General features: G+C 45.7%; 12 protein-coding genes across 20 annotated transcripts in view; 6 read left to right on the top strand and 6 right to left on the bottom strand.

Annotated features, from left to right (window-relative positions):
- Gfod2 (glucose-fructose oxidoreductase domain containing 2) overlaps positions 1–21,297 on the bottom strand; it is a 36,042-nt gene extending 14,745 nt beyond the window's left edge. Inside the window, exon 1 of one of the 2 annotated variants that reach the window (XM_051201420.1) lies at positions 21,110–21,297. The gene's annotated coding sequence lies outside the window, so the exon portion shown is untranslated. The remainder of the gene's footprint in view (positions 1–21,109) is intronic. The other variant, XM_051201421.1, reaches the window with a different exon arrangement.
- Positions 21,298–31,494: 10,197 nt separating this feature from the next.
- Ranbp10 (RAN binding protein 10) lies at positions 31,495–87,176 on the bottom strand. Its single transcript, XM_051201685.1, has 14 exons — positions 86,746–87,176; positions 85,906–86,017; positions 66,281–66,333; positions 49,845–50,012; positions 44,991–45,013; positions 42,891–43,075; positions 39,245–39,357; positions 37,775–37,883; positions 37,527–37,675; positions 37,145–37,349; positions 36,245–36,366; positions 35,697–35,842; positions 35,302–35,413; positions 31,495–34,948 (listed from the first exon to the last, which is right to left on the bottom strand). The coding sequence occupies exons 1-14, from the start codon at positions 86,978–86,980 to the stop codon at positions 34,818–34,820; spliced, it is 1,863 nt and encodes a 620-aa protein (XP_051057642.1). The 5' UTR covers positions 86,981–87,176; the 3' UTR covers positions 31,495–34,817.
- Positions 87,177–91,216: 4,040 nt separating this feature from the next.
- On the top strand, positions 91,217–106,820 carry Tsnaxip1 (translin associated factor X interacting protein 1). The gene is made up of 15 exons (XM_051201480.1): positions 91,217–91,294; positions 100,175–100,287; positions 100,434–100,560; positions 101,305–101,398; positions 102,272–102,468; positions 102,846–102,981; positions 104,055–104,224; positions 104,309–104,468; positions 104,539–104,669; positions 104,788–104,913; positions 105,058–105,210; positions 105,340–105,449; positions 105,975–106,101; positions 106,190–106,296; positions 106,510–106,820. The coding sequence occupies exons 2-15, from the start codon at positions 100,190–100,192 to the stop codon at positions 106,748–106,750; spliced, it is 1,977 nt and encodes a 658-aa protein (XP_051057437.1). The 5' UTR covers positions 91,217–91,294; positions 100,175–100,189; the 3' UTR covers positions 106,751–106,820.
- Positions 106,821–106,944: 124 nt separating this feature from the next.
- Positions 106,945–113,406, bottom strand: Cenpt (centromere protein T). The gene is made up of 13 exons (XM_051201482.1): positions 113,263–113,406; positions 111,880–111,973; positions 111,675–111,762; positions 111,460–111,556; positions 111,222–111,358; positions 111,053–111,089; positions 110,589–110,737; positions 109,060–109,260; positions 108,685–108,858; positions 108,195–108,288; positions 107,400–107,570; positions 107,215–107,319; positions 106,945–107,137 (listed from the first exon to the last, which is right to left on the bottom strand). The coding sequence occupies exons 1-13, from the start codon at positions 113,373–113,375 to the stop codon at positions 107,014–107,016; spliced, it is 1,584 nt and encodes a 527-aa protein (XP_051057439.1). The 5' UTR covers positions 113,376–113,406; the 3' UTR covers positions 106,945–107,013.
- A 7,252-nt stretch (positions 113,407–120,658) lies between these two features.
- Thap11 (THAP domain containing 11) lies at positions 120,659–122,479 on the top strand. Its single transcript, XM_051201391.1, has one exon. It carries the CDS (start codon positions 120,903–120,905, stop codon positions 121,803–121,805), a length of 903 nt encoding a protein of 300 aa, XP_051057348.1. The 5' UTR covers positions 120,659–120,902; the 3' UTR covers positions 121,806–122,479.
- Positions 122,480–125,883: 3,404 nt separating this feature from the next.
- Positions 125,884–145,468, top strand: Nutf2 (nuclear transport factor 2). Of its 3 annotated transcripts, none has more exons than XM_051201352.1 (5): positions 125,884–126,003; positions 139,951–140,077; positions 142,353–142,424; positions 142,510–142,608; positions 144,945–145,468. In XM_051201352.1, the coding sequence occupies exons 2-5, from the start codon at positions 139,979–139,981 to the stop codon at positions 145,056–145,058; spliced, it is 384 nt and encodes a 127-aa protein (XP_051057309.1). In that variant the 5' UTR covers positions 125,884–126,003; positions 139,951–139,978; the 3' UTR covers positions 145,059–145,468. The 3 variants fall into 3 exon arrangements, with proteins under 3 accessions (XP_051057309.1, XP_051057310.1, XP_051057308.1); XM_051201351.1 differs by lacking the exon at positions 125,884–126,003 and adding an exon at positions 126,114–126,470; XM_051201353.1 differs by lacking the exons at positions 125,884–126,003; positions 139,951–140,077 and adding an exon at positions 126,086–126,470.
- Positions 145,469–147,025: 1,557 nt separating this feature from the next.
- On the top strand, positions 147,026–159,941 carry Edc4 (enhancer of mRNA decapping 4). 4 transcript variants are annotated; one of them, XM_051201717.1, is made up of 29 exons: positions 147,026–147,285; positions 150,540–150,696; positions 151,053–151,164; positions 152,024–152,123; positions 152,572–152,761; positions 152,861–153,008; positions 153,089–153,193; positions 153,574–153,683; positions 153,775–153,858; positions 153,944–154,039; positions 154,129–154,231; positions 154,333–154,513; positions 154,606–154,678; positions 154,779–154,870; positions 154,935–155,134; positions 155,209–155,342; positions 155,432–155,588; positions 156,069–156,505; positions 156,585–156,689; positions 156,776–156,928; positions 157,008–157,044; positions 157,178–157,355; positions 157,461–157,616; positions 157,701–157,816; positions 157,902–158,067; positions 158,153–158,339; positions 158,432–158,651; positions 159,006–159,169; positions 159,394–159,941. In XM_051201717.1, exons 1-29 carry the CDS (start codon positions 147,204–147,206, stop codon positions 159,584–159,586), a joined length of 4,236 nt encoding a protein of 1,411 aa, XP_051057674.1. In that variant the 5' UTR covers positions 147,026–147,203; the 3' UTR covers positions 159,587–159,941. The 4 variants fall into 4 exon arrangements, with proteins under 4 accessions (XP_051057674.1, XP_051057672.1, XP_051057676.1 ...); XM_051201715.1 differs by having other exon boundaries at positions 155,429–155,588; XM_051201719.1 differs by having other exon boundaries at positions 147,027–147,285; positions 154,947–155,134.
- Positions 159,942–160,129: 188 nt separating this feature from the next.
- On the top strand, positions 160,130–161,727 carry Nrn1l (neuritin 1 like). Of its 2 annotated transcripts, none has more exons than XM_051201720.1 (3): positions 160,130–160,372; positions 160,793–161,183; positions 161,329–161,727. In XM_051201720.1, exons 2-3 carry the CDS (start codon positions 160,960–160,962, stop codon positions 161,612–161,614), a joined length of 510 nt encoding a protein of 169 aa, XP_051057677.1. In that variant the 5' UTR covers positions 160,130–160,372; positions 160,793–160,959; the 3' UTR covers positions 161,615–161,727. The 2 variants fall into 2 exon arrangements, with proteins under 2 accessions (XP_051057677.1, XP_051057678.1); XM_051201721.1 differs by lacking the exon at positions 160,130–160,372 and having other exon boundaries at positions 160,668–160,980; positions 161,069–161,183.
- Positions 161,728–180,569: 18,842 nt separating this feature from the next.
- Pskh1 (protein serine kinase H1) lies at positions 180,570–199,622 on the top strand. Of its 2 annotated transcripts, XR_007835591.1 has the most exons (3): positions 180,570–181,565; positions 182,812–183,010; positions 198,043–198,192. XR_007835591.1 is itself a non-coding variant. In XM_051201871.1 (2 exons), exons 1-2 carry the CDS (start codon positions 180,609–180,611, stop codon positions 198,358–198,360), a joined length of 1,275 nt encoding a protein of 424 aa, XP_051057828.1. In that variant the 5' UTR covers positions 180,570–180,608; the 3' UTR covers positions 198,361–199,622. The 2 variants fall into 2 exon arrangements, 1 of the variants encoding a protein (XP_051057828.1); XM_051201871.1 differs by lacking the exon at positions 182,812–183,010 and having other exon boundaries at positions 198,043–199,622.
- Positions 199,623–200,411: 789 nt separating this feature from the next.
- Positions 200,412–206,961, bottom strand: LOC127234480 (chymotrypsin-like protease CTRL-1). The gene is made up of 11 exons (XM_051201432.1): positions 206,789–206,961; positions 206,479–206,566; positions 206,293–206,390; positions 206,041–206,181; positions 205,667–205,782; positions 205,498–205,556; positions 201,415–201,494; positions 201,226–201,307; positions 200,915–201,095; positions 200,704–200,837; positions 200,412–200,613 (listed from the first exon to the last, which is right to left on the bottom strand). The coding sequence occupies exons 1-11, from the start codon at positions 206,845–206,847 to the stop codon at positions 200,452–200,454; spliced, it is 1,200 nt and encodes a 399-aa protein (XP_051057389.1). The 5' UTR covers positions 206,848–206,961; the 3' UTR covers positions 200,412–200,451.
- Positions 206,962–207,909: 948 nt separating this feature from the next.
- Positions 207,910–211,391, bottom strand: Lcat (lecithin-cholesterol acyltransferase). The gene is made up of 6 exons (XM_051201656.1): positions 211,088–211,391; positions 210,212–210,368; positions 210,021–210,136; positions 209,828–209,923; positions 209,521–209,745; positions 207,910–208,502 (listed from the first exon to the last, which is right to left on the bottom strand). Exons 1-6 carry the CDS (start codon positions 211,239–211,241, stop codon positions 207,928–207,930), a joined length of 1,323 nt encoding a protein of 440 aa, XP_051057613.1. The 5' UTR covers positions 211,242–211,391; the 3' UTR covers positions 207,910–207,927.
- Positions 211,392–211,453: 62 nt separating this feature from the next.
- On the bottom strand, positions 211,454–233,028 carry Slc12a4 (solute carrier family 12 member 4). The gene is made up of 24 exons (XM_051201655.1): positions 232,836–233,028; positions 227,833–227,927; positions 226,303–226,434; positions 222,246–222,392; positions 222,097–222,151; positions 220,859–220,989; positions 219,481–219,722; positions 219,130–219,344; positions 218,423–218,587; positions 218,243–218,341; positions 217,942–217,999; positions 217,414–217,588; positions 216,945–217,063; positions 215,547–215,645; positions 215,183–215,302; positions 214,760–214,864; positions 214,361–214,529; positions 213,697–213,892; positions 213,413–213,582; positions 213,192–213,323; positions 213,007–213,114; positions 212,406–212,590; positions 212,142–212,275; positions 211,454–212,027 (listed from the first exon to the last, which is right to left on the bottom strand). The coding sequence occupies exons 1-24, from the start codon at positions 232,948–232,950 to the stop codon at positions 211,936–211,938; spliced, it is 3,258 nt and encodes a 1,085-aa protein (XP_051057612.1). The 5' UTR covers positions 232,951–233,028; the 3' UTR covers positions 211,454–211,935.
- Between the last annotated feature and the right edge of the window lie 3,707 nt (positions 233,029–236,735).

The following is a 236,735-nucleotide window of genomic DNA, read 5'->3' as shown; positions in this document are numbered from 1 at the left end:
GTTCCCAAGAGCTTGCAGGCTGACTAGTCTAACCAGACTGGTGAACTTCAGGTTCAGTGAGAGACCCTTCCCAACCCAATAAGGTGCAGAGTAATATAGGAGGTCACCTAGCATCTTTCTCTGACCTCCATAGCCACATGCCAGATTCGGGCACCACATACTTACATGTACTACACCCTCCACACACAATATGAACAAACAGCCAGGTGGTGGTGATGCATGCCTTTTAATCCTAGCACTCAGGAGGCAGAGGCAGGCAGATCTCTGTGAGTTCGAGGCCAGACTGGTCTACAGAGTGAGTTCCAGGACAGCCAGGGCTACACAGAGAACCCCTGTCTTGTAAAACAAACAAACCACAGCTATGCAGGAATATTAAGGTAACCCCTGAGCTAAATGCATGGGTACAGCCAATCAGGCAGCATTAGCCTGGTTAAGTCCATACAGTCTTGTCTTAAAGCTGAGAAAACAGAAGCTCAGAGAGACTCTTCCTACATCCCACCGCTGGCTGTGAGCAGCAGATCTGCCACAAACTGAAAACCTCCACAGTTACTTGGCTCTCCTGAGACTCTGAATATTACTGTGGAGCACATGTACACTTAGAGCAGCTCCATTCTTTTCTTTCCCAAGACAGGCTTTCTCTGTAGCTATGGAGCCTGTCCTGGAACTCGCTCTGTAGATCAGGCTGACCTCAAACTCACAGAGGTCTGCCTGCCTCTGCCTCCCAAGCATCAGGATTAAAGGTGTGTGCCACCACAGCCCAGCATCAGCAGCTTGACTCTTATCCTTAGTGATGAGTATGAACCAGAAAAGGTCATTCCCCATCAAACTTACTATTTGCCTTAGACCTACCTACCACTCAGGCAACACACAATCTGTTTATATATCAAGTCTTTATGAGATGTTTAACAGGGGGCTGTGGGGATTAAAAACATGAAAATCGCAAGTTCAAGGGATGCCGATCAGAAAGGTAGGCAGGAGCCAGGTCTGGTGGCATCAAGTGGTTGTCTAAGGATGGACTCTGGCAGATGGTGCTCAGTCCGCTCTGCTGCCTCAAGATTCAGAAGGCCAATCTCTAAGAAGCAAGACTCCAGGTGTTCTGGCTTCTGTCTGAGTCACTAGAAGAAATCTGAGAGCAGGAAGGTCAAGGCACTTATCCTGTGATCTCTCTCTTTTTAAAGATATGGTTCTAGCAGGATTTATGTTCTTTGACTGAGGTCACAACTCCCGTGGGGGGACTACTGAGGATCCTGTTCCTTGGCCATAGCTTTGGCTGGGTTCCAGTCACACCCACTTTCTCTCCATTGTCTCTGGAATGGGAGTATAACCAGGTACTGTCAGTCTTTGACAGGTTCTTGGTGCTCTACCATCCATTATTGGGCCACTTGGCCATTGCAATTGTAAATAATCCCTTTATTCAAGGGTTCTTATTAACCCTGAGTGTACTGCTTGTTTCCTGTAAGCAGCTAAGAACCACTGATTTCCTTTTTAAAGTTGGCACAAAGATGCAGGTGGAATAGATTTAGGAGACACTTGGTAAAAACAGTTATAATACCAAAAAACAAGGAAAGGCTGGGAAGGTGGCTCAGTAAAGTGCTTGCCACACAAGCATAGGGACCTGTGACTGGATCACTGGATCCCTGGTATTCCACAAAAAGCCAGGGCTTTTTAAAGGTGATGGATGGCACATGCCCATGAATAGATAAAGAAAGATCCTTTGGGCCTTCCTGGTTAGCTAATGGAGCTGAATCAGAAAGCTCTGAGTTCAGTGATATGATCATCTCTCAAAAAATAAGGTAGAAGGGTTGGGTAGATGGCACAGTGGTTAAAGCACTTGTTATTCAAGCAGGAATTAAGATCTACTGAATTGATGTAAATCCCAGATGGGCATTAGCTAGCCACCTGTAATTCTAGGCTTGGAAGATGGAGGCAGGATCTCCAGAGCAAGCTAGAGAGCTAGACTAGACATATCAGTGAGCTCTGCATTTGACTGAGAGACCCTGATTCAAAGCATAAGATGAGCAATGGAGGAAGATCTCCACTATCCACATGCTCATACACCCACACACATACACAGAGAAAAAGAAGAAACAGCAAAAGGTAGAGAGGCTGGCAAGATGGCTTAGTAGGTAAAGGCTCTTACCACTAAGTCTGAAGCCCTGAGTCTGATCTCTGGAACTAACACAGTAGAACACCAATTCTGGCAAGTTGTCCTCAACCTCCACACTTGAGACACAGTATATGCATAGACCTATATATATGTATGTACACATGTGTTATCTTAGTTAAGATTCCTATTGATGTGATGAAACACCATAACTAAAGCAACTTGGAGAGAAAAAGGTATATTTCACTCACCGTTCCATATCATATCATATCATATCACTAACAGTTCATTATCAAAAGCAGTGAGGGCAGGAACTCAAGCAGGACAGGTTATGGAAGAGTGCTGCTTACTGGCTTGCTACTCATGACTTGCGCAGCCTGTTTTCTTATAGAACCCAGGACCACCAAAGGGATGGCCCTACCCATGATGGTCTGGGCTCTTCCCCCATCAATCACTAATTAAGAAATGCCCTACATGCTTTCCTATAGCCCAATATTATGGAGTTATTTTCTCAACTGAGCTTCCCTCCTCTCAGATGACTTTAGCTTGTGTCAAGTTGACATAAAAACTGTCTAGTACATGTGTGCACATACACAACTAAATGTTTTAATTTAGCCAGGCAGTAGTAGCATACACCTTTAATCCCAGCACTCAGGAGGCAGAGGCAAGAGGATCTTTTTGGAGGCAAGTTCAAGGCCAGCCTGGTCTACAGAGAAAGTTCCAGGACAGCCAGGGCTACACAGAAACACCGTTTTCAAAACACAAAACAAAAGAAATTTAAAAGTGTGGGTATGGGGGCCGAAGGGATGGCTCAGTGGTTAAGAGCACTAGCTGCTCTTCCAGAGGATCCAGGTTCAATTCCCAGCACCCACATGGTAGCTCACAACTGTCTGTAACTCCAGTTCAGGGGATGTGACACCTTTATACCAACATACATACAATAAAGTTAATAAAGTTGTTAAAAAAAAAAAAGTGTGGGTGTGGAGATGTTTCAACAGTTAATAACACTGGTTGCTCATCCAGTAAACCCAGGTTCAATTCCCTGCATCTATATGGCAGTTCAAAACTATCTGTGGCATGGCTACAGTCCCAGGGGCACTGCACAGGCATGGTGCACAGGCATACATTCAGGCAAACACCATACATAGAAAATAAAATTTTTGTTTGGTGTTTTTGAGACAGGGTTTCTCTGTGTAGCTTTAGCTATTCTAGAACTCACTCTGTAGACCAAACTGGCCTTGAACTCAGATCCTCCTGCCTCTGCCTCTTGAGTGCTGGGATTAAAGGCATATGCCATCACTACTCAGCTAAATAATTTTTAAATAAAAAAGGTGGAAAACAAGACATTGAACATTGTCCTCTGGCTTCCAAACACATGAATACCAAAACACATGCATACACAGAGAGACAAGGAAGGATGATGGCCAGAGTACAGTGGATGTAACAAACACCAATAGGAGCTAACTAGGGCAGAAGAGGCACCAAAATCAACATGGAGCTGCAGACCAACACTTCTCATAAGCAGGGGAACAAAATCCCTCAAATATTAGGTTAGGAGTGTCAAGGCAAGCTTTTAATTCCAGTACTTGGGAGACAGAGCCAGGCAGATCTCAGAGTTTGAGGCCAGCCTCGTTTACATAGTGAGTTCCAGGACAGCCAGGGCTACACAGTGAGTCTATATCTTAAAAGTGGGGAAGGAGCTGGAGAGATGGCTCAGCAGTTAAGAGCACTGGCTGCTCTTGCAGAAGACCTGGGTTCAATTCCCAGCCCCAAAATGTTGACTCAATCATCTGTAATGCCAGTTCCAGAGGATCTGACACTGTCTTCTGGCCTCTGTGGGTACTATAAACACACACACACATACTCTCTCTCTCAAAAGAGGATTTAAAAAAAAACAAAAACAAAAACAAAAACAAAAAACAAATCTAGTCATGTGTCAAAAGGAAGTACAATATACCATGGCCAAAACAGTTTAATCCAGGAGTACCAGGGTGCTTCAGTTATAACAACTCAAATATCAGTAACTACTGGATAACTAGTTGAGTTGCACTATTGTTGTTTTTAATTTTGTCTTTTCCTTCTTTTTTTTTTTTTTTTTTTTTTAGGCAGGGTCTCTCTGTGTAGCCCTGGCTGTCCTCCTTTAACTCACTCTGCAGACCAGGCTGGCCTTAAACTCAGAGATCTATCTGCCTCTGCCTCCTGAGTGCTGGGATTGAAGGCGAGTGGCACTACCATCTGCATGCGTTAAATCTTACTCAACACAACAACACACATTTGAATGCCTAAAATTCAGAAACTCAGACCTGGTAGGAAGCTAGGTACAGTGGACAAGCTGTGTAGTGTGGGCTACTTAGAAGCCTGGGGTAGAAGAATCACTTCAGCCCAGGATTCATGGTTAGCCCTGACAACACTGTACGGAGCTACTGGGAAGGAAGTTAGGGAGAGAATACTGGAAAAGACAGGAAGCAACTGTTAAGTGGGGGGTGAAATGCAAAATGATATAGCCACTTTGTTTTTGTTGTTGGTCTGTCTGTCTTGGTGCTTTAAGACAATCTCATTCTCTAGCCTAGGCTGGCCTCCCAAGTGCTGGAATTATAGGAATGATCCAAAACACCAGACTGATACAGCCACTTTGGAAAACAGTTTGCCATCTTATAAATTATAAAGTAAAATATATACCTTAATCAAGATAATGGAAAAGGTAACTCTATATGGACAAAAACAGATCAGTGGTTGTTTCAGACTGGATATATGGGTAAGCTATAAAAGGACATAAGGGAGTGTGTGTTATGTTATTCTATAACTTAACTATAGTTATACTTCAAGAACTGAGGGCACAGACCATTTGGTATAGTGTTTGCTTAGCATGCACAAGGACCTGGAACTCCACCTCTGGCACTGCATAACCCAGATATGGTGGACATGCCTGAAATACCAATACTTGGGAAGTAGAGGCAGGAAAATCAGAAGTCCAAAGTCATCACTGGCTACATTGGGTGTTTGAGGTTATCCTCAATAATCAAACTAAAAATAAATTACAATTCAACAAATGGCAATAATGTTCTAAGCCTAAAAAACTTAAGAAACTGTAGAGTCATAAAGAGAAACACGAAACAATTCTAATATGATGCCTGGTTTTATAAATAAAGCTTTATTGGAACATAGTCACATCCACCCATTTACCCATTCTTTTCTTTAAATTATTATTTATTTATTTTATGTATGTGAACATTTTGACTGCATATATGTCTATACACCTTATCCACGCCTATGAAGGCCAGTAAAGAGTGTCAGATCCCCTGGAACTGAGACTATATACAGATGGTTGAACTGAACTTGAGTCCTCTGAAAGAAGAGCCAGTGAGTTCTCTCTGAGCCATCCCTCCAGCTCCCCCATTTACTAATTCTATTAACTGTTGCTCTAAACTACTAAACAATTCAGTAGCAGCCACAGGCCACAAGTGCCCACAAAGCCTAAGATAGTTAAAGCCGGCCCTTTAAACAGAAGATACACTAGCTAACCCATGCCAGGAGATTCTGAGCTGACAAAGTATAGTGACTGGGAAAGAAAACTCTACCTCACTGTGTAGAAGTCACAGATTCTGATTAAGTGGCTGACTTCATTAGGCAGTTCACACAGGAGTGAGACCGTAAGTCAGAAGATGCCTGTCTACTTTTACATTAGGTCCCAACACACCAGGTTAAAAGCCAAAATTGATTCTTGCTAAAGTTATATCATTTTCATTCAGGTTACATGTCACAGAGTTTAAACTAGACTGTTCGTTATCTGACTCTCAGAAATTAGATTAGAGAGGGAGTAGGTAAATCCCCCCCCTTAAAAAAAACCAGTGTCAACTAGCATGATAATAAGGGCTTTTCTGCCTCAGTCCTTATGTAAAAAGGAAACCTGAAGTAATGTGATGGTAGCCAATCAGTGATTACAAACAAAGTAAAGACTTCTTGCTTTTAGTGTGTTTTCTTCAGCCTTTTTCTTTTTAATTAAAAAAAAAAAAAAATGGAAAAAAGTGTATGAGTGTTTTGCTTGAGCGTATGCACATGCAACATTTGCATGCTTGGAACTGAAATAAAGAGACAGCTGTAAACCACTGCTGACAATCAAATCCTGGTCCTCTGCAAGAGCAGCAAGTACTCTTAACCATGCATCTCTCCAGCCTCCTTCAGCATTTTTCAAACTAAAACTAACCTTTTCTTGGCTTCCTGAAACAATTATCCTGTTTTAAGGAATGAAGTGTTACCTGACTCTAAAATTGAAAATAAAGCCAACTGTGAAAGTTAAATTAAATTATTATAATTTTGATCTTTGTAATGTTGGGATTGGAATATGTAAAGCCAAATCCTGTATTTCCCATAATTCCTTGCATAGAGGTTTATCTAATGAAATAAATATAGAAGGTACAGTTTGCTAAAACTTGTGGATTTTTTTTTTTTTTTTTCAAGACAGGATTTCTCTGTGTACTTTGGCTGTCTTCACACTCAGATCCAGCTGCTGCTGCTCCCAAGTGCTGTTACTAAAGAAAGGCGTGTGCCACCACCACCCAGTCAACTTGTGGATTTTCTTTTTTAAAGCAATAGAAATAGGGGGTCTACAGTGAAGGCTCAGCAGTTAAAATCACGTGTTCTTATGGCTGTCTGGTCTGTCCACATGGTTTATCAATATATCAATAACCCAATTAATAGTCCAGGGCTACACAAAACCTCTATTCTGGATGTACATTACACTTTCTATTAAACAGCTTGGATTCCTTCTCTTTGTGTCAGTCTTGGAGACTGAACCCAGGCTTGACTCAGTGTCCTACCAGCCTACATTTATTTTATTTTGTAGTGCTGGGGGATCTAATTCATGGCCTTACACAGGCCAGGCAATAACTGCCCCACTAAATTACATCTGGAGTCTCCCCTGCCCCATTTTATTTTAAATATTTATTTTATGTGTATATGTTTTGCCTGCATGTATATATGTGCATCAGGTACATGCCTAGTGCCCACAGAGGTCAGAAAAGGGGGATTGGATCCCCTGGAACTGGAGTTACAGATAATTGTGAGGCACCATGTGGGTTATCTTAATTAAATTCAGGTTCTCTGGATAACAGCCAAGCTGTCTCTCCAGCCCTAAAGCAGTGAAGCCGTTAAAAAAAAAAAAAAAAAAAAAAAAAAAAGAGGGGTGGTGGCTTAGAACACTTGCTTATCTGCATAAAGCTGGGTTCAATTGTGAACAAAGCAAGAGTAACAAAGTGTGTAGAGGAATGGAATACATGGAAATCTCATATATTTATGATGGAGGTATAAAGTAACACAACTAGCCGGGCAGTGGTCAAACACACCTTTAATCCCAGCACTCAGGAGGCAGAGGCAGGTGGATCTCTGTGAGTTCAAGGCCAGCCTGGTCTACAGAGCAAGTTCCAGGACAGCCAGGACAGGCTCCAAAGCTACACAGAGAAACCCTGTCTCAAAAAAACAAAAAACAAACAAAATTAATAATAATAATAATAATAACCCTAGACTTAACTGAAATTTGTCACATACAATTAAAATATTGCTAACTTCAGAAGCCAATTCCCATGGTCATCCCACTTAGATTTTCTGCTACATCTGTGTCTTTCCCACCCTCCTTGACAGTTTCTTTTCTATTTATATTCCCTTGGTGAGTCTACCAAGTATCATGATTTTAAATACCATCTATTCCTTAGTGACTCCTAAAGTCATCAGCTAGATCCTTTCAATTGAGGTGAGACCAGTATAATCAATTACCTATCTGATATCTCCACTTGGATGCTTAATATGTATCTGATATTTAAAACGTCTAGAACAAAACACTGTTTCTATTCCTACCACGGTGGCTTCATCACTGAAACAGGTAACACAAATCTTCCAAAGGCTCAAGCAAAAACCTTGGAGTTATCTTTGCTTCTTTCTCACACTTGATATCTGACCCATCAACAAATCTTTTGCCAGCTCTCTGCCTTCTGACTTCATCCACCATCTCCTAAGTTCAAGTGACTATTCCTCCTACATTACTTCAACAGTCTTACTGGTTCCCAGCTTCTACTCTGTCTTCCCATATTGTACCCCCAATCTACTCACACAGCACCAAGAGTGACCTGATTAAAGTGTAATTCAGATCAAATTACTTGGCCAAAGGCTTTCTCATGTGGAATAAGAACAAAATCCAACAAAGCCCCTCACCCTTCCTGCTGCCGACTTTACCTTTCTCCAGATACAATGGTTTACTGCTGTATTTATCTCAAACATGCCACATTTGCTCCTGTCTTAGGACCATTACACTTGAGATTTGCTGTGTTCTATAGAAACCCACTTATCTCCCCCTTCCTTTCAGGTCTGTACTCAAATATGGTCTTTTTTTCCTTTCTATTATTTCTTTTTACTTATTCACTTGTTTCTACCTATTATTTCTTTAGTACTGGGGAATTGGCACTAAAGCCTCAGGCATGATAGGCAAGTGTTCTATTAGTGATGTTTCCCAAGATTTTAAACACAGTCCTGTAAGAACAGGTTTATGGTTATATTGTTGTTGCTGTTGTTTTACCAGCCAACCTGCTAGAATTTATGATCCCTGAGAACAAGTAATTTGGTGGGTGGGGGGAGCCTTAGAGGGGTATATTTTTTTCCAATGTTTTATCATCGATACTTAGTATATTTAATAAGTATGCTCTGGAGGGAAAAAAGAAATATTCAGACCTTGTTCCCACATAGTCAAGAAACCAAGACACATTTACTGTGCTAATAAAAATTGTATATAGAGATAGCTGGGCAGTGCACACCTTTACTCCCAGAGACAGAAGGATTTCTGTGAGTTCAAGGCCAGCCTGGTCTACAGAGCAAGTTTCAGGACAGGCTCCAAAACTATAAAGAAACCCAGTCTTTAAAAGAAAAAAAAACAAACAAAAAATTGTATATGGAGGGCTGGAGAAATGGCTCACTGATTAAGAGACTTGCAGAGGGCTTGGGTTCAATTCCCAGCATCAGTATGGTAGCTTACAACTAACTAGCTGTATGTAACTAGCTGGATCCAGTTCCAGGGGATCTGACAATGCTCTCTTTTTGACCTCCTAGGGCACCAGACATGCAACATCATAGACATATATGCATGCATGCAAAATACTTGCACACATAAAATGAATAAATATAGTCAGGTGTGGTGGTGCCCACCTTTAATCCCAGTACTCAAGAGACAGAGGCAAGAGGATCTTTGTAAGTTCCAGGGCCTAGTCTACATAGGAGAGGCTAGCCAGGATTACTTAGTGAGAACCTGTCTCAAAAACAAATAAAACAACAAAAACCCAAGTAAAAATACATAAATCTAAAAACAATGAAAATAGCGATCAATGGGCATAGTGACTCATTCCTGTAAGCATAGCATTTGAGACACTGAGGCAGGAGGATTTTGATTTCTAGGCCAACCTAGGCTACATATTGAGATCTTATCTAAAAACAAAGACAAATGAAGGATATAGTTCAGTGGGGTCTTAGGATATGTATACAAATGATGTAATTAATAGATCTCTAGCTACAAAATCAGATATGGGGCTGCTACTCAGCTGGTAGAGTGCCTGAGCAGCATACATGAAGCAATGGTTCTATTCCTACCCAATACTGCAACCCTGCATAAAAACCAGCTGCGGCGGCTCAATCCCAGAACTTGCCATCTAGGCCAGTTCTAGGCCATGTTGGACCTTGCTCAGGCGGGGGGTGGGGGGGGTGGGGGAGGTGGGGGGTTGAGTAGAGGAGAGGAAAAAAGAGAGAACGACAGATTTTTAAGGCTTATGCCCCTCTGGGAAAGAGAAGGAGAAGATTTCCAGTTAGGCTTGGTAGTTCATTCCTGTAACCCAAATAATCAGTACCACCATAAATCCCTGTTTCAAACAGAACAAGGGGAAACGACAGTAAAGTATTTGCTGTATAACCACTTGGGTCTGTGTTTAGTTCTCCATGTTTATCCATGTAAAAAGCTGGGTGGGGGTGCCATTATGTCCTCGTTAGTCCCAGTGCTGAGAAACCAGAGACAGGTAGGTCTTGGGACTTGCTGGCCAGCTAGTCTAGCCAAATTTGTGAAATCCAGGTTCAGTGAGAGACTCTGTCTCAATAAGGTGGAAAGTAAATGAGCAGCGAGCAGCTATTATTAACCTGAGCTAAGAGAGAGTGTACACACACACACACACACACACACACACACACACACACACACACACACACACACGTCCTTAGCTTGAGTAGTCTGGAACAGAATCTGGTTTAGTGGTTCAGGAAAGAAAACAAGCACTAGATGACAGCAAACTGAGGACTAGGAACAGGAGCTGGCTGCCCTATCTTACGTTGCAACATGAGCTCTCAAAAGGGTGCCCTTCCCTTAAGCCAGAACCACTTGTACAACTTTGACCACACTACCAGTTACCTTAGTTCTGCTTGCAGTCAAGTTTTCCTCTCTTACCAGAAAAGAATACTGTATGTCTGAGTTTGGAGGACCACAGTAGATAGCATGGAGGCTTGTTCAGTCAAATGCCACAGACCAAAAGGACTCAAACAGATGCTAGTGATTCAGACTTACCAGTTTAAAAGAACTTGGCAACAGTGAAGCATCCCTGTCCCCACCTTGCCCCACAGTCTGTCACCATACCCCATCAACTGGACATCCTGATGTCACTTGAATTAACCCACTACTTTGACCTCCAAAGATACCTAGTATTTTCCTAGTTCTGAACATTAACTTCCCCAGCCTAAGGAAGCACCCTTAGGATAAGCTCCAAAAGTCTTGACAATGCTCATAACACAGGCACTCATAGGGGCAGGGCACCTCCCACCTCTCTACCTTCCCCCTTTGCCTTACACATCGTGCCCCAGGCTAGCCACTATCTTCAGTTGTCTCCTTCAGTTCCTCCTGAGACTCTGGTCTCTGCCTGTTAAGCTCTTTTCTAACTCCCTCTAGCGAACTCCTCAGAACTGTCACTTCTTCACTCAAGCCCCACTTCCTGTGTCCTTGGCTGGAGTGAATGGTCCCCACAGCTCCCTGGGCTTTGGCTTTCTCAGGGCTCACATGTCAACTGTCTAGCAGTCAGAGCGACAAGACTCGGCTTCTCTCACACACTGCTGTATCTGCAAAGCACAGCACAGCACAGCTTCTGACAAGAGGGAGCTGCAGAATGACCCAGTCACTGAACCAATGAGGGGATCAAATCAGGCCCAAGCCTGTGAGGATGACACACTGATTGCAAGTTCTGAATCTCTTCTTTGTCTTTCTGATTTTAGACAAATGGTTTAAAAATTATTTCTTTTAAATATTTTTTTTTTCTTTCTGGTTTTTCCAGACAGGGTTTCTCTGTGTAGCCTTGTAAACCAGGCTGTCCTGGAACTCACAGAGATATGCCTGCCTCTACCTCCGGAGGACTAAAGGTGTGTGCCACCACCTCCCAGCAATATTTTTAAATCTTAAGAGTGTAAGTTGGGCTGGTGATATGGTTCAGTAGATAATGGTGCTTGTCACCAAGTCTGAAAACCTGAGTTCAATCCCTAGGGCTCTTATGGCAAAGGAGAGACTCTGACAAGGAAGGAGAGGGAAGTGGAAAAGAACTGAAAAAGGAAGGAAGGGGGACAGAAGAAACGGGTATTGACTCCTACCAATTTGTTTCTATAATATTATTTATCTGAATAGTGCCTACAATGATTCCATGATATGGTCACATATTTCTGCCCTCCCACTGGAAGCAAAACTAAAAGCAGGACAAAGGAAAAAGATGCTATCCCTCAGCTCCACTAGCTGACAGGGAAACCACCACTTCAGGGCACAGCGGCACCAACTCTCCACTCCACTCCTCTGCATACAGGACACCAATGACTAGTCTAATGACCTATTCTGTGAGGCATAGTTACCCTGTACATGAAGGGTCTTCTAACCGGATCATAAAGAAAAAGCAAATGTAACACACACAGATGCATTTAGTTTGCTACTCTGTTACAAAGCTTCAGCTGGTAATAAGAAAAGCATCCCTCTGCAGCCCTAACAGATCTTATTGGTTTCTATTTGTTCTTTCTTTCATTTCTTTCTTTTTTTCAAGACAGGGTTTCTCTGTATTACAGTTCTGGCTATCCTAGAATGCACTCTGTAGACCAGACTGGCCTTGAACTAAGATTCATCTGCCTCTGCCTCCCGAGTGCTGGGATTAAAAGTGTGAGCCACCACTCCTGGCTATTGTTTCTTTTAAGTCACATTCACTTTATTTTATTTGTTTGTTTGTTTATTTATTGTGCATACTTGCAGAGGTAGCCACAACTTGTAGAAGTTGGTTCTCTTCTACTATGTAAGGTACTAGGACTTGGACTCAGGTTGTCAGGCTAGCAACAGTGCCTTTACCCACTGAGCCATCTAACTGGTTCTTTAAAATACATCCATAGTAAACTGGGTATGGTGGCACATGACTATAATCCCAGCATGGAGACAAAGGCAAGAGAACTGCCAGGAGTCTAAGGCCAGGTGGGACTACATACCAACCATCAGGCTAGCCTGGGCAAACGAGTAAGATCCTGTCTTACAGCACGTACACACAGGGATATGAAGACAGACACAGACAGTGAGACACAAACACACACACACACACACACAGACACATATATATACTCACACAAACACACAGTCACAAAGACAAAGAAAGAGACATGAAGACACACAAACACACAGATATGAAGACAGACACAGAGAGACAGGAAGGCAGACATACAGAGAGACACACGAACACACACAAACGGACATGAAGACTCAGATACATGCACAGCAGCAGGAGGGACTGGGGAAGTAGGTCAGTTGGTTCCTTGATTGCCTAACATGTTTGAAACCCTGGGTTAGATCCCCAGCACTCCATAATCCCTATGACATGGTCTACACTTGTAATCTCAACTCTCAGGAGGTGGAGGCAAGTAGAGCAAACATTCATCAAAAGCTAGTTACATAGCAAATATGAGGGCGACTTGGGTAACACCTTCTCCAAAAAAAAAAAAAAAAAAAAAAAAAGTAATTTTTTTTCTGCTATTGGTTCAATAGTGAGTACCAAGCAGACACCAGGCTAAGAACATTGTTCTAGCCCTTTCTCTCCAAGCAATTTAACCTAACCCCTAAAAGTTATCATGACTTCCACAAAAACACTCCAACTTCCAGTCTCCAGCATTGGCAAAGCAGCTGAGGGTCTGCTGGAAATTCCCGCTGGCTGACTACCAGCTTTCTCCACCTGAAATTCCTTTCCCTCAAGCCTAAAGCTCTTCCTATGGTCCCCTTCCTCTGCAACAACGCAGTCACCAGAGTTCTTTCCTCATTCATTCCCTACCTTTTTTGTCTTGTTTTGTTTTTGTTTTTTGAAACAAGGTTTCACTGTTTAGTTCTAGCTGTCCCGGAATTCACTGTGCACAGCAGGCTGGCCTCAAACTCACAGAGATCTGCTTGCCTCTGCCTCCCAAGTGCTTTACCACTGCCCAGTCATTTCCTACCATTTTTAATCACAAAAAGTGAGGCATGTCAGGAGTGGGGCAGGCAAGAGTTAATCAAACAAGCCATGTCCCTGGAGTTCAGTTTCCATTTCTTGCTTGTCTTTGGTTAAACAGAGAGACTGGAGGGATGGCTCAGTGATAAGAGCACTGGCTGTTCTTCCAGAGGTCCTGAGTTCAATTCCCAGCAACCACATGGTGGCTCACAACTATCTATAATGAGATCTGGTGCCCTCTTCTGGCCTGCAGTCATACATGCAGGCAGAACACTATATACATAATAAATAATAAATCTTAAAAAAGAAAAAAAAAAAAAAAAAAAAAAAAAAAAAAAGAAAGAAAAAGAAAATAATAATCTGCTTACCAGGCCAGAAAAGTGGCTCAGTAGGTAAAGGCACTCACCTCACTCTCAGGCTTACATCTCTGAGTTGCATCCCCAGAACCCAGAACCAATATGATAGGAGAGAACTGTCATATCCAAAGGCTGCAACTGTGGTGCCTATTAGCATACCAAAGCACATGCTGGTCTGTGTGTTCTCAGCTCTTCTCACCCCTAAACATCTCCAGCTCATGGGCTTCCCTTCCTCAGATTCTCATTCCCTTATAACCTTATCATGTAGCCATGCTCTTTTGCCTTCCTTTCTTGGCCTCCTCTCTCTTGGTCTCCTTTGCCTGAACTCTTTCTCTACTACCCTCTTCTCTTCTCTCATTGCCAAGTTCAGTCTGCTGTCCATATTTAATCTACTACTTTCTCTCTCTGCTGTAGACTCTTCCAGATGCCTCTGGCTGTACTCTCCCTCTTATCTACAATAAAAACTTTCTCTTCAATCATACCTTGGAGCAATCATATCCTCAGCTTATCCATCTGGTGCCAAAACCCTCAGTTTATAAGAACTAACTCCCACAGTTATCCTCTGACCTCCACACTTGTACTGTGGTAAGGACATGCCCAGAGGCACTCACATGCCCACACAAATGAAGTAAATAAGAAATCTCTGCTTACTAGCTAGGTCATCACTATGCTTAGATCTAGCTTCTAGCTCAAGAGTTAGTTCTCAACCTGTGTGGGTCATGACCCCTTTGGGAAGTCAAACGACCCTTTCATTGGGGTCAAATATCAGATATTCTGCATATCAGATATTTACATGATTCATAACAGTAGCAAAATTAGTTATGAAGTAGCAATGAAGATAATTTTATGGTTGGGGGTCATCACAACATGAAAAACTGTATTAAAGGGTTACAGTATTAGGGTGGTTGAGAACCACTGCTCTAGATGTTAACTATGGGATGTAAACTAACGTCACATTTTTATTTTCTTTTTTTGCCACACCACTCCCTTTTTATTTTGTTACTATGTAATGAAGGGGCCAGCTGTAAAATGAAGATTATATACATGATGTGTCTAACTGAAATTATTATTTTAGAGTTTTCTGTTCCTGTTTAAATGATGTGTTGTCTACTATTGAGGCTCTATATTCTTTCAGAACAAAAACAGTGTTTTCAGTATTAAGCAGATACTAAGTCCCTAAATATTCATAATTACAAGTACAATGCAGATAACATTTCTTTATAATCTGGTAATTATTTAAATGCATTTAAATGTTCTCTGGGTAGCAATCAATATATTAGAAGATATTAGGAATCCTAAGCATTGAAAGAATAAACTCATTTAAAATAAACAGCATGTATACTCACTAGTTTTATGGCAACTTGACAGGTTTGAGAGATGGGAACCTCAATTGGGAAAATGCCTTAATATGACAGGGTTGTAGACAAGACTGTGGGGCATTTTCTTAGTGACTAATCAGTCCATTATGGGTGGGGCCAACCTGAGCTGGTGGGCCTAGGTTCTATAAGAAAGCAGGCTGAGCAAACCAATAAGTAGCACACCTCCATGATCTCTGCATCAGCTCCTGCCTCCAGGTTCTTTCCCTATTCCTGTCCTGACTTCCTTTACTGATGAACAGTGATATGGAAGCATAAGCCAAATAAACCCTTCTTCCCTCAGTTGCTTTGGTCATGGTGTTTCATCAGAGCAATACTAACCCTAGCTAAGCAGCATGATCAAGATCAAGCCCAGCAAGATGGCTCAGGGGGTAAACTAGAGCTATACAAGTGTGATCAATTCTAGAACTCACATAAAAGTAACATCATATGAGGAAATAATATATTAACTACTTACTCCACTGTCCCCAACACAAGCTGGATCTCCAGAACATTCCACACAGTAATATAAATGCAAAAGGCTGGAAAGAAACAGGGAGTACGGTTGACCCCTTCCCTGACAATCCGAGAAGACCTAGCAGGTCAATGTTCCAACTACCAGGTTCCTAGAACTACTCCCAAATGGGATCCCTCAGAAATAATCATTTCTAGCATGTGCCATCGTGGAGCTGCAGAAGCCACTAAGCACAAGGACTGTCCTCTGCTTTGGAATGCTGCCTAACAATGAGAACCAGTGAGGTGCTGGGGCAGTGCGGCTCAGTGGTAAAGCACTTGCCTAGCATGCACAACGTCGATACCCTAAAAACAAAACAAAACAAAACCCAAACATAAGATCTGTGTGGTGGTGTACAGCTTTAATCCCAGCACTGGGGAGGCAGAGGCAGGTGGATCTCTGTGAGTTCTGAGGCCAGCCTGGTCTACAGAGCGAGTTTCATGACAGTCAGGGCTATTAGAAAAACCAAAAGAAAAAAAATTTAATAGAATGGGGAAGTCTTTGATTTTTTTTTTTCTCAATATCTTTTATTTTAATTTTCAAGATGGTACTGGGACTGAACCCAGGATGTGTACTTACTAGGCAAGTGCTCTCTCTGAATGGGAGTCCTTTTTCACTTTTAATCTGATACAGGGTCTTGCCAAAGTCCAGGCTGGTTCTGAACTCACTCTGTAGCCCACAAAGGCCTTGAATTTGCAAGCCTCTTGCCTCAGCCTTCCACATGTACCCTGCTGCTCTTTTATTCACATTTCTTAGAAGTATGTAAGAAATTGAGGGCGTTGGGAATATACCTTAGTGGAAGTACACTTGTCTAGTAGCATGCATGAGTCCTAAGCACAATGCCCAGAACAAGAAAAACAAATGAAATAAAATTAGACATGACATCTAAATTTTTAAGTAATTTGGATTTTTTTCATCTTCAAATATAAACTCTCTTGTTTGCTGTAGTCTTGAGCCCAGAGGTTTATACAGATGCAGAAAAACTCCCTCCCTCCTCCCTTTCCTCTATCCCTTCCTTTATCTGAGACAAGGTCTTACTATATAGCTCTGGCTATCCTGGAACTCACAAAAGACCCACCTGCCTTTGCCTCCCAAGTGCTGATTGGCCTGGCTAATCTGTTTTAACCACTAAACCTCTGTGTCACAGACTCACTTTATAAGAGGGTACTGCATGCCCTCTCTATTTCCCCGATAGGAAAATCAGAAAGTCAGTTCAGTGAAAGTAGATTCTGTTAGCATTACTGGTTTATCTGGTAAGAGTTCCTTGCAGCTGAACTGTCAAACACTAGTGATTACTTTATTGCAGGTCAGAGCTGATAGCTGCCCTCACTTACCCTGAAAATGGAGTGGATGTTAGGCAATTATTTGTCAAAGGTATCATTGCCATAGTAACTTAGAAACACCCGGAGAGTCTCCTATAAGTCCACCTTTCTTTGAAAAAAGTGTCTGAGAGCAAAACTCAAAAAAAAAAAAAAAAAAAAAAAAAAACAAACAAACAAACAAAAAACCCACAACCCATGAAGCACAATGAAGCCATATCTAAGCACAACGAACACATTCCAACATAACAATGCCTTCTAAGAATACTGACTCCCAGCACTTAGGAGGCAGGGACAGGGGATCTCTGTGAGTTCAAGACCAGCCCAGTCTATAGAGTGAGTTTCAGGACAGCCTCCAAAGCTACAGAGAAAGCCTATCTTAAAACAAACAAACAAACAAACAAAAAAAAAAAAAAAGAAAGAAAGAAAGAAAGAAAAAAGAAAGAAAAGAAACCAAAAGAGGCTATGACGGAGGGGCTGGGTTCAGTTCCTAGCACCTACATGGCAATTCATAGCCATTTATAACTCCAGTACCAGGAGATCTGACCTCTTCTGGCCCTCATGGGCACCAGCCACACATATGGTACATATACATACATATAGGAAAACACACACACATACACACACACAATCTCTTTTTTAAATGTTATTTTTCAAGGTTCCTAATGGCTGAGCAATTTCTCCAGCTCCAAAGTTTTAAAATTTTATGTGTATGAGTGTTTTGCCTACTCATACATCTGTGCACTATGTGTGCCTGTTGTTCATGGAGGCCAGAAAAGGGCATTGGATCCCCTAGAACTATAGTTATAGATGGTATAAGCTGCCACGTGGTGGCTGGGAATCAGATCTGGATCCTCTGGAAGAGCAAGCAGCCAGTGCTCTTAACCGCTGAGCCATTTCTTCAGTCACCCAAAATAAATCTTTAAAAAAAACAAAACAGCCTGGTACAAGAGCTAGTTCTAGGACAGCCTCCAAAGCCACAGAGGAACCCTGTCTCAATGAACCAAAAACAAACAAAACCAAACTCCTATGTAGGGCTGAAGCTCAGCAATTAACAGCATTTGTTAGTCCCCAAACCACCCATTAAGGCTAATTCTAGTGGTTCTGACACTTACTTTTTCAATGGCAACAGGCACACACCTGCATGCAAAATTTTTAAAAAAGATTGTTATTTATACCAGGTATGATGGGTCTTGACTTGGGAAACTGAGGCAGGAGGATAGCTAAGAAAGTTTCAGGCTAGGTTGGGCTATAGCATGCAATCCTGGCTCAAAACAGAAGTGTACATTTTTTATTGAGACTCTCAACCATGTATGTAACACTGGCTATCTCAGAACTTTGAACTCATCAAGATCAGTCTGCCCCTTACTCCTGAATACTGTGATTAAAAGTATTTGCTACCAGGCCTGGCTATACATGTTTCTTTGAGACAAGAGCTCACTCTGAAACCTAAATTACTACAGAAATCATATTTCTGAATTTTCTAGGCTTTTGTTGATGTTTGTTTGTTCATATTATGTTAGATTCTAAGATCAGACTGGCATTGAACTTTCAGAAATTTTATTTATTCTAAAACATTTTTTAATTTATTTTATATTGTTGTGTTTTGCCTGTGCATACATGGTGCCCAAGGAGGCAGGAAGAGAATAGCAGACTCCCTGGAATTGGATTTGTGGATGGTTGTGAGCTACCCCGTGAGTGCTGGAAACCTAACCCATCCAGAGCAAGAACATCAAATGTTTTCTGTTTTTCTCCAAGAGAGGATCTCTCTATGTAGTCCTGGCTGTCCTGGAACTCACTCTGTAACCAAGCCGGTCTCAAATTCACAAAGACCCACCCATCTCTGCCTCCTAAGTCCTGGGATTAAAGGCATGTGCCACTTCTGCCCAGCAACATCAAGCGTTCTTAACCGCTGCACCATCTCTCTGACCCTCTTTTTGTGTTTTTGAAACATGATCTTAATATGCAACCCAGACTGGCCCAGGACTTGCTATCTTCCAACCTCCTGGGTGTTAGAATTGCAGACACATACCAACCTTACCCAACTTGAATTTCTATACACACACACACACACACACACACACACACACACACAGGCCAGGAGGTAGCTGATCAGGTAAAACTACCTGCTGCCAAGCCTGACACCCAAGTTCCACCCCCAGGATCCACATAGTAGGACTAGCTGTCCCTGACCTCTAAATTCATGCACACAAAATAAATTAATAAAATGTACAAAAATATTAGTAATGGAAGATTACAGTTGTAGCTCAGTTCCTATAGTGCATGCCTAGCATGTACAAGGCCCTGGGCTCTATTTCTAGTGCCTTATAAAACCAGACATGGTGGTGAAGTCTCAGTACTTGGAAAGTGGAGGCAGGAGGGTTAGAAGTCTAGGGTCATTTTAGCTACACAGTGAGTTTGAGGCCAACCTGGGCTGTATCAAAACCAATCTTAATAAATAGATTGAATAAATACGGGGTTAGATCCAGACCAATAATATCATAGAAAAAATGACAACCATATTGTAAGTGAACATTCTTTATAACAGAATTTTCTATAAAATAGGGATTCTTTAGAACTGTCAATTTAGCTGAATGTGATGTCGAATAATTTTAATCCCAGCACTCGGGAGGCAGAGGCAAGTGAATCTCTGTGAATTTGAAACCAGCCTGATTTACCAAGCAAATTTCAGGGAAGGTCAGCAAGGTCTATACAGAGAAATTTGGGGGGCAGGGGTTCTACCAATAGAGTTGCATACAAAAATCTCCATTCTTGGCCCCAAAACATGTTTTAAACTCATAGCCCTAAAGTATTAATTTTCTGTTTTCTGTAAAATGGGTGTCCTGAAAGGCTTGTAATCTCTGGTATCTGTGTGTTTAAGAAGGAAATGAGTTTCCTTATCACAGATGAATCTCACTTCCCTAACTCAAAGACCATTTTTCTTATCATTCTGTATGATAATCATGTTGTGTCTTCTTTTTCTAGTTTAAGGGCTGTTTTTTTTTTTCCAACCGAATGGTCTTCCATCAAGAAGTCTTTGGGCCTACTGTTCATAAGAATAGTGCCTGAGCTGGGCTTTGATTTCTTCCTCATGTGTTCTGTCCTTAGCATGATACTGGGAACAATGAACACAACCTATGATAACTTCCTTGCTGTATAACCAATGCAGTTTTATACCTTTACATTTCTGTCCTGTTCCTTAGATCCTGCTGCAGTCTGGAAGGCAAACTGTTCACATACCCATTCACAAGTGCTTGTCTCCCAGCCACATCTTTCCTCACATTTAGGTGTAATAAAGCCTTAGCAGGAACACTTCATCTGTCTTTTGTCGTCCTCCCTCCCCCCCCAAATCCAGCAGCTCTTTTTGTTGTGGTTGTTGTCATCGTTTTCCTGAGCTACAAAGGTAGGCCAGGGCTAACCAGGACACAGCACTTGGGGCTGGAAGGGTAAACCAAACATTTCTGGGATGTTCCTTTTTTCAAGCTGTTACCTCAACACCAGTTTCTTATATATATGCTGCCTGAAAATCCCATCTCATTTTGCGAGAAGATGGACCAGCTGGACGACTCCTTTGTCTGAAGTTCCCACATCTCACAAATGGTCATCTACAAAGCGCCCACCCTCACACAGGTAAGGATTGGAGTGGTCTGCTCCGCACCAGGCCAGGCAGCCTAGGGTTTCACATCTGTATAACGATGGGTTAGGTTCAAGATCCTACAGGATCCAAAATTCCGCTTCCAAATGCGCAGGTCCTATCTCTAAGGTGGGGAAAACGAACCCCAGGGCGACCCTCGTACTCAAGTGCAGTGCACATAATGGGATTTAGCACAGGCCTCCTCCAGTTCGGGCCCCGCGTATGCTCGCCTCCAACCTCAGGAGCAGGGCGGCGGCAGAGGCCGGGCCAGCGCCCGCTCCCAGCAGCGCCATGCCCTCCTTCGCCCTCCGCCGGCTGCCTCTCACCTGGCACGCTGGCATCGCCGGTCCAGAGCCGCTCGCGAGACCATAGATCTGGACGGCTTTCGGAGGCCGCCCGTCCGTCTTGAGGGAGGTTAGTGCGGATACGCCGGCACCGGAACCCAGCGGACCGATACCGGGAACACGCCGCCCGGTTTCTAAGGAACAGGGAGCTCTGGTAGGGAGGGGCGGGGCGGCTGGAGCACAGCGCATGCTCTGTGACGGGGGTGGAACCGCGCTGGGAGGGGCCGAGATTGAGAGCTGCGCATGCTCCTGGCTTGGGGCGGTGCTTATGAAACCGGCCGGGAAGCCGTTGGCTCTGTTATTTCTGCTTTAGAGTTGTGGATGCTAGGGAATTCCAGCCTCAGACGCTCCCGTGTTTGCCCACTGGTGTCAAGAATGTAGGTGCTTTCGAGGAACGAAGAAAGGTCTCGTGTTCGACAACGACCTTTGTAGAGACCCAGGTATCTACAGCTGATCGCATTTTTTGACTCGGGATGATTGGCTTTCCTGTTTGCTCAGGTGTCTGGTCTTTCCCTCTGGGTGTTCTTTGGTTGTTCCTTAAATGTCATTTCTCTTTTAGACTGTGACCTCAAGTTCCCTTGAACTCCTTATGGAGCCTGTGTTCTGTCAAGGAAATAGATTTTGTAATGAGACTACCTAGTTTTTCCACACTATTATAGCGTAGCCAGTAGACCTGAGTGTGAAATTGACTCTGCAGAATGTGACTGGGGGAATTATTCTCTTGGCTACATCTCTGCTGCAAAAAGGGAGGAGGCTCCTAGTCCTCATCCCATAGCAGGGAGGGATGAAAAAACACGTCTACTGAAGGTGGTTCTGTGACCCTTTACCAGTTGTAAGACTTGTCACCATTAATTACCACTGTGTCTCTGTACCTGGACAGCTTCCAGAGTGAAAAGAAATCACACCTTCGAATCTTCTTCTTCAAATGTCTGTTATCCCCTGTCCACTAGATAAGGAAAGCATCAGAGTTAAAATGTGGATGCGTTTTCTATTTCTTGAAATTAATTTTGTTTCTTCATTTGTTTTGTTTGTTTTTCTAGATAAGGTTTCTCTATGTAGCTCTGGATGTCCTGGAACTCGCTCTGTAGACCAGACTGGCCTTGAACTCACTGAGATCCACTTGTCTCTGCCTCCCAGGTCCTAGTATAAAAGGCATGCACCACCATTGGCCAGCTTGCATTTTATATTTGTCCTATATCAGGGTTTTTCAGCAGTGATACCACTAACTTTAAAGCCTGGTACTTTTTTGTTAGACAGAAATGGAGAGGATTGTTTGCTATAGTATGATAAGAAGTATCCCTGGCCTCTACACAGTAGATGCCATTCTTACACAACCCCAGTTGTGACTACCAAAAGTTACCTTTGTGCATATCTGATTTCCCGTTTCTTCCTCTACATTAGCTCTTCCCAAAGAATTGTAGGTGCTGGGAGTGTAGCTTAGAAGTACAGCACTTGCCTGGTATATGTGAAAGCCTGGGTTTATACATCACAGCACTGCCAGACAAGATTAAAAACATCTGTAAGATGCTACCGAATGAAACATTCTCTAGCAATGCAGATTTAGGAAAATGCAGTGTTAAGCCGTACACTTTAACTCAGGACTTTTAGAGCTTTTAAACAGCTGGTAATTGCCAGGCTGGTGGCTAATGCCTTTAATACCAACACTCTGGTGGCAGAGGAAGATGGATCTCAAGGCCAGCCAGGACTACAGAGTTCCATCCAGGACAGCCAGGGCTACACAGAGAGACCCTATCTCAGAAAACAAAGACAAACAAATAGCTGATGGTTGATGTTCACTATCAACATCCTAGAGTTTTCCTGATTTATAGACCACCAAAAAACCCTTTTCCAAGAACATGTCTCCTTGAGAAATGAGTCTTATTCCTTTAGCAAACCTCACTCCAGTGACTTAATAACCACCTGCTCCTTTTTGTAGTATCAATAACCATCATAGTCACTCCCTCCAATCAAAGCTTGTTTGCCTTGTTTCTTCAGCAATCATCCATCTTGTGCTAACTTTTATCTCCTAAATATTTCTCAGCCTTGCTGGATTTTATGGCCTCCTTGTAGCATCCTAGTTCAGGCCCTTATCTGTTATCTCTGTATCTTACCTCATGTAGATACCATCATAATTTACTGTATCCCTTTTCTGTACAAACTCCTGGTTTTATGGGATCAGAAGAACCAGTCACACAAGACTCATGGAAGGACTGAACGCTGCTCTGGCATGCTATTGTGTCCTGGTTCCAATGGCTCCACATTAACCTTATCTCTGGGAAGCAAGCCCAGAAAATTAACTTTCTTTGTTGCTAGGGACTGAACCAAGGGAATGTGATGTGCCTTTGTTTCTTTCCCTGTTGTGACAAAATACCCCAACAAAAACAACTTAAGAGGACGTTTATTTGGCTCATAATTCCCAGTTATGGGGAAGTCACATGACACTCAAGAACAGAGCTCAGAGGTTAAGAGCACCCATTTGACAGCTCACAACTGTCCATACCTCTAGTTCCAAGGGATCTGATGACCTTCAAGAGCACCAGGCACACAGGTGGTGCTTGGTCATATATGCAAGCAAAACATACAGATAAGAACAAAAAACAAAACCAAAGATGAATTTATATGTGCCACTGCTCAACTCGTTCACCTAATCCAGGATCCTCTGCTCAAGGAATGTTCCACATATTGTAACAGGCCCTGAGACCTTAGCACAACTGAAGCCATATTAGGGACACCATTTTTTTTAAATTATTTTATATAACAGTCCATTTAAATGAAAACAAACATTTATAGCCAATATTTGGGAATTTGGGCGTTGTTCTTTCCAAACTACTTCCTGCTGGTAAGGGGTGCTGTCATGGGGGATTCGAAGAAGATTCAGAAATCCTGGCTGTAGTCTGTAAGGCTGCTTTGTCCAGCTGTTTTGAATGTAGGATCACCTCGTACTCTTGTTTCAGGCGGTCTGGCTTGATCAAACCACATTAGTCTGGAAGGAATCCACATCTTTTCATTTTCTGTGGAAACAAAAATAGAAATCCTTTTCCCCAGTAACTTGTCCTTCAACTTAAATTTTGGAGTCAAAGCATTTTTTTTTAATTAAATTTATTATTTTACATGTTGATCCCAGTTCCCCCTCCCTCCCTCCCTCGTTCTCTCCCTCCTTCCCTCCCTTTTACCCTCTCTGCCCTCTCACATGCACTCTAACCACCCTCCCCACCCATCCCCCCACCCCAATTCCATATGTAGGGGAATGCCATCCAGTTGGGGTCATGTAGGTCTGACAGGTCATGTGAAGTAGGGACTAGGGCTTCTCTCCTGTCTCTAGATTAAGGCAGTTATCCCTCCATGGGGGATGTGTTTGCAAAGTCCTTTTGTGCACCAGGAATACATCCTGGCTCCACTGTCTGAGGTCCCTTAGACTGCTCAGTCCTTCTGGCTGAGACCAATATTCAGTCCCATGCTGGCTTCCCAGCTATCAGTCTAGTGGCCGTTAGCTCCTCCTTGTTCAGGTAAGCTGTCTGTATGTGTTTCTGCCGCATGGTCTTGTCCTCTCCATCTGCATCTGGGTTCTAGTTTGACTCAGTGTTTATGTATGGGTGTTTGATCCTGTTTCCAACAGGCATTAGTTGAGGGCTCCATGGATAAGTTAGTTGTTGATCTCACTCTCCGGGAAGGGCATTTATGATAGCCTTTCCACGGAAGCTCAAATTGTTAGTTGGGAGCAGTCTTGTAGTTCTCTAGACCTTTCTTTGTGTTCAATTTTATCTTCAAACCAATATTGGCTCCCTCTTTTATGTTCTCTCTGTCTCTCTCTTTCCTGTCTTCTATTCCTAACCAGGCTCAATCTTCCTGGTCGCACATGTTTTCCTTTCCTCCCCCTCGTTTTCTCCTACTTCTCTCTCCATTCGCTGCCCCCCCCACTTCCCCTGAGCTCTGGGGGACTTGTAGGGACACCATTTTAACTTTAGGACCCAGAACATACTCTTCAATACCTGCCAAAATGGAAACAAAGACCTAATCTATCAAAGACCTAATCCACAGTTCCAGGATCTGGGGAAGTCCCTAAATGTACTAACCTTTGTTTTTGACTTCTATAGTTTCACTTCTTGCTAACCAAAGTGTGTCAAACAGGATGTGGTTTTTGTACATAAAAGGCAAAAACATGTTGAATCTTTGAGCCACATGATTTGGGCAAGTTTTCCATGTAGTCACCAGCCAGCAATATGGACTTTGTATTTGGCTCTAAGAGTTTCTGTGTGAGCTAGGCAAATCCCAGCACTTGGGAGGCAGAGGCAGGCAGATCTCTGTGTTCCAGGCTAGCTGGTCTACAGAGTGAGTTCCAGGACAGCCAGGGCTACACGGGGGAAAAAAAAAAGTTTCTGTGTGTTGGGCTGGAGACATGACTTAGTGGTTAAGGCCACTGGCTGCTCTTCCAGAGGACCTGGGTTCTAGTCCCAACATCCACAAGGCAGCTCACAACTACCTTTAATTCCAGTTCCAGGGGATCTGACACTCTTCTGGCCTCAAAGGACACCATGCACACATGGTTCTTAGACATACATGCAGGTAACACACCAATACACATAAAATAAAATTACAAAGAGAAAAGGGTTTCTGTGTGTTCTCTGGTAGAATTACTTCACAACAGTCTAGAGGCCCCAGTGAGATAGATGTCCAACACCTAAATAGCTTGTTATCAAGCACTTCTCTTAGACCAACTCCTTACCCAATTCTGTAAAACTTCAGCCATCAACCCAGCCAGCCTACTGCCACACAGCAACCCAACAGAGCCTCTCCACTATTGCCCAGAACTGACTGATGTGGTTCAATTGGTCAAACCTAACACAAGCAACAGAATTGGAAGAGGTACTATAACATCAATTGGAACAGTTTTGTTCAAAATGGAATCAGGTAATGGGGTTCTGGACAGGACAGTTTGGACCCAGGCTCTCAATTGATTGACTTCAGCATAGAGGGCTGAGCTTTTGACATTAACCCAGGCATTTTGCTAGAGGAAAGAAAAGGCCATCACCGTGTACACAAAAGTCACTATGGGTTTACCATAGCCCATGTCCATGGGGCCCTCTATAAAGGAAGGCAGCTCCTCACATAAACCAGAAAGAAAATAAAAAACAAATAAATCTTGGTCCTATTAGAGGCCATACAGCTGCCATTGTCCACTGCAAAGGGCATCAAAAAGGAGCCCCTGGATGTCCAAGGAAATGGAGCAGCAGACTTAGCCACCCAGAAGGCAACCCTAGAACCAGTGGGCCCACTTCAGATCTTAGTCACACTGCCCAAACCCAAATTTCTCCAACACAAAAACTACACACAGAAAGAAATCAAATGAACAGAAAAGGAATTGATAAATACGTGATTCTTGGCAGACATATTCCTTGCTATTCTCAGAAGACAAACGGTCACCAAATTCCACTAGACCATCCACTTGGGGCATCCAAATCTGCTGAGTTACTCAGGCTCAAATATTACATCCTTAAACTAGACAGTTTTGTCAAAGACATTGTGTCCAGATGTTCAAGTGTACACAAGTGAATCCCAAAGGAAGGAAAAACAAAAGCCTGGGAAGGGACCCCCACCCAAGGAGAGCCCCTAGAGAACATTGAAAAGTCAACTTTGCAGAGATAAAAGCCACAGTTCTTGGGTTTAAATATTTCTTAGTTTTCATAGATACCTTCTCTGGATGGTTGGAACCCTATCCCACCTAAATACAGACAGCCTCAGCTCACCAAAAAAACTCCAAGAGTTAATAATACCTAGATACAGTGGCTCAGTCTTAACAGCCAAAGTTTCCCCAAATCTGACAAAGGTGTTAAATGTTAATTGAAAACTACATTGTGAGCTGGGTGGTAGTGGTACATGCCTTTAATCCCAGCACAAATCCAGTTCCAGGACAGGTTCCAAAGCTACAGAGAAACCCTGTCTCGAAAAATAAGACAACAAACAAACAAACAAACAAAAATCAAGAAAGAAAGGAAGGAAGGAAGGAAGGAAGGAAGGAAGGAAGGAAGAAAAACTACATTGTGCCTCTAGGTTACAGAGCTCAGGACAGGTACCTTAGAAGAAACTTTAAACCTCCCACTGTTTCACACACACACACACACATTTTTGGAGGCGGTTTGTTTTGGTTTTTTGTTCATTTGGTTGTGGGGGGGTTGTTTTTGTTATTTTTTGTTACTGTTTGTTTATTTAGGTTTTGGTTTTGGTTTTTTGAGATAGGGTTTCTCTTTGTAACAGCCCTGGCTGTCTTGGAACTTGTTTAGTAGACCAGACCATCCTCAAACTCACAGAGATAACACCTGCCCCTGCCTCCTGAGTGCTGGGATTAAAGGCATACACCACCACCACCACCTGGCTTACTATTTGTCCCCCAAATCAAGATGGTTTTACCCCATTTAAAATTATAATTTATAGGTTCCCCCTCTCTTTCCTAAGTATGTTCATGAGGCAGAAATTATTAACCATTCCCCCCTCAAGTCCTTACAGGTCCTGCAACAAGCCCAAAGGGATATTCATCGTGTGAGAGGCTGTGCCCTTATCCATGTCTGAGCCTGTGCACAAGTTCCAGCCCAGAGACTTTGAGTAAAGAGGCTCCTGACCCACATCCTGTAGCCAATGTGGAAAGGCCCATATTCTATGTTCTCACCACTCCAAGGCATTGAAGGTTGCTGGTGGACCCACCATACCTAGCTGAAGGAAGTTACCAAGGACAATAAATGGGTTATCACCAGGTCCTCTGACCTCCTAAGGATGAGATAACAGGGCCCTTAGACTGTGGTTGTCCTGTTTTGCCTTGTCTCACTATGGAAAAGGCCTATAACCTTTATAAGCCAAGACCCTGGGGATGACAATTAAGAAAGATGAAACTGGGGGGCTGGAGAGATAGCTCAGCAGTTAAAAGCACTGATTGCTCTTCCAGAGGGCCTGGGTTCAATTCCCAGCACCCACATGGCAGCTCACGACTATAACTCTAGTTCCAGGGGATCCAACGCCCTTACAAAGACATATATATAGGCAAAACACATAAAAAATTATAAAGATGAAACTGTGTACAGCTTAATGTATCTACTGAGACCCAACCTATCTTCTAGGTGAACTTCTATAAAAAAGTTACTTCAGTGGCTACTGGGAAAAGAAGGCTGCAAAGGGGCACACTCTTGGGGTTAAGGTCCACTACTGAAAAAAATGGGCTCTGATTGACCCAAAACTGTATCTGCTATGCTAATGGCCTCCCAAACTGGCAAGAGCTGGACCACAATTGACCCCTTCATAGTCCTAGAGAGAAAAACCATCACAATCTACATGAAACTTCACTACTCTTGGCCAATGCAATCTCATGTCTATAAAGGTTTTGACTTGGCAGGAAACTGAAGGTCATTATTGGAAAACCAAAATCTGGGGAGTCAGGTGGTAGGTATGTGAATGATTGGGACCCAGACAACTTATTTACTAGCCAAGGAAACCTTCACCTAGAGTTATCTGGTCCCTTGGCCCAAACTGGCCCATCTTGGTACCCCTTGAATAGAGCCTCCCAAATCTGCAAGCTCCAAAATTCTAACTTCCCCAGAAATCGCTTTGGTAACTAAGAGGATAGAAGTCAAGGAGAAGAAAAAAAAATCCAACCCCTCATATTTAGTATGCTAAAAGGAGTGTATCAGTTCCTAAACCATTCTCAATTGGACATATGTGTCTTAGTTAATGTTCTATTGCTGTGCAGAGACACCATGACAATGGCAACTCTTAGAAAACATTTAATTGGTGCTTGCTTACATTTTCAGAGGTCTAGTCCATCATTGTCATGATGGAGAACATATAGACACATAGACAGATATGGTGCTGGAGCTGGAGAGTAGCTGAGAATTCTACATCTGGATCTGCAGGCAACAAGTGGAGAGAGATACTGGACCTGGCTTGAGTATTTGAAACCCTAAAGCTCACTCCTACTGACACTTCCTCAAGGCCACATCTACTCCCTGTCAAGAAGCAACACTTTCTAATGACCAAGCATTCACATATATGAACCTAATCTGTGGGGGCCATTCCTGTACAAACCAATGCTGGCTATACCTGGACCGTAAACCCCCATAGTATATTGGTCTTGGAACTAATCCTTTTCTAATCCTGATAACTATAGGTGGAACCAACCTATGCTCACCCTTTGGGACCTCCAAGGGAATGGTGCCTGCTTAATGTTACCAAGATAACCCCTAGATAGTTGTCCTATGCAGATTCCTGCAGCCATGTACAGCAGGTTAACCCCAGGAATGGCAGTTAGGTGTATTTGCAGGCCCCGGGGACTACCTGACTTACTTACACGAACAAGTGTCCATCTAAGTGTTCTCTATAAAATAATAATAATAATAATAATAATAATAAAGGATAGGGCCCACCTAAATCTAGATTCTGGGTTTCCTTTGTGTGACAAGCTGTCCCTGGTGGTGGGGTTAGGTATCTCGGGCTGGGCTCTGCTGCAGTTGGTACTTCAGCCCTAATTGTGGGAGATCAAAATTTGAAGAATCTCAATGCTCAAGTAGACATCGACCTAGGCTATCTGAAAAATCCTATTTACTGTCTGGAAACCCAGCCAGGTAGACTCCCTAGTAGAGTTTTTTCCAGAGGTTTGGATCTCTTCATGATACAAGGAGGTCTCTGTATGACACTGGGAGAAACACTGGTTCTATGCCAACCGTCAGGGATAATTAGAAAGTTTAGCCAAGAATCTGACAACCAGTATCAATGCTTGGTCTCCTCGTCCCCTTGGTTAACTATACTTTTGGCCATTCCTTGAGCCATTCATCTTTTTGCTTCTAGCCCTCAAAAGAAGTACTTTTAACTCTGGTTCCAAAATTTGGGTGAATGCCTTCAAAATATACAGTTGGCTTTTGTGTTCTATATCCATGGAGTCAATCAACCAAGGGCCAGTAAGATCTTTGTGTGCTTTGGTTTTTCAGTAAAGGTTCTCATGTAGCCCAGTCTGGTCCTTAGCTGTGAGATGACTGGCCTTTAAGTACTGATCCTCCTATCCCCATCTCTCAAATTTTTTGGGATTGGTGTGTACCACTACACCCAAAGAAAAAAACAGCTTTTTAGTTGCACATAGAGACTGGGGGATGCTTTAATGGGTAAAGTGCTTGCTGGATTTGGATCCTTAGTACCTATATAGAAAGTCAGTCATGAAAACCACCTTACCAGCACTGAAAGGCAGGAAGGAGATGATTTCAAGGCCTCACTGGCCAGTGAGGCAAGACTGTGAGTTCCAGTTTAGTGAAAGGACCTGCATAATAATAAGGTGAGCCAGGTGGTGTGGTGGTAGCTCATGTCTTTAATCCTAGCACTAAGGAGGCAGAGTCAGGCAGATCCCTTCGTCTCTAAGTTTGAGGCCAGTCTGGTCTACAGAGCTAATTTTAGAACAGCCAGGGTTACATAGAGAAACCCTGGCTTGAAAAACCAGAACGAAAAAAAAAAAATTAAAGGTAGAGTGAATTTGAGGAAGACACCCAATAGCCTCTGGGCTCATACTGCATCCTAGAGGAAGTGCACCTGCACACATACACACTGTACAGTTTTTAAAAGTGCATCCAAACCAGCGCACACCTTTAATCCTGGCGCTCAGGGGGCAGAGACAGGCAGATCTATGAATTCAAGGCCAGCCTTAATGGTGTATGCTATCACACCTGGCTTTAATTAAATATTTAATTACACAACTGTTCCTTTTTTCCCTCCAATTGTTTCTCTGCACCCACCTCTCTATTTTATGGCCTTTATTATTGTTGAGTGTGTGTGTGTGTAAACACAATCTGCTCAATCCATATGCTAATTCTATGTGTATGATTTCAGGGCTGACCACTCAGTACTGGATAACCAATGTGGAGGACTCTTCCCTGAAGACTATTTCTCCTATTCTCAGCATTCCTTAGTTGCCTGTAGTTGTCAAAGGCTGAGGCCCTGTGAGAGTTCTCCTTTCTATTGGTGCTACACTCATTCAGGTCATGTTTAGGCAGCCATGTCAATGAGACTTCACAGGTATAGCTTCTCTGACATTTCTAGATGAAATCTCACAGCAAACCTGTCCCTCTGGCTCTTAAATTCTTTCTGCCCCTCTTTGCTATGATCCTTGAGTCTGAGATGCAGGATTTGTGTTGTAGATGCATACTTTTGTGTAGGAAAAGGGCACTGTAGCCCATCCTTCTCAAGTTAAATTTGTTTTCCTTGTCTAAGCTATTTTAAGAGGGAACTAGCTATACAGTCCCTGTCGTTTTTGGAGTCTTACAAAGATGAAGTTTCAAGTCCTTGAGGAGATACTAAGAGGTAGGGGCTACCAACCCCAATAAGACCAAACAAATGAGACACAATTGCTCATGGATGTGTATTTTAATAAAAATAATTTTGTCAAAATACAACAGGAATTTTTTTTTTCATCTCAAGTACAATTTAATAGGATGTTTGTGTTAGAATTCTGTCAACCCTCTCACACCACAAGTTTCATGCTAATGCTGAGTATCAACTTGCAAGGACAAAGGCAGAACCAGTGTGCACAATGTGGAAGATACCTGTTTCAGCTGTAGTTGATAATGGAAGGAACCTATGCAAAGAGGTGGGCGCTGGGGACAGCCAGAGCCACCATGTGGTCACAGGCCCAACCGCCTGCGACTGGTGATGAAGTAGGGCTCTGCTGTCCAGCTGCCAAATGACATGCATACCTGAGTTGTGAGCAACCAAAGGAACGTTCAGCCCCAATAGTCCTCTGCCTCATCTTTTTTGTGCTTAAGGGCTGGGGAGGTGCTGGGTAGCCAGGCAGTCCTTACTTCCCTAGCTTGTGATATCCTTGTTCTGCCAGCCTACTCCCACCCACAGACACACACAGGAAGGGTGGGGGATATGGGTTTTTGACTGAGTGATCTGCCAACTTGGTCCTTGCTCTGCAAGGAGCTACCATCGGTGCCGCAAGGGGAAAGTGAGTAGGGAATGCTGCTTCCCAAGGGCTGGACAACCCAATACAGCCAGATCCTCCTCCTGTCCAAAAGGGTCAGGTACAGCTCTTTAACAATGCTGCATCCAAGAACCATTCCCCACTCCAGGCTCCTGGAAACAGGCTAATAGGTTTGGGGGTACATACGGGATTCCTCTGGCAGCAGGACTGGACTAACAACTGGCTCCAGCAGCTTGGTTCTGGCCCTCCCCACAGCTTGTGGGGCAAAGGCTTATGTCCCCAAAGTGAGCTGTCCAACTAGGACAGAGAACCCCTCTGGAGAGGGACAGAGTAAACAACTTGGACTCAGCTGAAACAGTGAGATAAGGCACAGAAAATGGGGAGGTGGCCATGGGTACTGAGTGCGAGCCAGGTAGACACACAACCCCACACAGCACACAGCAGTCCAGAGCCCTCCAAGGCCCTCTCAGCCGCTCCACAACCCAAGTCTAAGCACCCATCCCCACCTTTGTCACAATCCTAAAGGTACCTACTGCTCAGGCACTGCTGAAGTCGCCAACCTAACCTCTCACAAAGCTCATTTGCCATTTTGCTTTAAGTCTAGACAGGACTGTCTAACCCACAGGAATAGTTAGCTAGTCCTGGCTCTGCCACTATTTGCTGTGTGGCTTTGGCCAAGTCACTTAATCTTCTGGGCCTGTTTCTTTAACTGGCAAAGGAGAGGGCTGGTGGTGATGTTTTTCTAAATTCCACTGCTCTGCAAATGCCACTGGTTTTCATTTCCAAATGTGAGGCGACCATTGTAACAGCTTGATATTTCCAACCTGAGTTCCGAGCTTGGGTGTTCCAGTCTTGGACATGATGAAATGTCCTTTATGCAGGACAAGACCTTCTGATAAGCTGCTAAGGACCTGTTAGGAACCAAGAAAATGTAGTAGCCTATAGGATTAGCCCCCAAAGCAAAATTTTGGAAGATTTCAAGTCAGGGTCCTGGCCCCTCACTGACAGCTGGTCTGACTCCTTTTTTGTCCAGCTGTGGGCCTGGTGAAGCCTGGTGGGCACAGAACACCTCAAGCTCTGCCTCTGATTTCTATGTCCACTAATGGAACATGAACTCACTCAGGTGGGGCTGGAAGCCCACTTGTGGCTCTGCCACAGTTAGACCTACTCTTTGCTGAGGCTGTCTGGGCTTTTCACTCACCCTGTGAAGCAGGTAAAGAAATCCTGGCCCCTCCAGGTCTCCTTTACATAGACCCTCCTCTTCCTTGGCAGACAGCCCCCTCCAGAGATGGCCCACCCACATCCTGGCAGCGTCTCAGCCCTGTGGTGGTGGGGTTTTTGTTGTTGTCCCACCAGCTGTGAGGATCCATGTGAAACAGCTGGTGGGACATTTGTAAGGCCCATGGAGTCTCCTCTTCCTAAGAGTCACTGGGGCCAAGCTGTAGGGAGCAGTCTCCCGTAGCTGTAGGGAAATCTGCCTACAGAAGGCAGAAGGGTCTCATCCACTCTGGACCAGTGGCCCAAGAATCAGCCTCCATGAGATGCCAACTTCTCCACAGGAAACATCAATCCATCAGAGTTGGGCAGTGATGGTGAAGACCAGGCAAGTAGAAAATGGCCAGCCTGTACTTAAGGGCCTCTGTCCTGGGAATGGAGTCTTCTTCTTGGCAGCCTGGCATACAGCAGCTCTTGGGTTGAAGGCAGGTAGTTTCCAGGCATTCAACTGAGAGTAATGAATTATTTGGCCATCTTAACAACGGAAAGCAGGGCATTGAGATGGGAGAGAGGGGCAAGGCAGGCAGTGAGAGGCAGGGTAGAGTGGTAGCGTGCTGGCTACGGACCCTGTGTTCCCTTGCTTTGCTGTGTGCCCCTGGGCCACCTCACTTCCCTGAATCCCTGAACCTGCGGTTCTGTGTTTTATCTACCTATAAGGGGCCTAGAGACCCACACCTCTTGGGATGCTGCAAAGCATCTTAGCCTGACCTTACCCACCAAGCAGCCTCCCCCAAACCCATTTTGATTTCCTGGGCAGCAGCTGGACCTGTGGCTCAACAAAAGGGGAGCCTAGAATAAACAAATCACTTGATTGAAGTGACAAGAGATGATTCTTTTTTAATGAGTTGGACTCAAATAAAAACACATGGTGTCTGGACAGCCTCACCCAAGAGGTGCTGGACCACTAGCGCTACGATAAATACTGTGTCTTTTTTTAATATATATATATTTATATATATATATATATAATCTCCTTTGTTTGTTTGTTTTACTTATGAAAATAATAAGCTATCATCAACCTGGATAGGCTTCATTACTAAATTAGCAGAAACCAGCTCAGCACAAACTCTCCCGAGATAAACACTGGTGGCTCAGTCAGGAGGGAAAAAAAAAATTAAAAAAAAAAAAAAAAAAAAAAAAAAAAAAAAAACCAAAACCAAAACAAAAAACAACCCCAACCTCTCCTCAAAACAAAATCTCCTTTAAAGGAGAAGCTGCTACGTGAGTAACCAGCCAATACTGTATCACAGGCCGCTGCACGTGGAAGGGAGGAGAAGGAAGAGAGAACAAGAAAAGGAGGGATGGACAGAAGGAGGGAGGGAGGGAGGGAGAGAGGGAGGACCGGCCAGGTAGGAGGAGTGGGTCTTTGCCCATGGCTTCCAGGTCTCTGTACCAGGTGCCTATGGAGGGCAGGGTTGCTCCAGCCCTAGGGCTGAAGGACGGCTAGACAGAGCCAGCCAGGAAGGTCAGCTAGTGCAAGTAGTCATCGACTCTGGCAAAAGAGCAAGATCCCAGGCCTGCTCGGGCCATGAGCCGTAGACATTCAGATGCCTGGCCCAGGGCGAGCATCAGAGGAGGCTGCTTTGGCAGGTTCTGAGACTCTGTGGAGGAGATTACAAGGTATGGTCAATGCCTAGCCAAAGATGTGGGTGCAGGTCAAAGTTCTCTAGAGGTTAGAGGTATGGACAGAACTCTTAGAACAGTGTTGTCTGAGTGTCCTAGCCACCAGGCCATGGCCCTGCATTTATGATAGGAACCTGAGGACCTTGGCCTTCTCTAGAGCAAGCTGGTCTGGCCCATGGCCATGAACTAGCAGCCAACTCAGGTAGGCAGAGGGAGTTAGGGTCAGGTTCCTTGTGAAGGCCTATGCCAACCTTGATGCTCCTTCTAAGAAGAGGGAAGGTGGCCCCCACATACTAATGGGTTAACTTTTGCTTTCATTAGATGCACTCACCTAAAATGGCGCTGTTGAGAGCAGCACATACAGGCTCCCTCTGGATGGGATCAAGCTGATGGCCAACTGGGCAGCTCCAGGGGTCTGAGTATGCTAGTAGGCTAAAGGCATCCTAAGGGACAGAGCGCTTGTGAGAGGAATGTAGCATAATATACATAGCCCCATAGCTCCAGAGAAAGACTACTACTACTACTACTACTGCATGGGGCCCAGTGAGAGCTCAATATACTCAGACTATAGAGTCAGGCAAAGCTATACCCTCTTTAGATCTTAGAATGGATGGAAAATACCCTAAACACCCCATATCCTGGCTGATTATTACAGCCCACAAATGTTCCCAAAGCCCCAGCATCAAATGGGGAACTGCTCTGTATGAGGCCTGGCTTATCCTATACCTGCAGCATCTCCGTGTGGGCCAAATTCTTGCCGTACTCTCGGCCCAGCTGTTCACTCAATGCCTGCAACTCTCGACCAAACAGGATGATCCTTTCTGTGGCAGCCTGGTTGCCCCCGCAGAGCTGCCGCCGTGGATGCCCATCATCTGCACCCAGAGGCCAGCAGAAAACACATTAGGGGGTGAAGAGGGAAGATCAGGAAGGACATGAAGCTACAGCTTCTGCCAAAGGTGGGCAAGGGCTAGGAGACCAAGCAGGTGGAGCAGCTAAGTCCAGCTGGCATACAGATGAGAGGTGAGGCAAGACAGGAAACTTCCCACTTCCCACCCTACACACATGCATGGTGTCCACACTTTTATCAGGCATGGACCTTCTTACACACTGGAAGCCACCTCAAGGATGCATCCAGAAATGACTAAGAGTGGTGGACTCCAGTCCTGCTGCAATTTCTCAAGCTGCCAGAGCCTGCCATCTTAGCCCCTCTTAGGAGTGTATGTTGCCCTCTAAAGGAACACAGGGACCGGGTCATACTAAGGAACAAGGCTTACCCATGCTGGACTCATCTGTCTGCAGGTCTTCATGTTTGTAGGCACCATTGACAATGCGTGTGGATATGCTTTCCAACACACCATTGGGATAATGTTCTGCCTCCATCTCCATTTCACTATCACTGTAGAGAAGACTTGAGATAAGAGTTGGGCCTCTATTCAGGTTTTTGCCATCACTTCATGTAAACTGAAGGAGTTTACCTGAGGGACTATTAGTAATGGGTCCTATAATGGCATCAAACTGAAGGACTGGCAGGAACATGAAAGGATAGCCCATACTTTCTAGGTTCCAAAACTTAGCCTCTACTACAGTTATATCCAGGTGCCTGTTACATGATTCCTATTCTTGCCCCAAAGCTGTCCCTATGACTCTTCTCAGTAGCTCTCTGAGTTGGCACACCACTTTAATATATCCCTCTTGTCCCTACCAACTGAACTGATTGGGTATCTCTGTGGCCTTGGCAGGGACCCAAACCAAGGTCAGCTTGTTGGCATGCCTAGGACCTGCTGAAAGCCATTTGGAACTTCAGCCTACAGCTCAGATCACCTGGCTGCCCATGAGCCTGATTTCATAAAAACTGCTTAACTGTAGACCCTTGAGGTTCTAAGAGGCCCAGCCTCCTTGAAGAAGGAGTCCCTGTGTCCTCAAGTCTGGCAGGGTCAGCATCTCCATCCAGACAAAACCAGAGCCAAGGAAATTGACAGCTATATGTTGAATAGGGACAAAAGCCAGAACCAGTGTTTGGCTTGACCTTTCAATGGGTCGAATTCCAGGCAAGACCTACAACAGAGGTGAGGGTAAAGGGCAGAAGGCAGCATTTAAAAGAAGAAACTACCCAGTGTTGGGTCCAGTGAACAGAGAACAGAAGCAGAATGGAGAGAGAGGAGCAAGACAGGCACCTGGTCTCCTGGTTACTGGTACTGCTGTGGGGCTGGGACTTGGTGGAGTCTGTTGAGTTGGACTCGGAGTAATTGATGGAGGACGGGGAGGAGGAGGATGAGGAGGACGAGGACGAGGAGGAGGAGCTGGGTGCGGGGTATTTACTGTGGTTCTGTTTGTTCTTGGTAGATGCAATGCCATTGCTGCAGCTGGGACTGTCTGCTCCTAGAAGCCAGGTGGGTTAGAGAAGGGAAGTCAGAAGTGGGGCTCAAGGGATTGCCACAGGAGTCCTTTCCCTTCCACCCAATCCAGCAGTCCTAAGCCCACCACAAGGAAAGGTAGGTGGGGCAGCCATTCTTCTCCACACCAGCTCTTCCCAGAGAACTCTGGAGAATGGCTGACCTGTGTTGTGGATGTGGGAACTACTAGGACCATGTCGGGGGCTGAGGCTGGGGGAACCAGGGTAGCTGTCCTGGGACTTGGGGCTTCGGGAGCTCAAGCTGCGGACCTCACTGTCGGTGCCATTCACCATCTCCACAAACTGTCGACACCTGTGAAGGGAGCAGAGCATTGGTGCTCTGAGCTGGTCCAGGCTGTGGGCTCCTGTTGTAAGCTGAGGGACAGGCTCTGGAACCATAAACCTGACTTACTTGAGCATGAAGAGCAGGTTGGGGTTGTGCTCCAGCAGCCCAGGGTAGAAGCGCTGGGTTGTTTCTATGGCTTCACCCACCCGGCCTTCCAGCACCAGCTTCTGGATTTCTGTAGAAAAGAGCATGACTGTGAATAAGGGCTGAGATTCCCCTCCTATATCCCTGGCCAAAAGTTAGGTGGACTGGCACTTAGCATGCTGCTAGGTGGAGAGGTTCACAGAAAAGGCTGAGGGAACCCAGCTGCCCAGGACCACAGCAGAGGCTGATTTTGGTCAGCTGTCATGGAGTCATCAAGAACAGGGGAGAACAAAAGAGCTCACAGCCCAGAGGTAAGAGGTGAGTCTGAAAGTCCACTCCTGCAGGGCACAGGAAGCCAGGGAGCTAGCCAGTGAGGGGAGCCCTGGCTGGGAGACCATAATCTTGGGATGGCCTGAGGATACCTCTTTAGACAGACAGCTCTCTCTTCAGGCTTCACAGAGGTGTGTGTTGAATTATGGTCTACATCTTAACAATCTGCAAATGCTACAGCGTGCTCCATACTGAAAATAGAGGTAGTCTACCTCACACTGGCATTTCTGATGATGTTCCTTCTCTGACCATCAGCATCTTGCCACTCCCTTCTCCCTCTTGCCCTATGCATCAGTTTGATGCACCTTGCTGTGAATGACCTCTGGGTCTGAAGTGCTCTCATTTGTAGACTCCAAGTCTAGGACAGGATACCTTTCCAACTATCTGGTTGAGCACAGCTTCTCTAGGAAGCCCAGACACATACACATACACAGACACAGAGGTGATGGCCTCAGAGAAACAAAGGTGGGCACTCACCGATACATTCATACACATATACACTCCTATCTTATACTGTGTGGGTTCTGTTCTCTATCCCAGCCCTTCTTCCATGAAAGGGTCCCAAACACACAACACCAGGAGAGCTGCCTTTGGCCAAGAAAAAATAGGTTGTCTGCACTAGAGGTAGGGAACAAGGAGATGGCATGACAACAGTCACAGGGTATCAGCTTCACTCTGTCTGAGCATGGAGTCCTCTCTCTAGCTAAGAACAAGCACAACTATTAAACTTAAGTAAGTGACAGGAAAGACAGGGTAGTGGTGTAGTAACATGCAAATATTCCTTTTGGAATAAACAGGCAACCAAGTAGAACCCAGGATTCAGGGGGTAGGGAGAAGAATCAAAATTCGAAGAACAGGGTTCTGCTGTGCCATGAAGAGACCTACACCTGACTGTCAAAGTGTGTTATGTTAGGGAGGCTGCTTTGAGACCTTCTGAGACTGCTGGCTACCCATGTGGCAGGATAATCTTGAATGAAGGACAGAGGCAGGGACAGGAGCCAGCAAGCTGGACTCCAGGATGGTAAAGACAAGGTTAGGCTGGACTCTTGACAGGCTAAGCAGGAATGAGCTACAGATTCAGAGGTAGGTAAGGAGGCATGGGGAGAGGAACATTAACCTTACTTTGTCTGTTCTTTATGGATGCCTGTTCTTCCTGAATCGTGGTTTCAGTCATTCGGGCAAAAGCTGTGGCTGTGGCACAATACCCATGATGCACCAGGTAAGAAGAGACCATGCTAGGGGGAAAAAAAAAAAAAAAAAAAAAAAAAAAGAGCTTAAAGTAACCCTCAAGAAGCCCCTGTCATACAGAGCATGGAAAGGGGATGGACTACCTACATCCCTATGAGGTCTCCCCTAAACTACCTGGGAGGTGTGACCTGGGAGTGGGAGAAGAAAACAAAAACTTCCCTCAGTATGGGAGGGACTAGTCACATCTGTGCTCACAGGTCAGGAGTGGCCACAGTTCTCTGAGATATGTTACCTTCAATCTCATAGAAGTGACTGTCTTCTGGTAGACGGCAGCAAGTCCAGATCTGGTCAATGAGCTTACCCCAGGGCTGCCTAAAACAGCAACTAGCCAGGCAGAGGCAGTCCCCTGGATACAGAGGATGCCTGGCACACCCACACTTGACAGAACCACTAAACTTAAGCAAATGGTGAGGAGGTAGGGTGGAACTCTGGAGCTGCCTGTACTAGACAGAAGTGTCTTTGTCCCCAGTGAGCCTGCCATGCGGTAGCGCTGGCTCTCGAGCAGCACTTCTCAACTTCTGGATCATGACTCCTTTGGGGCTCACATATCAGATATCCTGCATACCAGATATTTATATTACTGTTCATAACAGTAGCAAAAGTACTGTTCTGAAGTAGCAATAAAAATGATTTTATGGTTGGGGGTCACCACAACAAGAGGAATCGTATTTAAGAGTTGCAGTGTTAGGAAGGTTGAGAATCACTGATCTAGAGTAATAGGAGCTTAATCTATGAGCCAAATTAACACCATGATATACCATGTATCAGGAGCCCCAGAATTCAAGATATCCAGGTGATTGTGCTGGGAAGAGACAGGCACTGCACGGTCAATAGGGGCACAATCTTTGTGTAAGGCCATAATGTACAAAAACAATTTAACCCCTTCTAAAGCTGGCTGAGCACTGCCATATGCATGAATATGTGTACCTGTACATGCATGTGTACAAAGATGAACTCTCATGACCTATGTGCATAGGAGATGTATGGGAAATAGTCTAAGGCTGTGCAACTTTTGCTGTTTGTCTTCTTATGTTTTAAAGAGATAATACAAGCAAAATGCTTGGCATTTTCTAAACAGAAGAGCAATGTATTTTGGAAAAAACAAAAACCATGGTTCAGATGAGTCCATATGACCATCAGACATCTCTAAAATGTACTTTCTTGGGGCTGGAGAGATGGCTCAGTGGTTTAAGAGCACCTGCTACTCTTGCAAAGGACCTGGGTTTGGTTCCCAGCACTCATATTGTGGCTTATAACTGTGTGTAACTCCAGTTGTGTAACTCCAGTTCCAGGGGGTCTGATGCCCTCTTCTGGTCTCTGCAAGTACCAGGTACGCACAGTGCACATAATGTATATCTGCAGGCAAAGCACTAATTCATAGAAAATAAATCTCTAAAAAAAAAAAAAAATTAAATATAGTTTCTTTGACTTAAGAATACTGCGTAGGCAGTCAGTGGTGGTACACACTTTAATCCCAGCATTCAGGAGGCAGAGGCAGGTGGATCTCTGAGTTTGAGGCCAGCCTGGTCTACAGAGTTAAGTTCCAGGTCAGCCAGAGCTACATAGAGAAACCCTGTCTTGAAAAACAAAAGAATACCGCTTTAGGGAACACTAAGAACATAATTTTAAGCATTTATTTATTTGTTATCTTATGTGTTTGAGTGTTTGCCTCCATGTATGCATATGTACTTTGTGTATACCTGATGCCTGCAGAACACAGAGGAGCATCAAATCCTGTGGAACTGGAGTTACAAATGGTTGTGAGCTGTCATGTGGATTCTGGGAACCAAACATGGTCCTGTATAAGAGCAGCAAGTGCTCTTAACCTCTGAGCCATACCTCTAGCCCCAGAAAGTAACTTTATATATGTATGTTTCTTTATTATGAAAGGATTACCTATACCAGCAAAAGAAACAGGGTCTGGGGAATCAGGTCAGCAGTGCTGTGGTTACCTAGCATGTAGAGGACCCAGGTTCTACTGCTGTCACAGAGAGAGGAAGGCACAGGAGGGAGGGAGGGAATACTTGAGTCTTATCAGTAGAAGCCAGTCAGATTTGAAGCTTGTGACAAATCTATCTCCAAGATAACCTAGCCATTTCCAATATTTATAAAATAAAGCTATGTGAATAACAGAACATGAATTATATGCAGGTCTTGGCAAATGCTGCATATGATACATACAGGCACCATAGACATATGTGCATAAACAAAAATATCCAGACCCTGAAAGTAACTCCGTCTCTTCTCCTGCTCAACCAACATGTATATAGCAGGGGATGACATTGCTTTGGCCTTCAAGGAAGCACTTCTCACCTGCTGGGCTGGGAACCAGATGTGGTTATGCTGCTCTTCCCAGGTCTGGTGACCTGTACTTGTAGCCCTTCCTTAAAGCTGCCTTAGTATCAATCCCTCAAGAAAAGGTTGAATACTGGGGATGTGGCCCAGTGATAGTGCTTTCCTAGTATACACAAAACTCTGAGTTCAATTCCCAGTACCACAAAGAGAAAGTGAACCAAAGAGAAGGGTGGGGGTGGACATAGACCGTGACTAGATGAGAACCTAATGTATATTGCACTCCTACCCCTGACCCCTGGTGCCTCTGCAGAACAATGATCAGGGTTAGCAGACACCAAGCCCTTCCCCACTCTTGGGAGCCAAGTTCACATACACCTCCTAACAGGTGCATGAGTAATGGTCATTGCTTCACCAGGTATGCAGTTGGCTAGTGAAATGAAGACCCAAACTCGGCCCTGTTGGATCTCAGCAACACTGGCTTCCAAGACAATTTAGACATTAGTCAGCCAAGCTGACTAAGCTGACCCTAAGACAGACTTCTTGATACCACTCTGCCATAGACACAGGGGTCCTTAGTTGGATACTGACCCTGTGAAGTGATCTAGAACTAAAGTATGGCAATATGGATTTTTTTTTTTCTAATGGTTTTTCGAGACAGGGTTTCTTTATGTAATCCTGGCTGTCCTGGAACTTGCTGTGTAGAGGAGGCTGGCCTCAAACTCAGAAATCTGCCTGCCTCTGCCTCCTGAGTGCTGGGACTAAAGGCATTCACTGTCCTGTCCTGAGCTGGTGATCTTACATAAGGAGCCTTGTGAGCTGCCTGAGTGTTTTTTTTTTTTAATTGTTATTATTTTTAATTATATGTATGTATGCAGTTCATATATGGGTATGCGCAACTGGGAGAGGCTGGAGATGTCAGATCACCCTGGAGCTAGAGTTACAAGTGGCTGTGAGCTACCTGATATGGGTGCTGGGAATTGAATTGAGGTCTTCTACAAGAGCACTCTTCACCTCTGAGTCATTTCTCCAGCCCCAGGCAAGGTTTAACTAGGAGCATCTCCAAAGCACAAAGAGGAAGATGTCCACCGATAAGAGAGAAGCAGCGGCAGCTGCATCTTCTGCCACTGTTTCCCACCGCTGGAATTGTTAGTAGTGTTCCAGGTACTGCTTATGTGTACACTACCATGAGACTTTGGGGATAGGGGTGGGGGTGGATAACACTCACTTCTGCAGCACTGCCTGCCATTCGCCAAGCCGGGCACTGATGGGAAAGCCATGGACAGTGCCCTGGACTTTGGCACGCCACTCCCGCATATAGTCCTCGATGTCAAACAGGAAGGGCTGCTGCCCAAAGTTGGCATCCACAATCTCCCCGGGTGTCTGCAGGCCTACTGTGGGGTAGAGGTTGGCCTGAGGAGGAGAATGAATGTCAGTCAGGCCCCTGAGGGCAGCAGGGCTGCAGGGCTTCTCTTCATTTCCATGACTCCTGCCAGCCAATACCAGGTCTGGAAGACAGTTGCATGGCAGGGGCAGCAGGGATCAACCACATTCTATCTACCTCCCTAGGAGAAAAACTATACCCAAAGCTTGAAGGGAGAAGAAAAAGAAAAGCCAGCAAGCCTCAACATGTAAAGTCTCCTGTTCTGCAAAGACCATTGTGTCCCCAAAGCCTCTGGCCAAGGTATACAGTAGCAGACAGGGCTGCACACCACTTCATACATACTAATAAAAATGTGCTACGGGGTGGCTTATGGCTTCCCCTGGAAAGAGAAGCAGGGCCAAGGTTGTCCTTGGCCACAAAAAAGAGGTACATGTGGAGATGGGATGACACAGGAAATGAGGCAAAGGATTTGGTGAATTGCTTCTGGAGCTGATATTGGAGAGGGGCCTGCTCCTCTTCCTGTCAGAGGCTAAATCAGCATAGGCCTTCTGGCCAGTGATGTATGGAGCTCTCTGCTTTGATCACCCAGCTCCCATTATCGGGTCACATTCTCATTCAGTGCCTCCCATGGCTCCTACTGCCAATGCCTAAAGCCTCACCTACCTCCTCCCCATGCCACCAGACACCATTTTCCCAGGAACACCTAGCCACTCTTTTTAAGATTGGGTCTTGTGTAGCCCATTTGGCCTCACACTCACTATGTAGTTGATGATCTTGAACTGGCCCTGCTGCCTTCACCTCCTAAACGCTAGGCTTATAGGTGTGCACCACCACCTCTGACTTCCTTGAGCCCTCTTTATCTTCCACTCTCTGACGATGGGCCATTCACATGTACTTCATATGTTTCTGGGTACATGGGGCTCAGCCCACCATGAGCTCTAAACTGACAGACTCTCTGATTCCTTTCTTTTCCTCCCATCTTGCACACCACAGGCAAAGTGCACAAGGACATTTCCCAGTCTTTCCAGCACGTGACAGCACACTGCCCACACTCACGTCTGTTCATCTCATAAGATGCTTCCCCAGCCAGAGTCAGAATTCTTCTGAGTCTGCTCCCTGTGCCTAGGACAACAGCCCCTTTCTGGGGCCTCCAGGCAGGAAGGAAGGATTCTAATACATAGACAGAAGTTCAAACATGACTGTGGGTACTGTGTTAAGATTCAGAGAACCCTCAGATCACAAACACACTTTCTGGGGCACAGTGGTATACCCAGGATCCTAAAGCAGTCACCAAAGTCAAGAAACTTCTCCTTTTCAGAACCAGCCAGGGACAGACTCACACAGGAGCCCAATATTTTGGGTAAAGGCTCTGCATGGGACAACACCTGTACAACTCAGTAAAGCAATGGGATAGAAGGGTGGGCAAGAGTCCCAAACTAAGCTGACAGGAGACCCCATTCCTTTCTAAGAGAAAAGCCTACACAACTCATCTCCCAGGCTTAGAGGAGCCCTGAATAGTAGCATTCTAGTTTTTCTCAGGGATCTCCGAGGGACCCGGATAAGGATCTGATCCTAGAAGTTCAGGAGCAATCCCAATATGCCACACCCTGGTCCATTGCCTGGAAGGCATCTGATTTAGATCAACTTGTGCCATGGAGTTACCCTCATTCCACCACCATTCCATTACCCCCTCCCACCACAACTGCCTTAGAAAATGCCACAAATTTCTGTCACCTGCTAAGAGACGTGGAGGAGCACCAGGCCTTGCTGAAGAGAGAGGACGGCCAGCAGGTAGCCCCTACTGGCACCCTCAAGCTGGCAGCACACCACACATCCCTGCTTGGGGAAAGGGCCAGACTCCACACCCTGCACTTGCAGGTCCCACCACCCACCCAGGCAGCCCTCAACAGCCCAGGAGGAGGAAAACCCATTAGTAGTACTTACCGGGAGATCTGTGAAGGCTATACCTGTGGGAAGGAAAGGACAGTGATCAGGCCATGAGATAGGGATGGCCCCTTAGTCTCCATGCCTCTGTGAACTCAAGGTGCAAAATGATGGCCAAGCATATACTAGGACCTAGTAATTTTAGGCCTGGGCTTTCCTCTTGCTGGGTAATCTAATCAGAAGGGAAGCCTGAACTTTAGGTGATTAATTACCTGTAGTTTTCGACCTTTGCAAGAACCATTTGTTAGAAAGAACTAAATCCAAGCGAACAATCACCTAAAGCTGTTCAAGCCTCTTGATCTGACATGCCTTTATGGAAACCCGTGTGCTCTCACCCTTTATCTACTACTTGATCCACTCCTCAGGTCAACTCCTTAGAACAGGCATTCTGCTCATTCTCCCACTTATAAACAAGGAACAAAAGCATCAGGGGCTAAAGGCATTGCCTTTGGTCACTGAGATGTTGGTAATGGTGGATCTGCACACATTCCAAGAATCTAACAAACCAAGCTGACAGAGAAGTGCAGGCAGGGAGGGTGGCGGCTCCTCATCTTTACACCGCACTAGTTCCAAGTCCTCAGAAGTTCCTTATTATCCAAGCACTAGCTGAAATTGGCTTGTGCATCTCCAATCCCTCCTGTCAGGACCGGAGAATGTATCTCTAGAGACTTAAGAGTTGAGCTGCAGTAAGGGTGAGGAGACCTATGCAATATCTTAGAGCGGTACATCAGAGTGATAAGAGCCAAGGCAGCCTCTTCCAAGGCCTAACAGACCTCTTTTTTAGATAAAGTCTTGCATCATCAGATTTTGGCATTAGGGGTATTCAAACCACTGACTCCTTGAAGGTCCCAGAGGACTTTCAGAACCCTCATCCAGCAGGAAATAGAAACCCAGCAAACAGCACAGTGAAGTCTGACAACAGCCTTGGGAAGTGTGCAGTATTTCTTACACTAGTTCACAAACTAAAACCCAAAGGTAAAGAGAGAGACACATTCTTTGCACAGCTGTTTTGATCTCCAATGAGTGAAAGTCAAAAACTTTATTATGCCCCATTGGCCTGAGGCCACTTGTGAGCCTCACATATAGGGCCAGAAGACCCTTGTAGATCTTGGAGTATCCAAGATACTATGTACTTCCAGGCTTGGAAAGATGCTCCCAGGGCCTTAAAAGAAGGGAACTCTAACTTCATCAGTTATTGCCATGTGAACTTTGGAAAGTTACTCATAGTGCTATAGCCCAACTGAAGAAGGTAATACTAACCTTTTACCTCGGGGAGGGGTGGGGGGAATGGGACATGAGGACACGGGGACATGGGGATTGGGGGGGGGGAATAGGGGACACACAAACAAACAAAAATGAGCCAGTCTATAAAAGCTGCTTCATACACCATAAGGTCTAGGTACAAGTTGGCTGTAGTTGGGTCACACTCTGGGACAGAGGCTGACCCAATTAGACTTGCCCAACTCTGCCTCACAATGGCTCCAGGAAAGACAAGTCCTTGAAGAGCTCTCAGGACAATGAGGAAAAGAACTACTCTAATCTCTACTGTACTGTGGAAGGCAACATTGGTCCCTGACAAGGCCCTATGAGTCTCACCAAGGCTACTGTGATAGTAAGATTTGTGTACACTTACAGGAAGAAAGGCTAGGCAAACTGATAGCCAGACTTGATAAGAAGAACCCTGGATCAAACAGGGTTTGGGGTCCCTGAAGCTGAGAATGGAAGATTATGTGAGATAGTACAGAACCACATAAAGAAGAATCCAAAAGCACACAGACCACTTGTGGACCAGGTATCAGTCTTCTGTCTCCACTTATAAATGTCTGTTGAGGAGACAGGTCCAGTAAGTAATAGGACCAGGGAAACAGCTACAAGTCAGCTGAACCTCAAAGTGCCCCTGAATTCATCAAGAAACATGGTGCGTGAAGAATAATTAGAGATACTGAATGATGGCACATAAGGTTTGAGTGCGATGACAAAGAAAAGGATCTGGAAGAACAGAGGCAGGGTATGTAATTCTAATTCCCTGAAATGAACGGGATTAGACTCTAAAGCATATCAGTAATAATAATAAGGCATATGACATGGGAAGATTCACCAAACATCTATCACTCAAACTTCATGAAATTTCATGATCCAGAAAATGAAAAAGATAGGACTTACTAATTTTCAGTTAGGTCTCAACTATATACTTGTGGACCACATAGTAAAACATGAGCTTCAAGCTAACTACCTGATTCTCCCTCCCCGCACCCAGTATTTGGGATGGAAGCCAGGGCCTTCACTAGGCCAAGCAATTGTTCTACATTCATTCACCCATAGCTCCAGCTCTCTTTTCAGTTTTTAATTTTGAAACAGATTCTTATTAAGATGCTCTAGCTGGCCCTGAGCTTTCAAAGCCCCTGCTGCAAGAGCTTGGGATTATAGCCTGTGCTATCAGACAGAGCTAAAATGATTCTTTCTTTGGCCTCTTTGTATTTATTTTGAAGGATTAAACTTAGGATCTTGAAGAAGTAAGGCAAGTGCTCTACCACTGGACTATATTTATAGACCACACAACCTGGCAAATTTAACTACATGTGGGTCTCAAATCTTAGCCTTTTTCTCTTCTAATATACTAATGAGTATCTTCATTAAATGATGCTTTTTTATTGTGCTCTGGGTTGACAGAAGTTTGAAATTAACATAAAAATACTAATAAAAAAAATAAAACCATAGAAAACCTTTTTAAAGAATAGAAAAAATAGGCAATGTACCAGCACATCAACTTTAATTAAATATGTGTAATAAGTCTTTGCACAGGATCCATAAAAGCATTCTCTAGGCAGATGAATACCAAATATAGCCTGCAGGGACCTGGCTAGCAAAGAGTTCAAGGCCCTTTAGTGGTCCTAGCACACATCTACAGGACCCAAAGGAGGCATTAAATATACAGGTACTATAGATACAGCACAGTATTCTCCAAGTCTTACATTCCACAACAGACATCACGCTGTAAGCAAGATGTGGACAAGTTGGAGAGATGTGACAGGCAAGTACGTGAAGGGGAAGGACTGAGCCTGGCTGCAGACAGGCAGGTGAAAGGCTATGCAAGGACAGCACACAACAAGAGCCCTTGGGATTCTGGCAGCAGATGAACCCAACGTGGGGAAATAGCCAGAGTCAGAAAGCAGGAGCAAAGAACCTTCCTGAGATCTTGCCAGTGGGACACCAGCAACTACTAGAAGGTGATGATCAGTCTCAGAGTTTCTCCAGATGTGCACTGGAGGAAGCTCTACTGCTGTGACATGTTCTCAGCCACCCATCTTTCCTGCTTCCTCTAGGCTATGGTGTACAAACTGTCCTCCTGAAGAATGCTGGCTCTTAGTTGCTCATTCCCAGTCAGTTGCAACCCTAATTCCCTTAGGGTTCTTGATTCTGGCTGGCTCATCTCCTAGAAAAACCACACATATTGTAGAGAGAGCAGCCAGTTATTTACTGCTCCAAAAGTCACCAGAAGCAGGGCACTCAGATTCCATTCCTGCAAAGCTTGGTGGCCTGGTTAATGAGGTGCTGCTGGTCTTCTTGGGAGAAGCAGGGTATGGCCAGAGCAGAGACCCTTGCAAGGCAGGCAAACCTAGCAGTTAGGGAACACGGTGGGACATTGTGGCCATTTACTAGTCAGTACCTGGTAGAACAAGGCATCAGAATAGTCAAAATCACTTTCTCTGAATTTTTTTTTCATATTTTAAACTTTAATTAATTCATTTTATCTTGTGTATGTATGTATTCATGTGAATAAGAGCACACATAAACCACAACACATGTGTGGAAGTCATAGGACAGCCTTAGGTAGTTACATAACCCAGGCTGGCCTCTAACTCATAGAAACCATCTTGCCTCACTTCCTGAATGCTGGGATTTCAGGCATATGCCATATCTGGCATGTTCTTTCTCTTTCCTCCCCCCAAACCTGTTTTGTGTTTTGTTTTTATAGTTCTCTTATAGTCTAGACTGGCCTCAAATCCTTTATATATCTGAGGATGGCCTTGAACTTCTGTTCTTCCTGGCTCTAGTCCTCTAGTGCTGGAATTATAGGCATTCATTACCATCTCAGCTTAAATTCTGCATAGAACAGCTGCTTTCAAGGAGCCCACCAGACCCCAACTTTCCCACTGCTATATTCTTTCACTCCACTTACTTAACATTCCATCCACTAGTCCAGCTACTTCTCCACCTTTCTCCTCTCAAAAGTGCACCCACCCATCTATCCTACTGAACATTTATCCCATCACTACAGAATTAACCTCCAGATACTTGCCTTTTCTCCTGGCCCTTTCTCCAGCCCATCCTTCCATTTCTCTCTGGATTTTTTTTTTTTTTAAAGCTGTCAATGTTGCTGCATGATAATCATGAACAGGCCAGAGTTCTGTCCCTATATGACTCCTTCCTATCTGTTTACCTTCTGTCTAGAAGCTCTCACTGTTACTTTCAGTACTCTACTGTCAGAAGAACTGGATTAAGTCTGGGCCAGGCTAAAGGTATACAAACCCTAATCTAAACTAATAAGCCCTCAAACTTCTCCATTAAATACAATGGACAAGCCAAGCCAGGATCACGACCAGAATACTGAAGCACTCTCACAACCACCCTGGGCTTATCCAATAAATGCTGCTGAAGGTACAGGTTAACAAAGAGCATGCCCTGTTGCCTTCCATTCACCTGAAAGGGTTCCAATGGCTGGAAATGACTGCAGTTCCCCAGAGCTGTGCAGAGGCTCCATGATACTACTTTGACTTCAAAGCCTGCCTTGAACTTCTGATCAACCAAAGTGGCTCTACAGACCAGACCCTCCAAGGTCTCCTATGCACCTACCAAGGCTGTGGCCATTCTTGGTGTAGAAGCAGGTGCCATTGATGAGGTTGACACAACAGCCAATCACATCCCCTGTGGTGAATGTGGGACCATAGGGCTGGCCGGTCCCCGAGGAGCAGAAGGAATGCCCATCATCGCCATGGTAACCATAGGAATGTTTGTCCCAACCTGTTGAGAAGAGAGCAGCAATAGCTGAGAATATGTACTTGATAGAAAGCTCTGAAGGTCTCAGTTATATGCCCAGGCTTTTTGTCCATCTTAGCCAGCACTCAGGAGTATGGTCTTTCACAGAGCTGCCTATGGACATGGTCTTAATGCATACATATTCTGACAGAGTCCACCAGACCATCACCTCTGAGGAGCTGAGACAGGAACCAAAACCTGGAAGGAACTCACTAGAAGACAAATGCAAAACAGGAAGCCTCATGAAGGAGCAGGTTAGAGCATAATTAAGTCTATACTGATGGGTTGGTTATTAGAGTGTTTTTGTTTTTCAGGCAGGACCTCATGAAGTCCACAATAGCCTCAAACTCACTATGTAGCTGAAGCTAGTCTTGAATTTTTGATCCTCCTGCCTCCATTTCCCAAGTGCTAGGATTCCAGGAGAGTACCAGCATGCCCAGCTGTTAAAAATATGTATATGTGTTCTAACTGGGAAATAATTTAGACTTTACTAATTTCTTTTTTTACATTTTATTTTTATGTATTTATTTACTTAGGTGTTTGTTGTTTGTTTTTGGAGACAAAGTTTCTCTGTCTTAATACTCACTCTGTAGATTTAAGCTGGCCTCCCACTCACAGAGATCCACCTGCCTCTGCTTCCCAAGTGCTGGGACTAACAGCATGCGTCACCACTGCCTGGCTATAAATAAGATATTTTTAAACCCCAGAATGTTATGTATTTCCTCAGGAATAGCAGCTGCAACAGCAGAGTGGTTCGGATAGCATGGGACTTTCCTTTCTGTAAAGGGCAAGGCTTCATCCCCTCTACTGAACAATTAACAAACCCCAACTCCTGGGAGTTTGCAAAGAGGGATGCAGGATGTGGAAGGAGCAGGGAAGACATAACAAGTAAGCAAACAATACCTGGTAGAGAATGGAGAGATAGCTTAGTGATTAAGAGCACTGGCAGTGCCGGGCAGTGGTGGCAAGTACCTTTAATCCCAGCACTTGGGAGACAGAGGCAGGTGGATCTCTGTGACTTCGAGGCCAGCCTGGTCTACCAGAGCTAGTTCCAGGACAACCTCCAAAGCCACAGAGAAACCCTGTCTCGAAAAAACAAACAAACAAAAAAAAGAGAGCACTGGCTGCTCTTTCAGAGGACCTGAGTTCAATTTCCAGCACCCACATGGCAGCTCACAACCATCTGTAACTCCAATTCCAGGAGATCTAATGTCCTTCTTCTGGCACTGCATGCATGTGGTACACAGACACCATATATTCAGGCGAACACATACACACACATACATACATACATACATACATACATACATACATACATACACACACACACACACACACACAGAGAGAGAGAGAGAGAGAGAGAGAGAGAGAGAGAGAGAGAGAGAGAGAGAGAGAGAGAGAGCAGAGTTCTACTTGCCAAGATCAGAGGCAAGAACATTTTGGGTGAAAAGAATACAATCAGCTCATCTGAGCAAAACAAATTTCCACAGGTAGTTAGGACAGCAGCTCTCAAATTCCCTTGCAGCCACGATTCTAATCTCATAGACAAAATCAGTTTAGAAGCCTAAAGCTAATAAGCAGGGAGCAGAGACAAAAGATACAAAGAGTCCTGAGGAACATCTGGATACCTGAGACCTAGCAATTGTTTGTCCTTCCAGAGGTCAATGTGCCAACCTGGTCAGAGATAGGCTCTCTTCCTTAATGCAAAGTTCTTGGACTAAGTAACCCTATTTACCCATCCTTCTGTCCATACTACCTAACATCTGTTCATGTAAGTGTTCAAAGAATATTAGGACTGAAGGTAGAGCTCAGTAGTAGAGTCTGTCTAGCACACATGAGGTCCCACATATATAGAGACCAACAATGAAGTTACTTTTGCACTTGGAAAGAGACCTACAGCCAGGTGGCAGACATGACTCTGCCCCAGTAAACAGCTTCATTTCTCTGGTTCTCTCCATTCCTCATCTGTGAAACAAGGCAGAGGATGCAATATCTCTAGAAGCTTAAGAGTCATCTATGGTACTAAGTCCCCTTCCTATTTAGGGGACTAGCAGTCATGCCTCAGTAAACTCCTTCTACCCGGCCCCTCTCCTTAAGACTAGTACACTCTTCCCCACTTGTGCCCTAAAGCCAACAGCACGCATACTCATCCTTCTGTACGAGCCATGTATAAAGTTGGGTATGTGTCTGGTAATGAGATTTGCCATTCCCACTACAAGACCACAGACATGAAGGTCAATGGTTAATTACTTGCCTAGCATACTTAAAACACTTCTGGCCTAGCACCACAAAACAAAACACAGCTAAACAAAACAAAATAAAGAATAGAGACAATAGCATCAAAGGACAGCAGGACACAAGGTCTTAAGAGGACAGATGGGCACTATTGACTTATTGTATGGGCCAGGATCTGTAGGGAATCACAACCAGTCAGCTCTGAATCAGAAAGATGGGGGCTGTGTAAATGGGGATAACACTAACAGAATGCCACCAAATTAACTAGTCCTCCTTCTCCAAAGACATTAGGTATTGCTACTCTCAAAAGGAACTAATCACACAGGCATCCTGCCACACATCAGGTACTTACCAGATGTCAGTAACACAAAGGGAGGCTCCATGTGTACAGTTTAGGAACCCCCAGTACCACCCACTTCCCTTGACTCATCATCAAAATGGGAAGACCCAAAATGTAAGTACAGGGTGACTGAGGAAATGGTTCATTGTCTTGTCCCCATACATCATGCATGGGATATCCCAGAGGTGAAAGACTCTCTGTAGGAGTGTTGTGACTCTCACATGATTGCTCTGGGAGCCCACCCAAGCCACTGCCACTCACCAAGACACATCAAGGGCTGCAGTCTCAAAATAACAGGGACTGGAAAAGACTACTGCCAAACCGTACCATCAATATATTTGGTCAGAACCCTGGAAGGGGGCCTGGGCTATGGCTGCCCACTAGGTCCCAGCCCAATACTGCCCATACAAAGGGGCCAGCTCATGCCTTACCCACAAAACTAGCCTGGGCCATCAAACCAGTTATTTTTCCACATCCCACTCAATAGTGGACTTTGGGATCAGAGGACTTGATTTTCTTTAGGCTAGGGTCTCACTATGTTGCCCTGGCTGATCTCAAATCACAGGTTCAAATGGCCTTACTGATTTAGCATTTGAGTCTGAATCCCACCTCTTTCACTCAGCTCCTGAGTTCACTGAGCTGAATTTCTTTTAAGAAGAAAGATTCAATGAGAGTGTGACTGAGGTACAAGCCACAAGAAGTATATCTAGTAGGGTTCTTTCCTCTGACCACCAGTAACAGAAGCTTAGTGATCACACCTGGCTGCTCTGGACTTCTAGCTCCCTTTTGCCCTGCAGTGGTGAGTCAGGGTCACCATCTACCTCTCTCAACAAACAGCTTAAAGGATCCATTAGCAGAAGACCCAGGCACATCGTTTATAGAACATACAACATTCAAGGGCCATGCCCAGGGATCTCAAGATTGCATGCCTGTATGGAAAGGAATGTGCTGGACTGGCTGGTCAGGGAGGTTTCCTAAGCCTGAGGCTACTAAGAAGATAGCCAAGCACTATGTGGGACTTCACTAGTGCTGATACATTCCATTCAAAAGTCCAGCAGACATGCATTCTCTAACCCCAATTATCTTCAAAAACCTAATTCCAGCACTTGGGAGGCAGAGGCAGGAGAATCTCTGTGAGTTCGAGGCCAGCCTGGTCTACAAAGCAAGGTCCAGGACAGGCTCCAAAGCTACACAGAGAGACACTGTCTCAGAAAACAAAACCTGACAGAAGCACAGTGTGCAACAGATCAACAATGGCTAATGAGAAAGCAGGAGAGATTGTTTGTTTCCATTCAGTAGATGCTGTGAGGTAACAGAAAATAAGTCTGTCATAGCACTCTGCAATCATACCATTTCATGACCGTTAACCTGAGCTCTGGGAATCTCGGACCATGGCAACCCTAAAACCTCTGGCAGCTGCAGGTAGAAAAGGAAACAATAACCCAGGGGCAGAATCTTCATGGTGGCTCTTCATGGAAACCATATTAAAGAAGGAAAGAAAAAAACCAAAATAAACAAAAATCTCTGTGAGTATGTAATGATACTGGGTAAGGTCCTGAACCCTCCACTGATACAGAGCAAGGGAGTATATAGCTGTGACCTGCATAAAAAGTGGCTTTTTAGGGCTAGAAAGATGGCAGGTAAGAGCACTGGCTGCTCTTCCAGAGGACCCAGTTCAATTCCCAGCACCCACATGGCAGCTCACAACTATCTGTACATTCTGGTCTGATACATTCTCCTGGCCTCCACAGACATTCAAGATGGCAAAACACTTATGCACATATAAATAAATAGCTTAAAAAAAATAGGAAGAGGGGCTGGAGAGATGGCTCAGTGGTTAAGAGCACTGGCTGCTCTTCTAGAGAACTTGGATTCAATTCCCAGCACCCACATAGCAGCTCACAGCTATCTGCAACTCCAGTTCTAGGGATTCTGACAACCTCAGACATACATGTAGGCAGAACACCAATGAACATAAAATAAATTATTTTTTAAACATAAAATAAATTATTTTTTAAAAAATAGGAAGAAAGAAATACATCTGGTTTGTGGCATCATCCCTGGTGTTCAGGAGTCTAGACCTAGGAATGTCCAAGAGGATCTAACTAGGTCTGGCTATATCTAAGCTCAAATGTCATCTGTCTGACCTGAGAGTCTAGGGAAAGCTGGGTTTGTCAGACTGAACCATGTTAAGGAAAAGGGATGGCACTGCTCTGCACAATGTGTGTGTGTGTGTGTGTGTGTGTGTGTGTGTGTGTTTGTGTGTGTGTGTGTGTGTAAGAGAGAGAGGGAGAGGGAGAGAGAAAGAGAGAGACCTCAACTCCCAGGACTATTTATTGTCTCTCTCAGGTTGAGTCTGGCTTCTGCTCATTTCCCAAGAGCTTCTTTCAAGTCTCTGGGGAGGGTTAATGGATGGGTGATATGTAGGTAAAGCAGGAAGAAGCCTGACTTTGCATGCATCCCCAAATCCTGAGAGATGCAGGTAAACAGGAACAAAAGGCTTCCCCAAAGGTGTCCCAGACATTACTGGTTGTGAGAGTTGGAGCGGCAATTGGTCCCCACTCTGCTCTAGTCTGATGTGGCCCCAAACTCCTCAGAGCACACTGGAAAATCTGTTTTCAAAGGCTAAGAAGTTCAAATTTTACAACTGACCCTTTCCCTGTCAGTCAGATCTCTTATTCGCACCAGGTGGTGGTGATGGCAGCAGTGGTGGCACACACCTTTAGTCCCAGCACTTGGGTGGCAGAGGCAGGTGGATCTCTGTGAGTTCGAGGCCAGCCTGGTCTACAGAGTTCCAGGACGGGCTCCAAAGCTGAAAAACCCCTCTTGAAAAACAAAAACAAAACAAAACAAAACAAAACAAAAAAAAAAAAAAAAAAACCCTGCAAAACAAAACAAAATAAAACAAAAAAAAAAAAAAAACTGATAACAAAACAAGCCTTATTCTCTCAAAGTTCTCAACTTGCCCTGAAAAAATACAGTATTTTTTTTTTTTTTCCTTGAGATGGAGTCTTGTTATGTTGCACAGGCTGATCTTGAACTCCTGGCCTGAAGTGATCCTCCTATCTTGGCCTCCTAAGTAGCTGAAACTACAAGTATACCCAGTGCTCGGCTTGAAAATGCACTTATTGTTTAGACAAGTCTAGAACTCTAAGTGATCCTCCTGCTTTAGCTTCTCAAGTACTGGAATTATAGGCATGAACCAAAACACTGAAAAACAGTCTAAGTCCAGTATGTTTAATAGAGAACTAAGAACCGATATATGAAAAAAACAGAAACCAACTCCAATGTCTAGTTAAGACCCACATCTCCTGTGAGTGAGGGCAGTAGCCCTTGGAAAAGGAGTTCTGGATCACTGAGCCAAGGGCACTGTTGGATTTGAGTACAACTACAGGGAAATGAGAGGTGGAGGCTCTCACATGAACCATGCTCCTCCTCCTTTGGGGACCACATACCACCACATGATCCATCAGGATTCCTCACCTCTGGTATCTAACTGCCAAACTACCTTTATTCTCAACTGCCCTGTAGCACCTGTTGCCAGAGCTCCAAGGCTTCTAGGTATCTACATCATTCCCATTCAGGATGCTTTCCAAGGACATCTCAGATAGAGGAGAGAAGGAAAGAAAGGCAACAATGGGTCAGGCAGTACCAGGCTTGCCCCAAACTCTCCTCATTGTCCTAGTCCTGGGCAGCTGCTCAATGCCTTCAGAGAATTTCCTAACTGATCCCTTTTACAGGCAGGGCTGCCTTGAAATACCCTATAGAACTGAACTACTAGGTAACAACTAATTAACTTCTTCTCTCCAGCAGTTTCAGCTAGGCACTGGGTTAGGAGGCATGTTCAGGACTACAACACTAACAGGGGAAGTGTGGCTCCCAGTTCTATGCTCAGGGATTCTGCTGCAGTGAGAAAGAAGGGCACCCAAAATCTTAGTGAGGCCCTAATGCTGGAGATAAGCACAGTATCCCTCACGGAGGCTTAAGTACCACACGTTAAACCCTTATGAAGCACTAGCTCCTGGAAGGAAAGTTGTTCTTGAGAGATGGTGGCTGAAAAGACATGGTGGGTGCTAGTGAGCAACAAGGGTCCCAGCTTACATGAAGAAGAAAAAAAAATTCCTGTTTGGCAGGTACACACAAGCAGCATTTCCACCTACATGCCAGCAGTATCTAAAACATCTGCTATATACCACTACCTGCAACTAATATTTACTTCAGCTACTTTCCACTGCTTGAGCTGTACCCTCAGGAAGGTAGAGGAAGGATATTGAACATCCTGTTATTTATTCACCCTCTCACGTGAACCTGGCACAGACCCCTGAACTCGGCTCTCAGTGGTTCTTCTCCTAAGCCTGTGCAGATGTGACAGATGAAAAATTTGCAGAATGTGGCCCAGCAAGTTCAGGTAGCTTTCCTGCTGGGGATATCCTGCTGACAGCCCACTCACAGCAGGCTTGGTAAGGTGCACTCTAGAAGGAGAAAAGGTTGTCAGTTCCTTTCCACCATCCTGTGTGGACAAACAGCCTATTCCACCCTGTGCATTCCCCCATCTCAGTCCCCAGCCCAGGCCTGTGTAATAGGTGCTCCAGGAGATATACTCCCAATTCCTAACCATGATCCTTATAGATATTCCTTTTCAACAATTAAGGAAAATAGGTCTCAGTGGGTCAGAATTCTCCTCTGAGGGGTTGTAGCAATCAAGGTAATATATGCAACATCACAAGAACAGCCACCTTACTACAAAAAAGGCAAGTAGGACAATGCCAGAAACCCAGCCCACTGCAGATGGGCCTCCTTTCAACACAGCATGAGTTTCCCTGGTTCCATCTGAGGCATGGGGAACAGAAGCAACATCTATCTATCCATCAACTTCTCAAAGCACCCATGCATGGAAGTAGCCCAAACCCCTGGTCTCCATCCACAATGCTGCTTTCTTCATCCAGCTTCCTCAATCTAGGTATCCCTGCCCTTTCCTGCTAGTTCTCCAAGGCAAGGGTGCGGCAGCAGGCAGCTAGACTTACCTGCCAGTAGATCATTCAGCCTTGCCTGAGTCATTTAGCCCAAGGTTCCAACATTCTTATTTTGGAACCATACCTGTTCCCTGGTTTCACACTTAAGGAGACCAAAGAACACCTTGCAAAATATAAACAAAACTTCTACATCTTCTAACAGAAACTTCTGACATTGCAAATTTAGACACTCCCTCATGCCTTCAAGAAGCTGAGCAGCACAGCCTCAATGGGGGAGGGGAGGTTGCTCCTGTTATCATCTGCACCAGTGAGTTCCACAGTGCATCCCTCTGCCCCAACAGCCATGAAGGCAGAGATGCTCCACTGAGCCAGTAACCTACAAAAACACATTAGAAGCATCAGCATTCTAACCATGGACTCAGCCATTTTCCATAATACCCCTCCTCCTAAGACAGTCTACACTCAAATAAGAAAACAAGCACTTGAGGGGAAAGTGCAGTCTCCTTTCGTTGTTCTTGAAACAGGGTCTCTCTATTATGTAGTCCTGGCTGTTCTGGAACCCATTGTGTAGGCCAGGGTGGCTCAAGTTCTCAGAGATTCACCTGCCTCTATCTCTCAAATGCTGGGATTAAATGCATGGGCCACTATGAGCAGCTTCAAAAAGTACAGTTTCAATAAAAGCTAACTCCAATCTATATGTAGACACAGGAGAACTTTAAACACACAGGTGGTCTTTTATTTTTCCAGGCAGAGAAAATTTACCTTTTCCAATAATAGCTATACTTCTGCACCCCTTTTTTGTATCAGGTAGAATTCTTAGTATTTTATAGAAATAAACCCATTTGTCAGTATGTGGTGGTACACACCTGCAATACCAGCATTTGGAATGCTCAGACAGGAACATTCAGTTGGAAGGTACCTTGGGGTGTATTGTGAGATCCTATCTTAGACCCTCCCTGCAAAAGAATTAATCCTTAATACCTATAACCACCACCCTATTTATATGTTAATATATCTCTTTTATTTTACAGATGGAGAAACTAAAGACCCAAGCAATTAAGTAACCATTCTAGGTAACAAAGCTGCAAGAATGCAAATGCAGACAGTGTGGCTTCCCAGCCCCTGACCTTAGCCACTGCTGACAAGATGTCTTAGCAGGTAAAGATGCTTGCTGTCAAATCTGGTAACTTGATTTCAATCCCCAGGATTGACCAGTGCAAGTTGTCCTATGACCTCCATGAAACACACATTTGTACCCATATACATACACAAACCAACACACACAATCAATCAATGTAAGACCTGCTTTCCTACATGAGCAAATATGAGCCAGCCTTCAATTCAATGACTCTGAGCCCTATAAGTACAAGGTGGTAGAGCCTCATCACAATCAGTGCCCTGGTCCTTAAGGCACAGGGGGTAGGCTGAGCTCCAAACCAAGGTTCATCCAAGCTAAAGGCAGGCCCCAGGCCAAGAGGACCTGATGCAAAACTGGTTCCAAAACCATAGGTGACTTACTAAAGTCCATCATGTTGAGGCAAAGCAAAGCACAAGAACAATTTCAACCCAAACCATTATGCAAGGCCCTGTATACACTCTGGATGAGTCATGACTAAAAGATGTATTCCACGGCCAGGCGTGGTGGCAAACACCTTTAATCCCAGCACTCAAGAGGCAGAGGCAGGCAGTTCTCTGTGAACCCAAGGCCAGACTGGTCTACATAGCAAGTTGCAGGGCTATACTGTGAGACTCTGCCCCTCTCCCTCAAAAAGTAGTTCAAGTCCTAAGGAGCCCACAACCCAATTAAGGATATGATAAATGTTGAGTCATACAAGGCATGGTGACAAATATTATCAAGAGATGGTCAGAGATAGTTGTCAGCGGTACACACCTTTAATCCCAGCACTCAGGAGGCAGAGGCAGGAAGATCTCTATAAGCCTGGCCTACAGAGTGATTTCCAGGACAGCCAGAGTTGCTACACAGAGAGACCCTACCTCAAAAAACAAAACAAAACGATGGTCAGAGCTGAAAGGACCAAGCAAGATTGCACTAGGGGTCAAGAGGAAGGGCATTCTCAGGGTAAAATCAATCATGTCTGCCAGTGACAAATGTGGAATGTCAGCGGCATGTCTGAGGTGCCCATAGCCATGAGAGTATACAGTATGCACAGGGCACAAAGGTATTTGAAAAAGAGACAGAGCAAAAAAAAACTGTCCTCTTAACAGAAGAATCAATCAGAGAAACAAAGCTGAAGATACCAGTAAGGCAGCTATGGAAGAAGAAAAGACAGAATAGAGAAAGCAGTAGAAGCATGGGACAAGATGAGCAGAGGACACACTTGAGGGCTAGAAATCAGTAGCTGTCAGAAGAGGCAAGAAGCACATGAGGACCTGGTCCCTGCAAGAAAACTTCCATTTAGCAAAAGCAGGTTCACTTTCTGCCTATCCTTAAGAAAAGAACCAAGGTTTCTAGAGAGATGATTTGCTTAAAAGTGGAGTGGAGTCAGTGCAATACGTTGCACTCTCCTGGCTAGGGGGTCCTCTAGCTGCACTAACACTGCCCTTTCAGGGCCTGGCCAAGCCCAACCAACCACTCACAGGCTACAAAATCCTCTTACAGAAGACCAATACCATCTCTCCAGGCCCTTCACTCAGCTACTGTACATTATAATAAGACCAATCCAAAGGGACCACAGAAACGAGGAGTCAGAGTAGAGAAGGAAAGGATAAAGTGCCTCTGTCAGTCTCATACTGGTTCTGGCTAGTTTCAAACACTCATTGGATCTGACCCTAAGAAAAATGACATCCAGCCAGGCCGTGGTGGCACGTGCCTTTAGCACTCTGGAGGCAGAGGCAGGTGGATCTCTGTGATGTCGTGACCAGCCTAATCTACAGAGCGAGTTCCAGAACAGGCTCCAATGGATAGAGAAACTTGTCTGGAAAAACCACAAGAAAAGAAAGAGAGAGAGAGAGAGAAACAAAAATTACATCCATCCACATGTGCAACACTCCTTCCTCACGAGCATTTTTCACAAGGCTCAGAAGAGGTGACACTAGGAGTCGAAGACAAGTATTTCTCAATAGCAGCATCAGGGCAGTTCAGGTCTGGGCTTCCTAAATTAGCATCTTCTCTCTGACTGATTTTGACAGGAGCCGCTTGACTCAGGCTCCCAGCCTGTTTCTAATGTCACTGAGATTCAGCATCAAAACAGTCATGTTTTTAATTAATAAAAGCATTTTATTTTTTAATCTATCAGATGGTAGTATCACACACCTTTTAATCCCAGCACTGGGGAGAGGCAAGCAGATCTCTGAGTTCGAGGCCAACCTGAACTCATCATCAATTCCAAGACAGTGAGGGAGGGCTACACAGAGGAACCCTGTATTTTAATAACAAAAATCATCAGGGTCTGGAGATATGGCTCTGTGGTTAAGAGCACTGCCTGCTCTTCCAGAGGTCCTGAGTTCAATTCCCAGCAACCACATGGTGGCTCACCACTGTCTATAATGGGATCTGGTGCCCTCTTCTGGCATGCAGGCATACATGCAGACAGAACACTGTATACATAATAAAAATACATCTTTTTTTTTAAAAAAAAATCAATCAATAAAATTTGAGTCAACATCTCACATAACACAGGCTGCCTCAAAACTCACTATATAGCCAAAATAACTTTGAATTTCTGCTTTGCCCAGCCTCTATCTATGCATCCCCATATCCCATGGGTTTCTGCAGTGCTGGCGATCCAACATTTTGCATGCCAGACAAACAAACACTCTAGCAGCTGAGCTACATCCCTAGGGTTAATGAAAGATTTCTGGAAGTGATGGTCAGCAACTCTCTGGAGACATGCTAAAAGCCTGCAGACAGCTGCCCACTACTCTAAAACACTAAGTCTTGCTTAGTCACTTCTCAAAGAGCTAGTCAGTCATCCCATCTTCTCCCAACAGTCTTGTCCAGGTGACTTAATCAAGTTCTGGGCCACTGAGACAGTTCAAATTGGTCTCCTTGTACCTGTCCTTCCAAGCTGTAGTACTGTTTCCTCAAAACACCCAACACAATCCATATTCCTTACTGGACCCTATCAAGCACATAGCTCAGTCCCACTGACCTTACCCAATCCCTTACAACTTGGCTCTTGTACCTCCTGTCAGGATGGTTTTTCTACCTAGAACTTTCTTCCCCTTCTGACCTTCCCTCACCACTTGTCATCACCACTCCTGGCCTGACTCCTCCTTATCCTTTAACTTGCAGCCTGAATGCCACTACCTCAGGAACGCCTGACTCTAATACTCTTTCATCACACTAAGCACTTGCATCAAGGAACCTACCAAATGTCAAGTGTCCAATGCAAGGTTCTCAACTATACATTTTTCTCCTACTAGGCAAGTTTCACAGGGGGAGAGACTGTGTCTATTTACTTCAGGGCTAGATTTAATACCCATCATAAAGCACCTACACAATGCACTATTAGGGCCTCATAGTTACAATGAATGAGATGCTACCTGTAAAGCATCTAGCAGAGACAGAGCCTAAAACACAAAGACACTTGGTTACCCACTGCTCCAAAAGCAAAGTGCCTGGGGCCCAAGAAAGAATCTGTCCACTCTGTGCTGTGATGGGACAAGAGAACAGTTTTCCAAGCTTCCCATGGAAAAAGTGGCCTGTTTGGTGATACTTCCCCAGAAGCTTCACAACATGAGGAGTAAGGGCAGAGCTGCTAATGCTATTGTTCACACCCAAAGCCTGGTCTAGAGTAGACAGACTCCAAAGAGATGAAGGCAGCTGCCCTGGCAAGTTTCCCTGCAACACTGGAAAGGACAGCCCGCAAGGGCTAATGCCAGGGCCTCCTTGGTCCAGGATCAAGGGTGATCCTTTTCATTCCAGTGGCCTCTTTCAGAATGAAAGAGTTATTGCCTGCCACCACTTATAAATGCTGAAGCAGCAGCCTGACACTGGACCCCACCCAGCAATTCCGGGCAAGCTGCCAAGATAGAGAAGGGCAGGCATTTCACTCCCACAACCAGCCAGAGGTCTCACTGCATCCCTCAAATCACAGTTCTTATTCCTCCCTGCTGAAAGTTTTTCTTTTGCCTAAAACAAGGTTTCACTTACATAGCCCAAACTGATGTAGAACAGGCTGGCTTCAAACTCAGATCCACCTACCACTGATGGGATAAACACAAGAGGCATCATGCTTGGCTACTTGTTTTTAATTTGAAGAACATTTTACTATATAGCTGAGAACTCATAAGCCTCCTGCTTCAGGTTCCTGACAGATGTGTGCCATCTGGATGAGTTCTTGTATTTTGCTGTGACTCCCAACTGGTACCTGGATATCCACGGCTCCCCAGAGAGGAGTGACTAAGCCCTATTTCCTAGTCCTCTCTCTGTGTTGAGCATAATCTATACACCCATCTCCAGGTGACCTGCAAACAAAAGCACAAAAGGCCTTTACCACATGCTGGGAACAAACAAACCCCACACTCACAAACCCAACATGCTTTGATTTCTCACCCAAACAGCCCTCAAAACAAAACAAAAACACTTTCTCTAAAACTTACTGAATCATAAGTTGGTTTTTTTTTTTCTATTTTTTTTTTTTCTGTTTTGTTTTATGTGTATAGTGTACTGGAAGAAGAGATGTATGTACTTGTCAATGTGGGTGAACCAGCATGCAGGTGTATATAGGCACACGGGACAGTGAGCAGAGGTCAACACTTAGATGTCTTTCCTCCATCATTTATATTTTGAGACAGGGTCTCTTGCTGAACCTTAATAAGTTCACTGACTCAGCTAGGTTGACACATACAACACAGTCCTGGGGTTACACATGTGTGCTACCACACCCAGCTCTTATGTGGGTTCTGAGGACCTAAACTCAGATCTTCAAGCTTGTCCAGCAGGCACTTTACCAACTGAACCACATTCCTGCCCTCCTAAGTTTTTTCTTTCTCTTTTGGGTTTTTGGTGTTTTGGTTTTTGGTTTTCAAGGCAAGAGTTTCTTTGCATAGTCCTGGCTGTCCTGAAACTCGCTCTGTATACCAGGCTGGCCACAAACTCACAGAGATCCACCTGCTTCTCCCTTTTGAGTGCTAGGATTAAAGGTGTTTACCAACACTGCCCAGCCCACCTAAATTTTTCTAAACTTGCAAATAGAAAATAATATAGGGTAAGTAGTATGGTGAGAAGGTTGGAAGGCCAGCCTAAACTACACAGGAAGCATATGAGTTCAGGGCCAGCTTGAACTGCATAGGAAGACTATGCCTCAAAACAAATAAACTCCTTCACATACACACAGATATCCAATAAGAAGAAAGGTTTGTAGTTGTGGTATATCCAAACAAAATGGCTTCATTGGGTCCACTGATGGTGAACAAACACAGAAAGCAATAATATGTCCATCAACTACATATGTACACACTGATCTCAAAAGGGATATATGAGTGGGGTGTGGTTGCATATGCTTTGAATGCCAGCACTGGGAGACAGAAGCAGGTAGGCCTCTGTGTGCTGGAAGCCAGCTTGGTCTCCACAGTGAGTTCCAAGACAGCCAGAGAAACATAATAGAGGGACCCTGTCTCAAAAAAAAAAAAAAAATAAGCCAAGAAGTGGTGGTACACACCTTTAGTCCCAGCACTTGAGAGACATAGGCAGGTGGATCTCTGTGAGTTTCAGGCCAGACTGGTCTACAGAGAGTGCCAGGAGGGCCAAGGGTACTCAAAGAAACCCTGCTTTGGGGGGGGGGGGAATTAACTAAGTAAGTATTCATAAACCCCCTTTGAGCCTATGTGGGCAAATGAAGCACCTGCCTTACATACAACAGAAGCCCCAACAGGTGGCTAGCAGACCTGAAGATATATTCTCTCTCAAACATCTCATCTAGAAATAATAAAGTCTCCCCCCATCAATTACATATCCAAACAACCCAATTAGTCTTCAAGGGCCTTTTGGAAATGAAAAACAATTGGCAGGAAAGCTTGAGCTGCTACCATACTCATCCTGCCTCCCTACCAAAATACCTGCAAGGAGTTTCAGCTCTGTTAATAAGTGATGATGCTTTCAGTTTAGAGCATACATATTCAAAACACACACACCTAGCAATGATAGATCCACTGTCATTCCTGAGAAGGCACCCTCCACTCTATCTATATACCTGTGTCCTATGCTAGATCTGTCCGACATTTAGCAAATCCTTCATCCTAGGAAAGTCAGGAATGTCCCATCCTTCCCAAAAGGCACTACCTAGATTCAATCTGATTATCTCAACCCATGGAATTATCAGGCAGAGTTTAGACATAGTGGGTAGGCATTCAAGAAGATCTAGCAGTCAGAGTGGAAATGAGGTCAAGGGCAAGCAAGGCATGTTGATGCCCATCTATGATTCCAACACTTGGGAAGCAGAGGTAAGAAAAACCTCAAATTCAAGGCTAGCTTGAGCTGTACAACAAGACTCTGTCTCCAACAATAAAATCTCTTTTCTCTGCTACCAAAACAAAAGTTCAAAGATCACACTGAAAGCAAGAAACAGATCTATATAAGAGAGCTAAAAATAAAAAGAGGCTACACCTAACTTACAGATTCTGATTAATAAAAAAAAAAAAAAAAAAAAAACTTTACTTTCAATCACACAGAAGCAAAAAGCCAAATCCCTGACAATTAGCTGAATTCAGAGCAAGTCTAGATTGCATTTGAAATCAGTTCATTACAGACAAATCTGTGACAAAGATTATAGTAGTTAGGAAAAGGCATTGAAGTGTTATTCCTTCCCTCTTTAGAGAAGCCAGCTGTCTTCTGCGGCACAGGCACAAGGAATCCAAGGCAAAACCACCAAGACACTGCCTGCCTTTGTAAAGGTATCAGGGCAGCTCATGTCATGTCACCTCTGCCACGTAAGACAAACAGACTCAGCACCATCACCTGGAAGCTATCAGATCTTAGGGTCGGCTTGTCTCCTCAGCAGTGCCCAGCCAGAACTGGGAATGCACAGCTGAGCAGAAAACAACTGCAAGTATGTAAGACTGGTAGAGGAAGACCAGATCCGGGATCTAGAATATCTCACTCATCTGAAGGTGCTATGGACCCATAGCTACAAAATCAGATGTGTTCGTCATATCTCTTATTTATTCAGAATTCACCTCAACCAGGTTCCACGTGGGAAACCACTAGAGACTTTGATCTTTAACATGGTGAAGTAACAAGCAACAAAGGAGCCAGGCTTGGCAGTACATACCTCCCCACACATGCCTGAATCCCAGGCTGTCAAGGGCCAATGGGAATGAGGGTTACTGAGGCGTAACCCCAAAGGGAGTAAGGTCAGGTCACTTCATTTAACAGTAAACAGTTCAAATTCCATGAGTGACAATCACTTGTTAAAAGATTTTTATTTTTAATTATGTATAATTGTATATGTCTTGAGTATGGGTTCAGGGATCCAAGGAAGCAGTTGTAAGCAACCTCACATGGGTGCTGGGAACTGAACTCAAGTCCTCTGGGAAAAAAAGGAAGCACTCTTAACTACTACACTGTCTCTGCAGTCTCCATCAATTAATTTTTGAAATGGAAGATGTCCTAATTCAATGACCATCATTTGGAACTACCCACCCAAAGCTGGATATCCTGCAAACAAGACCCTCCCAGTCTTTCAGCTGATCTTGTCAAGACAGATGAGAGCAGAATAATGTTTCCTTAAACAGTGACTCACCTGGTAGTCTGTTCATGTTGACTCCTTGAGCTGAGAGTCCAATTCCCATGTACCTTAAAAAAGCAAATAGGAGAATGAATGAGAGCAAAGTAGAATACATATGTATGAAGAGGCCATGATGAAACTCATTACTTTGTATGTTAGCTAATAATTAATTCTATCTCCCTTCCCAAACAGTTCTTAGTAGTAGACAGAAAAATGAGAAAAGCAATGACTGTTGACTTTTTCAATACACTAATGGCTCTCAAAGAAACTTCATCTTCTGATTTCTCACATCTAAGTATTAACTAGGCCCCATGTTTAGACAACTTTTTGATATCTCTCTCTCTCCTCTTCTCTCTCTCTCTCTTTCTCTCTCTCTCTGGGTCTCTTTGTGTAGCTCTGGCTGTCCTGAACTCTATAGACCAAGCTGGCCTCTAAATCACAGACATCCACCTGCCTCTGCATTCCAGGTGCTGGGATTAAAAGTGTGTGTCCTCATGTCCAGCTAACCTTTTGATTTCTAATGGAAGCATCTTAATATCTCTGCAACTAAAGAAAGAAGAGGGCCCTTAAGATGACTCATCAGGTAAAGGCACTTGTTACCAAGCCTGAAACCCAAATTCCACCTATGGGACCCTCAAAAGTCTTCCTCTGGCTTCCAGACCTGTCTTGTGATATATGTGTGCACACACAAGGACACAAAATAAGCAAATACACACAATTTTAAATTTTTCTTTAAAAGAAAAAGAATTAAGAGAAAGTGTGTGTAACCATGACTAACTGCTAAAGTGTACCAAAATCATGGCTTTCAATCCTCTGGCTTTCTAACAAATAGCAAAAGAATCTATTCCTTAAAAGTACCTATGAACTAGGGAATGAGTGGCAGAGCAAGGAGCAGTACATGGAAAAGTATAGCCAGGCTGCATCTATTCTGTACCAACAAGACCCCTGACACAGCTTCCTCTCAGGATTCTCAACACATACACATTATCCTTCCCTGTACATTGATGGCTAACCTCCTAGATCACACAGAGCAGGGAAGTGGTGAAGTTTAACCTTCCAAAACTATACACACACAGACACACACATCCCTTTCCACCCCAGGTACCTAAGTAAAGTATGCACAGAAAGGTGGGGCCCTTCCTGTGGCAACTCCCAAAAAAGTCTTAGTGGTACTCATGAGAAGAGGTAAGCCAAAAAAGGAAATCTCTTTTTCAGCCTAAGTGTTTGTGGTATATAAGGAAATGGGTAACTCAAGAACTTGAAAATAAAAGAATCAAGCCATCTGGGGCTAGAAAGATGGCTAGGGCTAGAGCAATAACTCAGGGTTTTAAGAACACTGGCTGCTCTTCCAGTATAATTCCCAGCACCCACAATTGTCTGTAACTCCAGTTCCAGGAGATCAACACCCTCATACAGACATACATGCAGGCAAAACACCAATACACATAAAATAAATAAATCTTAAAAAAAAAAAAAATCAGCCATTATCTTTTAACAGTAAAAGACTTGAAGCCAAATATAAAACACCTGATTCTAAGCACATAAAAGTATCAATAAACTGGCAGCTGAGGTGTTTCTAATACTTAAAACATCTAAAACACCATCCAAAGAGGCTGAGGTGTAACTTTATAATTGCCTACCAATGTCAGTGTATTTAATGTCATTGAATTGTATTATTTTAAAAGGTTAAAATGGCAAAAGCTATGTTGTGATTTTTATCATAATGAAAAAAGTCTCTATTGGTGTATGTGTGTGTGTGTGTTCATTATGTGTGTATGTGTGGAAGCCAGAGTTTACCATCAGCTGTCTTCCTTAATCATTCTCCATTTTTTTTTTAAGACAGACATGGCCATATGGTAGTGGCACACTCCTTTATTCCCAACATTCTAGAGACAGAAGCAGGCAGATCTCTGTGAGTTTGAAGCCAGCCTGGTCTGCAGAGTGAGTTCCAGAACAGCTAGAGTTACTCAGAGAAACGCTGTCTTGACAAAACAAATAAACAAACAACAGTCTTTCACTGAACCTGGAGCTCACTATTTCAGCTATGTTGGCTGGTCAATAAGCTACAGGGATCTTCCTGTCTCCAGATTCCCAGTTCTGAGAGTATAGGTGTGCACTACTGTGTCCAGATTTTTATGTGGCTATTAGAGACTCAAATTCAATTCCTCATGCTTGTACAGAAGGCATTTTTACCACTGAGTCATTGTCCCACTCCCCCAAATTGAAGTAGCTGCATAGAGTTGCCATAATTTGTCTATTTCCAAGTGGCTCTATATTCACATTCTGACTGTGTTATGACTTTACAAACACCCTTTCCATGTATATCTCACCTCAGAGTATCCCCCTCTAGTACACTCCACACACTATATGCCTGCTTCCTAATACTCCCAGGGCCAGCCACAGTTTGGCCCTGCCCCTGCCTGGCATTCGTATGAAGTTAATGCCCTCTTTCCTTTCTCTTGTTTTCTGTACCTACCACTCACTGGATTTTGGAGGAGCAATCTCTAATAGGCAAACGATTAGTACAAAGGAATGCAAGGCTCTGATCCACCCATCTCCCTTTGAAACCAGCAACCCCATCATGTTGTACATGTATCAAGAAAAGACACAGACTAGCGCATAGAGCTAATTAGTTTAGTCCACAGTGCTTAAAGGAAGTGGGGGAAGGACCAGAATTTTATAGAGGGGCATCCATAGCACAAAGAAAAACTTGTCTTCCTTATTTTAAAACCTATTTGGAACACAGAGTTAGATCCTTTGAGGTCAAAGACATGGCCCAATACACAGTCCAAGGCTGAACAGAACTGTTCAGCCCTTCCAAGAAACACATACTGACTGCCAGAAAGGGCCAACTTCTAGGACCATCAGGAGCCACTGTGTGAGCTCCTGGCAGGATTCCCATTAGATACAACCTGCACATTTCCCCAGAAAAACAGCAACCTAAATAATCAGCTTCCTGGCTTTATGTGGTAGAGAATGCCAAGAGCTGGTCTCCATTCCCTTGATGTCTTTGCTGACCAAGCAGTAAACAACTAACTAGCCTGTAGTCATCCACCCAAAATGCACAAAAACAACACAGCCAGGAGGTTCCCTAACTTGGAAGGCAGCCATTCATCCTGTCCTACTGCAAGGGGCTTGAGCCTGTATCCCACACCACATGTAGTACCACTCCTGGCATAAGAGTTTCCTGAAACTAAGGTAAGAAAGAGCTTGTGTTTGGAGCATATTTGTTTCCTGAATGACCCTTGACAGCATAAAGCTAGTGCAAACAGGGCAAATCAAGGATACTACAGGAAGAGTTATGTTTGGCCACCAGTCAAAGTTGTGGTTCTAGAGGTTCTAGGGTTCTGGTTCTACAATGTTCCATGAGGATGAAGGACCACTAAGACATCTATGCTCAAAACACAAGTTGCTTTTAGGGGGCCAGTGGTGTAGCTCAGTGGTACAGCACTTGCCTAACGTACAAAGCCTTAGGTTTGATCTCCTGTACTATAAAAAAAAAAAAAAAAAAAAAAAAAATACATACAAGCTATTTTGTTCCTTCCTACAAGAGAGGCCTCTTTTCTCCAGCAGGTAGCCACTGTCACATTCCTATAGGTGCCATGTTCTCTAGGAGGAATGACATTTCCTAGATAACAATCTGAAAGCCTCTGCACAAACTCCTGCTCGACTTCATGATCTGATTGGATGAGTCAAATGTAGAGTAGCCAGGGGAAGCTGACACCCATTCACATTGGGCACTACGCCACCTCTAGGTGTCAATGACATGGGAGCAGCTAGCTCCACAGGAACCCAACTAGCAGACTCAAATGAGGTCAAAGCTGAGTCAGGGTCCAAAGGAAATAGGCCCCAACTCTTCAAACACTAGATAACACTAAGTCTTTTCTAAAACAAGGGTACGCTAAAGCTACAGGAAGACAGAGGTCCCTGAGCTACATGTGGTAGGGCACTTGTCTAACATGTCAAGCCTCAGGCACTTGGGGGGAGGGTGTTGAATAAGTTTCACAGATGGGTGTGATAACACATGACTAATTCTCCAGCAATTGGAAGGAAGAGGGAGGCAGAATGTCAAAAGTGCCAGCCTGGGTGACCCAGCAAGTCACCCAAGGATACATAAAGAGACCTAGTCTAAACTTTTTCTTCAAAATAGATGTAGGCTCCCATCTTCTGGTAAGTTTTCAGGCACCTGAAGACTATCATCCAACCAGTCTGAGATAATCAAGGACATAAAAGCCATAAGGACCCTCCAAATATGCTAAAAAGTGCTGAGTTACACACTTTTTGGTTTTGCGATACTGGGACTCCAGCTGAGGTCCTTTTGAGTATGCTGAAAAGTCCCAAGCAAGGACTACTGTTGAAATAAACCCTAGATCCTCAACAACACACTTTAAAGGGTAAATCATATAAAATAATGAAATTATATATTAGCCAGGTAAGGTGACACACACCTATAATCTAAGAATCAGGAGGCTGAGGCAGGTATATGAGTTCAGCCTGTGCTAGAGCAGGGACCCTGCCTCAAACAAAATAATTCTTGTTGTTTTGGTTGTGGTGTTGTTTTGGTTTTGGTTTTTTGAGACAGGGTTTCTCTGTGGCTTTGGAGCCTGTCCTGGAACTTGCTCTGTAGACCAGGCTGGCCTCAAACTCACAGAGCTCCTCCTGCCTTTGCTTCCCGAGTGCTGGGATTAAAGGCATGCGCCACCAATGCCCAGCTACAAAATAAATTTTTAAATATTTAAAAATTACATCTGGGCCAGATGTGGTGGCAATTGTCTTTAATTCCAGCACTTGGGAAGCAGAGGCAGGAGGAGCTCTGGGAGTTCAAGGTCAGCCTTGTCTACATAGCAAGCTCCACAACTACATAGATACCTTGTCTCAAAACAAATAAAAAATTACATCTCAATTATACTCAATAGAGAACAGAAAAAAATCATAACACAATGAGGACCATTAACATAAAACAGTCATGAATAACAAGACTCAAAGCTTATCCTCCAATATTGGGGACAAAATGCTCTCATTATTACCACCTTCAACAGAACACTGAAAGTTCTAGGCAATGCAGTTAAGACAAAAATTAAATATAGGAGTTTAAGAGTATAGGTCTTTAATCCCAGCACTCTGGAGGCAGAAGCAGGCAATCTCTGTGAGTTCAAAGCCAACATGGTCTAGTCAGGGTTACAAAGTGATAGATACCCTGTCTCAAAAAAATAAAGGCCAGGCATAGTGGTGTATGCCTTTAATCCCAGCACTGAAGAGGCAGAAGTAGGTGGATCTCTCTGAGTTTGAGGCCAGCCTGGTCTACAGAGTGAGTTCCAGGACAGCCAGGGAGACCTTGTTTCAAAACAAACAAACAAACAAACAAACAAAATGCCAGGCACACATCTTTAAACCCAGCTCTCAGGAGGCACAGACAGGCAGATTTCTGTGAGTTCCAGGACAGCCAGGGCTACACAGAGAAGCTCTGTTATGAAAAAACCAAAATAAATAAATAAATTTTAAAATGATTTTTAATAAAAGCAATATAGAACTAGCAAAAGATGGACATGAAGACCAACAAAACAGAATCGAAATAGGGAGCCTAGAAAGAAACCCTCCTACAGTTACTATTATGATTATGATAAGGGTGCCACAACCACTCAATGCAGAAATGAGTTTCTGTTTTTATTTGTGAAGGGATATCTAGATAACCACAATGAAGTAAAAGAATGACGGGTCAGTATCTTCTAGAGAGACTGAGATCTCAATCATGCCTTCCACAAAGATCAGCAGAGTGCTGGGGGAATAGGGCAGGGCCTACACTCAGTCCCACACCATTAGGTCAAGGTTGAACCACAAAGCCAGAGTGTACTGACTTGAAGGGAGGGATTCCCTGAGGAAGTAAAAGCTGAGCGAAGGTCCGGTAAAGGTGGTGAGAGAAGCAAAAGACAGTGTGTGCCATGCAGAAGCAACAGAACATGCAAAGGCATACAAAGGAAAGAAAGCAGACGCAGGGTAGAGGAACTGAAAGAAGTTCAGTGTGGCTGAGTTGTAGGCTGGGCAGACTTAACAAAGAAGCAAAGCGGGACAGGAAACCCACTGTGTACACAGCCTACATGGGAACTCAAGGAGTTTGAACTTCATGGGAGGTCAATGGAAGCCACAGAAGAGATGTAGCAGGGCTACAACAGATCAGATAGCTGACACAGACAGAAGCAAACCCAGACACTACCAATGTCATCCTAGCAGAGCAATAGGAACAAAATGACATGGAAAAAGCCAATCACTCTTTAGAACATAGGATGGGAGGGGCTTGAGAAGCCCAAGACATGGAGCAGAACAACCAGTCACCAAAGCAAGACCAACTGGGACCTACTACCAACATGCTAAGTAGGATGCACAGCCACCCCCCCCCCAACTCTGTTCTAGCACAAGCACCTGAATGAGAAACATACTTGCAAACAACAAATACACTGGATATGCTCAGATTCAAATCTCATCTCCACCCCCAAGGTCACCAAGGCTCCATAGGCATGTCTCTTGGCCTTGCAGAGGCTGCTTTATCAGCTGTTACCATGAATCTGGAAAGGCCTCAGTGGGGCCACTCACCAGAACCAGATGAAGGAAGAAGCACCTGGGCTAGGAGCTCAGGGGAAGCAGATGGATACTGTGTACATGACCCACTCTGTCTAGTAGGTCACTGTACATTTTTCCAGCAGGAGAATCAGATAAATCAGGCCATTCTCAAAGACCTGAACTTCAGACATCTCAAAACAAATGCCAGTTTATTTGGGATTACCAGGGAAAAAGAACATGAACATTTGCTTCCTTGTTGATAATAGGCCAGGCTATGCTAAGAACACTACCAGATACAGGCTGATTTAAAAGAGGCTGGAAGGAAGGGAGACAGCAAAACCTCCAACCCCCTAACAGGTGACAAAACAGATCCAACAGTTTGGCTGTCCAATACCTCACTTGTTTGTTGAGCTCTCTTTAGGAATCAGAAGATATGAGAGAGAATAATTTACCCCACAAGTAACTGCAAGATAAACCTATTTGATTTGTTTGTTTGTTTGTTTTTTCTATATGACAGCAAAACAGAAAGGAAATAACATTTAACAAAGATGTGAGACAGCCAGGAAGTACGGAGGGGCAATAAACAAGTTCCTGACATAGCTGGGTCATGAGCTGGTTTTAACTTCTCAATTTCTGCCACTCACTGCCAAAATCACAATGCAAGGTGAAGCTACAAGAGACATTCTGCCCCCATTGTGGCTTTGCACTGCAGGACCAAGCCAGGTGGACACCAGCCATTGCCTTGGAGAAGGGGCAGCCACAGCTTTGATAGGTGGGCAAGAAAGGCCCTTAGCTAACCACACCCAAATTATATCCACCCAGAAGCTCCCACCCTTGCCCCATAGACAAAGGGGGTCAAACAAGGCTCAGGAAAAGACTACCTTCAGAAAAGAGTGGCAGCTTCTGAGGTCCAGGCTGCCTACACTCATCCATGCCCTCTCTGCCACAGAAGAAACAATGTGCTGAAACTGGTCACATTTGTCAATTTGGACTCTTCCCCTCTGTTTCCATATTAGTTATCCTTCAAACTCATATTCAGTCTGGGTTAGCTGAAAATAAAAGCAAAGTGACTGGAATACTTCTTAGTAGGCCTTTAGACATAATACCCACCCCCACACCCCACTCTGAAAGGCTGGTCTCATATACTTCACCCTAATTCTGGATCACAGATCTTCAGTTTCAACCCACATCTCAGGTTCCCTATCAGAAAAGGAGAAGTTAACTAAAGGGCTTCTCAGCTCCTTCCCAGCTCTGACCTTAGCAAATTTAATTCTTAGCAGAATAATGTCAGCAATGACTGTGTGTGTACTATCACAAATGTTTCACTGGGCAGGGGTGATGCATGCCTTTATTCCCAGCACTTGGGAGGCAGAGGTAGATGGATCTGTGAGTCTGAGGCCAGCCTCAGAGAAAGTTTCAGGATAGCCAGCACTACACTGAGAAACCCTGTCTTGAAAAATATATGTAATCCCTGCAACTCAAACAAAAAAGACAAACCAATTACAAAATAGGTAAAGGGCCATATAGATGTTCCTTTTTGTGTAATTTTATCTTATGTATTATCACTGTATGCATGAATCCAAGTGCATGTGGGCCATGGCACTCATGGCCTTTTGGAGGACAATTCCAAAGCGTTGTTTCTCTCCTTCTACCATGGGTTTTGGGGTCAAACTCAGGTTTTCAGGCTCATACAACAAGTACTTTTACCCACTGAGCCATCTCACCAGTCCTATAGACAATTGGTGAAAGATTTATAAAAAAGCTGGTGCTGAGGATGTAGCTAAGTTGGTAGATTGGCTGCCTAATATACATGAATAATTGGGTTTGGGCTCCAGAATAGCATTAATTGAGCAGGGCAGCACAGCCTAAAATCCCAGCACCCAGAAAGTGGAGGCAAGAACAGAAGTTCAAGATCATCATCCTTGGATACACAGTGAGCCTAGGAGATATATATATATCTGGAGGAGAGTAGGGAAGGAAGGAAGAAAGGAAGTGCATGAAATAAGTGCGTGAAAAAGTGCTCAACATCACTATGTATGAAACCAAACACGTGTGTCCATCAACACATGAACAAGATGTATATTTATGCCTAGCTATCTAACTAGATAACTACACTGTGGGAAATCACTCAATCATAAAAAGGAATGAAACTCAGATACATGCCACAACATACACCTGAAAACCATTTTTACACAAACAGAGGCTGGGAAGAAGAGAGTATTGTTGGGTTTTGTTAGTTTGAGAAAGGGTCTCACTTCGTAGTCCTGGCTGGCCCAGAACTCAAATTTGCTTCTGCCACACTCAGATTGGAAATAATTATTATTTAATGGGATAATAGAAGTCTTAGAAATAGACAGTAGCAATGGCTATCCAACATTGTGACCCTAAGTAATACCACCAAATTACACATTTAAACAAGACAGGCATAGTGGCACACGCCTTTAATTCCAACACTCAGAAGGCAGAGATAGGAGGATCTGTGAGTTCAAGGTCAGCATAGTCTATAGAGCAAGTTCCAGGACAACCAGAGCTACATAGTGAGACTCTGTCTTGAAATAAAGAAAAAAATTAGCCAGGCTTGCTGGTGCGTGCGTTTAGTCCCAGGATTCAGGATGCAGTCAGGGGGGATCTCTGAATTTGAGGCCCTCCTGATCTAGAAAAAGGTCTAAAATAGATAACCAGGGCTACACAGAGAAAACTTGTCAAAGGACAGAGAGAGAAAGATGCTAAAAAATAAAGTGGATAAGCAATAATTTTATGTTGAAGGTCTTTAATGCACAGAGTCACACCCTTATAGTTAAGCCAGACAGCATGAGCTTCAGCTGGCTTTTCCAGATAAGACAAGTAAGGCCCTGGCACAGAGTTCAATAAAAAGCCTCACAGCAGCCTGTACTCTGGCCTGGTGTTGGGGCCAGAAATAAGAAGCCCCTTTCTGCTCACACAGAGCAAATGAGAATAATGAAAAACATAGACCCAGCTCTGTTCACTGTCTCTCAATTTCCTCTTAGAGGGAAGGTGGTGTTGTTGCTGTTGTTTTGGTTTGGTTTTGGTTTTTGGAGACAGGGTTTCTCTATGTGACTCACTCTGTAGACCAGGCTGACCTTGAATTCAGAGATCTGCTTGCCTCTGCCTAGCAAGTACTGGGACTAAAGGCATGAACCACCACTGCCTGGTAGGAAAGTAGATCTTACTGGCACTTTAAATAATGACTGTATAAGGTATAGAAACCAATACATTCAGCTACAGGACTTCAAGACTTCAAACTTTAGAAGTTCTATTAATAGGAAAGCTATGGTAGGAAGTGATATAAAGAAGGAACAAAACACCTGAGCCTCAGTGATGAGATGAATCTGGGCAGCTATGGGAAATGATGAGCCTACCTTCTCTGATTAAAAAAAAAAAAAAGCCAGGCTTCAAGGAGCATGACTTTAATCCCAGTACTAGGGAGGCAGAGGTAGGTGGATCTCTGAATTAAAGGTCAGCCTATTCTACAGAGTGAGTTCTACAGAGTAAATGTCTGGGCTACACAAAACATAGAGAAACCCTGTCTTGAAAAACAAACGAACGAATGAAGTCCAAGCTCTCCAAGGAGCTCCAGGGATTTCACCTATCAGTTTCATCTTAATGTCTAACACTTCAGCCATAGCTCATCAGGCTAGCAATCTTGTTCCTATTAGAACTTGTCCCAAATTAAAAAAAAAAAAAAAAAAAACAACAGCTTCAATAACAGAAAACACTCAGGACAGTGGCTACAAAATGGTCCCTGGAAGACCATTCAGTCAAAACACCAACTGACATTTAGGTTTAAAATGAGAGCTAATAATTGGCACTGAGGATTTTATTTCATAGTACGAAGAGCCCACTTAAAACCACAGGCCATCCATCACAGCACCAACTTCTATGTGCATTTTTTTCCTCCAGCAACCACAGCCCATTGCCAGGAAGCCATGCAACTCACTCAGAGGAGGGGCATGACAGACAGAGAGCTATTCAGGGAAAAAAACAATCCAAAAGGCAAAAAGGCCTCCTCAGTCAAAATGTGCTCCCATAGAGAAAAGGTGTCTCGGAGTACAGATGATCCTAGGTTACTCAGGTATGGGCTCCTTCTCCAAATGACTGACAGTCTTAAAAATAAATCTTGCAGAGAATTTGGGGTGCACACCTTTAATCCCAGTACTCAGGAGGCAGAGGCAGGTGAATCACTAAGTTCAAGGCCAGCCCAGTCTACAAAGTAGGTTCCAGGACAGCCAGGGCTACAGAGAAGCCTTGTCTAAAAAAAAGAGTAAATATAACCACTGATAAGCAGCTAGCACCACAGTCCTAATGACACAGAATAGTGTATAAAAATGGTACATGCCAACTTTAGACTCTCAACTTTCTAAGTGGGATATGACTTTGTTACTGGCATGTAACCAATACTTTTCATCAAGCTGCCCCCTCTGCTTCTTGGCGCAACTCCACCTTGGCCCTGTCCTATAGAAGAGAAAAGCTGAGCCCTCAGACCATCTGGACACAACCACCCTTTTTCTGCCACTTCTCATCTTCCAATCACCTCTCCCCTGAAGCTGATGGATTCATCTCACACTGAAACTGTGGCCAAAAATTTCAACTCCCTGGTATACTGTGAATTGAGAAAAATTCTAGGGCTCTGTCTGCACTAGAATGAATGCTGTTATCAGTGTTTGTCCTGGAAGCTGAGGGTGTAAGGATGTATTTGAGCCCTGACATTTGTCATTTCTGACTGTCCTACTCAGGATTATCATTGCTGTGATGAAACACCATGACCAAAGCAACTTGGGGAGGAAAGTTTTAATTTGGCTTACACTTCCAAATTACTGTTTACCACTGAAGAAAGTCAGGACAGAACTCAAAGGAGAAACCTGGAGACAGGAACTGATGCAGAGGCCATGGAGGAGTGCTGCTTACTGGCTTGCTTCTTCCCATGGCTTACTCTGCCTGCTTTCTTATAGAACCCAGGACCACCTGCCCAGGGATGGCCCCGCCCACAATGGACTGGACTCTGCCCCATCAATTACTATTTAAGAAAATGCCCTACAGATTTGCCTACAGCCTGATCCTATGGAGGTATTTTTCTCAATTGAGGTTCCCTCCTCTCTGATGACTATAACTTGTATCAAGTTGATATAAAACTAGCCAGCACACTGACCCAAACTAAAGTTTCCTGAAATCTCAAGACACATTCTAAGAAGAGAGGCAGGAAAGAACTTTCTTGGCTCCCTCCCAAATTCCTACAGACCAGGGCATCTTGTTTTAACATCTTGGTGATAGAAGGGCTAGACACTGCTTTATCACCAAGCCCTCCAGTCCTTCTTGTAAGTCAGCCATGTCTTCATATTTTGGTCACAACCAAAACACTGGTAATCTTGGTGGTATGAAGACAATTTATATGGATTCTGAGGGGCAGAGAGACATTCTTGTACTGAGAGAATGCTATCTCTTTACTCAGGTTTCCAACTTGATCCCTGATCACACACAGACTTCTCTTCCAGGACTCTACTCTTTTCCAGTGATCTGCTAAATTTATGCCTTTGCTCAGCCTGATGAACCCTGATTTCCCTCTGACTGGGACTCTCCTTTGTACCGACCCATCTACAGAAATAAACAAAGCATTCCAGAGAACTAAGAAGCAATGGGGACACGAGGAGGACAGGCTGGGAATTTCTCCTAGGAATTTCCCTAGAGGTTGACCCTTGACCAAGTAAGCTTTAACTTATAAAGGACCCATGGGACCAAAGCATGGTGCTGTATGCCTTTAACTTCAGCTCTCTAGAGGCAGAAGCAGGTGGATCTCTGAGTTTGAAGTCAGCCTGGTCTACATAGCTCGGTCTAGGCCAGCCAAGGCCATATAGTGAGACCTTGCCTCCAAAATTCCAAAAGAGAAAACAAGCAAAAAAACAAAAAACAAAAAACTGCTACCATCACCACCCAGTGAGAAGGCTCAGTGTGTAAGGGAGCTTGCTGCAAAGCCTGACGACCAACCGGAGTTCCACCCCCAGGACTCACATGATAAAAGAGAACCTATTCTTAAACCAGGTATTGATGGTGCACGACTTTAGTCCCAGCACTCAGGAGGCAGAGGCAGGCAGATCTCTGTGAATTCAAGGCCAGCCTAATCTACAGAGCTAGTTACAGGACAGGCTCCACAGCAATACAGAGGAACCAACCCTGTCTCAAAAAAAAAAGAGAGAGAACCTATTCTTATAAGTTGTCCTCTGACCTACAAACATACACATACAAACAAACATGAAAACAAATTAAACAGTAACTTAAAAAAATTCAAGAGCAGCAAAGTTGCAGTTGGATTTTCTTTCTTAGGGCCATCAGCTCATAGTGACATAATAATAAATAAAGACTTATTAATTATGAAAGCTTGACCTTACCTTAGGCTTGTTTCTAACTAGTTCTTATAACTTAAATTAACCTGCTTATATTAATCTACATTTGACCATGTGGCTTTTTACCTTTCTTTCATTCTGTATGTCTACCTCCCCGAGTCTCCATGGCACCTCCTGCATGCCTCTTCCTCTCTGCCTGGAAGTCCCACCCTTTCCTCCTGCCTAGCTATTTATTACATCAATCACAACAATACACCTTCACACAGTGTACAAATATCCCACAACACATGGTAGTGGTGACACATGCCTTTAATCCCAGCATTTGAGAGACAGAGGCAGGCAGATCTCTGGGTCTGAGTCCAGCCTGGTCTACACAGCAAGTTCCAGGACACAGAGAAATCCTGTCTCTGAAAAACAAAGTGAAAACAAAAAAAAAAAAAAAAAACCACCAGCTCCAGAGTCAGAAAGATATTTTGGGAAAGGAATTTGCTGTCAAAACTAAAGACCTGAATTCAACCCCAAGATCCACTTGGTAGAAGCAAAGAACGGGACCAGCTCCTGTAGACTGTCCTGTGACATGTGCATATGTACCAGGGCACATGGGTACCAACCCCAAGAAAATAACAAAAAAAAAAAAAAAAAAAAAAGGCAGGTGGCCTATGCCTTTAATCACAACACTCGAGAAGCAGAGGCAGACAGATCTCTGTGAGTTCAAAGCCAGCCTGGTCTATGGAGTGAGTTCCAACACAGCCAGGGCTACACAGAGAAACCCTGTCTCAAAAAACAAAAACAAAAAAATGACCACACTCCCCATTCTGAGCTCATAATTGAAGATGAAAACTTGAAATGAGTAAGAAGTCCCTACCAGGACTTTTTAAACCCATGCCAGAACCACACTTCAGGATGCTCAAACTAGTTTTCACCCACAATGCAGGGCTCCACAGCCCAAGTATTCCCTATTTGCAGAAACAGCAGTATTTGGTACTTGAAGAAAGATGCAGCCCAAAGCTCAGCAGTCTACAACCTTGGGGCAGTCATGGAGAACAAGACTCCAATACTGCTGGCGCCTACTGTGAGCAAGGACAGTGTCTACTCCTTGAGGCAGACAGGTGAAGGCATTAGCTGGTCCACAGATAAGCACAGAGCTTCAATGGCACTGAACCATGCACAGAGACCAGAAGAGGGAAGAGTATCCTGAATGAGAGGCCCAGCTGCAGGCCATCTCTAGACTTGGTAGTTTTTGAAACAAAAAGATGACAAGTAAGATCTTTACAACAGGATGACTCTCAGACTCCCTGGAAAATCATTTTGGGTGATTCTAACTCATGAGAGGGAAATGCTGGGGCACAAACACAGGATGTGTGAAAGAGGAGCTGGCAAAACCAAACCATCAGATAAATACAACATCAGCAGAGAGTCACTCTCCCTCTGAAAGGACCATACTATGAGAAAATCATGCTCCAGGTGAGGAACAAGACTCTGAGCAGAGGTCTGGTAGACTAGACCAGCAGTGTGTTCTGCCCTAGCCAGAGTCTGTACACAAGACTGACCTCAAAACAAAGTCCAAAATCTTTGGTCACAATACACAAGGGGTTTTCCATCTGGCCCCCAATTTCTTTTCCTAAACAAACATGATCTCCCTGTGTAGCCCCAGGTTAGGCTTGATGCCAAGCTGGGTTCAAATTTTCAATCTTCCTGCCTCTGTCACGTGAGTGTTAGGATTACGAGCACAAGTCACCATATCCTAGCCAGCCTACACATCTTATGTCTTCTGCTTGGAGCACTGCTTCTCACTTTGTCCATCTCGAGCATTCCAGCAGCCCTTTCCACTTTTCATCACCACCTTTTCTATGAAGAGTCAAGTCCTCTAAATTCAGAAGTGCAGAAGGAAATCTAACTTCTGGGCCAACCCAGACAGAGTACTTATCATAGGCTAACAATTTATCTCTCTAACAATGTATCTCTCTTGTCTCTACATAGGCCTCATGTCTGTGTTCCTGGAGCTCACACCTAGGATAAAACAATCAATGTTCATCCTGGTGTGTGGCATGAATGGATAGGTGTACTACTATTTCACCAAGCAAGTAAGAGTTAGTTGACTATAACCAAAGATCCCTTATTCAGGACCATAGCTGAAAAGAACTCCACCTCTCCCGATACTACCTAGTGCTCTAGCCTAAGTTTGCTGTTCTTGGGTAGAGCCACCCATCACATGTCACGAGGCCTCCACCACTAGGATGATGTTACAGTCTATTTTGAGGGTCACACTGAAGCATCTGTTAACCAGGACAGCCACACCCTCCATGTGTCATCACTAAAAGCTGGGGACACCCACAGGTCCATAAAGTCTGCCTACTTAACTTTCTGGAAAGATCAACCCAGAGGCCCCTTATCTCCTAGGGGCACCCTGACAGGGCTTGAGATATCTCCTCACCCTATCAGACATGCTCCCAAGGTTCACAGCTCTAATGACTTGGCAAAATCCAGCAGAAGCCAATCAGTCTATGCCAAACTCTTAGCTCCTTCTACAGAGTCCTCCCTCCTAACTGGGAAGAATCCAAAAAGCCTCGCACCTTGGCATGGAGCTAATTACCCAAAAGACTTGTAGGTCCATGGGTAGTGCTTCCTGGGAACACCTACTCATTCCTCACTACAGTGCCCATGCTTTGCCCTCCCCGCCCCCCTCTCCAGGGTTTCTCTGTGTAACAGCCCTAGCAGTCCTGGAACTCACTCTGTAGACCAGGCTGGCCTTGAACTCACTGAGATCCTCCTGTCTCTGCCTCCCAAGTGCTGGGATTATGGCCTGGGCCACCACCCACCCGTCAATTTGCCTCCTCTTATGAAGAAGGGCTCTTCTCAGTCCCACTCTACTGAGTAGGCCACAGGCTCCCTGAGGACAAGGCTGATCTACTGCTCTCTTTGCTTCTGCTCTCTTTTATATGGCGCATCAGGATGAAAAGGAAAGGAGAGGACGGGAGGGGAGGGGAGGGGAGGAGAAAAAGAGAGAGAAAGAATGAAAGTATAAATCCTTGAAATAAAAACGTTTCTGTGGTACTTGGGAGTTTTAGGCAGCAAGAGCAAGACAGATACTTGTTTGAGACTGAGGTACAAAGCAAAACTGTCTCAAAAGAGTCGCCATCCAAAGCAAAGAAACAAAACCCTTCTGTGAGGGGCTAGAGAAAGAGCTCAGCCAATAAAAAGCATGGAAGCTCTTCCAGAGGACCACCAGAGTTCAATTCCCAGCATCTATGTCAAGCAGGTTACAGCTACCTGTAATTACAGGTCCAGGGGATCTGTCATATTCTGGCTACCTCAAATACTGTGCTCACATGCACATACTAAAACACACGCACACACATATGCATGTAACTAAAAATCACTTAAAATTTTTTCTATACAACTAAATCAGACTAGCTTAGTGTTTTCTACAAAACATTATGCAAAGGAAGGCACTTCTGATGAACCATGACAACAACAACAACAAATGGATTCATAAATACCTTAGGAACACATAACACTACAGAAAAATGGGATTAGAGTTAATGGAAAAATAAGTCAGTCAAGGCCAGCACACAGCATGCCCTGCTTCTTTAGCTTCAGTTAGCAATGAACTTGTCAGCCCTATCCCTTGACATTGTGATCCTGTAAGGATCCAACAGGATGTTCCTTCACACTAGCCCAGAGAAGGAATGTAATAGCAGTCATAATGGGAAACGTCAGCAGCAGCTCAGACACGTGTCTGGGATCAGGCAAGGACACCTGACAGGTTAGGCTATTCTATTGCACATCTTAAGCCCTGCAGCCAGGGCAAGCCACCAAACATCTCAGGGACTCACCCACAAAACAAGTCTATCATCATTTGCTCCAGTCATTTTCTAGAGATGAGACAACACAGGAAAACTACAAAATCAATAGCTACAGTTAATGCTTGGGCCATCAACAAGACCTGGGTCAGAAATATATCTCCACACTGATGAGGAAGAGTCCTACAACTTCTGTTGGTTCCTCAAAAACCAGCCCTGAACTATACTGTATGGCTCATGCCAATAACTGACTACATCTCAGCCATAAGAAGCCTTTCAGGGGTTCCGGAAAGTGGCTGTGGGGAGCCAGTCATATACTCGCTCACCATCTTACTGCTTTAGCTGTCTGTCAACTGAAGCAAGCCACTACAGACATGCATGATCTTTATAAAATTGAGGCTTTCAGACCAACTCAACAACTGTATTCACCATATGTAAAAACACAGAGAATAGGGCACAGGAACGTGCCTCAGTTGGCAGAGTGCCTCCTAGTGTGAGCCCTGGGCTCAATTCCCAGCACTACAGAAACCAGGTGTGGTGGGTAGGTAGCATGTATCTGTGATACTAGCATTGGGGAGGTAAAGGCTTAAGGATCATGAGTTCAAGATCATCCTGTGGCCACTCAAAGAAGTTATAAGCCAACCTGGGATACATGAAACTTTGTTATTTAAAGAGGGAAAAAAATGCTGGGGAAAGAAGCCAAAGAAAGATACTCTTCATTTTGATGAGACAAGATCTCATTATGTAGCCCTGGTTGGTGTAGGACTTACCATGTAGACCACTCTGGCTTTAAAGTTAGAGAGATCCACCTGCCTCATCCCCCAGAGTCCTATGACTAAAGGCATGCAAACCACACCTGGCTGTAGACGTTTTTTAGACCTGTAGACAACACCACAGTCTTACAGTCTAACACAGAGCTTTCTTCTCAAGCGCCACAGACATCTAAAAAGCCAACTGAAGGAATCCAGATCTCTAAGTTTAAACACACCCCTTCTGAAAAAGTTGTTCTTGTTTTTTACTTGCTTAGCCCTTATCTATGAAAAAGGGCTATAGAGAAGAGATACATTTTCCTCCCTACAAGTTTAAGAAATACCCTCCTTAGTCTCCTTGGCAATATCAGAGACCAACACCCGAATCTTAGTCAACACTGTAACTGTTTTTGAGGTGTTTGTTTTAAGAGGTCATTCTCATTGACACTGGTTTAAACACATTAGATATATTTTAGCAGATGGTGGGAAGAAATATTAAAAAGTTTTAAGTCTTCCAATAAAAGTATGTTTCCTTATCTGCAAATGAAGCAGATGGAAATGGAAGTTAAAGATGTAACAACTTGCTGGATGATGGTGGTGCATGACTTTAATTCCAGCACTTGACAGAGGCAGGTGAATCTCTGTAAGTTTGAGGCCAGCCTGGTCTACAGAGGGGATTCCAAGACAAACTCCAAAGCTACAAAGAAACCCTGTCTTGAAAAACAAACAAACAAAAACAAAAAATGAAAAAAAGAAACAACTTCCCATGAAGACACTGAATTTTAAGGTTAAGTTAAAGACAGTTTAGATGCTGACTAAACTCCCCAGACAGAGGATGAAGAGACAGGCCTCAAAATCTACCCAAGCCCACAGGATCCTCCTTAGCTGGGAAGTCACATAGTTACTAAGAAAGCAAGGAGGTTCTGATTCTAACAGTCCTGCCTAGACTAAACTTCTTTTTTTTTTTTTTTTGTTTTAAGACAGGGTCTGGGGGCTGGAGGGATGCCTCAGAGGTTAAGCGCACTGAATGTTCTTCCAGAGATCCTGAGTTCAATTCCTAGCACTCACATGGTGGCTCACAACCATCAGTAATAAGATCTTTGTGCTCTCTTCTGCTTATACATAATAAATAAATAAATCTTAAAAAAAATAAAAAATAAAGACAGGGTCCACTACATAGTCCTGGCAGGACTGGGACTCACTCTGTAGACCAAGCTGGCCTCAAACTCACAGAGACCTGCCTGCTTCTGCCTCCGAGATTAAAGGTATGGGCCACCACCCCCTGACTAAACCTAGCATTGTGCATACAACACAACTGAAACAGTTAAGAGAGAAAAATTATCCTAAATGCTAAAAAACACATACTCAGATCCACATGAACATCAATGGCAGGATTTGCAAATTTCCAATAACAAACCTACGATCTGATGAAGAAGTTTGTCCCAAGATAGTTATAGTCACATTATCTCATAGCTTGAACACCTGTCTTGTTACAGTTACTGGGGGTTGGGGGGAGGCGGGGATTGGGAGAATAAGGAAGACGACTAGGAAAAATGCCCCCTCTGATGCCTTATGTCTGCTTAAGCCATCCTAAAACAGGGAGTCTCCCTAATGCTGACTTTAATAAGACCTTCCTAAAGCTGGTCCAACTGGTGTTCAAATCTCTGAACTGAAAAACAAGTTTATGAGCATCAAGGTCACCTGACCCTGACCATGTGTACACTGTTTATCCAGATGACAGTGGCCACCCCAGCTTTGATGAATGCTACACAGACTCTACTATCCCTTTGAAGTTTACTGACGCCTCTACATGACTAAATGCCATAAAAAGGAACCTCAACTTCGAAAGGAGGGAAGTCACAAACACCACATGCTAGCAGGGGAAACCCCATTTGGCCTCTGAATTGTTAATGTAAAGTTGTTACTTATATCACTGATCTGTTTACTACCTAATTACAATACTTTTTTTTCATGTCCTCAGCTCTGCTTACAGTGTGTGTACTGCTATCAAGACCCACTGTTTAGACCAACGAGACTATGTTCATAGTCAGGAGAGAGGTAGCACAGATCCAAGTGGATCAGCAAATCACTAATACCAGTCAGGAACTTCAAACACTGACAAGAGGGAACACCAATTCTGTGTTGAGGGGGAAAGGGGGTAGTAAAGGAGGCCTTACCCATCTCTTCCTTTACTGACAATCTTCACTTCAAAATAGTAAATACCACAGGCAGCAGGGATGGGGTGGGTGGCACGCACAGAGGCTGCATCTTTGTGATTTTTGCCATGACCTAATGTAAAAAGGCAAAAAAGTAACATCACAATACCAGAAAACACAAACAGAAGCCTCCTTTTTCTCTATGCCATGATAACTTCAACTCTCCTTTGCCAGAGGAAGTTCTTGTACTGTCCAAGGAATTGATTAACACACAAGCCTCCCAACTTTAGATCCCAGACCAACCAAAAGTCTTGATCAACATACTGTCCTCCATTACAAAACAAGGGTATACATAGGCAATAAAGGTGCATGTGACACACAGAATATTGTTGTTTGGTTTTTTAGAATCCAAAAGGTCCGGCCTGGAGCCCAGAGGAAGGAAGTGGCAGAAATGGAAGCCACCACTACCAACAACTTTAGCACACAACCCCCAGGCCAGTCAGCCCATGCACGGCCTGTGAAAATGTTATCACCTCTTTTTGCAAACATTACTGAAACTAAGCCATAATAAAGGGCCTAGCTGAGGTTGGAGCCAGTTCAGGACAAGAAGGGAGACCCGAAAGTGGAAGAAAATATTGTCCAACACTGGTTTTTGACATTTACTGTAGTTCTCTTAAAGTCGGCTGTTTCAGGACAGAGCAAAGGAAGCAGGTAAAGCCCGGCCTGGCCAACCCCACTACTCTGAACATTCCGCTGGTCTAAGGCCTAACTCAGAGAACCCAGGCAAAGAAAGGGACATGATGGGCACAACCTCCCGCAGGCACTCTAGACCTGTCTCCCAGCGGCCAGATCCGCTGATACCTTTGTAGTGGACACGGAGGTTTCCCTGGGAGAGGCCGATGTAGTTGTACTTGTCCTTGGGGCTCCAAGATCGCGGCAGCGGTGTTTCTTGCTGATTAACTGCAGGGTACAAGCGCTGCAGGCGCTGGCTCAGTTCCTGCTCCCCGGGTGACGGTAGCCCGCCCCCGGCATCCCCACCGGAGGAGTCCCCAGGCTGCGGGTTCCCAGCTCCCGGGTCTGCCGTCGCCGCCGCCATCTTGGAGGGAGCTGCTATTGTGTCACTGGGGGCGGGGAGGAGTGCAACCAGATCTGCCTTGCTCAGCCAATGGCCTGTGAATATCCCGGGGCCGTAGGGAAACTGAGTCCAAGTCCGGGAAGCTTTCTTTGGACACTACTACGCTTCGCCAGCTATTAAACTACATATCCCACAAGACAGAGCGTTCTAGAGGCCGGCCAACGCGGGCTCCTGGAGAACTTCGGGAGGTGTAGTACACACCTGCTTAATCACAAGTCCGTACAACGGAGACTATGAGACAATGGAAACTACTATTCCCAGCCAGCCAAGTGGCCAGGCTCGAAGCTCACCTCCCTTGTCCACAGTCTCAGTTTATTCTCCTGCCTCAGCTCTGTAGCTGATATCAAACTTGGTGCACTGACTGGTTCTCAGAACACCCTGTCCCCGAGTCCAAGCCTTTCCTTTACTACTTGACCTTTCTCCAGAGTGCTCGTGGGCGGGCTGAAGGCGGTTCGCGGTCGTGACCCCGCCCTTACCGCGGAGCCCGCTGGGTGCCTGTCTCCATGGCAACGGACTGTACACTACAGCGACTCCTAAATCATGGCCAACCCCGGGACGCATTGCCAGGAGACGCATTGCCACAGTTTCTCCAAGTCAAGGTAGCACCTGACGGAGCTGAGGGAGGGGAGGACTTGAGAACTTCCACAGTGCGAAATGAGACTGATCCGCACCGCGGCACTATCTGTTAATCTCTGTTCTCTGGGCTAGGGCTCCGGTGCCACAGAATCAGTGATACAGAAACAGTTTAATAAGAGCGTTATGTGCTGCCAAAAGTGCAGGCGTACTTTGTCATTACATAGATGATCTTAGTCAAAGATTGAAAAGCTCCGGGCGGTGGTGGTACAAGCCTTTAATCACAGCACTTGGAAGGTAAAGGCAGGTAGATTTCAGTAAGTTCGAGGTCAGCCTGGTCTACAAGCGAGTTCCAGGACAGCCAGGACTACTACACAGAGAAACTTTGTTTCGAAAAACAAAGAGATTGAAAAGCATAGTGTCTTATCATATGTGAAGCCCTCACCACAGCTCTTGTACATAAGAAGAATTTGGGATCTAATGAATGCTGGAACAGCCTTGTGCTCATTCCCAGTATTGGGGGAAGGGAGAGGGAGGCGACTTCATTTCAACTCTAATCTTTCAGGGTCTGCTGCCTTGATAGAAAAAGGTTACAGGGGCTGGAGAGAGGGCTCAGAGGTTAAGAGCACTAGCTACTCTTCCAGAGCACCGGGGTTCAATTCCCAGCAGCTCACAACTGTCTGTAACTCCAGTTCTAGGGGCTTTAATACACTCACACAGACCTACATGCAGGCAAAACACCAATGTATATAAAATACTATATATATATATATATATGGCTCACCTTAATCCAAGCACTGGTGAGGCAGAAACTAGATGATCGCTGTTAGTTCCAGGACAGCCAGAACTGTATGGAGAGATCTAATAATAATAATAATTTTTGAAAGCCTACAGAAGTTCCCAATCACAGAAAATGCCAATGCTATGATTTGGTCTAGAGCTTTAAAAAAAATTAGTCTACAATAAACAGGGAGCAGGCTGAAAAAAAAACATAATCTAGGAAATTTATTATCTAAGAAAAAATATGTAATAGGGATGGGGCTATAGCCAAAATGTACCAGGTTCTGGATCCCCCAGCAACACAAATAATGTGAAACAGACTCAGAATCTTCATTCCACAGGAAGGGGGGAAGCACAATGTAATTTCTATGAGCTGGTTTGTTGACAATGTGAACTACTCATTCACTTATCTCTTCTTCTGGCTGTAGGAAGTGACACAGTTTCCCTTATAGAGATGCAGTGTGTGTCTTCTCCTCCAGACCTTAGAGAGGGACAACATGATGTACAGACCAGAGGTTAGCACTGTAGAATGTAGGCAGAACCTGATAAAAGAGACCTTTGAGTTTTATATTCCCTCAGGAAATGTGTATTCTTTTATTCGGAGGCAGAGGCAGGTGAATCTCTGTGAGTTCGAGACCAGCCTAGTCTACAAGAGCTAGTTCCAGGACAGCCTCCAAAACCACAGAGAAAACCCGTCTTGGGAAAGAAAGAAAGAAAGAAAGAAAGAAAGAAAGAAAGAAAGAAAGGAAGGAAGGAAGGAAGGAAGGAAGGAAAAGAAAATCAATTGCCTTTAGTCAGTTAAATAAGTTAAATAACTGAGTTTTCAGCCAGGTGGTAGTAGCACACACCTTTAGCCCCAGCACTCGGGAGACAGAGGCAGGAGGATCTCAGTGAGTTCAAGGCCAGCCTAGTCTACAGAGTGAGTTGCAGGACAGCTGGGGCTATTAACTGAGAAACCTTGTCTTAAAAAAAAATACATAACAAATAGATAATAAAATACTAAGGTCTAGAGAAATGACCCAGTAGTTAGGAACACTGACTACAATTTCGTAAGATCTGTGTGAGATTCCCAGCATCCACGTGGTATCCAATGTTGTCTTCTAGCCTCCAGAGGAAACACTCATGCTCATAAAATGATAAAATAAGAAAAGCAGTTAGAAATGTAAAGTAAATAAAGCATCTGTTTTGGTTGCATCTCTCCTGGCTGTGCTTGGTTTTCATTTTGGTTGAAATCTAGTTTTTATGTCCAAAGGTAACAGCTATCACCTAACAACTTTTCTGTTTGGCAGTTTTTCCTGATTTCTAGAGTACTACATGGTGTCCTAATTACTTTTCCCTTTCATGGTAGTTACAGTATAATCAAGAACAGAATTTTATCAGGAAGCAGAGGCAGATGGTTTTCTATCAGTTCAAGGCCAGCCTGATCTACAGAGTGTTCCAGGCCAGCCAGGGCTACACAGAGACTCCATGTTTAAAAAATCAATACAGAATTTTGACCAGGCATTTAGTGAATGGCTATAATTCCATGACTCAGGAAACTTAGGCAGGTTCCCAAGTTTAAGAACATTCTGAATTACATAGTATGACCTTATCTCAAAAATCAAATTTTTAAAAAAGCCAGGCATAATGGTTTATGCTAGTAATCCCAGGGCTCAGGAAACAAAGGGAGGAAGATCACTACCAGACCAGCCTGGTTTCAGGTCAGCCTAGGATACAGAGAACCATCCAAAAAATAAGTAAATAAATGAATACATTCTTTAAGAACAGTATTTGAGATAGTGACTGATCCTGAGAGAAAAGTATTACTTTAACCCAATGAGCAATAAAAGCTGTTACACCATATCTTGTTGCTCTCCAATATGTCTTTTAAAAACAACAAGACAGAAGGTGGTGGTGTTCACCTTTAACCCCAGCAATTCGGAAGACAGAGGCAGTCCAATGTCAGTGAGTTCAAGGCCAGCCTGGTCTACAAAACAAGTTCCAGGGCAGCCAGGGCTACACAGTGAACCCTGTCTCCAACAAAAACAATATTGGAGATTGAACCTGAAACTCACACATACTCTGCCACCCACTGAGGTATATGCTTTAATTTCTTTATTTTGTTTGAAGACTAGGCTGGCCTCGAACTCACATAAATCTGCTGACCTCTGCCTCCTAAGTGCTGGGATTTAAAGTTTGTGCCACCATGCCTGGCTCAGCCCCCTTCTGCATTCAATTTTGAGAGGATTTTGACAAGTTACCCAGGATGGCTTTAAACTTACAATCCTGCCTCAGTCTCCTAACCACCTAGGTTTACAGAACTGTGCTACCAGACCCAGTCCATGATAGTCACAAAGGCACATATACATCAGGTGACACCTGTCCTCCACGATGGTTGCTTGTCCACATGATTGTCCACAGTTGTGCAATTTTAAGTGGTACTAAAGGACTATGGTTTGGGGTCTTGCTGCTCCACTAGGGGAGATCTGAGGGATCCTGCAGAACTGAGTTTCCCAAATAAGTTCAGATGTGTTTGGGTAATACTAATCTCACTTTTTTATGAGCAAAGGAAGTGAGATATAGCAACATACTTAATTAAGGTCACTAGCTAGGACATACAGGCCAAGCAGTGGGAGCACACACCTTTAATCCCAACACTCAGGAGGCAGAGGCAGGTGGATCTCTGTGAGTTCCAAGCCAGCCTGGTCTACACAGTGTTCCAGAACAGCCAGGGCTTCATAGACAGACCCTGTCTTGAAAAAAGAAAAGGGAAGGGGAGCGAGCTATGTCCTTTGGATCTGGGTTGGAGATCTCTCCCCTTTATGGGCTCTGTCACCCATCACAGCTTCTTTTCTACACAGAAGTCCCAAACAATCTTCAGGAGGGACTGCAGAAGCGAAGGCTGTTGAGAAACGCAAGCTTTCTCAGAAACGAAGAACACTGGTCAGTGATTCTCTTCTTTTGGAGCCCCACGTGTCACCCTCTACAACCTGTCCTGTCTTATGCCTACAACCCAAAACATACCCAGGAGACTAGTTTCTTCCCAGTCAGAGGAGTGCAGCTCACAGAAACCAGACACAATGCCAGTGTTAGGTTAACACCAGCTCCTGCCAAGGTCCTTTAGTGCTGTAACTGTACCTTTATGGTATGTCTTTATGGCCCTAGGTCTGATGGAGTACTTGAGTTGCATAAATACTTATGAACAAGCATATGAAGACAGAGTCCTGGGTGTTTTGGTTCTGAATTCCGCCCCAAATAACCCAAAGAGACACTGTATTAACTATGAAACTGTTGGCCAGGTTACAAGAATTTCCTTTTTTAATTATTTTTTTAATGTGCATTGGTGTGTTGCCACGGAATCAGAGTTACAGACAGTTGTGAGCTGCCATGTGGGTATTAACTTTAACATAGTAAAATTACATATAACAAAAACAGTTATTAAGCAAGAACTAGAATTACAATCCATTAGTATTATCAAGAATTAAAGAAAATATTCTATCATCTATCCTATCTTTGTGAGTCTAAAGTCTTATATGTAACTTATATTTAATCCTAACTAAGGAAAACTGTAACCATAGCAATCTGTTTTCAACTCCATCAAAGATCACAGAAGGATAGTATATAAACTCTAGAAATGACAGATATCTCACTACCCAAACAATCATCCAAAGTTCTTCTGTAAATTGGCGCATCCATCTTTGGCCCATAGGCCACAGCATGTCTGGCAGACTCCTCAGCAAAGCAGGAAACTTTAAACTGTCCACCTGTATTAGCAGTTTGTCAGTCACTTTTCTCTGTATCCTTCAGAATATCTGGCAATCTCTTCCATGAAGCATGAACCCTGTAGTACTGTCCATCTTGTTTCAGCAGTCACTTTCCTGTGGGTCCTGCATGTCCAGTTTATACTGCATAAAGTCAAACAGTCCAGACAAGAGCAGTTTCTTACCCAAATAGCTAGTCTTGCCATATTGGAAGCAAACTCCATAACGAGTTTCTTCAATGTCTATCTTCCTTTCTGATGAAGATGGTGTTGCCAGCAGCAGTTATGTCTCACTGTCAAGAAAAACCCTAAACCATTTTAAATGCCATATTCTGTAGGTCTTTGAAAGGTTTGAAGAATGCCTATCAAATTGAAATATCTCTCTATATATCTAGAAAACCTAACCAACCTAACTATAAGCTTTGACTATCATAGGTAACTATCTAGAGTCTGTACTTAGTTATACATTACATTTTAAATGAGCTATGTAAACACAATACCTAAACAAGAGGAGAAATATACATATCACAAAATTGACCTTAAATTTGTATCAATAAATGAAAGTCCATTCTGAAACAAAGTATTTATTCCTATACCATAATCCCCTTTTTACCTTTAAAAAGAGATTGGTTGTGGTCACTAACCATTTATAACCAACCCCATTTAAATGAAAACAAACACTTATACACAATATTTGGGAATTTGCACTTTATTCTTTCCAAACTGCTTCCTGCTGGTTAGGGATGCTGCTGTAATACCGTGGGAATCCTAAGAAGACGCTGAAATCTTGCTGTAGTCTGCAAGGCTGCCTTCTCCCAGCTGTTTTGAATGTTGGATCACCTGGAACACTGTTTCAGGGGGTCTTGCTTGATCAAATCATATTAGTCTGTAAGGAATCCACAGCTTTTTATTTTCTGTGAAAACAAAAATAGAAATTCTTTTCCCCAGTAACCTGTCCTTAGACTTAAAACTTGAAGTCAAAGCATTTTTAAAATATATAAATTGGATTAATTCAGCACCATTGATAATCAAGTGTATTTTATTAGTTGTTGTTTCTTCCTTAGCAACTGAGCAATTCAAAGACAACACAATAGCATATAGTATCCAAACTCTCTGTGTATTTCCCATCTTTGGTGGCTTTTTTATTACTCTTTTTTACTTCTATTTTTTCATTTTTTGAGACAGGGTTTCTCCATGAACCTTTGTCTGCCCTGAAATTCACTCTGTAAACCAAGTTCGATTTGAAATCAGAGATTTTCCTGCCTCTGCCTCCCGAGTGCTGGGACTAAAGGCAGGTGCCACCACTGCCCGGTCACTTTTTTTCTTTTTTAACCAAATAATCCTTTTTATTTTCTCTCCCAAGCTTATGTAAATTTTTAAACACACTGTAAAAACCTTTTAGGTTTTACTTAATCTGAATCTGTCTTTACTTTGGTGTTTTGCCGTTTATGCTGTTAGGAAGACTCCCTTAAAGGAGCCACGCAAGTCTGCTTGTCTCTAGCAAAACAGAGCCTGACCAAGAAAAATGCTGCTACCAAGAAGACTTGCTTGTCTCTGTTCTTTTGGTTTTAAAATATCTTTTTAAGCTTTTGTCAAGTTTTAAGTGGAAGTTCTTAGTACCCATGGTACAGGCGCCATTTTGTTACTAGCACTATCCCGCCAGCCTGGTCCTACAGCCATGTCAGCCCCAAATAACATACAGAGACTCTACTCGTTACAAAGCTGTTGGCCAATGACTAGAGCTTCTTATTTGCAAGCTCTGTCTTAGGTATTAACTCATTTCTATCAATCTAAGTGTTTCCACCTGGTCTTAACGGAGAGAGAGTTCGGATCTCCTACACTTCTCAAGGCCTACATCCTGACTCCTCTCTACCACATTTCCCAGAATCCTCCTTGTCTCCTATGCCCCCATTTCTTGCTTCCCTATAGGACAACAGTGCTATATTCATTAACCAATAAGAGAAACACATTTACAGAATGACATCTCCCATCAGTCCATACACTTTAGCAGGCAGGCCCCCTGTCTAAGGGAGAATAGGGCAATATGAACTCTGAAGAGAACGGGTGCAGCCACAGTAAAGCAGTGGTTCTCAACCTTCCTAATCCAGCGACCCCTTAATACTGCTCCTCATGTTATGGTGATCCCCAACCATAAAATTATTTTCCTCTTTTTTTAAGATTTATTTATTTATTATATATACAGTATTCTGCCCACAAATATACCTGTGCACCAGAAGAGGGCACCAGCTTTCATTATAGATGGTTGTGAGCCACCATGTGGTTGCGGAATTGAACTCAGGAAGAGCAGCAGCTGAGCCATCTCTCCAGACCCATAAGATTATTTTCAATGCTACTTTATTACTGTAAATTTACTACTGTTGTGAATTTCTGTGTTTTCTGGTGGTCTTAGGTGACCACATGTTGAGAATCATTGCATAAGGCGAGTTTCAGTTGATTCCAGCCTCAGCCACTTGCTCGCCAGGTGCCTGACTCAGTTTAGACCTGCAGTCCAGGCACTTTTGCTTTTTTCCTATGGTGTTGTCACCAACCACCAGAGGGGGATGTTTCTCTCCCCATTACCCGGAAGTGAGGCACCTTCCGGTTTTTACCTGCAGGGGGAAGCAGAGAGTTAGGAATGTGGAAGAAAGATGCTTTCTTAGAAACAACCCTTGGGCAGAAGCCCTGAGGAGCTGCTAAAAAGCCTGAAAAGCAGCAGCTACTTGCCCAGTTTATTGAGTTTTCATTCGCCTGCGCAAATCAAAGTAGGTGCCTATGGTTTTGTTTTGTTTTGTTTTTTTTCTTTTCTTTTTCTTTTCTTTTTTTTTTTTTTTTTTTTTTTTTTTTTTTTTTGGTTTTTTGAGACAGGGTTTCTCTGTATTGCTTTGGAGCCTATCCTGGAACTCGATTTGTAGACCAGGCTTGGACTCACAGAGATCGCCACCAATGCCTGGCATTTCCCTTATTTTATAGTTTTTTTGTTGTTGCTGTTGTTGAGATTGTAAGCATTGTGGCTCGGGAAGGGATCCTCGCAGTCAGGATCCAAGGAATACTAAGTGTTATAGCTTGGATGAAAAAGTATTCTGGCAATCAGGAACCAAGGAGTATCACAGGTCACAGTAAGAGTAGCAGTTTACAACCCCAGCATCCACAGAGTGTAACACTTCTTGCTCTACTAGGGGAAGGTTTCCCTAGTGAAAGGCTTACAGCGCCGCTCCACTCCAGGCTCCATCTCTGTCCTTGTCAAAGAGGGGATTCATCATCCAAACTTCATTCAAGAGATTTACTGGGAGGGAAAAATATAGAAGAGTGGCTGCCTTTGCCTGGGTGGGAAAGGCAGCAGCAAACTGAACAAGCACAGGGCTCATATAGGGCTTCTCAGGGGCGGGATTTTCAAGGGAAAAGATTTTCAGGATGGGAATTGGTCAGATTTCAGTCCCTTGAACTCAGATTGTCTAGATCTCATGCTCAGGGATTGGTTTGTTTTTCTACTCAGGGATTGGTTTTCTGCTTAGTTAGTCAGGGGCAGATTTGGCTCTGGTTTCAGGGCCAAAGTGTGTTTATTTATGTATTTCTTTCCCTGGCTCTGATTCTGTGACCAAAGTGTGCTTCTTTGGCCCTGGTAAAAGGTTCAGAGTGTGCTTCTTTGGCTCTGGTCAGGATGTTTATTTGGCTGGTCCTTTTTCCCTACAGAGATATGGTCTCATGTAGCCCAAGCTGGCTTTACATTCTCTGTGTATTTTAGGATTACCTTGAACTCCAATCCCCCTGCCTCCACCCCCACCCCCACCCCAGTGCTAAGATTTCAGGAGTGTGCCAGCCCATATGGTTTACTTATTTTGAGTCAGAGTCTCACTATGTATTGTGGGTTTTTTTTTTTTTTTGTTTTTTTTTTTTTTTTTTTTTTTTTTCACTCTTTCAGTGCTCTCCACCCGGATCCCAAATAAGTACACTGAGAATTATTCTTACTTATGAATGCTGGCCTTAGCTTGTCTTGTTTCTAGTCAGTGTTTCTAACTTAAATTATCCCATTTCCCTTTAACCTGTTTTGCCTTTTTTGCCTTTCTTTGTTCTATATATGTTTCTTTTCTTCATTCTCCTTGGCTGGCTGTATGGCTGTGTGACCAGTCTCTGGCATCCTCCTCTCCTGCCCCTTTTCTTGATCCTTGCTCTTCCCTAGGTTTCTCCTCCTATTTATTCTCTCTGCCCTCCAGCCCCACCTGTTTCTCTCTTCTGCCTGGCTATTGACTGCTCAGCTCTTTATTAGACCAATTAGGTTTTTTAGGCAGGCAAAGTAACACAGCTTTACAGAGTTAAACAAATACAACATAAAAGAATGCAACAGATCATTTGCATCATTAAACAAATGTTCCACAGCATAAATGAATGTAACACATTTTTGAGACAGGGTTCCTCTGTGTAAAAGCCCCAACTGTCCTGGAACTAGCTCTGCCTTCCCAGTGCTGAGATTGAAGGCGTGCAAACCACCACCCAGCACACAACTTAAACTAATATTCTACAATATTTCCCCTTTTTATCTAAATAAAAATGAAAAGTTTTAACTGTAACATAATAAAAATATGTATCAGAAACAGTTATCAAGCTCAGTTATCTCAGTACTCAGGAGGCAGAAGTAGGTGGATCTCTGTGAGTTCAAGGCCAGCCTGATCTATAGAGTGAGTTCCAGGACAGTCTCCCAAGCCACAGAGAAACCCTGCCGCAGGGGGTAAAAAAAAAAGAATTGCACTTACAATATTCAAATCTAACAAATTCAGAGAAAATACTCCATTATCTAACTTATCTTAGCGATAGTTTAATACCTAATTTACTTTCTACCATATCTAAGGGGAAATATACCTTTTTTGTTTGTTTTTGAGACAGGGTTTCTCTGGCATTTTGAATTTTCTGATCTTTTTTTTTTTTTTTTTTTTTTTTTTTTTCCTGAGGCAGGGTTTCTCTGTGTAGCCTAGGCTGTCCTAGAACTTACTCTGTAGACCAGGCTGGCCTCTAACTCGGAGATCTGCCCCCATCAGCCTCCCAAGTGCTTGAATTAAAGGCATGTGCTCACCAATTTCTGTTGGATTTTCTGCTCTCTTATTTAACTTGTCATGCTCATTCTCAATTTATTTATTTATTTATTTTATATAACAAAGTCCATCTAAATGAAAACATTTAAACATTTATAGCCAATATTTGGGAATTTGGGCATTGTTCTTTCCAAACTACTTCCTGCTGGTAAGGGGCGCTGTCATGGGGGATTCGAAGAAGATTCAGAAATCCTGGCTGTAGTCTGTAAGGCTGCTTTGTCCAGCTGTTTTGAATGTAGGATCACCTCCTACTCTGTTTCAGGCGGTTTGGCTTGATCAAACCACATTAGTCTGGAAGGAATCCACAGCTTTTCATTTCCTGTGGAAACAAAAATAGAAATCCTTTTCCCCAGTAACTTGTCCTTCAACTTAAATTTTGGAGTCAAAGCATTTTTTTTAAAATTTATTATTTTACATGTCGATCCCAGTTCCCTCTCCCTCCCTCCTTCTCTCCCTCCCTCCCTCCTTCCCTCCCTTTTACCCTCTCTGCCCTCTCACATGCACTCTAACCACCCTCCCATCCCCCCACCCCAATTCCATATGTAGGGGAATGTCACCCAGTTGGGGTCATGTAGGTCTGACAGGTCATGTGAAGTAGGGACTAGGGCTTCTCTCCTGTCTCTAGATTAAGGCAGTTCTCCCTCCATGGGGGATGTGTTCGCAAAGTCCTTTTGTGCACCAGTGATACATCCTGGCTCCACTGTCTGAGGTCCCTTAGACTGCTCAGTCCTTCTGGCTGAGACCAATATTCAGGGGGGCCTGAGTCAGTCCCATGCTGGCTTCCCAGCTATCAGTCTAGTGGCCGTTAGCTCCTCCTTGTTCAGGTAAGCTGTCTGTATGTGTTTCTGCCGCATGGTCTTGTCCTCTCCATCTGCATCTGGGTTCTAGTTCGACTCAGTGTTTATGTATGGGTGTTTGATCCTGTTTCCAACAGGCATTAGTTGAGGGCTCCATGGAGAAGTTAGTTGTTGATCTCTCCGGGAAGGGAATTTATGATAGCCTTTCCACGGAAGCTCAAATTGTTAGTTGGGAGCAATCTTGTAGTTCTCTAGACCTTTCTTTGTGTTCAATTTTATCTTCAAACCAATATGCTCATTCCCAATTATAACAATTTTCTGTTTCTAGATTTAAAATTTTTCTCACAATTCAAAGTTTACATTTGGCATCACCCTGTGTGTAACCATGTTGTTTCATTTGTCTCCCTCTGCACCAGCTGCCTGGACTTCTTGCCTCCAGCCTCCTTAACTAGAGTTTCAGGTACCCTGCTATCTGTTAGAATCAGCTCCTTATTCATAACTCTTAAAAAGCCGCAACCCTTGAGCTGTTGGTGCTATCCAAACATCTTTGCAGATTCCCACCACATTCTTTCTGCAACTGACTGTAGCTTCTCTCATGTTCTCATTTGAGTCATACTTTGTAGTTGCCTTATTCTGAGCTGACTAGCCTCCCCCAGCACATCCCAGTCAAGGCTTCCTGTGCTTCTGTAACCTTCATTGGTTTCAGTCACTTCATGTTGACTTGTGATTAGCAATTCATTTGTCGCCCTATTCCCATTGTACCCAGCTTTCCTTGTGTCTCTGGAACCCAGCAGTGATTGGCATATACTATGAACTCCAAAATGCCAAAGAATAAATAAAGGACACACATTTATGAAATCCTAAAAATAGGATTGACTGGACATATTTTTCTATGCTGAATTTCATGAAAAACAATTTTAAAAAAATAAACCCATACATACTATTCCCTACCACATGCATCTTCTGATTGTTCAGAATGAGGTCACATTCACTAGGGGACCCTCACCTACTTCCCCCTCCCTCAATGGATGCAACCCAGTCTTTTCCCAGGCTCCGTTTATTGCAGCTCTGTAGACCTGGCTGTCTTGTCCATTTAGGCATTAGCCTGGCCTTACCTTCCTCTCTTGTTTCTTTAGCTATACTATACCAAAATGCAGGGATGGGGCTCTTCAGCATTCACATTTGTCTATCATAGCACAGGCATTCAGTGCTCTCTGACTCACCCACAGAAGAGTATAACTTATACTTCTAGGTTCCTAACAGGCACTACAGTGCATAAATTACACACTATATTTTCTCATGGCATCCTTCCCTCTGTGCATTGAAATGGTGAGTGCTATTAACCCTACTTTGCAAATGAAAGACTGAAGCAGAGACACTTAGGTGGTAATTGCACATGACTTTAATCTCAGCACTCAGGAGGCAGAGGCAGGCAGATCTCTGTGAGTTCAAGGCCAGTCTGGTCTACAGCCGTGGCTACACAGAGAACCGCTGTCTTGAAAAAAGAAAAAGAAAAGACTGAGCCTCTGAGCAGTTAAACCTATGCTCACACTGCTAATAAGAAAAATTTGAGATTTATTCCTGTCTATAACCAAAAGACTACAATCTTAATTATGGATCATATTAAAAATGTTTGTATAAGCCAGGCAGTAGTGGCGCATGCCTTTAATACCAGCACTTGGGAGGCAGAGGCAGGCAGATCTCTGTGAGTTCAAGGCCACCCTGGTCCCTGGTCTAAAGAGCTAGTTCCAGGACAGCTTCCAAAGCCACAAAGAAACCGTGTCTTGAAAAACCAAAAAAAAAAAAAAAAAAAAAAAAAGGTAAAAAAGTTTGTATGCTGCTGACACATAGCTGTGATCTGTGATCCCAGCATACAGGAGTTGGGAGAAAATAGGTCTCAAGTCTAAGGATAGCAAGGTCTGTATAACAAAAGTAAGTGTGTGTGTGTGTGTGTGTGTGTGTGTGTGTGTGTGTTATGTGTGGTATGTGTGTGGAGAGATGCAGAAGATTAGAAAGGGAATAGGCTGTGAATACAGCTCAGTAGTATAGTCCTTACTTAAATGTGTGAGGTAGTTCTGTCTTATCCTCAACAAAATCTCAATATCTCAACCCTCAACAATACCAAAAAAGTGAAAGGGAGTAATGTTGCCATAGTAACAACCTCAGTTGTCCCTTCCTTAAGCCCTTGCAGTTATCCATGGGTGGCCACTTGTCCCCATGGCCAACATACACCAGTGGCCAGATGATTCTACATAAACGAAAGCCCTGTTCGGAGGACTGCCGGAAGCGAACCAAGTAAGCTAAGGCCAGCCTGATGGGGATGGGCTAGTCTAGATTAGGTATTGGTTCAGGACATATAGCTTAGTGGAGTTTGCAACCCCAGACCAAAAGTAGGAGATCCATTGAGTGCTAGTGACATTTCAGCCCACCATCCTCTGCAGTAGCTGGCAGCAGCAGCCCCTGGGCACTTCCAAGCCCAGGTACCTGGAGCAGCTAGAGAACTACCTGCGCAAGGAGCTCCTCCTGCTGGACCTGGGCACAGATTCTGCACAAGAGCTGAGGCTGCAGGTCAGAGCCACAGACCAAACATGTCAAGGGTGGAAAGAAAAGAAACCTCATTCACCAGATCTTCACTGGGGAAGAAGCCCCTCTGTCTTCTAACTACTCCTCTTTGAAAAGAGGAGTACCCTACAACAGAGCCTCTGGCCTGGTGGCAACAACTAGAAGCTTGAGGAACTAGCCCAGAAACAGAGAATGGTCAATCTAGATGCAGTCCACACTATGGTACATATTAGAGAGGGAGGGACTCTGTAATAAAGAAAAGGAATCTCAAACTTCTGACCTAGACATGACTAAAGCATTACTGAGTGCTGACCATGGGCCAGGCTTTGGGCCCACATACACACATATCCCATACATATTCTTTCTGAATGTAACTTAGAAAGGCAAATACTCTCTCTACTTTGAGTTCAGAATATGAAGCTAGACTCTTCAACACCCTGTCCCACAGGTCTCTGATCCATAGAGAGGGCTACAAGTGGAGGCTAATGGACACAGGATTTGGTAGGCAAGAAGATGACTGCCTGGGCAGCCAAAGAGACAGCTTAGGCAGAATGGCATATTTGGCCTACAGTGGTAGGTTGCTAAGCCTCAGAGCTAGCACTGGTCCTTCCTCTCCAGCTCCAAGGTACTGAGACTTGGGTGGTACCTGGCCAGACTACATTATTAGTAGTCTCATATGGAAAGAGTTTTGAGTCCACTGAGGGTGGGGGTTATGGGCCAGGAAATGATAGGTTCTTTTTTTTATGCCAGCCTTACAGAGAGATTTTTGAGTTCTTCATAGAAGATTTCAAGACATACAAGCCATTGTTATCCTCCATCAAGAATGCATATGAGGTGATGCTGGGTAAGACTGCAGCTTCCTTCTGGACCCCAATTAGAATGAATACAGAGTATCCTAGTCTGACTTTTTGATTCTCTACTACTAACTGATCTTTCAAGGCACTTTTTGCATGCCTTAACCCTTTCTACCCTTTAGAAGGATGGTGAAGCAATATGTACTAAATAGAAGGGACCCAGGGGAGTAAGTTCTGGGAAGGTTCCCTCATCTACTCAGAAAGTACCAAGCAGATTACAGCTACAGAGCCCATATTCCTAAGCCTCTCCATGGGAGAAATCCTGACCCTCAACATGACTCAGACACTGCTTTGTTTTTTCTTTTGCATGGTTGGAGATTGAACCTAGTATCTCATACATAATAAGCAAGCATTCTACCATGGAGCTCTATCCCCATCCCCTGCCCTTCTTTAAAAGCAAGTGTGAGAGAGTGTGGGAGGCACTGGAGAGATGGCTGGCTCAGCAGCTAAGAGGCCAGTAGTAGCTGTCCTTCCAGAGGACCTGGATTCAAACTGCAGCATCGACATGTTAGTAAACAATTATCTGTAACTACATTTCCAGGGGATCTGACCTCCTCTTCCCATCTCTGAAGGCACACACAAGTTTCACAGACATATATGCGGGCAAAACACCCACATACATCAATGACCTTAGGCTCTGTGACTCCTGGCTATTTGCTCACTGTGGCTGCCCAAAGGCTTTTCTGCCTGTCTTTATGTCTTTTTTTTCTTTGAGACAGGGTCTCTATGTAGTCCTGGCTGTCCTGGAGCTCAGTTTGTAGACCAGGCTGGTCTAGAACTCAGAGATCCTCCTGGCTTCTGCCTCCTGAGTGTTGGGATTAAAGGTGTGCACCACCACGTCCAGCCCACCTATCTTTGCTTAGCCCACCAAAGGGAGAAAATTCGGGCCCTAGAGCCCCTGAAGGCCAAGATTGTCACTATGAATGAGGACTGTAGTGAGAGGATCCTGGCCATGAGGGCAGAAGAGAGGTACGAAATCTCTGTGCTCAAGAAAGAGAAGATGAATTTGCTAAAGCTCATTGATAAAAAGAATGAAGAGAAGGTCTCATTGCAGAGTGAGGTGAGTGGATATGGTAATGCTAGCAAAGCCCCCAAGCTCCTGCTCTGCCTGTAGCCTGGGTGTTTGAGGCACCCGGGGGGCAACCGGAACCCCACCTACCCTTCTGCCTGGAACGGAGGAGCCATCCCCATCCCCAGGAGCCCCTATTATTTTCGCTGTGCCTGGCTGTAGTGCCCAGCATAGACTCCAGTGTGGCACCAAGTGCCAGCAAGCTCTCATGGGCTGAAGCACTGACATCTTGCTGGGTTCTCAGGCATGGTCACTTTCCTAAGCTCAGGCGACTATCAAGCAATAATCACACCCCTGTGCTGACTAACTGCCAATGCGGACTCCAAGTCACTAAATACTGTCATATACTCCCTGCCCCACCCCTGAAGGTGACTAAACTGAGGAAGAGCTTGGCTGAGGAGTACCTTCGCTACCTTACTGAGCGAGATGCCCGCAAGATTCTTATCGGGGACCTGAATGAGCTGCGATACCAACGAGAAGACATGTCACTAGCCCAGTCTCCAGGTAATCCAAGCCAGGTTTCTTTCCTGAGGTGCTGAAGTCTGTCTGTCACCGTTTACATTCCTAATATTATCTTACTATCCTGTGTCCATATATGGCAGGAGATATGTAGGCCACTAGCTGAAGCTGTGGATTTTTTGGGGGGGGTTCGAGACAAGGTTTCACTGTGGCTTTGGAGGCTGTCCTGGAACTAGCTCTTATAGACCAGGCTGGTCTCAAACTCAGAGATCCACCTGCCTCTGCCTCCCGAGTGGCTGGGATTAAAGGCATGCGCCACCGCTGCCCACTGAGGCTGTGGATTTTTTAAGCTCAACTGAAAATCACCAAATAAAGTAGGGAATTTTAACAGTGCTGGAAGCAGAGACTCTGTGGGCAAGTGAAGCATGGAACCACATGTCTTGGACTTCTGTACTTAAGCCTGAACCCTTAGGGTAGTGATGCTGTAGACCCAAAGAATCCCAAACAGAGAAGGTATATTAGTTATTGCTGTGATAAAACACAGTGACCAAGGCAACTTATAGAAGGATTTCCCTTTCTTTTTTTTTTTTTTTTTTTTTTTTGAGGCAAGGTTTTTCTATGTAGCCCTAGATGGCCATCCTGAACTCCGCGACCAGTATGGCCTCAAAATCAGAGATCTGCCTGCCTCTGCTTCCAAGTGCTGAGATTAAAGGTGTGTGCTACCACTGCTCGGCTAGAAGGAAGGGTTTCTTTGGGAATTAGGGTCCCAAATGGATATTAGTCTATCAAAATCATGGCAGGAAGCACAGGCAGTAGGCAGGCAGGCTCTAGAGCAGCAGTTGAGAGTTCACATACAGTTCCACCGTCAGGAAGCAGAGAACAGTGAGGATGACGCTGAGTCTTTTGAAACATCAAGGCTGCTCTCAGTGACAAAAGTCCCCAACAAGGCCATACCCCTGAATCCTTCTCAAATTGTCCCACCAAGTGGGGACCAAGTGTCCAAACATGTGAGCCTACAGGGGCCATTCTATTCAGACAGTATGCCCCAAGCAATTAACCCAACCCTAGGTATAAGCTCCAGAGCCAGGGTGACAGACAGACTGGTGGGACCCTGGCAGGTGTTTGGGGAGAGGACCCTGTAAAGCTAACACTGGCACTGAAGATGACTCGACAAGACCTGACCCGCACTCAGATGGAACTCAACACCATGAAAGCCAACTTTGGAGACGTCGTACCCAGGAGGGACTTCGAAATGCAGGAGAAGACCAACAAGGATCTTCAAGAGCAGGTGCTGGTGGGCAGGTAGGGTCAGATGTGGAAGGGTACATACGGGCAGGCGATGGATAGCTCGGACCAATTGCCTTGCCTCCAGCTGGAAAGCCTAAGAGCTGACTATGAAGAGGTCCGGAAGGAGCACGAGATGTTGCTGCAGCTGCATATGAGCACTCTGAAGGAGCGGGACCAGTTCTATTCGGAGCTGCAGGAGATTCAGCGCACCTCCACACCTCGACCTGACTGGACCAAATGTGAAGGTAATGGTTACAGGGGCTCCAGAGCCTGCTAGAGGACATGGACTTGGTCCTAGCTTCTCTCCACCCACAGGCATCATAGCAGGGGGCCCGGAACGATGGCTAATGTTGGCTGAAGGAAAGAACAGTGACCAGCTGGTGGATGTGCTGCTGGAGGAGATTGGCAACGGTCTGCTTCGCGAGAAAGACTTCTTCCCAGGGCTGGTAGGGGAGTCCCTGAGCCAGAGGTCACTTATGATTCTGGGGGAACTATCTGGGGCTCTTTCCTGTTTAGACACAGGGCAACAGAGGGGTCCAGTTGTGATCCAACACTTCGTTTCAGGGCTTTGGGCAATCTGTCCCTGCTTTCCTTCGCTTTGATGGCCCTGTGGAGAACAAGAAGCCGAGCAAAAAGGAGGTGGTAAATCTCCTTGAGGATGCCTGGAAGGAACGTCTTGCAGAGGAGCAGGTCAGCTCTCACTGGTTATGATACATTGCCTCTGTGTAGCTTTCAGATTCTGGGTCCTTTAAGGAGTTCCCTCAAGGTGGTAGGGAGCAGGGTTGGGGGCTAAGCAAGCCTGGGACACGCTGACCAAGTATTCTCACCCTACAGAAAGAGTCATTCCCAGATTTCTTCTTCAACTTTCTGGAGCGACGCTTTGGGATCAATGACGCGATAGCCTGGGCTTACACCATTTTTGAAAATATCAAGCTCTTTCGCTCTAGTGAAATAATGAGTCAGTTCTATGCAGTGTTGATGGGGAAGGTGAGCTTTGGCCTAGGCCCCACCTGTTACCCTCAGTCAAATAGAAAGGGCTTTTGTCTCCAGCACAGAATGGCTCTACCCCCACGGCTCTAGTAAGAAGCATATTAGTAACTGCTCCCCTCGTTGTAGAGGATGGAAAGTGTATATATCAACCAAAAGGAGACACTGTCCCATCTGCTGAAGGAGATGACAAATGTTGACACTCAGAACGAGGGGTTAATAGCCATGGATCAATTCAGGTAAGAGGCTAGTGAAGCCACTCCTAGTCCATTATCTTGGCTCGTCAGGTTCTCGGGTATGCAGGAAAAAGGGGCATCTCACAGGAAGGGTCACAGCCTCAAAACCTGCTGTCCTCACCAGGTACAGTGGCACATGTCTGGAATTCTAGGGCTTGAGAGATAAAAGCAGGAGAGTCATTTAATTCTAAGCCAGCTTAGAACAAAACTGTTCCAAAACATGCCAGGCATAGTAGTATATGCCTTTAATTCCAGCACATGGGAGGCAGAGACTGAAGTATCTCTGTGATTTTGAGACCATCTAGGTTTACAGAGTTGTAGGCCAATCTGTGTCAATACAGAAAAAAAAAAAAAAAAAAAAATTCAAACCAAAAAAAGTTTGGGAGGCTAAGGTAGGAGGATCATTATGAGTTCAAAAACTCAAAAACAAGAACCTGTGGAAATACTAGTAAGGATGGCCCAGGGGAATGAGAAGGTGAGTAGATTGCCTCAATCAGTCAGGCCATTGGCATTCTTCCTTTCCTACAGCACCATCCTCAAGAATACCTTTCCTCTCAAGAAGGAAGAGCAAATTCAGGAGCTAATGGAGGCAGCAGGCTGGAGTTCAGACAGCAACAATACAGAAGTGTTCAACTACCGAGTATTGTTTACCGAGGTGGGTGGAGACACATAATTTCCCTAGTCTTATTTAAACTATAGTCAATATGACCTCACCCTGCCTTCTCCCATACCTTGCCCCATAGGATGAGGAGGGCCAGAGTGAGCCATTTGTGCAGAAGATATGGGAACAGTATGACAATGAAAAGGAAGCGTACTTACAGGAGTTGAAGCAGGATCTGGGCCTAGATGTGTGAGTGACCCTGGGCCCCAAAGTCCTACTGAGACACTGGCAAATCCCACAGGTGGGACAGGCCCTATCAGATAGCATCTCAGGTGTCTGAGTCTCCCTGTGCAACAGGAACTATTAACTGCTCAAACCTGACAGAAAAGTGGGCACCTCAAAGTCCAGGTACAGACAGAAGAGCTCAAGCCAGTTAACCTGTCTTTCTCTCCTTGTGGGAAGCCTCGATGAGGTGAGCCTATTGAAGATGCGTGGGGCCCTGATGAACATCGATCCCAGCCTGGACAAACAGACGCTGAATACCTACCTGAGCCAGGCCTTTCAGCTCCCTGTGGCAGAACTACCATTGGAGGATGAAGAGAAGCAGGAGGAAATTGTGGTGAAGCTTGAGACTGCACTTGAACAGCTTCGGATGGCAGACACCAAACGTGTAGGACCTCGAGAGCCAGAACCAGCAAGCTAGAACCTCCATGGACAGCTTAAGTACTCTAACGGTGCTAAACTTCCAGTATAAAATTCTTTATCTAAATTTATATTTTCCAAGCTATGCTGGACAGTCAAGTGTTGGTGTATGGGGGAAGAGGATCTGGGCAGACCCTAAGACATGCACAAAGAGCAGAACCCATTTGTGAGATTTTATTGGTGATCGGAGAGGAGGAGACCCTGATGATCGTGTGGGTCTAAGGTGTCCAAGTTAGGGAGAGGGCAAGGGTTACGACTTGGCCACTACTGGGCAGGGAAGACAGAATTGCCACTGGATGCACAGGGGATGAGTAGCTGCCGGTACTCCAAGGGCAGGTACCGCTCCACAAGCACATGCAGCGAGACTTGATCAGTGACTAGTCGCTGCCTGTATTAGAGGAAAAGAAGGTCAGTCACAATCAGCACTAGCACTCCACGCTCAACCTCCCTTTTATGTCCACTTACCGTCGCAGCAGCAGCTCCAAGTCCTCTAGCTTCACAGTCTTACGGCCAGCATGAGCAGAAAATGCTTCCAGGTCATTGCAAAGGTGCTGGAAATACTTGTCTAAGCTACAAGAAGGTTGGCATAGAGTAGATTGAGCAGTCTGTTTATGAAACAACACCTCTGCCCACTCACATGCTAGACTCACCACTTCTCCACCATCTCAAGAGCCTTCTTCTCCACAGGCATCTTAGTATAGAAGCTGAAGAGCTTCATATAGTGGCCCAGTCCAGCTTTGTAGGGGTCATGGTGGTGCCTAGGACCTACAGTTCGGGTCCTGGCTGGAATCCTAGTAGGCACAGACTCCGGGGGCTCTGAACTTGAGGACAGGAGAAGACAGAGGTGACTGAACTGCTGTTTGGAAAGGCCCTCACTGGAGGACAAGTCCTGCTGGCTCTGCTGAAACTGGGACTGTTGTTCATTAAGTAGATTGAATAAGAAATCTATCAGTCTGGGGTGGGGTGGGGGAGGCAGAGGCAGGCAGAGCTCTGTGAATTCCAGGACAGTCTGGTCTACAGAGCATGTTCCAAGACAGCCAGGGCTACACAGAGAAACCCTGTCTCAAAACAAAGACCTGTTCTCTCCCTGTGATCTTGATCCTCCAGTCTAGACTTAACTTCAACATATATTCAGGTTCCGCCTCAAGCTTGTTGAACCTCAGGTCTCAAACTGGATAGTCTCTCCCCCTCAGGAATCCATGACAACCTCCTGTGCCAAGCCTACTAACGGCCTCCAGGAAGCCTTCTATGATTATATACTGACCTAGGAGTTTCTCCCTTACCTAGGCTTCCTATATTCCTGGAGACAGGTACCAGGATGACAGATAGCCAGGCTATCACTACCAGGCTGGAGATGCTTGGCAATCATTTGCAAATCTAGGAGGACTTAAATATGTACAGTGCCAGCTTCAGGACATCCCCTTCCCAACAACAGGGTTTCTTACACTGCAACTCCCAGTGGTATGGACGGCTGGAGAGACTGATGGGGCTGCTCAGCCTGGAGTAAGTCATAGGTGCCAGAGGCTAACTTTGGACTTGCTGCAAAGAAAGAGTAGTGTCACAAAGGGTTCAGGCTTGACCATCTCACAAAGCTGTACAGGTCTAGTCTCCTTTTTTCCCTTCCTTCCTTCCTTTTGTTTTGTTTTTAGGGTTTCTCTGTGTAGACCTGGTTGTCTTGGAACTCACTCTCACTCTGTACACCCGGCTGGCCTCGAACTCTGAGATCCACCTGCCTCTGCCTCCTGAGTGCTGCTGGGATTAAAGGCCTGCGCCACCATGGCCCAGCCCTTTTCTTAATTCTTAAGGGCCTCACAGAGCTCTAGGCAAGTGATTGTCCCTTATACTCTCCCTGGCCTCTAAAACTACCAGTTCCCAGAAACAGCCCAGGCATGTTTTCTTCTGTATGATAGGACCTAACAAGTTAGTGACACTCACTTGCTGATGCCTGCACTAGGCCTGGTCTGCCAGGAGTATCTTCATGCCCTGAAGAGCCTTCTTGCTCCTTGGCCTCCACAGCCTCCTGGGATCCCACTGCTTCTTTTATTTCTGGAGGCTGAGGCTGTAGCTCTGAGAAGGGTAAAGGAGGAGTACCACAGCTGGTTCTGCTCACTGAGGGGAGAACAAGATGAGGCAGCGTCATTGCACTGATTTGGGATCTCCTGGCCCAACCCTGACTCCGCTCTTGGGTGGAGGAGGAACTCCTAAACAAGGATTCTGGGGCACACATATGAGTTGGAGGAGGGAAATCCACCTATGTTAACTCTCACCCAGGATGAGCTTGGCTCCAGGCCAGCTGCCCCTTATACTCACTGTGCTTCTCCAGCCCAGTCTCAGTGCTTCGTGTCCTTCGGCCTACACCTCTTTCAACACCTTCAACCTCAGAGTGAGAAGGGCTGGGCAGGGAGTGATGTGCTCTAAGGGAGCAGCCAACCGAAGGCTGTGAGAACGGCTGGGTGTCTTCCAACACTGCATCCATTGGCAGAGTAGCAACAGGGGTTCTATAGTTATCACCTAGAGATCAAGAACCAGATAAAATCTGTATTCTAGGCACACCTGCTAATACTGTGAGGGTGCAGGCAGTGAGACATGAGGGTCTTCTCTGCCTATGTGACCTCCAGAATGAGATAACCTACATTCTAAGCCTTTGTCTTCCATTGCCTTCCTTGCCACTCCTCCTGGTCCTTCCTCTGACATTGCCAGGCCTCTTTAACTTGCTTCCACCCCAGAAAACTGCTTACTCATGCCTCAACTGTCTACTTCTTCCTCTACTCAGCACTTTCTGTCAAACATTAGTGAACTTATACCCTGGAATCAGGATCCAAGGTTAGTGCTACGATCATGAAACCTGTTTTTGCAACAAGCTCTGGCCACCATACTGTACCCTTTTCCTTCTACCCTCAGCCCTGTAGTTCAAGAATATAAAGTAATAGAAGACACAGAGATACTAAGGCTAGATTATTATTTTATTTATTTATTTCTCCTAGAGACAGGGTTTCCCTGTGCAGCATTAGCTTGCTCTGTAGACCAGGCTTGCCTCAAACCCACAGAGATCCATCTGTCTCTGTCTCTCAAGTTTGTGGAGGGTTCCCAATCCTGGCTATGATGGCTATGCTTGGTTATCAGCTTAACTTCATCTGGAATCAACTAAAACCCAAATGACTAGGCACACTTGTGATGATTTTTTTTTTCTTAACTAAATCATTTGACATGGGAAGACCCATTTCTAATCCAGAAGTGGGAAGACACATCTTTAATCTGGACCACACCTTGTACTGGCAGCATAAAAGGCAGGGAGAAAGGAAGCTTAGTCTTGTTGCCCATGCCCATTTGTTCTCGTTCTCTCTCTCTCTCTCTCTCTCTCCACACACACAAACACACACACACACACACAAAGTCCATTCCTTCACTGGCAATGAAGCCTACTTCCTTGAGATTCCAACATATACTGAAGGCCAGTTGAGACATCCAGCCTTGTGGACCTAACAAATTACTGGATTTTTGGACCATCCTTTCGTAAGAGCCATGTTGGCTAGCAGCAGCGCAGCCTGTAAGCCATTCTAATAAATCTCATTTTATATATTCATTATAATATATTCTTATGCATATTATAACTCATTAATTTTCTAAGTTCCTCTAAAGAACCCTGACACATACAGGAGCACTTTGTAAAGAAAGCAGAAATGCAGAAATTCTTCATTGATACCTGGCCAGGCTCATACAGTGACAACAGTGTCCTTGACCTTACCAAAAGTGGAACAACCCTGAATTCAGCAAAGCCTCCTGTCCCTCATAGAGTGGTAGCTTCTCTCTAAAGCTGGAAATGGGAATCTCAACCTTACCTGGAAGAGCTGAGGTCAAGGAATTATCTTCTAGATCCTGCAGAAGAACACCTACATCCACAGGCCGGCGTATGGGACGTCTGCGAGCCAAACCAGGTCTCCCCACTGACTGTAACTGACGAGGTGGGACAAAGCTGAGGTTGAAGGAGCTGTTAAGATGGAAACAAAGTCAGGTGGTAGTGCATGCCTTTTAATACCAGCACTCAGAAGGCAGAGGCAGGCAGATCTCAGTGAGTTCAAGGCCAGCCTGATCTACAAATCTACAAAGTGAGTTCCAGGACAGCCAGGAGTAGTACAGAGAAACAAAGAAAGAGTGAAACATCACTTCTCCAAAGGAGCTCATCTCTTACATTATGGTCCCATGATATAAGGCTAAATCTAACAGTAAGCCTATTGCAAGATTCCATCAGTTAACATGCCCCTCAAGCCTCTGCTCCATCAAACCCCAGAACAGGGAAAAATACCTGGCCAAGGATGAAGCATCAGCATTCCCAGGTGGCTCTGTCAGCGCCCATCAAGACAGTGTAAAAAGAACAATCCATAGTGAGTTACTCAGCCCCATGGAAGCACACTCAGGTCTCTTCGACCTCAACAGAGGAGAGAGGAACAGCACAGGTGTGTCCTAGGACTCACCTTGGGAGAGAGGCAGCCCCTGGTTCACTTCCTGCTCGAATACTGACAATCTCAGCCTTTGCTTGCTTCTACCAGTGGCTGGCAGACGTGGAGCTAGGGTTGAGGGGCGTTCCAGATCAGGAAGTTGCAGCTCCAGGCTATAAGGATGGAGTTTATCTCAGACATGTCAGAAAGCCCAATTTTATTTTCTGGGGACCCCAAGAGGTGGCTCAGCCTATGAGGAAATTTCACTGTGTACCTTCCCGGACTGCTTTCCCGTCTGGAAGACTCTACCATCTCTGGTACTTGTACTGGCTTCACCACTGAGACTGGCATCACGATAGAAGATTCTGGGGCTGAAGCAATAACAAGGGAGGGTAGGGCTCTAACAAAGAAGGATAAGAAAGAAGGGTACCATAGGCCTGGCTATTGGACTAGCACTGAATGTTAGCTGGCAGGCTAGCACCCACTTACCAGTTAGTAAGATGTTCTTCAGCAGGGTCCGGGGTGTCTGCTCCTCCAGGTGCCCATGGGCTTGAACACCAGCCAGTCTGACAACTGACTAGAAGGAAAGCACCACGTCTATATTTTTGCCTGGAGAACCCCTCAAGTTATGCTTCAAAACAAAATGGACTTCAGTGCCCCATTAAGCCACTCATGGAGTGTGCAGGACACTTACCCTAGTTACAAGGGAATGCCTCCTGTCAATTGTTTTTGTTTGTCTACCTTGCCTTTTGGAGGAGGAAGGTGTTTGAAGCAGAGTTCTCTGTGCACTGTGTAAAAAACAAAAACAAAACAACAGGCTTTGAGAATTACGTGTGGGAGTGAGAATGCAGATGCTTGCCTTCACATAGTCCCTATTTCCAGCTTTGTCAAGAAGGAAGTAGATGAAGGTTTGCCCTGAGTATGGGCAGACAGGGACTGATCTAGAGTGGGTGGAAATGGGTGGAGTTTGCCAACATGTGCTTGCAGAACAATAAAAGAGGAGTAGGGGTTAGTCACATAAGGAACAAATTGGAAGAGTATCCCACTCCAAGTAGGAATTTTAAGTAGTTTTACCTTTCAAGTTGTTGTCAAGGCACGACAGGTTCGACACAGGTCACCCTAGCCCTATTTCTCCAGTCTCCGAACTCTATCAGTGTGTCCCAGGCACAACTCCCATCTCATACTCTTAGATGTAAAACATATTGGAGGGGCTGGCCAGAATGCTCAGTGTGGTAAATGCATTTGCTTCCAAGCAGGACATCCTGAGTTCACCCACCCAGTGGAAGGTGAGAACTGACTCTGCAGGTTTCTGACCTATACACACACACACACACACACACACACACACAGTAAATAAATACATAATAAACACCACCTCATATTGAATGAGGAAGGATCAGGTGGTACCAAACCTGCAATCCCAGCTACCAGGGGGAACGCAGGCAGGAGAATGGCTAGTTCAAAGCCTGTTTGGGCTACAGTTTCAAGACAAACCAAGGCAACTTTTTGAGACCCTGTCTCAAATACCAAGAGGGCTGGTAGGGTGCCCTGGGATCAATCACTAGTACCATGGGAAAAAAGAAACCTTATCATGAACAACTCTCCTCTGGAAAAGGAGGGCGGCATTCTTTCAGACAGGCAGATGCCAACTTCGGTACTTTCTGCTCACAAGCATCCTCAACACACCCCGAAAAGTCCGGACAAAGTCCTGTTCTCTAGAAAAGCATCCTTCCAGTTCCTGACTCCTGACCTCCCTTGTGCGGCTGAGGGTAGGGCTGTGTGTTGGGAAGTGAAGTCATCTGGAAGTAGGGGTGGATGACAGGACAACCTGGGTCTGGGTTAAGTCAAACAACCTAGAAAACAGAGCCTTATCCTTTGTTTCTAGAGATCCAGCACTGTTGATCTCTGTGGAACTGCACGGGTGAGGGTACAACAGCTTAGCTGAGTCCGATTCAATTAGGGTGTAGTCAGATCTCAGCTCCTCCGACTCTACCGAGACTCGGTTTTCCTTTCCAAACAGGTAGGCACAGCCACCACTCCCCAGTCATTCTAGTTGCTCAGAAACACTCTCACATACTTAGTCTGAACACTCCGTCGTCGCCTTGGGGTACGCGAATCCGCAGTATCCAGCACGCGCCGCAGGAGCGTGCGTGGCGTCTGGTCGGGGTCGGGACTGTAGCGACTCGCCATGCCCAGGATGCACCCTTCCTAACTGTTGTAGCTGCTGCAAGAGACGCGTTCCCGCCACCTCTTTCGAGTCAAGTCTCGCGATGCTGCCACATAGCCCCACGGGAACTGTAGTCCTACAGCTGGGAGTCCTGCCTAAGGCGATTGCAAGTTGGTTTTGGAGGCAAACTCGCGTTAAACCTGAGCAAAAGTATGTAGCCAGTTCTAAGCTCATAGTTTCTTCAAGATAAAAAATTAAGGATTGCTGGCAGTGGTGGCACATTCCTTTAGTCCTAGCACTCGGGAGGCAGAGGCAGGAGATCTTTGTGAGTTCGAGGCCAGCACGGTCTACAGAGCTAGTACCAGGACCAGCTCCAAAGCACTACAAAGAAACCGTGTCTCGAAGGACAAAAAAAAAAAAATAAAATAAAATAAAATAAAATAAAAAAATAAAAAAATCTTAAAAGTAACTAGGGGGCTGGAAAGATGGCTCAGTGGTAGGACTTATTTGCTGCTCCTGCGTGGGTTCTGTTCCCAAGTACTCTTTTGCTCATAACTGCCAGAAACGCCAATGCGGCTCTTCGAACACCAGGCATGCATGTCAAGCTCTACAGACAACCTTCTTGCCTCTACCTCTTGAGCGCTCAGATTGCAGGTGTAAATTTCTATGCCAGACTTTGGTGATTTCACAAAAACATATTTTTTTGTTGTTTTTGATACAGGTTCTAATGTAACCCAAGCTGCTATCAAAAGCCCTTTGTAGGCTAGGATGACTTGAACTTCTGACTCCCGTTTCCACTTATTTGTGCTTGGATTACAGGTGTGTTCCATCACATCCAGTTTAAACCATTTTTTAAAAATGTTGGTTAGGGGTTTTGTTTTTTGTTTTTGTGTTTGTTTTGAGACAGGATTTCATGTAGGCCAGGCTGATCCTGCAGCTAAAGATGATCTTGAATTTCTGATTCTCTGACTTACAACTCCAGTGTGATAACATTACAGTGCTGTAACACCATGTGTAGGGAAAAAAGGTCCAGCTAAACAAAAACACCCTGAGCAGAGACAGAAGAAACACTTTGGCCCTGCAACCAGACCCAAAGAAATGCACCCTGACCCTGAAACCAGTGCCAAAGAAACACACTTTGCTCCTGGAATCAGAGCCAGTGAAAGAAATACACCCTGGCCCTAAAATTAGAGCCAAAACGCTAAGAAGGACCAGTGAAAGAAACACACTTTGGCCCTGAAACCAGAGCCAAATCTGACCCTAAACCTGTGCAGAAAACTAACCAATTCCTGAGCAGGAGATCTGGCCAGTTTGAGCTCAGGGACTGAAATCTGGCCATTCCCCACCCTGGAAATCTTCCCGGACAAACTCTGCCTCCTAAGAAGCCCTGTATAAACCTTGTGTCTGTTTCAGTTTGGGGCTGCCCAGATGCCTGGCTGTCTTCTTCCAACTTTGCAGAGAGCTGCCATTTTCCTGGATTCTTACCTCCCAGTAAATTTCTTGAATGAGGTTTGGGTGAGACATTTTTTAGAGATGACCCTGGGCAGAGTGGGGCCTCGCAGGACTGTAACACTTTTTGCCAGGGAAACCTTTCCCAGGTGAAGTGGAGTTGTTACAATTTGCACTTTGGGGACCAGAGCCAAACTGTCACAACTTTGCTGGGAAACCCTCTCCTGCCACAGCAGAGCTGATACACTGGGGAAGCCTTTCCTTGAAGCAGGGATGTAAGGTGCTATGCTTACTCTGCAACCTGTGGTATTCCTTAGCTTCCGAGTGCCAGAATACCTTTCCATCCCATCCCATCCCATCCCATCCCATCCCAGCTGTTGCAATGCTTGTACCATGCACCATTTATACGGCACTAGCACAATCCTAGCACTTCCTGCATGCTAGGCAAGCAACTGGACTAATTATACATTTAGATCTGATCTCTTATTCACATTTTCTAGGTCTTGTTATGAGAAGCTTTCCTGCCAGCAGGGTCCCACAGCCTTGTCAGCCCCAAATATATCACACACAGATGCTGCATTAGATATAAAGCTGTTGGCCTGTCTCTAGCATTGCTCATTGGCTAGCGCTGTCTTAAATATTAACCCATTTCTATTAACTATCAACTACCTAAACCTAACTCCTAAAGATTTATTTTAACCAGGAAAGGTGGTGCATGCTCTTAACCCTAGAATTCTGGAAGCAGAGGCAGGTGGATCTCTGTAGAGTTTGAATCTAAGCTGGTCCTCACAGTGAATTCCAGACAAGTCTGGGCTACAAAGTCAAGACCCTATCTCAAAACAAATGAACATTTAAACAAATTAACTTTATATTTACTACATCTGTTTTTGGTTTTTAGAAAAGCTACATAGCAATGACAGGAATGGAATTTGCCAAGCTTCAAAATTGTTACTACTGATGCTCCTTCTCAGAGCTGAGATTATAGACATTGGCCACCACTTTGTATTTCTTTCCTTTTGCTTTTTTCAAGACAGGGTTTCTCTCTATGTAGAACTCACTTCTGTAGGCCAGGCTAACCTTGAATTCAGAAATCTGTCTGCCTCTGCCTCCTGAGTGCTGGGATTAAAGGGGTATACTACCACCGCCCAGGCCCAGGTACTTCTGGCTATTTTTAACTTTTCACTTTTATTTGTTTTGTAATTGTGTGGATATGGCCATGCCACAGTGCACAAGTAGAAATCCAAGTATGGGTTGCAGGAATCAGACAGGAGTCAGTTCTCCCTTTCACTGTGTGAGTTCCAGGGATTGAACTCAATTCTTGAGGCTTGGTGGCAAATATTACTTCCTACTGAGCTAGCTTTCCAGTCCAAGGTTATTTTTAATAATAACATTGGGTTGTTATTAAAGTGAGGATGGGAGGGTGGAATGTAAACGGTTGGCAAGGGTCAGGCTATATATGTGGGTTTTTTGGAAGCTTCAGGAAGGAGTTTAGAAAGCATTCTAAATAGAATAGGAAGCCACTGGAGTGACATATCAGATTTTCTTTGGCAGCCAGAAGGCAAGATCAAAATCAGAGATGTGACATGATTCTTGCTTTTCACTAGAGATAACAAGATAAGAAGATGGGCAGGGCAGTGGGAGTGAAGAGAAATTATGAATGTTTTGTGTGTTTGCTTTTAGTACTGAGATCAAACACAGGCCCTTTCTACAAAATAATACTTTCAATTTACTAGTTATTATTTGAATGTATATAAGTATCTATTAAAGGTTATTTTAATACCAAAGGTAGAGTCTAATAAAGCATCTTCCTCAATGATTTGTACATTCGAATCAATGTGATCTTTCTTTACTCAAGTAAGAAGCCAAGCATGAGGAAGCTGGAGAGATGGCTCAATGGTTAAGACACTGACTGTTCTTTCAAAGGAGCTAGGATCAATTCCCAGCACCCAGTTCTAGGGGACCTCCTCATACAGATATTCATTCAGGCAAAACACCAATGCTCATAAAGTAAAAATAAATAAATTATTGGGGAAAGAATGCTAAGCATGGTACCTATAATTCCACTGCTCAGGAAGAATAGAAAGGTGGATACCTGCTGGCAGACCAGCTTTAAAAAGAAAAGGTGAAGGGCTTCTGAGGAATGATATGCAAAATTGATAGCACCAAGCTGTTCCCACGAGTATGATGGGCACCAATGTCACTTCATTTTAAGTTCATTCTCTCCTCAGCAACTGGCCTTTTGGGCATAGAACTGGCCCCGCCTCGACCTTGGGCTTTGGACACGCTGTCCTAACTGGGCTAGCGGGAGATAAAGAGACTGCTGAACCTTGCCGAGTCAGGGAAAGACAGTCTTTCAATTTCCCTGCTTCTGAGATGGTCTGTCTGATACATTAGGCCTTAGCCAAAGCTGGTCACCCTGAATTTGCTGTGAGACTTTAGGTGACTATCCAGGTAGCCTGCTGTTTCTGTTTTTGCTTGCACCTTCAGGAAGTCCCACACTCATACTTCCTGACTACCCTAGTAATGTTATTTTCTTTCTCAAGTCTTTGATGAGGTTGAAGACTAGACAGTCATAGCTATGTCTTCTCTTATATAGAATATACTAGGTACAAGACATAGACTTTCCAGATTAGGGCTGTTATCAGGCTAATGTGTGTCATGCCATTACACTGAAACTGAACATGTAGTATGTTGTCTATTACTCAGTGTTGCTCTTGCTTGTTGTAGGTTTTAATTTGTGAATGTTTTTACCCTTCCTTTTCCCGGAATACATTTGACATTTGTTATCATTGTATATAATTTTTGTATCAGGCTTAAAACTTCTTCTTTAGACTAATAGGGGAATTGTAGGAGCATCTTGCATTGCCAGTGAATTTGTGTTAGTGGCCATGTCAAGGAGTTGTGGTTTCAGGTGCGAATGTGACTGGTAGGTAGGGAAGCACCTGGTAGACTCTCTTTCTTTTGGGAGCTCGAGTTGGAAGGGCAGAGTCTGCATATTCTAGATCAGGAGCACTGCTGTGGTTCTTTGCTATTATCTGTGTAAATTGTCCCCCAATAAAGCATTCATTTTTCATTTATCTTGGGTCTAGTGAACTCATTAATACCCCACCTTCAATCTCTGGCTTCCACACACACACTCACAGGCACTCAAATGAACATGCACAAGCACAAACTGTACCCTCCTACATACCACAGAACATATATATGTGTATATATATGTATATATATGTATATACATGTATGTATACACACATATGTATATATAAACATGTATGTATGTATATATAAAATATCTCCCATTACTTTGAATGCTAACTTAAAAAACTAATAAATGTAAAAAAAAAAAATGTATACCATGGTGCTGGATAGATGTCTCAGTGGTTAAGAGCACCCACTGCTCTTCCAGAGGTCCTGGGTTCAATTCCCAGTACCCACATGGCAGCTCATAACCATCTGTAACTTCAAGATTTGACACCCTCACACAGACATACATACAAGCAGAACACCAATACACATAAAATAAAAATAAATAATTAAAAAAATGTATACCAGCCGAGCGTTGGTGTCACATGCCTTTAATCCCAGCATTTGGGAGACAGAGGCAGGTGGGTCTCTGTGAGTTCAAGACCAGCCTGGTCTACAAGACCAGGACAGGCTCCAAGGCAACACAGAGAAACCCTGTCTCCAAAAACCAAAACAAAAATGTATACCATAATATGCTGGGTGGTGGCTTATTCTTTTATTCTTTTAATCCCAACATTTGGGATTAAAGCAGGCAGATCTCAGTAAATTCAAGGCCAACCTGATCTACAAAGCAAGTTCCTGGACAGCCAGGACTGTTACACAAAGAAACCCTTTCTCAAAAATAAAACAGAAAATATATATAAATAACAATATATAATAAACAATATTTATACCATTTGTTTTATTTTGATACAGGGTCTTTCTATGTAGATCAGGCTGGCCTTGAACCCTCTGACTCCTGAATACTGGGATTAAAACTATGTACCATCAACTGGGGTTGGTGAGGTGTGGAACACCTTCAATCCTAGCCCTTGGGAGGCAAAGCCAAACAGATCTCTGAGTTCAAGGCCAGTCTGGTCTGCAGAGTAAGTTTCAGGACAGTCAGGACTGAATAGACAAACAGTCTCCAGGAAAAAGACAGACAGACGACAGACAGGAAGGAAGGAAGGAAGGAAGGAAGGAAGGAAGGAAGGAAGAAAGGGTGAACCACCATGCCAGGATGTTTATACTTTTGTATAAATGATTCACTGAAATGAATACACAACCTTTCATCCTACTATATACACACACGTAATGGGTAATACATTTTGGATATGAAGAGATTTCATCTGTAGCCCCAGTTGCTTAGCTCAGGAAAATAGGCTTTTCTAACATTTGAAAGAGAGCAAAACACACACAAATAACCAAGGATCTCTAGAATGCAAAGATAATATATGGGCTTTTGACCTGTTTTGTTGTTATTGTTTTTGTTTCTGGGGGCCTCCTTTGTGGCAGGAAAGTGCCTTATTAACTCTCTCAGCTTTATTTCTTTATTTCTTTTCACTAAATTGCCCTTCTTTCCAGAGAGGAACTCACTAAATTCACCTTCTAAACTAACCAGCATTCCAAGTCTGCATCACCAGGCCTGGATGGCTTGCTCCACCCACAAAGACTATTGTTTCTGGGAGAAGACCAACCACTGTCTAGTTTATAATGCAAATTAATGCAAATTGTTTTCATTCAAAACCCTTCAACTTTCTGGTTGCCCGCTGAATAAAATCCCGAATTTTTTGTAATCATTCAGGGGTTCTAACTTCTGTGTATCGCTTTGTAAACCAGTCATTCAGGGGTTCTAACTTCTCTGTATCGCTTTGTAAACCAGGCTGTCCTCCAATTCACAGAAATCAACCTGCCTCGGCCTCCCAAGTGCTGGGATTAAAGGCGTGCACGACCACTGCCCCGCCTGGCTGCCCTTTCTAGGCACTTACATGGAAGGTTTATGTCCTTCTGTCTCAGTTCCCAATAGTTCCCAAGGTAGGGTGGTTGAGAGACCAAGCACTAATACTACTCAGATAATGCTTGGTTTTTATTGTACAGGTTCTGTGGGTGTCCTCTTCTGATTCATCTGTGGCATTTACTCTTGACTAGATATCTGTTAGCACATGTTTATCCATTATCCAAAAGACACTTGAATCAGAATCCAGGAGAGAGAGGGCTAGGTGGATCTGAGTGCTCAAAACTACCTTTACTGTGTTCTCTCTATACTCTGTAACACAGTAGGTAGCTATTAGGGAACTGGTGTAGGGTAGTGAGTCCAAGTAAGAGGTAGCTGAGAGTCGGAAGAGTGCCCCAATATGAGAAAATGACACTAGAGGGCCTTCTGGGCTGACTCGGGTTTCCTCCAGGCTAAGGAGAACCCTCTAGTCCAAGGCACTGGGGTTTCGGAACTTCTAGAGCAGGCTGCAGAACCTCCCTCAAATCCTAGCCTGCAGAAACTCCGCCTCTCCTTTACGCGGCGCTGCAGCCCGAGGCAGCAACCACAACGTTTTCTGAGGCAGCATGGAACTTGTAGTCTTTGGGTGTTTAAACCCAGAGCGCTTGCGCTGACGAGGCACGAGCCCCGTAACATCAGGATTCCGGGTCCTTGTAAGGGGTAGTCCATGCGACAACGTTCCATTCGAATACATTTTTCTCTTTCGCTTAGGATGAGACTCATCTGGAAAATAATCGGATCTGAGCAGGATGTCGAAGTGCCGAGGAAAGCAGCCGGAATAAGCACGCCCCCATCCCGGAAGTGAGCTGCTTTTGGCGCGGTGCATTGTGGGGGGCGTAGTCCCCCTTTCCAGGCGGTCCTTCGCGGCGTCCCCCGGGCCGACTCCGGAGCGCAGGCGGGCGGCCTGGTGGGTAGCGCGGCGCGGGCGGTCAGCAAGCATATTCTAGGCACGGGGCCCCCGCCCGGGACGACTTGCGCCAGGCGGCAATAGTGAGAGGCCTCTAAAGGACTCGCGCGGCGCCTCCCGTCGAGGAGCTGAGGCGGGGGACAGACCCGACCGTCGAAGAGCGCAAGAGGCCGGTGGGCCGGGCCGCGCGTCGCAGCTATGCCTGGCTTTACGTGCTGCGTACCGGGCTGCTACAACAACTCACACCGTGATAAGGCGCTGCACTTCTATACGTTTCCCAAGGACGCTGAGCTGCGGCGCCTCTGGCTCAAGAACGTGTCCCGTGCTGGCGTCAGTGGGTGCTTCTCCACCTTCCAGCCCACCACCGGCCACCGTCTCTGCAGCGTTCACTTCCAGGGCGGTCGCAAGACCTACACGGTGCGTGTTCCCACCATCTTCCCGCTGCGTGGCGTCAATGAGCGCAAAGTAGCGCGGCGATCTGCGGGAGCTGCGGCAGCCCGCCGTAGGCAGCAGCAGCAGCAGCAGCAGCAACAGCAGCTGCAGCAACAGCAGCAGGCATCTCCGTCTTCCTCCACTGCCCAGACCACCCAGTTGCAGCCGAACCTGGTGTCTGCCTCTGCGGCCGTGCTTCTCACCCTTCAGGCCGCTGTAGACAGCAGCCAGGCTTCGGGATCCGTGGCTCCGGCGCCCACCACTCCCTCGGGAGATGATGTGAAGCCCATCGATCTTACGGTGCAAGTAGAGTTTGCAGCTGCTGAAGGCTCAGCCGCTGCCGCCGCATCAGAGCTAGAGGCTGCTACAGCTGGCCTGGAGGCGGCTGAGTGCGCTCTGGGCCCTCAGCTGGTGGTGGTAGGGGAAGAAGGCTTTCCTGATACTGGCTCCGACCACTCGTACTCCTTGTCGTCAGGTACCACGGAGGAGGAGCTCCTGCGCAAGCTGAATGAGCAGCGGGACATCTTGGCCCTGATGGAAGTGAAGATGAAAGAGATGAAGGGTAGCATCCGCCATCTGCGTCTTACCGAAGCTAAGCTCCGTGAAGAACTTCGCGAGAAGGATCGCCTGCTTGCCATGGCTGTCATCCGTAAGAAGCATGGAATGTGAATGGTTCCCCTCAGCAACCTGCAGAATTCGTGACTCCTTCCAGCCCAAGGAATCCTCAGGCGGATGTTGAACTCCCCAATATTCTGGTTGACAGTGCTGAGGTTTAGGACAGCAGGACTCCTGTTGGTCATCTGGCACCCTCATTTGTTTCCTCCTGAAGTAGGAGTTAGGGACTTCAGAATTTGGTGACACCAGCAATTATGACTTTGTCTCTCACTCCCCAGTTTATGTTGCAGATTCTGATTAAGCAAATGTTTCAGAACCATTGAACTTGAAACTTATCCTGGAGGGATGCAGGTGGGACTCTTAGGAACTTTGGGTTTGAGAAAACCATGTCTTAAGGTTGGCCAGCAATTGGAGACAACTTTGCTGTGTGTAGTAAGAGATCTGAGTAACATCATTTCCCCTTTTCATGCTTACCTGTTTCGGGTGCAGTCTGTAATTCTGAAGGGGACTAGTTGGTCTGTGCCTCTGCCTTCTAGGACCTCTCTTCCCAGAAGGTCATTTATGAGAGGGCTCTAGGTGAGTTGCTGATGGAGATCCAGCTTACCAGGGACTTAGGTTTATCTCGTTATGTTTGCTACTGGTTACAAATTCTATTTTCTGTACAATTAGACTAAAGTTTTCACTGTGTTTGTTTGGCAAAACAAATTAAAAAAAAAGTAAGGTTTTTATTTGGGTTTCGACAATTTATTTTTTATTAAAGCTAAGTGTTCTTGAAATATGGGGATATTGGTCTTGACCTATTTGAAAGAACTGGCTAGCCCTGAAAATAGAGATGTTTTAAAGGACTGACTGGATTGAGTTTCTTCAGAAAGCAATGAAAAGCACATAGATCTTCATAAAGTTCCTAGATCAGGTCACTCCCTAGTGTTTGGAAGCTGCATGAAAAGGTCTTGGTTTGCCCATGATTTTTTTCTCCCTGGATCTTTGTGTAAGTGTATGTACATGTGTGTAGTTTTGTGCCTGAGGTTTCTGAGTTGTCTTTCCTCAGGTGCTATCTAGCTTTTTTTTTTTTTAAGACAAGGTCTCCTAGAGGTTGTTGATTTAGCTCAGTGGTAGAACACTTACTTGCCTGTCAGCTGAGGGAGGTGGTGGTAAAGGGGTGCAGTGGGGAAGTGTGTATGTGTGTGTGTGAGAAAGAGAGGGAGGGAGGGAGAGAGAGAGAGAGAGACAGAGAGACGGTCTTCTCATTGGCTTGGAACTCATCAAGTAGTTTAGGCTGGTTGGCCAGCCAGTGAGCCTTAGGGAATCTGCCTGTCTCTGCCTCCCCATTGCTAGGATTACAATTTTACATCACCATGCTTTTTTGTTGTTGTTTGGTTTTTCAAAACAAGGTTTCTCTGTAGCTTTGGAGCCTGTCCTGGAACTTGCTCTGTAGACCTGGCTGGCCTTGAACTCACAGAGATCCACCTGCCTCTGCCTCCCTAATGCTGGGATTGAAGGTGAGGGCCACTATGCCCGGCCATGAATGACTTTTTTTAAAAAATTGCTTTTGTTATTTTCAGTTATATATGTCTGTGATTCCAGCTGCTTGAAATGGCCAGGCTATTAGATCCCTTGGAGCTGGAGTTGTCAGTCATCTGACATGGATACTGGGAACCAAAACTTGTGTCCTCTGGAAGAGCAGTGTATACTTAATTATTGAGCCATCTCTCAAGGTCTGTAAAGCCTTTTAAAATCACCTGTTTCTGTGACTATTGGGGCTCTTAGGCTCGGTTAAATTGGACTCACTTCTGAGTTACTTATGGATCAATCACCTTGCCTGAGGATGTGACCTGTGACTTGCAAGCTGAAGTGTTCCCAAAACTCCAGAGTCTACTTCCATTCTGGTCCTTTGGCTCTGAGTTGGGAAATAAGTCTTGAGGAAGCTGTAGTATAGGTGCCCAGTTTGGGGAGCTGAGTTTGCCTTTGTAAGGTTAGCTTTGGGTTATAATCAAATGGTGAAAACACAGCAGTGCATTTCTAGCTAACTGCCAAACTCTCATGTGTCAATGCTCTTTCCTTGGAGTGGGGGCTTTCCCAGTCTGGGCCATCCTCCAGTCCTTTAAAAGGACAGCTACTACCACCTTGCTTCTCTTGAACCTTTTAGCAATACTCCTTGGATCTTTCCTCCTGTCTCTTGTTTTGTGTTTTGTTTTCTTGGTGGTGATGGTGAGGCTACAGATGTTTCACCAACAGGGTAAAGCAGAGTTCTTATTGACTGGGTCATAAAAGCAGTACCTAGTCAAACTACATGGCCTGGCCAGACAGGACTTAATCAAGAAGCTTAGCCTAGTTTTACCAGTTGTCCCCAAGAGGTGGGGTGCTGCCAAAAGTGCAAATCTCCTTATGGCAAGACAGAAGTACTAAAGATTTTTCTGGTTTGGAGGGAAGAGTTAGGGTGTTTGTAGCCTTTTTCCTTTCCTGTGGTTCTTTGGGTTGGCTGCAGAGCCATTTGCTCAGCACAGACCTGAGTGACAAAGGAACTGAAAAAGGCCTTCAGTGTTTGTGTTACCAAGGAAACTTAAAAGGATGTTGAGAGTTAAGGGGAAGGGTCTGGTCACTTGGGAAAGTTAGGTTGAGCCAGTTATTTTTACAATAAAAATTAAAATTCTGGTTGGGCAGTGTTGGTTCACAATTTTAATCCCGGTGGATCTTTGTGAGTTTGAGGCCAGCCTGGTCTACAGATCGAGTTCCAGGACAGTTTCCAAAGCTACAGAGAAACCCTGTCTTGAAAAACCAAAACCAAACAAAACAAAAAATTTCTGGTTAGGTGGTGGTGTCACACTTTTAATTCCAGCACTGGGGAGGCATATCTCTGAGTTTGAGGCTAGCCTGGTCTACAAAGCTAGTTCCAGAACAGCTAGGGCTGGTACACAGAGAAACCCTGTCTTGAGAAACCAAAAATATAAAATTAAAATTCGGGCTGGGTGGTGGTGGACATGCACATCTTTATTGCTAGCAGTCGGAGTCGGATCTTCGAGTTTAAGGACAGCTTGGTCTACAGAGCAAGTTCCAGGGCAGGGAGGGCTACAAAAACAACCCTGTCTCAAAAAAAAAAAAAAAAAAAAAAAAAAAAGATATCCCAGTGAGTAAAGTAACTTGCCTTTAAGCCTGAGAATCTTATTTCCAAGGCTCCATGGTGGAAGAACTGATTCCTGTAAGCTTTCTCTAGCCTTCACATACAAGCTTTGGCTTGCCCCTCTTCAACGTAAAATGTAAAAAACAAACAAAAAAATTCGTAATTGCTCTGCTGCAACAAAACAGAAAACCTCGGGGTCTGGGGAGATGGCTCCAGTGGTTAGGAGCCCTACTGCTCTTCCAGAGGACTGGGGTTCAATTCCCAGCACTAACATGGCAGCTCACAATTGTCTGTCATTCCAGTTGCAAGGGACCCGACACCCTTGGGAAAACAATGTACACAACGCAAAAATAAATAAATAAATCTAGAAATGTAAAAAAAAAAAAAAAAAAAAAAAAAAAAAAAAAAAAAAAAATCCAAACAAGCAAAACCCCTCATAATTCAAGATTTTGTTTTGAAAATCCTCTGTACAACCTCTCCCAACTACAGGCCATCTAAGGAGCATTTTTTGAGTCTGGGGCCCAAGAAGAGCCTAGTCAGTTTGCAACCAACTTTGGGGGTAGGTAGGTAGCTCCCTCGACATAGCTAATTCAACAAATGTTGGAACAAGAGAAGGGTGGGTTTCGCCACGAGGGTTAAGGCTACACCATGAAAAGAACTAATAGCCAGAGCGCCTAAGGGGAGTCTAATACAGGGGTTGCTGGGAGAAGCCAGGCCAGCTCAAAGCTAGACCAGGCTCCCACGGAGGCGGGGTCAGGCACGATCCGCTGCACAGCCTAGGCGGGGCCAGGACAGTTGGGACCCAGCTACGACTGAGATCCAATCCTTGTCTGGCGCCAACTCCGTGTTCCAGAGGCTTCCGCTAGACCACAATTCTCAGGGGCTCGCTCTGCTCGCCTCCTTCCCTGACTTAGCCTCTCCTCCCGCGCTGCGGGCCGTAGCTGTGCCTCCGCGAATAGCATTCTGGGAATTGTAGTATTCTTCAAGTTCACTGATACCCATAAGGAGCTACATAGGGACTACATTTCCCAGAGTGCAGCGAGTCGGGCGAGGGAAGGCAAGGGGGAAGGGACAGTCGGTCGCAGACCGCGCTGGGTTGCCGCCGCCGCTGCCGCCATCGTGCCAGCCCCACGGGTGAGTGTTGGGGCCAGCGCGCCGGGGCGGGGGCTGGGCCGCAGGAGCCGCGCTCTAGGCCGCCGGGAGCTTCTGCTTCGAGGCCCTGGGAGGCCCCTCCCTCTTCACACCCCTCCGGCGGCCCGAAGAGGCGCGGGGCCCGCACCATGTGTCGCGCGCGGCTCCGCCTCCCGCGGATTCTCTGCGGCCGCGGTCGGGGGAATGCTGAAAGCCCGACGGACGCCTGTCCGTGCTGCCCTGTGTCCTGGCTGTTGCGCCGGAATGAGCTGTGGCCAGATCTTTTTCTCTGGTCCGGACGATCAGGATAGCTCTCAGGGCCCCGCCCCGTGTGGCCTTGCCTGGCTTGCTCGAATCCTACAACCTCTGCAGGCAGGTTGGCGGGCCGACCCCAGACCCACGTCCCACCACCGGCCAGCGAAGATCCGGGGATGGGCAACGCCACCCAGCTCGCTCCAGAGCCAGCATGGGTAAGGGTTGCCCGCCTGCCGCTGCTGGGGCTTGGGACCATTGCCCGGTTCCAAACCATAGCCCGGCTAGGATGTAGGTGAACGCTTCTCTGCCTGATTGCCTGCTGGGAGTGCACGAAACTTAACCTCTGGAGGACAGGGCCAGGGTATCTGGGGCGGGAGGTGATGCTTCGTGGGACTTTATTTCTAGTTAGACTTAGAAAATCTGAACTTAGTGTCTTTGGAGAGGTAGTTCCTGGCTGGTAGGCCCAGCCTCCACCCTTATTTATCCATGACTAGGCTCCAGCTTTAGGGTGGGTTGCCTGACAACTAATGGAGGAAGGATGCCAAAGAAGTGAAATTAGTTGTGTAAGCTACTAAGCTTTTTTCCCCATCAAGCATAGCCCAATTCTGAAATACATCAGAACCTCCTAGAGTCAGCATAGCATAGCTTTAGAGAAAGTTGACTCCTTAAGAATAAAGTGATAAGGTAGGAATTTAATGTGTGAAGAAGTGGACTCTAAGCTTGAGGTCCTTGACACTAATGGTGGACAAGAAAATGTGGAAGGAACCCTGTGACCAGAGCTCAGATTTAGGCTGTATTTGCCTTTTGAAGCTGGTTGCAGAGCTGGAAGTTGAAGAATGTTTGGTTTCTCTTCACTTGTGCTGGAGCTGCCTTTGAACAGTAAGAAGCTGGTTGGGCCTTGAGAAATTACTTTATTAGTGGCACCATAGATCATCACATTGAGTCCCTGGAGAAGGGGTGTATTTAACCAGTTACTATTAGCAGGCTTTGAAAAGGCACTTCTGGCTGGACCATGGTGGCACATGCCTTTAATCCCAGTACTTGGGAGGCAGAGGCAGGGGGATCTCTGAGTTTGAGGCAAGTTCCAGGACAACCAAGGCTACACTTGGAAACCCTGTCTCAGAATACACACACACACACACACAAACACACACACACACCAAAAACACACTTCTGTTTGGTGATTAAGGGATTAGTGTAGAGAAGTTCCTAGGACCCCTGTGGAAAGTGACTCTTGTCAGCTTAAATTCTCTGGCCCATTAATGGCTTCTGTATCACAGGCTTTTTTGTTTGTTTGTTTGTTTGTTTAGACAGGGTTCTTAAAAGGACTAAGAAGCAGTTTGGTCCTGCAAGCAGAGTGCCCAGTCTCTTTGGATGACTGACAGGACCAGGATGCAGAAAGTCACTGTTTTTTATCTACCTGTTCTTTGAATATTTCCTCAGATACTGTTTTTCTGGTTTTCACTTAAGAATTTTTCTCCTGTTAGTTTTAGGAGCTAGGGATGTTACTCTTCATTGGTAGATTTCTTGTTTAATCACTAGCACTGAATACATTGGGTATGGTGGCAAAAGCTTGAAATCTTAGTACTGGGATAAATGAGACCCTGTTTCAAAGAAACAAAACAAACTCTCCAGCTTGTCTAGGTTTCAGATGAGCTAGGTTTGTAACTATAGATCAGTTTGAATATTCTAAGATTCTGGGTGGCTTGTACATTGCATAGGACCTCCTTTTTTCTTTCTTTCTTTCTTTCTTTCTTTCTTTCTTTCTTTCTTTCTTTTTTTAATGCAGTGCTAGGGATAAGACCCAAGACTTTATAAATACTAGGCTACACATACTCCAGCACCTTGAGGATCAAAAAAGATACTTCTTCTCAAAAGCTAGCCAGAACTAGGAGGAATTCAGGTCTCTTATGCTTTAGAAGTTCCCGGAAATTAGCTGGGCAGTGGTGGCTCACATCTTTTAATCCCAACACTTGGTAGGCAGAGGCAGTAGGATCTCTGTGAGTTTCAGGAGAGCCTGTCTCAAAAACAAAACAAAACAAACAAACAAACAAACAAAAAGAGAAATTCCCAGAAGCTACTATCTAGAGTAAACCATTGCCCAGTATCTGCCATGTAGGAAGTCAAAGGACCTGACTTGCTTTTAGCTAAGTGACAAAAACTAGCAAAAATAATAATAATAATAATATTGTTTTGGAGTCTGTCCTGAAACTAGCTCTGTAAAGCAGGCTGGTCTCCAACTCAAAGAGATTCACTTGCCTCTGCCTTCCGAGGGCTGTGATTAAATGCGTGCACTATCAATGCCTGGTTTGTAAAATTATTTTTTAATCTAAAAATGTATTTTGTGTGTGGCTATGCATGTGCTACAGCTGTGGAGGTTAGAGGACAACTTTTAGAAGTCAGTTTTCTATGTCATTAAATCATCAGGCAAGACAACAGATACCTGTTGGGCTATCTCAATAGTCCCAGAATATATTCTGACATAGTATTACTATGTAATTCAGCGTAGTTCTGAACTTGTTATATAGCCTAAGCTGTCCTTGAATTTGCAGTCAACCTCTTGCCTCAGCCTCTCAAACTACTAGGATTATTGATGTATACCACCACAGTTGGCCTTTTAATATAAAATTTGGTCCCTTGTTTCTAGAATCCCACTTCTGTCTGAACCATGTCTTGCTTTATTCTGCTGTCTCTGAGGTTAGTGCATTGAAATGATGAATGATAAAGATGCAGAATTCCAAAATGTTAAAATTAAAAGGCCTCATAGCAAAAAATGGGACAAATGCCTGTAATTCTAGCACCTGTGAGACTGAAGGAGTGATCATGTATTTCTGACTATTCTGGGATTACAAGACCTCAGAAAACATTGAAGCCAACAAAAACCCTTCAGAACATTGGTTCTCAACCTGTGGGTCACAACTCATTGGGGGTTGAATGAACCTTTCACAGGGGTTTCCTAAGACCACTGGAAAACACAGATATTTACATTATGACTCATAACAGTAGCAAAATTACAATTATGAAATAACAAAGAAAATAATTTTATGGTTGGGATCACCACAACCTGAGGAACTGTATTAAAGCATTGAACCATTAGGAAAGTTGAGAAATCAGTGCTTTAGAGTAAGAGATACCTAAGTGGGTAAGAATGCTTGCTGTGCAAGGGTGAGTTTAAATCCTCAGCACCCACATTAAAAGCCAGGCCATACACTCTGTAATCCAAGCATTGTCAGGAGGTTTGCTGAGACTTGCTGACTGTCAGCCTGGCTTCAAATTCCTCTGATGTTGAGTACAAGCAACATGCGGAAGACTTCAATAATCTTAGCACTTTGAAGTTTGGGGCAGGAGGAGAGTATGAGTTCAAGGACAAACCTTGTGGTGCACACCTTTAGACACAGCACTCGGGTGGCAGAGTTCAAGGTCAGCCCGGACTACAGAGCAAGTTCCAGGACACAAAGAAACCCTGTCTTGAAAAAACTGACTGTGTGGACCATATAATGAGACCATATCTCAAAAAAGAAAAAGAAACAAGAAAAGAAAAAAGAAAAATTCAAGATTCCCTTAGTAAGGTATTAGCATTTTGTTTGACATTATCATGCTGGGTTTTTTTTTTTTTTTTCTGAAGACATTCTTTTGTCCTTTCTGTATGTTTGACTTTGGGCTGAGGCTGTGGGCACATATACACATACACATCGAGAGATAGACAAGCCCTGGTGTTGTGCTGTGGAAGGAAGGTGTCTGTGCTGAGGGTGATGGGAGTAATTGGCATTATGTGCTGCAAGCTTAGTTGAAGAGAACTGCAGGGACTCTGATCCTGTGCCGTAGGGGGAGCTTTTAAAGGGTTACAAAGAAGAGCAAACTAGTGGTCCCACCTTCCTCTCCAGTGACTGGCCAAAACCATAGGAATCTGCTCAGTTCCCAGAATGCCTAGGAATATCACCAACGTTGTCTGACCTTCAATTTTCTTGCCTGAAACATGGGTGGTGTGTAACATCTCTCACTTAACTCCCGAGACTCACTCATAGTCAGCTTCATTCAAATGACAAGCAGTTATTCCTTGAATCCTGTCCTGTTCTTCCAGCTTCCACCTCTGGAGTGACTTGGATTGCATTACAGGCCTGTGTGTCTTCACCATCCTGTATGAGTAGTGCTAAGAAATCAAACTCCAGGCTTGTGGTATTTTGTCTCGATGTTTTAAGGGGCAGTATCTAATAGGGATGTCAGAAATGACAAATACTGGGACTTGAGTATAGTTCAGTGGTAGAGCACTTGTGTAGCAGGCATGAGGCTTTAGATTCAGTCTCCAGTTTTTGGTGGGGGGTACAAAGATAAGAAATGAGAAGACTGCTTGTTTTAAACTACATTTCAGCTTATCCTTACTGGGCATTTTCCAAGATGGACGTTGAAAGTTAGGCAGGGGGGTTGGAGAGATTCCTCAGTGCTTAAAGAGTACTGGCTGTTCTTTCTGAGGTCCCGAGTTCAATACTCACCACCCACATAGTGGCTCATAGCCATTTATAATGGGATCTGATGCCTTCTTCTGGAATGCAGGTGTACATGTAGACTGAGCACTCATAGGATACATACATAAGCATACTTTATACATTTTTAAAAGATTTCTTTTTAACAGGCAGGAAGATATTCTGAGTTCAAGGCCAGTCTGGTCTACATAGTGAGTTTTAGGATAGCCAGGGCTACATAGAGGGACACTATCTTAATGAAGAAATTAATAAGTAAAATAATTTTTAAAAGTTATATTTTGTATGTGTGTATATCTGAATATATGTATATGAACCATATGTGCGCAAATGTCTGTGAAGGCAGATGAGAGAGTCAGATCCCTGGAACTGGAGTTACCGATACTTGTGTACAACCATGTAGGTTCTGGAAACTGAACCTGGATCTTCTGCAAGAGTAGTAAGTGCTATTAACCACTGAGCCATCTCTCTAGCTCTTACTATATTATTTATTTTGTACAGATGTCTGCTCAGAAGTGCATGCTCATGTGCTGTAGTTCACAGTGGAAGTCAGAGGAGAACCTGTGGGACTGTTCTCTCCTTCCACAATGTAGATCCTGAAGATTCAGGTTTTTTGGTTTGTCAACAAAATGCCTTTACCTGCCAAGCTAATATCAGAAGGGCAGAAAAGACATGGATTTCTCTTTACTAATAGCTTCTGCTATTCCACTTTGGGTTTTAGCTCCATTCTGGCCATCTTCATGGGTAACAAGTGCTAACTATGCCAGTGGCCTTTTGTGGTTTTGAATTCCATCTTCTCAGTTATACCTTCCTGAAGTGAAAATGACTATAACAGCCTTGTAGGGCCACTTCATTATGAGGCTCAAGTCAGACGGCATGATAGAGAAGGTCTTTATCTTCTGTCCCTTTTATTCTCTGCTCTGCTCAGTCTTGATGTCACGGCAATGCTGTCTGTGGATGGTGGTGGCAGACCATGGGAGCAGTTATTGAGGAGCTTCATGCCCTACCAGGGGCCCTGATGAAAAGTTCAAGGTCTGAAGCTCAGTTGATAAATAAAAACTAAAAAAAGCCAAGGGCTCCAGAGCTCTTGTGAAACCATCTGGGGAAGGGAGGTTACTAGGACAGTTAGTGCAGAGCAGAGTATAGAATACAGATCTCAGGAGTCAGCTCCTGGATCAGTCTAGGCTCTGTAAGTCTCCAGGCATAGGAAAGGGTCCAAATGGTGCTAGGGATGCATAGACTTTAGTCTGTCCATTTTAGGAAAGGACTCTGCATGTCTCTCAACTTGGGCAGTTGCCATTCCTGCATCAAGAATGCCTCTCTGTGTGCAGCCTCTCTGTTGGAGGCTGATGATTACTCCTTATCATTGGGTTTTGCTTTAGTCCCTGGGTTAATTTTTCCCTAATTTGCCCACAGTTACTGATGAAGAGCCAGGACCACCGGTTCATAACACAGGGAGAAGTGAAGCAGGCTAGTGGCCAGATCTTCAAGGATGTGGCTGTCTATCTACCATTTGCCATAGCTGCTTCCCAGGATGACTAGGGCCTTGGGATTGAGAGAGGGTGTTGGGGCCAGTCTCCACTTGTAGCATGTCACTCACCTGAATGGATGAAAGGACCATTTCCTGGCAACTTAAAAGGTGTGGGTGTAGGAGACATGGGTTACTGAGCCACTTATGTTGAACAGGGTTGCCCAAAACTGACAACTCCAGAGAACAGCCAGCTTCAGTTAGGCTCCCACACATTCATTCACTTAGACAGCAAAAAGTTATTGAGTGCTGGACCAGGTACCATGGATACGGGTGATTAAGACTGCCCTGGTCAGGGAGACATACTACATTATAAACATGATCTGACAGGGTGATGAGTGCTAAGAAAAACAATAAAGGAGATAAAATGAGTAACCATATTTCTGGACATGACATGGCTGATGTACCCATCAATTCACAGCAGCAGTGGCTAATGCATAAGACTGAGCCCATTGACATTTTATCAGTGAGGGAAGGGCCTCATAAGACCCCTCCCTGAGGAGCTCCAAGCAGTGAATAGTTAATGGCTGCTGGGAGAGGGGGGTTATTCATTGTACAAGCTATGAACTTTAATTAAATGCAGTGGGCTGAAGGGGAAAAAAAAAGACGAAGGGGGGGATTATTGTTGGGTGAAGAGTTTGGTGGGAGAAAGGATAAGAGAAGATAATGGGGGAAAATATGATCTAAGTGTTTCACATATGTACAAACTCGTGAAAGAATAAAGGAAAATGAGTGACTGGACAGTAATTTTAAACTAGGATAGTCAGGGAAGGTATTAGTGAAGAGGTGACATTTGAATTGATACATGACAAGGAACCAGGTGTCTAGTTGCAAGAGTGGTCCAGGTAGAAGAAGCAGTGACTGGGCTGTGAGTCACTAACTAGTGACTAACTAGTCAAACCTTGCTTAAGCTCCTTGGACCCCTGGGTCAAGTGTAAGAAGTCTCATGGAGGAGGAGTAGCTGCCTAGAAGGTTTACTGCCTAGTGTTTATTGCCAACCGTGACAACCTGCCTTCAATTCCCGGGACTGGAAAGAGAACCAAGTTTCCTCTGACCACCACATGTTTGGACTGAAGAATACACACACACACACACACACACAAAGAACACACACACCCCTAAAGAGAACCGAGTTTCCTCTGACCACCACATGTTTGGACTGAAGAATACACACACACACACCCCACACACACACACCCCCACACACACACCCTAAATCGTTGGAATAAAAGAAGCAGTGACTACAAAGTTCTCAGGTGAGAATGGCCTCTGTTTAGAAAGTAGCAAAATGCGCAGTGTGGTTGCTAAAGAGGGAAAAGAGTAGGTGGCAAGTCAAGGAGGTAATTCAGGGCCTTGAAGATAAAATAGTAGTGAGGCTTTGTTTCCATATAAAAATCATTGGAAGGCCACAGACCATGAATTACATATTGCAGATTCTACAACTTCATGAGACTAGAGAAACAGGATATTTTTTGTTTGTCTTTTGAGACAGGGTTTCTCTGTATTGCTTTGAGCCTGTCCTGGAACTAGCTCTGTAAACCAGGCTGGCCTGGAACTCACAGAGATCCACCTGCCTCTGCTTCCTAAGTGCTGGGATTAAAGGCATGTGCCACCACAGCCTGGCCTGAGTTATTTTTTAATAAACAAATCCTTCCCAGGCTGTGCTTCAAGGTTATATGTTTGGGGCCTGGCAAACAGAAGAATTAGGGGGAAATGGCACTCAATTTCTAAGGCTGTTGCAAGCTCAGCACATTTAGCGATCTCCACTGGACTTAGTGATGGGCCTTCAGATATGAGATCATCTCTGTCTATTGAACTAGTGATTCTTTTTCTTTTAACCTTCTCTAGTATTCTTGTGCCCCATATCAGCCCCAGGTCCAGCTTGGCCAGCATCTATCCAATTCCTTTGTTGAAACAGTAGAAACTGGTTTGTGATTTTGAAGTGTGTGTGCGTGTTTTTTTTTTTTTGTGTGTGTGTGTGTGTAATACTGGGGATCAAATCTTGGGCTTCACACAAAGGAAGTGCTCTACAACTGGACTATATCTCCCCAACCCTTTATTTTTAATTTTATTTAATTTTTTTACATATTTTTTGGAGGGACATGCCATAATATGTGTAGAAGTTAGAGAACAACTTGTAGCTGTTTTGTACTTCTGCCACATGGGTTCCAGGGATTGAAAACAAGTTTGTTAGGAATTGCCTTTACCTACTGAACCTTCTTGTCAGGTCTCTGACCCTTTTTGTATGTATGAATATTTTACTTGGATTTATGTACATACACTGTGTACATGCTTGGTGTCTACAGAGGACAGGAGAGGGTTTTGGATCCTTTGGAACTGACTTTACAGATGCTTGTGAGCCAACATGTACATGCTGGGAACTGAACCTAGCTTTTCTGCTAGGGCAGCAAATACACATACTGTTAAACTATCTTTGCAGTTCTCAGATAACCTTTTCTGTTTTTTACTTAAGGCATCACTTTAGCCTAGACTTGCCTAGAATTCACATAGTCTTCATCTCTAAACCTCCTAAATGCTGAGATTACAGGCATGAACTACTCTATGAGTTGTGCATCTTCAGCCCTTCATATAAAATTTTTTGAGAAGGGCCTGCTTTGCTCCTCTCAGAGAGCTCAGAGGTCTAGGTCTTCATGCTTAGAACCTACTGTTTCACAGATGAGATCTGTTCATTTTTTAGCTCTAAGAGGACTCAGGTTGTCATTAGAAACCTGTGAGCCTGATAAACCTAGGCAGTTGAATTCTACTGTGTAGTAGCTGCTGAGTTGATTACTCACTGAGTCTGATTTGTTCATTTCTGACATGAGTATTGCTGGGGTGGGGCAGTGCATGTAAGGCTTTTTGCACATTTCTCTTTTTGCTTGCTCTGTGTCTTTTCGAGTCAGGAGTCTCCTTGATGTGCTGATCACTGCTTTTGGAGATACTTGACATCTAAAAGTGAAGATACTTTTATTTATTTGTTTGTTTTGCCTAGTGAGACCTTTTAGCCTTTTAGGTCAACTCTTAATCTGGAGTCTATGATTGGATTCTTTTTTTTTTTTTGAGACAGGGTTTCTCTGTGTAGCCCTGGCAGTCCTAGAATTCACTGTGGAACAGGCTGGCCTGGAACTCACAGAGATCCTCCTGCCTCTGCTCCTGAGTGCTGGGATTACAGGTGGGATTACAGGTGTCTTGATGGTTGGGTTCTTAGAGGGTCTGAACACCCTGAAATTATTAACAAGATTTGTATATTTCCTCCCTTGTGAATGCTTGGCAGAGAGTTACATAAAGGTCCAAAGAGGCTGTTCTCAAGGAGCAGCTTCTTGCCACAGCTGATAGTTCTTCATGTCATGTGGGACTGCATTTCTTAATCTGGTTTTCAGGCTTATACTTTCATAATAAATATGTTAAGAACACAATCAGAGCTTTCTGGCTATTCTGAGGAAGCATTTAGCCCTGTCTGGACACCAACCACAGGGGAATCATGTGGAGGGGAGGGGGCCTCTGCATTCTCTTTCTTTTTGGGCATGGGGGTGCTGTTTTTAAAGTATGAGTTGAAAACTATGTACCTGGTTTTGAGTAAACTATTAAACCTATAGTTTGCATTCCTACAACGTTCTGTACTGGGGAGGATGTATGAGTGAGGATTATGTGTGTGAAAATGACACAGTGGCCAGGTGTGGTAGGTACACCTTTAATCCCAGCACTCCCAGGCAGAGGCAGGTGTATTGCCTGAGTTCTAGAACAGCCGGGACTGTTACACAAACAAACCCTGTCTTGAAAAAACAAAACAGGGCAACCCCACGTGGAAGTAATAGTGCCTCAAGGCAGAGGAACAGAGCTGGGGTATATTGATAGTTGATGGGTTTTGCACGTCAAGTGGGTCAACATTGGTGTCTGGTAATGAGTTGACAATTAGGGTCTGACCAATGCCTGGGAAGAAGAAAAAGATTTGACCAAGCCAGTGGTTATATCCTTACCAGGGACTCACCTTTGCAAAAATGCTGGTGAGCAAGCACTGGACTTTGTGTGTCTGTGTGTGTCTGTGTGTGTGTGTGTGTGTCTGTGTGTGTCTGTGTGTGTCTGTCTGTCTGTCTAGATCCAGGTAGAATGAATAGCTGGCAAGATAGGGATGGGTGTAGATGACCTCCAGCAGACCTTACAGTTTGATCTTTTTTGTCTTCCCTTTTTAAATATATTTTAACTTGTGTGGGTGTTTTCTCTCAATGAATGTCTGCACGGAGTTCAAGCCTGCTGCTCTTGGGGGCCAGAAGAGGGCATCAGATTTGCAGAGGTTGTAGGTTCTGGGATTTAAACCCAGGTTCTCTAGGAGACCAGCTAATGCTTGAGCCATTTCTCCAATCCCATCTTGCTGTCGGTTTTTTGTTTTTTCCCCTTTTTAAATTTATTTATTTTGGTTTTCCAAGACTGGGTTTTTCTGTAATTTTAGAGCCTGTCCTGGAACTCACTTTGTTACCAGGCTGGATCTCACAGAGATCTGTCTATCTCTGCCTTCCCAGTGTAAAGGCGTACACTGCTTTGGGGGAGTAGGGGTGCAGGGAGAAGCTCTGGCTCTGTAGCCCAGGCTAGTCTTGAACTCATTGTTTTTCCTGAAGCTGACCTTGGTCTTCTAGCATTCTTTCTACCTCAGCATCCCAAAATCTTGGCTTACAGGTTTATGTCACACCCAGGAGTTTGTGTTGTATGTTTTTGGTTTTTTGTATTTGTATGTCTGTGTGGCCAGAAGAGGGTATCAGATCATTTGGAGCTGAAGTTACAAGCAGTTATGAGCTGCAGACATTGCTGCCATGAGCAGGACTCTGATTCAGCTGAATACTCTTCAGTTCCTTTCTTGTTCTTGTCTTAGTTGGTTTGCTTGATTGGTTGAGTGAGACAGTCTCACTGTGTAGCTCTTGCAGGCCTGTATGTCACTATCATCTAGACCAGGCTGGCTTAAACACAACAAAGATCCTCCTCCCTCTGTCTCTGCCTCCAAGTGCTGGGTTAAAAGACCTGCACCACCATACCTGAATTCTATTATTTTGTGAAACAAGAGTTTTCACTGTGCAGTTTGGTTGCCTGAAATTTACAACTGTCCTAGTGTACAGGAATTGCAGGTATGCCATGTAGCCCTGGACTTACTATAACTCATTATTCTCTCCTTTAACTGCCTGAGTACTGGGACTGGAGAAATGTAATAGCATACCTAGTTTAGGGTTTGGCTTTAACCCAAAGGCAACAGTGTTAAATGAAACATGTGACCAACTTTGTGGTTTAGGGTTCAGTTATACAAGACTGTGTCAGCCTGCTATCTAAATGAGCTTTAGACAAACCCTTCTACATTGTCCAGCCTTATGTAAGTTTACATATCTGTAAAGCAAGATGACAGTGGAACATAATATGTTTGGGTACATGGGAATAAATGCATGAAGATTGAGCAGGCTTGGAGTAAGGTTGGTATTGGCTCCTAGATCTGCTTTTGATCTCCTTAAAGCAAAGGGCTTTATGCAGTCTTTTTTATTGGGTTTTCTTTTTGCTGTTTTGTTTTTGAGACAGGGTCTCTAACCCAGGCTGGCCTCAAACTCCCTTGTAGCCAAGTGACACCTTGAGCTTTTGATCCTCCTGCCTCTACCCTATCTCAAAACAAGCAAAAACAAAACAAAACCCTACTTAACATAGTAGTACATACCTTTAATCTTAGCACTCAGGAGGAATAACAAACAGTTCAGCCTGGTCTGTATAAATAGTAAGTTCTAGACCATTCAGTACAAGTCTCCATAATGAGACTATTCCAGATAGATAGGTTCATAGGATAGATAGAACAGTGCTACTGAAAAAGAAAGAACACCCTTCTACTTCTCATGCCACTCTTGTCTTACCCTGTGGCATCACTGTTCTTGTTTCTGAAATTCCAGCCTTGCTCTCTCTAACTTCCATCTCTGACACCCTAGTTTCCTGCCCTGGTCTGTTTTGGTGGTGTCACACAGTTGGTGGTGCTGTTTCTTCTGCTTGGCATGTTCTTTTCTAGGATCTCCCCTGAGAACTGTCCAACCTTGATGCAGGCTGGGGGCAGAAGGAGGAATGATGATCATTATTTCTTCAGCTTTTCTCAAGAGCTCTTGGGAACTGGGCAAAGTATCTTGGGTTTTTTTGTGGGGTTGGGACATGTTGAGTGAAAACTAAGGTAGAAGGGGCAGAGGTGTGAGGGTAGGGAAATGTGGAAAGTTGGAAATGTGACCAAGATTGCTTGTGAAACTAGTAGTAGGTCCTATGCTTCCATTGATTGGTTTCTTGGCACAAATTAAGTTGGGACACACCTTATGTTCCTGTGTACAGGCGTGGGTGGATCCAAGCTTTCTCTTCTGCTTGTTTTAGACTTTCCTGGACATTTCTTAGTCATCTGAGCGTAGAGTTTCTATTTTTAGTGCAACTACCTCCTAGGGAACTTAAAATAAAACTGGCTTCATTTCCTGGCCCTTCATTGGCTAGAATATCCGTCATAAGCTAGACAATTGGATTTATCTCTATTCCTCTACACTGTCCCTAACTCTGGCTTCTCTGGCCTTGTCCAAGGTCATAGTGACTGTAGTAAGTTAGTACTTACTATGTCAAGCAGTCACTTTACTAAGTTTCATTGTCGAAGACCCTATGTAACCACCAGCAACCTCCATGTTGACATCTTCCGCTTTGCAGAGGAGTTTGTGGAAGCCCTAGAAGCAGTAACTTGTATTAGCTCCTACTGCAGCTGATGGTATTCTGCTGGGGTGAAATTACCTTCTGTTTTGTCTCAGACATATTTTCAGGACAAGGATATGCTCGTCTGCAGATGCACACAGAATAACACATGGGTTTGGAGGGTGGGCGTCAATGTGGCTTTTTATCAGTATCCGTGGGATCGTGGGCTTCTAGCTTGGTAGGGATTCCCCTTCAGGAACAGGGCAGTTGTTAAGACAGGATGATGATGATGTTCAGAGGTGCTGTTTCCCACTCACAGCCTCCATCTATTTCCCATTTGCATCCTTCTGTCACAGCTCTGAAGTGAGTAGAGAATATTATTACCAATGAAGAAATAACAGCAGAAAAGACCAGTTCAAGAGTCACCTGCCCTCAGAATTGTTAGGTGGCTCCTTAGGACTTGCTGTGGTCAGAGTGGAGTCTTTAGAAGTCATGTGTCATAGTCATCGTCGTCATCTCTCCTCCTCTCCCCCATTCCAGCACATCCTTGGGACAGTGTTGGAAGCTTGAAGGCTAAAAGAGAAACGTATTACACAGAAACATCAGTAGTTTCTGGTCTGATTAATGGGTAGAATGGCAGTAACTGGCCTTAGGGGTTATTGAGAAGATTAAAGGAAATTGTGGAGCTAGAGTCGGTGTTTAGTTCCTTCTCCCCTTACTGGACATTATAGGGCTATTCTGATACTCCTTTGTCCCAGTTACAACCTCAGCACCCATCTTGTATAACTGGTCCCCTTCTGTCATCAACTTAAAGCTTGGAAGACTCGCTAAATGTGGTTGGGGTTGGGTGAGGTCTCCTGTGAGATCCCCAGGGCTTTGTCACATTCCCTGAATGAACAGGTATCACCAGAGGATTTACCTGCATGAGAAGGCTAGGAAGACAAAGATCAGTGGCTGGCTTCTTCATGCTTGTGTGGTACTAACTAACACTTGTCTTTGTCTTGCTGGTCTTTGCAGGTCTTGGTGAGGTGGGTGACTCTCCAGGATGGGAGACAAGCCAATTTGGGAGCAGATTGGATCAAGCTTTATTCAGCATTACTACCAGTTATTTGATAATGACAGAACCCAACTAGGCGCAATTTACGTAAGTCTCCAACTTGAGAGCCAGAGTAGGTCCCTAGGAAATTAATTTGGATATCAAGAGTGGGGATTGTGGTATCCTGAACAAGAAGTTTGGGCTTTGCCATTCCATGTGGTTGGCACTTTATCAGGGCACATAGTCCTAGGAGTACCTCTCTTCCACATAAAGTAGCAGCAACCAGAGACTAGGACTCCTCCTCTGGATTCAACAGCCATGAGCATTTTCAACGCAAAGCTAGCTTCTGGTAGTCCCATGTGCAGCTTTATTTGAGCCCAGAGCACCTGAGTGCTGGTGGGGATCAAATAGTTAACAGGTGTAGTCTTCTAGGCAGGCAGGTATTACCTGGTGTGTGTGTTTTGTTTTTTTGTTTGTTTTTTTTTTTTTTTTGAGACAGTGTTTCTCTGTAGTTTTGGAACCTATCCTGGAACTCACTCTGTAAACCAGACTGGCCTCGATCTCACATAGATCCACCTGCCTCTGCCTCCCAAGTGCTGGGATTAAAGACGTACACCACCACTGCCTGTCACTTGGTGTTTTAAGGATACTCATTTACTCATATTCTTGACTCCTGAAATTCACTCACATAAGGGCATTTAGTCAGGCTAACAATGACAGGAGTAGCTTTAGAGCCTGTTTGGGCTGTCAGAAGTTGTCAGTATCTCTTCCAGAATGTCAGGATTCATTCAGATATTTTGGAAAAAAGAAAAGCATCTTCGCAGTGAGAGACTAAATTCATCATAGGTGATGTAAATTGTCATTATGAGTTAGAGGGATTGTACCCACGTGCTCATGCATGGAAGGCAGGTGCTCTACCACTGTTCTGTTCTCCCAGTCAGCCCTTCTCATTGCCTCTTCTTTTGGACACAGGGATTTCACTATTTTGCTCAGACTGGCTTCAGACCCAGATTCTTCTACCTCAGCCTTCTAAAAGGCTGGGAGTCAAGGTTGTTGTAAAATAATTAAAGCAGGTTTGACACCTCTCCTCCTAAAAGACATTTATCTTAGGAAAGTCCTAAAAGAATACTTCATGTATATTATTGCATAATCACTCAAATGTTTCCCCTTTGAAGAATGGGAAAACTAAAACTTAGAAAAATAAACAACTTACAACTTGCCTAATGTCACAGTTGGAAGGAGCAGTAGTTCCCACCTCTCCTGTCGCCCATCCCATCTCCACCCCGCATAAGACCTCACTACGTAGCTTTGGCCTGCTTCAGACACTCCATCACCCTGCCACAATGTCTCAAGCTTTCAGGCTAAAGTTGCCTCTTATTGGCCGACATTGGTAGCACACCCCTTTAATGTTCTTGGGAGGCAGGGGTAGAAGGATCTAGGTCAGCCAGGACTACACAGTGAGACTGTTTCACAGTGCATGAGGTAATAACTACACTGTAATAAACTTTGTATTGTTTTGTTTTTAGATTTTTTGTTTTGTTGGTTTGGTTTTTTTTTTTCCTAGCCAAGGTTTTTCTGTAGCTTTGGAGCCTGTCCTGGAACTAGCTCTGTAAACCAGGCTGGCCTTGAACTCACAGAGATCTGCCTGCTTTTGCCTCCTGAGTGCTGGGACCAAAGGTGTGCACCGCCTACACCTGGTAATTGTTTTGATTTTTAGAGACAAAGTTTTTCTCTGTGTAATCCTGGCTGACCTGAAATTCTGTAGATCAGGATGGCCTGGAACTCAGAGAGCAACCTGCCTCTGCCCCCCAGGTGCTAGGATTAGAGTTGTGAACTCCCACCACCCGGCTGATAATATTTTAGAGTGAAACAATGGGATATAATGTAGAAAGTTTGCTGAGCATTGTGGCATAAGTCTTTAATGGAGGCACTGAAAGGTGAGGCAGGCAAACAGATCCTTTGAGTTTGAGGCCAGCCAGGGCTACAATGTGAATCTTTGTCTCAAAAAATGTTTTTTGTTTTTTGTTTTTTTGTTTTTTTTTTTTTTTTTTTTTTTTTTTTTTTTGAACTTGCTCTGTATAATAGGCTGGCCTTGAACTCAGAGATCCATCTGCCTATGCCTCCTGAGTGCTGGGATTAAAGGCACGAGGCCCCGCAGAAATAAAAAACCTTCCAATTTAGAAATTAATTGCTGGTATAAATTTGGGATTCTTATTTATTTACTTAAATTTGGGGTTTGATTTTAATTTTTCTTTGTTTCTAGACAAGTAAGCATGTATGGGCTTGTTTTCCCAAGACCCTTTTGAAAACTTTGGGGATGGGGGAGGAGGCAGGGCCTTAGAGTGCTGAGGCCTTGACTGTACATTTCCTATGCACTTTACAGATTGATGCATCATGCCTTACGTGGGAAGGACAGCAGTTCCAGGGGAAAGCTGCCATTGTGGAGAAGTTGTCTGTAAGTAAGGTCCAGGACTAGAATACAGGTAGCTTCTGTCGTGCCCCTTCTGACCTCAGCCTACCCTCCATTCTTTCTCTTGCAGAGCCTTCCCTTCCAGAAAATCCAGCATAGTATCACGGCGCAGGACCATCAGCCTACACCAGATAGCTGTATCATCAGCATGGTCGTAGGCCAGCTCAAGGTAGTAGTGCCACTGTGTTGGAGGGCAATAGTGGGTAGGCAGAAGCTCTGTGAATATAAGGATGTGATCTGTTTATTGAGGAACATCTAAAGTGACTTGTCAAAACAAAAGCCATCAAAGTGATTGCCTAGAGCACCTGCTCATCCCCCCCCCTTTTTTTTTTTTTTTTTTTTTTTTTTTTTTCCTTTTTCTAATTTGGTTTTTTTCAAGATAGTTTCTTTGTGTGGCCTTGGCTGTCCTGGAACTCACTCTAGATCAGGCTGCCTCAAACTCAGATATTGCACTAAAGTAGTTGATGTGTGCCACCATCACCTGCACTGCTTAATGTGATGACCATGAGCCATGTGCAGTTGACCTTTCTTGCCTTCTCCTTTTCTTGGTGCTAGGCATTGAGTATATGCTAAGTGGGTACTTTCTCCAACTGAGTACTCTCAATCTCACAACAGTTTCTGTGTGTGTGTGTGCGTGTGTGTGTGTGTGCACACACGCACGCACACGTGCCCGTGCACTCATATATATGTATGATGTATGTATTTTGAGGCTGGATCTCTTAGTTGCGTTAGTCACATTGCTAGTGGCTATGGTTGCAGAATGTTCTAATGAAGAACACTGGTCTAGAGCCTTTATGGAAAAGGAACAAGATTTGTAGGAGCAGGTCAAGCTGTACTGGCAAACTCTTGGGCTCTTATATCACCCTGAGAAATAGGTAGACTTCAAGTTGGATGCTGAAAGACAATATTCTCCTACAGCCCTCAATGGTACTCTGAGTCTTTCTCTGAGACAGGGTCTTGCTATGTAGAACAAACCCTTGAATGCACAGAGATCCTCCTGCCTCTGCTTGCTAAGTACTAAAAGATGAAAGAAGTATATCACCCCTCCTGGCCCAAGCTGGGATTTACAGACCAAGTATCTGGAAGTCCAGCTTTGTTGTATTTTCCTTGTCTCTTAAGAAAAAAAAATGTAGTGAAAAAGCAATATTGTGCATATGTTAGTGTGTTTACATGATGGGTGTATTCTGTGTATGCTACAACACTATGTGGAGGTCAGAGGAAAACTTTCCTTCCAACTCATTATCACAGGGCTTATAGGGCAAGTGCCTTTACCTTTTGAGCACAACCTTGCTCTTTTTAAGGTATGTGTCATTATGCCTGGTTCCTTTACCCCTCTTAAGACCTGTCATCCTTATGGTCAAATAGTGTTTCCAAAGGCCTCTTCCTAAAGCAGGACAAATTGGCTGACCCTGAATCCAATATAGGGGTGGGGGGGGTAGTCGTGTTTGGGTCCAATAGGTATGTGGAAAGAGAGTGTCTGTGCCTCTATATTGGACCTAGAAGGACTGTCTACAAGTCCAGCCTTACTCTTTTAGTTCCTCTTGCCCTTTGTGAATGCTCTGTCCAGAACCTGTAACCCATAAGCCCTTAGGGTTGGGTATTTCCAAGGAGCTGAAGTAATAAACAGTACCTCTTCACACCTAGTTTTGTATTCCTCCTGGGGTTTTTATGCATCCTGGAGCTTCAGATGACCAATATGCCTCCTTGTTGACTGTACTTCTTAGAAAAAGAAGTGATGTTGGAGACTCTTTGTTAACTAGGCCTTATCCTCATTTTCTGAATTCTGTTTAGAGGTTTGGGGTCTTTTTTCTGCTGCGGTGTTAATGCTGGTCATTCCTCCATCCTACTCCACTTATAAAATTGTGATCCTATTGTGAACTTTGTATTTTTGCTTATTTGGGTTTGGGGAGGAGGCATATTTGCTTGTTTTATTCTTATGTTTGTTTTAAATATGGGGAGGGGGCTTATTTGCTTGTTTGATTCTTATATTTGTTTGTTTTAAATAGTTTTGTCATACACACTGGCAGGCATGTCCCACCATGCCCAATGTGAACTCAGTTTTGAGCCTTAAATTATTTACTCAGACCCGGTCTGTTTTAGCAGTAATTTCTCCAGATTGGACTAGTTGGCTTTATTGAACACATACCATTGCTTATGGTTTTTTTGATAGTATAAATTAAATAATAAGTGCTAACAGAGTCTTTACATTCTTTGATCACATCTGCCCAGAGACAGGCAAGTCTTTGGCACTGTTGCTTGGTTATTTGGTAAGATGTGATGCCTTTCTAATGAAACATGGCAATGTAAGTGCCATTTATTGACTTCTACATGACCAGCAGTGTTTCACACACAGTAGTTCACATTCATAGGTACCTATTCTGTACTGGCATTTGGTACAGTAAGTGCCTGATCCTCAGGTCTGTATTCTCTGCCTTATTCTACCACTGAACATTCTTCCTGTTCTTTGGCCCTCTTACTGAATCTTTTTTTTCTTCTTCCATACAGGCCGATGAAGATCCCATCATGGGTTTTCACCAGATGTTTCTATTAAAGAACATCAACGATGCTTGGGTTTGCACCAATGACATGTTCAGGCTTGCCCTGCACAACTTCGGCTGACCTCCACCTGGCCAGATACTCGCGCTGTTTCCTCCTCCCTCCTCTTCCCAATACTATCTCACTCCTCCAGATGTTCCAAATATCATACACAAACGAGCAGAGCCGAGGTGGGAGTGGGTGCAGCGCGCTTCTGTCACCAGGCGTTGTGCATGATGTTTGGATGCTAGACTAGTTGCATCTGACAGGAGAAGTTTGTGTTGTACCAGCGCATGCCTTGGAAAGACTTAAGTAATGCAAAAGATTGTCGGTTTTTGTTTTTGTTTTGTTTTTTAATCTACTGACAAGTTGCTCTAGTAACCCAAAGAAGTGAAGGAGAAAGCAGCTGCCTCACCGCCCAGATATTGATTTGTTCAGATGTTTCAATGCCTCATGATACAATAAAACCACAAAATTTTTCTTAACAGTTTAAATTGTTTTAATTAGTTAAGTAGTTGGCTGGGCATCAACAATTCTGGCCCATTGTCTCTTATTTCACCCTCTCATCTCTGCCTCACCTTAACAGTATCTGCTACAAGGAGCAAATTGACTGAAGTTACCAGTCCCAACTAAGTTTTCTCAAGCCTGCTAGGCCAGAGTTCTCTCCAACCCACTTGGTCTTTGGAAAGCAGGGAGAGCTGGAAGCAGGTCTGGCCTGAAGCTTGTCTTGTACTGAAGGCTCTAAAGTCAGTTCTGTTTGACACCTCCTGTGGCCTCTGCTCTGAGTAGATTCACGTCTAGTAGCAGGATAGATGATTCTCCTGTAACTTCTAGAAAGCCCTTGATAAATATGGTTTCCCATATTTAGACTCTCCAGGATGAAGTCCCAGATGGACCTATCCCATTCCCAAAAGGGTCAGGATCACAGAATTCCCACATTCCCTGAGCAAAGCAAGAGATGCTGTACTACCTGCTTGGTATGTCAACCGGGCCCCACTGAGTTGGAGTATAAATTCCACAATACAGAAGAAATCAGTGTGAAGGAGTCATGCTCTCATTCTCCCCTCCAGACTTTTGCAGGGTACCACCTCCTTACCCTCCACACACACCTTATGCGCTCTTCAAATCCCAGGAAGTCTTAACTATTAGGGCAGTTTCTGCCCTGCTCCTTAGTTTGGGCACAGGTCTTGCCCAGTACAAATCTAGCTTTTCATCCTTGAGACCTCTGGATAGTATAAAGCTGGTATTAAAATAGCAGCTGCAGCCTAGGATTGGTTGGGCATACCTGAAAACTCTCCCCTCCCCCCAAATCTCGCACTGTGGGGGGAGTAACTTTCCTCATACTCCACAGGTTGCCTGGTTACACCAGCACAGTTCTGGACAGCACACAGGAGGTATCAGTGGGACTGATCTCTAAGCTGCTGTGTATTGGGGGAAGTAGGGGTGGGGGAGAGGTAGATATCATCTGCCTCTTAATCCACCCTGTATAAAATCTGCAATACAGCTTCTTCCATGTACCTGTGCCTGAAATGTCTGCAATAAAGAAGTGTTTGTAAACTATGGTTTCTTTATTCCTAATTTGAAATTGCCATGTGGGGCAAGGGGATGTTGGGGACAGTCAGAAACAATGACAGTAATTTGTGTAGTAGTAACCATCTTCCTGGGGTTTAAGACCTCACAAGTGTCTAGATCTTGCTTACTCCTAAGGGGAAACAGACTTCTACCAATTCACTTTTTTCAAGGTCTCAAAAGTCGCTACCTGGGTGGTACAGTTGGTTCTGTTGTATTATTCAGAGTTCATGAGAATGAGCCAAGACCTGGATTGGGTCTCCAGAGACCTCAGGGTTTTAGGCAACCCAGTGCTCTATGAGCACATTTGCTCTTTCTCAGTCTTGGGAAATTTCTCCACTGCTGCACTAGCCTAAAAGTAAACAACCTAGGAAGTCTAAAAAGGATAGGAACGAATTGGTCTCCCAGAGCTCGGAACCTTTCTTCTGCTGTCTCTGTAGGTTCCGGGAGCGAAGGTCAGTAGGACCGGAAGTGGAGGCGGTTAGTGGGGTTGGCGGGGCTCACAGACGCATCTCGGGCGGCGGTTTGCGAACTGCGGGTAAATTTTCTGTAGTGCTCGGTCCCCTGCTTTCTGGCGGGGTCGAGGCTGGGCGAAATTGGGACAGTGCACGGAGGTAGAGGAACTAACGTCATACGAGCAGGACTTTCGCGGCTGGGCCCATGGCCTCCTGCGCGAGCATCGACATCGAGGACGCCACGCAGCATCTGCGGGACATCCTCAAGCTGGACCGGCCCGCCGGAGGTGACCCGGGATTTGAGTGGGTGGGCTTTTGGCCAAGAGGCCGACCTCTGGCGTAGATCTGAACCGTCCTCGGTGCCACATGTCACTTTAGACTGGCTCTGGATCCTCCCGTTTGATTGCGGAGGGCAGAGATTGGAGTCATGGGTGATCCCTGGGCATAGCCAGAGAATGGCGCAGACCCTTGGGTGTTACCCCTCCCCATCCTGTGCCAGACCATTGTGCCTGGCCTTTTTAAGAGTTTTTGCCTAAGGTAAAGTAAGGCCGCTTCTCAGAATCTACCCAATCCTTCTGGTTTCCTTGCCTTCAAATTCCAGTGTTTGGAGGACTGGCCCTGTGCCCCTTAACTCGCCGTGGCTCAGAGGCCTGGTGCAGTGTCTGTTTAGCGAGTTTTGGGCCTAGAGTCAAGAGATATGCTGGAGTCTCTGTTCCTTCACTGCAACTTGCATTTTCCCCTAAAATGTAAACCCCAGGCTTAATGTTGCTCTGAAACTGATTTTCTGACAAAAGGTGGATAACCCTAAATCTGTGTTCTTAATAGATTGAAGGCAAATTACAGACTTTGTGGCTCTGATTAGATTAAGTCCCAAACATCTGCAAACCCATATGTTTCCAATTCATCTGAGTTTTACTTGGGCTCCCACTATCTTTTGGGACTACTCTTGCCAGATAAGAGTTTCCAGGTCAGAAAGTTGACAAAGTTGTTGTGTAGTGTTGTTAATGTAAAAGAGGATTGTTTGGGTACTGTGATGGTAATGGAGGTGGTGGTGGTGAGGGAAATAGAGGAGGTCTGAGAGGAGACTGTTTAGGCTAGGTCAAATACTACAGACAGGAAATTGAATGCCAGGAAAAGTACTCAAGGTACTTAGATAGTAATCACATATTACATAAAGGAAACTAGATGTTTGAAAGTTGTAGTTGACTGGTGATAGTGATGTACATGTAGAGGCTAGAATTGAGAACTGATTGTTTTCTCAGCACCCTGTTACTCCTGCTGGGGGGACCCAGGTCACTATAGCAGGCACTTTAACTCACTCCAGTGGGTTTAGCTGATACACAAATAACCTGTTTGCTGCCTGAGACCAACTGGATCTTTGCCTCATGCCTGTGGTGTGTGCTTCTGATGCCCACCATCAGCTGAGCAGATTATACTCCATAGAGATTTGGTAGAGTCTGACGTAGTTAACTGTATAGACTAGGCTTTATGGTAAATTTCTTGGAAGAGAGAGTAGCCCGCTTATCCCTGAGCAGCTAGAGTGGCTCTAGTTCTCAGGAAAGATAATAGGGTCTTTCCCTATAACTCCATTGTTTAGGGACTGGCACTTGATTTTTTTTATTGTTATTGACTGTTTTTGTTTTATTTTTGTTTTTTTGAGACAGTGTTTCTCTGTGTTCATAGTTATCCTGGAACTTGCTATGTAGACCAGGCTGGCCGGCCTTGAACTCATAGGATCCACCTGTCTCTGCCTCCCGAGTGCTGGTAATAAAAGCATGCATCACCATGGCCAGCTTCTTTTTTTTTTTTTTTTTTTTTTTTTTTTTTTGTCTCTTCATTGAATAACCTAAGATTTTCATGACTGAAAGTTGATCTTTTCTTGAAGTACCTTCTTACTTAGTGAACTTGGAGTTCAAAAGGTGGTGTCTGAATTAATGAATTTTTGAAACTTAGCCAAATACCAGGCATGGTGGCATTCAACTGTATTCCCAGCATCTGGGAGGCAGAGGCAGGAGAATTGTCAGTTGAAAGCCACCTCAGGCTACATGATGAAGCCTAATCTCAATTAAAATAAATAAATACATGCATACATAAATGATTAGAGACATAGATCAGTGGTAGAGCAATTATCTAGCATGTGCAAAGCCCTGAGTTCCATCCTCAGCACTATCCCCCAACTTCAGAAAAAACAAACAAAAACAAAAACCCACTTAGTGTGTCTGGGATGTCCAGGACTCAATCCCCAACCCTAAGGAGGAATGGAACCAGCTATTGCAAACATCTAAAATACTGTCATTCCTGGTTCCCACACTCCACCACATGCCCATAGCTTCTTTCCTCTTTGTCTAGTTCCCCATGTGCTGGCCCAAGGTGGCTTGTTAACTAATTCAGTGTGTCAGGTCACCGCTTTCCTTGAATTAGGAACCCTTCTCCACAAACTCTACCACTGTGTTTGTAAGTTCTGGTACCTAATGATGATTCTCAGCTATTCTCTATGTTGCCTTGTAACAGTCAGTCCACTGGCTACAGCTGACTATGTAAAATTTAAAACTCCTTCTAGAACCAAGTGTAGCAACAAATGCTTGTAATTCCAGCACTTAGGAGGCAGAAGCAAGTAACTTCAAGGCTGTCTGAACTACACAGGAAGGCCCTGTCTCACAAAAGAGATGGAGCAGTGAGCTTTTGTGGCTCTTTCTCACAGAGAGAAAGGCTAAACAACCCAGCCTCATATCAGAGGCATTTGCAGCCCTGTTTTCCCTCTATCCTTCCCATGTTTTGTTTCTGGATTGTTTAATTGCTTTTTGTTTTGTTTTAGCCCTTTTTTTTTTTTAATTTTTATGTTTGTTTTGCCTGCATGAATATATGTGTACTACATGTGGGCATGGGCCTAAGGAGCTAAGAAGGTATTGCATACCTTGGAATTGAAGTTACAGATAGATGTGAACCATCATGTGGGTGCTAAGAATGCAACTTGGCTCTGCAAGAGCAACAGCGCAGAGCCATCTCTCCCACTTCCTTCTGTTGTGTTTTGAGACAGGATTTAGTTATGTAGTCTTGGCTGGCCTGAACTTCATATCTAGCCTATATATGTGACCCTGAGTTCACCATCTTTCTGCTTCATCTCCAGAGTGCTGAGATTATGCCACAACACCTAGCATTCCCCATGTTTGTCTGTTGTGAACACAATCACTGTGATGTCCTGGTTGTCCTTATACCCTCCTTCAATTCAAGTTTTGTTTTGCTGTTTTTAGCCCAAGTATTAGCTGGCATAATTTTTTTTTTTTTTTTTTTTGGGTGCTGAAGATCAAATCAAGGGCCTCACATGTGGTAAACAAGCTACTACTGAGCTGTGCCTCTGACCCCATCAGGTCTTTTCTGGTTTGTACCCTTCCCACATGTAGAAGAGTCTCATGGTCCTGCTCTACACCCATACTACACCTATGTACATAATAAGTGTTCTGAATACTTTGTGATCTAGAGCTATAGGAGAAGCTGATGGCAGGTAAAGCAACCTTGTCACAGTGTCCTTTTCTTCCCCTAGGCTCTAATGCAGAGAGCCAAAGGCCATCCAGTGCCTACAATGGAGACCTCAATGGGCTCCTGGTTCCAGACCCACTCAGCTCAGGTGATGGTAACTCAACAAGCAAACCTGGTGCACGGACCATGCCACCTATTAACCTGCAGGAAAAGCAGGTCATGTGAGTACCTGGGAAATAATAATGGTGGTAATGATATCTTTGGGGGTTTTTGCTTAGCTAAAGGGATAAGGTTAGGGTCAAGGGACCAGCAACCTCTGCCTCCTCTCCTTGGGAATATCCAGGACAAAGCACTGTACCACATTATACTAAGAGAAGAGATGAGGACAAGCTAAAGACTGTAGAATAGAATCATTTGTCAGGAAGGAGGTGAGAAAGGAGAACTATGTGTGTGGAAATGCTGGACCAGACAGAACTGGGGACCTGGGATTAGACATCTTCATCATGAGGATCTGCCCTTAGAACCTTCTACTGAGCTATGTGATGAACAAGGGACTAGGTTCATGTATCTCTCCCAGTTGCCTCTCTGGAGATGACAGCTCTACTTGCATTGGAATTTTGGCCAAGGAGGTGGAAATTGTAGCCAGCAGTGATTCTAGCATTTCCAGCAAGGCCCGGGGGAGCAACAAGGTGAGTGCCAGGATTTTGTGATATATGTTAAAGTAGACTATCACACAGCAGGGTTGTGTGGCACCCAGACCCAGGGCTAGGTATAAACCATACCCAAACACCTATTTTCAGTGTGAGATCCTTTATTAAGTGGGAAAAAGATTTTAAAGTGACTGCTTTCTGTCTCAGGCAGGAAACAGCAGCAAATGAGCTGTGGTGTAATTCTTGTTAGAATGGACTAGGATATTATGGTGGTTTATTGGGCACATTAATTAGGTGAACCAATTAGGGCTTTTGATTGCTACACTTTGGTAGAATGAGTCTGGCATAAAAAAAGTGTCCAAATAAGGGAATAGGCCTTTATGGCTAGCTTAAGGCATGTAATCTAACAATTTAGCAAGGCACCTGGGCTGTGGTGGCGCTCGCCTTTAATCCCGGCACTCAGGAGGCAGAGGCAGGTGTATCTCTGTGAGTTCAAGACCAGCCTGGTCTACAATAGCTAGTTCCAGCACAGCCTCCTAAGCCACAAAGAAACCCTGTCTTGAAAAAAGAAAAACAAACAAACAAACAAAAATCTAGCAAGACAGAGGGAATGGGGGAGAAGTGCAAGGCCTGCCATAGGTGGGGCTACCCATCACATGTAGTAAATGGGAGCACACACAGCTTTTCTCACGTAGGCTTCTAGTTCCTTTGGGAGCAACTTTGATAAAAAGTGTTCCTTATTTTCAGAAAACCAGTGTTGACTCCTAGTCTTCTGTGCAAGTCTGTCCTGGGGGATGTCAGTGGGTGCTAGGCTTATACCTGTGGCCTGTCCTGTCTTCAGGATTATTTCCTACTCCAGCCCTCAGCTTCTTCAACCTTCCTTACTCTGAGTTTTCAGGTGAAAATCCAGCCTGTCGCCAAGTATGACTGGGAGCAGAAATACTACTATGGCAACCTGATTGCAGTGTCTAACTCCTTCTTGGCGTATGCCATTAGGGGTAAGTAAGGAGGGGGAGCAAAAAGGAAGTGCTCAGGCCAGGCATTGGTGGTGTACACCTTTAATCCCAGCACTTGGGAGGCAGAGGCAGGCAGATCTCTGTGGGTTTGAGCCTAGTCTGGTGTACATAGCAAGTTCTAGGACAGGCTCCAAAGTTACACAGAGAAACCGCGTCTTGAAAAACAAACAAACAAAAAGAAAAAAGAAAAAAAAAAGAAGGAAGTGCTCTGCTAGGTATACAGATTTAGGGTCAGGCTACTCAGGCCACTGGATAATTGGTGTACAATAGAAGGTTTGCCAGGGCTTCCTCAACATCCCCAGGGCTGGGGGAGATGGTTAGGGAAAACAGGCTTGTTACTGTGATGATGGCTGATGGCAGTGAGGTAGGGCTCATGTGCTGCTGCCTGAGTCAGGGTGCTTGCTCAGACTCTCTACTTTTCTCATTCTAGCTGCCAACAATGGCTCAGCAATGGTACGTGTGATCAGTGTCAGCACTTCAGAGCGGACCCTGCTCAAAGGTTTCACAGGCAGTGTAGCTGATCTGGCCTTCGCACACCTCAACTCTCCACAGCTTGCCTGCCTGGATGAGGCTGGCAATCTTTTTGTGTGGCGCTTGGCTCTGGTTAAGGGTAAAATTCAGTATCCATTCCCAGGCAAGGGACTGAAGAAGTGGAGCTGGGCCTAGGTCTGGGGCTGTTAGGGAACTTCCATCTATCTGAGCCTTAACTCCCTACTCAGAGAAGAGATTTTAGTCCATATCCGACAGCCAGAGGGCACACCACTGAACCACTTCCGAAGGATCATCTGGTGCCCCTTCATCCCAGAGGAAAGTGAGGACTGTTGTGAGGAAAGTAGCCCAACAGTGGCCCTGCTGCATGAAGACCGGGTGAGAGAGCTGGGTGTGGTGAAGGAGGGCTCAGACTGCCATTTTGTGTATGTGCACTAAATGCCTCCCTGTACTTCCAGGCGGAGGTGTGGGACCTGGATATGCTTCGTGCCAGCCATAACGCCTGGCCTGTGGATGCCAGCCAGATCAAGCAGGGCTTCATTGTAGTAAAAGGCCATAGCACGGTAGGCCTACAACTGATTGCCTCCCTGCCTTTCCCCTCTCCCTATGCCCTTCATTTATTTTCCATTTTCATAGCTGCACAAGTGGCTTTACCAGAGTGTTGCCAGTGGGGATGTTGGACATAAATTGGCTCTCACTTGCTCACTTCTAATCTAGATGTGCCCTGAAGGACTAGTTTTCTCTGTAGTGTCTACCAGCTTCATTCAGTCACACAAGTGTGAGTCTGTTTCGGTCAGCCCAGCTCACCACTATCCTCATTTAGGAAGGGCTCATTCCTACCTCTGGTCAGGAGGAAAAGCAAAGATTTGGGATTTTTTGTTTTTGTTTTTGTTGTTGTTTGTTTTGAAACATTTTATCTGGAACTTTTTGGGTTTTTTTGCAGTGCTTAAGTGAAGGAGCCCTCTCTCCTGATGGGACTGTCCTGGCTACTGCAAGCCATGATGGCTTTGTCAAGTTCTGGCAGATCTATATTGAAGGTCAGGATGAGCCAAGGTGAGGCAAGATCTAAAAGACCCTACTGTCTACCCCATGTCTAGAAAGTTGGACAGTTTTTCACTTAGGCCCCTCACCTATCTGCTTATAGGTGTCTGCATGAATGGAAGCCTCATGATGGACGGCCCCTTTCTTGCCTCTTATTCTGTGATAACCATAAGAAACAGGATCCTGAGTGAGTGAGTGGGTAGGCAAAGTCAGGGGTGGACTTGTCCATGGACTTCTAGCAGGTAACCAGTCAGTGCCTTGTTTCTTTTCAGGGTCCCATTCTGGAGGTTCCTCATTACTGGCGCTGATCAAAATCGAGAACTGAAGATGTGGTGCACAGTATCCTGGACCTGCCTGCAAACCATTCGGTAAACTAGAACTACTGGGTTGAGGATAGGCCAGGGATATGGCTTCTTTTAATTCTCAGACTTACTTGGTGTACATCTTGTCTTCCTAGTTTCTCCCCAGATATCTTCAGCTCAGTGAGCGTACCTCCCAGCCTCAAAGTTTGCTTGGACCTCTCCGCAGAGTATCTGATCCTTAGTGATGTGCAACGAAAGGTAGGCTGCTATGGTGGTGCACGGGGAAGGGGGGCAGGGATACATGACATATCCACAGCCCTCGCAGCCTCAGTTCAGTTAGGAATGTGTTACTCACACAGGTCCTCTACGTGATGGAGCTGCTACAGAACCAAGATGAGGGCCGTGCTTGCTTTAGTTCCATCTCTGAGTTTCTGCTCACCCACCCTGTGCTGAGCTTTGGCATACAGGTTGTGAGTCGCTGCCGGCTGCGGCACACTGAGGTGCTGCCTGCTGAGGAGGAGAATGACAGTCTGGGGGCTGGTGAGGTGCCCCAGGGCTGGGGTAATTTTTTGGTATGTGGGAAGTGTTGAGGCACAGAGCAGGCCACTCAATGATGCACACTGTCCTTTCAGAGAGCTCTCATGGAGCTAGTGCCATGGAATCTGCAGCTGGTGTGCTTATCAAGCTCTTCTGTGTGCACACTAAGTGAGTGTCAGGGAGGCCCACCATGTCCTGTCTATGTCTCCCTACCCTGCTGGCTCTGGCTCATTTGAGTACCCTATTCTTCCCCTTTCTTGTTCTTTAGAGCACTACAGGATGTGCAGATCCGCTTCCAGCCACAGCTGAACCCTGATGTGGTGGCTCCACTCCCTACCCACACTGCTCACGAGGACTTCAGTGAGTTAGAGGGTAGAAGGGATGCAGGTTACACTGACATGGATCTGAGATCTGACTCAAGTAGCTTTCCCAACAGCGTTTGGAGAGTCTCGACCTGAACTAGGCTCTGAGGGGCTAGCTTCAGCTGCTCATGGGTCTCAGCCTGACCTCCGACGCATCGTGGAACTGCCGGCACCTGCAGACTTCCTCAGTCTGAGCAGTGAGACCAAGCCTAAGTTGATGACCCCTGATGCTTTCATGACTCCCACCGCTTCCCTGCAGCAGGTACTTCCTTAGTGAAGAGAGGCCTGGTAATGTTCCATTAGCATCCTTAGTGCTCATTCTCTGGATCTTCCCAGATATCTGCGTCCCCTAGTAGCAGTAGCAGTAGTAGCAGCAGCAGCAGCAGCAGCAGCAACAGCAGCAGCAGCAGTTCCCTGACAGCTGTGTCTGCTGTGAGTAGCTCCTCAGCCATGGACCCCTCCTTGCCCAGGTAAGGCAAAGATTATGCGATAGCAGAGTCTAGTACCAGATTGTGACAAATTACATTAAGTAGCTAATGTCTTACCTTTCTGTCAGTAGGCCACCTGAGGAGTTGACCTTGAGTCCCAAGCTGCAACTGGATGGCAGCCTGACAATAAACAGCAGCAGCAATAGCCTGCAGGCAAGCCCTCGAAGCCTCCTTCCTGGCCTACTCCCAGGCCCAGCTGACAAATTGACTCCCAAGGGACCTGGGCAGGTGTGTGTGTATGTGGGGAGGTGTAAAGTATTGGATAGCAGGTGGAAGGCAATGGGGAAGATTGGAGCGCTCTATGCCTACATATTTTTCCTGCTGACCCTGCTTGGCCTTGGGGGCTTCATATTTCCTAAGTTTGTAGAGGCTTTTTATAGGGGGGGGCATCTCCTTCACCTCCCATTCCCCCTCCCCCCATAAACTGAACGATGGCCCTGCTTTTCACTTGCCTATCCCTTCTCTGTTAGACTCTCATCACTGCGATACCAGTACCTTGTCTTATACCCCTTATTACTTAAGTCTACATCTTTTTGGTTTTTCAAGACAGGGTTTCTTTGTGTAGCCCTGGCCGTCCTGGAATCTGCTCTGTAGACCAGGCTGCCTTCAAATTCACAGAGATCCATATGCCTCTGCCTCTGGAGCGCTGAGATTAAAGGTGTATGACACCACCTCCTGTCTTAAGCCTTCATCTTTGGCCCTTCTCAGGTATCTACTGCTGCCTCTGCATTATCCTTGGATTTGCAAGAAGTGGAACCTCTGGGGCTACCCCAGGCCTCCCCCAGTCGCACCCGTTCCCCTGATGTGATCTCTTCAGCATCCACTGCCCTGTCCCAGGACATCCCTGAAATTGCGTCTGAGGCCTTGTCCCGTGGCTTTGGCTCCTCTGTTCCTGAGGGTCTCAGTGAGCCAGACAGTATGGCCTCAGCTGCTTCTGCACTGCACTTACTATCTCCCCGGCCCCGGCAAGGCCCTGAACTTGGCTCTCAGCTTGGCCTGGATGGAGGCCCTGGGGATGGGGATCGGCGTAATACCCCCTCCCTACTGGAAGCAGCCTTGACCCAGGAAGTTGCAACCTCTGACAGTCAAGTCTGGCCTACAGCACCTGACATTACTCGTGAAACTTGTAGTACCTTGGCAGAAAGGTGAGATGATTAGAAGGAGATCGTATGCTTATGGGAGGATCATTAGAATAATTCATTCTTAGTCAGTGTGTTTCCTTAGCCCCAGGAATGGCCTCCAGGAAAAGCACAAAAGCCTGGTCTTCCATCGGCCACCTTATCATCTACTACAGCAACATGACAGTCAGGACACTAGTGCTGAGCAAAGGTGAGCACCATCTTGCTCTATGCTGTTCCTCTGATAAAGGAGGGCCAGCCAGTGAGCAGGCACTTAGCCTGCCTCCCTTCCCACAGTGACCATGATGATGAGGTTGCCAGCCTTGCTTCTGCCTCAGGAGGTTTTGGTACCAAAATTCCTACTCCACGGCTGCCTGCCAAGGATTGGAAGACCAAGGGATCCCCTAGAACTTCACCCAAACTCAAGAGGAAAAGCAAGAAGGATGATGGGTAGGAGGGTTCTGGGACTGGGGTCAGGGGTGGTCTCCAAGCTGCTTGATGTGACCTTCGATGCTCCTTGCCTATGTAGGGATTCAGCTGTGGGATCCCGGCTCACAGAGCACCAGGTATGTAAGGGAGCACTTTTCTACCCATGGGACCCACCACACGAGGGTGGGAGGGGACTATAAGCTATTCCTTTTTATGGTGGGTGGAGATAGGAAGGACAGACATTGTGTAAGTTGTCAGTGTTTCTGGCAGGTGGGAGAGCCCCCTGAGGACTGGCCAGCATTAATCTGGCAGCAGCAAAGAGAGCTGGCAGAGCTATGGCACAACCAAGAAGAGCTGCTACAGCGTCTCTGTGCCCAACTTGAAGGCCTACAGAACACTGTCACTGACCATGTAGAACGTGCCCTGGAGACCCGGCATGAACAAGAGCGTATCCTTGGGGTAGTGGCACAGCATGGCAATAGGGCACGGCAGCATTCTTGCCATAGGAAATGCGTAGGTCCCGATGTAAGCCTGTTCCTTAGCTCTACCACAGAGCGGCGACTGGAACGGGCACTGGCTGAGGGGCAGCAACGGGGTGGGCAGCTGCAGGAGCAGCTGACACAGCAGCTGTCCCAGGCATTGTCTTCAGCTGTGGCTGGACGGCTAGAGCGCAGTATAAGGGATGAAATCAAGAAGACAGTTCCTCCATGTGAGTGTTTCTTGAGATTTCTTTTGGGTGAGCCATGTGGATGCAGGAAGCTTTTAATCTTCTTGTTCCATCTGTCTTTCTTAGGTGTCTCCAGAAGTCTGGAGCCTGTGGCGGGTCAACTAAGCAACTCAGTGGCTACCAAACTTACAGCTGTGGAAGGCAGCATGAAAGAGAATATCTCTAAGCTACTCAAGTCCAAGGTGACACAGGGTCCAAGATGGGAAGTGTAGCTAGGCAGGCTAGATTGAATTCAGGTTTTCAACTTGACCATTTCTTATATTCTAGAACTTGACAGATGCCATTGCCCGAGCAGCTGCAGACACATTACAGGGACCAATGCAGGCTGCCTACCGGGAAGCCTTCCAGAGTGTGGTTTTGCCAGCTTTTGAAAAGAGTTGCCAGGCTATGTTCCAGCAAATCAATGATAGCTTTAGGCTGGGCACACAGGAATGTAAGTGGTGTCATAAAACCCAAAGTAGTAAGAATGATTGTATTCTGCTGTCATCTCTTTTATGATCTCTGTTGTCAAACTTCAGATTTGCAGCAGCTAGAGAGTCACATGAAGAGCCGGAAGGCACGTGAACAGGAAGCTAGGGAGCCTGTGCTGGCCCAGCTTCGGGGCTTGGTCAGCACACTGCAGAGTGCCACTGAGCAGATGGCAGCCACTGTGTCTAGCAGTGTTCGGGCTGAGGTGCAACACCAGCTGCATGTGGCTGTAGGCAGGTGGGTGGGCAGGGTTCTGGGTGGGGGTGGTAGGTTTGGGAAGGGCCAGAATGGGCTTCCTATCCACCTCATTGGCTCACTTCCCTTTGCAGCTTGCAGGAGTCAATTTTAGCACAAGTACAACGCATTGTTAAGGGTGAAGTAAGTGTGGCACTTAAGGAGCAGCAGGCCACTGTCACTTCCAGCATCATGCAGGCCATGCGCTCGGCTGCTGGCACACCTGTTCCTTCTTCGCACCTTGACTGCCAGGCCCAACAAGCTCATATCTTGCAGTTACTGCAGCAGGGCCACCTTAATCAGGCCTTCCAGCAGGTATGACAGTGTTAGGCCCTGATGATCCCCTGACAAAGATGTCCACTTCCCCAGCAGGCTCTGGGCTGTCTGGCTTTTTGGCTTTCCAAGCCACTGCCCCTGTTGTTCCCTCATGTTAGACAAAATTCTTCCTACCTCAACCCATCTTTCCTCATGATCAGTTTTCTCAGGAAAGCTGTGTAATCTGAATTTTTAAAGTAACTTTACAGTCCTATCAAGTGTTTCTGAACATCATTTCTGGGACCTTTAGAATCCAGCTTTGGTCATTTGCCCTTAAGCCATACGCCTCACATAAGCAAGTATTCCATCCTGGTGTTAGGTGTAAATGAGCATGCTGCCCTGTTCTACTCCCAGGCACTGACAGCCGCTGATCTCAACCTGGTGCTGTATGTGTGTGAGACCGTGGACCCAGCCCAGGTTTTTGGGCAGCCGCCCTGTCCACTATCCCAGCCTGTACTCCTTTCCCTAATCCAGCAGCTGGCATCTGACCTTGGAACTAGAAGTGACCTAAAGCTCAGGTGAGTGGGGCAGTCAGGGACAGAGAGAACAGCTTAAAGCAGACACCCACTCTTACCTTGACTTCCATCCCTCATTTTTCTATCCATATGAGGTTTAGAACCTCCTCCCATATGAGGTTTAGAAACCGTCTTTGTCATTCTCTCTCTCTGGTCTTCAGTGCCACTAGGGGGCACTCCTCTCTGCTGGCATTCAACTATAGCTTGTCCTTTCTCTCTATCCTCAGCTATTTGGAAGAGGCTGTGATGCACCTGGACCACAGTGATCCCATCACTCGAGACCACATGGGCTCTGTCATGGCCCAGGTGCGCCAGAAGCTCTTCCAGTTCCTGCAAGCTGATCCACACAACTCTCTTGGCAAAGCTGCCCGTCGTCTCAGCCTAATGTTACATGGCCTTGCAACCCCTAGCCTCCCTTAGCTGTTTGAACAGAGATGGCGTGACACTAAAGGCCAGTCTACAGATCTAGGCCAAGGCAGGCCCATGTCTGTTGTTTACCTGCCCAGGCCTCCATCTCTAGTGTTTGAAGGGAGGTAGGAGGAGGATACACTGGCAGTGGTCTACTGATTGTGGTAACCAGCAGGGTTAGGCTGGACCCAGGGCAGGTATTGTGCATTCTTGGGTCCTGCCATGCCTGAAGCATGACCCCAAGATCGTGATACCACTTGAGTTGAATTTTCCATGTTCCTTTTTACCTCTAATTTGGATCTTTTTGTTTTTGAAAAACATTGAGAAATTAAAGGCTTTTGGAATAAAACAATCTGTTTATGGTTTTGATTTGTCTTTGATGTGACTAACTGTTCTCTTCTCCTTTTGGGAAAGTCCATCTAAACCAACTCACCCTGGGGGTTCCCTGGCTCCCATTCTCATCTGATAAACTGTCTACTCATATCTCCCTTGTCCAATTCAGGCAAAGCTCCTAGAGCCAGCTCAGCATCAACATGTCTCCTCTAGCCAGTTTTGCCCTCTGGGGTCCTTCCTAGCTCCTCTGCCAATCTAGATACTGGAGGTGGGACTGACAGCTGGGATGAGGCCCCTCCTCCAGCTCCCATCCAATCAGGATCCCTCCCTCTGGAGGCTGGGCCCACAGGCGGCTCTCCAAGCCTGTAGCTCCTTCACTAGGCTGATAGCCAGGGATGATGTGCTGCTGCTGCCAGCGGCTACCCTGTGCCCTGACACTGTCGCTGCTGCTGCTGCTGCCACTCGGTGAGTGTGACTGTCCTGGGGCCAGGCTGCACTCCTTCTCAGACTGGGTATACGGTGTGGGAGCAGAGGGATTAGGGTAGACATCAACAGTAAGAGCTCTAGGAAAGTATACTAATGGCTTTGGATGGAAAGTGCTATGCAGACAGCTTGGCTACGGGAGAAGGACTTTTAAATTCTGTAGCCCCTCTTCTGAAAAAGGGAGTTTGTGACCCTGAGTAGAACTCACACCATGGGTCTCTGAGCTTAGAGGGGCTGGCTTTGGTCCTCACCCTGCCTGCCCAGCTTCAGCAGAGACACTTGTCTTTGGGGAAGGCATTAGGGGTACCAGTTGAAGCTCATGAAAACTACAGAAAGGCTGCCTTCTGCCCATGATCTCATGCTTCCAGACCCTATACCCCTGAATCCCTGTCTTTGACCTAGAGCCCCAGAAACTAGAGAAGGAACTGAGTGAGCTCTGGACCCAACACCCCCTTCCTGTTCCATCTCACCTCCATGTGCATCACAGTCCAAATCCTATCTTGAGAATCAAGACAAGTGATCTCCAGATACCCTGAAGTTCCCTGGGGGCACCTCTTTGACGCTGAGTCATGTCCCCAGAGCACTACCAGGTAAACAAGGTCCTTACAATGGACCCTGGCTCATTCTATCAACCATTCTCCATCCCCACCCCCCTCCTAGTCTTTGTACCCCCTTTAGCTATGGCCTCTGATGGTCCAAATCGCTGTGATTCCATATACCAAGGCTTTGCTGAGTGTCTCATCCGCCTGGGGGACAGCATGGGCCATGGACGAGAGCTCCAAACTGTCTGCAGGTACCAGCAGGTGGGAGGCAATGGGCTGATGGGAGGCACCACCTAATAATCTGTGCCACTGGGATAGCAACCTCATGGCCTTGAGTCTCTTCCCACTCTAAAATATTCGTGCTCTGCCTAACCCCCTAACCCCATTCTGTAACAGATCCTGGAATGACTTCCATGCCTGTGCCTCTCGGGTCCTGTCAGAGTGCCCGGAGGAGGCCGCCGCAGTGTGGGAGTCCCTGCAGCAAGAAGCTCGCCGTGCCCCCCACCCAGATAACTTGCACATCCTCTGTGGTGCCCCTGTGAGTGTTCGGGAAATGGTTGCTGGCCCAGAGACCAACCAGGAGACACTCCGGGCCACAGCTCCTGCACTGGCTCCAGCCCCAACCCCTGCATTGCTTGCTGCTGCTCTGGCACTTGCCTGCCTCCTGGGGCCTCTGGCCTAAACAGTCTGGTTGGCTAGCCAACAGTGCCCTTGCCTCCCATCACTGAATGCAGTGGCCGCTGTGTGGGCTCTGCAGAGTGTGCATAATTTTCATTAAAGGTATTTATATTTGCACCAAGCTGGTTTCTTTCTCCTGGCTGTGGCCCTCTTGGCCAAAGCAGGGGCCCCACAGAAGCTGGGTGTGGTTTAGAACTTCCACAAGGGACTCATTCATCCTTACAAACATTTCATGGTGGCAGCATTGAGGTTTCTTTCCATTACACTATAGATCCCAGGAGTACCTTGGGTCCCAAGAGCTCTAGTAGAGACCCAAGATCTGCTGGAATGCACAGCTCTTCTCTGCCTTCCCAACCTGACAAGGATGGGGGGCCAGGGACCAATGGGGTCCAGAATTCAACCTTAGTGGCCAGGGGAGGTCTTTCTCAGGCTCCTTGCAGTCTCCTGATGCCTTACCTGCACCTCCCTCTGCTAAACCCTCAGACATATGCAGATCCAGTGCTTAATCTGGTCTTCTGAGGTCTAGACTAGTCTGTCCAAAGAGAAGACCACGCAGAAGCTCTGTCCACATTCAAACACCGAACAGGATCTCAAGTTACACAAGTTGAAGCCATAATGAGGGGTGGTCTGGCTTCTGTTCTCCAGAAGCTTGTTCTTTGGGGTTTGTAGTGAGGAAACAAAATTATTCAAGAAGGTGTTTTGGAAGCAATAAAATGAGAGTATGTGGTGTGGGCAAAGCTCCTATTCATTCCAGTGGGGCCAGAAGAACAGAGAAGGGTAACACTGTCCTTCCTTCCTTCCTTCCTTCCTTCCTTCCTTCCTTCCTTCCTTCCTTAAGATAGGACCTTTTGTTGTAGCTCTGACTAGCCTGGAACTCAATATGTAGCACAGGCTGGCCTCAAAGTTGGAGTGATCCTCCTGCTTCTCCTTCCTACGTACTGGGATTACAAAGATGTACTACCGTTCCTAGCCTTAAACATTATGACTTTTGTGGACATTGCCATAGCTTCCTCATGGGCTTCTATTATTCACTTCCTCTAGTTTCTGAGTTGAGAAACTGATGCTTGTGTTAAGCTAGTCCTTGAGGAAGAGAAATAGCACATGGGATATGATAGCTCACATGGACAGCATCCTTACAAGTAGTTCAGAAGGGTTGGGGAGCTCATTCAACAATGTGCTTGACACTCAAGCATGAAGATCTCAGTTTGACCCCTAGGACCTATGTAAAATACATTATGGTGGCATGCATTTGTATCTCCAGCCTTAGGAAGGCAGAAACAAGTGGATCTCTGGGGCTTGCTGGAGAGCCAGCCTAGCCTAATCTCTGAGCTCCAGGCCTCTAGGAGAGCCTATCTCAAAAAATGAGGTAGATGGCACCTAAGAAATAATACCCAGCCTTGATTTTGTAGAACACACAAACACACAGGGTGCAGGCCAGTGAGATGGCTCAGCACTTGCCAAGAAGGCATATGGTAAAAGGAGAGATCTGACTCTGACATGTTATCCTCTGACCTCCACATAGGAACTGGTGTATGTGTGCACATGTACTTATACATAAAGAAACAACAAGGTGATAGGTGGCTGTGGTACACACATTGGGAAGCAGAAGCAGGTGAATCTCTGAGTTCGAGGCCTTCTTGATCTACAGAGAAACCCTGTCTCAAACAACCAAAACAAAACAAAACAAACAAACAAAAAAAAAGCCAAAGCAAATAAAGTAATAGAAATCAAAATTTGTCATAAAAATGTGGTACAAGAAAGGTGAGCTGATGTGGAGAGAAATTAGTACCCTGTTGCTCTGAATATAAGTTGAATTAGAACTACCTCTAGATAAACACAGATCTTGTGCTTTTCCCTGTCTCAGTATAATACTGGGTTATACTTGCCCAAGTCCCAGTGAAAATTCCCAAATGTGAACTCCTTAAAGGCAAGGGGTAGTTTTTGTGTCTCTAGCACTCACACTAAGGATAAAGAGTACATTATAGGTGTCTGGAGAGATGGCTCAGTGGTTAAGATCACTGGATGATCTTCCAGAAGACCCAGGTTCAATTCCCAGAACCCACATGGCAGTTCACAAATGTGTAAAACTCCAGCTCCAGGGGATCCAACACTCTCACACAGATATACATGCAGGCAAAACACCAACGTACATAAAATAAAAAATTATAAAAAAGAAAGAGTGCACTATGGAGTATATAGAATGGAAGAATCTATAACTTCAACATAGGCATTGTTATAGTCAACAAGACTTTGGACTGAGAATAAATCCAGTGTAGAGGGATATGTCATTTTGGGGCATCTCTCTCAATCTGGGCATACAGTTGGGGTGAGGCTAGGGTGTCAGATCCTAAAAGTTTTCTAGACCCAATAAATGGCCAGGAGTAGCATGCTTCTCTGAACAGGGCTGGCTGTTCTGCCCAGCAATTTTTGGGGATTACCATCCTGCAGTGACCTATTTTTACCCTGATGTTTTACTCCCAACAGTCCCTACTCTTGCATGGGCTGGGTTGAGAGGATGAGTGGGGAAAGAATTTGCTCTATGGTCAGGGGCTTAAAGGCTTTATGGGTTTTATCTCAGAGCTAGGGCGGAGGGATGGGAAGATAGCCAAGATTCTGTGGCCTGGGCACAGCTGCCTAGGCCCGAGTATTACAGTGACAGTTTTCCACAGCTGTAGATCTGTAGGCCAAGTGTAATTTGTTGTTCAGGTGTTCTAGGTCCAGTTGCCATCACCCCAGCACACTTCAATGTCAGGCCTGTGCTTTTCCCTAGAGCCCAAACCATGGTGCACTTGAATATTTCCATACATAAACATTTATTTGCCAAATAACTGTCAAATGCAAGTGAATAGATTTCTTGGTGTCATTAACCCTGGAATTCTATTTATTTATTTTTACTCTCTGTGAGATTGGGATTATGATTATAATGGGGTTGTTTTGGTTTTTGATACTTTCAGACAAGGTTTCTCTGTGTAGCCCTGGATGACCTGGAACACCCTCTGTAGACCAGCCAGCCTGGTCTACAGACTAAGTTCAGAACTAAGAGAAATCCACCTGCCTCTGCCTCTCAAGTACTGGAATTAAAGGTGTGCACCACCACCGAACTGGCTATATAGGTTTATTAAAGTCATTATAAGGCTAGAAAAACAGTATGTGAACTGGTTTTAGGGGGATGACTTCCCTAAGAACTCATACACTGTAGAAATGTCAGAACTGAGATTTGACCCCAAGTTTGGTTCCAAAGTCAATGCTCTTCTTTTAGACGAGTTCTCACTGTGCAGCAGCCCCAGCTGTCCTGTTTCTGTATAAACCATGCTGGCCTTGAAATCTCTAAACATCCACCTGCCTCTGCTCTCCAAAGTGCTGGCACTATAGGTGTGCAATACGCCAGGTTAAAGTCCTTGGTTTGAGTAATTCCATTACACTTTGGGAAACAATTTTCATTGTGACTGTTTTAAAATAAGTCTTAATTTATATTCCAAACTGACTTAAAATTCATATAGCCTAGGTATTCTTGACCTCTCACTGCAATACTCCTTTAGATTCCTGAATGTCGGGATTATAGGTGTATGTTAACACACTGGTTAAAAAAAAAATTTTTTTTTTTTGATACAGGATAGCAGCATGTAGCCCAGGCTAGCTTTAAATCCAAGACTTTCTTGCTGCTGCTTCCAAACTACTAGGGTTACAGGCTACACGTTCCACACTAGGCTTTGAAACTTTTTTTTTTTTTTTTTTGGACAGGGTTTCCCAGAGCAGCTCTGGCTGTCTTGGAACTCATTATGTAGTCCGGGCTGGCCTCGAACTCAGAGATCCATCTGCCTCTGCCTCTGCCTCCTGATTGCTGGGATTAAAAAGGCGTGCGCCCCCATGCCCAGATTGCTAAGGATCTTTTAAAAATCTTTAAGGTCTGGTCTGCAGAGCGAATTCCAGGTCAGCCAGGGCTACACAGAGAAACCCTGTCTGGTGGAGGGGGTAAGGGGAGAACTAAAAAAACAAAAACAAAATAAAACAAAACAAAAACAAACGAACAAAAAAAAAAAAAAAAAAAAAAAAAAACAAGACTGTCTAGAAGTTAGTCCAGAACTGACTTCACCATATTCTGAAATTAACTGCCTATTTAACATATCTGATTGTAAGAAATTGTTTCCACCGCAATTTTAAAAATTGGCTTTAAGATTAGCGTGTAATCCAGCATTACGGGAGGCTGAGGGAGGAGGATTTCCGAGAGTTCGGGGCCCAGCCGGGACTACATAGTATGTATCCCTGGCCAGTCAGAGCTACAGTCAGATGAGTTTCAAAAGAGAACAGGTTTCAGTAATGAATCTAAGTCAGTCATCTGCGGAGATCCAGAGGCAGTTACAGAAGCCTCTATGCTCACCGTGTTCTCCCCTCGCCCTTCAAGAGCCGCTTCGAGCCACAAACGGACCCACCCCCCAGGAGAGCCGGTCTCCGCTCGGAAGACGTTGATTGGTCGGCTCTCAGAGGACGCCCACCGCGTACTCTGCCCGGAGGGTCCGCCTCGGTCCCTCCCTGTAGGCCGCCCAAGTTTGTTTTGGCGTCCAGCGCGCGCAGTAGTGACGCCACGACGCTGACGCGAGAGGATGGCGGCGGCGTCCGTGGCCTGGGCCGGGAGACGGTGGGCTGAGCCGCCGAGACTCCGAAGAGCCCGCCGCCCGCGCGAGGTGAGGCCTTCCGGCTTGGGGCTTCGGCCTGACCGGCGTGAGGGGCTGGCGCTGCCGGGCCGCTGCAGTGCAGCTCCGAGCCCTCGGCCCCTGTGCACTCGGGCCTTCGGGCTGGGGAGCAGGCCGGGCCGTGGCTACCCGCGGTCGCTTGGCATGACCTCAAGACCTGCTGCGGCGTTGGGCCCGATGGAGTTGGTCAGGTGTCCTGTCTGCTGCTCAGTCGTCCCGCGTCCAGCACGAGTCAGGTTGATCTAACCTTGTGTGCGGCGCCTACTCCACACCCTCCCTTTGGGAGTAAATGCCAGGGACCTGCGGGGGCCACCGATCGCTTCCTGGTACTGGCTGGAAAAAGGCCAGAGTCCAGCTGGGTCGCTTGCACGGCAAATCTGTCGTACTTACAAGGAGAGCTCCATCCCCGCTCAGTCCTCTGTGAAGCTGCTGTAGTAATAATTCCCACCTGAAAATCACGAGTTAAAACTGCCTCCCCAGTCACTGTAGGGAAAAACTAAACTTTGTAACCTGTTGCATTTAGAACTCTTAATAATTTGATGAGGCCTAGCCCTACAGTCAACCTTTGATCACTGTACTGCGTTTATGTAGTGTATTGTTGAGGCCTGTGAGCCTCCTGTTAGCTCGGTGGTTTCATACCCTTGAGGTCCAGATAAATTGCTTTCTCGGTTTGTGAAACTCATCCCTTTCATTCCACCCTCACCCACCGTATAAGAAACTTAACATGTGTCCTTTAAAATCTACCAAGGATGTCTTTTCTTTGGAAAACTCTCCCTTGTTTTCACAGAGCGGTAGTGTTTGGTTAAAACTATTGCAACACTGACTTTTGAATGGATACAGATTAAGCCATAGTATAGAGCATCTGAAATAGTCACAGCAAACACCCATGTGTGTGATAGATGATGTATCTTCTTCAACCTTAATGATCTAAAATTCTCTTGGAGTAATTTTTCAAGATACAAACTGAAGAGTTTTAGTAGAAATGGTGGGATACAGGCAGGCGTTGGTGGTGCACGTTTTTAATCCCAGCATTCGGGAGGCAGAGGCAGACAGATCCCTGTGATTTGAGGCCAGCTTGGTCTACAGAGTGAATTCCAGATTCCAGGACAGGACATCCAACACTGTTACACAGAAAAAAAAAAAAAAAAAAAAAAAAAGTAAATACATTTCTAATCACAACATTTATAAGATGGAGGTAGGATGATCAGTAAAGGCCAGCCTAGGCTATGCAGTATGTTTAGGACCATGAGACCCTGGCTCAAAAACAAAATATCTCAATGCCCTAGTATGGGGGTGCATACCTGTGATCACCGCACTCCACAGACAGAAGCAGGAAGATATCCAAAAGCTGAGAAAGGCAATCTGATAAAGAATTCCAGAGACTCTCTTGGGGGAACATTTTTCACTCTAGTTTTTGTTGATGATGGAGATTGAATCCAGAACCTGTACTCTTACAACTTAAATGATGGTAAGCTACAGGGTCAGCTTACAATTTGATTTCAGAAGTTGTGTGGTAGCTCAAATGCTGTACCCAATTTGGGAAACTGAAGAAGGGAGATTGCCAAGGTATGAGGCTATCCTAAACTGTATATTAAGTACCAAGTCAACCAGAGAGATCCTGCCCCACAAAACATAACCAAAACAAGAAATGAGATAAAAACAAGTATTTTAAAAGTTGTTTTTAAGTCTTCCTCGCCTTGTATGGGGATTGATCCCAGGGTTTTTTGCATTATACCAATTGAGTTGTAACCCCATTTCAGAAATCTGTATTTTGAAAAACAACAAAAGCAGGGTATGATGGTACAGATCTGTAATCCCAGTACTTTGGAGGCTAAGGCAGGAGAATTGCTGTGAGCTTGAGGTCATTCTTACTTAAATAGTGAGTTCCCCAGACCATCTTCAACTACAGAGTGAGACCCTGTCTTGGAAAGCAAATATGAAAAGAAAGAAAGAGGTAAAGTAAATGACATTACTGCACTTCCTGGATTTTGTGTTACTGCTTCAGGAAGCTACTGGCCTTGTAGACTATTTCTATGGATTCATTGCTCATCATACCTTGGAAAGATATTGAAAGACCTAAATTAGATTACTACGCACACACCACCCCCCACCCCCACCTTGGGTTTTCTTTGTGTAGCCCTGGCTGTCCTGGAACTCACTCTGTGGACTAGGCTGACCCGGAACTCACAGAGATCTACCTGCCTCTGCCTCCTAAGTGCTGGAATTAAAGGCACGTGTCACCGTTGCAGGGCCAATTACTGGCTTTTTATCCTGAGAATCTTTTTGCCCAGATCCCTCGTAAGAGAGTCATATTTATATCATTAGAGGTCATTAGATTGCAGATGGGTGAGATAGCATGTATGAAATGCTTAGTACAATTGAAATTTTCTAAATGGAAGCCAGTTTACTAATGTCCATAGTGTCTTTTCATCTTTTGTTTTTTTTTCTAGTGTTGGGTATCTATTGCAATTTTTTAAAGTGGCTTGAGAGAGAAAGATGCCATGCAATAGAGTTCAAGCCTAGGGTTTTATTATTATTATTATTATTAAGGGAAAAGGATTGTAAAACGGAGGAAGGGGAGTTGGGAGACCAGCCTCTGGGGATGGGAAAGAGGAAAGAGAGGCAGAGATGGGAGGGGGGAAGGAACAGACAGACAAAGGGAGAGAAAGGAGGATGGGAGGTGGGCAGGGCCCTTTTAAAAGGGAACATATTGAATAGGCATAGGCGATGCTCTTAGTGGCAGCAGCTGAGGGAGTATTTTGTCAGAACTCCAAAGATAGGCCAGTACAAATGCCAAAATGCTAACAGTATCAAACTCAGGGTCCTATGCATACTATTCAAATATATGCCAATTATATATACTCTACTACTGAGCTACAACCCCTAGTTCCATAAAATTTTACCTTCCTGTGTTTCTCTTTGTGTGTGTGTGAGAGAGAGAAAGTGTAGGTGAGAGTTGTTTCTTTCCACATGCTGGTTCTGGAATGGAACTCAAATTGTTAGGTTTGGCATCAGGCACCTCCACCCACTGAACTCTTGTAGTTGATGTTTTTGTTTTGTTTTTCCTTACTACTAAGTGTTGGACCTAATCAAGACCTTTATTAGTGAGTTATAACCCCAGCCCTCTTTTTCACTTTTGATTTTTTTTTTTTTTTTCCCCTGAGACAGGGTTTCTCTGTGGCTTTGGAGCCTGTCTTGGAACTCGCTCTGTAGACCAGGCTGGCCTCAGAACTCACAGAGAGCCACCTGCCTTTGCCTCCCAAGTGCTGGGACTAAAGGCGTGCAACACCAACACCCAACTTCACTTTTGATTTTGAGATAGGGTTTTACTAAGTTGCCGAGGCTGGTCTTGAACTCATTCTGTAGCTAAAACAGGTCTTGGGATTTTCCTGTCTCAGCTTGCCGAGTAGCTTGGATTATGGGCCTTTCCCACCAGGCCCAGAAAATGTCATCTTTAAAGTTGTTCTTCATATTGAGCTGTGTGTAGGAAACTGCTTTGTATTTTATAGTTTCTTTAAGATCACTTCGAGGCATCAGAGAGCTCTAACAACACTGCCTCTCATCAAAGAGATGTAGTTGGCTGCTTCCCTAGAAGGGCTTTGGGATCTAACTCAATAGAGAATGAGTTTGCTGAGTAGGCAAGTTCTTTAGGTCTAATTGTAATCCTATGCTTAAATTGTATAAATGAGCCAGAGAAAGTGCAACCTTCAGGAAAATTGTTTGCTTGTGACACTGAGCTGTAGTTTCACATCTCTCTGATTTTCCAGGCACTAGGAACAAAATGCCCTTGAAGTTCCAAATGCCTATGGAATTTCAAATAGATGCTGAGGTCTTGTGTCAGAATCACAAGGTCATAGTTAAATGAGTGAGACTTTGGTTTGGCCTGTTATTCGGCTTTGCAAGTATGAGCCTGTTATATGAGCAGCTCTGACCTTCCTCAGCACTTAAAGCAGCTGTGTGATGATATGACTGTGCTGAAGCTGCTGAAACCATTGACCCCTTAACTTCAGTGTGGCTGAGAGTGGCTGTCTCCATAGGTCCTGAGCATCACATAGGAATGTCATTCTCTGTACATATCTTGGCATATGGAAAAAAATCTGAGCAATAAAGCCTTAGAAAGAGGTAAGCAATCCTGATTATTGAGAGCTGGAAAGAGGCTTATCTAAACACCCTTCACTTCCAGAAACCTTAGTATTATATTGGCTAGGTTATCACTGAACAAATTTTGATACAGCCTTGCATTTCCAGGGTATTGGATGTTAAGGTAATGAAAAGGTGATATTTTCATTTGCTGTAAGGAAATTATCTGAGAGACTTTTTACAGGTTTCAAGTGGTCTTTCAAGGCATCGTAAGAAATGAGCTGGCAGCGGTGGTGGTGGTGGTGGTGGTGGTGGTGGTGGTGCACACCTTTAATCCCAGCACTTGGGAGGCAAAGGCTCCCGCAGTTCTGTGAGTTCCAGGCCATCATGGGCTACAGATCGAGTTCCAGGACAGCCAGAGCTGTTACACACAGAGAAACCCTGTCTTGATGCCCCACCCATCCAAAAAAAGAATGATAATCAGCTGAGCTTAGTGACACACACCTGTATTCTTAGTACTTGGGAGGCAGAGGCAGGCAAATCTCTTGAGTTTGAGGCCAGCCTGATCTACGTAATGAGTTTCACAGCAGCCAGAACTCCATAGTGAGACTCTGTCTCAGAAAAGAAAAAAAAAAAGTGTTAAAGGCATTGTCTAGGCTATAAATCCCTTGAGAGCAAAGACTATGCCTTCTTTTTATCACTGTCCTAATAGTTTCTAGCCCAAAGCAAAAGGTCAGTAAACATTTGTGGGTTGGAAAAGAGAACTTGGTAAATTACTAGATCTGTATTTCTGATGGTGGGATCTCTTAGATTTGGGGAGCATGACAAAGTGAGGAAAACAAAGGAAACCTCAGAAGTCTCACTCTCAACAAGATGGGGTCGATGCCTACCAATTATTACCACAGAGGACATGTGTTCAGCTGTAGTCCTTGAAAAGTGGGGTCCCAAGATACTATTTTCTAACAAGAAACCATAGCTTGGGCATGGTGGTGTATGACTATAGTGCCAGCTACTCGGGCCCTAGGCAGAGGCATTGCTAGAGCTTAGGAGTTTAAGACCAGCAAGGGCAATATAGACTGACATCCCTAAAAATAAATGAGTAAATAATAAAAACTGTACAATTGTGGCAGCACATGCCTTTAATCCCAGCACTCTGGATACAAGGCTCTGTGAGTTTGAGGCAAGTCTTGTCTACAAAGCTAACTCCAGGACAACCAGAGGTATTACATAGAAAAAACCCTGTCTTGAAAACACAAAAAACCAAAGGGTCTAGAGAGATGGCTCAGTGGTTAAGAGCTGTGGCTGGTCTTCCCCAAGAACCTACTTTTTTTTTTTTTTTTGAGACAGTTTTTCTGTAGCTTTGGAGGCTGTCCTGGAACTTGTTCAATAGACCAGGCTGGTCTCAAACTTACCGAGATTTGCCGCCTCTGCCTCCTGAGCACTGGGATCAAAGGTGTGTGCCACCACTGCCAGGTTGAGGATCCACATTTAAGTCCCAGCAACCACAGGGCAGCTCACAACTCTTTATAACTCCAGCCCCAAGGAGCCTGATGCTATCTTCTGGTATGTATGGGTACCAGGTATGCTTATAGTACACAGATATACATGTAGGCAAAACATCTATACACATAAAAAGAAATTAATTTTACTTATTTTTTATTTTTCCAAGACAGGGCTTCTCTGTGATGCCTTGGCGTTGTGGAACTCACTCTGTAGACCAAGCTGGCCTCAAACTTAGAGAGTTGCCTGACTCTGCTTCTTGAGTGCTGAGGTTAAAGCCATGTGCCACCACCATTTATATAAAATAAGTATATTTATATTTAAAAATGAGAAACACTACCAACAAAATGGGGCTAGGATACAGCTCAGTATGTGCACTTGCCTTGCATGCTCAATCCTTTGGGTTTAATCTCCTGTATAACCAGAAAACAATGTATCTAAAAGGAAGATGCAGCTCAGTTGGTAGGTGGAGTGTTTGCCTAGCATTCAGGAAGCCCTGGGTTCAATCCCTAGCACCACATAAGACTGGGCATGGAGCTGCAGGCCTGTGATCTCAGAACTTTGGAGTAGAGGCAGGAGGACCAGGACTTCAAGTCATCTTTGCCTTTATACCAAGTTCAAGGCTAGCATGGGCTCAGACCCCCCAAAAAACAAGTAAAAAGAATAAGTGAATAAAATCTCTTATTGTTTATAATTTTACATACACTTAGGTTTATTCCACAGGAAATTACAGGTATGGCTCCTGCTATATAGTATCAGTATTTATTTACATCTTTTTTGCTCTCTATTATGTGGTGCTGAGGACTGACACAAATTAGGCAAGTTCTCTACTGCTGAACTATACCTACAGTTTTTGGTTTCAACACAGGGTTTCTCTGTGGCTTTGGAAACTGTCCTGGAACTTGCTCTTGTTGACCAGGCTGGCCTCAAACTTACAGAGATCCGCCTGCCTTTGCTTCCCAAGTTCTGGGATTAAAGGTGTGTGCCACTGCCTGACACCTGCTGTTTTAATGTACCTTTCTTTTGAACCATTGCAGAGAATTCAGTTGTATGAATTATTTTAAATTTTTGTCCTGCCCTTTTTCTGTTTTTTGTTGTTTCATTATTTACCTCTGGCTGGTCTGGAATTGATTAATATTCTCATTGCTGAATATGTGGGCTGTTTGTAATTTTTCTTTTTAAAAACTTTTTTCTCTTATATTTATTTACTTTGTGTATGTAGGTGTGTGCTTATGGCATACATGGTGCACATGGAGGTCAGAGGACAACTTGTAGGAATTCATTCTCTCCTTATACTATGCAGGTTCTGGGGTATGAACTCAGATTGGAATGTTTGTTACCCTTAACCTAGTGAGCCATTTTCCTGGCTCTCTCTCTTGTGAGGCAGAGTCTTGCTATGTATCCCTGGTTGGTCTCACATTTGCTATAGTATTCCTTCCCCAGTCTCCCAAGTGCTGGGATTATAGGCATATACTATTGTTCTCAGCTAATTTAATTTTTATTTAGTTATATTGTTTAAATTATTTATTTTGTGTGTTTATATGTGTGTATATGTTTGTATATCTGTGTGCACCTACACATAGAGGCCTAAGGTAAATGTCAGATGTCTTCTCTATCATTCACTCTTTTTTTCTTTCTTTCTTTTTAGTTTTTGTTTTTTCAAGATAGAGTCTGTATAGCTCTGGCTGTCCTGGAACTTGCATTGTAGACCAGGCTGACTTTGAACTCACAGAGATCCACCTACCTCTGCCTCCTAAGTGCTGGGATAAAAGGAGTGCACCACCACCACCCAGCCATTCTCTTTTTTATTAAAAAAAAAAAAAAAAAAAAAAGTTAGAGAACGATGCCCAAATTCCCAAATATTGTCTATAAATGTTTGTTTTCATTTAAATGGACTTGGTTATATAAAATAAATAAAAAAAGTTAGATTTATTTATTTTATTTTATGTGCATGAATGTTTTGCCTATTTGTATATCTGTAGAGGTCAGAAGAAAGCATAGAGTCTCCTGGAACAAGAGTTAGGGGTGGTTGTGAACCACCATGTGGATAAGAATTGCAGGCTAGTAACCTTTAGGAACCCTCCTGCCTACCCCTCTCCTCAGAGTGTTGGGATTACATTTCTGTACCACAGTGCCCAGCTTGTTACTTGTGTGCTAATTCAAACTCAGGTTCTTGTGTGTTTAGGACAGATAGTTTACCAACTAAGCCATTCCCCCAAGCCTGTTTTAAACTTAAAAAAATAAAATTACTTTTACTGTGCTGGGTTTGAACCAGAGCCTCTCCCATGCTAGACACCAACTCTGGCTCTTGATATATTACAGCCTCAGTTTTTCATCCTGTTAAGGAATGCTCCCATGAATTCTCTCATACACATCAGTAGCAGGTGTTCTTAGACTGCCAGCCCCTAAATCATGACACAGAGACTTCTTACTATTTATGAAAGCTCAGCCTTAGTTTATGCTTGTTTCTAGATAGTTCTTATTACTTAAACTGTTTCTTATTTACATTTTGCCTCAGGGCTTTTTACCTTTCTTTACTTCTGTATGTCTTATTTTCCTGCTTCTTCTGTGTCTGTCTATCAGGCTGCCTGGATGGCTGGCCCCAGGCATCTTGCTCTCTTTCTCCCTTGTTCTCTCCCCAGTCTGAATTCCTCCTACTTATTCTTTCTGCCTGCCAGCCCAACCTATCCCTCCTATGCCTAGCTATTGGCTGTTTAGCTTTTTATTAGACCAATGTGGTACCTTAGGCAGGTAAAGTGAAACAGCAACACATCTTTATGTAGTTAAAAAAAAATGCAGCAAAAATAAAAATAGTACATCTTTACATAGTTAAAGTAATATTCTGCAACATAAACAAATGCCACATTTCTTTTCATAGTTAAAGTAACATTCCACAACACATATCTGTACCTTTATGAAAGTGGATTTGTAGTGTTGTTTTCAGAAATGGAATTGCTGCTGGGCAGTGGTTGTGCACCCTTTTAATCCCGGCACTCAGGAGGCAGAGACAGGCAGATCTCTGTGAGTTCGAGACCAGCCTGGTCAACAGAGCAAGTTCCAGGACAGCCAGGGATGTTACACAGAGATACCCTATCTCAGAAAGAAAGAAAAAAAGAAAGAAAAGGAAGGAAGGAAGGAAGGAAGGAAGGAAGGAAGGAAGGAAGGAAGGAAGGAAGAGGAGGTGGGAGGGAGGGAATTGCTGTGTCAATCTCCCTGCTGTAGAAAGCAGAGTTCCCTCAAGTCTGCAGTGGCTCCTATTCAGAAGTTTTTGTCTAAAATGGTTAAGAATTTGGGTCTATGTTTGTTGCATTATGATAGGTTGATGACAAGTAATCTTTAATAATTACTGATTCCTGAGATTACTGAGAGATTTCTGTCTCTCCCCCCCCACAAGACAGAGACCTGCCTGCCTCTGCCTCCCAAGTGCTGGGATTAAAGTCATGTATTACCATTGTCCTGCTTGGTTTAGGATTTTTATAGATGAAAGGTTATCTTGCTTTAATGGGGAAAAAAATTGTTGGTGGGTGGTATTGGTGAGGGGCAATTGTTTTTTTTCAAACCATTGGGAGACATTCACAAACTGACCTGTTTGCCTAGCTAGCTCTTTACTCCTGGCTTTCCCCACAGAATTAGGTCTGGAAGCTTGTGGACAAACTTAGTTTGGAGTTCAGATAACCTCTAAAGCCCAAATAGGCTACCATTGTGGTTTCTTTCTGCTTCTTGGAAAATACCTCAGAATCTTCCATTGTTCCTCACAGCATATAGGAATCCAAGTGTATCCCATTTCACTCATACAGTGAATGCTGTTTGAGCTCAGCACTTTGCTGGGTACTGAGGAAGTCCTAGGAAGCTGACTGTAGTGTAATGAAAGGCAATCTAAAGTTGTGGAGGTAGGTTGAGTGGCACATGCCTGTAATCCCAGAATTCAGGAGTTTAGGCAGGAGGATTACTGCAAATTAGAGGCCAGCCCAGGTTACATAGTAAATTCAAGGTCAATTAGGGTTGCAACGCAGGACTGTCTAATAAGAATAGAATAAAGCTGTGCATGGCATGACAGAAAAGGGCTCAGCAGAGGTGTGTTGACTCACCACATTAATGAAGTGAGGAAGCAGTTCAGGCTCTTACCTGCCAGGCCCAGATATTTCTTAAAAATCTTTACTGTGTAGTTTAAAGATTCTTGGATGTAGAACCAGGAGACAGGAGTCCATGCTTGGCCACTACTGTTTGAGTCTCCCTACCTCTCCTGGCTGGTCATTTCTGAAGTGTCATGGAAGACAGTGGGAAAAGTGCTCACTCCTGCCACTGTCCAGCATGCTCGGGCTTTCCCAGAGGAGTGGTTTGTATCAGTCTAGGATCTGAAGGTATAGAGCCGATCCTGGAGACTCAGGTAATTTCTGTATTAGCTTTGTGACCTGGTGTAACACGACCTCGGGTAGTGTCTTTCCTGAGGCTGCTTTCTTACTCACCCTGTCTGTCCCAGTACCCATGCTGGCTAAGTTGCATACACATATAAGAAAGCTCAAGGAATAGGTTCTTCCCAAGTTTTTGCCAGCCACTGCCATTTTCCCTTTCTTCATTTTCACTTCATCACTTTGGGAAAAGAAGTTAACAAATGTGATTTGAGCTGAACATTCAGAGGCAGAGATAGGTGAATTTTTATGAGTTTGAAGCCAGTCTGGGCTACGTAGTTCCAGGAGCTGGCACCTTATCCAATTTCAGTCCATATTTGGGGTGATAGAGTACTGGTAGCAGCCTACCTTTGAAGTGCTTCTAATTGGAATAAATAGGATGCATTACTGCTGACTTTAGATCTTTGTGCAGGCTTTGTTTAAAGTGAAAAGTCAGGGGTTTTGTTTGTTTTTCCTTTTGAGACAGGATTTGTCTGTGTAACATCCCTGGCTGTCCTGGAACTCACAGAGATCTGCCTGCCTCTGCCTCCCTAGTACTAGAATTAAAGGTGTTTGCCAACACCGCCCAGCTGTAAAATAATTTTTGTTCCTATTTCATAACTGTAATTTTGCTCCTGTTATGAATTGTAATGTAAATACCTGACATGCAGGATATCTGATCTGCCACCCATGTGAAAGGGTTGTTCAACCCCCAAGGGATGCGATCCCAAGCTGAGAGCCACTGCTCTAGTTCTTGGCTGTTATACTGCTTATGTTTTTAATTCCATCTTACTCTTTGGGGACACCACACTGTGATTGGCCCATTTAGACTACTTTGACCATTGCTTAGTCCAACATTACACTTCTTTCTAAACAAAAGATAAGATTAACTCTTTATAAACTAGTTATTCTCCATCACATTCCAAGAAGGTCTGATCTTCACTATAACCTGGTTCCTGCTAGTCTTCCAAAACTTCATGTTCAGCTTCATATCACCATAGTGCCCATTCCCAAGCATACTCTGGACTTCTGGGCCTTGAAGTTTATTACTTTCTGTTTGACTCTCTCCATTCCTACCTCTGTTGACTTGATTCCTTTTGTGAATTGGATGTAGGGAGGGCAGAGCTTGAAAATCAAACCCAGGGCCTAGTGCATACTAGACAAATATTGTGCTACTAAATTATACCTCAGCCCCTCTCTCTACTCTGCATGAAATGAGAGCTCACACTGTAGCCCAGGTTGGCATTAAAATTTTAGCAATCTTCTTCCAAGTCTCCTGAGGGTTAAGATTACTGGTTTGAGCCAATATGCCCCATTACTTGATCAATTCTTTTCTTCCCTAACACCATGTGTTGCTTTACATGTGTCAACTACTTTTTCTCAGGCTTAACACTATGTGCTTTTGAAATCCACTGTTTCACTGGGCATGGTGGAACATGCAAGAAATCCCAGCTTTGGGCCATATTCTGAATTCAAGGTCAGCCTGGGTAACATAAGACCCTTATTTCAAAAAAGGGGACAAAAGAGGTCCAGGTTAGCCTGGGTCACATAGACAGACCCTTTCTCAACCTAGTCTTACTCAGTTTCTATAACAAATACATTTTTATGCTTTTTCACATAAGACTTAATATTTATTGATCATGTCTTAGGTTTTTGTGTATTAAAAGGAAACAGCAGGACATTGGGGGCACACGCCTTTGGTCCCAGCATTCGGGAGGCAGAGGCAGGCAGATCTCTGAGTTCGAGGCCAGCCTGGTCTACAGAGCGAGTGCCAGAACAGGCTCCAAAGCCATACAGAGAAACCCTGTCTCAAAACACCAAAACCAAACCAAAACAAAACAAAAACAAAACAAAAAACAGTAAGTACCTGAGAGATGGCTTTGCTAAGAGCATATACTACATTTACAAAGAACCTGAGTTGAGTTCCCAGGTTCACAATCACTTGTAATTACAGCATCAAGGCATCTTACACCCTCTTCTGGCACCTGCACCCATGTGCACATTCCTCCCCCATAATTAAAAACAAAAATCTTAAAATAAACATATTGGAATATACCTTCATCCTTTATTCCTGCCTATAGCTAACAGGTGTTTGATAAATGTTTTACTTGATCATTTTACTACCAAGTCTATATATCATAATTAGTAGGAAATTCCTAGCTGTCTTCAGTCCATGGGCTCTTAGAGGGTCAGTGTAGGTAAAAAGGTAATGACATCTGCAAAGCATTAGTAAAGTAACATCAGCACTTCCACATGTGTTAGGGCCATTCAGAAGGCAGAGGCAATCAGATTTCTGTGAGTTTGGGGCCAGCCTGGTCTACCTAGTGAGTTCCAAGTTAGCCAGGTAACACAGTCCCTGTCTCAAAAGGTGGTGCAGGGTGAACAAGGTACTCTAATGTAAAGCCAGCTTCATACCTGTTCTGAGCTCAGGGTCCCTGCTGTCTCTTGAAGCACAGATTTGTTTTGGAGCTACCTAGTGACATTGTGCCAAGATTTCTGTTCTCAAGTTCACTGGTATAGATTTTAGCCATATGGTGAACTGGGTAAATATGAGACTATGGAACAGGACATTCAACTGCCAAAGAGAAAACTGTCATGAGGAAGGCTGTAGAAACCACACAGGAAAGAGTGAAGTAAGGACAGGGACTCAAGGTAGTTTTGCTGTTGTAGGAGGTTCATCTCTGTAGGAAGATAAGGGCTGGGAAGCTCTCCATGGAGACCTTAGAAAGACAGCTTCTGAGTTCTTATGGGTGATAATGCTGGAAGAAGTCTCCAACACTCTACATCCTGTTTCAGAAAATATGACTCAGAATAATGAGGAGTGCTTTTAACATTTAGGAAATATAAGACCTTGGCTAGAAGGGCCTGGAAGACTATTTGCCCCTTGTTAGGCTAAAAAACAAACAAACAAACAAAAAACAGCAGGAGACTGAGGTCCAGGGAATTATAAATCAAGGCCATAGATCTGGTCTTTTCCCTAGACTCTCCACTAAGATTGGGTTCTGAGTTGTTTTTATTTTGTTTTTGAGACAGGGTCTCTGTGTCCTTCCTTGTCTCAGGAGTCAATTACTGTGTAGCCTAGCGTACTCTTGAACTTAAGGTAACCCTCTTGCCTCAACCTCCTAAAACTTGAAATCACAGGTGTAAGTTGCTACTATGCCTGGCTTCTGTACTCTGATGTCTTTGTTTATATTTTCATTTTATTTAAAATTTTTATTTATGCAGGTGTTTTGCCTATATGTATGTCTATGTACCATGTATGTGCCTGGTGCCATTAGAAGCTAGAAGAAGACATCAGATCTGGAATTGGAGTTACACACAATTGTGAGCTGCCATATGAGTGCCGAGAATTAAATTTATGTCCTCTGGAAGAGCAGCCAGTGTTCTTAAACTGCTGAATCATCTTTCCATCCCTTACTTATTTTTGTTTGTTTGTTTGTCTTTTGTTTTTCAAGACAGAGTTTCTCTGTGTAACAGCCCTGGCTGTCCTGGAACTTGCTCTGTAGACCAGGCTGCCTTGAACTCACAGAGATTACCTAATGACTTCCTTCTGAGTGCTGGGATTAAAGGTGTGTGCCCTCACTGCCTAGCCCTATCCCCTACTTTTTAAGAAGTCAAAGACAATCCCTTTGCAGGCTATTGTGTCAGTCAATTTTTGTTAGTTTTTGAGACAGAGTCTGATTAGGTAGTGTAGACCAGACTGGGGGCGGCACTTTTAAACTAGTACTAATCTTACCTTATCCTTCTGCTTCCAGGTCTAGAATTATAGAAATTCACCACTATATCTGACACTCATGGGGGGGGGGGAGAGAAGGAAGAGGAGGAGGGTGAAAAGGGGTTTTGTTAGGTGAAAAGAGAAAGAAAGGGTGCCCGGTTTTAATTAGACTGCATTTATCAAGGAGGAGAAAAACCCACCCCCCCGGGGGGGGAGGGGCGGGGGGGGGGGGGGGCGGGGGGCCCAGGAGCCCTCTCTGGCGCTCGGACAGGAAGAGGGATCGGAATGAATTTCCTGGTGTTCATCTGTCCGGTTGAGAGTTATTTCTCCCTGAATAACATCTATTACTGGTGTCACTTTTTGTGGGGGGGGGGGGGGCCCCCCCCCCCCCACCCTCTGGTGTTGTGAAGGACTACCTCAAAGGTTTAGACTGGTATAATCTTCCTACCTCTGCTTCCAGAGTCTAGAATTATAGACATGCACCACTATATCTGACCTCATTTTTAATTAGACTGCATTTACAGGAGACAGGAGGGCGCCCCCCCCTCCGCAGGCCCCCCAGAGGGCCTTTGGGGGCCCGCAGGTCCTGCCAGCCTCGCTGGAGAGGATGCCCCCGTGTCCGTGATGGGCTGTGGGACAAGCAAGGTCCTTCCTGAGCCACCCAAGGATGTCCAGCTGGATCTGGTCAAGAAAGTGGAGCCTTCTAGTGGCGATAAGAATGATGTGTACAAGCACTTCATCACAGAGGTGGACAGTGCTGGCCCTCTCAAAGCTGGGTTCTCAGCTACTAGTCAATATGCACCTCCCTACCCTGGTGTTCCCTCTACTGGCCACATGGAGCCTCCCTCAGAACCACCACGCAGGGCCAGGGTGGCAAAGTACAGGGCCAAGTTTGACCCACGTGTGACAGCTAAGTATGATATCAAGGCCCTGATTGGCCGAGGCAGCTTTAGCCGAGTGGTACGTGTGGAACACCGGGCAACCCGACAGCCATATGCTATCAAGATGATTGAAACCAAGTACCGAGAAGGGCGGGAAGTGTGTGAGTCTGAGCTCCGAGTGCTGCGCCGGGTGCGCCACGCCAACATCATTCAGCTGGTGGAAGTGTTTGAGACACAGGAGCGTGTGTATATGGTGATGGAGCTGGCCACTGGTGGTGAGCTCTTTGACCGGATTATTGCCAAAGGTTCTTTCACTGAGCGGGATGCCACAAGAGTGCTGCAAATGGTACTGGATGGTGTCCGGTACCTGCATGCCCTGGGCATCACACACCGAGACCTCAAGCCTGAGAATCTCCTCTACTACCACCCTGGCATTGACTCCAAGATCATCATCACTGACTTTGGTTTGGCCAGTGCCCGAAAGAAAGGTGATGATTGCCTGATGAAGACCACCTGTGGCACACCTGAATACATTGCTCCTGAGGTCCTGGTTCGAAAACCCTACACCAATTCCGTGGATATGTGGGCACTGGGTGTCATTGCCTACATCCTACTCAGTGGTACCATGCCCTTTGAGGATGACAACCGCACTCGGCTATACCGGCAGATCCTCAGGGGAAAATACAGTTATTTGGGGGAGGTGAGTTTGTCTTGCTTCTGTTCCAAGGATGTTAGGGAGGCCCCTCAGTGGGAAGGTATAGCCTGTAACTCCTGGTCAGAGGGGCCTGCTTTGAGGGTAATTGTCATGGGAGCCAGGCCGACTGTAGAAATGACAGAGACTAGCAAAGTGCCCTAGTTTGGGTTCCCGTAAATGCAAGCCTTGAGGTGAGGACCTGGGAGCAGAAAGCTTATGTGGGAGGTGGTTAAGTAAAGACAGGGGAAAGTGATGTAGGAAAGAGGGAAATCTAATGAACAAGTATTAAGAAATGGGTTGGCCAGTCAGGTCTACATATCAAGTTGCTGTATAGTGTGACCCTGTCTCAAAACAAAGGAAGTGGGCTGGGGCTGGAGCTGGGGAGATGACTCAGCTAATTATGTGATCTGAGTGCCTGGGAGCCAGTGATGGGAGGATCCCTCTATAGCCAGAGTTGCAGCTTCATTGAGAGACCCTGTCTCAGAAAATAAGGTGGGGAATGATAAAGGAAATCACCCTCTTGACTCATCAGATGTGAATGTGTAGAATTTGTACATACACACATAGACACATGTACAGCCAGAAACCAGACACACAGAAGTAAACCGCCACTGTGGGCCACTGTGGGATACTGGAACTTAGTCCCACTTTTAACCTTGTGAATAATTATATGGAATGTGTCATAGAAATGTAGTACCCAAGAGCAAGTATGTGTAAGTATAGCTACTCTCTACCTTATGAATTAAAATTTTTCTTTTGGAGGGAAGTGGGGGCTGGACAGATAGCTTTGTGGTTCAGAGTGTATATTGTTCTTGTGGAGGCCCTGGGTTCAGTTCTCAGTACTGAAGTGGTCATCTTACAACCACCTATATAACTCCAGCTCCACGAGCAACAACAAACACACCTGTGCGTGCACACACACACACACACACACACACACACACACACACACACAGTCATAATTAACAAAAAATTCTTTAGAATTTAATTTTGTCATTAAATCCCTTATATTTCTGGCCTATCATGAATGTTAACAAGTGCTGGATGAAGCCCTCAAGTAGAGAGGCAGAGGGATGCAGGCCCTGGCAATAGGAAGCTGTGACTGGGCCTAGTGGGTACGGTGAGCTCAGAGGTGGATGTTGGGGAGGGGAGGGTCTCTCCAGTGTCTGCTCCACTGGGTACCACACAAGCTAGAAAGAATATGCCCCATCCTCAGGGACACTTTCATTTTTCTTCCTTTCTCCTTTCTGAGATTTATTTGTTATGTGTCCAGTGTTCTGCCTGCATGTATGCCTGCAGGTCAGAAGAGGGCACCAGATCTCATTACAGATGGCTGTGAGTCACCATGTGGTTGCTGGGAATTGAACTCAGGACCTTTGGAAGAGCAGTCAGCACTCTGAGCCATCTCTCCAGCCTCAGGAACAGTTTCTTACTCAGTTTTGCCAACAACAGTAAGGACCCCATTATTCTCATATTTTGATTTTTAAAAGAGAAACCAGATCTGATCTTAAGATGTTAGAAGTTAAGCCGGGCGTTGGTGGCGCACACCTTTAGTCCCAGCATTTGGGAGGCAGAGGCACGTGGATCTGTGTGAGTTTTGAGGCCAGTCTGGTCTGCAGAGCTAGTTGCAGGACAAAAACCTTGTCTTGAAAAACAAACAAACAAACAAACAAACAAACAAAAAAGTTAGAAGTTAATTTACTTTGTTTTGAGACAGTTTGGCCCAGACTACCCTCACACTCAGTATATAACCAAGACTGATCTTCAACATTTAATCCTCTTGCTTCTATTTCTTCCTTCCTTTCTTCTTTTTTTTTTTGGTTTTTTGGTTTTTTGAGACAGAGTTTCTCTGTGTAGCTTTGGCACCTGTTCTGGAACTCACTTTGTAGACCAGGCTGGCTTCAAACTCACAGAGATCTGCCTGCCTATGTGCCAAATTCAAAACACTCATCTAGTTTGTATATCCAGGTTCATGGATGCTTCTGATACTTGCAAAACCTTGTTTGATTTTAGTGTTGCTGGTTGCTGTTAAGAAGGATGCTGACTGGATAGGAGGTGAGGCTGACTGCAGTAAGCTGGAAGTGCTGCAAGGTGGAGAATACCTGTGTGCTTGTGGCACAGCACACAATGCTTTGTGAGGAACATGAGCTGAGTTTTGCAGGACTATAGGACTCTGCCAAGACAGTGAGGGCCTCTCCCCCAAAGTACACAATGCTCCCCTCAGGGCTGGGGCTGCCACCGTGCTATTGTGCTTCACCTCTTTTTGTTGTTATTTTATTTTGATTTGTGTTTTACTTTTTAATGCTTTATTATTGTGTATGTACATAATGTGGTGTGTGGGTAGGTGGATGCCATAGCATGTGTGTTGAGGTCAGAGGACAACTTTGTGGAGCAGGTGTTTGTTTCTCTACACCTTTATATAGATTCTGGGAATGAAACTCAGATCATGTGTTACCTACTGAGCACATTTCAGTGCCCCTTTGCTTTGTTTCTGTGAGGGAGAGTCTCATGTAGCCCAGTCTGACCTAAAGTTCTATGTAGCCAAAGATGGCCTTGAACTGCTAGTCCTCCTGCCACCACCTCCCAAATTCTGGGGTTACAGGTGTGCATCACCACTGTCAACTGCCATTTCTGCCTTTTTGTAACCTGTGCAGAAGGGTAGGAGCTCTGGGAGCAACTGTCTTCTGTGATCTAGCTTTCCTCCCAGGAGGAAAGCACTATCAACTTCCCTGTTACTTTGCAGATGAAGTTGTAGGGTTAATTAAGTCAAGGATGTCCCTTTCTCAGGAATGGAGCCACTCTTCTCTAGCTTCCTAGAGGGTCTTTAGGTCATATGTTTAAGGACAGGAGCCTTCCTCTTCAGTGTAGCTCTGTCACAGGCACTGAGGAGGGTATCTGTTCGCACCATTCGTGAGAGGAGGATGAGAACTGTTTACACTGACACCTGTGGTATATGGTCTCTGGTGTAAAGGGTTACTATAGAGCACCTGATACTTTCCACAGGGTGATCAATGCCATGGAAAGCTCATGCCTGGTCTCCTGTCCTTTGTAAATTTTAAGTGAATGGGTATGTGCTTAAAAAATTGATTCTCACGTATTTGTGCTGAGCTAGTACTAAACAATATAGGATGCCATAAGTGAGCCAGAGAATCTTGTAGAGGCATTCAGAAAGTTCTGTGATCTTGATAGGAGGCTCAGGGGCTACATTAGGTTATAGCTGAAACTGAAGCTTTAAATAGAACACCAATGTCTGAAAGTTGAAAGGCTGCTTCCTTCTATTCTGAGCTTTGTGTGGTGCCAAGCTGTTGAGGGTCCCTGCAGATGACAGGGCAGCATGGAGCTTAGCTAGAAGAGGGAGGAAGAGAGAGTATGTGTTTCTCAAGTGCAAAGAAAAATCTGTAGGGACACCTGACAAGTTCTGATTCTGGTAATTGTTGACCAAGCAGTTTATTTAATTGGAGCTTGTGCAGTCTTGATAACTAGCTATTGATTATCTGAGTATGGAGAGAGAACAAATGAGTGGAATAGGGGATGTACTCAGGCCTCCTACTTGTACTAGAATTGAAAAGGATTCTCTGCTCTGCTGGGCTCTCAGTGTGAGTGTAGGAGCTGGGCAATACCCAGTTGGTGTTCCCAGTTGAGAGTCAAATTTCTGGTAGACCCTGGTCTTTTTTTTTTTCTGTTACCAGGAGCTTGGTTAACCTCCAACCCAGCTCTAACTACCCTTTCTGGAAAACTTTGAAGTGATTTGTCTGGGTGTTGCCTGGGGGAGGTAGTTTCCTTATTAGAGCTGGACCTCTGTACTGGAGACCAGTTATTTTTTTGTGCAGCTGGTCACTGCCTACCAACAAGTATATCTGGAAAAAAATATAACAGACATAAAAGTCTGTATCCCATCTCTGTGGAGCTATAAGTTGCTGGAGTAGAGAGAATTGGAACTGAATCCTTTTTGGCAGGCACATGACCCACTCATAGGCTTGGCATAAAGAGTCATTGACTATGGAGAGTCTAGAACATGGGCTGTGTGACTCAGGTCAGGTGATTGGGCCTTGCCCTCTCATACCAGTCATCTATTGTGTGCTGTGTGATTCACATTTGTCCTCATGCCTGCTCATAAAATCTGGTTGTTGAAGGAATGTTGCTGTGAAGAGAGAGGATCTCCCAGTGTGAGCTCAGCAAGGTATGGCAAAAGGCATTTCCTTACTATAGAGTAAGTCACTTGGTCCTGGGCCTTTCTAGGGTACCTTTCCTGTATTCTGTTCCCTCTCAGTGGTGTTTCCTATACACCAAGCTCTGTCTGATATCCTTATCCCTTGCGTGGTCTGTCCACAGAGCCAACAGAAGGCTCCTGCAGGTGGTAGACTCAGAAAAGAGAACCTGATTGATTGAACTCCAGGGTGAAATAGGAGATTATGTGAGAGAGTGGAGCAGAGGCTAAGGACTTGTTAATAAGTGGAGTTTTTCTGTCCTGCAGCGGCTCTTAAATAAACACACTGAAGCTTATATTTTAAATGCTCAGCTGATAGCTCAGGCTTATTACTAACTAGCTCTTACATTTTAAATTAACCCATATTCCTTATTTACACTCTGCAACATGGCTGCACTTTATTAACATGACACATTCATCTCCTGCTCCCTCTGCATCTGCCAGCAAGTCCTCTGACTGCTCTTACTCACCCCATCATTCTCAGTTTGGCTTCCCAATAACTGTCTCCTGTTCAGCCACTGGCCAGCCAGCTTGTTTATTAAACCAATCACAGCAACATATATTCACACAGTGTACAGAAGAATTACTCCACAGCATTTCCCCCTTTTTGTCTAATTAAAAAGGAAGATCTTAACTTTAAAATATATACAACAAAACAGTTATCAAGTAATAATTATATTTACAATATCTAGTCTATTTGTATTTGGCAAAATTAGAAAAATGTTGTATTAACTGTTTTATCTCTAAAGTTTTACATCTAATTTATCTTTTTTATAATAATTAAGGAAAACTGTAATTTTAACTCTCTAGTCTTCAACTCCATCAAAGACCCCAGAATGTGAAATGTTACCTAATGGCAGGGATATCAGGCCACCTGTACAGTCACCCTAGGTTCCTCTGCAATGTTGGAGCATCCAACTCTAGCCTACAAGCCTAGTTTATTTGACAGACATTTTTGAAAAACAGGGATTTTGAAGTATTATGCTACCTTGTCTTGGCAAAGTTTGGCAGTAGCTTTTCTTGTGTTCTGCTGGTCCATTTTGGACAATAAGTTGTCAGCAATTAAGACAAGAGCAGTTTCTTTGCCCAGTGGCTAACTTTTGCCACAAAGAGAGTAAACTCCATATGGAGTTTCTTCAATGCCCATCCTCTTCTTTGAAGTAAATAGGCCCTGCCAAGAGCAGATGTGTCTCACTGTCATGAAAAACCTTAGGTTATTGAATATATTAAATGCTATATTCTGTAGGTCTTTGAAGTGTTTGAAGGTTAGCTATCTATCTGAAATATATCTTTGTATGACCTTGAAAACATATCTAACATGACTATAAGTTTGGCTATTACAGATAACAATCTGTTTTTTAATTATGCAGTGTGTGTGTGTGTGTGTGTGTGTGTGTTTGTGGTTTTTTTTTTTTTTTTTTTTTTTTTTTTTTTTTTTTCGAGACAGGGTTTCTCTGTATTGCTTTGGAGGCTGTCCTGGGACTAGCTTTATAGATCAGGCTGGCCTTGAACTCACAGAGATCTGCCTGCCTCTGCCTCCTGAGTGCTGGGACTAAAGGCACGCAGCATCAACTCCTGGCTTGCATTATATTTTTAAATGAGCTGTCTAAGCACACTATTCCAAACACAAGTAGAAACATACATCAGCATAATAGGAATAACTTTAAATTTGCATCAATAAGCTGAATCCATACCAGTAAAATATCCTGAGATTAATAGCTGTTTTTTTTAATTAAAGTAGATTCAATAATCTATCCTTTTGTCCTATCATTTCTATATCCTATCTCCCTTTTTTCCTTTAGAATGAAATCTTTGAATTTAGCCCTTTTGTTTAGCTTTTTTCTGACTATGACCTATAACAATTTATAAACAAACTCCCTTAAATGATAATAAATATCTGTAACCCATATTTTGGGAATGTTGGCATAGTTTTCTAGGCTACTTCCTGCTGATGGGGGTTGAGGGGGCACTGGTAATCTCTGGGGGGGGGACCCTGAGAAATCTTAAGATAATTGTTAAGTCTTGGCTGTCACCCTGTGCCACTAAGAAGACCCCTAGCTTCCTGACAAATGCAGCAGAAAGTATTATAGGAAATGCCTAATTAATTGGATGTTGTTAGAATGACCTCAGCCTGGCTCTGGGCCTGTTTGAGACAGATCAGGAATTCCAGAGAGTAGGTTCTATATGGTTGGGAAAATGATACTAAAGACCAGCTCTGCAGGAGGAGGATCTGTTTGAGGCCAGATCTAGAGAGGCTTTTGTATCATCCTTTATGACTAGAGAATATGGAAGCTTCTGCCTTCATATACCTGATTGGGCCCTGTGGTATTCCATAATCCTGACTTGATACTTCAGACCAACGTCTAGGCTCAGGCTGCACCCCACTTGTACATCCCACAGGCCCCAGACATTTGATTCAGTCATTCAACACAGTAAGGCTTTGCTGAAACTGTTCTATTTATTGTTGGTAACCTTGGAAATTTATCAGCTATGAAATGTCCAATTCAAAGATTGCTTAGCTGATGGTGGTGGCACACGCCTTTAATCCCCAGCACTTGGGAGGTAGAGGTGGGTATATCTCTGAGTTTGAGGCCAGCCTAGTCTAAAAACCAAAAAAGAAAAAAAAGAAAGAAAGAAAAAAAGATTGCTTTCTTTAGGAATAATGCTGACCACTGTCATTGTGTAGAGCCTACTACATCTAGCATCTCCAGTCTCTACTCATTTTACACATAGGGAAACTGAGGCTAGTATGGTTAAGTAACTTGCCAGTAGTTTGACACTAAAGGGAAGCAGGCCTAGGTATGGAATGTAATCTATCTTGGCTTCATGGACTGTAGTTTGCTTTCCTTGCAACACATGCCTCAGCATGTTTCTAGTGTCTGTTTCAGTGCTTCCTTGAGGATACTGTGTGTGTCAACACATACGCTCCCAACAGCCATGGCTTAGCACACCATAGGTACCTGAGTCAACATTTGCTGGAGTATTTGTAAGTGATGACTAGAAGTGTTCTTTTGGTTTTTCGTAGGGCAAGTATAAATAGTCACTGTCGATGCCCTGGGAAAGATCCCAAATGCAACTGCAATTAGGCAAAATGAAGCTGAGGCCTTGCTGGTGGTATAGTTAGGATACTTCTGGCCAGAGCTGCCTGTGGGCATAGACCAGAGGGTCACAGAATGTCAGGAGTGAATGTGCTCTTCCACTCAGGGCAAATGCAGGACATTGAAAGAAGAGGAAATGCATGCAGATGGTTAATATGGCAAAGAGAATTCTGAAGTTTATCCTGTTTAGTGGTACCGGAATAAAGGCAGTTTGGAAGTGATAGGGAACATGTTGCTGAGGGCCAAGCAAGACCTGTATGAGGGTGAGAGAAGACTGAAGACACAAAGCCACCCCTGGAGGTGAACTTCCTGTAACAGGAGACCTCAGGAGGTAGAAGAGCTGTTTTTAAAGGAGTGAACACAGGATGTGAGTCATCTGTAGATTCATACTGAAGTATAGTTGGGGTTCTCACTCAGAGATGCTGTGTTTTACTTGACAAGAAATGTGACAATCCTTGGCCTGATGTCATTGCCTTTGTCAAGGGTTCTATTCCTAGAGGCAGGATGTATGAAGAGGCTCTTGGAGGATTGATGGCAGAATGATGGTGCCCACAGCAGTTCTGCTTGCTGTCTTTCGAATTTAGAAGCCTGAATTGCCATCCTCCTCCGCTTGGGCATTCTGTGCTGTGGATGAGCCTGGGTGACTACACCGGGAGCAGGTGGGCTTGGGCAGAGGCTCACACAAAGCCCTTATTCAGGAAAATAGTGCCTCTGAGCAGGTGACAGAGTTGGTGGGAGAAGAAACCCACCCTGCTTCTGCCTGGGAAAAATGGGGTTGGTGGGAGGTGGTCTCCCAGGGATGGGTCTCTGGGATGTAGGCCAGCCATCCTTCTACTTGGGTCCAAGAGTTCTTGTGGAGCAGTGAGTTGGACTAACGCCGTTTACTCCTGATCACCCTGTAATAAGATAGTTCCCAAAGTCAACTCTTCCCTGACCCTCTCCTCACCTCACTCTTCCTCACTTCTTTTTCTCATAGCTCTTGCACTCAGGGTTATATGATAGTTTCCCCAAATCTATAACTTCATCACAAGAAGATATAAATAAGGGATACCAGGACTTGGCTCAGGACCAGTACTTGGACAATATGAGATGGCAGGGACAATGAAGAGATGAACCTTTCATTTTTTGGTTTGACTGTGTCTGCCTCCCAAATGCAACACTACCACCCAGTGTGACTCAAACTTCTATTTCAAGTGATCTGGACCACATTGGATTGGACCTCAGTTTTGGCCACTATGTATGCATTAGACATAAACAAACTAGATTCCTGTCACCCTAGACAGACCTTCCTTAATACCTAGCAACATGTGTCACTAAAAGGTGACCTTGTTTGGACCACTGGGTATGGGCAGTGGATTCTTAGTGGCTAGAGGGAGACCTATCCTTAGTAGGAATCCTCTTTTAGGAAGAGAAGGGCTGTTCTTTCTCTGATGGGGCAGGGCAGGAGGCAGGCTCCAAAGGAAGATGAGCAGAGCTGGTGTGTGCTATCTCTTGGGCTGCAGGCTCCAGACTCTAATAATCCATTAGGTGTTCTGTTGCTGCTGCCCTGGTTACACACTCCCCAGAGATGACTGAAGCAGCTGCCCTTGCTTACACTGCTGCATTTAACCCTTCCTACAGAAAGGCCTTGCTCCAAATAATTCAACTTGTCAGCCTTGACCAGAGCTACCTTTCGCCTCTGTCATTTCTACTTTGAACCCTCAGAGGCCCTCCAGCAAAGGGGAACAACGTGGCTGCATTCAAAGGCATTCCCTATGCATGAGTGTCCCCTCCCTCTCCTCTTTTCACTGTCTGACTCCACCTGGATAGGACCTCTTGTCATAGGCTCTGTTGCTTCCAGACTTTATAGTTCTGTGAGCTGCCAGGCTGTTATCTCTCCCACATTCCGACTTCTTCAGATTCACTCATGGCCTTGTATACTCTCTCTGCCTCAAGTAAGATAGATGCTAACTCTCTACAGGGTTGAAGGTTATGGTGACCTTCTCGATCCACCTGTCCCCTACTGGCCATACCTCTGCATACTCCCCTTCCCCATTTAGTCTCTCATCTCACAGAGCTGCTTTTCCTGCCTAGAATGCCTTTTTTTTTCTCTGTGTCCCAGTACATGCATGGTACCCCACATTGGTTCTAGTCCAGTGCGGTCTGGGTCACTTGAACAGAAAGCTGAGTTACCTTTATTTCTTTACTCATCCTGCTATTCAGTGTTCAATAACTACTGGTCCTGAACAAAGTCCTGCTGTTCTAGGGGACACAGACCTCTGAAGACAGAGACCACAGAGTGAGATTTTAACAGCCACAGAGGCTTAGTACCACTTCAAAGCTAAATGGGGACTGGATATGTATCTCAGTTGGTAGAGTGCTTCCCTAGCATACCTGAGGCCCTAGGTTTGAGCCAGAACACTACATATATCAGGAATGGTGGTGTATACCTCAGGAGGTAGAAGCAGGAGGATCAGAAGTTCAAGGTCATCCTTAGCTACACAATGAGTTTGAAGCCAGCTTGGGATACATCTAAAGTTTATTTTAGATGGAAGAAGTTTATTTAAAGAAACAAGGGAAAGAAATCTAGCCCAGGCTCTGGACACTACTTGGCTTCAGCAGAATCCTTGAATGGAAATAAAAGAATTTTATAGCATTCATCTAGATCAAGAACCCTCCAGGGTTGCTCCAGGACATTGTTAAAATAGATATTGCTAGACCAGCTGGCATAGGTTGTCATCCTTTAAGGGACTTCAGTTATACCCTGTTCTGTCCCTACCGCCTTTCCTATCCCCCTTTGCTTCATGAGCTCTTAGAAGGAACAGGTTGGAGCACAAGATTGCATTTTATTCCCATGTTCTCCTTTTCTCTCTCTGTGCTCCCTCACTCTCCCCTATTTCTCTTTTTCTCCCCCTCTATTTTGGTGCTCAGAATTGAATTCTGGGCCTTGTACAGTGTTGTGCCAGCACTGTATCACTGAGCAACACACTCCACCTCCTCTGCCTCTATTTAATTAAATTATATTTGTTTCATTTTGTTTTCTCAATACAGGGTTTCTCTAAAGCTTTGGCTGTCCTTGAACTCGCTCTGTAGACGAGGCTGGCCTCAGACTCAGAGATACTTCTGCTTCTACCTCCCAAGTGCTGAGATTAAAGGCATGTGCCACATGGCTAATTAAATTTAATTTTTAGAAATAATTTTTTTTTGGGGGGGAAAAAGCCAGGTGTATCTCTCTCTATAACTACAAGGCCGGTCTGATCTACAGAGTGAGTTCCAGGACAGCCAAGGCTATGCAGAGAAACCCTGTCTCGAAAAACAAACAACAGTTAAAAACAGCCCAAAACCCTGGGTTCTTATTTTTTGTTGTTCTTGTTGCTGTTACTTGACCTTTTGGCTAAGACTGGTTCTCAACCCTCCTAATGCTGTGAACCTTTACTACAGTTCCTCATAGTGATCCCCAACCATAGTATTATTTCATTACAACTTCATAATTGTAATTTAGCTGCTGTTATGAATCGTAATATAAATATCTGATATGCAACCTCAAAGGGATCACAACCTACTGGTTGAGAATCAGTGGGTTAAGGTCAAATGCAAATTTCAGGACTAAAGATAATCCACTTGCCCAGTAAGCTTGAAATACTACAAAAACAAACAAAACACCAGAACTCTGTTTTCAGCTGAATGCAGCTGAGGATGTCAAGTCAAATGGTAGGGTCACTTGAACCCAGGAATTTCAAACTAACCTGAGAAACACATAAAGAGCTATGTTCTCAAAAACAAAAGCAAAGCCCAGCAAGGCATGATGATACACATATTGGACTTGATCCCAACACCCGGAAGGCTGAGGCTGACCTGTGAGACCTTGTCTCTACAAACTCCTTAAAAACATCTGTTCTTTTTCTGTCTTTAGACTGCCCTTTCGCATCCTCTTCCCACTTGCTCACTCCTTCCCTAGCCACTATGGATTCTCAGGGTGGGAGGGACCCAATGTTGCTGTTTTGATCAGAGGGTTTGCTGACTCCACCAGTATCCAAACTTGCTGCATTTTTTGAAAGCCATAACCTTGGAAGCAGCATCTGAGTGTGTTGTCCTCATTGTTATGAGAGTTCTCTCCTGAGTAAACCCAAAGCTCTGTTTCCCAGAATTTCTTCTGTGCCCTTTTCTCAGCTTTGATTCAGGCCCACGTAAGTACAGAAAGGAGGCCTTTGAGGGTGGGAATACTGGGTCTGAAAATATAAAAATACATCTTGAGTTAAAGCTGAAGGAAGAACTGAGTCATGGTAGCAAGCCCAACTTTGTTCCTCCCCCCCCCCCCGCTGCTGTGCAGCAGGATTACCTTCTTATCCCAAAGTGCTGGGCTGTGTAAGGGTCAGGAGGTCGACTAGAGTAGCACATCCTATGCTTCACATGCAGCCATGAGTTAAAAAAGATGGGATGCCATGTTCTTAAAATCCAGAACTTAGAATTATGTTGTGTTCAGTCCCTCCATGTTAAAAGTGGGGAGGCTGTGAGTTCTCTTAGGTCATACAAAGAAGTAGAATTGGTCACTGGGCTTATAGCCTGACACTTAACCTTTCAGGAAGCCACCTAGGCCATTTGTTCTCTTGGAGCCTCACTTGAGAGTGGTTAGCCCTCTGCCAGAGGAAGTCTGAGGCAGCAGGTGAACAGGGTTTGCTGCCCGAAAGGAAGCAGCTGTCTCACCCTTATGCAGCCTGGGCTGGACAGGCGCCTCCAACCTCATTCCCTCAGCTCAAGCTCAAAGTGAGACTATGTCATAGCCTTGGGAAATGCTCTTGCCATACCTTGCCACTCAAGTAGAAGGGGCAGAGAGAAAAGGGAGAAGACAAGTTCTCTGAGCTGGAACACAATGCCTTTCTATATTGGTGCCTCTCCCTCTAGGAGAGAGTTGGAGCCACAGAGGAATGGCTTTGCCCAGGAGAAAAGTAGGAGATAATGAGGGGAAATTGGTGAGGGGATGCTTAGGGAATGGTCCCTCCCACTCTCTGCAGTTGTCTCCTCTGCTGTTACAACCTCAAGAATAAGTACTTTAGCTGCAAGGGAATAAGGTCTTTGTGAGTCTGTACTAGGGAAAAGGGCAGCCTGCTTAATGGTCAGACTCAGAGTGACAGTGATTACCTTCCTCCCACAGGCTCAGCTCAGGGCCCAGCCCCATCCAGGCAGTGTCCAGAGACTCATGGAGAGTATGGCTAGTAGCATATATATTGATACTGTCTTCTAATCTCCTGATTGTCTGCAGGCAGAGCTAACTGACCTCTTCCTGCTAGCCCTCACTCCTCCTTGTGTTTCATATCTGTCTAGATGCAGGTAGAAGCCAATGGGAGACTAACCAGTTGCTACTCAGGACTGCCCTATCTGTCAGCCACGAGTGTCCCTGTCTGACCATAAGGATATCAGATAGACCATAAGGAGGTCAGATAGAACTTTGGAAGGTCGAGGCTATTTAATCATTTTTCCTTTTCTCATGTCCAGAATGCCTCCTGACCAGTCAGTCATAGCCTGGCAGGTGAAATGGGCTTCAGGTAATAACCATTTTCTTGGGTGGTGTTGGATTGGGCGTGAGTCCAGAAGTGGGACTGTGGAAGATATAGGAGGCCTTACATTTCTGAGCCATGTGGGAGGTCTAGGTAAGCCTTTCAGAGGTCACTCTGCCTCACTGTCTACAAGCTGGAGAGAACCCCTTTCCTGTGTCCAGCCTGCTTGACTTCCTACTGCAGTTTGTTCTAACACAACAGAGGTTAGACTGAGAAACATTGGTTAGAATGACTTGAATCACATTGGCGTGGGGTTCACTCTCAGCATAGCTGCTCCCAACTTTTCAAAGATGGGAAGTGTTAGGGGCTTTCCAGAGAGCTGGGCTGGATCTCAGACAAATGAGTCCATTGGCATTCTGTACACAGTGGCACGAACACAATAATTGATGAAGCGAGAGACTGGGAGAGTAGGAAGGGTGGATCAATCTGACTCGCTTTGGCACTAACAGGCTGAGCGCCTGGCAGGCAACAGGGGTTGGTGCCTGGTGTGTGCCTGTGCTACTCTGGAGATAGAGATGTTTAGGATCACTGTGCAGGTCTGGTGAGAGGCCCTTCTAAGACAGTATCAGACTGGTTGCAAGCTGCAGGAGTCCATGCTTTAACTGGGTGAAGTGAAAAGCCTTCGATTCATCCTTGTTTAGGCTTCTAGTTTGTGAATCCAGCTTTACCACTGTTCCACCTTCTGCAGAGAAACTGCTACTCTTGTTTGGAGGAGGGTGTTTGTGATAGGTCTCAGGAGGCTTAAACTGGCTTCAAATTGTCTATAAAGTACAGGGTGGCTTTGAACTCCTGATCCTCCTGCCAAGTACTGGAGCCTTTTATTATTATCATCACCATCCATATTATTATTGTTGTTATTGTTTTCAAGTCAGGGTTTCTTTGTGTAGCTCTGGCTGTCCTGGAATTCACTCTGTAGATCAAGCTGTCCTGAAACACAAGAGCGATCCATCTGCCTCTGCCCAAATGCTAGGATTAAAGGCATGCACCACCACAGCCCAGCTAAGATCTGGGATCTTGTGTGTGTACCAAAATGCTTGGCTTAGGACTTGCTTCTTCTGTTCAGAATGGGAGTAAGGGACAGCTCAGACTCATTCAGCTCTGTTCAGAGTACCCTGGGCTGCATTGGAGCCATTCTTCCGACAAGCCAGGCTGGACTGCATTGTCTTTCCTAGTCACCAGAGAAGCCCAACAGGTATTCTGATCTGCTCTGTTTAGCTCTAAGCTTACTGTGTTCTTCAGATGCTCTGGTAGGCCTGCTGCTTCCATCTCATGAGAGGCGGAGGCTTGTGCTCAGGTGGCAGCAGCAGTCCATAGTGCTTTCTTTAAAGAAAAAAAAAAAAAACTTTATGTAACGGATGTCTTTGCGCTCTCTCCCCCCTCCCCCTTCCTTCCTTTTTTTTTTTTTTTTTTTTTTTTTTGTTTTTTGGGTTTGGTTTCTCTGTGTAGCCCTGGTTGTCCTGGAACTCACACTGTAGACCAGGCTGGCCTCAAACTCACAGAGATCCACCTGCCTCTGCCTCCCAATTGCTGGGACTAAAGGTGTGTGCCACAAACGCCCAGAAAGATTTACTTTCTAACAGGCAAGTGAGGACAGTGACAGGAAGAAAACCACCTACCTCTTCCTTAGAAGTCCAGATGCGTCTTCTCTCTGCTTCACTTCTATCTAGAAGTTAGGAAGTTGTCTAGCAAGAGGTCAAGGGAGCCCTGCTAGGTATGTGTCTTTGTTAAATGGCCATGTGGATTCTTGTAAGGTGTGCCTGATTACCCCGGAGAGCATGTTAAGAGGCTCCCCAAGGTGAAGGTACCATGGAGTAGGACAGGCAGCCTTCACCTAGCAATAGAGAAAGCAATGGTGGCACTGGCATCATAGTAGAGCCTGTACTGCAGAACAGGGAATTACCTGGCTGCCTAACCTTTAAGGAGCATCAGAGCCCTTTCTAGAAGTTCTCTCAGGAGATTCAGAGCCCTAGAACCTGCCCTCCAGCGGGTCAGCTTAAGGATCCAGAGCACTTAGCCCCACCAGGCTGAGTCCCATAGCTGCAGCAGTCTTGACAAAGGATATCACTCGACAGCACCTGCTGGTGGTTGCTTGCTACACATGTGCCTACTGAGTACCTCCTGTGTCTACTACACCAAGCACTAGGGCTCAGTACCATCTAAGGGGAGTAAACAGCTTGGAACTCACAGATTGGAATAATTGTAAGCAGTGGGGACTAGGAGAGCATCTAAGGAAATGGTCTTTATCCTAAGAATTTAAGTTCGTCCAGGTAAAGACCCTCCAAGCTAGGGAGGCTGAGATCCAGGGTTTGACAGCTGCTTGGTGAGTGGCTAAGACAACGTAGTCCTGGTTACCTGGAGCAGAACAGGTTATAAGGAGATCTCTGTAGTGATAGAAATGTACTAGAAGGAAGTTGGCACATCATACTTACAGGAATTGTCTTTTTGTTTTGAGATAGGGTCTCACTATGTAGAACACACTGGCTTTAAACTCACAGACATCTGCCAGCTTCTGTCCCATATGCTGAGATTAAAGGTGTGTACCACTACACCTGGCCAATTACAGGAGCTTTTGTGCCTCAAAGAAGTCCTACAAACTGGACAGAGCCTCCTTATCTGTCCCTAGAAGTTCCTACCCTGTTATCAAACCAAGAAATATAGATTCATTAAATGTTTTTTTCTCTTGGTGTCTGGAGGCTGAAGGGGAATTCCTTGGAAGTTAGGAGGTAAGACACTCCCCACCCCCCCACACCCCCCACCCCCACCCCCGGTAAGGATTGTGAAATCCCTTCTATTTGACCTGGCCACACAGATGGTTGTTGGCACTTAGACATGGTGAAAAAAATTGGGTCACTTTCTTCAAAAACTTTAGGAGAACTGGAGAGATGGCTCATCAGGTAAGAACTGTCCTTGCAAAGGACCTAGGTTCAGTTGCCAGGGTTCATAGAGGGCTCACAGCTGTCTGAAACTCCAGATCCATCTGTCCTCCATAGGTACCTGCATGTGTGGTGGATATACATGTAAAATAAATGTTAAAAAAAATTCTCCCAGCTGGGCAGAGGTGGCACACACCTTTAGTCCCAGCACTTGGGAGGCAGAGGCAGGCGGATCTCTGTGAGTTTGACACCAGCCTGGTCTACAAGAGCTAGTTCCAGGACAGCCTCTAAAACCACAGAGAAACCCTGTCTCAAAAAAAAAAAAAAACCACACACACACACAAAATGATAATAATAATAAAAAATCTCCCAGCCAGATGTGGTGGCACATGCCTTTAATCCCAGCACTCAGGAAGAAGAGACAGGTAGATCCCTGTAAGTTCCAGGACAGTCAGGGCCATACAGAGAAATCCTGTTTAAAAAAAAAAAAAAACTCCCTAGGGTAAGTTAGGGGTCTTGGCAGGGTCTACCTGCTTTAGGCTTTGGAGGCAGAGCACTTAAAACTGCTCCCCAGGATAGGTGATAGATTCGTTTCCTCCTCAGACTCATTACCAAGCAGTGCCTGCTCAGTAACCCGAGTCAGCATTGAGCAGAAGAGAAAGGAGTTCTAGTATACTGCATGAGAAGAGGACTGTGCACAAATACTGGGTAGATCCTAGTGTTAAGGCAATGTTGAGTCCTCTCACACAGATGCTTGTCTTTGCCTTCTAGCCATGGCCTAGTGTATCTAATCTGGCCAAGGACTTCATTGACCGCCTGCTGACAGTGGACCCTGGAGCCCGGATGACTGCACTACAGGCCCTGAGACACCCATGGGTAGTAAGCATGGCAGCCTCTTCTTCCATGAAGAATCTACACCGATCCATCTCCCAGAATCTCCTCAAGCGTGCTTCCTCTCGTTGCCAAAGCACCAAATCTTCACAGTCCACACGTTCCAGCCGCTCTACACGCTCCAACAAGTCACGCCGTGTTCGGGAGCGGGAACTGCGGGAGCTCAACCTGCGCTATCAACAGCAGTATAATGGTTGAGCCACCAGCTATGACATGGACACACTATCGTCTCATCCTGGCCACTCTCTGCTTTGTTACCTAGGCCCAATATCTTCTCTGTATTTCGGCATCATGGCCAGAGCATGTCTGGACTCAGCTCTTCCCTGTGCCGTTAGTAGCCCCTACCTCCTATCATGGGCCTGGGCCTGTTATGATGGCATAGTGGCCCAGGACCATTTAAACTGGGAGCCTGTTAGGCAGCTGCTCTGAGCTGGAAGAAAGAGCAGGACCCAGTCCCCACTGATGTCCTTAATGTTTCCCTCTTTCTTGGACCAGAGGGGGTCTGTAGTGTTGAGTAGAAAGGGTCCTATGGCTCAGGACTGTAAATCCATTACTTTTATAGCCTCCTTTTCCTCAACAAAGCATTGGTCTAGCTCCCATATCCTGTATCATGCTGACCCTTAAGATTATGTTCCAGTGGGCAGTCTTGCATTAGATTGCAAGCCCCAGGTGTCTCGTTGGTCCCTTAGGTCCAGTCAGATCCAAGCAACCCCACTATTTTCCCTAGCCAAGAGCAGTCTTTCTTCATGGTGCCACCAGGGACCCCTTCTAGCCCCCAGACTTGCCAGGACCTCTGGTGGTAGAGCTGTAGCAGGATCTTATCCTCAGACCCCCCAGCCTCTCTATGAGAGGGATCCTGCCTATCACCCTCCATGCCTTTGTAGAGCCCAGTATTGCCTCCGTCTCCTACTTGGATGTCCATTTCATTCCCCAGCTGCCTCCTTCCCAACCGTGAGGGATTAAAGGGAGTTCCACTGCTGCTACCTGGGGGAGGGTTATCAGCATTCTATTGTCAACCCTTGTTCTATCCTTTGGTATTGCTCTTTGCTGGTTCCTTTTCTAAAGCTGCCCTTCCCTCTTTATAGCTCCATGATGGCGCCATCTAGTGTCTTGTCTAGGTATAGGTCACCGGGGGAGGGGTGGTGGCTGGTGCACACCCTTGCAAACCCATAGCTCTCCGAAAGGAAGAGGAAAGAAAGGAGTTGCTGAACTGGGGAAGAGTCTTGGGCTGCTCAGCTCCCCTTCTAGTCAGCTTCTTCAAACCTCACTCTGGAACTTAGCCGTACTGTGTTACCTGCCTCTGAACCCCAGGTGCCTTGGGTGCTGACCTTGCTGAAAGAGCTGGCTTTGCCCTATCTGCCCTGTGCCCACTTCTTTTCATAGCATTAACTTTCCAGATTGGCCCCACTGAGTCAGGCTGGAGGGAGCTCTTCTGGGGGGGGGGTTAGGGTGGGGTTGCAGGGGCTGCTTTCCCCAGAGACCTGAGCCACAGCAGTTCCTACCTACCACCACCACTCTAGGCTGGAATCCAAGCTCCCTCCCTCTGTAGCTGCTTTCGGTGGGTAGGAAGGGGCCAGACTGAGCGTAGCTTGGGCCTTTGCTAGACTAAGAGCCTCTGTCAGCAGGAAGAGTCTGATTCCCACTCAGCTCTTCTCAGTAGACAGCTTTGGGCTAGGCCCTCTTTCTACGTATGCCACCTCCATTGGGAAACCAAACCAAAGAGACCACTCTGTGCCAAGTCAGCTGTGCCTTCTGTGCCCTCTCCTTACATCCTCCTGCCCCTGGTTAGGAGGCAGAGGAGGACCCGAGCCTCACAGCTTCAGAACCCCTCCCCCGGCTAGTTTCCTAGGAGTCTGGGGTGTGAACCACTGGGGATTTATTTTCTTTCTTGCCCAAAATATGCCTGGTTGTGAGGATAGGGCAGAGGGAGTTCGTGCCTTGGGCCTTTGATAGGTCTACCGGGCCTTTATGCCATGGACCATGGATGGAGAATGTGCAGTTATTTATTTTGTGTACTCTGTAAATGTATCTTCTGTATCCAATAAACAGGTGCCCTCCCCAGGGAAGGTTGCCATTTTTTTCTGGCTACCCTGACTGTGCCATGGGACTAATGGATTGTTCAAAAAGAGGGGTAGGGGGTCACAGCCTGGGATGACAAAGTTCAGGTCAGGGGTAGAACTCTCAAGAGCTTCTCCTTTCCACTAAGCCAGGATAGAAGACAGAGGTACACAAGAGAACTGAGCTTGGTATCTTTATTGGATGGAGATGGGGAAAGGGTCTGTGGAGAGTTTAGTTGTTGGCCATAACCTGGTTGATCCAGGTGTTGAACTTACTAACCCGAGCATATACGGCTGGGGCTTGCACATTGCAATTATTAGTGCCCCAGGAGACAATACCAGTAAGCACCCAGGTGTTTCCTTTCTGGCAGACAAGAGGTCCTCCTGAATCACCCTGAAAGGGAAGAAAAAAGGGAAAGGTTGGTATGGCAGTTTGGGGAAGTATGCCATACAACACTTCAGAGGACAGGGTGCCTGTGCTTACCTGACAGGAAGAGGCACCTGCACCACCTGCACAGATCATGGAATCCGTGATAGCTGAACCCCAATACTGCCGACACTGATTCACAGTTACCAGGGGTAGAACGGCTTGCTGCAGACGTGCTGGTGTTACATTACCTGTGGGTCAGGAATGGTGGTCAGGCTAGCCCATGATGCTTATTCTGGTCTCCCCTTACTCTCACCCAAGTTCTTACCCACACCACTGATGCGGCCCCAGCCGGTGGTGACACACGTGAGGCCTGCAGGCAGCACCTCATTTGAGGAAGCCAGGCAGACTGGTGAGATCCGTGTTGTGTACCGGGCTGGTGAGGCGAGCTTCAGGAGTGTCACATCATTGTTCAAATTGTTGGGGTTCCAGTTAGGGTATGAGATGGCCTATGGAACCAGGAAAGAGCCATGGAGAGCTGCAGCAGGGGTAGGCACCCGGGGCTGGTGCTGAGGGGTAGGTCAGGGCAAGCCACCTGAAGCCCATTTCTCCTTTCTCCATGTGCAGCCAGGTACTTACCTTCGAGATGGATAGCACTTGTACAGGCTCAGCATTGGAAGATCGGTCATATTCTCCCAAAACAACAAAGTGTCGTCCGGGACTGCAGGGATAATGGGAATGGGGAGCTGCTAGGGGGTCACAGAGAGGGCATTCAAGGGAAGGAAGTGGAAAGAGATGGATTGGGCAGAGCAGGTAAATTATACTCACGTTACTTGGCAGTGGGTAGCGGTGACTACCCAATTTGGGCTGATGAGAGAACCACCGCAGAAGTGGTAGCCGTTGCTTTCCTAGGGTCAAAAGTCAGACAGGTGAATGGGCTTAAGTTACCCACAGGCATAAGGCATGCAGGACCCTGACCCGCCCCTAGAGTACGTACCTGCAGAGACACCTGCCAGGGCCAGGAGCCTGGCACTGCGTTCTCCCCATTGACAATCCTCTGGCTGGAGCTCAGTGCAGGTGTAATGGCAGGAACACCACAGCCTGAACACAGGGCTGGTAAGGGTCCACATCCCAGCCTACCTCTCCCTAAGTTCTTCCTCAAGGTATCCCCAGAGGGATGCAAATCAAGAGGATTACTCACTAGCCCTTCTCATGGGTGCCTTCCAGCCAAACACAGCTATCTTGGTTATCCCACCGGCCAGCCTTCAAAGGCCACAGCATCACACCATCACTCCCATCACACCTACCAACCTAGTCCTAATATTCTTCAGGCCACTGTTCTCCCTGATTTCTGGGGTCGTCTCCTTGGCCCTCTAGTCTTCTAGACCCAAGCAATTAAAGTCTGCTTTGTATAGACTGTACACATCTTTCATGTTTTCCTGAGTCTTCTAAGGTCTGGCTCAAGCTCCTCTCTCTCATTTGTGAGACTGGTCCTTGACTCTCCCCTCATTTTTAAGGCTCTTTCCCCTCCCCCCCCCAGGAACATCAGTTTTCCTTTGCCTGCACTGTCCATTTCCCTTCTAGCCAGGCTGGCTCCTTCTCTGGGCCCCTAAACAGGAGCTGGGAGCTAAGTTGTCCTATGTTGTTCAGTCAGGTTTAGTTCCAGCCCACTTACCCCAGGAGGAGCCAAGGAGGACCAGGCTGAGGGTTAGGCTGAGCAGTAACATTGTAGAAGATAATGAATGAAGTTGAGACTGGCCTGGCTTTATTTATGGATATCCTTGACCTTGGACAGAAGTCTTGGGCTTGAGACAAGGCCAGGTGTATGATCTTAGCACATTCCCACACCTGCCTAGGAGAGATCTTAGGCCAAAGTCCTTGGAATTATCAAGTAGCCAGGTGTGAGGCTCTCACCTTGGGGAGGTGGCTCCCAAGCTTTGGCTTCCTATTGGCTTTCTGAACCACCTCCTATCTCAAATGTTGGTCACTGGGTACCAATGACATATGGCTGAACTAGGTTTAAAGTATCAACCTAGTGGCTGGGACTTAGGAAATTTCCCAGGGCTATCAGGAGTACTGGACTCCCAGAGAAGCCTGCTCAGAATATAGCGGTATGATGATTGGTGGAAAGAATGGTCAAATGTGAAGGCTCTGCTGTGAAGGCCAGGGATGGAGGTTCTGAATCCTAAAAGACATCATTTCTCAGCAGCATGGAACAGGAGTCAGAGGTCTGCCCAGAGATGCTGACTCTCACCAGCATGAGTAAGGACCTAAATCCTCACGTGTCTGGCTCTAAGACCCATATTTCTGCAAGTGTGAGTGAGCTCTCAGTGACTGAGACACTCTGGACTGAACCTGGAAGTACAAAAGTGACAGCCATGAAATCTGTTTCTAGACCTCAGATTGCCATGGAAAAGATTTGTCCACAGTGCATCTGTTATTGAGCTCCAGGCTGAGCTTAGTCAGTGGAGGGAAGATGCTTCTGTGTATAGAGCTGAACAGGTGAGTTGGCTTGAATTTTTCTAGGATATGAAAGGTTTTAACTGCCTCAAGAATACCTCAGTCTAGGGGAGGGACTGGGAGACTGGGAGGAGAGAAGGGAGAGGAAACCGTGATTGGAATGTAAAATATTTTTAATTAAAGAAATATATGTTATATATATGTATGTATATATTTTGTTTGTTTGTTTTGTAAGAGGGTTTCTCTGTGTAACAGTGCTGGCTGTGCTGAAACTCCCTTTATAGACCAGGTTGGCCTTGAACTCACTGAGACCAAATTGCCTTTGTCTCCCAAACACTGGGATTAAAGATGTGTGCCACCACCACTTAGCCAATTTTAAAATATATTAAAAAAATAATGCCTCAGTCTAAAAAGTGAAAGAAGTAAATGGGTGAATAAAGGAATGGATAGACATAAGATCAAATACAACAAAATATGAATTACAAGGTCTGGTGGACATATGGATGTTTAGTGAACAATCCCCTTAACTTTACTATTGTATATAAATTTTTCATAATAAAATACTAGGGAACACAGTCAGGGGCCAAGGATTTCCAGCCTGGAGAACCTCTCTGAAGAATGTGGCTTATCTACTGAAGGACCGGTGGAGCTTGGCTACTTTGACAGCAGGATGTTCTCACCATCACCCCGTGGGCCTGGCACTCAGTAGGTGCTTAGCAAAGGTTTCTTGTTAAACGTGTCATCTTTCGGCCCAGAGAACTTGGAGTCAGTCTCCCTATTCACAGCCCCACATGTGCAGATAAAGTCTGGCTTTTCACCAGCAGCTCACACGAGCCTGGTCATCTGAGGGGTGTCTTAAGTAGAGGTACTGTGGGTGGGTGAGGGGTGCTTGGTGAGAACTTGCCATTAGAGTCAGGAAATAGTTGCTCTATCAGTATTTTAGACCCCTTAGGACTCAGGGTGGATCTGGTGGCAATAGGGGGTCACTGATAAGCCAGGGAAAGGCTATGAATAGGGCTGTCTGTGGGGTAAGCTTCCACCTGGTGGAGTTAGGTTTGGGGATGACAAAATGTAGCTTTCCATCTCAAAGCCTGCTGGCTAGGGCTGGGATCTGAATGGACAGATCCCTGAGGTAATGGTGAAGAGCAGGCCAGGAACCAGGCCTCAGGGTCCTTAGATACCTCAGCCACAAAGCTCCTATGGCTGCTTGTCCCACTCCTCTCATGAATGACACAGTCGGGGGCTAGAGAGATGGCTGCTCTTCCAGAGGTCCTGAATTCAATTCCCAGCACCCACATGGTGGCTCACAGCTGTCTGCAATGAGGTCTGCTGTCCTCTTCTGACCTGCAGGCAAACATGCAGACAGAACACTATACATAAGAAATAAATAAACCTAAAAGAAAAGAAAGAATGACACAGTGCTCGTTCTGTTTAAATGTTTGTATTTCTGAGGTTTATTCCCCCTTATACCAAGCTCTAAGTCTTGGGCCACTTTATTCCACCTCCATGGTCTGCACTGTTTCTTCCAGAAGCTCCAGGTTCAGGGGTCTTACTTCCTGAGTCAGGACAGCTGTGGTTCCAGGAGCAAAGTGGTAGCGGCCAGTTCTAGAAGGGAGGAGGGCCAGCCTTTCAGCATGCAGTCTGTCCTGCTCTGGCAGAGCTCCCATTTCCACCCTTGCTAAGACTCCAGCCCCCTTTAGTCCTACCTCTGCACTGGCTCTGTGGGAGAGCTCAATGTTCTCAGCAGCTTGGTGCCTGTTGCAGTGATCACACATGCATCCACACTGCCCCCAGAGCCCAGGTCACCCAGGATCCCCGCAGTGACCGCTTCCACCAACAGCTCTCGTGCAGCCTCCAGCTGTGGTGGTGTAAATGAGACTAAATGAACCTGGTGCTGCCTCACTCTAACCTGAGGATTTTGTTAATCTTGAAGCCTAGACAACTTGCCATTTGTGCAAGCCCAAGCTCCTCTCTTTCCCTCCATTCCAAATTGCAGTCCCTTAGCTTCTGACTCCCTCTCTCCCAAAACCCTGTGTTCCCTCCACCCACTGTCCTCTGTACAAACTTCTCAGAGTCCCTTACACTTATAAGGCCCCTTCCAGCAGTCTTCCCACCCACCGATCTAGTCCTCTCTCACTGAGTTTCTCTCTGAAGTACATAGCTACTTATTTCTATCCCACTCTCAAGTCCAGACCTGAAACCTCATATAGAACCCCACTGGGCTTTACTTCTCCTTCTCTTAATGATTCTTTGTGGGCTTCAGCTTCTCTTGGTGGTCTAACCTTGATTCCTGATTGGACCTTCAACATTTTCAGTCCCTACTCAGGTGTTACCTTCTTCCCCTACAAAGCTTCCTTATTTCTATATTTGGCCAGGTTTTTGTTTTTGTTTTGGGGCGGTGGGAGGCACTCGCCACCTATGAGCATGAAGTAATGGACAGAAGTCGCTCACCGTCATGTTTGGCTGGAACCTGTCTTCCAGCAGTGCCAAGGCTGCATCCTGTCCAGAGCCTGCAGGTGGAAAGGGACATCTGAAGTCAACCGTAGCTGCATCTGGGAAACAAACCTTGAAGGTAGGATTGCAGGGGAAGGATTCGTGGGGAGAGGATGGAAGCACTCACCCAGGGCCGTAAAGGGCAGACGGCTGTAGGAACCGTGGGGGTGCACGCCATAGAGTTGAGGCCCGGTCAGATCAACCCCGCCCACGATCAGTGACGCTCCCACGTGGCCTTGGTACCTGTGGGCAAGTGAGAGCTGACACTGCCAACTGGAGCCCGGCCCCGCCCCACATGCCGCTTCTCGGCCTGAGTCCCACCCCTTCCTGTGACCTAGCGTACTACAATTGCTTCTTCCGGAACTCAGCTTTGGTTAGACCGGCCGGGCTTCTTCCGGTCTTTCTGCAGGTAGCAACCCGGCCTTGGTCCCCCTCTCCTGTCAACCCCGCCTACCTGCAGATAGCCCCCCTCTAGGGGTCATCTTCATCCCACTTCCTCACCGGAAGAGTGTCTGGCGCAGAATACGGGTGACCGTGGCCACCCGAGGCTCACGGCCGGTGGACAGTGCGTGTAGCTCCATCTTGGAAGCTGCCATCCGCGTGGTCATCTCAGTGTCCGCAGCTACTCCAGCCCCACAGCAGCTGAGGGAAAAGGGATGGTGGGTGTGCACAGGGACGTGCAGAGACAGAAAATAGGGCGAGTGACAGTGCAGCTTTTGTTTGAGTGTGGGGACTGGACTGCGGAATTCTTACTAGATTTTGGGGGCGATGAAGTGGATCTTCTCGCAGCTTTTGTCCACCACGACCGAATCGTTAGTGGCCCGCGTATCGGCCCCCAAGATAACTCCATCCTGCAGAGGAAGAGCCCAGCCTTAATGCCCACCCGATCTTCTCCGCACTGGCGCTATTTTAGCCCTCCAGCCCTATCGCCCTGCTCACTCGGAACACAAGTCCCGCGATGGTAGTCCCAGTCTTGCGTGCATGAGGGACCCGAAGGCCCGAAAGGACATGTTCCAAGGACGCATTCCTGTAAACAACGGGGTGACTCGCATTTCAACTCTGATTCTAGGAAGGATCATTTAACCGGTCCCCCAAACCATCTCTGCTTTCCTCATCTCCTGGGTTAAGCCCCTACTTGGTCTTTGTCACCAAACATAAGGTTCCCCGCTTCCACCAATTAAAAAAAAAAAAAAAAAGGCCCACAGTTGAGAACCAGCAGTTTGAAACTAGAACCCCACTCCCCCTTCACCTCTGGCAGTTCTCGAAAGAGAAGCCTCCTCTGTGTTGTTCCACTGCCTGCTTCAGCATCTCCGGGAGGGCAGGAAAGCCAACTGAGATCGTGGGGTCGATGGGTGGACCAGACTGGAAAGAGTGAAGCCAGGGGAAGGCGTCTGCCTCGGCTTCTGTGGGGTTTTTCTTTCTTTCTTTTCTTTTTTTTTTTTTGTAGACTTCCCACTTTCACTTTCACATCTTGTTTCACTTTCATCTTTGCATCTAGTCCCAGGTAGTTTAAGGAGGGACTTGCTGTATGTACCCCTGGCCAGAATGGTGCACCTCTGTTCCTCCATCCCCATTTCATCTGACTGTTCCCCCCATCCCCCGCCCTGCTCCCCGCCCCCCGCCCCCCCCCCGTGAGCACTGCAAGTACATGCATATATGCAGGCAAAACACATACACATATAGCACGTTAAAAATTAGTATAAATTAAGCTCTTTTAGAAAGGTTAATTATATGTATGAGTGAATGTGTCAACATGCTTGCTAGGTGTCCACCAAGGTCAGAAGAGGGCATCAGATTCCCTGGTACAGGAGCTACAGATGGCTGGGAACCACCCTGAGGGTGCTGGGAACCAAACCCAGATCCTCTGCAAATGCAACAAGTGCTCCTAACTTCTGAGCTATCTCTGAAGCCCCAAACTAAGCCTTCTCTAGATGAATTATCATTCCTTCAGATCCTAAACGTTTTTCTTTTTGATTTTTGAGACAGGGTTTCTCCATGTAGCCCTGACTGTCCTGGAACTCAAACTCACAGAGATCTACCTGCTTCCCAAGTGCTGGGAGGTACCACCATGCCTGGCCCTGTTTTCAACTCTTATATTCAACCAGAATTCACATCTATTTCTAATCATATTTCACTGTGCCCCATTCCCACAGCTGTACCAACATCTGAATATGGGCACAGGCACTGTGAAGGGCAGGCTTTCTGAGCAGCTCTACCAAGGCAATGAGAATCTATACATCATCTCAAAGTGTTCAGCTCAATCTGAGGCCTTAGCAAAGCCCATCTTACCTCATGTTCCCCTGGGTCAGATGATAACACATATCTAAGGATCCTAGTAGTGTCTTCCACTTAACCCAAAACACACAGGACTTGTAACAGCAAAGGTCTTTATTCAGGGGCTGGGGGACTTGGGCTGGCAGCTGGGGCCTCAGGAGTACCATGGCGATAGGCACCTAAGAGAATGGCATTAATATGTTCCAGTGTCTTATTGCTGAAGACCATGTTGAGATGTTCTGTCCCATTCATGGGCAGCAGGTGTACAGGCTGTGATTGGCGGCCTTGCCACAGGCCACAGAGCTCAGTGCTGCGTGTGGCTACAGTGTCATCACCATCTTCATAGAGTGCAGACACTGGGTCTTTATAGGGGAAGCTGTGGTCATAGATATATGTGTGGGGTGTGGGCAGACCCACACCATACAGACAGTATACTTCTACACCAGGTGCTGGGAGGCCTCCCAGCAGGTCCCGTGACTGTAGCCACATGTACCATCCTTCTTCAAAATGAAGATCCTCAAAAAAACGTTTGAAGTCTTGGCCTGTATAGTTGAAGTTTGGTGTGGAAATGAACACATGGTCTTCTGGCCATACATGGCGGGCTGGAAACATCCAGGGGGAGGTCGTGGTTATGCGTTGCTCCTCTCTCAGCTTGATGCTGGACATGATCGGGATGCCCTGATTGTCACCTGTGGATACAGAACTAGGTGGGACAGGGAGCTGGGCCTGGCACACTATTTGCTTCAGTGAATCACTTAAACTTGTCCTGCCCCATCTTGACCTCGATTCCAAGACACAGACCAGAAGAGGCCAGGTGTTCAGATAAGTGCTTAATGTTTATTTAAGAGGCTATGTTGGTATTTCTGTAAGAGAGAGCTCTAGGGCCTCAAACAGTATGTATGGGAAAAGGGACATTTGATCAGCCAGGTGTTGGTAGTGCAGGCCTTTAATTCCAGTACTTGGGAGGCAGAGGCAGGCAGATCTCTGTGAGTTTGAGGCCAGCCTGGTTTATAGATCGAGTTCCAGGACAGCCAGAGCTACACAGAAACCCTGTCTTGAAAAATGAAAGAAGCAAACAAAAAAAAAATGAGATCTGGGAAGTATGTGTGTTGCGCGTTGGTTATTCCTCATGTCCTATGAGGGGCCTACTTTGCACAGTAGTCACAGGATTGTTTTTTTGGAGGATTAGACGGTATCTGTTTTACATTCAGTGATGTAGTCTGGTGAGAATGTCCTCAGTGAAGGATGGACCTTGCTGTGCCCAACAGAAAATGGTGCTCAGTGAGTTGTGGCTGCATTAGTGTTGGGTTTCTAGGAAAGCCACTCCAAAAAAAAAAAAAAAAAAAAAAAAAATAAGGTTTGGCCCTGCTGTGGCAGATATGTCCTCAATAAAACAGATTTCTGGCATGTGGTTCCAGGAAGTAAAAATGAACTAAAAGCCAGAATATACAGGACTTGGGCCTACAAGGAGGAAATCTAGGGCTGACAGACTAGCAGGAATGGCCTCCTCTATCTCCTCCCTTATCATCACTAAAAGACTCTGCAAGAGACATCCTAATGGCTGTCTTCAAGGAGCTATGGACAAAGTATGCCCACAGAAAATTTCCCTGGGGACACTGAGCACAGTTGGAGTGACAGTCAGCTCTGTGATCTGCTTCATCCCTCCCTCACCCCAGATAGGATGACAGTGATCAAGAGGCTCCTCACCTGAGGCCAGGACCAGCATGGGCTTGATAGAGCCACCCCAAGGAGCACCAAGAGAGATAAAACCATCAATGAAGCGGTCCTTCCAGGACTGAGGCTGACGCAGTAAGAAGTAAAGCACATGTAAGCAGCCCAGGCTGTGCCCAATAAGGAAGACAGGCTTCCCATAAGTGGCATACATCTCCTCTACCAGTCCTGCAAGCTTCTGGTAGTATTCATCCTGCTGGCCTGAAGATAGGCAGATAGGTCAGAGCAGTGAGGGTCTGGAACCACCTGGCATGACCCCAGCCCATCACCTGCAAATACTCACTGGGTTCCAGACGCCAGTCATAGGGCGCGGCCCGCACTGTCTCATCCCGCACATACCCGTTGTTAACCAGATTCTGTACCAGTGTGTGCATGTAACCTGTGGGGAGGCAGCAACACAAGGGATTCTGTCCATCACATTTGTAGGCTAGCCTGATGGCCAAGAAGAGCCCCTTCCTTTCCCTGAGTACACGAACCTGCTAGCTTGTTGTCATCTAAGTACTCAACAGCATAGGTCTTGCCAAAGCCAGGGACACGGATCTGTACACCAGGGGCATTGGACACATGCCCAGAGCTGCGGTTGTAGACAACCCTGGGGACAGTGGGACATTTAGCAGCCAGTAACCAAGGGGAAATGTAGAGGATGGGGAGAGCACATGGAACATACCTGGTATTATCAATCCAGCAGTCCACCCCAAGGGGTAGAAACATATTGAGATCCAGCCAGATGGTGAAGAAGTCCTCTGTCTTGCGGTAGCACAACCAGTTCACCACATCTGGTTTATCCAGCTTGGCTTCCAGCTGATTCCCCAGGCAGCCAGGCACTGTGGGCACCCGCTTTTGTTCTGGACTTCTTGGTATCTCTCCAACCCCCCAACCCTACCACCAAAAAAGCCCACCCCTCCATCTCCCACACCCTCAAGGTTTTAATGATATTTATTCTCTCCATCACACTTCTTACTGTCCCACCACACTTCTTACTGTCCCAGGCCCCAGGCTCCCTTTAGGCAGGGAAGGTGCAGGAACCAAGCCTCTGGCCCCTGCCCCCACAAAACAAACATCCAGCTTGGCTTTCCATTATTGCCAAAGTCCAAGGAGAGAACAAATAGGTTTAAGGGAACAGGGGCTGGACCTAGAACAGGAGGCAGGCCTTCATGGACCGCTTCTGTTATCCAGCTCTGGACTGGGGTATCTCGTCCTTGGTACAGTAGAAGCCAAGGAAGTGGTGGGGCTTGACCCAGTATCCAGAGTGTCTGGAGCTGGTGGTAGATTGAGGTGCCCTGGTTAAGGTCTTAGACAAACCGCATCCCATTCACTGACCACCACCCCAACCCCAAGCCCCTGAAGACAACTTGGACACAGAACAGTGTGAAGGGGAAAGGGATGGTCTCTATAGAACAAGCCTTTGGCCCTTCCCCACCCCACAGGTATGAGGACTAATGGTAGAGCAGAAGAACCCTGACAGCATCTGCCACTGTCAGGGGCTAAGACCCAGGCTCCCCAAAGTCTTGCTTGATGCATCAGGGACCTAGTGGGGGCTTACCGAGGATGACAGGCCTTGTGTGGTTACTGAGTTCAGCCTTGGGCGTGGTTTGCGGGGGGAAGAGCACATTGAGGAGCCAGAAGGGGGTGACAGGAGGGAGCAGCAGCCCCAACAGCAGCAGCACCCATTGCCATGGGGAGCCAGGCAGCCCCATTCCAGCCCAGTGCCTACTGCCAGATGAGGCAGTCCTGGGCTGGCCTTATCTAGACTGGGGATGGGAGGGGCCCAGGGTCAGTGGGAGGGACAGAACCACCAATGGGGGTGGCCAGGAAGGGGCATAGCCTTAGGGATCTGGCTCTGGGCTTGGGTTCAGTTCTGTCTTTCTTCCCTTGGCGCCAGGGGAAAAAGAGCTGGGGTAGCAGGAGGCCCAGAAGTACACAATGTTTTATTGAAAAAAGTCAGGCTCAGCTTGGCCAGCTCCATTCCACTTGGCTTGATGAGTCTCTGCCCACAGCAGCCTGAGCCAGGTCTCCCTGCAGGCAGGCCCAGCTCAATTCCCCCTCTCAGTGTCCCTCCCCTCTTCTCTGATGATGGCATCCAAACAATAAATATACAATAAATAGTTCTCCTGGGCCAGATTGGGACTTCAAATCCCTTATCAACCCTTATCAGTCTTCTCTAGTCAGGATAGGCCTACACTGGGGTGTAGGAGAAAGTCCCTATATCCCCTAGGGTCCACAGGCCCTCGGATCCATTTAAATTGCCAAGCCCAAGCTTGGTTTCCCAGGAGACCTAGCAAAGCTGGTCCAAAGCAAGGCTGGGCAAAGCAGAACTGGCAAGTAGGTATAGGGTAGGTAGGGACTGTTGTCCTAGACACCCCAACTCCAGGCCAACAGCCTCCATTGGGCTCAGGAATAGATGGTGATGACTTCACGGCCACCTCCACGCACCAACAACACCCGTTCAAGACCCTCAGTCAGCACTTCAAGGAATTCCATGTCTGCAGGGTATCAGGTCAAGGAGGCAGCCACAGGACCAGGGCTACTACTTCCCACCCACCCAGGGACTCAAGGAGAGGACAGCTCAATAGGCCAGCCTTTACACAAAAGGATACAGTTCTCATCACCCTCACTGTTCTTAGGGGGGCCAGGCATGTTCAGTAGGACCAGGCGGGCATCGTGGGAGCGTGTGACAATGACTTCATTGAGCTTCACAGCAGTGTGCATGCGCCGCACATTGGACTGATCCCTGCAGACAAAGCAACTGATCACAGGCTGCTGAGGACTACCTAGCAAAGAGGTCTCTGTCCCTGGTCCATCTGCCGTTTGCCTGTTCCCATTCCTCCTCCACTCCAGACCTCAACGTTGCTTGTACTCACGGCTTAATATGCACCAGCTCCCGGAAGTTGTCAGGGGCATGGCTGGGGTCCCAGGGCTCAGGCATGTACTTGTCTCTGGTCCATGTCATCTGGATCCTGTCGGCCCCTGCTGCAGCCTCATCCTCCTCATCTGAGTAAAGGCTCTCTAGCCGAAGGGCTGAGTGCCTGTCCTTGACCAGCTGGGCCTGAGGACACCAGAGGTTGAATCCTTGATTTTCCCCTGGGAAAATGGGGGCCTGGCTGGCCTAACACTGCTCTGGGAAATGGGCACTGATTGGTTCTGGTTTGGGTGGCACAGGTGAGACTTTTTGTTTGTTAGTTTAAGCTGGAATTACACGCATAACCTTTTTGCCCACTTTTTGTTTGCTTGGTTTTGTTTGTTTTTGAAGACAGGGTTCCACTATGTAGCCTTGGCTGGCATGGAACTCACTATGCAGACCAGGCCAGCCGCAAACTCACTGGAATCCACCAGTCTTATCTTCCTGAGTGCTGGGGTTATGGATATGAGCCATCATGCCTGGTCTAGTGAGTCATTCTGATTCTTCTATCAGACAGGTATGATCTGGCCATTACCCAAGCATGAACCAAGATAGCCATTTACTTCTCGATCCCGCTCGGTCTTGGTCAGCCTCATCTGCCGCAGCATCTGAGACCGCTGCTCCATCATCAGTGTCCGCTCATAGGTATATGCAGAGATGTCACTGTTATGCTGGAGAGAGGGGAAGCTATGAGTACCAGGCTGTATGATTCAGGATCCTCAGGGCCAGAGCATGGCAGGCAGCTCACCATCTCCACCACCTCCACTTCGGCTTCCAGGCGGAGGTGATACAGGAAGATGGCTAGATCCTTCTTCATCTGGATGCTGTTGTCATCCATCTGGGCCACTGTGAAAATGCGCATCCGGCACTTCCTCCAAACCTGTGGCAATGAAGCATGCGAGTGTTTCAATCACACCTCGCTTTCCAAGAGCCCAGCTGCCCTCACCCATGCCCAACCAACTGGCACACCTTATGCTGGCGTAGCAGGAAGGGCAAAAGCATAAGCATGCCTCCATCATGCACGATCCACCACACGTCAATGTGGCCCTCCAGGTAGCGCTCGTGGTTGCTGGGGTAGAAAGCTATGTTCTTGGGCACCAGCAGGGCCAGGTGGGCAGCTGTGGTACAGCGCACAGTGTCTAGGGAGGAGGGTCACTGCTGACTACCAGCCTGTGACCCTCTGGTTTCTGCCACCTCACTTTAACCCTGGCCCTTGGTCCCTGGCCCAGCTTAGATGCCAGACCATCACACACCAATAAAGGTCTTCCAGGCACGAGGGTCCTCACTCTGTCGCCAGCCATAGGGCCAGCCCAGCACCACGGAGTTATGTCTCATGCCGCCCAGGCCGCAAGACTGGATGAGGTGGGCCAGCCCCTCTCGAACCTTGCTGGCCACCACTACCTGGCAGAAGCCTTTTACTTTCTCAATCTCCATCATGTTCTTGATTGTCTGTTGGGAATACAAGAGCATCAAAAGACAAGGCCCACCAGTTTCCACCCCAACTTGGATCCCAACTAGAACTCTAGGGCTAGTTGGGGAGACGTTGGAGCAAGCTGCCTACCCACAGGCCATTTTTTTCTGAATTGTATGTATTTTATGAGTGTGAATGCAGTACAAGCACACGGCATCGTATGGACATCCAAAGACAACTCTTGGGAATGGGTCTCATCTGAAACCTTGCAGGATTTGGAAACCAAACCTAGGTCTACACATGAGTGTCTCTACCCACTGAGGTGTTTGCCAGCCCACAGGCCAGGGTTTCAAGGAGTGGCAACTATACTTATTCAAGCTTGCAGACAGTGCAGTGCTGCCCATCTGGCTGGCCACGTGGCCTGGACTGGTTTCCACCCATGTATATGTGCTGCACCCCAGTCACCATTGAATTGGCTGAGCTGTCTTCCCACCCCTGGTCATTACCTGCTCAGCAGCCTGGGCCTCCCCATAGCTCTCTAAGAAGCTGCCCTGGATGACAGAGCCAACAATTGTCAGGCCCTTCCCAGCCTTAAGCTGGGAGGCAAAGGTGAGGAGCCGAGGGTACTTCACATGAAGGTCTTCATCTAGCTTCAGCAGCACCAGGAGCTGAGGCCTGCAGTGGTCAGACAGTTAGGCAGCCTGAGATAAGGACCTGGGCTTTTCCCAAAGTCCTCTTTCATTCTTGGAATTTGGACTCCCACAAGTTTGGGTAGCACAGATGCAAGGGCTCAATAAGCAAGCGGATAAATCCTACAATCTCCCGGGGTGGGGGGAGATATAGAACCTCCCACTCTCAGTGTTCCCTAAGAACCCTGAGATGGCCCTGTCATGACATGAACTTACCGCCAGTTCTTGGTATGAGGAGGCCCTTCTTCCAGCCTCAACAGTGCATAGCGCGCAGCACTCAGGGACAGGCCTCGAATCCCGTCGCCCCACTCCTTCTCAGCCCTACAGATGTCACCACAAGCTACTAAGGCCCTGGCTCCACCCAAAGATTTCCCTTCCTCCCTTCCTTTGCCCTCCCCCCCTTCTGCATGCTAAATGAATATTTTACTATTTAGCTACACTTCTATCCCTTCACCCAGTGATTTCTATGTGGGCTGAAGGATGGCCAGGCCCTGAGTCACAGCCCCCAACCATAGAACAAAAAGCAAAGCTGGCCCAGCCTGCCACCACCAACCCAACACTCAGACCATTCTAACTGTTCAACAAGACACATGCAGTGCTATACAAACTGTTACCAGGCCAAAACAGTCCTTCACTCACCCTTGGTACTCGATGTACTTGTAGATCATGCCCGCAATGAGCATGGCGACTAGGGCATAGTACCAGGAGGAGACAAACATAAGAGCCAGGCAAAGACTCATGCCTAGGAAAGACAGTGCCCTGGGCAAGAGATGAGAATCAGGAATCCAGGTCATGGTTTGTCCCATACTCTGGTGGCCCTTACAGGTCCCAAGTCACAAGCTGGATGTGAGAAGCAGGTAAAGTGAATCTCCCTCCTCATAGAGCTTCAAGAGCAAAGGCTGCCCAGCAAACTCAGACTTTCCACAGGATGGAGCATGTGGTCTCCCCAGTATGGCCAATTATCAAGGGACTTGCCCCAGGGATCTAGCAGGCAGGCACTCACCAGTGATAGTATTTGAATCGGGGCCGCCAGTTGGGGGTCCTTAGAAGTGTCTGCACAGCACAGGCCAAGTTTACAAACAGGTAACACATCAGAAAGAACCTGTAGTACCAGGAGGCAGTCAGAGCAGGGAAGCTTCCTTGGTGTCTGATACCAGGCTACACCTGGCCCGGAAACTGGGCACACCATGGCTCCTAACCCTCAGGTACCCACTCCTAGGACCAGATGCAGATGGCAGTATTAAGAAAATATCCTCAGGGCCCAGTGGTAGAGGATGGGTAAGTATTCACCAGCAGAGGGAGTGAGAAAGGAACAGAGCCCAGGAATAGTAAGTGGAGAGCTGGACGAGGACAATGTCGAGGAATGCTGAGGAAGCCTCAGTGTGGCAGATGGCAAGATAACATATGAGCCTGTGGCCCAGAAAATGATGAGTGGGGGCTTGCAAGCATTTGGAAGTCAGAGAGTCAGTCAGGAAAACATGACAAAGACCATGTAATTTTGTATAGGAGATGAGATGCTGTGCTGTGTGTGGAGTTAGGACATGAGCAAAGGCAGGGTGTGTGAGCCCTTCTGAGGCATCAGCTAAGGAACAGAGGTCTGAGGGACAGGGCATTAAACTGCATCCTAAGTAATGAAGAGGCAGGTCAAAGATAGAGAGATATCAGGGGACAGGAACTCCCATGGGGGAGTAAGTCCCAACAAAAGACTGGCAGCAAGAGCCACATGATGAAGGATGACCTATTCCTTTAGCTTAGGAAAGAGACACACCACTCAAGATGCCTTCAGCAAGAATAGCTTAAGGTATGCACGTCTACGGGGAGTGGGGAGTGCCATGAAGACAAGAGAACTCAGATGTGACAGGCCTGACTAGGGGTAGGGCTGGAGTCTGCTCAGGCCTGTAGCTCAAGTGAGTGAAGCAGAGCCCCCTTTCTAACTGAACAAGTAATGACCACCAGCCATGGAACAGAATGGGCATAGGTAACTATAGAAATCAAGCACAGAGATCCTAGGAATCATGTTGACTACCACCTGCAAAAGGCCTTAGCATACTCATTTCCTTAGCTTGCAGAACATTGAAAATAATGAATGGGACAGTGATGGCTTTGGTAAGGCAAGAGATCAGGTGCATGCTCTTTTTAGAGTGGGCATCTGCTGGCCTTCTGCTCAAGGGGGTCTCCTACCATAGGGTATAGGGTCTGTTGGTTTCTTCAGCCTCTGTGGATGTACCAGGCTGGTTTCTGAAATCAGGTTAAACAGACCTGCCAGCTCCCTCACTTAGCCCAGCTGATTCCCCAGTGGCACCCTAGACACCAGACAGGACCATGGGGAGGTGCTGGGATCCTCAGCTGAGGTTACTTAAGTTTAAGGAGCTTTTCCAAGACTACCCCTTCCCCAGCTCACATGGACAGGATGGGGGCCACCATGTCAAGGGAGGCGATGAGGATGCCCAGCTCAGCGATGAGTGCCGTCAGGAGGAGTGCCCATGTTGGCTCACCATTTGCTTTCCCATGACCAAATACCTGCAGGTACCAGAAAAGGAGTTGAGTTGTTCCTACCACCACCACTACCCACATCTGTAGCCCCAAGTCATCCCACTGGTCCCAGCCCCATGTCTATCCTTATGGGAGTCACAAGTTTCTCCGACTCTACTTCTCTGCTCTGGATGAAGCACAGACAAGCCACAAGGATTCTGTGTCTAAACAGCATTGCTAACAGCAAACAGCGTCAGAGAAGCTCTCATCAGCTCCTTCCGGATGACTGCCAAGACCTGGGCCAGTGTAGGGCCATGCTACATTTGAATCTGCCTCTCCCCTTGCCAGGGTGAGGAGCCAAGAGCACCAAGGCCGTGGGGGCACATAGGAGGACTTACCCGGAGGAAGGGGATGATGTTATCTTTGGCAATGGCTTGCAATAAGCGTGGTGCTCCAGTAAGGCTTTGGAGGCCAGCACCACATGTTGAGAAAAAGGAGCCGACGACAATGACCCAGGGTGAAGGCCAGGCCAAGGTGCCCACCACCAGGTTCCTGCTGACGCCATCACCATACCTGCAGAGGCCAGGCTCAGATCATGCTCCTGATGAGACACCCCCCAAGCCCTGGGTGGGGCTATCCAGAGTAAGGGATGTCAGGGGTCAGGGAGAAAGGCTGAGAGGAGAGGCTCTAACTTTTAGTGGAGCCCAGATGCCAGCCCTTAACTTTGCACCTTTGCTCTTTACCTCATCCTTGATCTTAATATCATCGTCACCTACGAAGCAAAAGTCATGGAGGAGCCTGACCTACCTGATTACACAGATCATTAGTAGAAGTCAACTGCCTAAGATGTGTGGGGCCATGGGTTGTAAGGGATGGGCTGGAGTGAGGGTGGAAAAAGCTGACAGGGAGGGGCATGGCTCACTCACTTGTCCCGGAGCACTACACCGTCAATGCAGGCACCAAAGAGAATCACACTGCTGAAGTCTGGGCTGTATTAAGGAAGCTAGGTTTCTACCAAACTGTAGCCCCAATTCATGCCCCACCTAGCACCCTAGTGATCTTCACAGCCATAGGCTTGACCTGCAGACATCAAAAGGCCCCATGGTGTGCAAGGGGTTAAGGTACCCATGCTTGTATGTGTGTGGTGTGCCCACACACACTGTCTGGCAAATTATATGCAAAGAAGTACCTTCTGAAACCTGCCCCACCATACCTGGGAAAGGATACACACAAGTGAAGTGGTAACAATGGCCAGAATGGTCCCCACCGGGATAGACTTCTGGGCATCACGGAGGTCCCCGGAGCGGTTTGAGCCAGCCATGATGCCTCCAAAAAACAGGCAAGATTCCCTCAGGGATGCTCCCAAGATTTGGAGTAGGGCTAAGTGTGTGGGTATGAAGACCTTACCTGTTACAGAAGGGAAAAAGATGCCAACCAGCACAGTGAAGGATGTGGCAATGTCAGCCACCACATACAGGGACAGGCTCTCCTTCAGGCCAAGGGTGTCTGTAGAAGGCAGCCCATGCTTCTCGACGACCTCACCCTTCTCCAGGTAAGCACTCCATAGGTTCTCTATAGAAGCGGGAGCATTATCACTACAGTACCACTGATGTCCCCAGAGAAGTGTGGGGCAGCCCAGCAAGATCCTACAGATGCCCGGAAGCTCTGGGAATTCTGGGGACAGCCTGAGCACAGGGTCTTCCCTAGGACTGCCTTGACCAGAGAGGAAGCTGTCCTGTTAGAACTATAATGGATAAAGGTGACTGAATCTTCATCAGCCCGGACCTCACTACTGCCTGACTCCCAGACAGAGGCCCTTTATGACTCTTGTGGGAACATCCCCCACAGTATCAGGAGCTAGTAGCCAGGGAAAAGGGAATGCCAGAACTTTACAGGGTTTGCTGCAGGCCTGGGATTTTGGCCAAACAGGCTCCGTTCACCCAAAATTCAGCTACTAGGAGCCAGGCTAAAAGGACACTGCTGAGCAGGGAAAGCAGCCAAACCTGCCCCCCTCCCTTGATCTGGGCACACAAGGACAGCTCTGTGTTCTGCTCTCCTGCTCGGCCTGTGGGCTAGGGGTATGGTGGGGCTAGGAGACAGGAGGGAGGACCCACCCTGGAGCACACCAGCAGCTGCCCCAGGTATGCCAGGGATTTCAGTCACATTGTTGAGCAGGAAGTAGGGGTCACAGGAGTCAGCAGTAAGGTTGGGGCTGTGGCAGAAAAAACTCCACAGCCGGGTGGCCACTGTCTCATTGTCCACAATAACTGTCTTGGCACAGATGTCAAACTGGTCCCGAGACAAGGTTCTATTGCCCAGCATGCACACCCTGCAGGGAGAGAAGCACTAGTGCCTGCTCAGCTGGAGCCCTAGCCCATTCCCACCCAGCAACCTGAGGGATACAGAAGTCAGAGGCTTAGAAAAGATCTCAATGCAATGGCTGGGCAAATGCCCTAGTTACTTACGGAAACACAGGAGGGTCAAAAATAGACTTGATGCCTCCAGCATAAATGGAAAGGATGGAGATGATCACACAGGCCAGGAAAAGTGAGGCAAATTTATTCACATACTTGACACCAACAAACACCACCAGGGTCATAAAAGTCAGAAAAATGGTCCCATACACCCGCATATTATTCAAGGTGGCACTTGACATGTCGTGAGTGCCCGATGGGTGAAAGATGGCAGCTGGCGGAGCAATGTAGGTCTGAAACAAGAAGACAGAAGCTCTAGTCCCAGTCTTCTGTCTAGGAATTGAACCTGTCATTTGGTTTTCTTTTTAAAAGTGTTATCTATGCCGGGCGTTGGTAGCTCACGCCTTTAATCCCAGCATTTGTGTGAGTTCTGAGGGTTGAACACTAAGCCATTCACTGGCCCCTGAGTAGAACACTTCTTGAATGGGTAATGAATTACTTGCCACGCATGTTATAGTTCAACAAAACCAGGGAAAGGGAAGGGGAAGGGAAAGGGGAAGGGAAGGAAAAGAAAGGAAAGGAAGAAAAGGAGATACAGACACAGGTGCCAATCTCTGGACAGAAGGACCAAAAAGACAGTTTGAACTAAATAAAGGTAGTATCAGATTATACCCAATAACTCAGAGAGCAAATCAAACTTTAGAAGCATATATATAGATATATATATGAATAAACAAATACACTGGGGAGAAGGGACACATCTCCTTACAGAATTCCAGATAACACAGAAGAAACAGAAAATAAAAACTCAGAAGACCAGACAAAAGGTCCTGGCTTCTGGCTGGTAGTGCCACGTAGTGTCTCTAAACATCTGTACTCTGGATCTCCAAGGGGCACCTGCCACCCTGTGTCATTCTCCTCATGTCATCATGCTTCCCCCAAGACCCCTCTCCCATTGGCCTAGGCCATTCCATGGTGAGTAGAGAGCTGGGTCTGAGACAGCACCCATGGGACTCAAGGACCTCCAGCTAGCAGTCTATGGCTGTTCACTCTGTCTTAAGGACAGGGAGAAAATAGATTGAAAGACCCTGACACAGATCTGGGGGAGACAGAGTTGTCAGGGCCCACAAAGTCTTTGTCACCATCAAGATCAGCCCAATTTAACACTTGGCAGACCCCCTGCCATGGCCCAAAAAGTGTTGGGGTAGAAATATCCAGGCCAAGGTGAAGGCAACCAGGCCTCTTCCCTGCTTGGCCCAAACTAGCACAGGTGTAAAGCAGGGACAGATATGAGCAATGATCCTTCTCCCTTGAGGTCTCTCATCAGAAAACCCCAGACCTCAGCCAGGGACGAGGAAAGTACTAATAGCCTCTAGGGTCTAGAGAGACTGGACACGACTAGGGCTTATCAAGGCTTAGCACAACTCACCAGCAAGATTTCAATGGCTCCGAGGATATACATGGCTGCTGCAAATGTTGTTCCCAAGTAAAAGCACAGGCCCACAGCACCTCCAAATTCTGGTCCCAGTGAACGGGAAATCATGAAATAGGAGCCACCAGCTACAATGGAGAAAGTGTACACAGGTCAAGACTTCCTCACATTGAACCTCCACAACCACCCAAAAGGACAAAGACTGCTTTTGTCTTTAACAGACCAAGGCAGCATCAGCATTTTGTCTAGTTTTTATCCCCATGCCTCAGGACAGGCCTGCCCCAAGTCTTTGTATCTATTAGAATCTAGCATCCCTAGAAAACTGGTAGTCAGCATGGCCCCATAGTGATAAGAGCACAGAAACAAGAGTGATCCAGCACTGCCATGTTAAGTCCTCTCTTGAAAGTCCAGTGAGTAATAGGCATCAAGAAATGCAAAAGGGGTCCATTTCTTTTAAGTTGTAACTCCTCCTCTAGGACTCCCCTAAAAGAAGTATCAAGGGTATTCCAGACTGTTGTGACAACACAGTAATGGGAAAAGCCAGCAACAACAAAGAGGGTGGTGTAGTGGCATGTGCCTGTATTCCCAGCACTTAGGAGGCAGAAGCAACGTCTCTTCAAGTTCAGAGCCAGCCTGGGCTACATAGAGTTTCAGGCCAGCCAAGGCTACATAGTGAAACTGTCTCAAAAGACAACAAAGCAAAACAAAAAACAATGTCAAAATGAAGACTCCATAAATAGGAGACTATTCTATAAACTGGTTATATCCTAACATAAAGTAACTTGCTTTAAAGACAATTTTCAAATTTGGGGAAATACAAAAACATATCTAAGCGCATATAAATGGTAAATATGAATTGTACACACACACAGAGAGACTAATACTTTGTAAGCTCCTAAGACTGTGTACCTTCAAAAGCTGGCAGTTGAGCTCAGCCTGGTGAGGTTATGGGTGCTTTTGGTTGTCCATTCTGTTTCTTGCCATTTAAGCTCTCTTATAGTAAACATGCATTGTTCTTTCTTGGGAAGGGCACACTACTTTTATATTAACAAAACATATCAGCCGTTTCAAATTCTGTTGAACAAGAAAGCTCCCAGAGGCACTGTCTTAGAGCTAAGGATGGGATACTACCAGAAAATGCCCTGGGAAGGAGGGACAATGGAGGATAGCAGGCAGATCCAGGCGGATTTTAAGCCATGTTTCTTGCAATGGGCTTACAGGTGGCATTTACTCACCTGGAACGACACCATTGGTGGCAATAGCACTCATGGAGATGGCTGTCAGCAGGGTCTGTAGGAAGGAAGGCCTGGATGAGCAGCTCAGCTAGGTGGGCTCTGTGGAGCAACGTGCCCCATGCCCAGCCCCAGCCCCCTGGGACACTCACACAGCAGCAGCAGATGAGCACGATGAGGAGGGCCTGCAGTACACCAGCTGTGCCCACCATCCACGTCAGCCGCAGGAAGAGGATGACCCCAAAGATATTCTGCAGGCAGGGAAGGTACACTCCCATAAGGGTGCCCATGCTGGGTGCCTAAAAGGGCAGGAGGGGAGGGGGCACACAGAATCAGAGGTCCAAACATGCCACAGGAAGGAGCATCTAGTCACTCAGCAACCTCTGTACCTGGGGCAGGAGCAGAAGCTAGGCTATTTCTACAGGCTCTCCTACAGGAAGACAGTTCAGACTAAGAAGATATGAGAGCTAGTTTTTCTTTTCTTTTTGGTTTATTTTATTTTGTTTCTTGAGATAGGTTTTCTCTGTATAACAGTCCTGGCTGTGCTGGAACTTGCTCTGTAGACTGGGCTGGCCTTGAACTCACAGAGATCCATCTGCCTCTGCCTCCCAAATGCTGGGACTAAAGGCGTGAGCCACCACCGCCTGGCTTTTTCTTTTTAATCATTACTGTATGTGTGTGGGTGTGGCATGTACACCACGTGTACATATTTCACAGACAATGCTCAGCATCAGTGCTCTCAAACTAAAGTCATTAGGCTTGTGCCTCAAGTACTTTTACCTACTGAGCCACCTCCACAGACAAGACCCTATTCTTGTAGTATGTGTAAGGTTCTAAACCTCATGCATAAGAACTGCCTCTTTCCCTTTTCCTGATGTTCATTTGTGTTTGAGATAAGATCTAGATGTATAGTCGTGCTGGCCTGGAACTCTGTACGTAGACTAGGCAAGTCTTGAACTCTTGGTGATCTTCCTGCCTCAGCCTCCTGTGCGCCAGGATTATAGATGTACACATTACTTTTGGTTCTCCTCTTCTTGGTTCTCGTTCTTTGGTCAGGTTAGCTTGGGATTCATGATGTAAAGCACGCTGACCTCAGACTTGTGGTGATCCTGTCTCAGTCTCTTGGGTGTTGAGATTACAGGAGTACACTGCCACAACTGGCTTATGATTTCTGTTCGACTTCTGGAAAGTGGAGACCGTCTCGGATCCCCACCTTCTCACCTGGTAGGCCTCATTACCCAAGCCAAAGTTTCTGTCCCTCCCCCTCTAATTCCCCACTTCCACCTCAACAGTGGCCCAGAGGCTCTGGGACACAGGCCTGCTTTGTACCAAACATGCACTGGTACATTGGGGACACTGGGTGGCGCCTCCCATGCCTGCCAACCTCTCCACTCTGAAAACCAAGTCCCATCATTCCTGTTGAAAATCCTCTGCACTGCCCTCCAATGGAGTGTGGGGCATGTGGTCCTGACTCCTGGACTCTGGTCACTGGATATACTTTATCGTCTCCCTAGTCAGGCCCAGCTCTAAACTACATTCCTCTGGACTATATGCCAGTTTACACCTGTAAGGGATTTTTTTTCTCTTAATTAAATCATCAGAAGTGGGAAGACCCTTCCAATCTAGATCTTTGAGGTGGGAAGATCCACCTTTAATCTGGGCCAATACCTTCTGCTGGCAGCCTAGATAAGGACATAGAATAAAGAAGCTTGCTCTCTCTTTGCCTGCTTGCTTTTACTCTCGATAGCTAGTCCATTCCTTCACTGTCAGCATATACTGAAGACAAGCTGAGACATTCAGCTTCATAGAAGGAACAACTACTGGGTTCTTGGACCTTCCATTAGCAGACAGTCATTGCTGGACTAGTAAATTCTATATATATGATCTACATATATATAAAATTATCTTATATATAATACTTTTTATATAATCTCTATGTATAGAGTCTTTAATATATATGCACACACACACACACACACACACACACACGTATATATACTCTTTAAGTTCTGTTCCTCTAGAGAGCCCTGACTAACACAGCTTGTTTGTTGTTCTAACACTAACAGGCCCAACAAAGTCCCTCCACAGTGCTCCTGAACCCAGTGAATGTCACCTTTTAAGTCCCCTCCTGTTTCGGGAAGGCAGAACAGAAATCACACTGTGAGCAAGTGAGAAAGCTCTAACATACAGATTGGCAGTTTCTCAACTCTGAAGGGCAGGTGAAGGGCTGCCCAGGAGGCTGTGTGTGCAGAGGCAACATTGATGCAACCCAGGGCAGTGGGGTCCTGGGAGCAGCCACAGAAGCCCAGCAAATCCTCCTTCGCCCTGAATTGGGCCAGGCCTGGGGCCTGAGGATCTTCAAAAGAGCCTGAGCAAGAACACACTGTCTTGCACAAGGCTGTATGGGTGAGAGATTAACGTTATCCTGGGTTCTGGTGCCCTTCTCACAGCACACCACCTACTGGATAGTGGTAGTAGCAAGAGCTTCTGTTTCTACCCCCATCCTAAGGCTGACTCACTCTAAAGGGCAGTGTGGGAAAGGGCTGGGCCGGAAATGCTTTTTGCATCCCTAAATAACCCCTGGCAGCCTCAGAAGGTCACTGGGTTAAAGCAGAAGTGGCTGCCAGACAGAAGAGCCTGCCCTTCAGTCCTGGCATGGCTATGGTGGGAGGCCCACCTTGCCTGCTTCAAGCCTTCTTTTCTGAGGCCCATGGCTCCCTAGCTTCTATTAGATTTAGCCAGACTCCTCCTCTCTCCATGGGATAGCCAGTGGGGCTAGGACTGTTAGCTACCTTCTCACATCATTATACTAGAATCAGGTAAACTGGGTGGCTGAGCATCTTCACAAGCTCCCAATTAAGCCATAGGGCCACAGTTCCTTACTAACTCAGGCTTCTTTCCCAAGGCCTTTCTTGGCTTTTTCACTCCCAGCCACCAGCTCCCGGGCATTGCCCCAGGATCCTACCAGCACTAAGCAATACTCTTTGGAAGTTGAGACCACTCCTACAGGGTTGGATAGGGATGACTACAGACCAGCAGAGTTCCTGATATCTTTGTTTTTCAAGACAGGGTTTGTCTGTGTGGCCCTGGTTGTCCTGGAACTTTGTCTATAGACCAGGCTGGCCTTGGACTCACAGAGATCTGCCTGCCTCCACTCCAAAGTGCTGGGACTAAAGACATGCACTACCACCACCCAGCTGAGTTTTAACTATCTTGAGTTCAGAAGATGCCAACAAAATCAAAACCAGTAAAACAAGGTGGCATAAGGTCTCGACCACCTCAAGATATCAGCTGCCCTCTCTGAACAGTGGGCTGACTTCCACAGCAGAAGGTAAAGGATACACTTTAGATGGGCTTACTCTCCTGGACTCACCTCAGCTATGCCCACATCTCATAAGCACGTCTGAAGCTGGTAACCTGGTTTATATCTTTCTGTCTTTCTTTTTTTTTTTTTTTTTTTTTTTTTTTTTTTTCCTTTTTTTGGTTTTTTTAAGACAGGGTTTCTCTGTTGCTTGTCCTGGTACCAGCTCTGTAGACCAGGCTGGCCTTGAACTCACAGAGATCTGCTTGTCTCTGCCTCCCCAGCGCTGGGATTAAAGGCGTGTGCCACAAATGCCCGGTACCTGGTTTATTTCAACCAGGAATTACTTTGCTCTGTGTTTACTGCCTAGGAGAATGCCACAGCTAGATCAGACCCCAGCTCCTTCCAAGCACAGCTACTTGCCCAAGATAGCTTCTGGGAATCCTAGGCTCAATCATTCTGCCTCCTTTAGCCCTTTTAAGATCACTAGAACTCCAAGCAGGCTTCTGGCTCAAAGCTCTTTTTGCTAAGGTAATATTCTAGATCCTGGGTCCACTCTTAGATCCACTTGCCTTTACTTCCTGAGTGCTGGGATTAAAGGTGTGTGCCACCACTGCCCAGGCAACCTGGGTCCACTCTTAAGACAGTGTATCACATGCTGACAGCTCAGAACTAGGAGCTATCGTTCTTCCTGTTGCTTTTGAGGTTCCTCTGGCCCTCTGCTCTCAGGAGCTCCTCCTTAGCTCTTAGCCTCTGAATGTCCTTCAGTTTAAGGCACTCAGTTCTCACCCTCCGTGCCCACCACCCACTGGTCCAGGCGTGCTCAACACTACAGGGAAACATTTAATTCCATGGTCATCTGTCTGTCTCCCCAGATGTGGCCCTCCTGCTGACACTGGCTTGCTCACCTTGGCAGCTCTCCGACGGGCACCTTCCCCACTCTCAGCTTCCTCATGTTCCTTGGCTCCTTGGGTGAGGTTGGTGTAGCTGACAAGCTTGCCCAGAAGAGATGACACCTTTGGGCGTATGTCCAGTTCCTCCTGTAAACAGAGCCACGGGGCAAAATGGCAATGGGCCAGACCAGACCAGTGTCAGACTACCTGTGTGTAGCCAGCAGCTTGGCTGCTGGCCCAGTGCCAAGCCCTGAGGCAGGCCTGGACCTGATCCCAGCTCTTGCCTGGGGAAGCCCAAGCAAGCTAACTGGGCAGGTGTGGGCACCACACCCCAGAAGGCTGCATTCAAAGGCCCAGCAGCCTTTTTCTCTGCCCCACCTTGGCTGTAATCACTGCCAGCTCATTTGTGAAAATCACCCGCCTCAGGGGAGAAAGAAGGGCAGGCCCTGCTGGCAGGCAGACGGAGTGCACACTTCATCCTGCCTGCCTGGCCACTTTGAAGCTATGGCTAGGTCTCTGGGATTCACATTCATTTCACACACACACACACACACACACACACACACACACACACACACACACACAACCCAGGTTACCTCAGGAAGACCAAGAAAGACAAAGGAAGGGATATATGCAACAATTGTAATCCATTGTTTGCCTGAACCCTAACCTCTCTGTCTGGTCTCCCCAAGCCCTGGTCTATGAAAAACATACCTCAATTTCCAAGGGAGGTGTTTGTTGCCCCCCACCCCCATCCCTTATCCTCAGGTGGGGACAGATCACAAGACTTCTAGCACTCACATGGTCTAAGGTTCCCCTGCCCTCGTGGCCTTAGCACTGAGACTTTACCACCTGCTGTGACTCTCCCTGACACTTGCCCACTGTCTTAATTAAGCATTTCTGACCATATACACAGGGAGCCTGGTTGGGAGTGATGAGTGAAGATGTAGGCTCTTTGGATGTGTGGAGATTGAGAAGTTTATATTACTTGGCTGTGAGGCAGGTGAATGTACCGGTTCAGAGTTTTAGGAATCTGAACCATGTCTTAATTCTAGGTCTCACTTTTCAGCTTGGGTCTGGAAAGGAGAAAATTCCAGTTGAAAGGCACAAATGTGGGAACCTTTCCAGAGAAGTATCCACCATGGCTGTAGCTACGGAGGGCAGAGTGGGCCAGATACAAGAGGAAAATAGGCCTCTGTAACCAGAGGGGGAGGGAGCTGGAGGAGCCAACCAGAAAAGAAAAGAAAGATTCTATCCACAGCAGAGAGCAGAGCCAAGGGCTGAGAGAGGCCCTAGGAATGGAGGGAAGAAGAAAGTGTGAGGAAGTAGCCACCTTGGTGAGGGGCTGCAAGCAGGCAAAATGGATGCCCTGGAGAAGGAGGCAAGGGTTGACTCGGAAGTGAGTCAAAGGGGCCAAGAGAATCACAGGCTGCCTGGCTGCAAAGTGGGGCTAGAGAGAAGCCAGTCTGCTGCTTAGCTGAGCGTCTGCAGCAGCCCCTGCCGACTGCCCACCAGTCTACCACACCTGAATGGCTCCCCAGGTACCTCAAACAGTGCCAGGTTCCTGTCATAGTAGTCACTTCCTCTGGAAGCTTCCACAGGGCAAAGGAAAGGACTACTCTCTCTGTGGTTACTCTGTCCTGTAGAAAGAGAGGGAAAGAACTCCAGTGAGCTGCCTCCCAGGTGCCCAGCCTTTACCCCACCCCAGAAGGCCAACCCACAAAACAGCTCTGCACATCTTAGGCAAGAGACTCAGAAGCCACAAACACACCGTCTCTGTAAAACACTTTTGGAAGCCATTGCGTTAAGAAACCCTGACTCAAAAAAAAAAAAAAAGAAAAGAAAAAAGAAAAGAAAAAAAATGTTGACTCTCCATTTCCTCCTCATACACTTGTCAGCCTTTTTGAAGGGCCAAAAAGGAGGCATCCAAAAATCAAATCCCAGGGCATCATTCTCTGTAGAAGACTCTAAATCTCCACATTAGCGCCAAGTATACATGAGGGGCGGGGCCTACTGAAGAGGCCGGGACTGGCCATGACCACCGAGGCCCCACCTTCCTTCTTCCCACAGATCTGAAGGCACCATTCTGCCCTCCAGGAAGATGAAACCACACAAAGCACCTTTCGCTGCCATGGCCCACTAGGGGCCAGCTAACTACCCCACCATGCACCGCGTGAAGTGTCCCGGAGGAGGGTAACCCAGAGCATGCTGGGAGACGGGGCCAATCGCACATAGGTACAAGGAGACAGAAACAGGCAGCCATTGGGAAAGCCAGGGCACGGAATGGATCTTGGGTTGAGTAGGGGGAATGAAGGAGCATGAACTGCGGTCGGCGGGTCACCCGTTGGCCTTTTGGTTCCCAGATCCAAAAGGAATCCAGAGATTAGGAATCTGAAGGTTCCAGTTTGCTCCAGGGCAGATTAAGAGGCCTACTCCAGCCTTCACTCACCTCTCAGGCTGGTGAAAATGGGCCTCACCAACTAGAATACCTCCTAGCAAGGAAGGAGCCTATGCATCTTGTTTTTGCTGTGTATTGGGATCAACCCATAGACTCATGGAACTCTATGACACATGCTTCACCACTGGGTCACAATTAATTCTCCATCCCCTCTTTCTCCTTCTCTGGGACAGGGTCTAACTATAGCTCAGGCTGGCCTCAAACTCGTGCCAGTCCTCTTGCTATATGTAGCTTCTTAAGTATTGGAATTACAGACGTAAGCACGGCACCCAGCTCTCACACTGTGTGTGTGTACATGTCTAGGTAGTACAGGGGTCAAGGTTGACAGGTGTATTCTTTTCTCACTCTCCACCTTATTTTTTGAGACAGGGTCTCTCACTAAACCTAGAGTTTACCAACTCAACTGGACTGGCCAGCCAGCCAGCTCCAGGGACCCCCTCCCCGGCTCTGCTTCCCTAGTGCTGGGATCATACGGGGTACATGTGCCTGGATTTGCACAACTGGCTCTCTGCTCCACGTAGATCACGTAGGTCACTGCCAAAACCTGCAGTCATTTCAACCCACCACGTCAGGTTAAAGCCTGGTGGGGTCAGATAGGTCCTGAGACTCCCCACAGCTAAGTTCCATTCACATCCAGGAAGGATAAGGAATCACAAGGAATAAAAAAAAATCTCAAAATCCAGTCACAGTTGCCATTTCTATTGGCAATTCTCCAGTGAGAAGTTCTGACAACAAAAACAACCACCACAACGAAAAACAGAAATGAAAATGGCAGTGCTACAGCTCATCTTGCTTCAATGTCTGCCTTGCCCACTAGGAAGCTCCATAAATGTATCCCTCAGACGCAGCCGGCATTTACTGTTAGCTCCTGCCCTCTCCCTCTGCATCCTTTCAGGAAGTATTTTGTTGTGTATTTCAGATCCCTTTGTGGAAAGAGGCTGGAAATAAATATAAATTATTGTAAATGCATACACTGCAGGCTGTCCCACCACTGACACTAAATGTCTCTAAGAACAATGCACTGTTATTTAGAAACTGCAGAACAGTGGGTTCTCAACCTTGCTAATGCTGTGACCCTTTAATAGAGTTCTTCATAAAATTATTTTTGTTGCCACTTCATAACTGTAATTTTGCTACTGTTATGAACTGTAGTGTAAATATCTGTGTTTTCCAATGGTCTTAGGTTGACTCCTGTGAAAGGGTTGTTTGGACCCCAAAGAGGTTGTGACCTACAGGTTGAGAACCACTTCTACATACCTGTAATCCTTGCCTCTGTGAGATGGTGACAGGAAGAGCCTGAGTTGAAGGTCAATTCAGGCTACATAGTGGTTTCTAGGGCAGCCTGGGCCACAGAGTGAAAACAAACTAAAAAGCCAAAGGACTAGACATGCAGCTCAGTTGGTAGAGTGCTTACCTAGTAAGTATAAAGCCATGGGTTTGATCCCCAGTACCTCATAAAACTTACGTTGAAAAAGAAATCAAAGGAAAAAATCCTACAAACTGTTGAGCTGAGCATGCACAGCAGTGTCCCCCTCTGTGACCCATCTGATCCCTTGTCCCTACAACCATCATTCCAGATAGCATGGAATGTTCTAGAAGCTGTCTCCATGACCTTACTTTGTGGTATACATCCTTTACCCCCTTTCAGAAACAAGGCAAGACAAGGCTGTGTAGTGAAGAGGGCTAGACCTGGGTCCAGGGTTGGGAGTTGAGCTTCAGGTTCCCTTTTCACATTCTAAATCCCAGTCCATTTAGGGGGCACTCTGGGATACAGCAAGATACCTTAGCACAGGAAAGACCTCTGGGATATATAAGTTGACCACTGTGTGCATACCCCAGCCTCTGGGTGTTCAGAGAGCCAGCAATCTGGTTTGAATTTCTGCCCCTTACCCTGTGACCCAAAGGAAACTGCTTACTCTCTCTGCACCTCGCCGTCTTTTATGAAGTAGACAGAAAGTAACACTCCCTCTTCCAACTTCCCTGATGCATCAGAAAAGGTACTGTCTGGTCTCAGACACCGGCAGGCACTCCTTAGATTCCCCAAAGCCTCACTTAAGGACCCTCCCATAGGATTACAGGGATATGAGAGGGTCTAAACAGTGCCTCAGATCTGTACTCCCCTAAACTTCAAGCTACCGCCCTGCCCTCAGCTATTCCAAAAATTCCAGGGCAGGTTGAGGCATGCCTGCCTGCCAGGCTCAAGCTTTTCAAACATTACCCGAGACCCCCAGAGAACCAGAGCGCAGCTCAGGCCTGGGGCTATCTGTGAAGCACACAGGTGTGCTCCTATCAGCAGTTGTGAAAACCCCAACGGTAAGGAATGACCTGGGTGAAATTTTTGGTCCCTATGTACATGGCATCTATAATGCCCTTCTTTGACTTTCCTACTCCTGCCACAGGTCACCTAAATGATCAGTCCTAGTTATGCCCCTCATAGCAGAAGTGTGAGCTTTAAGCTGAGGGTTTCCAGGAGAGCCGGACCTAAGATAGTTCTGAGCTCTCTGACTCTTGGCTAGACCAGGTAAAAAGAAGCAAAATCACTCACCAGGGTGCAGGGTATCTCCCATGCTGCAAACACAACCACAGTCTGGATGAAAAGGAGTAAGAGGTGGAAAAGGGAGGGGGTGAGGTGGGGGGAGGTGGCCTAGCCTGGAGGGATCTGGCAGGACACAGCCAGCAGCCAGTATAGCTCCAGGTTACTTCTGTCACACTGCGAAGGGCCAAGGCGGGGCCAAGATAAGGCTTAGCCCTGCCCACTGGTTCAGGCTAATGATGCAGTTCAATACATCACCTGGAGGCAAACATCCTTCCAGGCCTAGGGGAGGAGGGAAATTTCTGACCCCTTGGACCAGGATAGGAGCAGACAGGGACATTGGGCCTAGGGTTACTTACATACAGCTGTGAAGTCTGACAAATCTCCATGACCTCTGGCAGCCCATGTCACTGGTCTGCACAACTACACGTGGCAGACAGGTGATAATACAGCCATCATTCACAACAGGCACAGGCTACCCCAAGCATGTCACCATTACAGCCTATCAGATAGCCTCTGATAACATCACCCAACACAACATACATTTCTATCATCGCCAGTCCCAAAAATCATAGGCATTTGTTATCAATCATGGCACCATAGTCATTACTGGCAGCCCTGCTGCAAATAATTGCCATGAGGACATCCTGACCTGACCCCACCTTCACCCTGTGATACTCAGCCACACACATGCATTTACACATGCCTGTACAGCAGCCACATAGACAGACACAGTCCCAGTAATGTTCACATTCCAAGTGTGTGCCAAGACTGGCCTTGAGGATCCTCTGGGGTGGAAGCTGGAGAAAGGGGCACCTCAATGACCAGCCCTAATACCTAGGTTAAGGCACTACACTTTCATATCCGGGTTTGAATCCCCCTGGGAACAAGTTACATAACTCTTCCCCGCCTCCCTTCACTCCTTCCTAAGTGCCAGTAACAGAACCTGTCCCATGGGGGAGGCTGGGAGGATTAAAACGAGTTGCTTCATGTACAGTGCCTAGACAAGCTTGGCCCCGTGGTGACTGCTCCCCAGATGCGCCCTGTACCTACAGATCTACACCAACGGAGGCTTTTCCAGAAAGGAGCACACCCTTCGCTTCTAGCGGGCCAGAGTGCAAGGAGGCAGGGGTGGGAGAGAGGACAAGAGAGGGGCGGTGAGTCACAGGGGAAGAAAGGATAACTCTCAAGAGGATGGGGACGATTCACAGAAAGTGAGGAAGCTGAAACCCAGGCTTCCGTTGAACCTGGTCCAGGCCCGGGACGCGCGTTCGGCACCAGCCTGAGCCAGGCAGCCTGCTGGCCGGCCTCCCCAGGCGGCCACGTCTGCAGCCCCCGCCCGCGGCCCTCGGGGGAGGAGCTGGGAGGAGGGTGGCTGGAGGATGACTTAGCTCGGGAGTCCCGGACCGAGAAGACTCGTCGGTCTGAGCGCGCGTGGAGCAAGAAAAGTAGAGTCCCGCATGGACGTGTTCGCGCGCGGTCCGGCGGCGCGAGCGGACCCGAGTCCGGTGTAAGCGCCCCCAGTCCGGCGCCGGCCCCGGTCGGGCGCACCCTCACCGTCCGAGTCTTCCCGCTCGGCGCGCTCCCCGTAGTCCACCCAACTGAGCCCCTCGAGGTTGTCATAGTCGCCGCGTCGCGGCCCGTCCACCGGCACCACGGTGAAGTGAGGCATCGCGCGCGTTCGGGCCGCCGTCCCGGCCTCCAGCCGGCTGTCCCCGCCGCCCTGGGCCGGCCCGCCCCGCCCGCTCGCATTCCACCCCGCTGCGCTCACTTCCTCCACCCGCCCCCGGGCCGCCCCTCGAGGGCGGGGAGCAGGAGGGGCTCAGGTCGGCTCCTCCCCGAGGGGGGAGACAAGGTGGCGAGGGGGACCCCCAGAGTACTCTGGCTGCTGAAGGGTCGGATTCCTGTGTGACTTTGGTTGAGGGGTTGCCCTCTCTGAGCTCTAAATGCTCAGGTATAAAGTGAGGGAAAGTCGTTTCCACTTTTAGGGGCTCTATGATGGTAAGACGGGACGCATAGTGCATTAGCTCTGTGCCTTGGATCTGATTAGCTCTCAATCACTTACTGTTAGCATCAAGGGTAGGCCAGTCTCTCGTCACCCCTACATACACACTCCTCCATTTTCATCATTTCTCTCTAACACTTCTCCAGGTCTCTGGTAGCCAAATGCTGCAACCTCTCCTGCGGGATTCCGCTACACTCTAGGTAGAGGCGATACCTGCCCATCCCTATTTGACACTTTAGGATGGCAGAACTTGCTCCTTCACAGCCTCGCTTCCTGGCGGTTTCTGCACCCAAGTCCTTTCCTTTGTTGGTGCTAACTTCTTTCACATTCAGATAACTTATCTAGTTGCCTTTACTCCAGAATTTTTATCTGTCTGGGTTGTCCTTTCTGCCTCTTTTTATTTTTTATTTCCTCCCTTCTTTCTTCCTATCAGAAAGCCCCAGGGCTCATCTTTTTGCTCTATCTCCATTCTTCTCCCCCTCTGGTTTAGATACCCATTAGAACATGAGCTGACTGTAGGATCCACGCTTTCTGACTGTCCAATCGCAGCTCTAACTCTGCCTATGAGCTGGCTTACTCAAGGTCTGCAAACCCGGTAGGACCCCCTTGGAGTAGTCCACCATCTAACCCTTCCCACTCAGCCTCTCCCAGCTGCTACCAGGCCTCCCTCTCCTCACAGCACCCTTAACGGCTTTCCAACTGCACTCTCTGCTTTCCCCTATTCTGTGCTCCATGCCATAGAAACTGCTCAGTGTTTAAGAGCTTTCTCTGCTCTTGCCGCAGACCCAAGTTCAGTTCCCACATCAGGTGCCCCACGACTGCCTGTAATTCCAACTTCAGGGGTTATGAAGCCCTCTGGCCTCCTCAAGCTCCTGCATGCCAGACTTCACACACACACACACACACACACACACACACACACACACACACACACACTCACACACACCATCATACACACACACACACACACACCCCATCATAATTATCTTTAAACTTCAAAACTAAATGACCAAACAGAAATATAAGAAACATAAGGTATGTTTAAAATTAAAATATAAGAAGTATAAGGTATGACTAATAAAAATTTTACAGTCAAACCAAAAACCAAAACCAACTAAACAAAAAACAGGTGGGTGGCTACTGAGGAACAACACTTGAAGTTGACCTTTGGACTACACACACACACACACACACACACACACACACACACACACACACACACTAGGATAGTGGCACACATCTTTTGTTTGTTTTGCCTTTTTGTGGGGGAGACAGGGTTTCTCTGTGTAGCTCTGGCTGTCCTTGAACTCATTCTGTAGACCAGGCTGGCCTCTAACTCAGAGATCTGCCTGCCTTTGCTTCCCAAGTGCTGGGATTAAAGGTGTGATGCAATAATGCTCTTTTTTTTTTTTTTTTTTTTTGAGTTATTTTCTTTCTTCCTTTTTGTTTGTAGTTTTTGTTTTGTTTTCACACAGCATCTTACTATGGACAGCCCTGACTGTCCTGAAACCCTATGAAGACCACATTGTCTCCTGGGTGCTGAGATAAAAGATGTGCACCACATGCTCATCTGTTTTCTTTTTAATTCTTTTTAATTCTATTTCTCCATGCATGTCTGTGCATGAGTGTAGGTGCATTGGAGGTGGATGCTGCCCTTTTCCCCTGGAGATGCATTTACAGGCACTTGTGAGCCATCTGATATGCATGTTGGGAACTACACTCAAGAGCAAGGGCTCTTTTGTTTGCTTTTTTTTTTTTTTTTTTTTTTGAGACAAGTTGTCTCAAGAAGTGCTGTGATTAAAGGTGAATGCTACCCAGGTAACAGGAAGGGCTCTTAAGTATCCATCCATCTCTCCAGGTCCTGGTACTCATCTTTAATCCCAGCACTGGAGAAGCAGAAGCAGGCCAGACTGGGCTATATAGTATGCTCCAGGGCACCCAGGCAGCGGCAGAAGGGGAGAGATAAGGAGGACTTCAATAGAAATCCTAACACCTGACTAATAAAAGTTCCAGAAAATGAAATTAGAGAAAAGGTTGGGCATAGTGGGTCACCTTACACTCCCAGAACTCAGCAGAGATAGGAGGGTGAGTTGAGGACAGCCTGGGCTACATGTAAGACCCTGTCTCAAAAAACAAAAACAGAGCTCAAGATGTAGCTCAATTGATAGAGTGTTTTCCTAGTGCATACTACATAAAACAGGGACATAGAGAGTAGTGCCTGCCTGTATTCTCAGCACTTAGGCTAGAGGTAGACACAGCAGGCTCAGAGGCTCAAAGTTATCCTTTGCTACATAAGGAGTTTAAAGCCAATCTGGGGATGAACTTGTTGAACATTATACTAAGGTAAAGATGCAGGACGTGAGTCACATAGCATAAGATTCCACTTGTAAGAAATACCAAGAATAGGAGAATCCACAGAGACAAAAATCAGATAGATATGGAGTGGGAATGAAAGAAGGAAATAGAGAGTAATTGTTTAATGGTAGGGCTTCCTTTTTATCATGACTAGAATATTACAGAACTGGGTAGAAATGATGGTCACATGATCTGTGAATGTATCAAAAGCTACTGGCCGACTGGGAAGATAGTTCAGTAGGAAGGTGCTTGCTTTATGTGATATTTAGTCTTGTTTGCCAACATGATGGGTCTAGAATCACATAGGCAGCAAACCTCTGGGCACACCTGGGAGAGATTATCTACATTAGGATAGCTTCTAGTCACGCCTGTGAGGAGCTAACTAGTTTAGGACAATTGCAGTGAAAACACCCATTTTAATTGTGGGTAGCAGCATTTTATGAGCTTTGGTCTTGAACTGTGTAAGAAGAAAGCAAGGCCAAGCCTGGTTGTGCTTACCTTTAATTCCAGAACTCAAGAGGCAGGTGGATCTCTGTGAGTTCCAGGCCAACCTGTTCTACTAAGCAAGTTCCAGGCCATCCAGGGCCACACAGGGAAACCTGTCTCAAACCATGACAACCCCCCCACCAAAAAAAAAAAAAAAACACGTGAAAGAAGAAAGCAAGTTGAATCCCAGGATTCATTTTCCTCTGTTTCTTGACTGCAGATGCATTGTGACCAGCTACCTCAAGTTTCTCCTGCTCCTGTGCCTGCCCTGCCATGGTGGACTGTACCCTGGAACTGTGAACCAAAGCACAGGATTCTTGTGTTTTGCTTTGTTTTTTTAAGACAGGGTTTCTCTGTATTGCTTTGGAGCCTGCCCTGTAGACCAGGCTGGTCTCTAACTCATAGAGATCTGCCTGCTTCTGCCTCCCCAGCGCTGGGATTAAAGGCGTGTGCCACCAATGCCCAGCCAAACAAACAAATTTATTAATTAATCTTTTTAAGAAACTGTAGGACTGGAGAGATGGCTCATAAGTTGCAGAGGACATATCTTCTGTTCCCAACACCACAGGGTGGCTCAAAGTTGTATGTAACTCCAGTTCCAGGAGATGGAT

This window comes from Phodopus roborovskii, unplaced genomic scaffold, assembly GCF_943737965.1.
Source record: "Phodopus roborovskii unplaced genomic scaffold, PHOROB, whole genome shotgun sequence".
In the NCBI taxonomy this organism is placed as follows: Eukaryota; Metazoa; Chordata; class Mammalia; order Rodentia; family Cricetidae; genus Phodopus; species Phodopus roborovskii.
Note: the sequence above shows the minus strand (reverse complement) of the source record. Positions and strands in the feature narration are given on the sequence as shown.

What these genes read in the sequence shown, in the direction of transcription:
- Slc12a4 (XM_051201655.1), bottom strand. Translation starts at nt 232,950, where the DNA reads ATGCCTCACTTCACCGTGGTGCCGGTGGACGGGCCGCGACGCGGCGAC. An exon ending in CGAGCGGGAAGACTCGGACG is followed by an intron (nt 227,928 to 232,835) that starts GTGAGGGTGCGC and finishes CTCTTTCTACAG; the next exon opens with GACAGAGTAACCACAGAGAG. An exon ending in TGCCTGGAAGACCTTTATTG is followed by an intron (nt 213,583 to 213,696) that starts GTGTGTGATGGT and finishes CCTCCTCCCTAG; the next exon opens with ACACTGTGCGCTGTACCACA.
- Pskh1 (XM_051201871.1), top strand. Translation starts at nt 180,609, where the DNA reads ATGGGCTGTGGGACAAGCAAGGTCCTTCCTGAGCCACCCAAGGATGTC. An exon ending in AATACAGTTATTTGGGGGAG is followed by an intron (nt 181,566 to 198,042) that starts GTGAGTTTGTCT and finishes TTTGCCTTCTAG; the next exon opens with CCATGGCCTAGTGTATCTAA.
- Nutf2 (XM_051201352.1), top strand. Translation starts at nt 139,979, where the DNA reads ATGGGAGACAAGCCAATTTGGGAGCAGATTGGATCAAGCTTTATTCAG. An exon ending in CCCAACTAGGCGCAATTTAC is followed by an intron (nt 140,078 to 142,352) that starts GTAAGTCTCCAA and finishes TGCACTTTACAG; the next exon opens with ATTGATGCATCATGCCTTAC. An exon ending in CCATTGTGGAGAAGTTGTCT is followed by an intron (nt 142,425 to 142,509) that starts GTAAGTAAGGTC and finishes TTTCTCTTGCAG; the next exon opens with AGCCTTCCCTTCCAGAAAAT.
- Ranbp10 (XM_051201685.1), bottom strand. Translation starts at nt 86,980, where the DNA reads ATGGCGGCGGCGACGGCAGACCCGGGAGCTGGGAACCCGCAGCCTGGG. An exon ending in CAAGAATGGCCACAGCCTTG is followed by an intron (nt 45,014 to 49,844) that starts GTAGGTGCATAG and finishes TCCTTCCCACAG; the next exon opens with GTATAGCCTTCACAGATCTC. An exon ending in TGGCAGGCAGTGCTGCAGAA is followed by an intron (nt 39,358 to 42,890) that starts GTGAGTGTTATC and finishes TTTTCCCCCTAG; the next exon opens with CATGGTCTCTTCTTACCTGG.
- Tsnaxip1 (XM_051201480.1), top strand. Translation starts at nt 100,190, where the DNA reads ATGGGTGGCCACTTGTCCCCATGGCCAACATACACCAGTGGCCAGATG. An exon ending in ACAAGGATCTTCAAGAGCAG is followed by an intron (nt 104,225 to 104,308) that starts GTGCTGGTGGGC and finishes CCTTGCCTCCAG; the next exon opens with CTGGAAAGCCTAAGAGCTGA. An exon ending in ATGCAGTGTTGATGGGGAAG is followed by an intron (nt 105,211 to 105,339) that starts GTGAGCTTTGGC and finishes CCCTCGTTGTAG; the next exon opens with AGGATGGAAAGTGTATATAT.
- Thap11 (XM_051201391.1), top strand. Translation starts at nt 120,903, where the DNA reads ATGCCTGGCTTTACGTGCTGCGTACCGGGCTGCTACAACAACTCACAC.
- Cenpt (XM_051201482.1), bottom strand. Translation starts at nt 113,375, where the DNA reads ATGGCGAGTCGCTACAGTCCCGACCCCGACCAGACGCCACGCACGCTC. An exon ending in GACTGGGCTGGAGAAGCACA is followed by an intron (nt 108,859 to 109,059) that starts GTGAGTATAAGG and finishes TTCTCCCCTCAG; the next exon opens with TGAGCAGAACCAGCTGTGGT. An exon ending in CCTAGTGCAGGCATCAGCAA is followed by an intron (nt 108,289 to 108,684) that starts GTGAGTGTCACT and finishes CTTTCTTTGCAG; the next exon opens with CAAGTCCAAAGTTAGCCTCT.
- Nrn1l (XM_051201720.1), top strand. Translation starts at nt 160,960, where the DNA reads ATGTCCCCAGAGCACTACCAGGTAAACAAGGTCCTTACAATGGACCCT. An exon ending in GAGCTCCAAACTGTCTGCAG is followed by an intron (nt 161,184 to 161,328) that starts GTACCAGCAGGT and finishes ATTCTGTAACAG; the next exon opens with ATCCTGGAATGACTTCCATG.
- LOC127234480 (XM_051201432.1), bottom strand. Translation starts at nt 206,847, where the DNA reads ATGCTGAAGCAGGCAGTGGAACAACACAGAGGAGGCTTCTCTTTCGAG. An exon ending in GCTACCCACTGCCAAGTAAC is followed by an intron (nt 201,308 to 201,414) that starts GTGAGTATAATT and finishes TTATCCCTGCAG; the next exon opens with TCCCGGACGACACTTTGTTG. An exon ending in CAGGTGCCTCTTCCTGTCAG is followed by an intron (nt 200,614 to 200,703) that starts GTAAGCACAGGC and finishes CTTCCCTTTCAG; the next exon opens with GGTGATTCAGGAGGACCTCT.
- Lcat (XM_051201656.1), bottom strand. Translation starts at nt 211,241, where the DNA reads ATGGGGCTGCCTGGCTCCCCATGGCAATGGGTGCTGCTGCTGTTGGGG. An exon ending in TGCTGGATTGATAATACCAG is followed by an intron (nt 210,137 to 210,211) that starts GTATGTTCCATG and finishes CACTGTCCCCAG; the next exon opens with GGTTGTCTACAACCGCAGCT. An exon ending in CATGCTGGTCCTGGCCTCAG is followed by an intron (nt 208,503 to 209,520) that starts GTGAGGAGCCTC and finishes CTGTATCCACAG; the next exon opens with GTGACAATCAGGGCATCCCG.
- Edc4 (XM_051201715.1), top strand. Translation starts at nt 147,204, where the DNA reads ATGGCCTCCTGCGCGAGCATCGACATCGAGGACGCCACGCAGCATCTG. An exon ending in GAAGGTCAGGATGAGCCAAG is followed by an intron (nt 153,684 to 153,774) that starts GTGAGGCAAGAT and finishes ATCTGCTTATAG; the next exon opens with GTGTCTGCATGAATGGAAGC. An exon ending in AAAAGCAAGAAGGATGATGG is followed by an intron (nt 156,929 to 157,007) that starts GTAGGAGGGTTC and finishes TTGCCTATGTAG; the next exon opens with GGATTCAGCTGTGGGATCCC.